General features: G+C 38.8%; 1 protein-coding gene across 2 annotated transcripts; it reads left to right on the top strand.

Annotated features, from left to right (window-relative positions):
- Positions 1-6565: 6565 nt before the first annotated feature.
- On the top strand, positions 6566-235564 carry LOC149169061 (uncharacterized). 2 transcript variants are annotated; one of them, XR_016259363.1, is made up of 3 exons: positions 6566-6968; positions 45783-46393; positions 235462-235564. XR_016259363.1 is itself a non-coding variant. In XM_089427017.1 (3 exons), the coding sequence occupies exons 1-3, from the start codon at positions 6753-6755 to the stop codon at positions 235498-235500; spliced, it is 684 nt and encodes a 227-aa protein (XP_089283143.1). In that variant the 5' UTR covers positions 6566-6752; the 3' UTR covers positions 235501-235564. The 2 variants fall into 2 exon arrangements, 1 of the variants encoding a protein (XP_089283143.1); XM_089427017.1 differs by having other exon boundaries at positions 6566-6786.
- Positions 235565-288358: the final 52794 nt, after the last annotated feature.

Here is a 288358-nt window from a genome sequence, read left to right on the forward strand (position 1 = left end):
ATAGAATAGAACGACATCTATAAAATTAGAGGAAGTCAATTTTGAAGATGAACTTGATGATAGTTTAGACAATCTTTGAATATATTCATGAAATTTGAAGAAGTAAAGGAATGATAACACATATAAGATTAATCATCTTAGCGATTAGGGTAACAAGAAATGCCTCTTCATAAGTACATGAATTCTTCTTCACACGCAACAAAATAAACTACAAAATATTCATTTAGAAAAGTAACTTGTTGAAGAAGATTAGGAAAACAAATTCTTTTAATCAATTTTGAATGTTAAAAAAAGTTATCTTTGCAAGAATAAATGGGGGTTGGAAACCCTGTAAGCAAGACTTGACATTTTTATCAGTTTGAGTATAATTTTGAAGACTTGTAGATTAGAAAATCCAGACTTGAAACTTGTGCATTTCTGTTAGGGTGCAAATAAGGATTGAAGGCTTAATGGCTAGAAAATCTGTAATTCATTCTTGTATACTTTTATCAAGTGGATTTTAGATTGAAGGATGATGGTTTTTGCTTGAATTTGATATTGAGGAACTATTGTTCAAAGATTTATTACAAGTAAAAGCCAGTTCATGATCAATTTGTCAAATTGTGCATTCATGTCAATTATTTTATCAAGTTCTATTCATTATTGGTATCGCTTGATGAAATATTATAATTTGGTTGCAAGGATATGTTCTAATATCATTTTATGTATAACTTCTTCTCATTCATCTAATTTGAATATGTCAGTGTATTTTATGGTGGAGAATAATGAACTTTTCGTTTTCCATGAATGAATTGTATTTTTGTAAACTTTTTTTGTTTTTTTTTTGTTTTTGTTTTTGTTTTTTTATTTGTTTATTTTATTTTATTTGTTTGTTTGTTAGATTAAAATTAGATATAAGATTGCATGTGCATAATTAAATAGGAATACATTTGGGATTTAGAAGCACTTGAACTAGCAAGTCTCATTTCGAGGTGCAATCTATTTGGTGGCAACTAGGCCCCTATACTAGTGGAAATCACTGCATCAAATGAGACAAACTCTGATTGGGACTTGTCATTGAGTGATTCTCCCTTAGTTGGAAGAGGAATTTTTCTGCCTATCAACACTTGGATGAATGAGGAGACCACATAATAAGACATGAAATAGAACATGACAAAAGTCCTTATCTTAAAAGGGTGGATAATCTAGCAAGCACAACATAAGGGTAACCAATATATTATCCACCACAAGTATCTAAGTCACTAGTAGTAGATCCTATAGTAAAGATAATAGTCCTTTATCGGATAATAAGATCTTCTAAGATCGACCATTGGGAGGTCAAGGAATGAAATAACTCACTGTTCTTTGGTTGGTAAGGTACAACAACTAGGGAGGAACAAGAGGGCTCTATGATTCACTCTTTGTATGACCAAAGGTGTTTTATAACCAACAGGAAAGAGTCATCTCTTGATCTTTTAACCTTGAAGAGTGCATCTATATTAATAGTTTATCTTAACAATGAGGGTTCATATTTAATTCATCATGATAATCTAAATGCAATGCACATTTTATAGAGCTCATTTATAAACCATGGTGATTGTGTCAAGTAATATAAAATAATGAAGAAAACTTGAAATGATGGAGAGTACCATTAAAGAATAGTACAATATTAGTAAAGTATTGCAGGAGATGTGAATGAAATTTGAGTTGATCATATTGACATAGAGAAGGTAGATAGAGAAGATTAATTATCTATGATTGTGTCAAAGGAACAACAAACAAAGTGTCTATTGAAGTAATAATTTGATATTTCCAAAGGATATGATCATTGGGGTTCTCCCCATGTATTGGTTATGCCACTGGTTTTGCAAATAATACATTTCCACTCGGTTGTGCCTCAATTTCTTCTTATTTTATGTGTTTTAGGTTTGAACATTTATGCCATAGTCAACTATGTTACCAAGTCAATTTGTTTCAATATCTATAATGGATTTATTTGCTAATTCCCTAGATACATGAACTCAATATGAGCAAAATAAGTGAATCGTGATAATCCTTAATGTTTTTTGTAAATAGAGCAAGTTGATTTATGCTAATTTTCAAATTATTGCTAGAGTATTTACATGATCCAGGTGGATGTTGGTGGCCACCCACCTATCCCATTTGGACCCCCACAACTGTCTCTTTCATTCTTTTCAGTTTCCTAAATTGCAGCACAGTTTACTATTTTTAGCAGTTTTTTTGGGTCCTGAACTTCCGGAGCCGTTTTGAGGCCCTAAACGACGTTTTTTTGGGAATCTGGGGCAACGTGGGTCCAGGACCCATGTTGCCTCCCAAAGTGGTAGTACTCGGATAGATCTTTCTAACGAGCTATCGTGCGCGTCAAACGGAGATCGTATGCCAAAGTTACGACCCCGGGAAATTGATGTACCAATTTACCCAAACGGGGCCCACAATTTGGCGTTTCATCTTCTAGGGTTAGGTTTCGGGATGTAAAGGGTTTTCCATTGTTTCTCAACAATAAATAGGCCTTCGAGCCTCATTGTAACACAGTTCAGAGGCATGTAGCCGCCACATCTCTTCTCAGAGATAAGCTACCATCGCCCTAGCTGGTTTCTTTCCATTTCTGTTTGTAAGCATATTTCAGTATTTTCCATTAATGAAATGAAGTATTATTTCCGCTGCATCTCTGTATTTATGGTTAGCATCTCTGTGTTTATGGTTATCTCTGTAATCTATTGCGTTCCTGTCTAAATCCGGATCAGTGGTATCAGAGCGGTCTGCTTTTTCTCTGTTTTTCTTTGCATGTCCCCAACGAGGTCGGGATATAAGGAGTTAGGGTTTGAACTGGTCGAACCTTTGCAAGACCAGCCTCGCAAATCCCGACGGCCTCCCATGGCGGATGAGAAGAAAGACGAGGGGGCAGGAGATCCTATCAAAATCTTGCTCGAAGAAGCGCTCGAGCGGCAAAGGAACGCGATGATGGATAGCTTTGCGCAGATCCTTCAGCGGCTACCCAGAGGCGATGCATCGGCTTCCAGCAGTGACTCTGGAACTGCCACGCCGTTTAAGGTACAAGTTAATTTTGAAATCCCCATCTTTGAGGGTCAAATAGACGCAGATGCCATAGATAAATGGTTAAATCTGCTAGATGGGTATTTTTCTGTTCATGAATTTTCAAGTCGGGAAAAGATTGTTTTCGCTCTTCTCAAAGCAGCCCCCCACGTCAAGGACTGGTGGGAAACCTACTGCGAGCAGAAGGATGAAAGTATAGGCTCACTATTTTCAACCGCACCCACTTGGAATGACTTCCGGGATGCCATCAAAGAGCAGTACTACCCTGTCGGAAGCTATGAGGACAAATACATCAAATGGACCACACTATGGCAGGGACGAGACCAAGATGTGCCGGAGTTCACAAACATTTTTCATACCCTTCGCACACAGTTGGGTATCAAAGATTCTGAGCTGCATCTAGTACTCAAATACCGCGGCTGCCTACACAGATACATCCAGGAAGAGATGGGGTTCTTGAACATCTCCTCACTCGGCACAGCATACCGATACGCTGTCAAAATCGAGCAAAAGTTCAAACAGAAGAGGCGAGACTTTGGATCTGCAAATCCGAAGCCCAAAGGACAAAGCCAAGGCGGGGTGACCCAAGACAACCCGTCGAAGCCGCAAGAAAAGAACAACACCACGAAGCCGAAGAAGGACACAGGAAAGTGGTGTGAGTTCCACAAGAGTCCCACTCATAACACAAGTGAGTGTCGGACCAAGCAGTCACTGGTGGCCGAGTTGAAGGCTTCCGAATCAGATGCATGTTCTGACCCTGAGCCAAAACCCGACAAGGGGAATGGCAAAGGGAAGCAGATCATTGATGCGGATCCCAGCGCCACTGTTGCCACCGCCAAGATCCATAAAGATGAGCCCGAAAATCCAGAGGAAGGGGAGCGTCTTTTCCACTCACAGATGTGGGTGAAGGGTTCGCCGCTACAATTCATTAATTCATTGTCGACAGTGGCAGCCAAAAGAACCTCATTTCAGCAGAGGTCGTGAAGCGGTTGGGCCTACTGACTACACCACACCCACAACCGTACAGTATCGGGTGGCTTCACGAAGGACGAGATCTGAAAGTTCGCCAGCAGTGCCGCCTTCCCTACAGCATCAAACCCTTCACAGACGAGGTATTGTGTGATGTTACACCTCTTGATGTTTGTGATGTATTATTAGGCCAGCCATACTTGTGGAGGCGACATGCTGTGTATGAGTCAAGGCCTCGTGCTGTCATTATTTCTTTGAGTAATTCATTATACAGGATACCAGAGGTAGCCCGACCTACTGCCACATCTTTGATCACTGCTAAGAAAGGCAGCAAGCTCATATCACAGACCAGGAAATTCATCTGTCTGGTTCACCCCCAAAGTAAGGGGAAGATTGTTGCTACATCCATGACCCCTGCAAAGGGTTCCTCTACGCAGCAGCAGCAACAAAGGAATACAGTCATGACAGAACACAGGAACAACTTCTCCTCACCCACAGGGATACCACATAAGTTTCAGGTGGGCAACAAAGTTTGGCTACATCTGCAGAGAGAACGCCTTACCAGAACCCATCTGAAACTCAGACCATTCCGACATGGTCCTTACACCAGTACCAAGGCTACGGGCAACAATGCTTTGAAGCACAGTATTCCTACATTCCTTCGCTTGCACCGAGTGTTCAATGTGGACCATTGTCAACCATGCTTCCCACCATTACTGGACACATCAGAGGTTGCAGGACAAGTTCAATAGATGGAGGAGCTCAACGCATGGGGACCATTGCTTCCTAAGGGGGGAGGAATGATCCAGGTGGATGTTGGTGGCCACCCACCTATCCCATTTGGACCCCCACAACTGTCTCTTTCATTCTTTTCAGTTTCCTAAATTGCAGCACAATTTACTATTTTTAGCAGTTTTTTCGGGTCCTGAACTTCCGGAGTCGTTTTGAGGCCCTAAACGACGTTTTTTTGGGAATCTGGGGCAACATGGGTCCATGGACCCATGTTGCCTCCCAAAGTGGTAGTACTCGGATAGATCTTTCTAACGAGCTATCGTGCGCGTCAAACGGAGATCGTATGCCAAAGTTACGACCCCGGGAAATTGATGTACCAATTTACCCAAACGGGGCCCACAACTTGGCGTTTCATCTTCTAGGGTTAGGTTTCGGGATGTGAAGGGTTTTCCATTGTTTCTCAACAATAAATAGGCCTTCGAGCCTCATTGTAACACAATTCGGAACAGTTCAGAAGCATGTAGCCGCCACATCTCTTCTCAGAGATAAGCTACCATCGCCCTAGCTGGTTTCTTTCCATTTCTGTTTGTAAGCATATTTCAGTATTTTCCATTAATGAAATGAAGTATTATTTCCGCTGCATCTCTGTATTTATGGTTATCGCATCTCTGTGTTTATGGTTATCTCTGTAATCTATTGCGTTCCTGTCTAAATCTGGATCATTACATCTTTGAATAAGAAAGTTCATGACTTATTTATTTACTTGTCTTCAACAATAATAATGTGTTTTGAATATGAGCTTCCTTCCACTTAAGGCTAGATTTACTTGTTTGGCAATTAATATGATGTATGGAGCTCTTGATCTTATGTGATTAATTGAAAACATTATGCTCCATTTGGTTTCTTCACTCATATGAAGTCTAACCCTAGTTTGTTAATGAAAAATTCCATAACCTAGAAAACACATGCCAATTATGATTGATTCAACCAATTCCTCTCTTTATTTCTATTTATGATTTTACGATATAAAATCTAAAGTATTATATTTCATTAAATATCTGAAAATCAAATAAAATATACCCTTTAGCTTAAAAAAGGTAACTCTAAAATAAGAGAAAAACCACAAAAGCTAAAAAAAACACTTTTCAGTTGCTCCAAACAACAATAATGTTTATAAGCAGTATGCCTTAAAATTGCTTCTGCTTGGCTAAGAGCTTGTCTTCCTCGAACGCAACGAAACAGATTAACATCCTAAAATTGCTTCTGCTTGGCTAAGAGCTTGTCTTCCTCGAACGCAAGGAAATAGATTAACATCCCAAGACCCAGAGGCATCAGGAGTGAAACCTTGCCCCCTTACGGACCACCAACGAGTTATTTTAAGTGTCGTGGTTTTCCTTGAATAACAATGACGAGTTAGCTTGCATTCACGAATAATGCCAAAAATGATTGTCCTCACTGCTCGTTTGACAATTAAATTATGGTAATTTTTCCCACCATATAAAAACAATAATATTTATATACCATATTAAAAAAAACCAAAAAATTTAAAATGGAATACTACACTCTCAAATAAAAAAATAATTTTTTTTTAATAAACAATTAAAAAAAGAAAGATATAAAATTTTACAAATTGTTTGATGCATAAATATTATATATGTTTGATAAATGGTGAATAGGTTATTATATATAATCCGGTGAATCGATAACCTATTTGAAGTAATACGGAAGAAATTTAAAAGCAAATCTTTCCATTACCTTTATAACATAAAAAATATATCCTACAACTTAAAAAACAATACATTAACACCACTTCAAAATTTGAGAGCAATGAAATCTTTGCCTACAAATTCGAATGCCCGAAATTTTAAATTTAATCGATTCGCAATTTTCTGGTTTCGAAGGGCTGTTGAAATCAATAACGATATGGACGGGTAGTTGATGGTTTTCCATGGAGCAGTTTATAGTTTTCTGTTATCGTATTCCCCCTTCTTGTGCGCATGCTCCGGTGTGGAATTCTGAATTCTTCTCCGAGTATGCATTCCAACTCAATATTTCTGCCTCTACTCCATCCCTCTGTAATTTTTTTTACATCTTCATATGCTTGGCTCAATCTGGGCATTGTTTTATGACTTTTCATTTCGTTTATCCCGGCCTTCATGAATCCGGGATTACATCATCTAGCCTCTGCGCATTGATAGGCGATTACAAATAAGGTATGCGTTTATTTTTGGATAGTCTGGTTTCTTATCTAAATCAGCGTTGAATGATGGCAGAACTCCGTGTAAATGATTGATGTCTTTCAAAGAAATATTTCTATGAATGCAAATTTAGATCACTTTTCAGTGTAATATATTTTTTTGGTTTGTTAGTTTATGTGATTTTTGATGATTGGAGGATTAACCTGTATATTGAGTTTTGATGATTGGTCCTATTAATTTGTGGATTGAGTAGTTGAGTAGCAGTAATCCAGAACTATTTAAGCCATCAAAATCACCATTGCCTGGGCCATACTCGTTCCTTAACATAGCTGGATTTTTTCCCATAAAATTTTGAGCCAGTGTTCATGAAAAAAAAAGTTTTAAAAAGTGACCTTTACACCATGAGTCTTTTAACGGAACACCCTGTCACCTGAACATTCAGTCTAAAATATTTTTAATGAAAAACAATATACCCTATTTATAATCATTGCTCAAAAAGGCTTATAGTTACTGTTTTAGAATATTCTGTCTTTGCATGTTTTTCTTTTCAGTATGAAAATGAAAAATGAAAATGAAATATTAATGTCCACGAGACTAGATATAGTCTATGGGACCACTAGCTTCCTTGCTTTTTGCCTTTTGCAATTCAATCCTCTTATTATTCAAATTAATGATGAGCTGACCCAACCTTCTAATAGTCCCCTCACTGAAAAGACAATGCCAAGGAACTGATGTTAACATACTGTGCTGTAACTGTCTGATGTCTTTGAAAGCATCACATTCCAAAATGAAATGTTTTTCCGATTCCACTGCCCTAGAAGTGCAAAAAATACACACCCGTTCTTCCCAAGCTTCTTTAGGTCTTTTCCACCACCTTGTTTTGCACCGTAGTTGATGCGAGTTAGTTCTTAATTGAGCAATAAGAATCTTTGCTCTCCATGGAATGCTAACTCCAATGTACTCTTTTTGTTGGAGATCACAAGTGGGGTTGAATTCTTGAACATAGTACTTCTTTTTTCTACCCAACTCTTTTCCCCATATACGCTTACGAAACTTCTCCATAACAAAACTCTTTAAATCCTTGCTATTTGTGGGACATGCATTGAGGTAAATATTCCATTTTTACATCCATTTGTTGTTTTGTTTCATCCATGGTTTCTTTCTTTCACTCATTCCTTCATTGTTACCTTTTCCCATTTGCTCAATTCTTTGTAGATACCTTATGAGACACACCATAGCAATTGCTTCGATGGAAGTTGCTCTTGTTTCACTCAACATTATCTCATAAGAAACCGAAATTTTTATTTTAAACTTGCTCATGATCAAGCATTTTTGGATTTTCTCAATTTGCTTCCATTTTGATCTAGGGATGCTCCTAGCTCACAATTCACACCCATATAATATCAATGGACAAACTAGGAGCCCAAAAAGCACTTTAATTGTTTTCCAATCCCATAACTCTGCCTCTCTACATATGTTTTGAAGAGCATATACTGCTTTCCACCCTCCTAAAATTCTCTTCTTTTTGCAGTGCTCCCAATTAAGTTTGTTGTTGAAATCAATCTCAAGGTACTTGTATTCATTTACTTCTTCAAGAATGTTGCCTTCAAAGAAAAACGTATGTTGGCTCTGCTTCTTTTTATTTGAGAAAATCATTATTTTGGTCTTGCTGGTATTGACTTGCATCCCCACTACTTTACAAAAATGCTCAAGGGCATATAGATGCATTTGCAATCCCTGGGCCGATTTAGCAATCAATACAAGGTCATCAACATATAAAAGAAGCTTTATCACAAACTCCCCCAACCAAACACCATCCCCACCTTGCAGATTTAGCCACTCTTCCAATTTATCAATATATAAACCAAAAAGAGTAGGGGATAAAGGGCAACCTTGCTTGACTCCATTGTCACTTCTAAAGTTTTTTGAAATGCCTGTTGAAGTTCTAATTTTGACTTTCACCTCCTAATAAAGCCTATGGACAACAACTCTATAATGAAAAGGAATTTCAAGTTCTCCCATTCTACTCCACAACTTATCTCTAGGGACCGTGTCAAAAGCCTTTTTGAAGTCAACAAAGCAGCAAAATACTTCTTCTTTGCCCTCCCAAACCTTTTCAATAATGTGTCTCAACGTGATACCATGATCTATTGTAGAATGTTTCGGCCTAAAACCTGCTTGCCCTTTTGCCCTCTTTTCTTTGACTTCCGCCCACTTACTGATTCTATTTTCTACCATGCTGCTGAAGAGCTTTGCAAACAAAGGATTGATCATAATGGTTCTATAGTTGGAAGGATTATTAATGTCTCCACTTTTAAAAAGGGGTATTGCTAGACTAGTTGTCCAATCTCTTGGGAATCCTTGCCGAATGACGTTGTTGAATATTTCCATGATGTGCGGTGCAAGAATGTTCATTCCCCACTTTAGATATTTTGCTTGAAGTTCAACCAAGTCCTTTGCCTTTCCTATTTTCAACTTCTTAATTCCTGTCTCTACTTCCTGTAATGTGAAAAGCTTTGTAGTTGTGTTGATCTTGGGAGGAGGCTCCTCCTCTGATTCTTTCTCATAGAGTTGTCTTGCATAGTCAAACCATTGATTGGTTGTAATATTATTTTCAATTTGCTTCTTCCTTTGTTGAAGTTCTTGCCAAAAAAGCTTTGGGTTATTCTTGCCTAGATATATTAACTCTTCTCGCCTTGTTTGCATGAACTCATTTTTTTTCCTTTTTAAAATATGCTTATATAGCTTTACATTCATCTTCTCCTCGCTTGCCTTTTTCAAGGTTTTCCTTGCCATTTTGCATTCCTCATCAAACCAAGCATTTACAGGAAAATAGTTTGATTCAGATTTCCTACTTTCTTGCTCTTTTGCACTTCTCAAGTGCACTTTGAATGATATTTGTTAACTCATGACTATTGGGGCTTTGGGAACCACCCTTCCCCTTCTGAGTTCATCTCTCCAAGATTGCTTTGAAGATAGTGCAATTTTCTTGTGTTAGAAGAATTTTGCTTCTTGATATCGATTGCCGAGAACATTGGGTTTTCCTCCTATGTTGTCTTTCTTCTAACCAAGAAAGCTTTATATAAATTGGGTTATGGTCTGATTTTAAGTCCCACATATGCTCTCCAATCTTAACTTCATCTATCCTTTCTATCAAGCTTTGTGAACAAATAACGTAGTCAACAACACTTGCACCATTGTATGTGTTGCAAGTGAACTTCCCAGACCTTTTCCATTTATCTAGACCATTGTAGATAATTAAGTTGAAAGCACCACACAACGTGCAACACTTACAAAACTACAGGACGATGCCTTCGTCTATGAGAAGCCACTTGTGGAGGAATATACCAAGGTTGCGAGGACTTGCACCTGGCTCCACAACCATGGAATTTGAGCCTAAGTGGGGGAATATCACCACCTTTGCTCAATCATTGAACCAAGATCCAGTTGAAAACTCTCAGCCCAAAATATTTAGTTTCGAGGAATGAATTAGTTTCAAGTGATATGTTTTCTCTAAATCAAATGTATTGTGTATTCATGCCATTTCAAATTGACAAAATAAATGGGTCAAGCCTAAAATTTTGAGATTTGTTTTGCTTTCATTATGTGGAACATAAATTAACTCTTATAAACGTCTGTATGAGGGATAGGATTTAAAGGACAAGCTTCTTCCTTCAGGTTTTGAGGGTGGTTAGGTTCCACTGAATCCATCACTTGCAAGATTGAGGATAACAATTTTCATGAAAACAATTGCAGAATGAGAGAAACTCTACCATTAAATTCACTCAATAATGCCATTTTTTCATATGATATTGACAGTCTTTCTCTGACTATCAAAAAGGCATGATATACGTTGTATTTCTATGAGCAATAAATGACATTTGAATTGCACTAGAGTCTTGGATTTTTTGTTTAAAATTATGGGACATTCTGTACTTGCTGTTGAGATCATAAAATAGTGGATCTATAGTGGAATCTGTTAGGTCCCTATAATACTAGTGATTACCCCATTACTTTTGTCATTGTATCCCTTACTGTCATTGTTGTGACCCTATTGTCCTCATATTGTTATTATTGTGCACCCCAGAAGCCCACTATTGTTATTTATGCAGCCTTATATTATTATGGTTAGGTCGGCTTGGGTTATATTGTGACCCCTTAGATTCCTATATATAGAAATGAGGTTTTGTCATTTGAATCATCCAAGAATTATTCATTTGTGTAATGTAAAGGAGGTTGCCCCCTTGAAGAGGCTTATTTCGAAGGCGTTAATCTCTCTTTTCTATCTTTTTGTGAGCTGGTTTCATAACATTTGGTATCAGAGCTTTGGATTCTAGGGTTTCACTGCTCCAAACAGGTCATCGTGGCATTTTCGCTATAATTTTTTTTTTTTTTTTTCTGCGACGTTTCAGAATCTAGGAAAAAACCCATTTCCGAAGACATCACACTGAACCTTGGGTCCAAATTTCAGATATTTTCGCACTACAGTTTTGGAGATATGATCTGAGGAAGTTAGGGTTTCTGCAGGCTCCTGAATTACATCCCAAACAGGTGACCTTGGGAAAATCGTCATAACTTTCTCTCTGAGCATCAATTGAAATTTCGTAAGAAGTTACAGAAAGAGGATGGCCTGTAGTTTTTTGTGTATCTATTTCAGGTCCTAAGGTCAAAACAGTGATACCTGGCACTTCGTACAAGTCGCTCTTGTGAAAAAGTATATAATCAGGTCATCTTGGGAGATTGTGCATAACGTTTTCTTCAAGAATCAAATTTTGATCAGACTGGTGGCATTGGAAAGAGGACGCAGAGAGCTACCGCAGGTCCGAATTTCAGAACTGGAAGATCAGAAATTATAGAGATACATCAGATTCAATATCGAGCGCCTACAAAGTGAAAAAAAGGTGTGTATTTTTTTTTAAATATTTGCATAAGCTTTGTTTGAAAAATTAGTTTGAAGGAATTCAAAGGGCATAGTGAAGCATTATTATCGGTAATTGATGCCCCGAAGAAATAAAATGAAAACACCTAGTAAACAACCTGAAAGCTGTAGCATGACTCATGAAGAAGAGGAAGAAATGATAGCATGGAAGCTAAGATGGATGGTATGAAAACATTGCTACTAGAAAGGCCTCCTAATGGAAAAAAGGTAGGAGAGGAAACTCATAATGGGAACAAAAAGAATGTTAATCATGAATTGAAGAATGACAACATGGAAGATTTGAAGAAAGACATTGAAGGATTGAAGGAAGGTTTGACAAAGTTGCTACAAGAAAGGCTTCTTAATGGCAAAAATGTTGTAAAGCAAACTCATGATGAGAAAAAAAGAAATGTTAATCATGATTTCATAGACTCTAACATTGGAACAAAGACCCACCATGTTCCAAAGATCGATATGAGGAAGTTTGATGGCAAGGATCCCATAACATGGATACTACAGATGGAGCAATTTTTCGATCTCCATAATGTACAAAACACACAAAAGGTACACATTGCAACTTTATATTTGGAACCAAACCAGTTTTATGGTATCAATGGCTTTGCTCTGGTAAACAAATTGTGACTTGGGCAATTTTTACGGAAGAAATGACAACACATTATGAGGATACGAAAAACAACACTTTTGTCTTTGAGGTTTTTGCGAGTTTCATCATTATGTAGATTATCTTCCGGATACATCGCATTAGGTTTCTTTTTGATTGATGTTTCGAACCAACAACGGTGGTTCATCTTTAGGATGTGAAATATTATGGAAAGATTGTTCTCATTGTTCTAAATAAATAGAGATGAGATGCTCAGCCATCTCTGCATCTCTTTAAGAATGTGAGGTCAGTCTTCTTCTTCGTTAAGAGCAATCTGTGTCGTTCAAATCTGTGAACTTCTTTCATTATCTCCCTTCTGTATTGGGTGATTATTTTGTCTTTGAGGTTTCTGCGAGTTTCATCATTATGTAGATTATCTTCCAGATACATCGCATTAGGTTTCTTTAAATAGAGATGAGATGCTTAGCCATCTTTGCATCTCTTCAAGAATGTGAGGTCAGTCTTCTTCTTCGTTAAGAGCAATCTGTGTCGTTCAAATCTGCGAACTTCTTTCATTATCTCCCTTCCGTATTGGGTGATTATTTTGTCTTTGAGGTTTCTGCGAGTTTCATCATTATGTAGATTATCTTCCAGATACATCGCATTAGGTTTCTTTTTGATCGACGTTTCGAACCAGCAACGGTGGTTCATCTTCAGGATGTGAAATATTATGGAAAGACTGTTCTCATTTTTCTAAATAAATAGAGATGAGATGCTTAGCCATCTCTGCATCTCTTCAAGAATGTGAGGTCAGTCTTCTTCTTCGTTAAGAGCAATCTGTGTCGTTCAAATTTGCGAACTTCTTTCATTATCTCCCTGCCGTATTGGGTGATTATTTTGTCTTTGAGGTTTCTGCGAGTTTCATCATTATGTATATTATCTTCTGGATACATCGCTTTAGGTTTCTTTTTGATCGACGTTTCGATTCAGCAACAGTGGTTCATCTTCAGGATGTGAAATATTATGGAAAGACTGTTCTCATTTTTCTAAATAAATAGAGATGAGATGCTTAGCCATCTTTGCATCTCTTCAAGAATGTGAGGTCAATCTTCTTCTTCGTTAAGAGCAATCTGTGTCGTTCAAATCTGTGAACTTCTTTCATTATCTCCCTTCCGTATTGGTTGATTATTTTGTCTTTGAGGTTTCTGCGAGTTTCATCATTATGTAGATTATCTTCCGGATACATCGCATTAGGTTTCTTTTTGATCGACGTTTCGATCCAGCAACGGTGGTTCATCTTCAGGATGTGAAATATTATGGAAGACTGTTCTCTTTTTCTAAATAAATAGAGATGAGATACTTAGCCATCTCTGCATCTCTTCAAGAATGTGAGGTCAGTCTTCTTCTTCGTTAAGAGCAATCTGTGTCGTTCAAATCTGTGAACTTCTTTCATTATCTCCCTTCCCTATTGGGTGATTATTTTGTCTTTGAGGTTTCTGCGAGTTTCATCATTATGTAGATTATCTTCTGTTGCTGGTTCGAAACGTCGATCAAAAAGAAACCTAATGCGATGTATCCGGAGGATAATCTACATAACACCACTTTTTTTAGCCAATTGATAAACTTCAAACAAAAGGGTTCAATGAGGGAGCACATTGAGGACTTCCAAAAATTGAATATAAGGGTAAAAGATATTCCAGAGGAGCATAGGATTGATATGTTCATAGGGACTTTAAAGTATAACATCCAACATGAGGTTCGCCCTTGGGGACCTGACTCATTGGAGAAGGCATTCAGGTTGGCAAGAAAAATGGAAAGCAAAATTATGGCAACAAGGAAGCCTACCACTCACAACTATAAGGATGGAAGTGTTGTTTCCCCCAGCCATCCACAACCTACAAGGTTGATACCCCAACAATTTGTTGGCATTATGATACAGGTGTTGTCCTTGATGGCAACTCACTCAGACGAAAGATCACGGTGCAACATGATCAGACTACAAAGAATGAAGAACGAGAGGTATACACAGGTTCACCTTGACAAAGGAGCGTATACACGCAGGCTAACAGACCAAAAGGAGCATATAATGTACACACACACTTTCACAGAATGAAAAGCGCGTATGTCTTGGAAAACTAAGTTTTGGTCCAAGGTATTTGGTCCATGGTATTTTGATCCATGGTATTGGTCCATGGTATTTGGTCTGAGGTATTAACCCTAGGTATTTGGTCCAAGGTATTGGTCCTAAGTGGTTTTGGTCCATGGTATTGAGAAAGGCCTAAAACTATATAAGGAGGAGAAGATCATTAGGCCAAGGTGTGCAAGGCGTGCATGTATTGAATATTTGATGAAGTGTGAGATCCAGTATGCAGGTTATGGGCTTGTGATGCTTTGCTTGATCTGAACTAAGGATGCACCTATGTGGATGATGATGATGGATGACGGATTGGAATCTTAAGGCTTGGAATGTATTATCATTATGTGATTTGGTCATGGATAGACTAGATCTGAATACTGACGCATGTTTTATTCTGCAAATGGTATGATCTGGGTATGACTGAATTCTGAAATCGCTGTGAAGTTTTTAAGTTAGTATTTGCAGATCTATACGCGGGTTCGCTTTGGTAAAAGTGCATATACACGCTGGTTCAGCTCTTCAGAGTAGCGTATACATTATGAAATATGATATCTGAATTTGCAGATGGTTCTAGTGGTTGTTGCAGAGTTTTGGGTTTTGCTTTGTGTTCTGGTGACTGTGTTTTGATGACAGGCTTTCAGTGATTCAGTTCTGGGTGATTCAAAGATTGGTGATTGAGTATTCAATGATTAGTTAATGCAATGGTTGTATTGCAGTGGTGATTGATTTTGAGCTTTAATGTTGTTGATGGGTCCAGTATGAAAATTGGATGAAACGTCGCCTTCAGATTATGTTGTTGTGTTTCAGGAGTATCTAGTATGAAAATTTATGAAATGTGGTCCCTGGAGGAAGAGAGAAGGTCGTAGCCTTCTGTAGGCCGGTGCCTACGTATTGGTAAACATATCGGCCAATACAAGAGCCAGGGGGTTGGAGCTCCCTTCCAGTAGCAGCTGGAAAACGAGTGAAGGTTGGAGCCTTCAGTAGGCCGGCGCCTACGTACTAGTAAACATATCGGCTAGTACAAGAGCTAGGGGGTTGTAGCTCCCTTCCAGTAGTAGCTGGAGAACGAGAGAAGGTTGTAGCCTTCTGTAAGTGGGTGCCTGCGTACTGGTATGAGTCTGCGCCAATACAAGATTGTAAACAGGTTTTTCTTATATTAAAAGGAAGACAGCAGCAGGTGGTTTTTGTCCCGCATTGGGTTTCCACCTTATATCTTGGTGTTCATGTGTGTTTCTTATGTGTGATGGTCTGTTCTGTTTTTACTGCACCTGGTTACTGTTTATATGGTTAATGAAGTACTGATGCACTGATTAAAGATCAACATATGATGAATTAATTGAATCATAAGTTTGCTGGATATACGCTAGTTGCCTTAAATACAGTTGTGTGTACACGCGAGTTCCCTTCACTGAAGTAGCGTATATAAATCTGATTATGGAAATGAAAAAGTTATTGATTTGCTAATACTGATTCACCCCCCCCCCCCAAGTATTATTTCCAACAATTGGTATCAGAGCAGGTCCTTTGGTAGAAGCTTGATTGCTTGAAGGAGATTTGTAGAAACAATGGGAAAGAAACTAAAGAAGAAAGTGCCTCAGAAGAAGAACACAGCTCAAAGGAATAGTGACAGCAGGAGAAGCAGGGATTCAGATTCCGAATCACCTCAGGTTGAAGAAGCATCAGATAAAATCAGAGATCAACAAGATCTATTTAACAAAAGGGAGTGTGCCATCAAAGAAGAAGTTAGCAGATTAAAAGCCCAGCTGGAGTGTGCCTTCAAAGTACGTCAAATACTGCAGGATGAAGTGATATCATTAAAAAATAAGTAGAATGAAGAACTACCTCAAGCAGATAAAGAAAAAGAAAATGAGATTCTCAAATTAAGGCAACAAGTGGAAGAAGGAAGAAAGTCTGAAGAAATCTTGAAGAAGCAATATCTGGAAAAGGAAGAACAACATCAGGTTGAGGTAAATATCTTAAAAAGTAAATTAGAAGAAAAGGATAAACTGTTACGATTTCAAGATAGTACTAAGATCGTGGATGATATTCTTAGTAGTTAAAGGTCTCCTGCTATCAAAACTAGTCTTGGTTTTTATGAATCTGTTGAAGGTGAATCTAGCTCACAGGGTGAGGCAAGGAACTCTATTGCAAAACCTGAAATGCTCAACAAGGAGATAAGAGGTCAACCCCATCAATAATCAAGGAAAGAAATCCTTCAAAGAAAATCTTTTAATCCTAACTGTGGAAGTGATAGTCGGTTATTTCCTTCAAGGAATAATGTTGAGTGTTATGTATGTCATAATCTTGGACATGTTGCAGCGAGATGCAGAAGTAGAATGGCTCAAGACCGTCGAGAAAGATCGTCACGTTCCAGGTACTCTAAGGGATATTGTTTTGCTTGCAATATATTTGGTCACAAAGCCATTGATTGCTATAGAAGGAATAGGAAACATATGAGATGTTATGCTTGTAACAAGTTTGGACATATAGCAAAGGAATGCATGAGCAAAATTCGGCCACCATACCAAAGGGAGAAAACATCATCACAGTCAAAGATATGGAAGAAAAAGGAAGTACAAGTACAGTCAGAAAAATGTGGCATAGCAGAGTATACAGACATGATAGACTCAGAGGGAGCTGAAAGTGTGAAACTTCAATGTTCTAAATCTCATATGCAAGTTTCATGAACACAAGTCGCGTATATGTGTGAGTTCGAAGCTACACAGTCGCGTATATGTTGGTTTGAGGAAAAGCAGTGGGACAGACTCGAGAAAAAGGATTTGATATGGTTCAATCAATTATTTGCTCTGTTTGATGATTGTTAAAATCTGCTGATGATATCTGGAAATATGTTGGTACTCATAAGATGTTATTTAGAAGTGATTTTGATCCTCACAAGTTAACTTGATGTATATCTGAGTGATGATGATGCCTCGATACTTCTTGCTAATATATGCATGATCAGATCTGGCAATGAACAGATGGAACAGGTTCAGGGCGAGCATATGCTTCGAATAATGCATTGTTGGCATTATGGTTAAAAGTCTTTGGTGATGATGCTTATGTGGCTAAATGATACATCTTGCTATGATACTTGGGGTCACATTGTTGGTATTCAGATCAAATTCATGGATGATCACTTAAGTGGCATATTATTGTTGGTTGGCCAAGAGAATGGTATTGCAGGTTATAGGTCTGGATGCTGTTGACAGATGCTTATGGTGCAGATCATATATGGTGTATGATAGTTGCTGATGACTATCATGGTCTTGTTTAGATTGCTGGTTTTTGTTATAAAAGTCATGCAAAGACCTAATTTGTAACCCCACTTGCATGGGAAGGATGATGTAATAATTTCTATTTCAGTCGTGTATAAACATTTGGTATATCCCCACTTGGTTGGGTGGATGAGTAAAAAATGGGGTATCCCCACTTGGTTGGGAGATTGATGTATGAGTCATTGGTGATAGGAAGGTCATACTCACTTAGTTGAGTTGTAGAGTCATGTTATTCTTTTGAAAAATATTTTTGCAGACTCTGCATGTGCTCAGGGGGAGCATGGATGGATTGGTACATCTTAACATGTACAAAGGGGGAGCTCAATCAGAGATTTCAGCATGTACTCAGGGGGAGTATGGACAGCATAATGTATATCAAAGGGAGAGAATATCTTGGTCTGCCCTTTGCCCTTGATGTCAAAGGGGGAGAGTGACTTGGTGTGGTTGTTGCCATCAAGTCCAAAGGGGGAGATTGTTGGCATTATGATACAGGTGTTGTCCTTGATGGCAACTCACTCAGACGGAAGATCACGATGCAGAATGATCAGAATACAATGAATGAAGAAAGAGAGGTATACGCAGGTTCACCTTGACAAGGAGCGTATACACACAGGCTAACAGACCAAAAGGAGCATATAATGTACACACGCACTTTCATAGAATGAAAAGCGCGTATATCTTGGAAAACTAAGTTTTGGTCCAAGGTATTTTGATCCATTTTATTGGTCCATGGTATTTGGTTCGAGGTATTGACCCTAGATATTTGGTCCAAGGTATTGGTCCTAAGTGGTTTTGGTCCATGGTATTGAGAAAGGCCTAAAATTATATAGGGAGGAGAAGATCATTAGGCCAAGGTGTGCAAGGTGTGCATGTATTGAATATCTGATGAAGTGTGAGATCCAGTATGCAGATTATGGGTTTGTGATGCTTTGCTTGATCTGAACTAAGGATGCACCTATGTGGATGATGATGATGGATGATGGATCAGGATATTAAAGCTTGGAATGTATTATCATTATGTTATTTGATCATGGATAGACTAGATCTGAATACTGACGCATGTTTTATTCTGCAAATGGTATGATCTGGGTATGACTGAATTCTGAAATAGCTGTGAAGTTTTTAAGTTAGTATTTGCAGATCTGTACGCGGGTTTGCTTTGGTAAAAGTGCATATACACGCTGGTTCAGCTCATCAGAGTAGCGTATACATTATGAAATATGATATCTGAATTTGCAGATGGTTCTAGTGGTTGTTGCAGAGTTCTGGGTTCTGCTCTGTGTTCTAGTGACTGTGTTTTGATGACAGGCTTTCAGTGATTCAGTTATGGGTGATTCAGAGATTGATGATTGAGTATTCAATGATTGGTTAATGCAATGGTTGTATTGCAGTGGTGATTGATTTTGAGCTTCAATGTTGTTGATGGGTCCAGTATGAAAATTGGATGAAACGTGGCCTTCAGATTATGGTGTTGTGTTCTAGGAGTATCCAGTATGAAAATTTATGAAACGTGGTCCCTGGAGGAAGAGAGAAGGTCGTAGCCTTCTGTAGGCCGGCGCCTACGTACTGGTAAACATATCGGCCAGTACAAGAGCCAGGGGGTTGGAGCTCCCTTCCAGTAGCATTTGGAAAACGAGTGAAGGTTGGAGCCTTCAGTAGGCCGGCGCCTACGTACTAGTAAACATATCGGCTAGTACAAGAGCTAGGGGGTTGTAGCTCCCTTCCAGTAGTAGCTGGAGAACGAGAGAAGGTTGTAGCCTTCTGTAGGTGGGTGCCTGCGTACTGGTATGAGTCTGTGCCAGTACAAGATTGTAAACATGTTTTTCTTATATTAAAAGGAAGACAACAGCAGGTGGTTTTTGTCCCGCATTGGGTTTCCATCTTATATCTTGGTGTTCATGTGTGTTTCTTATGTGTGATAGTCTGTTTTGTTTTTACTGCACCTGGTTATTGTTTATATGGTTAATGAAGTACTGATGCTCTGATTAAAGATCTACATATGATGAATTAACTGAATCATAAGTTTGCTGGATATATGCTAGTTGCTTTAAATACAGTTGCGTGTACACGCGAGTTCCCTTCATTGAAGTAGCGTATATAAATCTGATTATGGAAATGAAAAAGTTATTGATTTGCTAATACTGATTCACCCCCCCCCCCCCTCTCAGTGTTATTTCCAACACAATTGGAAGAAAAAAAAGCAAAAGGGCTTTGTTATAGTTGTGATAGCAAATACATTAAAGGTCATACGTGTGCTGAGAAGAAATTATTTTACATAGATTGTGAAGAGGAGGAAGAAAATGAACAAAAAACACCAAAAGAAGAGGATATACACCAGGTACAAACCCTAGAGAATGAAGAAATGAATCCAAACATATCTTGTAATGCATTGGCTGAAATTAGCACTCCTCAAACTATCAAGATAGAAGGACATATCAAGAAGAAAAAGGTAATATTGTTGATTGATTCGGGAAGTACCCATAATTTTATGCATTGTAAGATAGCCAAGGAATTGAATTGCTTCTTATATCCAGCACCAGAGTGTCAAGTGATGGTTGCAAGTGGAGGAACCATAAATTGCTCTGGAAAGTGCCATAATATCAAGCTATCTAGGGGAGAATATGTATTGAATAGCCCAACGCTTTCCATTCCAATGGGTTGTGCTGATGTTGTACTAGGAGTCCAATGGCTACAATCCTTGGGTACAAAAGCTTTTAATTTTCAAGAACTTTTCATGAAATTTTCTTTAGAAGGAAAGAAAATTGAATTAAGAGGTATCGCAGGGAAACTAGGAAAGATAATTAGCTCTAATGGAATGACAAAGCTTCTAAGGAAACAACAACGGGGCGTAATTGCACAATTATGTTCGCCAGAGGTTCCCATATCAAAATCATCTATTTCTCTAGATCTCCAAAATGTCTTGGACAATCATTCCAAGGTATTTGAGGCTCCCAAAGGTCTCCCACCTATTCGTGATCATGATCATGCTATTCATTTGATTCCAGGAAGTGTTCCTCCAAACATCAGGCCTTACAGATATCCCTATGCCCAAAAAAGTGAAATTGAACGTATGGTTGCAGAAATGCTAGAGGCTGGTATAATTCAACCTAGTCAAAGGTCTTTCTCTGCTCCAGTAGTATTGGTGCACAAGAAGGATGGACCATGGCACATGTGTCCGGATTATAGGGAGCTCAACAAGCTCACTATTAAAGATAAATTTCCAATTCCTGTCATTGATGAACTATTGGATGAATTGCATGGATCGATTTACTTCACCAAGTTGGATCTTCGTTCAGGATACCATCAAATCAGAATGAAGATTAAAGACATTCCGAAAACAACATTTAGAACTCATGAGGGTCATTATGAATTTTTGGTCATGCCTTTTGGCCTTAACAATGCACCTTCTACATTTCAAGGTTTGATAAATTCCATTTTCAAACCCTTCTTTAGAAAATTTGTGTTAGTATTTTTTGATGATATACTAATCTATAGCAAGCCTTGGAAGGATCATGTTCAACACGTTGACGGGTGCTCAACCTATTGAAGGAGAAACAATTATATGCAAAAAGTTCCAAATGTTTCTTTGGAGTACAAGAGGTGGAATATCTAGGTCATATTGTATCTCATGAAGGTGTTAAGGTAGACCCCAACAAAATTATAGCCATTAAGGAATGGAAAATCCCCACATCCATAAAGCATTTGCGAGGATTTCTCGGGTTGACAGGGTATTACCACAAGTTTGTTAAAAATTATGGGAGAATAGCAGCACCTCTAACAATATTATTGAAGAAAGATTCATTTTTATGGACTCCAGAAGCAACGAATGCCTTTGAACATCTTAAAGAGGCAATGTGCCAAGCACCGGTCTTAGCTACGTCGGACTTCACAAAAACCTTTATTGTGGAATGTGATGCTTCAAGAAATGGAATTGGTGCTGTTTTAATGCAAGAAGAAAGACCCATTGCTTTCGAAAGTCGTCCAATCAAAGGAAAGTATTTACACAAAGCTATTTACGAGAAGGAAATTTTGGCAATACTACATGCACTTAAGAAATGGCGACCATACCTAATGGGAAGACACTTCAAGGTAAAAACGGATCATGATAGTCTTAAATACTTTTTAGAACAAAGATTATCTTCAGAAGAGCAGCGAAAATGGGTCACAAAGATGTTGGGTTATGACTCTGAAATCATCTACAAAAAAGGGAAGCAAAATGTTGTGGCAGATGCACTCTCAAGAAAGGATGAGGATGTGGAAGCATTGCTTTGTGCCATATCTATTATCCAACCAGATTGGATAAACGAGGGAAGGGATGAATGGAAGAATGACGAAGAAGTGGGGGCACTCATTCAAAAGTTACAACAAGATCCCAGTGCATCTGATGCATTTAGCTGGAAAAATGATTCATTATGGTACAAAGATCGCTTATACCTATGTAATAATTCCCAACTCAAACAAAAGATTCTTATGGAATTGCACACCTCTCCCTTAGGAGGGCACTCAGGATTTTTAAAGACTTACCACAGGGTTAAGAAGGAATTTTTTTGGGATCACCTTAAATCTGATATTCAAAAGTTTGTGGCGAAATGTTTGGTTTGCCAACAAAATAAAGTTGAAACAATTAAGACACCGGGTTTACTACAACCTTTATCCATTCCAAGTCAACGTTGGGAGGAGGCTTCAATGGATTTTATCACAGGTTTACCCAAATCCAAAGGGAAGAGTGTCATCATGATGGTAGTTGACAGACTTACCAAGTATGCACACTTTTGTGCATTATCTTATCCATTTAAAGCCAGTACTGTTTCTACTGCATTTATGGAAACAATTCAAAAGCTACATGGAAACCCAAAGATTATTGTAAGCGACAGAGATCCCATCTTCACTGGAAATTTTTGGACAAAATTATTTTTTTTGTCTTGGTACTCAGTTAGCTCATAGTTCATCTTATCATCTTCAATCTGATGGACAAATTGAGATAGTAAACAAATGTTTGGAAGGATATCTTCATTGCTTTGTATCTGATAAACAGACACATTGGGTCAAATGGTTGCCTCTCGCTGAATGGTGGTATAACACTTCCTTCCATACTTCAACAAAAATGACCCCATTTATGGCACTTTATGGATATCACCCACCATCCATCACATCATATTTAAGAGAAAATTCTAAGGTTCAAGCAGTGGAAGATCACATCGAGAATCAACAACAAGTTCTCCAACTCTTAAAGGATAACCTCACCTTGGCGTAGAATAGAATGAAACAGCAGGCAGATCAACATCGCAGCGAAAGAAGTTTTGATGTAGGTGATTGGGTATTCCTACGGCTACAACCATATAAACAAATGTCCCTCAAGCAAGCTAAGAAGGATAATAAATTATCACCAAAGTATTATGGTCCATACAAGGTGTTGCAAAAGATAGGTACATTGGCATATAAATTGGAGCTTACTGTAGCTTCTCGAGTGCACCCAGTTTTCCATGTTTCATGCTTAAAGAAGGTTATAAGTGACAAGCTCCCAGTTCAAACAATATTGCCAGAACTTGATGAGGAAGGAAAGATCATATTGGAACCTGAAGCAGTTAAAGAAACAAGAACTCGACAACTACGAAATCGATCAATTTCAGAGTATCTCATCAAGCGGAAGAACTTACTCGTTGAAGATTCCACATGGGAGGATGATAATTTTTGACAGAAGCATCCAAAACTACTCAAGCGTTGAGGACAACACTTTTTTGAAGGAGAGGGGCATGTTAGGTCCCTATGGTACTAGTGATTACCCCATTACTTTTTCATTGTATCCCTTATTGTCATTGTTGTGACCCTATTGTCCCCATATTGTTATTATTGTGCACCCTAGAAGCCCACTATTGTTATTTATGTGGCCTTATATTATTATGGTTAGGTCGGCTTGGGTTATATTGTGACCCCTTAGACTCCTATATATAGAAAGGAGGTTTTGTCATTTGAATCATCCAAGAATTATTCATTTGTGTAATGTAAAGGAGGTTGCCCCCTCGTAGAGGCTTATTTTGAAGGCGTTAATCTGTCTTTTCTATCTTTTTGTGAGCTAGTTTCATAACAGAATCTTCAATAAACCCTAATCCATTACAACAAAAAATATAACAACACTTTGAACACAATAGAGATGAATTCATACCATGTGCTTGAAAGAGAAATCCAACACTAGAGAAGATGGTTGTCCAAACAAAAGTATTTAAGAGAGGAGTGCTATAAGTAGGATTGCCATTAAACCTTTTCTCAATAAACAACTAGAGTAAATGATTTACAAATGAGAAGGATGGTGTTTTTATATGCTTGTTCCTCCCTTCGGATTTAACGTGCTAGCCCCCTAGAGGGTGACTAGGTGTGGGTGAATCACCCCTATGTAGGCCCAATAAAACCACTAATCCCTCAATTATATGGTCTCAAGTGAAAATTAGCCATAACTCTACACCTGCCATTAAGTTGAACAAAAGGCCTTGAAAAATAGTAAATACATTGCATTCACAAATCAACATGATATATCATCACAATACCTCCCCTAATGCTGATTTGGGGGTCATCAAGATTCAAAAGGCATGACACTCATTGAGAAAACCTAAGTTACTAGGATTCAAATATGGATCTGACCGTATTCGGAGATGGTGGGGCAATAGCAGGTACAAACAATATAAATATATTTTAATAATTATGAATAAAACTTACATAAAAATAAAAACAATATAAATAATTTCTGTCTACATTAGTAATATATAAAAATGATATTATGGCTTGATGGAATCGCTTGAGTGGTTGAGTGATATGATTTGTAGGTGGGGTCAAATCCTAGGGTTGGTTCTTTGTGTGACATGTTGATGTCTTCGTAGGCGTACTATTGTCTACATCGGAGATTTACTCTGATTATCATCATTAACAATGGTAAAATTATGTTCTTGTGCATGAATTGCATGGATAAAAATAACTTGAGTGGTTGAGTGATATAATTTGCAGGTGGTGTCAAGTTTTAGGGTTGGTTGTTTGTGTGACATGTTGATACTTGATGTCTTCATAGGCGTACTATAGTTGTTGAGAAGTGTAGCTTGGGAGGTACTCCCAAAACCCCTGGGGTATTAGGTTTGTGAGGAGTTGACCCACGGAAGAGATGTTTTGTGGGCTGTGTATCCCAGTGGTGGGCTTTGGACCCAAAGTTGTGGGCTAAATACAAAGGAAAGTCATTGTTTATTCTATTGTTTGCAAGAGGGGCATCTCTGATGGACTAAATGGCACCTAAGACTATAATGGAGAGGGCTTATGTCAATGAAAATAATTTTATTTCTTATGATGATTGTGTTTGACTCCACTAAGAACACTATAAGAAGGAATGAAGTCGAGCTCATTGACACACATCGATTGAACATCATCTAAGATAGAAAACAAGCCAAGAGAAGGACACAAACCCTCAAGAAGGCCAAGCTGGAGTAGAAGGACGAGCTTCTCTTATGTTTTGGTCTGATTTGAGGTGTGGAGGGTTGGACGAGTTTGGTTTTGGTATGGTTCTATGCATAAAGGGATGTGGATATCTTTGTGAATAGGCCAAGCTAATTTCTTTGGCATTAAGGAGGGCCAAAACCCTTAGTTTTGTTGAACAGAGAGGCCATGAGGCTTGAGGAGTTGTTGGAGTAAGGGCCGAGCTCCCTCAAGGTATTGCGCAGGAATTTAAGGGCTGAAATGTGTGGTAATTGCAAATATTTTAGGTTTGAAGTGGTCACAGGTAAGGACGGATCTTGAGGTAGCCGTAAGGGCCTTTAATAGGGCTAAGAGGCCTCAAAAATTGTGTGCACAGGGTCGAGACTTTTCAAGACTGAGAAAAGATCATTGAAAAGGTATGTGACATTGTTTTCTATGTAGATGATTGCAAAGTTTATATGGTGTAAGTCTATCCTTGAATGGGGGATAGGACAATGTGCTATAAGGGTTGATATACAGTGGTCTGAGGGCTGTCATACACTATGGAAAGCTAAGCTAGAAAGGCTGCATTGTTCAGTGAATTCAAGGGTAAATTCATGGTGTGAGCAGACCTTGGTTGAAGCCTATGAACAATGACTTTGGAGTAGCATAGTTATTGTGAGAAGGCAGATTGTTGAGGTTGATTTGTGCAAGGATTTTGGAGCAACAGAGGACCTTGTGAGCAGCTGAGTGCAGAGGTATTGGAGAAACATTATTCTCTATGAGAAAGGGTGGCAAAGGACTTGCTAGGTACACCAAGAACAAGAGGACCAAAGGGCTATAAGTGAATGAGCACCTTCAACAAGTAAGTCATTGTATTTGTTCTTGTTGTGTGGGGCCTGGGCAGATTGAGGATCATAAGTTTTTGATTTCAAGCCCAAGTTTTCCTTGTATCAGGGCTAATTGTAAGGGCCACGATCCCTGGTGCAGGAGCCCTAGGTTTGTTGTATTCACGTTGTAATATAAACAAGTTTTGGGTCGGCAAAAATATTGTGTACTTTATTGGTTCACGACTATTACATTTCCGCTGTGCAAAGTGCTTGGAGTTGTGGTACTTCACTATGTTTTTGATCATGTTTTAGACATAAACCTAATTTTGAAGTTCTAAGGAAAATCAACAATAGTCCACATCAAAGATTTACTCTAATTACCATCCATCAACAATGGTAAAATTTATGTTCTTGTGCATGAATTACATGGAAAAAAATAGCTTGGGTGCTTAAGTGATATGATTTGTAGGTGGGGTCAAGTCCTAGGATTGGTTGTATGTGTGACATGTTGATACTTGATGTCTTTGTAGGCATACAATAGTCTACATCGAATATTTACCTATTACCATCCATCAACAATGGTAAAATTTATGTTCTTGTGCATGAATTACATTGGAGAAAAAAATATAGTGATATTAAATAATTAAAGTATAATAGCTATAAATAACAAATCATATAACACATTCGCCATGATGGATGACCATCATGGATGATAATGGAGTTTTAATGGGATATGGTGGGCAAGGGTGATGGTAGTCTATGTTCTCAGCCACTTGGCCTAGGCATGCAAAACCTTGCCATGCACATGGGGAATATTGCTTGGGATTATGGTAGCAACTCTGTGGTTTGATATGGTGGATGGCTCATTCGAGAATCATTATTTTGCAACTAAGGTGCTTATTTAGATTGATTTCATGGCAAAGACAAGAGCTCTAGTGCAAGGACATAGATTTTTTTGGAGAAACTCAGTTTGAAATACCCTTAATTTTTGGCCAATCGGGGTCATTTGCATATTTCTCGGTTGGTTGTTTGAGATAGGAAGATCCTCTGTTATTTGGAATTTCATTTTGTTCCTTGCTAGTTTAATTTCTTCACTTGACGACAAACTTGGGAAACTCTCTTCATTCTAATACAATAAACAACAAAGAAGCAAGGCTAGAAGAAAGAGAAATAGTTCAATGGCCTTCTCCTTGGCAACAAAAGGAGTCCTATGTGTGGTTAGCATAGTGAACCAAGTGATAGACCCAAAGCTTGAGGATATGCTTTTGGGTTTTGGTTAACCTTGTAGTCTATCATGAGGCGGTTCTCTTTGTTTACTTCTGTCCCATCTGGTTTTTTCTCTTTCGTCTTTCTCTCTATGTTATCTATTTGCTGGGCTTTTTCTAGGCAAAATCTATTTCTTTTATGGGCCTTTTTTTTTTTTCCTTCTGTGTTATGAACTTCCTATCAACTCACTGTGTTTGGCCCACTGTTTCTTTCAGGTACTGCTTGGAGAAGGTCTTTTTTGTTTCTTACTTTTGTAGGTCTTCTTTGAGTATATTCTTGTGTTTTTTAGGTGGGAGCATTATGTTTTTTTTCCTTCTCCTTAAGTTCTCAAATCCCTGCCTCTCTCCTTAACTCCCCATGTAAACCTTCTTTTGGTGCTTTGTGCTTAAGATTTTCTCTCTCCTCCCTTTTAATGCTATCAATTAGTCCTTTGGCAACCATGGTTTGTTTGAGCTATTCTGGAGGCTACAGGGGAAGGAGGAATCAATTTACTCCCTCCATCTTGTAGGTCCAACATTTAACGGAAAGGTCTGTTGCCGTTTATGTGTTCTACCCCTCCTCATATTGGAAGGGAAATTGAAGAAATAGAGCGAGAGGCTAGAATTAAATGACGTTTCATCACTGATGTTGATGTAGAAGAAGAGGTTGGTGGGTGGGTGCCAAATACTGGCAACACCAAGACCAGACAAACAAGACACTTGTAGATTGTGGACAGTTATTGGTAGCTGAAAACCATAATGGGAAAAGTTCTAGTAGAACATTCAGAAATCCAATAGGAAATCCTCCTATGCATTGATGAAAATTATAGTTTTAAAAACCAGTTGGCCAACAAGGTAATGAAATGAGACATAAATCTGGTTTGGGGATTGGTTGGTACCGGTTAGGTACCAAACCGGTTGGTGTAGTACCTAATTGATACCAATCAATCTGAATCGACTGGTTTTGCTTCAAACCCATCGATTCATCAAAATATGTAGGTGGTGAGGAGGGGGACTTGTGGGTGGTTTTTTTAGGTGATTGCTGCTATTGCTATTGAGGTTGTAGAGGAGTTTGAGAAATCCTCAAAGTCTGAGCCAAATGATGTTTATATAGCTCCTGGTGATGATCCCATGTCTAGTAGTGGTGATGAGTGATCATGTTGATCAATGTTTTGTAGTAGGTTAGTGGCCCAGTAGTTTGACTTGTAGCATTGTTTTTGGACTCTAGAGGCCATTTAGAGCCTCTTTGATTATGTATTTTGTTGATGATATGTATTGCATTTGGTGCCATTTTGATATATGCACCCTTACATGGTATATAGATGAGCAACCTTTGCATATTTGTCTCTAATGGGTTGGAATCTTAAAAATAATCTATTTCATTAAAATTAATTATTTTATGTATTCTTTCAATTTTAGTTCATTGAATTTGATTCGATCTAGTTTCTGTTCGAATCTCGGTTTGATAGGTCGCCCATTTCAAAACATGGTTTTGATTTTCAAAACTATGGATGAAATCCAATGACACACAAGGAAGATAATTGATAGGTGTTGACAACTAGAGTTGCATTTGAAGATTTTTCAAAGACTCCGTGACTCAAAGTACACTCAGAGCATTTCTGCACCATCAGATTAGTTAGAGTTCCAGACTTCATCAGGGCTTTTTAGCCCCTTCTTCTTCTTCTTCTCATCATTTTGTTTTTTCAGATTTTGCAACCCTGTGAGGACATAGTAAAATGATACTAGTATGATGAAATAGAGTCATGTAACAGGCCTAGGTAGCTTAGGACTTTACTAGCAAGTGAGTTCACTCTAGGGAGTTTTTTTTCCTTAGCTAATTATTTGTGTTTTTTAACAATGAATAGAGTTTTTCTCCCAAATATACCCCAAAGCTAGAGTGTGGCTTGATGGTAAAGTCTTAGGTGAGTCCTAGTGTCTAGAGTCAATGTATATTACCATACTAGATCATCTCTAAAGTTTCGTGGAATTTGGTTAAGTCTAGGTGTCATTTTTTAATTGTTAAAAATTTCCCGCAGGACAGGATTTTTAATAAATTTTTGATGTAAGATGTAATAAGTGTTGTCTAGAGAAGTTGTAGGGGGTATGAGTACTCAAAATTAGACCTCTACACCTCAAATTTCTATTAAGACACACTTTGAGGGTCAAAAAATGATTATTTACCCCTCAAAACCCATTTTTTCTAAGTTTTGGGAAAAACTGGCAAATAAATTAGCTAGAAATTAATAATTGAGAGAAAATAAAAATTCTCTCCAAGTCGAAAATGCTAAAAAATGAGGTGGAAATTCACAAAGGTTAAAGTCAAGTCAAAAAAGTGAGTCCTCAAATCAATGAAGCTAACCACTAGAAAACTTCGACGGTCCTTAGCCACAATGAATTTCCCAACAAATTCACACTTTTTGAGGAAGTGGGAGTTGGTTGATTTGAATCTCCTTGAAGACTGCGCAGGGGCTCTAGAAGAAGTTCGAATTGCTTGATGGGAACAAGACATTTTTCAATGGGATCACCACTTGGACCATTTGGACGAGTTCTATCATTGGGATCTCATCCTATTTTTCTATTTAAGAGAGCCTTGAGCTCCTCATTTGTAACAATGCTAATTCAATGCTTAGATGAGCTACTGGGCTAGTGGTTCTGGCAAATTTTGTATTCTATTTTTCAGATCTAATAAAGCAAAAGACTTTGGGGTTTATATGATGTGGCATTATTCTTCCATTTTTGAGGTATAATTGTTTCAGTTTGTGCTTAATGCTCTACATGTGCTAAATCAATTTATTATTTCCATCTGCTAGGCTTTGGATTAATTGATGTAAGCTATCTTGCGTTACTTTTTGAGCTAGAGGTCCACTCTAGAGGGAGAAGCACTAGAGGGGTTTTGGTTGAATGCCTAGCCTCAAAATGGGTGTGGGGTAAGTTTTTGGTTGAACGAACCCACTCCCAAATCAAAAGGAGCAAGAACCCACATTGATTTACTTCTCTCAAAGGTTGATCTATAGATTGAAAAGGGAGTTTCTACCCTAGATCTCTAGGACATCTTATTATTAAATCAAGATTTTCTTACCCTTTTTATGTGCTTTCACTGAATAATCTAGCTTTATATAGCTTAGTCGAAGGGTTAAACCCCTTCTTGCTTACACAAGAGTGGAGGTGTCCTCATCTTCTTGTGGCTTGCATTTGTATTTCTAAATTCTAAGTGTACATTCTCACTATTTTTTTGTGATTATTTTCTCTTGCTTACTATCTAATCTTCTTCTTGATGTTTGTGTAGTTTCTTGTGGAAGCTTGAGGAGTGGGCTTTTGAAGGCATCTGGAGGGGATCCATAGGTTGAGGCTTGAGGGATCAAGAAGTATACATATTTGAGACCTCCTTCTACCCTTGTTCGTGGATAACGCCTTTTATCTCTCTCTTTTGTGCCAATATTCCTTTTGACTTCTATCTCCCTCTTTTGCGCCAATATTCCTTTTGAAGATTTGGAAGTTGAGCCATCAAAGTTAGACCCCTTGGAGGAAAAGCGAGTTGCCTCACTTGAAGAACTTTTTCATTGTATCATTAAAGCATTGTAATATTCTTTCCCATTTCCATCTTGTATTTTGAGGAGTATTTGCTCTTTAAACCTTTTGTTGTAAACCCTCCTCAAGATCTAAGTCCCTCATTTCTCTATAAGAGGGCATTTCTAATAATAATAAAAGAAATTTTCCTTTTTGAGGGAGCTTGGGGATTTCCCCTTGGCATCCCGGTCTCCTCATTTGGAAGGAGGATCTTTAGGTGATTGGTGACTAACTTGTTTCTTTTGCTTTGCTAGTTTAGTTTATTTACTTGCTCATTTCATCATCTAATTGCTCATTCACATGCTAGATCTCATCTCTAACTTACATGTTTCATTGGGCTATTTAGCACATTGAAGTACACTCATTTCCATAGCTGATTTACTTGCTTAGATCTGATTTATTCACTGCTGATATAACTCATCTTATTGCTGGTACATCACTTACTTCATTGTTCATTTCATAGTCTAACTTGTTTGCATTCCACATCTTACAATTTTATGCAAGTGTGACATTTTATTGAGCTATAATTGGCACTATCAACTCACAAAACAGTCTTTTCATTAAGCACTTGTATCAACTTTGCATCTCACTCGCATTTGCAAGTTTTTTTTTTGTTTCTCTAAAATTCACCTCCAAGCATAAGCTTGGTTGATAGACTTTTAGGAAATCTTCCTCAACTTTCATTCAATTTCCCAAGATTTGAGTTTGGAGGAAAGGTAAAACGCATGACCTCGTAGTTCTCTTGTGTGGCCGAGTCCCTTGTAGGAACAAAGGCATGCAGGTTGTTTTGAAGAACTAGGTGGATATCATTAATGAAGTTTTAAACTTCTCCACTCTAGTCTTCTTGCAACCACCTCGAGTCCTTACCAAGTTAAAGGAATTGAGAGGAAGTAACACCCTAGAATAGGCATTAATAAAATTAACCAAGACCACTTTACTTCACACACTCACCTACAACTTTGGTTCACCTTGCATGTAATTGGTTATCATTTAAGCTCTTTCTCAAATACATACAAGTTGGATTGTGAGCATCTACATTTATTTGCAAGCACTTCATTTTATGTTCTTGTACTTGTCCATTTCATTTACATGCTCATATTAAGTTTCCTTTGATGTCATTATATCATATTTGAGCAATTTCACTTTCAAGTACAAGCTTTGTTTGCTACTGTGGTTTTTCACTTGTTTTGCAACTTCCACATTCTTGAAACTTGTTGTAATTTGAAAGTTATATTTTATTGCAAGTATTGTGATTTTGAGCATATATTTCTTGCAAGTATATTATTATTGTCACTGGTCTACTCACATATACTTTCCTTCCAAGATTTATCTTGTTGAAATCTATTTGATTTGTCTACATTATTGACGCTTATATGCTCATAGTTATTTGTATTTGCTAATTGTTGAATTTGTAACCATGGTCGGTCTTCATAATTGTTAATCTTAGATAACAATGGTATGTCCTATGCTTAGCATAATTTACTTCAATGTTCCTTTAGCAACCCAATGACAATTTCCAATTATTTTTAGTAGCAATCGCATAACTTAATCACATTGACAGTAAATGCAGATAGAACAAAAAAACATATGCAGAAGACAAGCCAAGACAAGAGAACACCAGATTTGGCAGATGCCAAGGAAAAACCCCAATGTGGGGAAAACCCTTTGATCAAATCTTCTTATTATTATTCAATAGTTCAGCAAAGAGAGAGTACAAAAATCAAATTCACTTGTCCAATACACAGCCAAAACAACCCTGTCAATTCTGCAGTCAACTGCAGTCAAACTTCAACCCTAACTAGAAAGTCAACGCTGGTCAAAACAACAACAAAACTTCACCAATGCAGCTCGGTCTTCCTTGGTCAAACTCGGCTTGAACAGGAGGTCAAATGCAGCCCAAAACAGTTTGGTCAAACTTAGTCAAAGGAGAGAAAATTTGCTGTGATTTTCTGCGGTCAAAACAGAAGTCAACCTGAAGTCAACGCTGGTCAATATGCTAAGGAAATCTTGATTTTTGTGCCCAGAAATGCGACCTAAGGAGATCGAACTTCTGCCCTCAAAAACACAGTCAAACTTGGTCAATATCCCTTTGGTCAATGCTGGTCAACACTATCTTGAAATTCTGAAATTTTCGGCCTGCAAACTGTCCCAGAAATTCGTCCTTCATCCACGTGTGTGAGAGAGAGAGAGATGATCACCAAGTTGTACGAACCAATCTGATTAGGAGAGAGAAGAATAGATGAGTGAGTGATGTCCAAATGAGGTGAGAGGTCACTCCTATTTATACAATTCGATGAGGGTGAAAAGACACATCTATTGGGCTTCTTGAGCCTACATTAAGCTGAGGTCGACCTTAACAATTTGTGCATGTGAGAGAATAAATTCAAAATTTCACTTCTGCTTGTCTGAATGAGATGATCTTTATATCAAACTTGGACCTTTCGAAAAGAGGAATCCAATGCAATAATCATCTCCATCATATGAGCTGTCCCAAGGTGGAATTTGGCCCTAGTTGCCAATTTTAACAATAATGTACTTTTGATCACTTGATGTAATTGTATTTATCATTGTAAAGCATATCTATAAATGCTTGAGTCAAAGGAAAATTTATCTTAAGTCAAATTCCTGTTGGAATTTTAAAAGATGCAAATTAGAATTTTTGAAATGTAATTTCTGGCTCCAAAAGGTGACAAGTCGGCTTCCCTCCAAGTCAAGTCAGCCCTGGCCAAGAGACATGTCTTTTCACCCTAGACAGATTACTATATAAAGGCAACTCGAGCTCCTCATTTGGCAAATTCACATTCCTCACTCAAGACAACTTTTGGGCAAGCGAAGGAGGTCAAGAAGGACGAAGAAGGACAAAGAAAGAAGTTCGAGTTTCTCTCTCTCCTCTCTCATCAACTCGCACGTGTGGAAATAAGTCTCTTTCTGTGATTCACATCTCTTTGGGGCAACAACCTCAGGGGGCCAAATTTTTTTTGGGTTACTGGGCAGCTTCAGGGGGTTGAAATTCTGGGTTACTGGATAGTTGCTGGGAGGCCAAAATTTTTGCATCAGACAGGTAGAACAAAGTGCAACATCAGTTTGGGTGACTTGAATTAGGGGAGAAGACCCGGTTTGACCATATGTCTAGGTGTGTCTCTTATTGAACAGGAAGAATTTCTCTATTGAAAAGGTTGCTCGGTTTTTCCCTGTAGTGGGTTTTCCAGGGGTAAATCTTGTCTCTCTTTTGTGCATTGTGATTTCCACTATTTTGCTGTTGAATTTCTGAAGTATAATTGTTGAATGATATAATGGAATAAAATAAAAGAAGATCTACATCAAAAGTAATTATCAAAATTTCAGAAATATTGTGCTAACCTTAATTGCACTAGAAAATCAACATGGGATCAGAGCTTTGGTGACAAAAGGAAGGTATATTGAGATCACTTTTGCAGAAATCCTAGAGAGAGTATTCTACTAAAGTCCTCCTTGCATATTGGCACCTATGGCTTCCTCCATGAAATAAAAAGACAAGCTAGAGGGAGCATCAAACTTCAGAGCTTAGAAGTTAGAGTAGATCTTATTCTTTCCAAAAACAAAATGTTGGATATTGTGACAGGAAAGACTACTGAATCGACCGATGTAGCTGGAAAGGAGAAGTTCAAAGAGGATGATATTACTCACATGAGTCTAATAGTAGAATCCATTAAAGATCATCTCATCCCCTACATTGCAAAGCATGACACCTCCAAGAAGATGTATGATGCCCTAATAAATCTCTACACTATCAAGAATGTTGGTCAGTCCATGAGTTTGAAGAATGAGCTCCGAAATACAAGGATGACTAATGACGACACTATGGCTTCATACTTTGTAAGGATTTCACAAATCAGAGATCAAATTTCAGCTATTGGAGAAACCATCTCTGATCAAGAACTTGTGACTACAACACTCAATGGTCTCCCTAGATCATGGGATGCATTTGCAGCAGGCATAAGCAGTTGGAAAGAAGCTCCTTCATTTGAGCAATTATGGACATCATGTGCTCAAGAAGAAGCAAGATTGATGTCTAGAGATCATCAAGATGAAGAAGTTCAAGCCCTTGCAGCTTGATTCAAGAATAAGGGAAAGAAGAAGTGTGGACCTTATTGACCGCTCCATGTCAACTACCCTATAATAGTACACCCTTTTTTCACAAAAGGGATTTCATCATGTTCCAGTGTTCAGATTATCCAAGATTCATTATCAGTCGATAGTTTGTCAAAGTTGTAAACCCATTCAACAAATGATCTTTGTAAGACCATAATGTATGTAACAACTTGGGTAGCATTCCTCAATCAAAAGACTGGCATATATCTCTATTATTTCAAGAGGTTGTGCTTTGTACACACATATTCCTATGATTGCTGCCTATAACCATAAATTTATTGCGGAAATTTAAGAGTTTCTTGAGTGGGAGGGTCGATATCAGTTGTGGGCAGTGTGGGCCGAATTGCCTCAAAGGAGTGTGAAGAGACTGGGCATATCAGTTTCCGGTTCGCTGAGCGTATGATTCAATGATTGGTGCATAATTGATAACAATAACCAATATAATTCGCTGGGAACAAAATTCTGAGGCCGCATCCCCCTTCACATTGCAAATTAATTTCGTGAGAGGCCTGTTTGCACATTGTTGGCCAGCATATCATTGTTGCTGTAGCGATGGGACTGCAAGCCCAAACTTGTACATTGGTCACCTGTGCGATTAGATCACAGCCAGAGTATTTAACTGTTGTTGCATGAATCACTAGTTGGCTGAGAGATTAAGGTGTGGATGTTGACTGTCAGTTAAAGGCCAAGCTATTATAGTGTCATATTGAATCATTTCTCCGGTTCAGTTGTTCCTGAAGTTATTTATGAAGGGTTACATTCCAGAAGGTGCAAACTAGTTAACTATATGGCTGTAGAAGGTTTGTGACAGAGGATTTGAAGAGGTATTAAATATTAGTGACAGGACACTGCTAAAATCACTTGGGAAGATGATTAACATCTTGAAGAATGTCTTGCAGACTTGTATATCAGGTTCCTTATTATTGTGCCATTGTTGTTTTCAATTAATGCATGACGTCTTAATGAATATTTCTTACTTCAACTCCAGGATTTCCATGCATGTACATTTCAACAAAATAAACTTGGTACACCTGCACCCATATTCTAGTTGTGAAGACTTTGCTCTTGGTCATTAGTAGTGAAAGCTTGCATGCCTGAAAACCATTCATCAGTATCTACTAGAATCCATCAAAGTAAACTTTGAATTCTTTTCCTGTTGCATTACTGGTAGTTGATTACGTACTTGGCTTTTATATTACACTGTTGCTATTGGTCTATTGTCTAGGGAATGTCATGAGCTTATTTCTAGTAGGTAGAAACTGATTGTTGTTCATTAATAGATCACCAATGTTTGGCATTGTTGTCTAGAGTTTTGCTATCTTTACATGTTGCTAAATGATGGAGTTTTTAAAACACCTCTTAAATCCACACAACAATACATCCATGGACTGCCATATAGACCAGAAAACAAAATTGAACAACAGACCTTTTTCAAGAGGGATTTATGCCATCCTTCAGAAAAAACAACCAAATGATTTTCAAAAGAAGCTGGAGATTGGGCACAAAATATTTGCACTTGGAACAGATTTGAGGCACATGAGGGTCACATGGAAAGTTCTTTCCAAACTTGATGAACTAGATGCCTTCCTTTCCAAAGTCAGTCAGTTAGAGGGGAAGAAGTTGATGTGGGCTTTGAAACCAACCATGCTAGCTTTAATACATCCCAAGTTCTTGGAGGAACCTTGTGAAGGGGTTAGACTTCTAGTTGTATCTTGTCTCAGTAACATCATGAGACTAACTGCCCCTATAGCTCCTTACAATGATGATGTTATGAGGAGAGTTTTTAGACTGATGATAGAAACTTTCCGAGACTTGGACAACAGTGCAGGCTCTACCTTTGGGAAGAAGCTTGATATCTTAGGAGGCATGGCCATGACTAGGACTTATGAAGTCATGTTTGATCTTGAGTGCGATGATCTTATCTTGTAGATGTTCCAATGCTTCTTCAACATTAGGAAACATCATTCTGACATAGTCATAGCACACATGCAATCCATCTTGTCATCCTGTATGAGAGGCCGTGATGCCATTTGTCGGGAGTTGCAGTCTTGATTGTTGTCTGTTTGGAGGAGAGAGCAATTGGTCTCACATGCTACTTATGAGTTAGCTGAAAGGTTTGTTGAGCATAACATTGGGCTACTCAAGAGACAATTGACCAGGGAGGAGCTGCTCAGGTTTGGTGGATCATGCAGCAGAAATGAGCTGAGGAGGAAGGGACTTTGCTTCATTTACAAGGGACCTTGGGGACCTGACCAATCATGCTTGAGTGACATTGGGGAGATGACAGAGGTAGAGCAAGAGGAGATTCCTTCTGACTTTCAGGGCGAGGACTCTTCTTCGGACAAGTCAATGGGTTCATACAATGATACCTATGAGGAGCACGAGCAGTCATGGGGAGTTGATGTCAGTAGCCCATATGTGCATCCATGTGTGGTGGAGTGCTTAGACGAGTAGCTAATTGTTCCCATGAGGGAAGGAGATCCGGGACCAGATGAGCGACTGATGATTCAACATAGGGAGCACATAGAGGAGCATGAGACAGATGATGCATAGTGTGCCGGATGGGCCAGTGTTGGAGAGTCAGCTAGTGGCTCATGTTGAGCCCATGACGGAGGATGAGCAGACACCCTTGGGGCTAGCCATTGGAGTGGAGCAAACAAATGTGCAGGTAGTCTCCAGGGAGGCAGTATTTGCAGACAGTTGTCCTTAGGAGATGTTGGAGATTGTCAGGGTAGTCTTGCAAGAGGCTAGTAGACGACAGGAGCTGTTGGAAATGATGGTGCATCCATCTTTGGTCTGACCCATTGATGAGGTGCGGGCAGATGCATAGGCAGCTAGCAGAGCTACAAGACTTTCAGGGAGCAGCCCTCTCCAAGAGTATATAGATAGGGCTTGCAGCACAGTGTGCCCACTTCTTCCCATTAGAGGGAGGAAGGCAAAATTTCTCGGACATGTTTTGATTGACTAGGTAGAGCCTCAGGAGTTGAGCATGGACCAGTTTCAACATAACAGACGTATCCCTTGCACAGGTGTCCATACATTAGATTGGCGGGAGATCATGAGTTGGTATCCTTTTGATGGAGTATCAACCTTAGTTTGGGGCACAATATAACAGGGGTACTTAGATGAGGAGGTTACTATATGTTTCAGTGAGCAGTGGGAGGTGGACCGACAGTTCACCAGTGTTTCCATAGAATTAGCCCTACATCAGCAGAGTGGGGATGACCTTGGCCTATGCCCGAGGTTGGATTGGAGAGAGGTGATGAGCTGATAGGCAGTTGGTGGGGCAACATTAATAGTCGAAGCTATAGCACAACTGAAGCCATGGAGCATTGATGCTCCTTCTTGGTGGCATTGGGATCCAGGTGGATCTACTAGTAGCAGGTCGAGTCAAAGATTGACATTGGATCCAGGTATTGGAGGATCTAGTCATGTCTCAATAGCTTGGAGGCATGACGTGGACCAGTGGTTCGTATGGGATCCGGGCATTGGGTCTCAGTTGCGTTGGGCCACCAGATTGGTCCATAGATTTGGATTGCTTGAGGGCAAGCAATATTGGGGCGGGAGGACTATCATGTCCACATTTTTATTCTCATAGTACAACCAGGGTGAATTTCCAGGGCAGGGGATGGCTAGGTCAGTGGAGCAGGTGTATGTCATCAGGGATCTCGATGGAGTTTTGAGGACTTTTTATGGGATTTTATGGCATTCGCTTGGCATATTCCATCATCTGCACAATTTGCCTTTTGTTCCGTTGCATTCCGACAACTTTCAAAAATCAACGTTATTATTGGGCATAACTTAATTAATTATGCTCGAGGTGGCATTTTGGGGAGATTAATTGATGGAACACCTCAATGTAATAGCTCGTTGGAACCGAAACAAGAATATCTACAGGATGGGATGCTGAGAAGAGACTTCTAGTGGCCAAAGAGAGTATGGTGGGCGATTTTCCATTTTCCTTAGTTAAAAATGACTTTAATTAGTCATTTAATTAAGGAAAAATAATTAATTGGAGAAAAAGGGCCAAAAGTGACTTAAGTGAAATAAAATAAAATTAAAAGGTCACTTGATAAAGTCAATGGAGGAGCTTCTAGAATAATAATAAAATAATAAAATAAGATGCTTCTAGAGGCTTGGAGATCTATCCATGAGATCTATAAAAGAGGAGGAGGAGGTCATTTGGAGACATCTTGGATTTGATATTGTTTCTTGTATGAGAGGTTGAGAACCTGGTTCTCTACTCCATTGGTAGCCCCAGGATGGAAACCCTCAGGTGATTCAGTGAGATTGGGCGAGCACCCATCTCCCCTTGGTGGATTCATTCAGAATCCACAGGTGTAGTGATTGATTTCCTGTTTCAGTTTGGAGGCTGACATTAGCATTATTATCTTGGAGGGCCATTCCCAGCTATTGTATTGGCATCTATTTCTATATAATAAAGTTGGATTTTGTTGCTGCATTTCTCATTGTTCTTCATGTTGTAATCCTTTAATGAGATTTTCGTGAAATTTGTGGGTTTGTTGTTTCTGTCAAATTTTTGGTATTTGGGTTTTTACATGGCAATCTTCTGTTAAGTGAATGAAATTTTTATTTAAGGGTTTGTTCCAAATTTTCCTCCTTTGAGACATTACACTATCCCTAGGGAGGCTTTATTCCATATACTTAGAGACATTGGCATCGCCACATCTTAGAGACCCTATTGTCAACCATCATGTGTCTATACGAGTCAGTCCTTGGTCGCCTATGCATAACACATGGATTATCAAATTTCATTTTGTTGGGATTAAATAAGGTTACCCCTTGTCTCCCACATTTTTTGGGATCTACATTGATGAGTTGGAGCCCTTGGATGAGCACATCTAGGATGATGATGGTTGCCTTCTACACCATGTCTTGATTTTTGTCCTTTTGTTTGCAATGATGTGGTACCTCTAGCCTCATCCTTGCATAGATTCCAGTGACAACTAGGTGACCTAGCCCTTTTTTGTGATCTTTGTCATTTGATAGTGAACCTGGTCATGGTCTTAAAAGCATTAAAGAATATTTTTTTTGATCACTACTTCTTCTTCAAAGGTGAGGAGGTCAAGGTCACCACCGCTTATACTTATATGGGGGTATTATTCATAGGTCCTTGCTTCAATTTGCAACATGCACTCCAACCTCGAATCAATAAGGGCTATGGGTCCTTGGATCATCTAGAGAGACAATGTTTTTAGCATCACTTTCTAGACATGTTGTCCAAAATGTCGCTTGTGGACACTCTTGTTTGCCTCATAGTTCTATATGGATTTGAGGCCTGGGGACTTGGTTTACTAGAGTCTGATTGGGCCTTAGTGGAGAGAGTAAAGACTATCCTCCTTCGTCGCTTGATATGCAAACAGATAGTTCCTCAACCCATTATCCCCCAAGAGTTTGGCACCTGCCCCTTCCTAATGGAGGCAATATTCAGTCTCATAGTTATGGGCAGACGTGGCCGACAACAACACAACGGAATGTTTTCCATTGGCTCTTGGCGAAGCCCACTTGACAACTCACTTCTACACCATGTTTGGAGTTTTGCTGATACAACATAGGGGTGTGACAAATATCCATACTTGGCCTACCATTCATCTGAGTCCATTGCAGAAGCCAATGCTTTAGCTCGGTCTTGATGCTGGTACATTGGAGTAGATCTCCTTTAATTGGTATTTTGCTGAACCAGCTTCCTCTGTTCAGATATTCCTTATGTGCACTCGGCCACCTCTTACCAACCAAACAAGAGATGAATACAATCATTCACGAATATACATACAAGCAATATGTATAGGTCACTTGGATAAACCCTTAGGGTGGGTAATGTCCAAAGATGGCCTTCTATGTTGAGCACTGCTTGATGATGAGGGATAGACTCATTGTTCGTCCCCATTACACACTTCACCATTGGATGCATGTTCTTCAATTTCCCTTAGGATAATTCATAGTTGGCTCTCATTGACTGCGGATTGAGATGGACCACTTGATAGACCATTCATATAGGATCTGTTAGCTATGTCATCTTTGAGAGATTGAGTTAGAGGAGCACTTCATTTTCTGTTGCCCCATTTATTATGAGATTCATGGTTTATTCCATTGCTTGCTTAGGGGGATCCAGACCCTTTCCAGTTTCTTCCAGTACTTAGACCAGAGATGTCTCACCCTTTACATGCAAGGGGCCCTCAGACTTCGTACCCACTCTCTCTAGCCTCCTAGGTCAAATCCTATTCAACGAATTACCTCCTTTATGGTGCTTCCATCAGCTAGGGGCGCCAAGAGACAGGTTGATGACGATATTGTTTCTTGCTCCAGATCAGTGCAGATCAAGGGGACCATCCCTCCTCCCTGGAGACCTTAGAGATGTTTCCAGACCAGATCCCTTACCAGCAGGTAGATCAGATCACCTAGACCTCAGCAACGAGTTATAGAGGCTAGGCGACAATGCAGTAGAGGTTCCAGACACCAGATCTTGCCCCAGCGCTTCTTAAGGGCATCGTACTATCCCGAGTTCCCTCTTGTTACAGCTACCTGCACCTGGATCTGAGGGTTTTCTCATGTTTTTGCACATAGACTTCATGTTTTCTATTTCACTTGTTCTTTATATAGGAGGCATTTTGGTACTCCTAAATCTTATTGACATCATTGTACAGCACAGTCCTATTGACCTACTTTTGTGGTCATTAATATTATTTAATATTATCTTATCTTCAAAGTTATAGCAATTGTGTCATGGTCAAGGATGCAACTGCTTTGATATGTTATTATCCATAAATGAGGGATTTGTAGCCTGGTTGCTTCACCAACATGGATCCTTTACAGAAGTCTCTTTGAATTTTGTTCTCAGGCCTATATAAAGACTCAAGAGCTCTGTCTGTCTTGTGCAGTGTTCTTCATTTAGAAAGGCTACGGGCCCTCTGTCCTTTGCCATGTACAAGGATCTCAGCACTTCTCTGTTCTTTTGATGGCTGTAAGGTTGTTTTTTCAATGTAGCCTCTGCTCCAGATCCAGATTGATTAGTTGGCTCCTTTCTCTGTGGAACCTCCACAGAAGAAATGAGATGACAATGCAATGGCAAATAAACCTTAGTTCTCAATGTACCGACCAATGTCAGGTCTCTATCTCTATTGGATGTCAAATGCTATAATTTTAGGATTGATTCTAAATACATAATCAAACTCTTAGTGCAACCTTTCTGCAATCACCTCATTGCTCATTATTCTTCTGAGAACATGTGAGGTTGGTCTGTTGGTAGGCTTACAGGCAAGTGCTAATCATCTTTTTGTGCATGGAAGGCTACAACCAACCTCTTTGGGTGATGTCAACCAAAAATCCATATTGTGAGAACTCATAAACCTCTGTCATTAACACATCAATAGTTATTCTTTCAAGCATTATCTGGTTACAAAACTTCACCGTGTTGAGTAATATGGAAGGACAAAGTCCAGACTGCTTCAAATCTTTAGATTCCTCACTATTTTTTAATAGAATGCTTAGATGCAAAAATACCAGCATTTGCATATATGTTTGGAACCAGTGTCTTTAGATTATTCTTGCAAAGCCGCATTGAAGATCCTAAACTTGTAAATGCCTGTTGAGCTATCAGTAATTTCAATTTCTAATCCAAATTGTCATGGTCTTCTAAATATGGATGTTGAGTTGATTTGCACTGCTCCATAGTCTCCTTTGCACTATCTCCATGCATCCCTGTGTATTGTTTACAATTTGATTAGAAATTCAATCAATCTCAGGAAATAGATGAATGGTGATCATCCCTAATCCATGTTGGTTCATCCAGCCTTGGAACACCAACCCTGGGCTGATTTGAATAAATAATCATTCTTACACTTTAATATCCCTCTTTGCTTCCATGTTCACTCAATGATTACACATAAACACACCAACCAAATCTGCATAAACAAAAAATACACAAAGGAAACTATATTTGAGAGAGATCAAAAGAAGAGGAAAGTGCAGTGAAACGTTCCTACTTAGCTTGCTACCCAATGGTTGGGGCAATTGTCTAGCTTACTGATTTAATTGCCTAGGGAGAGAGGAGAGGTGTCTATGGGATGTTTGTAGCCTGTATAGCCACCGTACAGCCTTGTGAGTGAGCGTGAGCAACCCAATGGATGAAAATTCGACCAGTAGTGAAATAAAACATTTAGGCTATGAATTAAGCCTACCCAGGTATGGAATTACAGCCCAGGTCAGAGAAATTTGATAAGGAAAGAGAAATTTAGCTTGGAGGAGTGATAAATCTGCCCAAGTGGAATACACTGAATTAGAAACTCCCTAGGTAAGTGCAATAATCAAATCTTGTGAGCCATTGATCTCTACATGGAGTGGAATGAATGGTGGATATCTTAGAGCTGTTAGTGTTTCACCAATTGATCATGGAATACAATTCTCTGAACCAGACTAATAGAAATACAAGTGGCCATTCTTGCCACCATTATACACTCAGACTATCACATCAAACAAGATAAGAGCACTTTTCACACACACAATTTAAACATAGATGTACTACCAATTATTCAAGCACATCCATTAACATAGCCACTGAGAAAATTCATCACACAATATAGAGGGAAAAGCAGCTTCAAATATGACTTAGTTACATTGTCATTCCCGCTCTTAGTAGACTATCACATCAAACAAGATAAGAGCACTTTTCACACACACAATTTAAACATAGATGTACTACCAATTATTCAAGCACATCCATTAACATAGCCACTGAGAAAATTCATCACACAATATAGAGGGAAAAGCAGCTTCAAATATGACTTAGTTACATTGTCATTCCCGCTCTTAGTGTTTCCTCTCCTTTGCCAAAAGACCCATTGAGAGTGAAATTCATGAAAGAAATAGGGATAAATAGGGTGAGGGGAAGCCAATAGCCATGACCCTTCATTTCCCATTCCTTAGCCTTTCTCTTGTCTGCTGTTCTATTTTTTTTTTCATTTAATTCTTTTTCTCTCTCACATTTATTTCATTCAACTTTTACATTTGCTTTGTTTTACATAGTCTGCCTAACCTTCATTAATTGCTGAATCATTCTTGCAGAAACTGAGTCTTACAACCCTTCATGGTTTGATCCATTTCGGATCAATAGAGCTCCCATCTCTTATGGCTTAAGGTAGGCAGGAGATGTTTTATTTGAAGAACAATAAGAATTGTGTAAGATCTCAAGCTAGTTTCTTAAAAGGTCACCGTTAGGTCCAAACCACCTGTTTTTTCGTTTAGGTTCTTTATATATGATGCTTGTTTTATTTTTATGGTGGACATGAGTATCATCAATACTCATGTACTCTTCGATAATACCCATACTACGATTTGTAAATAGGATTCAGATGTTGAGCATATATCCCTTAATAATGCTTGATGGTGCAAACTGGGCTACTATCTTGTTCCCTAACTTAAGTAATAATTGTACTACATTCCACTTTCAATTTCTGAATGACCGTAAGGTACATGATATTGTCACAAGCCCCCAAGTCAATCATAACATTATGGATCAAAGATCACTTGTTATAGTTCAACGTATACTGAAGTGATTGATTTGAACAAATACCTAACTAACATGACGTTACGTAATTCCTTGAAGCCTTCTAATGAAAATCAAGTTAGCCAAGGCCTTGAAGTCCCATGCCCTTAGAAGTCATTCTATATCATTTGCTGCTAGGCATCCTATTAGGTGAACTTACGCAGGTTCAAGTAAAAAACTAATAGCAGCTAGGGGGAAAATCCACCGTTCATGAACATTTGATCCATAATTTTATGGTCGACACGGGGATTTGTGATAATATTATACCCCTTAATTTGGAATTGGATTATATTACACCATTGATACATCTAAGGGACTAGACAAGTAGGTCAGTTCCGACAACTAGGGACTAGACAAGTAGGTCTGTTCTGACAACTAAACATATTAAGGCCATGTGCTTGATGATTGAGATCTGCTTGGAGATTGTGATAGTTGTCACTTCCAAAGTTCCATGTAGTCAATGTCTTTGAAGGTTATTCCTTACTTTTAGGGCGATCATGGATGGATGTTGCTGAGGGGAGTATGCTCAACACTCATATAAATGTTTGCTTTAAAACTAAAACAATAGCCATTTATAGGGAACCTAAATATCCTACGAAGGAAAAACGAGTTAGGTTGATTGTAGAAAAGTCATTTCAAATTTATCCACTGAGAATTCAAATTAATTTGTATGTTCTTAATGCATTGTGTTTACTTGTGGAAAGCCCAAATAATTCTTAACAACTTTAGGGAACAATGGTAATATTTCCATTCATTGTATTCATCTAAATTGGATTCAAACTTTCTAATTATCCAAACATGCAATATTTCCCTATTGTGAAACTTGTCATAGAGAGTTGGATGAAACAAGTTTTGATTATTTTATTTCAAAGAGAAAATAATTTCCTTAGGCTATGGGAATGGTATTGGAAATTCCTTTTTTTGTCTTCTTCTTTAATGATTCTGTATTGAAAGTAAATAATTAATCTTAGTTGCAAAACCTCAAATTGATTAAGAATTACTTATTTGTCGTTTGGTACATTAAATTATTTAATACAGGAATGAAACTGACCTGTAATTTGTTGGCAGGCTGTAAGATCTTAGGATATGTGAATCTGATTTATGTTTATCAAACCCTTGTTTCTGTGCAGATATGAGAAACCGGAGGACAGCCAAACCTGGACCACCACCTCGGCTACAACAACAACAACAACAACAACAACAAAAGTACAGAAAACACCAACGATGGTTGCTGTTACTGTGTCATGCTACCAACTGTACTTCAGCCTCTGAAGGTGGCCACTGCAAGCTACCCCAATGTTCAAAGGCAAAGAAGTTGTGGGCCCACATTGTGAAATGCCATAGTTATGAGTGTGGGCATGGGCTGTGTATAGCCTCTAGAATTCTTGTGTGCCATCATCAACATTGCCGAGATGAACAATGCCCTCTATGTCTTCCAGTTCGCCAAGTGATCATGCAACAACAACTTGCATTGTTATTGTCAAGATCATCATATTCTTCCTCTTCTGTTGGACCCTCAACTTGTGAGGCTTCTTCTCAGGTTAGATCATCACATGGTAATCATGATGAGAGTCCTCCACGCAAGCACAGAAGAAAAACAGAAACAGAAACTCTAGTGTCTTTATCTAAAAACAAAAATAGAATCGAAGGTGGATCACTGGCAGAGCTTTTCACTCTAGAGCAGCTGGAAGAGCATATTTGCAGCCTCAGAAAATGGGGTGAAGAGGTTTGTAAAAAACAGGTTAGTATATATAAAGGGCTCTATTTACTAGTTTCAAATATTTACATTAAACACCCTAACTCTATGCATGGATGCTAAGTTAATGGTATATAAGGTTGGAGTTGATTAATGTTCTATATTTATAAACTTAAAGGCAAACTTAGGGTTTTAGGAAGTGTTAATTTTAGTTAACAATGTTATGTTCTATGCTTAGCAAAATTTACTCCAATGTTCCTTAGCAGCTTAGTAACAATTTCAATATTCACATTGATAGTAAAAGCAGATAGAACATAAAACAAAATGCAGAAGACAAGCCAAGACAAGAGGACACCAGATTTGGCAGATGCCAGGGAAAAACCCCAATGTGGGGAAAACCCTTTGATCAATTCTTCTTATTATTAAATCAAAAGTTCAGCAGAGAGAGAGAGAGTACAAAATTCAAATTGACTTGCCCAATACAAAGTCAAAACAACCCTATAAATTTCTACAGTCAACTGCAGTCAAACTTCAGCCCTAACCAGAAAGTCAACGCTGGTCAAAACAGCAGCAAATCATCCTCAAAGCAACTCAGTCTTCCTCAGTCAAACTCGGCCTGATCAGGAGGATGAATTCAGCCCAAAACAGCTTGGTCAAACTCAGTCAAAGGAGAGAGAAAACTGCTGTAATTTTTTGCAGTCAAACAATAGTCAACTCTGAAGTCAACGCAGGTCAAACAGCCTAGAATTTCTCAGTTTTTGTGCCCAGAGATGCGGCCTAGAAAAATCAAACCTTTGACCCCAAAACACAGACTCGATAAGCAAGTCCTCTGTCTACGCTGGTCAAACCTGTCCCAGAACTCTGAAATTTTGGTCTGCAATTCTGCGCAGAAACTTGTCCTCCTTGCCACACCTGTGAGAGAGAGAAGCTGCCAATGTTGTACGAACCAATCAGATGAAGAGAGAAGAATGTGTGAGTGATGAATGTGCCAAATGAGGTGTGAGGTCTCTTGTATTTATACAATTCGTTGTGGGTGAAGAGACACATCCATTGGGCTTCTTGAGCCTACATGATGATGAGGCCGGTCTAAACAATTTGCACATGTGTGGGCATGAATTCAAAACCACACATCTGCTTGTTTGAATGAGATGATCTTTATATCAATCTTGGACCTCTGGAAAAGAGGAATCAAATGCAATCATCATCTCCATCAAATGAGTTGTACCAAGATGGAATTTGGCTGTAGTTTCCAATTTTAAAACTCCCTCTCAACTAGGGAGAATTCCACCTGCCAATCCATCTGTCATCATCATGCCATCCGTATCATCTCATCTCTGCTCTGCTAAACCATGAAGTAATAATGAAGAAGAATCGATCGAGAGTGAGTCACAAGACCTTACCACTCTCCACTTACAAAGTCAGTTCAGAGGTAGAACCTCAAATGATCCCAAATCAAATTGTTGAACACCATGCATCCTAGACATAGGAAGTAGGTCAATACACGATGCGTCCATCGGTAGTGCTATGGTCCCTATCCACGTTTCCCAACTCATTGGCGAGACGAGAGGTAATTCCCATGAGTCCCGAACTACATGGGTAGGATGTATGCTGGGGCATTAGTAGAGCAGGTGAACCACTCATCCTGCTCATATGCCATAGGAGAAGGTGAACCACTCACCCTACACACGTGTCTAGTAGGGGAAGGTGAACCACTCACCCTACACACATGTCATCATGGGGTATCACATGGGAAGGTGAACCACTCACCTTGTACATAGCGCACTACGTAGGGGAAGGTGAACCACTCACCGTATGGTCGCTCATAGCTCCAAGAAGTACCACAAGCCCCTAGGACCTCCCAGAGCTCAATGTCCAACTCAAGTGGGACCCTCATGGAGGGTCTTTCCATGACCCTAGGTCTCTCTCGGAAGGCTAAGAATTTGACCTTCCCCAAAGGCTTTGTGAGGATATTTGCGACTTGCTCATCAATCTTGATGTGTTGGAGCCTTATTGCTCCCTGTTGTACCATATCCCAGATAAAGTGGTTCCCGATATCAATGTGCTTGGAGCGGTCGTGGAACACGGGATTCTCTGAAAGGCGAATCCCACTCTGGTTGTCGCAGAAGATCACGGTGGTATCCAATACGTGCGCAAATAGCTCAATGAAGAGCTTCATCAACCAAACAACTTCACAACAGGCCATACTAGCTGCAATGTATTCGTCCTCGATGGTTCCTGCTCATCCAAGAAATTGAAGCAGACCCTAATGAGAAGCAACATCCAGATGTGCTCTTACAATCCACCACACTGCCAGCCCAACCAACATCTGTATATCCATGCAGCCTCAAATTCCCGGCAGTGTATCTCAATCCATAATCCAATGCACCTCAGAGATATCCCAAGAGATTCTTAGCAGCAATCTAATGTATGTGATGAGGCTTGACCATAAATTGACTCAATGTGTTCACATCGAAGCATATGTTAGGATGGGAGTTTACCAAGAACATAATGGCCCCGACAAGTTGTCTATATTTGGAGGGATTTGCCAATTCGCACCCAACAACACTTCCACATACTTCTTGAAGTTGAGTTCCATCAGAGTAGACACAGACTTGCAATCCACCATCCCACATCTCTCAAGCAACTTCACAATGTATTTTCCTTGAGAAAAGGAAAATCTCACCTGGCTTTTGCCAGACCTCCAAGCCTAGGAAGTAGTGCATCAGTCCTAGGTCCTTCATCTCGAACTCGGAAGCCAATTCCCTCTTGCATTGATAAATGAAAGGGTCTGCACCAGTCAGAAAGCGATCATCCACATAAAGGACTAGAATGAGAGGCACGCCATTCTCAACCTTGAAAAATAGGTTAGGGTCAGCTTCAGTCCTTGTAAATCCCAACTTCATAAGATAGTATCAATCCTTTCATACTAAGCCCTAAGGGCTTGCTTCAACCCATAGAGGGCTTTCTTCAACCTGCATACGTGTGTCCTTCGATCCTGTACTTCAAACTGCTTAGGCTGTTCCAAGTAGACTTCCTCCTTAAGCTAGCCATGCAAGAAAGCATTCTTCACATCCATTTGGTGTAAGCTCCATCGTTGAGAGGCAAAAAGAGAAATAATTGAATGGATTGTGGTATATCAGGCAACTGGTGCAAATATCTCATCATATTCCACCCCTTCCTTTTGAGAGAAGCCTTGAGCGATGAACCTGGCCTTCTATTTTTCAGCACTCCCATCAACTCCATGTTTGATTTTGTAAAGCCATTTAGAGGTGACCGTGGACTTGTCCTTGGGCCTAGGAACCACATCCTAGACATCATTCTTCATGATTGATTCATACTCCTCATTCATCGCATCCTTCCATGCTTGGTGTTTCACGACTTCTTCGAACGTACAAGGCTCAGATTGAATAGTGGTACTCATAGCAACAAGGTACCCTTGATACCTGGGGATTCTTACTTTCACGAAGTGTCCCTCTTGGAGAAATATGCTTTTTAGCATCTTCGAGAGTGTCCTTGAGCCACAACAGTATTTTCTTGAGGTAGAGGGATCACTAGGAGGTGGATCAATGGAATCCATCAGACCTTCAACATCGGGCATAGGCTCATCGGACGAAGGTTCATCCTGCTTTCCTGTAGCATCATCATTCTCTTTTCCTGGAATGGGGAGATCTCTGGCTTTCCCAAGAGCAGTGTCTTCATCAAATGTAACATCATGGCTTACTTCCACATCTCGTTGACTAGGCACATAGATTCTATATGCCTTTGAGTTTTCACTATAGCCCACAAAAGTTCCTTTCTTCCCACATGCTCCCAACTTGTTTCTCTTCTCTTTAGGCACATGAAAATATACGGGACAACCAAATATTCTAAAATGAGAAACATCAGGTTTCTTACTAGTGAAAACTTCTTCGGGTGTCTTGAAATTCAATGCTTGATGTGGACACCTATTTTAAACACACACGACAATATTTGCAGCTTCTCCCCATAAGAACTTCGGTTGACCTAGATCATGAAGCATGGCATGGGTGGCTTCCGTGATCGTTCGATTCTTTCTTTCTGCAACTCCATTTTGCTCAGGAGTGTATGCGACAGTTTTCTCCCTCTTAATGTCAGCCTCTCTACAATAGTCATTAAATTCATTTGATTCATATTCTGTCCTATTGTCGGTCCTCAATATTTTGATCTTCTTCCCTGTTTGATTCTCTACCAAGGCTTTGAAAGCACGAAACCATTTGAATACTTATTCCTTATTCTTCAAGAAATAGACCCATGTTTTGCGAGAGAAGCCATTCACAAAGATAGCATAATATAAGTATCCTCCTAATGATGTTACAAGCAACATATAGGTCAAAATGGACCAGTTGAAGAATATCAAAAGTTTGACTTTCGCTTGAGGGGAATGGTCCCCTTGTAAGTTTCCTAGCTGCACAACCCTGACAAACACCTTCATGATTCATGTTGAAATCGGGCATACTTGTGACCATCTTCCTTACCCTGGTAAGGCTTTGTAATGAAGGTGGGCAAATCTCCGGTGCCACAATTCAGATTGAAGAGAAGTGTCACAAGACATGGCTCCCAAAGGACTTCCTCCAACTTGATAAAGACCATCAACCCTAAATCCAAGTGTAAATGCATCTTTAGGGTTTCTTTGCCAAAGACGTACCTTTCTGTAAATGAATGCTACCTTGAAGCTTTTATCTTCCATCGTAGAAATAGATACCAAGTTCTTCTTCAAATCCGGCACATATAATACTTCTTATAGATGAATGGTTTGACCTTGATTCAAGTGAAGAGTAATGGTATCTATTCATTTCACGGGATAGGTGGCATTATCTCCAAGTATGATTTGCAAGTTAGCCTTCTTTTCAACCAAATTTGAGAGGGCCTCTTTGTACCCAGTGAAGTGCCTTGAGGCTCCACTATTGATCAACCAATGATCCAATGTATTCAGAGGAGAGGTAGTAGATAAAGTGGAAATAAGATAAAATTCATTTTGTTTTTCTACAACATTACTTTCCTCATACCTAGAATTTCTTGATCTTTGGGAGGACGACCATTTCCATATCGAGCAGCGGGAGCATTCCTTTTTCCTTTGTTGTTGAACTTTGTTAATTTTAGGTATGTTCTATGCTTAGAGCAATTTATTTCAATTTTCATAGTTAGCTCAATATCTTTTCCTGATTGGCAATCACATCAACATTAAAGTAAATTGTAGATAGAACATAAACATAAATCGCAGAAGACAAGCCAAGACAAGAGGACACAAGATGTGGCGCTAGCCAAGGACAAACCCCAATGTGGGGAAACCCTTGATCAATTCTTCTTGTATTTTCTTCAATAGTTCAACAGAGAGAGAGAGATAGTACATTTGCAATAGAAGTCAACACTTTGACTTATCTAAATAAGAGCATAGATCATCTCTAAGAAGATGATACATGCGATAACTGAACTCAGTTGAAGACATGCTACTTCAAATGATTCTCCAAGGTGACTCCTTCACCTATCATGCTGCACCTCGTCATCATGCTGCACCTCACCATGCTACACCATGCTACACCCATCATCACTATGTTGGACCTCATGACCATGCTGCACACATCATATTGCTGCATCTTACGCTGCCACTACTGTCCCATGTGTTGTTGTTGCACCATGCTGCCACAACTTTCCCATGTGCCATAGCTGCACCATGCTAGCCACTGCTGTCCCATGTGGCATACAGCTGTCCCACTGTTAGTGACATTGCCATTCCATGTTTGGCATACTGCTGTCCCATTTGATATGCTCCAACAAGCATCATTGCCTAGCTGTCCCATTTGGCATGATGTACCTTGTTGCTGTCCTAATGAGTTTGCAGCACTATGCTATTGTTGTTGTCCCATTGTAGCCTTACTGCACCATGTCATTGATTGCTGTCTTATTGCTTTCTCCACCAAGTGACCTTGCTGTCCCATGTATCTAGCTACCAACACACCATACAAATGTTGCTCCAAATATGTTTGTATACTGTTGTTCGTGGCTGTTCTGGTTAGGGCACTAGGGCAGCCCTAAACTCCTCTAACAATCCACAAACAACCCTCAAAGACTGCGGCTCACCTTCATGAGACACCTCCCCTAGCACGCTGTTGTTTTGGGCATGTTTGAGCCCTCAACCTTTCCACGCTGTCCCTGTTTTGAGGTGGTTAGGACTGTGGCCTACCACAGTCCCACGCTGTCACCTACAACCCACTCAAAATAGGCTTCCCTTACCTTTTCGCTGCCCCAAACAGACCTGTGATCACCCTTCTTCAACTCGGCCTCCAAGCTCAGCTCCTCGACCCTCTAACAGCAGCTTGGTTAGCCTTGAACCAGACCTTAACTCCCTCGCTGCCTTGGCCTCTTCTTGTAGCATCATACACTGCCCTTTCTTGCACCCAAGACACCTCAATAGACCTGCGTCTAGGGCTTGAACAGACCTGCAGTTAGGGCAGATTTAGGACAATGTTAGGGCTACTTTAGGACTACGGCTAGGGCTTGTTAAGGCCTCCTCCATAGCTGCGTTAAAATTCTTCCATGAGCTCCTTTAGGTCAACATAGATCCCTTCCATAGCTTCGTTGGCCTGTCTTCTTTGTTGCGGCTAGGGCAGCCTCCTTTCCTCCAACGTCTAGGGCTTCTTCCTCCTAGATTTCTCTCACACTAAAACCCAAGACAAGTGGAGAGAAATCAAGAGAGAAGTGTGTGTGAAATGACTCTCAAGTCATCTCTTTTTATACTGAAACGTTGAGCGCATGTGGGTGTTATTTAGTTGCTAGCCGACCTTGACGAATTGTCTTATAACACAAATAAATTCATAACTCCATGAATACTTATCGGAATCAGATAATCTTTAGATCAATCCTACACCTCTCGATGAAAGGGATCCAAAGAAAAATATCAGCTGCCATAAATAAGATGACCCACATGGAGTTTGGCCCTAGTTTTCAATTTTAACAAACTTGTTGTTCCTTTGATTGCCATTGCCTTTGAAGTTGTTGTGGTTGTTGTTGTCATCATCGCTTGGAGTATCCTTCTTGTGAGGACACTCTCTAGCATAGTGGCCAAACCTGTTGCAATTGTAGCATCTTCCTTTTCTTCCTTCTTTGAATCCTGACTTAAATCCTTGACCTTGTCTCCTTTGACCAACATTGTTCTTCCTCTTAGCATGAGCAAAGAAAGCGGTAGGATCATTTCCATTTGGGGGCTTATCTCTCTCCATCATCCTTATTTCTTCTTGATTGCATCTAGCCAATAATTCATCAAAATTCAGAATCCTGTCATTATTGAGGATGGTGATGTTAAACACATCCTAGGCTCTTGTAAGACCTCCAAGTGCAATAAGAGTGAGCTCCCTGTCACCAACAACTTCTCCAATAGATAGAAGATCATTCTTGATTTCGGTAATCCTCATGAAGTAGGATTGAATAGACTCTCCTCTATCCATCTTGATGTCTTTCAACTTGTTCTTGAGAAAGAGGACTTGATTTGCATTGTTTACTTTGAACATCCCAACCAACTTATCATACATATCCTTAGATGTTTCCAAATCAGAAATATAGGAAACCAAATGATTTTGAATGGAGTCTACGATAATTTTCTTATCTTTAAACTCACATTTCTTGTACTTTGTTTTTGTAGAAGCAGGTGCATTTGAAGGAGGCTCCAACATTCTTCCCTTTACATAGTCCATAACATCATTCTCTTCCAAAGTCAAATCTAAAGTCATCTTCGATGCATGATAGTCGACTTTGTCCTTGAGCTTGTCCTCGGATTTGGAGTATGATGTAGTCGTCAATGAAATATTCTTGTCCAACAATTTTCCTTAGTGATTTCTTTTCTCACTCTTGCATGGGATTTGTCTTCACATGGGCTTCGATACCATGTTAATTTTAGTCAACATTGGTATGTTCTATGCTTAGCACAATTTACTTCAATGTTCCTTAGCAGCCTAATAACAATTCAATAATCACATTGACAGTAAAAGTAGATAGAACATAAAACAAAATGCAGAAGACAAGCCAAGACAAGAGGACACCAGATTTGGTGGATGCCAAGGAAAAACCCCAATGTGGGGAAAACCCTTTGATCAATTCTTCTTATTATTAAATCAAAATTTCAGCACAGAGAGAGAGTACAAAAGTCAAATTGACTTGCCCAATACAAAGTCAAAACAACCCTGTAAATTTTTGCAGTCAACTGCAGTCAAACTTCAGCCCTAACCAGAAAGTCAACGCTGGTCAAAACAACATCAAATCATCCTCAAATAAACTCGGTCTTCCTTAGTCAAACTCAACTTGATCAAGATGATAAATTTAGCCCAAAACAACTCGGTCAAACTTAGTCAAAGGAGAGAGAAATTGCTGTAATTTTATGTGGTCAAACAACAGTCAACTCTGAAGTAAATGCAGGTCAAACAGCCCATAATTTCTCGGTTTTTGTGCCCAGAGATGCGGCATAGAAAAATCGATCCTTCGACCCCAAAAACGCAGTCAAACTCGGTCAGCAAGTCCTTGATCAACGCTAGTCAAACCTGTCCCAGAACTCTGAAATTTTGGTTTGCAATTTTGCCCAGAAACTTGTCCTCCTAGCCACACTTGTGAGAGAGAGAAGTTGCCCAATGTTGTACGAACCAAGCAGATGAAGGGAGAGAAGAATGTGTGATTGATGAATGTGCCAAATGAGGTGTGAGTTCTCTTGTATTTATACAATTTGTTGTGGGTGAAGAGACACATCCATTGGGCTTCTTGAGCCTACATGATGATGAGGCCAACCTGAACAATTTGCATGTGTGGGCATAAATTCAAAATCACACTTCTACTTGTTCGAATGAGATGATCTTTATATCAATCTTGGACCTCTCGAAGAGAGGAATCCAATGCAATCATCATCTCCATCAAATGAACTGTCCAAAGATGGAATTTGGCCCTAGCTGCCAATTTTAATAGGAAGATAATCTATATCCTTTGATTTGAATATATTGGCACTTATCATGGTGCCTCCATAGGCTGCCCCAAAAAGAATTGTGCTGATGTTAATGGTGGACCAATGGATATTGATGCTAGTATGAAGAATATGTAGAATATAGAGATGACTACTGTGGATTCTTTGAGTGTTCCTGATAACCACTCTCACCACAGAAATCTAAAATGTTTAATATGTACAATATTATTATAATTATCAACAAGTAAATATTGTTGAATTATTTAATTAAATAACAATGTAAGATCCAGTTTAACCCTGGTTAAATTAATTAAGATGTAGACTTGTCAATTACACTCTAGTCTAATGCCAAGTTCTCCAACTTGATAATATAGCAATTGAGGTTTAAACGTTGATGGGCATGCTTCCAGTGATAATGAAATATTAGTTTATTCCTATAGCAAAGGCACGTTGTATTAATTAGCGTTGTTGACTTAGGCATTTGTAACACCCTCCTCCCACATTTACCCAAGTTAACCGGTCCACTAGGGTAAACATGCGACGAGAGGATACTATGATGTGATTCAAATCCCCATGTGCAGTTAAGGAAGTGGAACCGACAAAACAAAACCATTATGACCTTCCACACATGCTACAAAACCTTCAGGAGCCAACCAACCCTTCCAGGTGACCAACCATTGAGACAACTTGACATTTGATAGACATGGACCCTCAGCGACTCCCATGACAAGCCATGCATGTGACTGAGGTCCTCCATTCGCTCCCACAACAAGGCATGGCAACGACTGTGGACTTTTTTAGTCGGTTCTGAGCTAACGACGCTAGATTTTGAGCCCCACTTTTTTAGGGCTAGGACTCAGGCCACTGCCCAAAACTTCATGAAAATTTCAGAAATGGTAAATAACAATGGAATAAGGCTACTAATGAAATCATTAGTACAAGTACATGATCTGACCCTTACTAGCCATGACTGGAATTTTTCAAACATGTCACAAATATGTAATCTACAAGTCATACAACATATTTGAGCATAGGGGTCTCATGCTTATCTGAGATTCGTAAAGAAGCATTCATGCCTTATCACGATAGCTGCATTATCATCTATTAGGTCATATATTCATTATACATTCATTTGCTAATCAAAACATGATGAGATCCATACATCAAGTTTGTCATAAAACATACTCATAACCAACATATAACCAACATAATATATCAAGGATATAATAGCCATAAGAATCACATATGAACTAGTACATTTACACATGAAATACCAAGGAGAAAGAGCTCTTATTAATGAATGCATAAGCCAACCATGTCTGGGACTTCCACGAACCACCCGACCATAGATTGGGCTGAACCAACAGCTGAACCAAATCTTTGTTTCAGCCAATCACCCTCGTGCCATATTCCAAGCATGAATGCGAGACTTACAACAAAACCAACCATGGCTTTGTCAGGTTTTACTGTTTATCCCACCAAGGGATTCCTAGGTTCGAATCCTCATCAATACAACCAGGATTTATTGCAATCCCCATTGGATCACTAGGCCCTAAACAAGCATGGATGCCTCTGGATATCTCCACCTAAACCATGAGGAATTTTTCCGTCTCAACCTCTCGTCTTTACTGTGTATCCCAACATTATCGGTCAAGGGATTCCTAGGCCTACGAGGTCTCCACCTTTTGGGCTTTACCGTGTATCCCACCATTACTGATCAAGGGATTCCTAGGCCCAATCAAGGGTATTCACCTCTGAGCTTTACCGTGTATCCCATCCCAGGATTCCTAGGCCTTGTGAATAAACTTGAGACCACCCCACTCAACTTCGAATCCATCTGGAAATCCAACTCAACCAAATAAAAGAGAACCCACCACACCATGGCTATCCGGAAGTGGCAAGGCAAGGCTGAAGAACACTGTCACACCTGGCAAAACCCATGTCAATGACAACAAGAGAACCAAGAGCGCACGTGCATGTACCATACATGCCACATCTAGCAAGGAAATCACACATGCAAATCGATACCTACAAGTAATCTTGTTGTAGCTGCTTGACCTTTGCTTCCCTATGTTTTCTTTGTCCTTCCTTTGCTTTCCTTGATCCAATGCTAAAGTGCTCCAAGAATGCTCTAAGTTTCCAAGAGTGAGAGAGAGAGTAGAGAGAGAGAGAGCTCCAAAACTGAACTGACAAAAAGGCACCAACTAATCCTTAGAAGCCTTTTTATTAATGAGGCCTCTATTTTCTTCAATTTTCCCTTATTTTCCTCCTCACATGCAACCTATGACCTTTCACCTTCCTTTTCTCCTAATTTCCACTATTTTCATAAATAAATTGCCAAAAATGTCATTTTTCCTTTCCAAAGCTTTTGCTATTACCTTTGCCAATTTCCTTAGCCATAATAAACCAAATGAAGACCCACTCTAGGATGTTTTGCCCAACATTCAGCTCGGAATACGTGTTCCATGACCTTGGTTATTAATTTTGCTTTATTAACTTTATTACATGGACTTTGACCAGGGTTGTTACAGAACCCTCCCCCTTGGGGGAACACCGTCTTTTGTGTTCAATGACACCTACAACTAATAATACTGCTGAGAAGCAAAACATACTGCCCATGGAGCTTTATAACTTAGCTCGATGCAATATTTAGAATGATCAACCCGTTGAGAAACAAACCATCATGACAACATAACAACATGACAACCATAACGACATGATATCCATACCGCTTATTGGAGCTTTATAACACAACTCATGGCGGTATTTACATCCATATACATATGTACATATACCAAAAAATCACACCAAAGCATATATCAAAAACATTCGCTCAACTAGCGAATAGAGAAGGATACATAACCCACATCTGATCCGCTACATCTCCCATGTAGCTTCATCATGCCCAAAGTGCTTCCACTGCACTTTACCCTGCTCGATTGCTCAGTTCCAGAGCATGAGCATCTTTTTCTGCAATATACACTGAGGCTCCGACTAGAATTCTCCATCAGGCTCCACTTGCAATACATACGAGTCAATCACACGATCAACATCTTTAACATACTTCTTAAGCAATGACACATGGAAAACATCATGGAATTTCACTGTCGAAGGCAGTGCAATATACATAGCCCACATCTGATCCGCCATCTCCCATGTAGCTTCATCGCGCCCAAAGTGCTTCCACTGCGCTTTAACCTGCTCGATTGCTCAATTCTAGAGCATGAGCATATTTTTCTGCAATATACATTGAGGCTCCGATTGGAATTCTCCATCAAGCTCCATCTGTAATACATACGAGTCAATCACACGATCAACATCTTTAACATACTTCTTAAGCAATGACACATGGAAAACATAATGGAATTTCACTATCGGAGGTAGTGCAAGTCGATAGGCTACTGGTCCAATCCTTTCAAGAATCTTGAAAGATCCACAAAACCGAGGTGCCAACTTGGAACATGATCCAATCCTCAAGGAGCTTTTCTTCGGCTTGATGCGTAAGTACACCTGTTCCCCAACCTGAAACTCCTTAAACAACCTGTACCGATTTGCATAACTTTTCTGTCTTTCCTGTGCTTCCTCTAGATTCTTCTTGATTACCTACATTTCCTGTTCCATCTCTGCCAACATATCGGTCCAATCAACACCCTATTAACTGGATCACTCCAGTTGATGGGAGTATTACAACTCTGCCCATAGATTGCCTCGAACAGACTCATCCTCAATGACTCCCGATAACCATTATTGTAAGAAAACTCAGCGAACAGAAGGTACTCCTACCACATCTCCTTTGTTGATATATCACATACATCCTCAACATGTCCTCCAATATCCTGTTGACATTCTCTGTTTGTCCATCTGTCCGCGGATGATAAGTTGTGCTGAAGGCTAGCTCTATCCCCATACCTGCAAACAACTCCTTCCGAAACTTGGAAGTAAACTTAGCATCCCTATCTGACACAATCTTTCTTGGAACACCATGCAACCTCACTACATCTTTGATGAACACCTGTGCCACATCACTAGCTAAATAAGTAGACTTCACTGCAATAAAGTGTGCTACCTTAGTCAACCTGTCGACCACAACCATGTTGGAATCATGCTGTTTAGATGTCCTCGATAAACTTGTGATGAAATCCATGGAAATTACCTCCCACTTCCACTTTGGAATCATAATCGACTGTAGTAGTCCACCTGGATGCTTACATTTTTCTTTCACCTGTTGATAGTCCAAACATCTAGCCACAAACTTTGCCACGTCCTTCTTCAGATTCGGCCAATGATAAAACTTCTTCACTGTTGTTAATGTCTTTTGGTATCCTGGGTGACTTGAATACAGTTTTGCATGAAACTATCGCAAGATAGTCTTCTTGACCTCATTTTTGTCTGGCACATATATCCTGTCCCTAAATCTGATCAAACCATCTGTTGTAAGACAATAGTCCACATCCTGCTCACCTGTACCCTGCTGTAACCTGTGCATAAGCTCCATGTACCTACCATCCTATTGTCCTACCTGTAAGATCCGATCTTGTAAGTCTGTCCCATAGGAGCTCATAGCTGCTATATGATTTACTTGTATCTTCCTGCTAAGAGCATCTGCAACCCTGTTCTCCTTACCCTTGATGTACCTGATCTCAAAGTCAAACTCACTAATCGTGGCCAACCATCTAGCTTGCCTGGCATTCAGATTCGGTTGGTCAAACAAGTATCTCAATCCACTGTGATCGCTCATCAATACAAACCTCCTGCCAAGAAGATAGTGTCTCCACATCTTCAGTGCATGGATGATCGCTGCCAACTCAAGATCATGTGTCAGATAATTCTGCTCGTGCTCATTTAGTTTCTGTGACTCATAACACACTACCTGTCCTTCCTACATAAGGACTCCACCAAGTCCTCTCTTGCAAGCATCTGTACACACCACAAACTTTGTCTGGATCTGCGATATTTAAAACTGGAGCATTTATCAATAATTGCTTTAATTGCTCAAAATTGGCTGCACATTCCTCTGTCCATTCAGATTTCTTACCTTGCCTCTGTAATGACATATTAGGATATGCAATCCGAGAGAAGTTCCTGATGAACCTCCTATAGTGACCTGCTAGTCCCATAAATGATTTTACCTCATCCACATTTCTAGGCACTGCCCACTCCATGATAACTCTTATCTTCTTTGGATCCATTGCTATGCCTTCCTTGGAAACAACTTGTTCCAAGTAATGTACCTTTGTTTGAAAGAAACTGCATTTACTGAGATTAACATAAAATTGACGCTCTCTCAGCAATCTCAATACCGCTGCGAAGTGTTCGACATGTTCTTCCTCATTCTTAGAATATATCAAGATGTCATCAATGAATACACTAACAAACATTTTCAGATAAGGATGCAACACACTATTCATTAAGCACATAAAAGTAGTTAGAGCATTAGTCAAACCAAATGGAACTACAACAAACTCATAATGTCCATACCTGGTCTGGAAAGCTGTCTTGTAAATGTCCTCTTCTTTAATGCGTACTTGATGGTATCGTGATCTCAGATCAATCTTTGAGAACACTACTACTCCCTTCAACTGATCAAACAAGTCATCTGTCCTTGACAACGAATACCTGTTCTTAATGGTCAGCATATTGAATTGCTTGTAATCAATGCATAGCCTGAGAGTACCATCCTTCTTCTTCACAAACAACATTGGTGCACCCCACGACTATACACTTGGCCCAATGTATCCCTTTTCAAGCATTTCCTTCAACTGCAACTTCAACTCTACTAACTTTGAAGTGCTCATCCTATAAGGTGCCTTCGATGTTGGTGCTTCCCATGGTACCAACTCAATGGAAAATTCTACTTCTTTGTGAGGCGGAAACTCTGAAATCTCTGCTAGAAACACATCCTAAAATTGTTGCAAGATCGGGTATCTGCTCAATACCTTCGCATCCTAAACGTCCTTACCTTTATCACTAGAAATGTGCGCTGCAAATAACACACACCCTTTTCTGCGACTGCGCTTTGCCTGCATAGTTGTCACCATCCTTAATGATGTTGCCTTCTTCTTACCCTGCAAGATCCTGTGTTCCCTAGTGTCATCCAAGCACTCAATAGCTTTGTCATAACAATCCACTATAGTCTTGTGAAGGTACAACCAATTCCTACCCAAAATCATACTATATGACCCTAACGACAATACATTCAAATGTCCTGAGGTAGGCATATCATTCAACTCGAATGCACAAGCTCTTACCCAATGATGAACTCTCTTCTTTGTACCTGTAGCCAACTGCACTAACCAAGATTCTACATGCACTTCTTTATTCAAACCACACTTATCCACTAAGTCAAGACTAACATAACTATAATTACATCCAGAGTCAATTAAAATAGAAACAACTTGATCACAAAGCTTACTGTCCATCTTGATAACAGTTGCCTGGTGATCCGCCTGCTTGTTATCCAATGCTGCATAGATATGAGGAATACTTCGCCCAACATCCCCAATAATCTGCGCCTCCTGCGCACTGTAGATCTGAGGCCTACCACCCTGATATTGCGGACAATCTCTCTTGAGATGCTCCTTGCCACATATCCAACACCCCAATGGTCCCATACCATCACCTCTATTCTACTGCTCTCCAGGTTGTGACCCATGTCCTTGTCTGACCATGTTGGAATTCTTATAAGGTGTAACATTTTATTTCTCACCTGCATCTTGAGGCCTTGTTCTTTTCAGCTACCATTAACCTTTAGCTTTGTCTTTCCCTTTACATCCTTGCCGCGATTCTGTCTTACGCTTTGACTGCTCATAATTGTGCTTCACTTTCCCAATAACTTCCTTAAGCGACCTAGGCTCATCTTACTCAATCCGATCTCTAAATGCCAATGGTAATCCACTGACAAATCTATGAACTTTGGCCTTCTCATCTTTAAGGTATGGTACATACCTCAATAATTCCATAAACTTGGTCGTATACTTTTCATCTGTTATCGATTCCATCTTTTGTTCATAGAATTCCTTAACTCTGCTGCTGTAGTACCTTTTTGACATGTACTTCTTCCTGAAATGTCTCTTGAATTCATGCCAACTCAAGTCTTTTGTCCTGATGTCTCTGACACGCTTCACATCTTCCCACCAGATGTCTGCTTTCCCTTTGAGGCTGAAGATAGCTATTTTGGCCTTCATATTCTCTATGTACTCATGCAACTCAAATAATTTCTTCATACCAAGTAGCCATGCTTCTACATCCTTCGACTTCTTCAAATCTCCATCAAAGGTGGGTGGCCTCGCTTTCTTGAATTCGTCTGGCAAATATCCCCTGTTACTCCTCGTGTAAGGATGATAACAATGACGATCATAGTACCTGTCAGAACCAGAACTAGAATAGAACCTGTGTCCATCACCTCTCCTATTCGGAGTATCCAAGAGCCTTCCATCTTTGATCGTGTCATCCTTATCCGACTTGTGCCCACCATGAGATCTATTGCCATATGCCCCATTAGTCTTGTCCTCCTGCCCATGGCTGATCCGAAGCGGTCCCTGTCTCTGCAATTCTGACAAACTCTAAAGGATTACTGCATTGACTTCTGCTTGTTTCTCCTGTGCCTGCATGATTCTGTCATTATCTGCCTTGCAACTTCTTATTTCTGCCTTCAAGCTTCTCAATGTGTCTGCTATATTAGAAGAGTGCCCAACACCATGCTGCTCATCTGATCCATAGGGAGAGTCTCGTGAACTGTAGTCTACCATATTGCTAGTCATCTTTGATCTCTTTCCTGCAAGTATACCATGTCAGCTTAAACCAAAACATAACATAATCAACATACCTTAGTATAGTTCAGGGGAGGATATCTCGTCTGCAAGATCAACCAGATTAGCCAATACATGTATAAACATAATCATAGAAGTACATGAACATCATTTCAACCATTATCCAGTTATCAATGCATGACCATACCGACCACATACCATGACCTCATGCACAACAACTATCACCATACCAATGTATGTATAACAACATATAAGCACTAACATGCATAAACAATGCATAACTGACATACACTCGTGACGGCCACATCCAACAACAACACCATCAACTTTCACATGGTGATACAACTGCAACCATGCATACACAACAAGCACATAAACCACAATCATAAGGAACACATACACAACCAATATGTATGCATGTCCATAGCAATGGGTGAACCATCCTCTGATAGCACTCTGTAACACCCTCCTCCCACAATTACCCAAGTTAACCAGTCCACTGAGGTAAACATGTGACGAGAGGCTACTATGATGTGATTCAACTCCCCATGTGCAGTTAAGGAAGTGGAACCGACAAAACAAAACCATTTTGACCTTCCACACATGCTATAGAACCTTCAGGAGCCAACCAACCCTTCCAAGTGACCAACCCCTAAGACAACTTGACATTTGACTGATCTGGACCCTCATTCGCTCCCATTACAAGCCATGCATGTGTCTGAGGCCTTCTAGTCGCTTCCACAGCAAGGCATGCCAATGACTGTGGAAATTTTTAGCCAGTTTTGAGCCAGCGATCATGGATTATGAGCCACTTTTTTAGGGCTAGGTCTCAGGCCACTGCCCAAAACTTCATGAAACTTTCAGAAATGGTAAATAACAATGGAATAAGGCTACTAATGCAATCATTGGTACAAGTACTTGATCTGACCCCTACTAGCCATGACAAACATTTCGTCAAACATGTCACAAATATGTAATCTACAGGTCATACAACAAAGATGGGCATAGGGTTCTCATACTTATCTAAGATTCGTAAGGAAGCATTGATGCTTTATCACAATAATTGCATTATCATCTATTATTAGGTAATATATTCATTGTACATTCATTTGCTAATCAAAATATGATGAGAACCATACATCAAGTCTATTAGAAAATCAGAAAGGCAGAAATATTTTCTTATTCTTGATAATTACTTGTGATGTTTCTTGTTATTATGATTCTTTATATCTTTTTTCTTTTAGTTCATCAAGCAATTACTAAAGACACAACACATAAAACAATAGACACCAGATGTAGGCACAGTGCTAGGGAAAACCCCCCTCGAGGGGAAAACCCAGTCAAGAAATTCTTCCTTTCAATATTATTCTTTGAGACTCCTCACCCTAGACCAAGACAAGACCTTCCCTCCACACCATGTCAACCTCCCAAAATTTCGACCCCTTTCGAGCAACTTCGACTAGGCAACAACTTTCAACAACTGACAGCTTCTGGCAACAGGGAAACTTGGAAGACTTCGATCTCCAAATCCAGGACACAAAACAGAGAGAGAGAGACACCAAAATTTCGATTTTTCCTTTCTCCTTAGACTTCCCTAAACTTGCATTCAGTTTGGCTTCCCGACAAAAGACTTCGAACCTTTTTCCCAGCTATAAGAGAACTTCACACTTTTTCCCAACTACAAGAGATATCGAACTTGTGTGTGAGATTGATGCTCCAAATGAATTCGATGAGCATGTATTTATAGGCTCCATGTGAGGTCGAATAAGGTCCTTAGGCCGATTTCATCTTCTTCTAGGCCGACATGGTGTGGAGGATACATAAATCATATTTGACTCAATACTTAACTTTTTTATATGATTCTACTTAACTTTTTTATATGATTCAAAAGCCTAAGAAGGGTCTCTTTAAAAGTAAAATGACTCTATTGACTCAGAATAAATCCTAAAGTAATCAATGGGGACTTTGACCTAAAACATGGTGACCCAAGCATGAAACCCATGCTTTAATAAGTTACAATAATAATAATAAAAATCATTTTCTTTATTTTTTTGATAATTACATACATGATGACTTAAGTGCATTAATGATGACCGAACATAGTTACATTTTCCAACACTCCCTCTTAACTAGGGAGGTATTCATAATGTACAAATACAATGGAAGATCTCAAACTAAATGAACCATGAAGAACTTTAGGCACCACAATGCCATGGACTAGATTCTTGACTAGGGCAATCTATCCAATGGTCTCTCAATAATTTAGGCACCACAATGCCACAAACTAGATTCCTGACCAGGGAAATCTATCCGGGTGGGAATAAGATAGACTCAAGCTTTCAACCCCTCTAGGTACCATTATGCTTACTTGCTAACCACCAACCCAAAAATCCAGGTGTGTATCCAAAACAGAGCTCAATATGTAGAAATTTCTGTTTTCCCACCCCGGTTTTCAGTTTCACCTTATTTCTCCCATTTAGTTAAATGCCCATTCCCATAGCCATACATTTAACAGACTGAAAAAATAAATATTGCTAAAAACACAAATTCTGGAAAATTTTCAGAGTGCTGGAAATTGCAGAAATAAAAATCAGCAATTAAAAACAGCCATTAAAACACATAAAAACACTGATATTTTTGGTCAACTTGACCCTGGAAAAACCCCCTACAACTCTTGGGGAAAACCAGTTTGAGAGCTCTTCTTTATTTCTGGAAAATGCCTTTTACAGAGAAAATTTTCAGCAAATAAATTTCAGCAAAAACAGAAATTTCCAGCAAGCAAAACTTATCTGTTTTCAGCCCAACAGACAATCTGAAAAGTGCTGTACGAGCTGTACGGACCGTACGGATGTACGGACGTACGGATGTACGGACTGTACAGACGGCCGTACGGACTTGTACGGACAGACCTCGAAAAATGTGTAGAAAATCGCCTCCTCGATATTCGTGTTGAAAATTAATTTTTCCACTGTTTTGCTCACAAAAACTGCATTTTTCTGCTTGTTCTTTATGCTGTTCGGATTTGCTGAAGTGCTGCCTGTATGTGTGCCAAACTGTTGCCTCTTTCTCCTCCTTGTCCAGAAATCTCCCTTGCTCTCTTGCTCTCCTTCTCCCAATCTGCTCATGAAAGAATGAATGATCTTTTCCTCCTTTTCCTCCCTTAACCCAACCCTAAATGACTTTTGGGTGATCCCTAAATCCAATGGCTGAAATAGATTTAGATCAATGGCTGAGATTAAATGCTCATTTAAATCTCACTTTCTATTTTTTAATTCACCCCACTTTAATAAAGACCCACTTACTCATTTATTTCCAAAGTCACTTTTCTTTTCTAATTTTTCATTGACTTTATAAAAGTCACTTTAAAATTAGACTTAGTAACTTTATCACTTAAAGTCACTTTCAAATTAGATTTAACTTTATAAAAATTATAAAGTTACTTTAGGAGAAAAATTAAATTCTTTTGGACACTTTTCCCTAGGCCAAAGATCAAAGCCTTAGGGAACCACCTGTCCTCCGGTACCAAATTTCAACACTCCCTCTTACCGAGGAAGGTGTTCCTCACCACACCCATCTTGTCTCTGAAGTAGACATGCTTGCCCCGTGGTAAGGCTTTGGTAAGAATATCTGCAACCTGCTCATCAGTGGAAATATACTCAAGCTTCACAGCTCCCTTCTGAACATAGTCTCTGATGAAATGATATCTGATCCCGATATGCTTTGACCTGTCATGAAATATTGGATTCTCCGTGAGTTTAATGCAACTCTGATTATCACAATAAATCACTGAAGGTCTCAACGGCTGACCAAATAAGCCAAACAACATCTTGCGAAGTCAGATAGCCTCACAACTAGCTAGACTGGCTGCCATATACTCTGCTTCCGCTGAACTCAGTGCTACTGACTGCTGCTTCCGGCTGAACCATGACACTACTGCTGAACCCAACCCAAAACAACACCCTGAAGTGCTCTTCCTATCAGAAGCACAACCTGCCCAATCAGAATCAGTGTATCCTGCCAATCTCACTCCATCTCCCTGCCTGTAGTCCAGACCATAATCCACTGTCCCCTGCAAGTACCGCAAAATGTGTTTTGCAGCCACCCAGTGAACCTTCCTAGGCTCACACATAAACTGACTCATTGTGTTGACTGCAAAACAGATATCTGGTCTAGTGTTGACCAAATACATCAAGGAACCAATCAGCTGCCTGTACAATGTGGGATCCACCAACTCGGAATCCGAAGCATGAAGCTTCTTCCCGTTGGTGATCATCGGTGTCGACATGGGTCTACAATCCTCCATGTGGAATCTGCTAAGGATGTCCACAATATACTTCCCCTGCCCCAGGAAGAAATGCCCCTCCTCCTGCCACACCTCCAAACCCAAAAAGTAATGCATCAAGCCGATGTCCTTCATCTCAAACTCCGCCGCAAGATCTCTCTTGCAATGCTCTATGAGTCTCTCTGCACCTGTAATGATCAAGTCATCCACATACAACACCAGAATGAGAGGCTCCTCACCAATCACAATAAAGTAAAGGTTCGGATCTGCCTCACTCTTTGTGAAACCCATCCCCTGCAAGTATGCATCTATCCTGGAGTACCAAGCTCTGGGAGCTTGCTTTAGGCCATAAAGGGCCTTCTTCAATCTGCACACATGGGACTCCTTCCCATGCACCTCAAAGCCCTGTGGCTGCTCAATGTACACCTCCTCCTGTATGAAGCCATTGAGAAATGCGGTCTTCACATCCATCTGGTGGATCTTCCAACCCATCTCTGCTGCTATCGATATAATGGAGCGGATCGAAGTATATCGAGCCACGGGAGCGAAGGTCTCCTCATAATCAACTCCCTCTACCTGGGAGAACCCTCTAGCCACAAACCTCGCTTTGAATTTCTCAATGCTGCCATCTGCAGCATGCTTTACCTTGTAAAGCCATCTGGAAGTAACCACGGATTTGCCCTCAGGCCTCGGCACCACCTCCCAAACATCATTCTTCATGATCGAAGAATACTCCTCCTGCATGGCCTCTCTCCAGACCTGCTGGCTAGCTGCCTCCTCATAGCTAGAAGGCTCAGAGTCAAGGATGCTGGTAACCATCGCCATATAACTACAAAACCTCTCAGGTGGTCTACTCTCTCTGACCGGCCTCTTCGGCTCAGCAACAGATGTGGCATCTCTCAAGGTGTCCTGAAGCCACTTGGGCTTCCTCTTCCCTGAGCATGCTTCTCCCATAGGAGAATGAAACTCCTCCTCCTCATCACCATCAGTAGCCTGAACTCCTGACTGTCTGTCTGCTGTCCTCCTGCCTGCACCTGAACCTGTAGAAGTTGAGGTACCGTGTGAACTGTCCATCAGTGGACTCCCTAGTGAACTGCTCTGCATGCTGCCCGGAGCACCACCCCTCTGGCTCGGCGAGCCACTGCTCACTGATGGACCTGACATCCTCATAGATGTACCTCCGGATCCTCCTGATCCCTGCCCACTGGATCCCTGCGACTGACTCAACTGCTGCTGAGGGTCTGGCTGATCCAGATACTCTAACTCCCATGACCTCCTAAAGGCCCTGTCCTCCTCGAACTTCACATCCCGTCTGACAACAACTCTCCTCTGTGCAGGAATGTAAATCCGAAAGGCCTTTGAGGTCTCACTGTAGCCCACAAAGATACCCTTCTCTGCGGAGGGCTCTAGTTTGGTCCTCTTCTCCTTGGGTATATAGGAGTATGTAATGCATCCAAAGATATGAAGATGACCAAGATCAGGCTTCTTCCCAGAGAAAGCCTCCTCCGGAGTCATGTGCCCCAAGGCACGATGCAGACTCCTGTTCTGCAAATAAACAGCTGTGTTGCAGGCCTCTGCCCACAAGAACAATGGCAACCCCTGATCATGTAACATGGCTTTAGCAGCCCCTATGATGGATCTGTTCTTCCTCTCTGCAACTCCGTTCTGCTGGGGGTTGTAAGGAACAGTGAACTCCCTCTTAATGCTTGCCTCCGCACAATAGTCAACAAACTCTCCAAGGGTGTACTCTCCTCCATTGTCCGACCTCAAGGACTTGATCTTTCGACCTGTCTGAGTCTCCACAAGAGCTCTGAACTCCTGAAACCGCTTGAAGACCTCACTCTTGGTCTTCTAAAAATAAATCCAGGTCCTCCTGGAGTGATCATCAATGAATAACACATAGTACTCATATCCACTCAAGGAAACATGAGACATCCTACCGCTCACATCGGAATGAATCAAATCAAGTATCCCCGTCGCTCTGCTGTCACTGCTGGGAAAAGGGGATTTGGCAAACTTGCCCATCGCACAACCTCTGCAAGTATCAAAGTGATCAGTACTGAAATCTGGCACACCTGTAGTGATCTCCCGCAATGTCCTCAAGGCTCCATGATACATGTGCCCCATCCTGCGGTGCCAAATCTCACACAGCTCAGAACTGCTAGCTCTGCTGTCGGTACTACTGCTCAATGCCAAAAGGGGCTGGAATGCAAACTTGTACACCTTTGCATGGCGTACACCTATCACTCTAGCTGAATCAGCTGGAGTGCCCCTGGGATACATCAATACCTGTCCTCCCCTGAACAGTACCTCATATCCTCTGTCCTCCAAAGCTGAGACGGATATGAGGTTCTTCCTCATCCCTGGCACATAAAGAACATCTGACACTTTCAAGGGAGGTCTGGACTCCCTCTGAAATGTCAGTGTACCCACCCCGACTGCTCTAACAACTCTGTCATCACCGAGTACTACCTCAATATCAGTGCCACTCTCTGAAAGCTCTGAGAAGTACTCTCGGACTCCTGTCATGTGGCGTGAAGCCCCACTGTCCACATACCAGATACCTGTAGATGCTCCGCTAATCGAGGGAAAAGCATGCTCCCTCTGAACCTGTGTGGCAGGTGATCCTGCACTAGAAGACTCACATGTAATGAACGCAAACTCCCGGTCAAAACGACCTGCAAAGTCCTCAATCTCAGCTGAAGCTGCCACATCCTGGTTCTTCCCCTTCTTCTTCTTCTTCTCCGGACACACAACTGCATAGTGTCCCATCTTCTGACAATTCCAACACTTCACTTTGGAATAGTCCTTCTGTGAGTTACCCTGTTTACCTTTACCTTTGCCTTTGCCTCCACCACCGCTTGTGGAAGCCTGCTTCTTCCCTTTGCCTTTCTTGCCTCCTGCCACCAGTGCTACGTCCTCATCCTGCTCAACTGGCTTGGCTGCCCCAAGCTGTCCTTTCCTGATCTCTGTCTGAATACAATCATCCCAAAACCTCTCCCACGTGGGAAGGGTCTCACGTGCACAAACCCCATCAGCAAAGTTCAACCATGAACGGGGGAGGCCATTCACTGCAATACGCACCAACTCAGTGGATGGAATGGCCTCTCCAATCGCTGCCAACTCATCTCTCACATTGGTAATCTTTGTGAGATATCCAGCTGCACTATCATTCCCCATCTTAATGTTCTTCAGCTTCTCCTTCAGGACCATCTTCCGGTTCTCATTGGTACTCTGGTAGAGATTGGACAATGCTGTCCACATCTCATGGACATTGCTCTTTCCTCTCACATGAGGAATGCAATGGTCTTTGATTCTGTCTAGAATCAGCCTCTTACCCTTGTTGTTCTTTTTATTATAATCGGTCAACTGAGTAGCATCAGTAGGCACAACAACAGGGTGCTGTGCTGTATGCACCATGATATCCCAGACTTCTGCCTCCTCAAAGATACTCTGCATTCTCTCCTTCCAAACGCTGTAATTTGTATGCCCATCCAACCTATCCTCCACCCTCAATCCCAATGACATCTTGTTGTCCTAAAATTGAAAAATAGCACTGCTGTGGTAAAGATAAAACTGCTGTTTATGAAAAATCAGCTTGCTGGAATTTTCTGAGTGAAAAAATCAGCAGCTGTATTTTTTTTCTTTTGTTGTCCCAAACTGCCCTTCAGCACTCAAGCTCCGATACGATGTAGAAATTTCTGTTTTCCCACCCCGGTTTTCAGTTTCACCTTATTTCTCCCATTTAGTTAAATGCCCATTCCCATAGCCATACATTTAACAGACTGAAAAAATAAATATTGCTGAAAACACAAATTCTGGAAATTTTTCAGAGTGCTGGAAATTGCAGAAATAAAAATCAGCAATTAAAAACAACCATTAAAACACATAAAAACACTGATATTTTTGGTCAACTTGACCCTGGAAAAACCCCCTACAACTCTTGGGGAAAACCAGTTTGAGAGCTCTTCTTTATTTCTGGAAAATGCCTTTTACAGAGAAAATTTTCAGCAAATAAATTTCAGCAAAAACAGAAATTTCCAGCAAGCAAAACTTATCTGTTTTCAGCCCAACAGACAATCTGAAAAGTGCTGTACGAGCTGTACGGACCGTACGGACTGTACGGACGACCGTACGGACTTGTACGGACAAACCTCGAAAAATGTGCAGAAAATCGCCTCCTCGATATTCGTGCTGAAAATTATTTTTTCCACTGTTTTGCTCACAAAAACTGCCTTTTTCTGCTTGTTCTTTATGCTGTTCGGATTTGCTGAAGTGCTGCCTGTATGTGTGCCAAAATGCTGCCTCTTTCTCCTCCTTGTCCAGAAATCTCCCTTGCTCTCTTGCTCTTCTTCTCCCAATCTGCTGATGAAAGAATGAATGATCTTTTCCTCCTTTTCCTCCCTTAACCCAACCCTAAATGACTTTTGGGTGATCCCTAAATCCAATGGCTGAAATAGATTTAGATCAATGGCTGAGATTAAATGCTCATTTAAATCTCACTTTCTATTTTTTAATTCACCCCACTTTAATAAAGACCCACTTAGTCATTTATTTCCAAAGTCACTTTTCCTTTCTAATTTTTCATTGACTTTATAAAAGTCACTTTAAAATTAGACTTAGTAACTTTATCACTTAAAGTCACTTCAAATTAGATTTAACTTTATAAAAATTATAAAGTTACTTTAGGAGAAAAATTAAATTCTTTTGGACACTTTTCCCTAGGCCAAATATCAAAGCCTTAGGGAACCACCTGTCCTCCGGTACCAAATTTCAACACAATAACCAACACCACCTTTCTAACTTCGAGACCCAGACATCAACACATAGTGTCATCCATATGTCTTCCCAGGCAATGCTTCACTCACAAAGCCTCAACATCCCTTGATCCAACAGATCAAGGATGACCAATCTCTCCCAATCAAACTGATTGGTAACCAACATGCTATCAAAAAACTTCGAGAGATTTACCTGTACAAACACAACGCCAATCAATAATATACTTTCACGTGTACATAATCAAATACAAACCTCCAGGGTCGTTCTAGATGTTGCTCCTCAACTTAGTAGGACTATCAGCCAAATCTTTGACAGAAGATTTCTCAATTATGTACTTTTCTTTCCTACTTCCCATGTAGCAACATATCCTTCGAAATTCATTCTATAATTAAAAACAAGCTATGCCCTCCCTCTCAACCAGGGAAGCACCCTCCCTCTTAATCTTAGCGAGATCTCTTCTATGCAGGGTTCCTCCGGGAGATCAACTTCTTATTTTCGCCATTGGAGAATCTTTTGTGGCTTCCAACCATTTCATCAGAGTTATCCTCATCATGCTTATCACATCAACAAGCATCTTCACCATATTGAAGATTGTGTACCTACACAACTTAAATAACAAGTACACCCAAGTCTATAGAAGCATGAAGTTAGCTATATCAGAATCACAGAAACATTTCAACTTTATACATATTAGATACCCAAACTTAATTTCAACCAAGAGACATACTCTTCAACATCTTGCTAGGGACTTTGTCATAACCCTAGACTATTTCTCAACAACTTTCATTCTAGCTAGGGTTTCAATATTTTTTCCCAAGGTATGACATACCTTACTTCAACAAACCCTAGAAACAATTCAAACAAGGTTGCATAGCTAGCATTTCCTGTTGCTTAGTTTAATGAAATATTTTAATGTCATGATGTGTTGTATGTACTCCAAACAATGATAAAATTGTAAAATGAGTTATATGAATATTTGTTTAACCTTTTTTTATTATTTTTTTAATATAATTAAACATTTTTTTTGTAGATAAATGTTATATATATATATATATATATAATTGGCATTGAAGAGAATTATAACAAGTTAATAATTATTTATTTAATATTGAATGATCTCAAATTTTTATATAATGCTCATATCATAGAACACATCATGTCATTAGAGTATAGATTGATATAATGAGAGTTGTACAAATTGTACACATGTTATTTTCATATTTTTTTTCAAATTTATATTTTTTAAATTATTTTTTTGTAAATGGAATTTTTGAATTTAATTACAAACCATTTGTGTTTATTGTACATAGTAATTAATATTTAATGCTAATTTTCAAATTATTTATATTTATTGTACATAGTAATTAGTGTTATAGTACATAGTAATTAATAATAGAGTACACAAAAGTCAATTCTTGACATGATTACACAATAAGAGGGGAGACATTTTAACCAATCATATTTGAGATAAATAAAAATAAATTTAATTTCATAATGTTAAACTTTGATAGATTTTAATTTTTTTTAGTAAAAGAAAAATTGAATATGTTATATCTTGCCAGCTGCAGGTATAACAAATATGAAGCATCTAACAACCTTTCAAAATTCATAGGTTAGACTTCTCACCAGGGTTTCATACAAATCCTAGATTTCATACAAAAGAATCAATCAAAGTCAATCACAGCTTAGTCATTACCATGACCAACTTCCACTAGGGTTAGTTGCAAACCCTATATTTCCGATCAACCACCAATCCCAACCAAAACTTAGATTTCAACGGTCTTACACAAATCTCAAATCATCACATTGTCATCATACATCAAAGATTTTTACTTCTACTAAGGTTTAACTAAAAAAACCCTTAGAACTCCATTTTCACAATCTCAACAATCATTAAATAAATAGGTCAGATTGTTATGTCACACATGCTAGACAATTGAGCTACTACTAGGGTTTAGCTGCAAAACCTTAGATTTCCAAATATCATCATCCTAGAATCTCTTATAAGGACTTCCATTAAATCCTAAAAACTTATGACCATCAATAAACGGGTCAACACACATATCTAAGAATTCATAATCATTCATAAATCATATGTCTGACAACATTAATACATTTGACCTAGACCAAGCTAGGGTTTTAACTAAAAGGACATATCTATATATGCCTAGATTTCATCATCATGTAAATACATTTCATATTTTGTGTTAGTCATGTTAGAGTCGATATTTTCATAGTGCCATCAGTGATCAAAACTCCTCTTTTATATCATATTAGGGTCCCATTCTGAAATTTTTGTCATTCCACCTAGGTCCTCATGCAAAAAATTTATTCACTAATGGTAGCCCTAGTAAAAAAGCCTCACTCTCCCTTAAAAAATCAATACTTGCTGGCCCTCCTTCATGTTCTACTGAGCATACATCAGTCATAAAAGCTCATTTTATCATGTCTTTATGTCAATTAAGTCAACATGGAGTCTGGTCATTCAAGGTCCCATTAGGTCACTAGGTTTCATTCTCCAAGGTCCAATAATACTCCATTTCACTACATAAGGCCAACAAAAAAGCATGAGAGTAAGCAAAATAATGTCCCTTTTTCATTTAAAGAGGATTTGCAAACATGTAACTATGCTTGCCCAAGTTCTAATTTTCATTCCAAGTATGAGTTCTATTTTAGATTGTAATTTTATTCCAAAAAACAGAGATGTAATATTTTTTTTTTTAATTTATGTAATTTTATGTTCATTATATGTAATAAGTACTATTCCTAAGTTGTTAACTCAAACTCTATGTGCCAACTTCATCCAAGCAAATTCAAATGTAAAGAGTGCCAAACTCTAGCATCATCAATCTGTAAAGAAGAAAATCAGAGTGTAAAGGGTAATTAGCAAAGTTTTCAAAAAGGTGAATTGAAACATTAGAAAGTGGGTTTTAAAGTTGAAAATTCAAATTCACTCAAGTATAAAGGCCTTCTTAGCATCAAACTCAGCTTCATTTTCCTCCTACCATCGATTGAGCAAACCCCAAGAGAGCATTTTTCACGATTCTGGGCGAATTTGAAAAAACAAAGCAGGCACTGTGTGTTTCCTTCAGGCGCTGCACATTTCCTTCAAGCGCTGCACGTTCCCTTCAGGCACTGCGCACTTGCCAGACGCTACACACACCCTTCAGGCGCTGCACATTTTTACAAGTGCTGCGCACTTGCCAGGCGCTACACACTCCCTTTAAGCGCTGCGCGTTTGTCTAGGAAAGCTAGAATCGCCTCCAAAGCTTCACCAAACTTGTAATCAACCTCCCACAAGTAAGTAATAGCTAAAGATAGCATGCTTCTTCCTCCTAGAGTCACTCTTATGGTGTTTTGAAAGTTTATTGAAGATTTGGTGTTATTCTCACATCAAAACCCTAGTATCTCCCTTAAAACTACCATTCCACTCTTAAATCCCAAATTTCAACTCCCTTACACTTTCATACACTCCCGTACATTTTCATTCCCTTTCCCTAAACCCTTTATCCCAATACTCTTTAACCTTTATCCCAAAACCCTAAGCCTTAGGTGCTACAACTACCTAGGCTCCCAAACCCCCAACATTGCAAATGATTTCCCCATCCTAAAAAAATCCATCATATAATACTCCCTATCCCCTCCTCCATTACATAAATCCCTATACCCATCTCCTTAAATTCCCCTTCTCCATTCCTTACTCCTAAAAAACCACATTCCAACAATCTAATACCTCCCTAGGGTTTGATATTAAAACACCATGGCAGAAGAGGAAAATAGATCATACAGTGAGGGAGAAGAAATAGATGTGAGGAAACCACATAAAGGGGGCAGAGTACTCATATTTGAGCCAACAGATCTCAGGGAACTCTTGGCATCTCCTATGGCTGTGACATCTTTCAAATATCTTGGCTGTTATGATTTCTGTGAGCAAATTCAAGCAGTCCAACACCATCCTATGTTGACTAGACTCTTCATATCCAAACTCCATGACAACCAAGTTACTCTAGCTGGTGTCACTTTTACTTTATCTACTGCCATTATATCAACTGCCACCAGGATCCCAGATGTTGGGGAGAAATGGTTTAAACAAGGTGAGTTGGAGAAACATTACTATGAGCCTTTCATAAAACCAAGGTACTGAAATGAAAGAAAGGGCTATTTTCCTTTTTCTCACCTCTTGGACAGATATGCCCCAATGATGAAGATTATCATGAAATATTTTTCATGTGAAGGTAGATTTTCTAGGCTTTATTCCTATCACATCCGGCTCTTAATGCATTTCACTAGGGTAAAACTGCTCAACATACCCTACTACCTTTTCCAGAGCATTGATAAGATGGCCTATATTGTCCAGAAAAGGGAATATGAACATCAAATGAAGAGTCTTTTTCATCATTCCCTCATCAAAATCATAGTCCTCTATCATCTCAAAGAGCTGAACATTGCATGGAGTACCTTCATAGCCAATCCCATATTCACTGATCCATCTATTTAGAATGTTCAAAATATCCCTTTATCATCACATCCTTCCACCTCCATTCCTCCATCTCAGCCTGTAGATCATTCATCATCATCAGACCAGTCACCTTCACCATCACCTCCATCATCACCATTTCATGAGCATATTCAGTCACCTAGCAAAGATGAAATCAGTGAGCCGGAGTAGGTTGAGCAGGTTGAGAGCCTAAAAGGGAAAATTTGGGCACATTGGCACACACTTATCAGAGAGGCCATAGGCAGGTGTTTTCCCCACAGATTGTGGGAGGGGCCTTGCCTTCTTCATCAGCAAAGCAGGTATAGAAGGGCAAAGAAAAGATGACAGAGACAGAGATTCAGCATGAGGAGGAGGACCTCCATGAGACAGAGCAGGATTTTGACTTGGTTGACCTAGGTGAGCATGATGACAATAAGGACACCAGCATTGTCATCAAGGAAAAGGATGCACTCATTAGGGAGCTCCAGATCAACTTAGAGAGGTCAAAATATATCATTTCATATTATGAGCAGGAGAATGAGCAGCTTCAAGCCAAACATGATGTCATGGAGATTCAGCTCATCAAGGCAAAAAGGGAAGCAATGAAAGCCAAGGCATTGCTTGATGAGGCCTATGACAGGTATGGTGAACCTGAAGAAGAGCAAGAAACAAGAAGCATACCTAGGACTAGAGGGTTGAAAAGAGCTCTGGAACTAGAGAAACAAAAAGAGGCTGAGCTTGCAAATGAGCTCACATGGAATGAGCAGTTTGCCATCTTGATCAATGAGAACCGGGAGCATTGGCTTGATAAGGTCAATCAGCATTTAGAGAAGCTCCTAGACAAGGCTAATCAGCAAAATGACATTCAAAGGAAGATGGAAAAACACTATGCCAACAGAGAAAGAAATGCAAGGGCAAAGCTCAAGGCTGCAAAGGCAAAAATTGAAGCACTAACACACCAAAAAGAGAAGAGGAAGCTTGATATACTTGCAGAGGCTTCACTACAAGCCTAGCCACACCAAACATCAACTATTTTGAAACCTCTTGGCTCATTTTTGTAAATATGGTTTTTTCTATGTTTTTTTAGGCAATTTCTTATCAGCGGCCTGGTCAAACGCGCAACGCCCTATGCGATGCACACTTTTTTGGGGAACTTTTTGGAGAAATGGAGACCACCATTGGATGCAGAAGGAAAAATACATCTAAGAAAACCATGTTTCCAGCCTTTGTTTGCAAAATTGGTAGGCGAAAAGGGCAAACAACTAGCAAAAAATCATGTTTCTGCCTCATTTTTGGCCCATGCGCTGCGCGTCTGACCAGTATTAGGAGAATGAAGTTTTGGAGGGTCAAATCAGGTCCATTTTGAAAACTGAAGGCAGATTTTGAAACTAGACAGGACAAGATTTCCAATGAGCTATCCTGGGCTCAATTTGGACATCAGGAAGGCAGTCAAAAGTAGCCTGCAAGATGGAGGGCGCACATGACACTGTGAGAGCGCACTTGAAAATTTGCCTGATTTTTCACTGTTTTTCTCTAGTTTTGACTTTCATCCTTGGAAATCAACTTTTAACTGATGTAATTGATGTTTTAAATGTAATAATGATGTGGATTAGTTACTTAGGGGTAGATTCATGAGGTAAAAGTTATCAAGGTTGACAATTTGCCTGATTTTTCACTGTTTTTCTCTAGTTTTGACTTTCATCCTTGGAAATCAACTTTTTACTGATGTAATTGATGTTGTATATGTAATAATGATGTGGATTAGTTACTTAGGGGTAGATTCATGAGGTAAAAGTTATCAAAGTCAAATGAATCAGTTTTAATGTAATTAGGGAGGAGTCACTTAGAGCTCCCTACACTCTAGGTATCATTTCTGATTTTTGTGGATCTCTTCCTCAACTCAGGGATTCGACCCCTAAGGATGAGAGAAGGTTGTTTTGATGTCTATATCTTCCCTTTCTTCACTCTTTTCAGAGGTTGGACTCGGTTGGATGTTGTACTAGTGATTAGAGACACTATTATATAAGATTTTGGCCAGTTTTAATAGATGAGTTGCAGCGATTTCTTTGGGATACATGTGGTATGGATGTTTAGCATTGTTTCTTCTTTGTTATCATTTGTATGAATGTTTTGTAAGCTCATAAACCATTTCATGTCTTTTATATGGTAATTTTTATCATTTGTATGAATGTTTTGTAAGCTCATAAACCATTTCATGTCTTTTATATGGTAATTTTCAAGTTGATAGGCAGAATACATGCTTGCTCATGCTCTGTTTTGGGAAAGTTATCATAATTTGTCCATATTTTCTCCAGTTTAGGAAGAATACATCTCATATGCTCTTCCTAACTCCTCATCAGTCTTAAACCATCTCACCAAATCACCTTTTAAGTGCTAAGCCTCCTGCCTACCTTGCCCCTTTGAATGTCTGCAATCATATCTGATTTGCCCTGACCTAGCCTCTTTGACCTAATACCCTCATCCAACAATAACCAATCAAATCAAATAAAAAAAACCTCTGCACTTTATACCTAGCCTAAAACCCTAATCCATCCAGCCCTGTTGGCTGTGATTCTTTGGAGAAAGCCCTCTCTGGCTTGGTAGGGCCAGCTACCAAGTCAAAAGGTTGGTATGCGGTTACCTCAGCTGGACTCTTCCTCAACCTTAGAGATCTATAGGAGCGATAAAAAGTCAAACCCAACTTCATAAAAATATCAAATAAGAGTTAGACATACAAACTTGATTAGAGTAGGGTTTGATCAGACAAACACACCCATACCGAGTAAATAATTTCTAAGACATTTAAAGTGTTTTGCTCACACATTCCACCAAACCGTAATGAGTTAGGGTTTCAATGTAGTACCATAGCAAACCCAAAATTTCAAAGATTCGGGATTTTCGACCTTATCATTCAACCTTAACTAGTTAGGTTTCCTTGATCATACCAAAATCCCAAACATGACATTATCAATAGAAACTTCAAACAACATTTCACAATATCCCTAAGCAGTTTAGGGTTTCAGACATTCACAATAGCATACCCTTCAGTTAGGGTTTTCCAGAACCTGTCTAGGGTTCTACGAAATCAGTTAAAAATATGAGTGGGGTGGCTATATTTATCAAGAGATGAATCACCCAAAACAAGAATCATTATGATTCGATGTAGCTAGACATAACAATGTTAGTAATAGATTGTCAAATGAATAATCCTTTCAATATAAAGAAATCAATGTATTTAAAGCATACCTTTGTTTCTTGGCAAACCTTGCATTGAGGGGTCCTCCTTCATGCTTCTTGCATATGTTTCCTAATCAAGACAATAGAGGGATAATAATGATTAGTATTTATTATAATCAAAACTAAATGAATACATGAAGCCAAAAGTTGAAAGGAAATGAGATACTTATCTTTGGGAGTTGTTGGGGGCTCCCTCCAAAGCTTGAGGGATACCTACAAACTTATAAAAACAATAAAATTATCTTTTCCAAAAGATGTTAAAAACCTATAAATTCTAAAACATATAAAACGAGATATCTAAAGCTACAAGCAAAGGACTTAGTAGTGTAAGTCCCTAATGTCAGATTCTTTGGGCTTGGCTTTCTTTGGGTCTCCTTCTTCAGCAATGTTGGCATAATCTCTATCTCTCTTCTTATTCTTTGGATTGTCGGGACAATCACTTTTGTAGTGACCCTTCTTATGGCATTGAAAGCATTCTACCTTGGACATGTCAACTTTCTTCCTTGGTCCCTTCAATCTCTTTCCTTTATGTTGAGCAATGTAGGCATTTAAAACATCTTCAGAATTGGCAACTAAATAGATCCTCAATTCTTCCTCACTGTAGGCAGTCCATAGTTCTTTAAAAGTGGGAGCTTCCTTCCAAATGTTAAGACCTGCAGCAAATGCACCCCAAGTAGGTGGTAATCCTAATAGGGCTGTGATCACGAGTTCCTTGTCTGAAATAATTTCATCAATGGCCAAGAGATCATTCCTGATTCTAGCTATCTTCACAAAGAAGGATGTCACAGTGTCTTCTTTATTCATCTTTGTGGTTCTTAGCTCATTCTTCAAACTTGCTCCTTGACCAATGTTCTTAATAGTAAATAACTTTGACAAAGGCTTCGCACATTTTCTGAGCATGATCAATGTTAGCTATGAATGGGACAAGGTTGTCTTTTATTCCTTCTACCATCAGAGTCACGACCACCAGTTCTAATTCCCTGTATTTCAATTTGTCAGCATCACTGGAATCCTTTGTAGGCTTCTTTACTTTTCCTTTGACCAAGTCTAGTACTTTGTTCTTTTCAAGGATTAGGTCAATCCTCTTCTTCCAGGACCTATAATTGGAGGCCCCTTCAAGTTTGTTCTCTCCCTTGATTGAGTTAGACATATTCCTTGAGTATAGTAGACTCCTTCCCTGAGATAGTCCTTTTGAATGGTTTCTTGATCAAGTGCTTGAGATTGCTTTTTACTTCCTTCTTCACCAAATCTCCAACACCATGTTAGAAAATAAAAAAGGCTGAAAGATTTTCTTATTCTTGATAATTACTTGTGATGTTTCTTGTTATTACGTTTCTTTATATCTCTTTTCTTTTACTTCATCAAGCAATTACCAAAGCAGCAACACATAAAACAATAGACACTAGATGTACACACAATGCCAGGGCAAAACCCCCCTCGAGGGGAAAACCCATTCAATAAATTCTTCCCTTCAATAGTATTCTTTGAGATTCTTCACCCTAGACCATGACAAGACCTTCCCTCCACACCATGTCAGCCTCCCAGAATTTCGACTCCTTTCCAACAACTTCGACTAGGCAGTAGCTTTTGGCAACTTGCAACTTCCGACAATAACAAAACTTGGAAGAGTTCGATCTCCCAATCCAGGACACGAACCATAGAGAGAGAGACACCAAAATTTCAATTTTCCTTTCTCCTTAGACTTCCCTACACTCACATTTACTTTGGCTTCCTGGCAAAAGACTTCACACCTTTTTCCCAGCTACAAGAGATTTCGAACTTGTGTGTGAGATTGATGCTCCAAATGAATTTGATGAGCTTGTATTTATAGGCTCCATGTGAGTTCGAATAGGATCCTTAGGCCGACTTGATCTTCTTCTAGGCCAACATGGTGTGGAGGATACATAAACTACATTTGACTCAATACTTTAACATTTTTACATGATTCGAAAGCCCAAGAAGGGTCTCTTTAAAAGTACAATGACTCTATTGACTCAGAATAAATCCTAGAAGTGCTCATTGGGGACTTTGACCTAAAACATGGTGACCCAAGCATGAAACCCATGCTTTAATAAGTCACAATAGTAATAATAAAAATCATTTTCTTTATTCTTTTGATAAGTACATTACATGATAACTCAAGTACATTAATGAAGACCAAACATAGTTACATTTTCCAACAAAGTCTGTCATAAAACATACTCATAACCAACAAAATATATCAAGGATATAACAACCATAAGAATCACATATGAACCAATACATTTACACATGAAATACCAAGGAGAAAGAGCTCTTATTAATGAATGCATAAGCTAAACAGGTCTGGGACTTCCACGAACCACTTGACCATAGATTGAGTTGAACCAAATATTTGTTTCAACCAATCACCCTCGTGCCATATTCCAAGCATCAATGTGGGACTTACAACAAAACCAACCAGGGCTTCCTCAGGCTTTACCGTATATCCCACCAAGGGATTCCTAGACTCGAACCCTCGTCAATACAAACCGGATTTTACTGCAATCCCCACTAGATCACTAGGTCTTAAACAAGCATGGATGCCCCTCGATCTCTCCACCTAAACCATGAGGAATTTGTCTGTCTCAAACTGTTGACTTTACCGTGTATCCCACCATTACTGGTCAACGGATTCCAAGGCCTACGAGGTCTCCACCCTTTGGGCTTTACCATGTATCTTGCCATTACCGGTCAAGGGATTCCTAGGCCCAATCAAGGGTATTCACCTCTGAGCTTTATCGTGTATCCCATCCCGAGATTCCTAGGCTCAATCGAGGTGTTCAAAACTAGGATTTACCGTGTATCCCATCCCAGGATTCCTAGGCCTTGTGAATAATCCTGGTACCAACCCACTTAGCTTCGAGTCCATCTGACAATCCATCTCAACCAAATACAAGAGAACCCACCACACCATGGCTATCCGGAAATGGCAAGGCAAGGCTGAAGAACACTGTCACACCTGGCAAAACCCATGCCAATGACAACAAGAGAACCAAGAACACACATGCATGTACCATGCATGCCACATCTAGCAAGGAAATCACACATGCAAATTGATACCTGCAAGTAATCCCATTGTAGCTACTTGATCTTGCTCTTCCTATCTTGATCTACGCTTCCCTATGCCTTTTTTGTCCTTCCTTTGCTTTCCTTGATTCAATGTTAGAGTGCTTCAAGAATGCTCTAAGTGTCCAAGAGTGTGAGAGAGAGAGTAGAGAGAGAGAGAGCTCCAAAACTGAATTGACAAAAAGGTACCAACTGATCCTTAGAAGCCTTTTTATTGACGAGGCATATATTTTCTTCAATTTTCCATTATTTTCCTCCTCACATGCAACCTGTGACCTTTCACCTTCATTTTCTCCTAATTTCCATTATTTTCATAAATAAATTACCAAAAATGCCATTTTGCTTTTCCAAAGCCTTTGCCATTTCCTTTATCAATTTCCTTAGCCATAATAAATCAAATGAACACCCACTCTAGGATGTTTTGCCCAACATTCAACTTGGAATACGTGTCCATGACCTTGGTTATTATTTTGCTTTTATTAACTTTATTACATGGATTTTGACCAGGGATGTTACAACATTGGCAAGGATCCAAAAATACAAAACATTGTGAAAATTGAGAAAGGATCAATAAAAATCGACAAACATCAACAAACTTAAAAAGATACAAAAATGTTTTTTTACCCAATTTTTTAACATCTAAAGAAACAACATTAAATAATTGTATTGCCACATAAATATGATAACAAAACTAATATATAAGATGTATAAGATGTCTAGTACTACATCATTCAACATTTGATCATGTCTTGAACCCTGCGTACTTATTTAACCTCAAAATATCATTTTTTAATAGATGTATATAATAATCATGAGTTATTCACAATGAAATTAGATACATAAGCTAGCGATTTCCTTTGCCTCTTAGTAGACAACGATAATGTCTTTTCCACTATAGTCCCCTAGAAGAAGTAGGAGGTGGCCTTTGAGGTCCTCTACCAATGCCCCTGCTATTGCTATGTCCAACTCGCTCTGTTTGAGTCCCTAAAGGTGGTGGTGTTACCTCCTCCTCCTCCTCCTCCTCTACCTCTCTCTCCCTTGCTACCTCCTCTGGTGTCGCCTCCTTTAACCAATTAAGGGTTGACTCCATGACAAGCCTCTCAGTCTCAACCCTCCATGTAATAATGGTGTCAATCCAATCCAATGAGATGGTGTCTACATTAGGTATTTTATGTAGTTGCCTCACCCACAATCAGAGATTGTACTAGAAGTAGACCATGTCAACAAGGTTATGAGATTCCAACCTATATCAGGGTCATACATTATAAATTAATAGTTATAATGTTAATTTTCCATTGTTCTGTGCTATTACAATCACTTTGGCCCAATTTTATCCTCAATTAGCAATCAAATTTAATCTTCCACTGTTTAATAGTAATTGTAGATAAAACAATAAATGCAATGTACAATAGAAGGAAATCAAGAGCAATAATAAGAAACACCAAATTTGGTCAAAGACCAGGGAAAAGCCCGACAAGGGCTAAAACCCTTTCAAATTCTTCTTATTAGATTGTCATAAAATGTTCAACAAAGATAGTACAATGATCCAATTCACCAATCAAGAGTCAAAGGTCAACAAATTTGACTTTCCAACAAACCAATATCCAAAATCCAAGAGATGAGCCCAAAAGTCAAATTTGGTCAAACTATCCAATTTATAATTTTGGTCAAAGTTAATAGCAGTCAAATATTCCCTTACTAGTCCAAAAGTCAATTGTCAAACACCTCCAAAAGAGCTCGGTCAACTACCCAAAAATGTGGCTTCGAGAGTTGGTCAAAATGAGGTCAACATAGTCCCAAACAACTTGGTCAAACTTGGTCAATGGAGAGAGAAAGTCAACTTTCAAATATGCGGTCAACTACATTTAAAGTGCCCAGAAAACCTCAATCTCCGTGCCAAAGAATTTGGCCTCCCAAAATAGTCCAATATGCTAATTTAAACCAAGTCAAACTATGCCCAATCTCCAAAAAGTTAATGTTGGTAAAAGATTGGTGCAACACAAATTTTCAATGCTCTGAAATTATCCTACTCGCACGTGTGAGAAGATGACTTGCAATTTTTAGATTGTACGAATCTCCAAGAAGAAGAAGAAGATGTGTGAGATGCGTGTCCAAATGAGGTGCCATTGAGTTGCACTGATAGGCGTTGGAGGGGACCTAATTTGTCTTTAAAGCCGTCCGTAAATTTTGCACACTTTTGGGTTTTCACATTAAAATTATATTTTTCCTTGACCAAATCAAATTTTTCTAAGGGAAAAGAGGGTCTTCTCTGAATGAGAAAGGCTGTCCAAAGGAGGGAATTTGCCCCTGAGCTGCCAAAGTAACATATAATACATATTATAATTAGAGGGTGACAAGGCATAAAATAATAAATTATAATATAAAATGAATTCATAATTTAATATGAAATTTTTTGACCTGTTGTGCTTCTTGGTTTCAAATATGCTCCAATTACACACACATCTTGAGGAGCTACATGTTTGGTTGAACATCCAAAGGAAAAACTTTTGGAGATTAGGTACTCTTGCATCATAGCTTGTCCACCAAGCATCTAAATCAAATAAGATAAACATCAGAAAAAACATTAAAATTTGGAAGTTAAACTTTAAATAAAGTATGAAGAGACAATGAAATTTAAAACAAAATCTTACTTGGTATTTTGGTTATCCTATCTTGGATAACAATGTCAAAGCCAAATGTTCTACTTGCCATCTTACATATCTCCATTTATTTAGAATTCTCTGCACATTCTTGCGAAGAGACATCATCCTCTGAACACAAGCGAGAAATCCATCCATCGCCTCAACATAAAATCTAAAACAATAGGAGTAAGAATATATGGGGTTGAGGTTGATCCCTACAACACAAATGGAGTGTATTGTTTCGTTGCTAGTCATTCAATGTTGTTTGTTAAATCCATCATCTCCCTTATCCTCGTACTAGGTGCAAATGGCTTCTTTTTCTCTACCCGTGACCTCATACAAGTAGCCCATTGTGGGCTTGTCTACATCAACCAATCAAAGAACCTTCACAAAGGTTTGGTAATGACATACACCTCCTCAATTCCTTCCCAAAAGCTCTATTGATATGAAACTAGACTGTATATGGCCTCCCCATTTGATTTGTAGCTAAAAGATAAAGAATGCCACTCCTTTAAAAAAAGCATTCTCTTCACATTCCACACAAAACTCAAGAGAGATTGAAGAGATATGAAGCTAGTGGCAAATTGTGTAATGGTAGGACACACGAACTCATTATTATTGGCGAGTTTTCTCATTAGGGTAAGCACATATACGTGATTATATAAATTTTGTTATGCTCTTGGATGATTCAACAAGATCCTTGATATAAGGAATTTTCCCTATATTGCTTGACATCAAATCAATACAATGTGTAGAATAAGCTGTCAAAAAAAAGGCAAGATACCTCTCCATAGGCAACTTGCCGACAATGACATAATTCACAACGTTATTTGTTTTGGCTTCAACAACATTTTGTTGACCTACCTCTTGATTGAATAGATCCAACAACTCACATAATAATTGTGCATCTTTAATGTGTAGATGCATCATGATGTTTGTAACATTGGTATTAACGTAGTCTTCACAAAGGGGGCAAGGTTCAAAAATGATAAATTGAAGATACAAAAGAGATTTACCTAGCCAAAAAAAGAAGAAAAGAAAACATATTGAATTAATACATATTAGTCATCTTTAAGGCTAAAAGTCTAAAATGATATAGGATTAGATTAAATATAAAAATCAAGGAATAAATCCATATCGATCAATCAAGTCTAAAATTAGTCATCTTTAAGGCCTGATTTCTAAAATGATATAAGATTTGATCAAATATCTTGACCCAAAAAATCCATTTTAATGCCTAATTTAATCATACTAAGGGTCACCTTAAATGAATTAAGGCTTAAATTTAGCCCATTCGAGTGTGGTCTAGCAACAAGCAATGGAGTGGTAAGGCTTGTATTAATGCAAGGACATGGGTTCAAAAGCATTCAGTGAGTGTGGATTAGGATAGGTGCAAGTCTTGGGTGATTTTAATAGCACATATATGTGCGTCTTGGTGTGGTAGCTTTGCCAAAGGGATTGTTACCCACCCAAAGTGGGTAACCCATAGGAGGACAAATTTCTCCCTATCGATTAACCAACTAGTTAGCAGCCCTATGATGGCCCACAAATACCTTTACGTCAGAGCTCTCCATCTATGCTTCAGTTAGTTCTCTCTCACAACTGGTCCGTGCTCTCTTAGAGTTTTCATGCTTCTTGAAGGAAGATGTGTCATCTATTGGAAGTTATACTAATTGTTTCTATAGTCATGTGGTTTCGTTTAATGTTTTGGGCCATATTAATATGGATCACATGCCAAGATGGATGATTGGTTGCTCTTGATTGTACCCTTGTTTCCATGCTTCACTTAGGAGGTTATCCTTTGCCCCTAGTCCAATGTGACCTTCCCTAAGGTCCTTCCTTAAGAAGGGGCACTAGTAGAAGGCATCAAATGAAGTAGCATGCTCTAAGGTAATCCATACTTAACAACTCCCATGTTTCCTTTATTATCCACATCTATTCTTTGGGTTGATTCTCATTGGTCATGGGGACTGGTACCTTATATTCTCATCTGTGAGTCAGGGCCTACAAATTTTCTTCAAGAGGTTGATGGTTGATGTAGATGAATGGAACATGAAAGCATATGAAGCCACAAAAAAGAAAAGAAAAAATTCCAAATATGACTAGGACATAGTAAGCACATGGGAAAAAGCCTAACATGAGCTCTACCCCCCACTAGAGATGCTCTCTCTAAACAAAGGAACTCTTGAATGTCTCAACCCGGATGAAGGATAAAATCTTACATTTTTAAGGGGCATTGGAAAAGAACAGTAGGCATAGGCTATGCAAGAAAGAAAGATAAATCATAACGTAAATGGTGCATCATAGGGGTGGAAAAAACAGGCCAAGGAAAGGGGTAAATCATGCCTCCACTATTTCTTCCTCATTGTACCACTTAGAGATGTTGGACCTCCTACAGCTGGTACCATGGCCATGGCCATCTTCCTTAAGTCTTTCACATTCCATCACCACCTTTATCACATGCACCTATGGATTGATGGGTTTACCTGTGAAATGTCCTCCCTATTGGGGTTTGGAAGTACCTAATAGGGCTAAAGGCATAATCATTCGTAACACAAGTGTGGTAAATTACTTACACATCTTGAGCTAGAAAGACATTGGAAGGCAAGGCTTGTGTGAACAATTTTTGTGCCCCTAACATTGAATATGGTCCACTATGATACTTTAATGATTTTGGTCCCTAATGATGTTGATATCACTTGATCTCGAGGGTATGTTTTAGGTGGTTCATTACACATGCAACAAAGATCCCGTGAGGGATTGGTTGACACCTCTCTAACACCATTCAAAGGATGTGTTTCCTATACTTGAGAGTGGATATGACCTTGTAGCCCCAACGTTGCCATCTTGCGATGAAAGTTGGGCTTTTAGAGGAGCTAGGAAGCCAAGGCATTGGCTTGTTTGATGATGTGCCCATATGGACCTAGGACGCCCCAACGTTGGCTTTGATTATTTTTGATGGATGTTTCCTTTGTTCCCTAGCCCAGATGATGATGGAGATCATTGAGATGATTTCAGAGGGCTAGCACTCTATGTCTAGTTGCCAATACTTGCTCTAGAGGTTGCTACATTATCTTTACTTGCCTTAGGGTGACGTGAACCTTCTCGATGATGATGTCATGGTAGAGGAGATGTTACTTGGAGATGTATCCATGCACTTTGATTATGTACCTTAGAGTGAGGAGCACCCATGGATCCACTTTGTCATTTATTTAATGGATATTGTCCATTTTACGATGATGATGTCATGTTGGAGAGCATTTATTCCCACACATGTGAGAGATTTTGATGTATTTCCTATATTTTTAAGCTATCTTATGGTCGGCTTGTGAACTTTAGGCCTAGTTGAACGCTCCAAGTAAAATTCTAGGCCTTCTGTTGTAAAATTATGAAAACTGACTTGGATGCTCTCATATAAATAGAGGGAATTCACTGATGCTCTCATATAAATAGAGGGAATTCACTTACATTTTGTATCATCGTATTTTCACTCACTTCTCTCTCTCTTAAGGAGTGTGCACTAACTGTTTTGTAGATATCTAATAGAGAAAATTGTCTGGGGAGGGAATTTTTTGCATGAAGAGACTTGTTTGGGATTGATTAAGTGATTCTTGTTGGAATTGTGTAAGTTTATTGCTATTATCTTTCATCTTGCATGCTATATTTATGAAATTAGGGTTTCTATATGTGTCATTAAAAAGTGCAATATCTTTTTTGAAATTTTGATTCTTTATGGTATATAAAATTAGACTTGCAAGAATCCATTAAAAGAACTTGGTTCGTGAAACCTTTGACCTTAAATCTCCCATATAGAGAAGTTGATAGGGTTTCTAAGAGAATAAATTTAGTCTTCACCCTCTTCATCCAAGGCCCTATATCATAAACCTTGTCGTAATTGAATCCATTGCTCAATTGAGATAAGGCACTAGTCAAGTTTTTGTGATAATCTTAAGTTTCTATTTCTTTTCCGAACTTCTTGGTAGCTAGGGTTAGGGTTTGGTTTTAATTTGCATGTTGTGGTAATTTTGCATCCACATGTCATTATTCTGTTGATAAAAATTGCATTTAATAAATTGAAAAGGAAAAATCTAGCATTAATTGCATTTTGTCCCCAAATTAGGATTGACATCTAGGTTTCTATTACTATTTTATGAATGTTAAACCATGAAAAGCTGCCAAAGTTTCGTTTTTCATGGCTTACCCCTTAATAGCCTTTGATAATTTATTGAATCTATCTCTTAGAGGCTATTTCTTGGCTGTTATATGTTTTTGCATGCTGTGAACTTATATATCATAAAAAACCTATTTTATAACAACCCTCTTCTAGTCCATTGGGGTTGGTGGAACTTGTGTCTCTTATCACGACCATCAAGGCCTTGCCAATACCTTCTCCATAACCATTAGACACTATAACACCATTGAACTCTTGTTTGTTGAAGATCTTGTTGGGTTATTTCTTTAGAGAAGCCTCCCTTATGGGGATATCATCCACCACTAAATAGTTGTAGGGAGGCCATTGAAGTGACATTGGTGGCTAATCTCTTTGTTGCCATATGGCCTAGGTTTCCTAGCGAGGCTTTGTACTAAGCCTGCTAGATTTTGTAATAATAAGGATAATTCTAAGTTTATATAAATAGTGTTTTACACTAGCCTCACTTTGCTCTCCACCTAAAAATAAAAAAATAAGGTCCAAGTTTTACATATGCTATTTAACTTCATGGGATTCTCCAATAAGGCCTACACATAAAGGTTTAAATTAATGAATGAGACAATCACTATTTAAACCTACTATCATTCTCAGAGCACAAATACAAGAATCTAGAAGTTGTATTTAGACAAAATGAAAGATTTAGGCATGAAACCATCCATTAGGTTCCAAACTTATAGCTTGTAAGAAAAATCTATTCAATGAAAAAAATTGATTCTCCCATAAAATTATGTATTTTTAAATGGATTGAAGGCGTTGAACCCCACCATTTTGCAAAATTATGGTTTTTTGTAAGTTGCGCCTTAAACAATGTAATTTTGGAATAAAAGCTATTATATTCACTCTAAACAAATGGCCAAAAATACATGTTTTGGGTGAAAGCTATGTTTTTTTTGTTTGGAAAATTAATATATAATACATAATTTCTGAAGTATATAGATAATCACTTGTTTTCACTATCCATTTGTTGAATGGTGTGTTGGGGTTCTTACGATGAGTTAATGTCAAATTTTGTGGACACCTCTTGCACAACAATTTGAACACCAAAATTGAAGAAATAGTAGTGAATACTAAAAGCTTTCTACCAATAAATTTGCTAGCCTAAAATACTTTTTTATTGTATTATATTAGAAACAATTAATGTAAGCACATATATATATATGTGTGTGTGTGTGTGTGGTCCTCAAAGATTGGTGACTGCTATGTTCGTTAGAAATTAATTAACGGAGAAATGAAATACACAAAATATTGTGGAAACACAAATACAGAAACACATAAAACAAAAGAGACACAAATATACGTGGTTCATCCAATTTGGGCTACACCCAGAGAGAAACAACCAGTCCTTCCTTTTGTATTATCTAGCAAAATGAAGAGATACAACCTACAACAGATCTGCTGTAATTTCCTCTTCTCTCACACATCCTCTCTCTCTCTCTCTCTCTGAGAATAATCATACACAACCGCAACACATTTCCCTCATATAAACTGAGGGTTGTCTTCTAGGGCCAAAAAACCATAAATTAACATAACTTCTACCGTTAGATCATCTGCCTAATGAACAACCTAGATTGACTACGAAATTACAATACTTTACAAGGAAAATTTTCATCTATGTTTAGCTTCGGGGGCATTGCCCCTAAACCCCCCCTAGACCCCCTTGACGACGATTGAACGACGACTTGTTAGGAATAGGGATCCAACGCGACTGAAATAAAAATCTCTGAACAATTAGGAAGATAATCATGCTCCACACCCAACAACGTTCATTGAATAATTGTACTAGACATATCTACTTGAAAGGATCACTTCCCGTCGGCTAGGCCACAGAGTTTGACCCTGAGAATGTGAAGAGAATTGAACTCATGACCTCTCAATAGTAGATCCCCTTGACAACGATTAAACGTCGCCCCGTTAGGAATAGGGATCCAACGCGACTGAAACAAAAACCTCTGAACAATCAGGGAGATAATCAGGGTCCACACCCAACAACGTTCATTGAATAATTGTACTAGACATATCTACTCAAAAGGATCACTTCCTGCCAGCTCGACCACAGAGCTTGACCCCGAGAGTGTGAAGAGAATTGAACTCATGACCTCTCAATAACAAAGGTGCTTTAGCGACGAGGACTTGATCAATTGAGCTAACCCTCGGGGCTATATATATGAGTTTTATTTTTTTATTTTATTTGATTGGACTACAATTATTCTATAAACCTTCAAATGTCTTTCTATACAAAGTTTATGTAAATTATAATATGTTGAAGATTTTAGTTAGAATGGGGTAAACAAAATGGGATTTAATATGTGAATAATTTGGTATTTGGAGATCAATATGTGTTCATAAACATTCATAACCAAAGAAACATTACAACTTTTAAGTAAAATCAAAACCTTAACGTTGGCATTAGGATAAAACCATACAATATTGTGACACTGTGATATTTTAAACTTAATTATGATCTCTAAATAGTTTTCTATCTGCTGGAAAATGTAACTATGTTCGGTCTTCATTAATGTACTTGTCAAAATAATAAAGAAAATTATTTTTATCGTGACTTATTAAAGCATGGGTTTCATGCTTGTGTCACCTTGTTTTAGGTCAAAGTCCCCATTGAGGACTTATAGCATATATTTTGAGTCAATAGAGTTATTGTACTTTTAAAGAGCCCCTTCTTGGGCTTTTGAATAATGTAAAAAGGTTAATTATTGAGTCAAATATGATTTATGTATCCTCCACACCATGTCGGCCTAGAAGAAGATCAAGTCGGCCTAAGGACCTTATTCGAGCTCACATGGAGCCTATAAATACAAGCTCATCAAATTCATTTGGAGCATCATTTTCACACACAAGTTCGATATCTCTTGTAGATGGGAAAAAGTGCAAAATTCTCTTGTAGCTGGGAAAAAGTGCGAAGTTTGTTGTTGGGAAGCTGAAGTGAATGCGCGTTAGGGGAAGTCTAAGGATAAAAGAAAAACTGAAATTTTGCTGCCTTTCTCACTCTGTTTCGTGCTCTCGATTGGGAGATCGAAGTCTTCCAAGTTTGTCTGTTGCTAGAAGCTGCTGCCTAGTCGAAGTGCTGGAAAAGGGTCGAAATTCTAGGAGGTTGACTTGATGTGGAGGAAACGTCTTGTCTTGGTCTAGGGTGAAGAGTCTCAAAGAATACTATTGAAAGGAAGAATTCATTGACTGGGTTTTCCCCTCAGGCAGGGTTTTTCCCTGACATAGTGCCTACATCTGGTGTTTATTGTTTTATGTGCTCCCTCTTTAGTAATTGCTTGATGAACTAAAGGAAAGAAGTTATAAAGAATTCTAATAATAAGAAACATCACAAGTAATGATCAAGAATACAAAAATCTTTCTGCCTTTTTGATTTTCTAACATGGTATCAGAGCTTTGGTGAAGAAGGAAGTAAAAGGCAGTCTCAAGCACTTGATCAGGGAACCATTCAAAAGGACTATCTCAGGGAAGGAATCTATCATATTCAAGGAAGATGTCTAACACAATCAAGGGATAGAACAACCTTAAAGGGGCCTCTAACTACAGGTCCTGGAAGACGAGGATTGACCTAATCTATGAAAAGAACAAGGTTTTGGACTTGGTCAAAGGAAAAGTAAAGAAGCATACAAAGGATTCTAGTGATGCTGACAAAGTGAAATATAGGGAATTAGAATTGGTAGCCATGACTATGATGGTAGAAGGAATAAAGGACAACCTTGTCCCATTCATAGCCATCATTGATCATGCTTAGGAAATGTATGAAGCCTTGTCGAAGTTATTTACTATTAAGAACATTGGTCAAGTAGCAAGTTTGAAGAATGAGCTAAGGACCAGAAATATGACTAAAGAAGACATTGTGGCAACCTTCTTTATGAAGATAGCTAGAATCATGGATGATCTCTTGGCCATTGATGAAATTGTTGTAGACAAAGAACTCGTGATCACTTCTCTATTAGGATTGCCATCCTCTTGGGGTGCATTTGCTTCAGGTTTTAACAGTTGGAATGGAACTCCCACTTTTAAAGAACTATGGATCGCCTGCAGTTAGGAAGAATTGAGGATCTCATTAGTTGCCAATTCTGAAGGAGTATCAAATGCCTACATTGCTCAATATAAAGGAAAGAAATCGAAAAGACCAAGGAAGAGAATTGACATGTCCAAGATAGAATGCTATCAATGCCATAAGAAGGGTCACTACAAGAGTGACTGTCCTGACAATCCAAAAAATAAGAAGAGAGATAGAGATCATGGCAACTTTGTTGAGGAAGGAGACTCAAAGAAAGCTAGGCCCGAAGAATCCGACATTAGGGAATTACACTACTAAGTGCTTTGCTTGTAGCTTTAGATATCTTGTTTCATATGTTTTAGAATTGATAGGTTTTTAACATATTTTGGAAAAGGAATTTTTATTGTTTTATAAGTTTGTAGGTTTCCCTCAAGCTTTGGAAGGAGCCCCCAACAACTCCCAAAGATAAATATCTCATCTCCTCCCAGTTTTTGGTTTCATGTACTTGTTTAAGTTTTGATTATATTAATACTAATCATCATTCTTCCTTTATTGTCTTGATTAGGAGAACATCTGATATATCCTCAAGGAGTTTGAAGAGAGCTACCCAAGGAAAGGTTTGTCCAGAAGCAAAGGTATGTATTAAACTATAATACATTGATTTTTGTATTTTAATGATATATTCATTTGACAGTCTATTACTAACATTGTTATGTCTAGCTATATTGAATCATAAGGATTTTTGTTTTGGGTGATTAATCTCTTGATAAATCTACCCACCCCACTCATATTCTTAACTGATTTTGTAGAACCCTAGACAGGTTCAGGAAAACCCTAATTGAAAGGTATGCTAATGTGAATGTTTGAAAACTTAAATTGCTTAGGGATATTGTGAATTCTATTTGAAGTTTTATTGATGATGTCATGTTTGGGATTTTGGTATGATCAGGAAAACATAACTTGTTAGTGTTGAATGATAAGGTCTAAAATCTCGAACCTTTGAAGTTTTTGATAATGTTGAGTTTTCTATGTTTCTACATTAAAACCCTAGCTCATTAGGGGTTGGTGGAATGTGTGAGCAAGACCCTTATATTTTCTTAGAAATGATTTCCTTGGTATGGGTGTGTTTGCCTGATCAAACCCTAGTCTAATCAATATTGAATGTCTAACTCTTATTTGATATTTTCTGTGAAGTTGGGTTTGACTAACACATGATATGCAATATATTTGCATGATGATGAAATCTAGGCATATGTCCTTTTGGTTGAAACCCTAGCTTGGTCTAGGTCAGATATATTAAGTTTTTTAGACATATGATATGCTTACGTATGAATTCCTAGATATGTGTGTTGACCTAGTCATTGATGGTCACGAGTCTTAGGATTTAATGGAATTTCTTGTCTGAGACTCTAGGATGATGATATTTGGAAATCTAGGGTTTGCAGCTAAACCCTAGTAGGAAGTAAATTCTCTTGTATGTATTACAATCTAAGATCTATTTATTTAATGAGATTGTGAAAATTGAATTCTAGGGGTTTGGAGTTGAACCTTAGTCGAAGTAGAAATCACTGATGTATGATAACAATATGATAATTTGAGATTTGTGTAAGATTGTTGAAATCTGAGCTTTGATTGGGATTGATGGTTGATCGGAATTCTAGGGTGTGTAACTAACCCTAGTGGAAGTTGGTCATGTTAATGACTAAGCTATGAATGGTTTTGATTGATTAACTCCCATGTATAAAATCTAGGATTTGTATGAAACCTTGTGGGAAGTCTAATATATGTATTTTGAAAGTTGTTAGATGCTTTGTTGATATATATTTGTGTGAATTGTTTCTAGGGTTTGCTATATGTTAAAGTAAGTTATGCCATACCTTTGGAAGAAACATTGAAACCTTAGATGGAATGAAAGTTGTTATGAAGTAGTCTAGGGTTCATGACAAAGTTCCTAGCAAGATGTTGAAGAGTATATGTCTCTTGTTTGTAATTAAGTCTGGGTATTTGATATGTATAAAGATGAAATGCTTCCGTGATTCTGAGATGGCTAACTTCATGCTTCTATTGATTTGGTTGTACTTGCTATCTAACTTGTGCAGGTACACAATCTTCAAATTGGTGAAGATGCTCGATGTGACAGGCATGATGGGAATGATAATAACTTTGATGAAATGGTTGGAAGCCACGAAAGATTCTCCGATGAAGAAAAGAAGCAGCTAATCTCCCTGAGGAAGCATGAATAGAAGATATCTCCCTAAGATTAAGAGGGAGTCTGAATGAAGAGATTCTTCCTGGTTGAGAGGGAAGGCATAACTTGGTTTTGATTAATGATATTTTAGAGGATATGTTGCTGCATAAAAAGTAGGAAAGGAAAATATATAATTGAGGAATATTCTGTCAATGATTCAGTTGATAGTCCTACTGAGTTGAGGAGCAACATCTAGAACGACCCCAACGGTTTGTATGTACATGCGGAAGTATATTATTGATTGGGGTTGTGTTTGTACAGGTAAATCTCTCGAAGGTTTTGATAGCATGCTGGTTACCAATTAGTCTAATTGGGAGAGATTTGTGGTCCTTGTTCTGTTGGATCAAGGGGGGTTGAGGATTTGTGAGTGAAGCATTGCCTGGGAAGACATCTGGTCGACACTTTGTGTTGATGTCTGGGTCCCGAAGTTGGAAAGGTGGTGTTGGTTATTGAGCTCTGTTTTGGATGCATACCTGGATTTCTGGTTTGATGGTTAGCAAGTAGGCCTGATGGTACCTAGAGGGAATGAAAGATTGAGTCCATATTATTCCCACATGGATAGATTGCCTTGGTTAGGAATCTAGTCTGTGGCATTGTGTGTGGAAATTCCTGAAGCTAACACGTTAGAAACCCCTACTACATTATCTGGTTTATTATCTCCTACTTGTTCTTTCAATTAACAAGTTATTTATCAATTTAAATACCGAAATAAACACAAATGCAACCTTCACACATATACAGATCAACAACTGAAATAAACTGAGTTATTTTTGGACGATCATCCTCGGAAAAACCCAATGCGGGAAAGATGTTGCAACAGATATGAGGGTTTTATTATTATGTAGTTTTTTGAATACAACTAGGGTGCCAGAAATGGCTCACCCTTCAGAGATTTTCCTTGGAAGAAGTACCTTTCTTCGGAGACAGATATTCCGGCTAATCGACAACCAGATGAATAGCCTCATGGTGACTTCGACTACGCCCTTAGCTGGACAACAAAAGCTGCTCCAAGCTACCCTCAAGAACTGCGTCACCCTCCAAAGACTGCGTAACCCTCTACGACTCTGCGTGAGCTAACCAGCTCTTAGTCTGCCCCATGAAAATTCCTCTGCGCTGCCTCTTCAGCCTAGCATTAGCTCTATAGCCCTTTGCGCTGCCTGTATCAGCCTCTGCTGCCTCTACGTCAACCTCTTGGCCCTCTGCGTCTTTTGCGCTAGCCTCCTCAGCCTCTGCGTTAGTCTTGGCTGCCTCTGCGTCAGCCTTCTAAGAATCTGCGCTGTCTCACTGGCACTCTCTCTGCCTCTCTGTTATGTATTCTTGGCCTCGCTGCAACACATCACTAACTTGATTTCTCAGCAAACCCCGCCCCAGAAAATCGAATTCTTGATTAACTTGGTGTATCTCCAACTGACCCTCAAGCCTCCTCTTATACTTTTCCAGTTGACGATTCAATGGCCGAGATTAAGTACCTAATCAACATCTAAGATTAGATTTGGATTGATCCTCGTTATTTAGAACTTTCTCACCCTTATTATATTAATACACATTAATATTTTATTTTTCCTAAGTTTAGACTTAGGGTCTCATTAAAAATATTAATTATTTTAATATCTCTCCATCCGTGTGGAATTTCCCTAAACGATTTCTGGGTCTTGGAGATCTCATGTGCCTTAGCCTCTCCACCAATTTTCATGGCTAGAGCACATCCGATGCTACAAAAAATCAACATTGCGGTGTCTAAATTGTTGAGAGACCACATGGATAGATTGCCCTGGTCAGGGAACTAGTCCGTGGCATTGCAGTGCCTAAATTGTTGAAAGGCCACATGGATAGATTGCCCTGGTTAGGAATTTAGTCCACGACATTGTAGTTCTTCATGGTTCATATAGTTATAGATCTTCCAATGTATTTATACATTATGAATACCTCCCTAGTTAAGAGGGAGTGTTGGAAAATGTAACTATGATCGGTCTTCATTAATGTACTTGAGTCATCATGTAATGTACTTGTCAAAAGAATAAAGAAAAAAATTATTATTATTATTATTGTGACTTATTAAAGCATGGGTTTCATGCTTGGGTCACCTTGTTTTAGGTCAAGTCCCCATTGAGGACTTTCAGGATTTATTCTAAGTCAATAGAGTCATTGTGCTTTTAAAGGGACCTTTCTTGGGCTTTTGAATCATGTAAAAATGTTGAGTATTGAGTCAAATATGGTTTATGTATCCTCCACATCATGTCGGCCTAGAAGAAGATCAAGTCGGCCTAAGGACCCTATTCAAGCTCACTTGGAGCACATAAATACAAGCTCATCGAATTCATTTGGAGCATCATTCTCACACAGAAGTTCAATATCTCTTGTAGCTGGGAAAATGTGTGAAGTCTGTTTCTGGGAAGTCGAAGTGAATACGAGTTTGGGGAAGTCTAAGGAGAAAAGAAAAATTGAAAATTTGGTGCCTCTCTCTGTTTCGTGCTCTAGATTGGGAGATCGAAGTCTTCCAAGTTTGTCTGTTGTCGGAAGCTGCGAGTTGTCGGAAGCCGCTGCCTAGTCGAAGTTGTTGGAAAGGGGTCGAAATTTTGGGAGGCTGACTTGGTGTGGAGGAAAGGTCTTGTCTTGGTCTAGGATGAAGAGTCTCACATAATACTATTGAAAGGAAGAATTTCTTGACTGAGTTTTTCCCTCGAGGGGGGTTTTGCCCTGGCCTACATCTGGTGTCTATTGTTTTATGTGCTGCTGCTTTGGTAATTTCTTGATGAACTAAATGAAAGAAGATATAAAGAATTGTAATAATAAGAAACATCACAAGTAATTATCAAGAATAAGAAAATCTTTCTGCCTTCTGATTTTCGAACACTATCTCACTTTCCATTGATTAGGTACATGGCTAGTGCTCATCTATTCAAAATCATGCTTAATACTAGGGCATGTTTAGAATGAAAAATGATTCTTCTTTAACAACTACATTTACTTGTCTATTTATTTTAAATGCACATTTTTCTCTTATTTAGCAAATTTCATGGGACTTACTATCCTTTTACTTTTTATAAGGTATTGTTATTATGTGATTTTCCTAAGGTTTAGTCATTTGTGTGGTTACACTATTTCCCCACAATACAATTCCGTAATGAACTTATGAGAATTTCTCAACCAAGTGGAGACCTACAAGGGCTTCCTTTCTCCTTGATCATACAAATGTGTCTTGTTTCTTGACATTTCAAAAGATCTAGGTACAAACCCAAACACAAACTTCACCTCTTTCACTTAAGGATGCCTACTTAGGTAAGAATTAGAATCCCCATAAAATAAGAAATGATTGGGTAGGGGACCCAATAAATCCAACTACCTTACCCATAATTTCAAACTTAGGGACTCAAAGCTAGCAACATGAACCAAGATGCAAATATAGATAGATATGTTACCTTTTTATTTTAGTTTTTGACACTAAGATTTTTTCCAACCTTGTTTGCCACTTGTCCTAATCTTAATGAGTATATTAGGGATGGTCCCTTCGACAAAATTCCTATGATAGAAGCATCACTACATAAAGGAAGGCATCATTGGAAAGAAACTCAAAGCCTTATCTTTCCCTTCATCATAACTTAATCATTCTTTGAATGATTGATAAACATTTCCTCACGTCTTCCATAATTATATTCTTAGCTTTAGGCTCCATCATTTTACGGTATTGGGTTGTATCGTCAGTTGATATATCCCAATTAGATTTTTTTCATAGTCATCAACATAATCAAAAATTGTTTTCATGATTGCTTCCATTTATGGAAAATAAGCACATTGAAAATGCTTTAATGCAACTGAGGATGTTAGCTATTATATCCATGCAACACGTGCCTAAATTCACAATGTTAATGGTTTCTATGCTTGTGTTAGTGCAAAAAAATATATGGCTTTTGTTGAATTAATATATTTAAAAGTTAATCTCTATTTGGTCTATATTGAGTGTTTGAAGGAAAAATTGTTATCTTGCTCATTTGGGTGGAATTTTCACTCTTTTTAAGCCAATTGTTGATTGAGGCTCTTTTTAAGCAACGTGGACTGTCATCGCAAAATCTAGCAGCCCTAGTGTAAAGCCTCACTAGGAAACCTAGGTCTTATGGCAACAATGAGATTGGCCACCACTGTCGCCTCAATGGCCTCTCTCCTGTTGTTTAGTGGTGGATGTTATGCCTGTTACCACCAAAAGTGGGTGACCCCATAGGAGAAATTTCTTTCCTAGATATCTTTTCAGTGGACAGCCAACAACCCTTGATAGCCACTGATGTAGCTGATATAGTGTCATTTGATCTTTGCTCCCTACATCAGTCATATGTCCCCTCACCCATCTGTCAAGAGCGTATCTTAAAAGGTGGTAAATCTAGCCCAAAAGGTATGTTTTTCATTGTGCAATCAGGTGCTTATGCTTGTTTTTACTTGGACATCCCGGGCATGAATTATTGGGTGACTTGGAAGAAGGAAGGATTTTAATCATGGTTTTGTTCCCTCACCTTAAATGGGGAGTAAATCCCCAATCCTAGTCTTGTGGGATCTCTCCTAGTGACCTGTGGTTTTAGGAAGAGCACTACTTGAGAAATCTCGATTTTGGTGGCGTGTTCCCATTTTCCCGTTCCAATTTTTTCACTCCCCTCTGCACATTACAAACCCTATTTGACCATTTTCCTTCTCTAGGTCCACAAGGCACTGGCACACTCCACCCCCTTGTCCAATATTTGGGTCGGGCCTAGAAACGTTGCCCCTAAAGTTGATGTGGCTAAAAGAAAAATAAAAGCATATCATGGCCACAAGCAAGAAACAAAGAAAAAGAATATTATAAAATGCAAAAGATGATTGAGACATTTAATATAGCATGTGGGCAAAAGCCAAACATGAGCTCTAACCTTTATCATTATGGCCATCACTTTGGTTCTTAGGGCTTAGCAATGCCTCCAAATCATTAAAGGAACCCATGCACGTTCCAACACCTGGTGGGTGATGAACTGCCCCACCTTAAGGGGGTAATAACTACTTTACATCATACACAACATGCTCTCAGTTCCTGGAGCCCCGAGTAGTAATACAAAGAAAAATCAAGAAAAGGAAAATATAGAAGGGTGGAAAAACAAAGGTCGGGGTAACTCACGTATCCATGATTGCTCCCTCCTACATTTATACACCTAATATGTGGACATCCCTCATCATTTCCATCCTTGATGTCATATTCCTAATTAGCCATGGCTAATTAGAATATTCGATTTTGCTCAATTTTGCCTTCTATAGTTATTTATAAATAAAAAGGTGAGGAAAAGGGGGACATAACTCACCTTTAGAATAAAGTCACTTCCTAGTAGCACAACGTTGTGACTTAAAGGGGAGCCAAGGGGGCCAAAGGACCACGTAGAGATGGGGCCACACAGACACTTGGAGGGACTGCGTAGATGGAAAGGAACACATGGCAAGAAAGGGAATGCGTTGGAGGAGGTGGGCCTTGGGATTGAGAGAGGCCAACACTATAAAGGAGATGGGAGCCTTCTCATTTTGTCTTTCGATTATGTGCATTTGAGCTAGTCACCTCGACTTGGAGCAAGTTGGCTATTTAGCTGGTTCACAGCACTGTTTAGTGCATCGAGTGTCTCCGTTCGGAGATCTCACCCTTAGCCTCGGGGGGCTTCGAGTGCTTGCTTGGGAAAGGTAGTTTTCAGCAGTCTTTGCAGGAGGATTGATCTTTGGAGTGAGGAGGAACTGAGCATTTTGGATAACTGCGCAGTCTTGAGAGAGGGACGCAGTTCATTTGGTGGGAGTTCCGGATTGAGGGTTTTGCGGAGGATTTGAGCTGGGAGATTGAGCAAGGGATCGGCTCTTGCATATTGGAGGATTTTGGCAGAGTTCTGGGTTGAGTTTTGGTGGATTCTATTCAGTGGCAGGGCAGAGCCTTGAGGGACAGTGTAGATCCTCAAGGGGGCGATTTTTGGAGGTCGGCTATTTTAGAAAAGCTTTCTGTGTTTTTCTAGGTTTCTTGAGTAGAGTCTGATTCCAGAGTTTCAACATTTTTTGAGGAGGGGAACAACCCCAAATCCTCATTTGATTTCCAGCAGTAGCAGCAGCAGAATAGTTCTCTGGCAACTTGGATGCAGTTCAGAGAGAGGCCATTCCTTTGCTATTCTGAGTGTATTTCTTCACTTGCCTTGTGCAAGTCGAGGTGCCATATTTCTGGTCACCTGCTGTACTCATTCCATTGCTCAGTATAACAAAATGGCTTAGCATTTCTCTCTGCATTTCTTGAGTATTTGCTTGTATTCCGTGTTTATATTATTATATGTTGCATCGCTGTTATTTTCTTTTCCCGGTTATTGTATCATTTGCACGTATTGGGTTGGAGTTGCTTGGGTTTGAGGGATATCCCTGAAACGAGATATTACAGTGGTATCAGAGCATAGATCTGGCTCAGCGTGTGGAGCTAGAAATCTATGACACAAGGGGAAAAGCCCTACATCTGTTACAGAGGTAGGAGATACAGAGACACTGGGCGTAGGTTGGAGAACACCTATGGAGAGGGAGACTGTGTTCCAGTAGTGGACGCAGAACAGGAGGAGCCTGTGGTGGACGCAGGACAGGAGGAGCCTGTGGTGGATGCAGAGCAAGAGGAACCGATGGCAGATGATGACGGGAAGAAATTTGCGGACATGCTCCTCAAATCAGTGTAGGATCTATCGAGGCAGATCGAGGTGATGGGGCAGAGATTCACGACAGTGGAGGCTAGATAGCATGAGAGCCCACGAGTTTTCCAGGTTGGAGAGGGATCAAGTTCATCTCACCATTTGCTAGAGCAGGGTGCCACTCAACGTGATACTACTCAGCAGGTGGCCTCACATGCCCCTATACGCTCTACCATGCCCACTTTCCTAGGAGCAGATGCGGGGGCCGGAGCATAGCAAGAGGCAGAGCCCGATCATATGGGCGATTATTTTGCGGAGTACCAGGCCTATGGGCAGGAGTTCAGGGATGCTCTCTCATTCAGAGACTTTGTTCAGCTCTAGCGGGATAGTAGACCCCATGACCATCACAGAGGATACCGGCATTATCATGATGGAGACACCCATTGCACAACGAGTAGATTTCACTTGCCTACGTTTGATGGCTCGTCAAACATTTCGGCAAAGTCTTGGGTGGAGAAGCTAGACATTTGTTTCCAGCTTAATTAGATGTCGGAGACGGAGGCCATCAAGGTGGCGACGTTACATTTGGATGGTGAGGCCCAGGACTGGTGGTTCCATGGGTTGGTTACACTCGGACAATCCACATTGATGGCATATGCCGAGTTCACTAGGAGACTGATAGAGAGGTTCGACAGGAGGGATTCGGAACAACATTTTGTTGAGCTGACGAGGCTCAAACAGACCGGAAACCCAGAGACCTACATTGCAGACTTCTTGAGGGTTTCAGTGATGGTGCTTGATCTATCCACGACACGGAGGATCTACATGTATGTTGAGGGGTTAGCAGAGCCACTTCGGGGTCTAGTCAGGTCCACTAGACCAGCCACACTCTAGGATGCTATTAGCAGGACCCGGGACTTATAGGATGCCTTACCCCCAGAGACAGTTTTTCCAGCCTAAGGGGAAGGATGTGAGGATTCCGCCTCCAAAGGGGAATCCAGGACGAACACAGATTGATGATGATGCCAGGAGGGAGTTGAAGAAGAAGCGGTTGTGCTTTACCTGTTAGGAGCCGTGGGCATTGGGACATAGATGTGCTGCTGGCAAGGCACATTTTATTGAGGTATTCTCCGAGAGTAGCGGGGGAATACGATGAGGAGGATGATGTGGAGGTAGTCATGCCGCGCAGGATCACTGCCACCTCCACCACCAACAGCAGGTGTTGCAACTTTTGCACCTACTGGAGGGGCACTTGCAGCATTGCGAGGAGTCCCCAAGTATTTGACGCTGCGCGTATGGGGGACAATACGTGGCCAACGGGTATTAGTTTTGGTTGACAGTGGGGCAACCCACAACTTCATCGATGCACAGATGGCTGAGTGCAGGGGTATACAGACAGAAAGCTTCGATGGCTTTTCATTTTTGGTCCCAGGAGATCAGACCATGGTGTGTGCTCATTATGTTCCAAAGTTATCAGTGACGATGGGCACCTACACACTGACTGACCACTTTTTCGTGGTCAACATTCCGGACACCAACATGATATTGGGTGTTCAGTGGCTTATCACTCTAGGGAAGGTCACGACAGATTGGAAGACCCTAGAGATGGAGTGGGATGATGAGAAGACAGGGAAGCGTGAGAAGATACACGGACAACACACATATCCGCCTCAGACTATTTTGGCTCATCGGATGGAGGCAGTGTTCCGGAAGGGAGACATAGAGTGGGCAGTCGAGCTGCGTGCATCAGAGGCAGGGACTACAGGGCAAACAATGCACCCAGAGATACAGTCCATCCTTGACCGGTATGCCACAGTATTTGGGAGATTCCGCCAGGACGGTCACCGGACCGGGGGTTTGAGCACACCATTGAGCTTGAGCAGGGCATACAGGCAGTGATTACTACCCCCTATAGGCATCCCAAGGCCTATCGGGATGAGATTGAGAGGGCCATTCAGGAGTGTTGGGTTGTGTTATATTCTTTTCATGTAGTTAATAGGGGGTTTGAGGGGCAGCGCCCCGGGAAATTTTGGTTTTGGACCCTATGTTAGGTTGGGCGGACCCACCTATGGTTTTGTGCATGATTTTCGCACATGTTTTTTGGACGTGATGGTTTTCGGTCCATGGTATTGGACGCGATGGTTTTTGGTCCATGGTATTGGATGCTTCGGCATGTATAAATATGTATTATAACATTGAAAGGAACATAATGAAAAGTCAAGCTAGTAGTCCCGGTTTTGGGATCCAGGGGAAAATCTCTGCGTATATGTGTTTTATGTGTTCTGCTCTCGCATTATTTATTTTCTATGTTTTAGAATTCATATGCAGGTAATTTCTGTACAGGGTTAAAACCTACATTTGGTATCAGAGCAGATTTGGCTTCAAGGAACGCCTTTGTTGCTGAGAGGTTTCGCTCGGGCCTGTGGTAGACCCTGTTCAGTGGGAGATTTGCGAGATCGATTCTGGTGGTGAAAGAAGATGGCGAGCAGTGGAAAGATAGAGATTGAGAAATTTAATGGTCAGAGTTTTGAGTTGTGGAAACTCAAGATGGAGGATCTGTTGGTGGATAAAGATCAGTGGATCGCGGTAGATTCGGGTACTAAACCAACGGGAGTGTCGGATGAAGAATGGAAAAAGTTGGATTGGAAGGAAAAGAGCACAATACGATTGTGTGTCTCAGATTCAGTATTGCTGAATGTAGCAGGGGAAACTACAACAAAGGCTTTGTGGGACAAGTTAGGGACTTTGTACCAATCTAAGTCTTTGGTGAATAAACTGTTCATGCGGAAAAAGCTGTATAACCTGAGGATGAAAGATGGAGACTCGGTGACAGAGCATCTGAAGGCATTTAATACTATGATAAGTCAGTTAGCATATGTTGATATTAAAATTTTAGACGAAGATAAGTGCATCAGTTTGTTCTGTTTTCTACCAGATTCGTGGGATAGTCTGGTTATTGCAATAGGTAGCAATGCAATTGCCTTGCAGTTTGATGAAATAGTCTCAACCTTGCTGATGGAGAAGATGAGACGGAAAAATATGGAGAGCCAAAATGGTGATGCCTTGTCTATACAAGGGCAGTCCCAGAACAGAAACAAAAATAAGTCATCGAGTGGGAGATCTAAATCTAGAGGGAGATCTAAATCTCCAGGAAAACCTGTAAAGGTGGTGTGCTGGAAATATGGAAAGGAAAGCCACTTCAAAAGGGACTGTAAATCTAAAGCTCCTGACAAAGGAAAGGGATTTGATAAATCTCCTTCTGCAGAGGCGAAAACCACCTCAGATGAAGGTGGGGATGTGTACTTGGATTCTTTAAGTACACATGTAGATCATGAGGCATGGTTGATTGACTCAGGTGCATCCTTTCACTTCACTCCCCATAGAGAGTGGTTCTGTGAGTATGAGAAATATGATGGTGGTGATGTCTTCTTGGGGGATAACAGGAAGGCTAGAATCATTGGTCGTGGAAAAGTAAAGTTGAAGCTGCAAGGTGGAAGGGTTAGAACACTTTCGGGTGTTCTACATATTCCTGCATTAGCCAGAAATATGATTTCTATTAGTAAGTTGGATGATGCAGGTGTAAAAACAATGTTCGAGAAGGATACCTGCAAGATGGTTCGAGGAGCACTAGTATTGATGCGGGGAGTTCGGATTGGAACTCTGTACAAGCTGAAAGGTAGCACTGTTATTGATGGGTGCAATAGTTCTATGGTTCCTGAAAGTGGAGCAGAAAATCTAGTGGTCTCTGGAGAGAAGACCATGCTGTGGCATCAAAGGCTTGGACATATTGGAGAGAAGGGCCTTCGAATACTTCATGGTAAAGTTATGGTAGAAGGTATGAGTAATAGCTCTCTGGATTTTAATTTATGTGAAAATTGTGTATATGGGAAGCATAATTGGGCGAGTTTCCCCTCTGGAAGTAAGAGGGCGAAACAGATATTAGAGCTTGTGCACAGTGATGTTTTTGGACTTGTGAAGGTTCCATCACTAGGTAAGTCTGTGTACTATGTATCATTTATAGATGATTTCTCAAGGAATACATGGATATATTTCCTTAAGAAGAAATCTGAAGTCTTTGACAGGTTTAAAGAATTCAAAGCTCTGGTGGAAAACCAGACAGAGAAGAAGATAAAGGTGCTGAGGACAGATAATGGTGGAGAGTTTTGCAGTAAGGAATTTGAAGAATTATATAAGAAGTGTGGTATAGCACGACAGAAGACTAATCCATATACACCTCAACAAAATGGAGTTGCAGAAAGAATGAACAAGACGTTGATGGAAAGGGAAAGAAGCATGCTCAGTGGTGCTGGGTTAGGACACGAATTCTGGGCAGAGGCGGTGGATACTGCATGTTACCTGGTCAACATGTCACCTTCATCAGTGTTGGAGGATAAGACTCCACAAGAGGTATGGACTGGTAAGGAACCCTCTCTTTCACATATAAGGGTATTTGGATGTGATGCATATGTACATGTTCCAAAGGAGAAACGAACCAAGTTGGATAGTAAATCTGAAAAGTGCATCTTTATTGGGTATAAGGATGGTTTAAAGGGTTATAAGCTTTGGAACCCAGTAACAAGGAAGGTTGTGTACAGTTGAGATGTGGTGTTCAGAGAGGTGAAAGATGTTATTAAACATGAAGTCCAACCAAAGGAATCTGAGAAGATAGAATTTGAGCTAAAGGAGGAAGAATCAAACTCTACAACAAAGGAGGAATCAGAAGATGAAGAGCCACAAACTCCGGCTGTGAGAAGATCAGTTCGAGAAAGAAGGCTGCCAGAAAGGTATAGTCCATCTGCTTTCTGTTCAAATTTTTCTTTGTCTGTTACTGATGATGATCCTAGAACTGCGAAGGAAGTAGTGGATTCAGAGGATGTAAAACTCTGGAAAGAGGCCATGGTTGATGAAATGGCATCTTTGCAAAAAATGAGGCTTGGGATCTGGTAGAGTTGCTGACTGGAAGGAAACCCATTGGCAGCAAATGGGTATTCAAAAAGAAGACAAATGCAGAAGGAAAAGTGGAGAAATAAAAAGCTCGGTTGGTAGCAAAAGTTTATTCCCAGGAGCTGGGAATTGATTTTGGTGATATTTTTTCTCCTGTTGCCAAGGTAACTTCTATTAGATTACTTTTATTTGTTGTTGCTGCTTTTGATTTTGAGGTAGAACAGATAGATGTGAAGACAACATTTCTTCACGGGGATCTGGAAGAGGAGATCTACATGAAGCAACCTGAAGGCTTTGCGGTGAAGGGTAAGAAAGAATTGGTATGTAAGTTAAAGAAGTCTCTATATGGGTTAAAACAATCACCAAGGATGTGGTATCAGAAATTTGATACATTTATACAAGGACTTGGCTTCACCAGAAGCAAAGCAGATCATTGTGTGTATTTTAAATTAATTGGTGACCGTGTTATTTATCTGGTCTTGAATGTGGATGATATGTTGTTGGTTGGAAATGACAAAGAAGTTATCCAGGGTTTGAAGACCCAATTGTCCTCCAAATTCGACATGAAAGATCTTGGTGCTGCAAACTATATTTTGGGCATGGAAATTAAAAGAGATCAGGTAAAGAGGAAGCTCTGGTTAAACCAGAGGAAGTATGTCGAGACAATATTTTAGAGGTTTAATATGCAGGATAGTAAACCAGTGAAGGTTCATATTCCTGTAGGTGTGAGGTTATCTGCTGAACAGTTTCCCAAGACACAAGAAGAGGAAGAGGACATGTCCCATGTTCCATATGCAAGTCTAGTCAGTAGCTTGATGTATGCAATGGTTTGTACTAGACCAGACATTGCACATGCAGTGGGAGTATTGAGCAGGTTTATGTCAAAACCAGGGAAGGAGCACTGGACAACAGTGAAGCGGGTTTTCAGGTATTTGCGTGGCACTAGTGATTATGGTCTGTGCTATTAAGGAAGACCAGGATTGGACAGAGTATTGGACATTCATGGCTTTGTTGATGCAGACTGGGCTGGAGATTTGGATTAGAGAAGATCTACAAGTGGGTATGTGTTTAACCTATTTGGAGGTGCAGTCAGTTGGATGAGTAAGAAAAAATCTGTAGTGGCACTGTCAACTACAGAGGCAGAATACATGGAAGCTACTCATGCAAGCAAGGAAGCAGTTTGGTTGCAAAGATTGTGTTCAAGTATGGGGTTAGTACAAGAAGCTATATAGTGGCACTGTCAACTACAGAGGCAGAATACATGGAAGCTACTCATGTAAGCAAGGAAGCAGTTTGGTTGCAAAGATTGTGTTCAAGTATGGGGTTAGTACAGGAAGCTATAAGGATAGACTGTGACAGCCAAAGTGTAATTTTCTTGGCAAAGAACCCCACATATCATTCAAAGACAAAGCACATTGATGTTCAGTATCACTTTGTGAGGGATATGATAGAATACAAAAAGGTGTTGCTGGTAAAGGTGGACACTTTGAAGAATATTGCAGATGCATTGACAAAATCTGTGAGCTCTGAGAAGTTCTCTTAGTGTAGAGAGACAATGGGCATTTCAGGGCTGGAAAAATGACTAAGCTCTCTTGTGGACCCTTGTGGAAAGAAAACAACAAGTGGGAGAATGTTGGGTTGTGTTATATTCTTTCCACGTAGTTAACAGGGAGTTTGAGGGGCACCCGTAACCCCACTTTATGGGGTCCGGGGCAGCGCCTAGGAAAATTTTGGTTTTGGACCCTATGTTAGGTTAGGCGGACCCACCTATGGGTTTTTGCATGATTGTCACACATGTTTTTTGGACGTGATGGTTTTCGGTCCATGGTATTGGACACGATGGTTTTCGGTCCATGGTATTGGATGCTTCGGCATGTATAAATATGTATTATAAAATTGAAAGGAACATAATGAAAAATCAAGCTAGTAGTCTCGGTTTTGGGATCCAGGGGAAAATCTTTGTGTATATGTGTTTTATGTGTTCTGCTCTCGCATTATTTATTTTCTGTGTTTTAGAATTCGTATACAGGTAATTTCTGTACGGGGTTAAAACCTACAAGGAGTTGCTGGCTCTTGGGCACATTCGGCCGAGCACGAGTCCGTTTTCTTCTTTCGTGGTGTTGGTGAAGAAGGACGACACATTGAGGATGTGCATTGACTACAGGGCTATGAACAAGAAGACCCTGAAGAACAGGTACCCCATACCCAGGATCAATGAGTTGAGAGGAGCCCAGTTCTTCTCAAAGATTGATTTGAGATCTGGTTACCATCAGATTCACGTGAGGGAACATGACATTCCCATGACCGCCTTCGGGTGTCACTATGGGCACTTTGAGTTTTTGGTGATGCCCTTTGGGCTAACCAACGCCCCAGCTACATTCCAGTCTTGCATGAATCACATCTTCCGCAATCACTTGAGGAAGTTTGTGTTGGTATTCTTTGATGATATACTCATTTACAGCAGGACTTGGGAGGAGCATCTCCAGCACATTGAGACAGTGTTGCGCATCTTGGAGGAGCAGCAGTTCTATGCCAAGCTCTCCAAGTGTGAGTTTGGATTGACGGAGATGTTGTACTTGTGACACATCATAGGGGTGGACGGAGTGAGAGTCCACGAGGAGAATATTAGGGCCATCAGAGATTGGCCGGATCCGAGGAACGTGGTGGAACTTCAGGGATTCATTGGTATTTGTACTTACTATCGGAAGTTCGTCAAGAGTTTCTCACAGCTTGCTGCACCCATGATAGATTTGACGAGGAAAGGGGCATTCAGTTGGTTGGATACAGTGCAGCGAGCCTTTGACAGGCTCAAGGAGGTGATGAGCAGCTGCCCAGTGCTTGTATTGCCATATTTTTCATAGGCATTTGTTTTGGAGTGTGATGCGTCGGGAGAGGGGACCGGTGTAGTATTGATGCAGGGAGGTCACCCTATAGCCTTTGAGAGTCGGAAGCTCCTTCTGCACGAGAGGTTGTATTCTATATACGATAAGGAGATGCTGGCCATCATGCATGCATTGGCCAAATTTCGGCAGTATTTAGTGGGTAACAGGTTCAGGGTGAGGACTGATCACAATAGCCTCAGGTTCTTTTTGGAGCAGAAGCAACTGCAGGAGAGGCAACAGAAGTGGATCAGTAAGATCCAAGCATATGACTTTGACATTGAGTATGTCAAAGGTAAGAACAACGTGGTAGCGGATGCCCTTTCACGTATACCCGCCACATTGTCTCTTATGAGCTTGGACACAAACTGGAGGGCTCGACTCTTAGTAGAGTACTCCAAGGACAGATTTGCGTGTGAGGTTCTGGATGGGCAGGTGTCGTATGACAGGTACAAGGTGATCGATGAGATCATTTACTATAGGGACCGGATCTTCTTGACTGAGGGATCTCAACTCAAGAAAAAGATACTCCAGGCATCACATGATTCACCTTTGGCTAGCCATCAGGGGTTTAGCAAAACCTACAGGGCCATTAGAGAGAGGTTCTCATGGAAGGGCCTTAAGGAGGACGTACTCCAGAATATCCGGGAGTGCGAAGTTTGCCAGAGGAACAAGGGGGAGATGAACCATCCCATAGGATTATTGCAGCCTCTTCCCATTCCAGAGGGGAAATGGGAGTGTATTTTGATGGACTTCATCACAGGGTTGCCCATGGTACAGGGCAAGGATTGCATCTTTGTCGTCGTTGATCGACTGACAAAGTACTCACACTTTTTCGCCATATCCACACACTACATAGTAGCACAGGTGGCCGAGCTGTTCTTTAGAGAGATCTTCAGGTTACATGGTCTTCCCAAGACCATCACCAGTGACAGGGACAACCGTTTCATGGGCGGATTTTGGCAGGAGCTTTTCCGGTTGGTGGGGATGGAGTTGACATTGAGTACCAGTTATCACCCACAGACGGACGGGCAGACATAAATAGTTAACAAGTGGCTAGAGGGCTACTTGCGTAACTATGTCAGTGGGCAGCAGTGAGCATGGCTGAAGTGGCTGCATCTGGGGGAGTACTGCTACAACACTACACATCACATGTCCATTGGTATGTCACCATTCTATGCTTTGTATGGATATCATCCCTTATCTTTTGCTGACGTGATGTTTGGTGCTAGCAAGGCTCCGAGAGCCAAGATTTGGATCCAAGAGAGTTAGGATATTCTCCGAGCTCTCAAGGATAATATGGCTACAACACAGAACCAGCAGAAGCTGTATGCCGACAGGGGTCGGGTGGAGAGACAGTTTGAGGTAGGGGACTTGGTCTACCTACAGTTACAGCCATACCGACAGTCGTCACTGAAGCAGAAGGGGGCTGAAAAGCTCAAGCCCTGCTTTTATGGGCCATACAGGGTGATACGCAGGATTGGATAGGTTGCGTATGAGTTGGAGCTGCCCCAAGGCAGCAAGATTCATAACGTCTTTCATGTATCATGCTTGAAGAAGGCATTGGAACAGCATGTGACAGTGACAGATGAGCTACTACCGATGGATGATGAGGGGCATTTGGTGTTACAGCCAGAGGCTATTATTGATACCAGGGAGAGGCAGCGACGGAGCATGACGGTCTGGGAATTCTTGGTGAGGTGGAAGAATTTACTGGATGAGGATGCCACTTGGGAGAGTGAGAAAATTTTGCAGCATCCATCACTTCAGTTGCTTGAGGACAAGCAACATTTTGTCGGGGGAGACTGTAATATTCCTAATTAGCCATGGCTAATTAGAATATTCGATTTTGCTCAATTTTGCCTTCTATAGTTATTTATAAATAAAAAGGTGAGGAAAAGGGGGACATAACTCACTTTTAGAATAAAGTCACTTCCTAGTAGCACAACGTTGTGACTTAAAGGGGAGCCAAGGGGGCCAAAGGACCACGCAGACACTTGGAGGGACTGCGCAGATGGAAAGGAACACGTGGCAAGAAAGGGACTGTGTTGGAGGAGGTGGGCCTTGGGATTGAGAGAGGTCAACGCTATAAAGGAGAGGGGAGCCTCCTCATTTTGTCATTCGATTATGTGCATTTGAGCTAGTCACTTCGACTTGAAGCACACTGGCTGTTTAGCTGGTCTGCAGCACTGTTTAGTGCATCGATTGTCTCCGTTTGGAGATCTCACTCTAGCCTTGGGGGACTTCGAGTGCCTGCTCGGGCAAGGTAGTTTTCAACAGTCTTTGCAGGAGGATTGATCTTTGGAGTGAGGAGGAACTGAGCATTTTGGATAACTGTGCAGTCTTGAGAGAGGGACGCAGTTCATTTGGTGGGAGTTCTGGATTGAGGGTTTTGCGGAGGATTTGAGTTGGGAGATTGAGCAAGGGATCAGATATTGCATATTGGAGGATTTTGGTAGAGTTTCGGGCTGAGTTTTGGTATATTCTATTTAGTGGCAGCACAGAGCCTTGAGGGACAGCGCAGATCCCCAAGGGGGCGATTTTCGGAGGTCGACTATTTCAGAAAAGCTTTCTGGGTTTTTCTGGGTTTCTTGAGTAGAGTCCGATTCCAGAGTTTCAGCATTTTCTAAGTAGGGGAACAACCCCAAATCCTCATTTGATTTCCAGTAGTAGTAGTAGCACGATAGTTCTCCAGCAGCTTGGACGCAGTTCAGAGAGAGGCCATTCCTTTGTTATTCTGAGTGTATTTCTTCACTTGCCTTGTGCAAGTCGAGGTGCCATCTTTCTGATCACCTGCTGTACTCATTCCATTGCTCAGTATAATAAAATGGCTTATCATTTCTCTCTGCGTTTCTTGAGTATCTACTTGTATTCCATGTTTATATTATTATATGTTGTATCGCTGTTATTTTCTTTTCCCGGTTATTGTATCATTTGCACGTGTTGGGTTGGAGTTGCTTGGGTTTGAGGGATATCCCTTAAACAGGATATTACACTTGAACCAATGACATTTGACCTTGAGACCCCTGTGCCCCCATCCATTCATCATCATTGACTTGACACCTATCAATTGAAGGATGTACCAGTGACTTGTCTTTCCCCCTAGGGGCTAAGAAAATCTAATAGGGTTGTTTATTAACCACCCTACCTAAAGTGGTAACACTACTTCTAGATCAAAGCCTCAAATTTGGAAGGGAAGCCCCATATGAAGTCTCAATTTGCCCTTGATTAACAAGCTTGGTTCACTTATATGCACTAATGAATCATTGTACCTAATGGTGAGGATGCAACATTGGGCATTATATGTAATTGGTAGGTGGTTTCATCATGGGCTAGGCAACTTAATTGGGGCCCAAGTCCACCAGAGGATCATATCAATACCCTCGGGTGAAGCGTTGAGAGCCATGGGTCTCCCATCATGTACAAATCATCATTTCATGCCATTGGCACCTACAACACCTTCAACAATTTTCTCATTGCCCCACATTATTCACGAGATGATGCACTTAGACCAGTGTACGCCAACAGACTTAACATTTACCATGTGGTGTGGAAGGTGATCCAAGGCCCAGGGGAAGTTTGTCTCACCCCTTGAGACATGGGAGTGCAAGCACCACTGTTAGACCTCTTAGTATTGGAACATTACAAGCTATTCTACCATTAGGAGACCCATGAGACCAATTTTTATGCCCCAAACACAACTTGGGGCCCCACATGATGATTTACGTACAATTAGGGGCCACGTGTTATGAATAAAAAATATATAAATTAATATAAATAATGCAAAACAATAATAATAATAAATAATGATTAATTAGTAACTAGTTAATGAAAAGGCATGTCCCTACGGACATAACTCTTGGTGAAGAGGTGGCTGCCTAGGGTATATAAGAAGGCCCTCACCCTCATTGTAATCATCTCATATCTCATCAATTTTTATACAATATTTAATATACAATTACTATCCTATTATGGATGTTTACATCTTCCAAGTCTTTTGAAGATTATTCCGTATACGAACCTTATTCGTTACATTGGTATCAGAGGCACGTTGGTAGATCCTGGCCTTGGCCATCAACTTGTTGTCGCAACTCAACTCAAGCATTTCGCCACACGAGTTGGAGTTTCTCCATTTTTGGTCATGTCCTTGGCCACTTTAAAAAAAGAGTTAAAAAAGAGAATTGGAAAAAGAATTATAAAAGAAAAGAGTTAACAAAATAAAATAAAAAGAATTATTTAATTAAAACAAATAAGGCCTTTGGCCATTGACATTTCAATGATTATAGTAAAAAAATAGTTCGATGTAAATTTTGAAGGAGAACACACACACACACATATAAAGGTAGGTTTTACATTATTGATAAAAAGTGCATGATAAAGTCAAAATGGAATCTTTCCAAATATCTTTAAAGCTATATGTAAGAGAAGGAAGAGTAGTTAATATTATATTGATTCTTCATTAAGTGGTTTACAAGCTCGTGGTTTTAGTGACCCATGGTAATTGCCCATGGTATTTTCAAATTAAAAGAAGAACAAAAGGAATACGAAATCTCTTTATGTGAATGATAAATTTGACTTTTTACGTGGAGAAAATTCACCGAGTCAAAGGCACATAAGTGAACATATATTTTATATTATACCCCAAAGAGGTGAATAGCCATGTTTCACTAGGGTTGTAACTTTTCAAAAAGTAAAAAAAGAAAGATTATAAATATATATAGAAAAAAGAATTATATATAAAAAAAACAAAACAAAGTCAAAAAAGAAAAAGAAAAGGAAAGTTAAAAAAAATTGTAAAAAAAAGAGAGTTTAAGAAAAAAGAAAAAAGAAAAAAACAATTGTTGAGAATAAATAAATAAATTGTAAATAAAAAAATAAAAAAAATTATCAAGTCAAGAAAAATGGAGCCTAATTTGAAAATAATGAAGGAAGTAGTCAAGATGAGTCCCACACAACAATCACTATTTTGGACTAAATGTCCATTTTGTTTAAATGAAATTGGATATACTTATAGTAAAAAAAATGCAATTTAAAATGTTGAAGATGTGGAAGATTATCTAGTTCAGAAGAAAATCGAGACAATGAGCAGATGCAAATAAAACGATTAAAGGAAGAAATCGCAAAACTTCAAGAAAAAAACGAAGCATCAGAGAAGAAATATAAAGATCTCGAAGATTGGTTTAATGAAAAATCAACAAAAAATAATGAAGATATTTTGCGCCTAAGGGACCATAATAAAAAATTACTTGAACAAATCAAGAAACCTAAGATTAAGAAACAAATATTAAAACAAAAAAAATAAAGTTTCGACCAAAAGCTCAATGAGAAGAAAGAAAGAGGACAATTTATGCTTAAAGAACCTCAATAAAAAATTATTAGAACAAATCAAAAGTATAAAATATAAAGAGAAGGATATTAAAGACAATCAACGATTTAGAAAACGAAGAGCTTTTATGCTTAAAGATTCATAAACAAGCCTTTCTTACGGAAATAAAGAAGCTTAAAAGCGACAAGAAGTCACTAAATGACAAGTTAGAACAACTTTAAGAAGAAGTATTGAACTCTCTAGTTGCAATAGTCCAAGTCGAAGATAAAGGAAAAAATACCAATCCAGTCAATATCACAACTCAAGAAGAATAAAAACATATTAAAGTTCAAACTAATTCAAATGTGATAGTTCAAACAATGGAAATTCCAAGTGATGATTTAGTCACCAATTCAACAACAATAGTACCTGAAGTAAGTCGAGAAATCTCCATAAACAGATTAGGGAAAGATCGAACTGCGAGAGCTCCTTATCGACATCCGAATCACAAGAGTAGATAACCAAGTCAGTCTATATATTTGAATAATTCAGAACGGAAACAACAGATTTATGTTCCAAGGAATGCTGAAGTTTGCAGAATCCAATCCTATGATAACAATTCACTACAAATTCCCAGTCACCAGAAAGTTCCATAGGAGATTAATCTAGGATGGTCAAATCCATTTTAAGTCCGACAATTTTGTTTATCACTCAGAGCATCATATGATCTTGTATCAACAAAGATGAAAGCATTGAGACGATAAGATACTCGAAACAAGAAAAGAGATCAAGCCCTTTCATCAGTAAGCTTTGAGGACAAATCTTTTTGAAGAGGAAGACAATGTTATGAATACAAATATATATAAAATAATATAAATAATGTAAAACAACAATAATAATAATAAATAATGATTAACTAGTAACTAGTTAATGAAAAGGTATGTCCCTAAGAACATAATCGTTGGTGAAGAGGCACCTGCCTAGGGTATATAAGCAGACCCTCATCTTCATTGTAATCATCTCATATCTCATCAATTTTTATATAATATTTAATTGATTAGTATCCTATTATGGATGTTTACGTCTTCCAAGCCTTTTGAAGATTACTCCGCTGCCCCTAGTTTGAGATTTATGGAGCTCTCTCTCACATTTTGGCACAAAGAGAACTTAACATTTCTTTCCAACGGTTCTACATCAACATGACGTCATCAGTTCGGCTTGCATTTGGATGGCTAATTCATATTTTTGTAAAGCTACTTGGTCGATTTGTGACTAAGGGATGCATCTTGCCCATTTTTATAATGTTGAGGGGCTTTTAGGTTGAAATTACATTTGATACATCATGTATAAATAGATGAGAGCTCATTTGAGCTACTCATCATCATTTCACTTGGGATTATTTCTCTTGTAAAGAACTTGCACTTGCTTATTTGGAGACTCTTTTGGATGCATCTCGATGATCCACACTTCTTCTTGTTGGAAAATGTAACTAGGTTCGGTCTTCATTAATGTATTTGAGTAAACATGAAATGCACTTGTCAAAAGAATAAAGAAAATAATTTTTATTATTGTAACAATGACTTATTAAAGCATGAGTTTCATGCTTGGGTCATCATTATAGTAGTCAAAGTCCCCATTGTGGACTCCTAGGATTAATATTGAGTTTATAGAGTCATTGTATATTCAAAGAGACCCTTCTTGGGCTTTTGAATCATGTAAAAAGGTTTAGTATTGAGTAAAATATAATTTATGTATCCTCCACACCAAGTCAGCGTAAGGACATTAATTCGACCTCACATGGAGCCTATAAATAGAAGCAAGTTGAAGTCATTTGGAACAATTCATCTCAAGCTAGTTTGATATCTCAAGAGTAGCTGGAGAAGTACAAAGTAGGATCATTAGAGAATTTTTGAGGTTTAAAATGGGCCTCCTAAGAAAAATGTACAACCAAAGTAAACTTTATAAGAACCAATATGATTCAAGATGATGATGTCAACCATGGGGGGTGATTCACCATTTTTGGGGTAAAAAAGTAAAAAGATTAAAAAATAATAAAATAATAAAACTACTTTTTTCAACTTGTATTTTCAACTTATCTCCCTAAGGTTTTACTCAAATTTCAAGTGGGAATACTCGTTGGATGCAAAATTTAATTCCTCATCCAAGGAGTACCCATGTTGCATACTTTCGACGGACCCTGTTACAATAAAAATGAGAAATACATGAAAAAAAGTGACTGCAATCACGCTTTTTCATGTATTTCTCATTTTTATTGTAACAGGGTCTGTCGAAAGTATGCAACATGGGTTCTCCTTGGATTATGAATTAAATTTTTCATCCAACGAGTGTTCCCGTTCGAAATTTGAGTAAACCCATAGGGAAATAAGTTGTAAATACGAGTTGAAAAAATAGTTTTTTCTTTCTTCCCTCTAAAATTTGATGATGTAATGTAATCTTATTTTATTATTTCCACTATTATTTTATAATTTCCTTAGGAGGCCCATTTTAGACCTCAAAATTCCCTTAATGGAAGTGGGTCTAAAGAAGCTGAAGGAAGTGCGAGTTTGGGGAAGTGTAAGGAGAAGAAGAAAATCGAACTTTTGGTGCCTCTCTCTGTTTCGTGTCCTAGTTTGGGAGATCGAAGTCTTCCAAATTTCACTGATGCTAGAAGCTACTGCCTAGTCGAAGTTGCTGGAAAGAGGTCTGTCGAAAGTATGCAACGTGGGTTCTCCTTGGATTAGGAATTAAATTTTGCATCCAATGAGTGTTCCCGTTCGAAAGTTGAGTAAACCCATAGGGAAATAAGTTGTAAATACGAGTTGGAAAAATAGTTTTTTCTTTCTTCCCTCTAAAATTTGATGATGTAATGTAATCTTATTTTATTATTTCCACTATTATTTTATAATTTCCTTAGGAGGTCCATTTTAGACCTCAAAATTCCCCTAATGGAAGTGGGTCTAAAGAAGCTGAAGGAAGTGCGAGTTTGGGGAAGTGTAAGGAGAAGAAGAAAATCGAACTTTTGGTGCCTCTCTCTGTTTCGTGTCCTAGTTTGGGAGATCGAAGTATTCCAAATTTCACTGATGCTAGAAGCTACTGCCTAGTTGAAGTTGCTGGAAAGAGGTCAAAGATTTGGGAGGCTGACTTGGTGTGGAGGGAAGGTTTGGTCTTTGTCTAGGGTGAAGAGTCTCAAAGAATACTATTGAAAGGAAGAATTTTCTTGACTGGGTTTTCCCCTCGAGGGAGGTTTTGCCCTAGCATAGTGCCTACATCTCGTGTCTCTTGTTTTGTGATCTTCATACACACATAATGTGGTAATTTCTTGATGAAAAATACGATAATAAAGAAGTAAAAAAAGCCAACACACTCACAAGTAATTATCAAGAAAGGAGAATCAAACCTTAATATAACTGCTTTGATTTTCCAACATGGTATCAGAGCTAAGGTCAGGAAAAGTCGAAGATCACTTTGTTTTCATGGATTCTCCCTCTTTGATGAACTATATAATAATGGGTATCAACATTGCTGGAAGCAGGATCGAGAAGGTCACTACTACCTATTCAACAAGGTCAAAAGTCAAGGATTCTTGGCTACTCTTACAAGTTCTCTTGATGATGACAACGCATGGATCATTGATAGTGGAGCATCGAGACACATGACAGGAGAAAGCAAACAACTTCATACACTATCAAAGGAGCCATCTTCTCATGTAGTGGAATTGAGTGACAACAAAAGCTATGCTTGTTAGAGGCTTGGGTGTTAGTTTTTGGTAGCATCAAAAGTTCTCTAGCCTTGAAAATTGGTGGAGAGGCTAAAGCACATGAGTTCTAAAAAACCCAGAAATCATTTGGTGAAATTCCACCCGGATTGTATTTTATTAAAATAATTAATATTTTTAATGGGGTTCCTAAGTCTAAACTTAGGAAAATTAAAATATTAATGGGTATTAATCAAAATATGGGTGAGAATGATCTAGAAGGAAGATCAAGTCATGTTTTAATCTTAGCCGTTAATTAGAGACTTAATCTCGGCCATTGAAGACTCGACACGAAAAGCATAAAATGGAGGCTTGTGGTTCATTTGGAAATACAGAGAGAGAGAGAATAGATGTGGAGTTTGATTTCTGGGGCTAGGAAGCTGAGAAATTCGAACTAAGTGATCATTCAATAGTAGAGGGGTCGTGAGAATATGGAAGAAGGACTTTCCAGAGAATACCAATAGAGAGGCAGAGAGAGCTTGCAGAGAGGCAACGCAGTAGCCTTGAGAGCTGACGCTGGGCCAATCTAGGCTCACACAGTCCCTACGCAGAGTCAGAAAGGCTTGCGCAAAGTAGAAACGTTGTCTGTCACGTAGAGTCCAGAAGAGTCAACTCGAAAAGTATAATATGGAGGCTTGGGGTTCATTTGGAAACACAGAGAGAGAGAGAGAATTGATCTCTAGTTCGATTTCTGGGGCTAGGAAGCTGAGAAATTTGAACTAAGTGATCATTCAGCAGGAGAGGGGTAGTGAGAATTCGAAAGAACTTTATGGAGAATACTAACAGAGAGGCAGCGCAATAGCCTTGAGAGTTGAGGCTGGGCCAGTCTAGGCCCACACAATCCTTGGGCAGATCCAGAAAGGCCTACACAAAGCAGAAAAGCTGTTTGTCATGCAGAATCCAGAACTGCTGGAATCAACCAAAATTCTGTCGGGTGAAGTGAGTAAAACTCCCTCAGATTTTCCGCCAATATTTTCTCTGTAAAGGATTGATAGACGAGCATCCTAGATTTGTATTTAGATATTTCTCCCGCATAATAATAAACCCTCAGAACTACTGCCCCAGTTTTCCCGCATTGGGTTTTTCCGGGGACTATTGTGTCCAAAAATAAGTGTGTCCTATGTATCTTGTTCTTTGCTCTGTTTTATGTTTCGTGAGATCAAACATTTAATTAGTTTAGGCTGCAGAAGTAATTTGCTTAAGTATTCAGAGTAATAACTTGATGAATGTAATTTAAAAATCAAGTAGGTGAAGTAGATTCAAATTTGCTACACTAGGGGTTCCTTTAGTAGTAGGGATTTTCACATGGTATCAGAGCATTGATTTTGAAACAGGTAGAACATATCAAGTGCTAAGCAGTGAGGCCGAAAGCTGCACTTCACAGCAATTCAAATCCCCTTGAAGGGATTGCGCAGTCCTTGCCAAGAAGCAGATTCGATGAAATCTCTCTCTGAGTGAGGCGACAGAGAGGTACGATTTCTAGATCACGATTTTGCAGAGGTAGAGGGAGTGACATAGAGCCTCAATGCAGTTTCTGTAGGGGTAGAAATATGCTAGAAAAGAATAAAGACACGTAGAAGGGGAACTTTTTGCCAGAAAGTTTGAATTTCTCACATGCTGAGCAGTGACTAGAAGAGTCAGTTCGATAGTTGGGTGAGATGGCATTGCATGAGCTCAGAGATCAGGACAGGTTGGAAGGTGCTTCGAACTATGTCATATGGAAGACCATAATCTTAGTTGTTTTGGAGGAATATGATCTCGAGGCCTACGTCAATAATGTTGTAGTTGTTCCTGCTGACAATGATTAAGAGAAGAAGTGCAAGGCTGAGCATGGGAAGGCAAAGAGGCTAATTCTCGATGGAGTTCGAGATCATGTGGTCTCACATTTGCAGGGCAAGGATACATGCTGAGAGATGTGGGAAGCCTTGTCTTCTCTGTATGAAGGCTCTTCCGAACAACGGAAGATGTATTTAGAGCAGAAGTTGCAGCGAACCTTGATGCAGAAAGGAGAAGGGGTGAACCTCTATCTTCAACGCCTTCAGGACACTAGAGACCAACTTGCTGCAGTGGGGTCCACTCAACCAACTGCGATGGTGAGGATAGCCCTAAATGGAGTCTCGGATGAATGGCAAGTTTTCGTCCAAAGCATATTGGACAAAGAAAAACTACCTTCATGGGAGGAGATGTGGGCGACTCTTCAACAGGAGTTAGGGAGGGAACTAGTGAAGGTCAACCTTAGTGGCAGTAATGGGAGTGGCTCAAAGACGCAGGAGGAGGAGGAGAACACAACTCTATCATTAAAGGGACAACAAAAGCCGAAGTGAAAGAAGGACATTTCGAAGGTGAAATGTTTCAGTTGTGGCGAGATGGGCCACTATGCATCCCAATGTCCTTTGAAGAAAAAGGACAAGGATGAGAAACATGATCCTAAGGTTGCTTCAACAAAGATTGATGAGGATGAGTTTTCCATGAGTGCCTACGCATCTCAAGGAGGGAGATGGGGCAATACTGAGTTGTAGTTGGGAGCACTACATGTGGGTAGGATCCTTGAGGAGTCCACCTCTTGGATCAATTCCTTACTACGGGAGCCCAAGGTTCAACAATAGCGAGATGGACTTAGTGTTAGATGATGCAATGAAGTGTTTGGAGGACAGATGCAGTGGCTTGGGACCAGAGACTGATCAACGCAGAGCAAGGTTGGCAGCAGTGTAGTTGGCACAATGCATGAGTCAGCAGTAGTGTAGAGGATTCAGAGGGTCAACAACATCTAGATTCCAACATTCATTGTATTATGTTAAACACAGTTAAGTTCAACTAAGTTTGGATGTTTTTCAGTTTCTCTTCTCAGCAACTGAGTTGTAGTATGGATGCAATGTTAGCAGTCGCAGTGCTAGCAGCATAGTAGATGCATCGTTTGAGAGGGAGCTGTAGTATAGATGCAACAGTGGCAGGGTAGTGGCAGTGTCATGGGTAGCAGTACAGTTACAACATGAGCACAATGTTGGTGGCAGCAATAGTGCATAAAGGAGGTGCTTCACAAATAGAGCAACATGCAGGTGGTCATTGTTGCTAGAGCACTTTCCTCGCTAAGAGGGAGTGTTAGTCTTTGGTAGCATCAGAAGTGCTCTAGCCTTGAAAATTGGTGGAGAGGCTAAGGCACATGAGTTCTAAAGAACCTAGAAATTGTTTGGTGAAATTCCACCTTGATTGCATTTTATTAAAATAATTAATATTTTTAATGGGGTTATTAACTCTAAACTTAGGGAAATTAAAATATTAATGTGTATTAATCAAAATATGGGCAAGAATGATCTAGAAGGCGGATCAAGTCATGTTTTAATCGTAGTCGTTGATTAGAGACTTAATCTCGGCTATTGAAGACTCAACAAGAAAAGTATAAAATGGAGGCTTGGGGTTCATTTGGAAATATAGAGAGAGAGAGAGAGAAAATTGATTTGGAGTTCGATTTCTGGGGCTAGGAAGCTGAGAAATTCGAACTAAGTGATCATTTAGCAGCAGAGGGGCAGTGAGAAACCGGAAGGACTTTCCAGAGAGGCGGAGAGAGCTTGCAAACAGGCAACACAGTAGCTGGGAAAGCTAACGCTAGGCCAGTCTGGGCCCACGTAGAGCCAGAAAGGCTTGCGCAGAGCAAAAACGTTGTCTGTCACGCAGAATCTAGAACTGCTAGAACCAACCGGAATTCTGTCGGGTGTAGTGAGGTAAAACTCACTCAGATTTTCTACCAGTATTTTCTCTGTAAGGGATTGCTAGATGAGCATCCTAGATTTGTATTCAGATATTTCTCCCGCATAATAATAAACCCTCAGAACTGCTGCACTGGTTTTCCCACATTGGGTTTTTCCGGGGACTATTGTGTCCAAAAATAAGTGTGTCCTATGTATCTTGTTCTTTGCTCTATTTTCTGTTTCATGAGATCAAACATTTAATTAGTGTAGGATGCAAAAGTTTTGCTTTAGTATTCAGAAGAATGAATGCAATTTAAAAATCAAGTAGGTGAGGTAGATTCATATTTTCTACAACAGGGGTTCCTATAGTGGTAGGAATTTTCACACTGGGATCAACATCATTGAAGCTCGATAATGGATCGAAGATTCATGCCAACAACATTCTATATGTTCGAGGTTTGAAAAAGAATTTTCTTTCTATTTTTTGTTTAGAAGATAAAGGGGAAAGAGTTGCTTTTGTTGATGGAAAAATATGGTTTGGGGAAAAGACTCTAGCATTGATAAAGCTAGGGTTATTGGAGTTTGTGAAGGAAGTCTTTATAGAGTCATTACACCACCTCCTCAAGCTTTGGTTCATATGGAAATAAGTCCCATTGAGCTATGGCATAGGAGGTATGGTCACTTACATTACAAGATTATCCCTACTCTTAATCAACTAGTTCATGGTATTCCCAATATGAAGCTAAATCATGAAGGTGTGTGCAAGGGATGCTCTTTGGGAAAACAGACAAGAAAACAATTTCACAATAGTGAAACTAGGTCTAAAGAAATACTAGATCTCACTCATTCCGATGTGTGTGGGCCCATGTTTGACAAATCACTTGGAGGTCATCTCTACTATGTGACATTCATTGATGATCATTCTAGAAAGACATGGCTCTAACTCAAAACAAAAGATGAAGTATTTGATAGGTTCAAAGATTTTAGGGCCGAAGTGGAAACCCTAACCGAAAGAAAGATAAAAACTCTAAGGTCTGACAATGGTGGGGAATACACTTCTAAGGAATTGATTGGATATTGTAAGGAAGCAAGTATTAAGAGGGAACTCATTGTTCCCTATTATCCCGAACAAAATGGACTGGCTGAAAGAAAGAATAGGTCAATTGAAGAAGGCATTTGAACTATGCTCCTTGATCAAGACCTACCAAAATCCTTGTGGGGAAAAGCAACAATGACAATCAAAATAGAAGTCCTCATAAGAGTCTTGATAATACAACACCCGAAGAAGTATTCATAGGAAAGAATTCGAGTGTGGATCACCTTCGAATCTTTGGAAGTTCAACATATTTCCATGTTCGAAAGGACAAGCGAAAGAAGTTGGACTCTACAAGTATCAAGGGAATATTTGTTGGATATAGTCTCTCCTCAAAAGCATATAGAATCTACACAAAGGAAGGAAGACACATTGAAGTAAGCATGGATGTCATATTTGATGAAAATCAAGCATACACGAAATCAAAGGAAATTCATATTGATTTTGATGATGAAGAAGTTCCCGTATTTGAAGAAGAAGACACTTATCATGAAAATCCTACTACAAATAAAAAAGAAGGAGGACCAAGTGAGCCTATTCAATTGGTGGTCATCCCAATCACAAGGAAAATGCCAAATTGGTTAAAAGCCACATTAGAAGATGCTGAAGGACATGAAGCTACAAAAGGATCCTTCAAGGAAAGTAAGAGACCAAAGAGATATTCTGGTTATGCTGCATATATGACGAAGTTAATTGAAGCCGAACCAACTACATTCAAGGAAGCTATGCATCAAGAGGTTTGGAAGAAAGCAATGCAGGAAGAATATCAATCCATCATGAAGAATGGGGTTTGGGAAATCATTCCTAGACCTAGTGACAAATCAACTGTCACATCTAAATGGATCTATAAGATCAAACATGTAATTGATGGAAGTATACACAAGTACAAAGCAAGATTCATTGTAAGGGGTTTCTCTCAAAAATAAGGAATTGATTATGAAGAAACCTTTGCACCCACAACAAGGTACATTACCATTAGATCGTTGGTGTTATTGGCTGCTACAATGGGGTGGAATATCCATCAAATGGATGTGAAGACCGCATTTCTGAACGCGACCATTGATGAGGAAGTGTACATTGAACAACCCAAAGGCTTTGAAGTTAATAACAAAGACTCTCATGTACTTAAGAAGGCCCTATATGTTTTGAAGCAAGCACCTAGGGCATAATATGCAAGGATGGATGCATATCTACTTAGAATTGGGTCCATGAAGAGTTATGTTGATCCGAATCTCTATTTCAAGGTCGTGAATGATGAGCTTGACATTATTCTACTTTATGTGGATGATATATTCATTACAGGTGTGGAGCAAAGAATTCAAGAATGCAAGAAGATATTGGCAGCTGAATTTGAAATGAAGGATCTAGGATAGATGCACTATTACCTGGGTCTAGAAGTATGACCGAGAGCTGGGGAGATATATTTGGGGCAAGGAAAGTACATCATCTAGTTGTTAGAAATTAAGGATGATGGATTCAAAGAGACCCTTCTTGGGCTTTTGAATAATGTAAAAAGGTTTCGTATTGAGTCAAATATAATTTTTGTATCCTCTACACCAAGTTGGCCTAGAAGATATCAAGTCGGCTTAAGGACACTAATTCGACCTCACATGGAGCCTATAAATCAAAGCAAATCGAAGTCATTTTGAGCAATTCATCTCAAGCTAGTTCGATATCTCAAGAGTAGCTGGAGAAGTGTGAAGAAGGATGAAGTGGGTCTAAGGATGCCGAAGGAAGTGCGATTTTGGGGAAGTGTAAGGAGAAGAAGAAAATCGAACTTTTGGTGCCCCTCTCTTTCTATTTCGTGCCCTAGTTTGGGAGATCGAAGTCTTCCAAGTTTTACTGATGTCGGAAGCTGCTAGAAAGAGGTCGAAGGTTCGGGAGGCTAAATTGGTGTGGAGGGAAGGTTTGCTCTTTTTCTAGGGTGAAGAGTCTCAAAGAATGCTATTGAAACGAAGAATTTTCTTGACTAGGTTTTCCCCTCGAGGGGGGTTTTGCCTTGGCATAGTGCCTACATATTGTGTCTCTTGTTTTATGATCGTCATACACCCATAATATGGTAATTGTTTGATGAAAGATAAGATAATAAAGAAGTAAAAGAAGCCAACATACTCACAAGTAATTGCGAAGAATGGATAATCAAACCCTAATATAACTGCTTTGATTTTAAACACTTCTTTGGAGTTATTTCTTGGATAATGGCTGGATATATTGCATGTCTTCTAGTAAGTGCCTAATGTTGATGAAATTTTCCTCTTGAATTTGTTTAATGTATGGAATTGTTGCTCTAGAATATGCTAAATTCATGCCCTAATTGTTGAATATCGATTTTGGAAAGCTTTCTAGTAGGGTATTTCATATGTTATCCAACGTATGGCCTGTAATTAATGTTCCTACTGGAAGAATATCTTTGAATTCTCCATAAAACTCCATTATCTCTTGAAGTAAGAAAATGTTTGAAATTGGTACCTAGGGCATCTATTTTGAGCCTCCTTACGAACATTTATCTCATCTTGAACATCCTAAGACTCCATATGCCCAAAGGACATGGCACTAATCCAAGTCCTTGGTGGTCATCTCTACTTTTCATCCATAATTTTTCCTCTTAAAATCAAGTCCTTTTAAGGCTAGTGCAAAAATCTAGGGCTTGCAAAGAAATTTTAGGGAGGTGATTTTTCAGGAATTCGAGAGCCTGAACGTTAAGCCTAGGGTCTAGGCTACCTATGCTCCAAGTTTGGTGGGCATCTGCTCGAGTTTCATCCATAAAATCTCTTGCCCTAAGTGTTGCTCCAAGAGGAAAATCCTACGTTCTTTTCCTTCAACTTGGGGACTTCCCTGAAGGCTGTATGAACTTAGTACTTGTTGAACTACATCATAAGAAGCCTTTTCTTTCAGGCCTTGACCTTATGAATACCTATTACCATAAAAAAATCTCAAAACTTTAGGTCATCTGCCTTCTTTTCTAGGGCTTTTCTTAGAGAGCGATTTGCTTCTTTGAAACCTTGTACCTTTATTGAGCCTCTCTTTTGAATGAGCTGTAGCTTGATCAATCTGTGCCCTATACCTAACATATCTATTCTAAGTGATCTCCTTCTTACCAGGACTCTTCCCATCGGTGAAAGTCCATAAAGAGCAGGGGACCTTGGCTGTGGTGATAATGGGCCATTGTCTTATTGTTGTCACTTAGTCTAGCTCTTTGTCCTATAGGCTTTCCCTCCTTAGGGCCTGCTAGATTTTGCGGTAACAATCCCCATAAGGGAGGATTCCCTAATAAGGCTAAGAGAATCTTTACCTAAGGAAAATGAATCTCGAAGGGACTTGTGAATAATATCAACCAAAAAGATCCTTAATAAATAAAGGGCTCAAGGGTGTCAAAGATGTAATGGTTATGGAGGAAGGTACTAGCAAGGTGGCGTAGCTTAATATGCCTTGGACCTTTTCTCCCTATATAATTTATTTCCTCGTAAAGGTTCCCTTCCATGTGGTTCGGGATTGGAAGGCTTCTCAAATATGAGGCGACTATCTTTCAACTGAAAGAAAATAAAAATTATATTCCTTACCTTGCACCTATCATCCCACTATGGAACTGGTCCAGACATATCTGGATCGACTTCATTATATAATTTGTCGCAAGCCTGGACTTCCTCAACCACTGAATCTCTTCCTAATTTTGGGGTTCTAAATGCACACACACACACCCACACACACATATTTTTGACAAGTGTCTCGGCTACAAGCCCGAATCTCTTTCCTTAGGATGTCTGGCTCTATTTGGGAGTCCAGATAAATTAGCAATGGGGGCTTTTGAAAAGAGTCAAATGGTCCAAATCAGGTTCTTTCCAAACTATGTCCCATGCCGGAAGTCTGCGACTTAACTCATTGGCATTACGTTGAATATGCATGGGTTTTTCGTTCCAAATATGAAGGCTTCACTCCACGCAAGTCTTAATATCTCTCATAGATTTTGAAGCGATAAAAAATTTGATTTATGAGCTTTATGCGGGAAACTCCATAGCTCTAATATATGCCTCAAACTTCTGAGGTTGGCCCATTTCTTTTAGATGTATTGAAGCAAGAGGAGGAAAATTTTAACTTTGTGTTTAGACAATGCTTAATGATGAAAACTTGAAAGAACCATACGACAATCACACAAAATTCATAATTGGTACAAGCAGTTACAATAGGGGAAGAGACATGTTTTACTAGAGAGATCAACACAATTTTTCCAATGGAATATTTATAGCGTATTGCTTATACTTTCAAAGTAATTTCCTCTGCTCTCATAATGTGCCTGCTTGAAGGTTACTATTTTATATAAGTGAAGAAACGAAATATCTAATAACGGCTGGAGGAACTCACTTGCCAACATCGCCTCTCCTATAACTACACCCGGGTATTGATTTAGAAGCCCCTAATCGATTAATTACAAATGTTCAAAAAATGATACATAAGCAAAACTACTCAGATATTTAAAGAGGATATTTACAAAGAGTTTTTTCTTTTAATTAATTTTTTCTCGTGGGGGAAAGGGAAGTCATCATGATGCTCCTACATCAGACTCCCTCAAAACCAAAGTTTCATGTACTCCTGTCCATGAGGTCTGCAACTGTTTTGCCATGTTTTTGGATCTCCGTGACATTCATCCAAACTGCATCTTCGGCTAAAAGACCCTTCCATTTGACCAAGTGCTCATAATAATCTTTCTTCCTAGTCCTCTTGGAAACTTTTTGATCAAGGATATTTTCCAATTGTAACTTTTGGGCTGTAGGCATTTGGTCCTTCCACTGAATCTTCTCTTGACTTTCTCCATCCTCTACTTCAGGTTCTCTATAGGGATACATGTCTGCAACATCAAATATAGGTGAAATCCCAATATCAAGTGGAAATCAATTTCATAAGTATTGGCTAAGATTTTTCTCAAAATTTTACAAGGTCCTATTTTCTTCAATTTCAACTTATTATACTCATTTATCAGAAATCTCTCCTTTCTTTAATGAGCTAGCACATAACCCCAACTTTGAAGTTTACTTCCCTTTTCTTGATGTATGCTCTTTGTTTGTACTTTTGGATGTTGTCCCGAAGCTATTCTGTAACCTGTTCATGTGTGTCTTGCATTGTTGTAGCAAACTCCTCTGCATCAAAGCTTCTCAATTCTTCCTTTCCCAAGTTCCTGAGTTTAGAAATACCCTTGGGGTGTATGCCACATACAATTTGAAACAAACTTCTGCCTGTAATTCTGTTAGGAGAATCATTATAGGAAAATTCAACCTGTGAGAGAACTTGATACCGCTGTTTCTTGTGCTCATTGACCAAACATCTCAACAAATTTCCCAAGCTCCTACTAACCACTTCAGTTTTCCCATCTGTTTGGGGATGATAGGTTGAGTTATATGCAAAGTTTGTTTCAAGCTTCTTTCATAAAGTTGTCCAAAAGTGCCCAATAAATTTTGTGTCTCTGTTCGAGACTATGCTCTTTGGTAGTCCATGCAGTCTCACAATTTCTTTAAAAAATAAATTTGCAATGTGGTTGACATCACTTGTTTTTGAACATGGGATAAAGTGTTCCGTCTTTGAGAACCTGTCCACCACCATGAAAATTGAGTCATTCTTTCTCTGAGTTTTGGATAAACCCAAAACAAAATCCATATTAATGGCTTCCCATGGTCAGTTTGGTATGAACAATGGTTGATATAGCCCAACAATTTGTTGTTTTCCCTTAGCATATTGCCAAATTAATTTTTCCACAAATTTCTTGACATTAGACTTCATTCCTAGCCAATAATAAAATGAGCTTAATTGGGCATAAGTTCTATCATGGCCGAAATGACCAGAAGGCCTCCATGATGTTTTTCTTTCAGTAGATTGTCTCTCATTGAACACTTATGAATGCACAATCTGCTTCTCTAAAACAACAATTCCTCCTAAATCATATGTTTGATTCAAGGAGTTTTGTCTCTCAACACTGGGTTCTCACATGCTTCATAGGCTTCTTTAGACTCTGGGTCCTTGTACATTTCTTTGGTATTTTCAAATCCCAAAGGGCCCACCTTGAATTTGTTAGAAAATGTAACTAGATTTGCTCTTCATTAATGTATTTGTGTCATCATGTAATGTACTTGTCAAAAAAATAAAAGAAAATAATTTCTATTATTGTAACAATGACTTATTAAAACATGGGTTTCATGCTGGGGTCATCATTATATTAGTCAAAGTCCCCATTGTGGACTCCTAGGATTAATATTGAGTTTATAGAGTCATTGGACATTAAAAGAGACCCTTCTTGCGCTTTTGAATCATGTAAAAAGGTTTTATATTGAGTCAAATATAATTTATGTATCCTTCACACCAAGTTGGCCGAGAAGAGATCAAGTTGGCCTAAGGACACTTATTCGACCTCCCTCGAAGCCTATAAATAGAAGCAAGTCAAATTCATTTGGAGCATCTCATCTCAAGCTAATTCGATATCTCAAGAGAAGCTGGAGAAGTGCGAGTTGGGTGGAGTATAAGGAGAAGAAGAAAATCAAACTTTTGGTGCCTCTCTCTCTGTTTCATGCCCTAGTTTGGGAGATCGAAGTCTTCCAAGTTTCGCTTATGTCGGAAGTTGCTTGATGCTTGAAGCTGCTACATAGTCGAAGTTCTGAGAGGTTGACTTGGTGTGGAGGGAGGGTCTTGTCTTTATCTAGGGTGAAGAGTCTCAAAGAATACTATTGAAAGGAAGAGAATTTTGACTGGGTTTTCCCCTCGAGGGGGGTTTTTCCCTGGCATAGTGCCTACATCTTGTGTCTCTTGTTTTTTGATCTTCATACACACTTAATATGGTAATTGCTTGATGAAAGATAAGATAATAAAGAAGTAAACGAAGCCAACATAACTCACAAGTAATTATCAAGAAAGAGGAATCAAACTCTAATCTACTTGTATTGATTTATCAACATGGTATCAGAGCTAAGGTCAGGAAGAATTGAAGATCACTTTGTTGGCATGGATTCTCCCTCTTTGATGAACTACATAAGAATGGGTATCAACACTGTTGGAAGCTGGATCAAGAAGGTCATCCACTACTTATTCAACAAGGTCAAAAGTCAAGGATTCTTGGTTGCTCTTATAGGTTCTCTTAGTGATGATAATGCATGGATCATTGGTAGTGGAGCATTAAGACACATGACATGAGAAAGTAAACAACTTCATACACTATCAAAGGAGCCATCTTCTCATGCAGTGGAATTGGGTGACAAAAAAAGCTATGCTGTTAGAGGCCTGGGATCATCATTGTTGAAGCTGGAAAATGGATTGAAGCTGCACCTCAACAATATTCTATATGTCCTAGGTTTAAAAAAGAATTTTCTTTCTATTTCTTGTTTAGAAGATAAACGTGAAAGAGTTGCTTTTGTTGATGGAAAAGTATTGGTCTGGGGAAAAGACTCTAGCATTGATAAAGATAGGGTTATTGGAGTTCGTGAAGGAAGCCTTTATAGAGTTATTACACCACCTTCTCAATCTTTGGTTCACATGGAAATCAATCCCATTGAGCTATGGCATAGGAGATATGGTCATCTACATTATAAGGTCACCCCTACTCTTAGTCAGTTGGTTCATGACATCCCCAATATGAAGTTAGATCATGAAGGTGTGTGCAAGGGATGCTCTTTGGGGAAGCATACATGAAAGCCATTTCTGAATAGTGAAACTAGGTCTAAAGAAATTCTAGACCTCATTGATTCTGATGTGTGTTTGTCCATGTCTGATAAATCACTTGGAGGTCATCTCTACTATGTAACATTCATTGATGACCATTCTAGAAAGACATGGCTCTACCTACTCAAAACAAAAGCTGAAGTGTTTGAAAAGTTCAAGGAGTTTAGGTCCGAAGTGGAAACCCTAAGGTACGACAATGGTGGGGAATACATTTCTAAGGAATTTATTGCTTATTGTAAGGAAGCAAGAATCAAGAGGGAGCTCATTGTTCCCTATTATCCTGAACAAAATGGAGTGGTTGAAAAAGAGAATAGGTCAATTGAAGAAGGCATTCGAACAATGCTTCTTGATCAAGACCTACCAAAGTTCTAATGTGGAGAAGCAACAATGAAAACCGTGCACATTCAAAATAGAAGTCCTCATAGAAGTCTTAATAATACAACACCCGAAGAAGTTTTCACAGGAAAGAAGCCGAGTGTGGATCACCTCCGAATCTTTGGAAGTCCAACATATATTCATGTTCCAAAAGACAAGTGAAAGAAGTTGGATTCTACAAGTATCAAGGGAATATTCTTTGGATATAGTCTCTCTTCAAAATCATATAGAATCTACATTAAGGAAGGGAGACATATCACAATAAGCAGGGATGTAATATTCGATGAAAATCAAGCCTACAAGAAATCAAAGGATATTCCTATTGGCTCAGATGACGAAGAAGTTCCAATATTTGAAGAAGAATACCACCATGAAAACCCTACTACAAATCAAGTAGGAGGAGGACCAAGTGAGCCTATTCAATCTATGGTTATCCCAACCTCTAGGAAAAGGCCAAATTGGTTAAAAGCAACATTAGAAGATGCTGAAGGACATGAAGCTGTGAAAGAAACCTTCAGGGAAAGTAAGAGACCAAAGAGATACTCTGGTTATGGTGCATCATATATGAAAAAGCTGATTGAAATCGAACCATCTATGTTCAAGGAAGCTACTCATCAAGAAGTTTGGAAGAAAGCGATGCAGGATGAATATAAATCCATTATGAAGAATGGGGTTTAGAAAATCGTTCCTAGACCTAATGACAAATCGGTTGTCACCTCCAAATGGATCTACAAGATCAAACATGCTATCAATGGAAGTATAGATAAATACAAAGCTAGACTCGTTGCAAGGGGTTTCTCTCAAAAGGAAGGGATTGATTATGAAGAAGCCTTTGCACCCACAACAAGGTACACTACCATTAGATCTTTTGTTTCATTAACTGCTACAATGGGTTGGAATATCCATCAAATGGATGTGAAGACCACATTTCTAAATGGGACCATTGATGAAGAAGTGTACATCGAACAAATTGAAGGCTTTGAAGTTAATAACAAGGACTCTCATGTTTGCAAACTTAAGAAAGCCCTATATGGTTTGAAGTAAACACCTAGGGCATGGTATGCTAGGATGGATGCATATCTAATTAGAAGTGGGTTCGTAAAAAGTTCTATTGGTCTGAATCTCTATATCAAGGTCGTGAATAATGAGCTCGTCATTATTCTAATATATGTGGATGATCTATTCATTACAAGCATGGAAAGAAGAATTCAAGAATGAAAGAAGATGTTGACAGCTAAATTTGAAATGAAGGATATAGGTCTGATGCACTATTACCTGGGTCTAGAGTATGGCAGAAACTTGGGAAGATATACTTGGGGCAAGGAAAGTACATTATCAAGATGTTGCAGAAATTGAGGATGATGGATTTCAAGCCGATGACTACTCCTATGATCACTAATCTCAAGAAATTGAGGGGCACTGAATCTAGTCTCGTGGATCCTACCTCCTTTCGTCAGTTGGTGGGCTCCCTATTGTATTCAGTAAATACTAGGCTAGATATATGCTTTGCAGTAAACATTCTTAGTCTGTTTCAGTTGGAGCCTCGTCATGATCTCTGGATAGATTCCAAACACACATTGAGGTATCTTTGTGGCACTATACATCACTGCCTAAAGTATGATAGTAAGGAAGTTAAGCTGATTGGTTATACATATTCTAATTAGGGTGGCAGTGAGACCGATGGAAGGAGCACTACCGGAGGATGTTTTAGTCTAGGAGTTGCTATGATTTCATGGATGATTAGGAAGCAAGATCCTGTTGCTTTAAGTAGTGCCGAGGCAGAATATGTGGCTGCATGTGAATTAGGAAATGAGGCTGTTTGGTTAAGGAAGCTTCTGAAAATTTGTTCAAAAAGTGTCTATGCCCTATTGTGATTGATTGTGATAATCAGTGTTGTATCAAGATGTCTGGAGATCTCGTGTTTCATGCTAGAACGAAGCATATCAACAATAAGTTCCACTTTATTAAGAACATGGTGTAGGATGGGATCGTGAAGTTCGAGTATGTCTCAACAGATGAACATGTAGCATACATTACTAACAAAGGCTATCCTAACAAGCAGTTTGAATATTTGAGAAGCATGCTTGGTTTAGTGAATATTGTTGATTGTATTGATGATAAGATATTGGAAGAGATTTGTTGAGGCTTTGCGAGTGAAGCATTGCCTAGGAGGACATCGGGCCGACACTTTGTGTTGATGTCTAGGTCCCAAAGTATGGAGGGTGGCGCAGGTCGTAGAGCTCTGACCATGGATACACACTTAGGTCGGGAATCTAGTCCATGGCATTGCGGTGCCTAAACTCTTCATTGTTCATATAGTTTGAGATCTTCCATTGTATTTGTATATTATGAATACCTTCTTAGTTAAGAGGAAGTGTTAAAACATGTAACTAGGTTCGGTCTTCATTAATGTATTTGAGTCGTCATGTAATGTACTTGTCAAAAGAATAAAAGAAAAGAATTTTTATTATTGTAACAATGACTTATTAAAACATGGGTTTCATGTTTGGGTCATCATTATATTAGTCAAAGTCCCCATTGTGGACTCTTAGGATTAATATTGAGTTTATAGTCATTGTACATTCAAAGAGACCCTTCTTGGGCTTCTGAATCATGTAAAAAGGTTTTGTTTTGAGTCAAATATAATTTATGTATCCTCCACACCAAGTCGGCCTAGAAGAGATCAAGTCAGCCTAAGGACACTTATTCGACCTCCCTTCAAGCCTATAAATAGAAGCAAGTCAAATTCATTTGGAGCATTTGATCTCAAGCTAATTTGATATTTCAAGAGAAGCTGGAGAAGTGTGAAGTAGGACGAAGTGCGTCTAAGGAAGCTAAAGGAAGTGCGAGTTGGGTGGAGTATAAGGAGAAGAAGAAAATCGAACTTTTGGTGCCTCTCTCTCTCTATTTCGTGCCCTAGTTTGGGAGATCGAAGTCTTCCAAGTTTCACTGATGTCGAAAGCTGCATGATGCCGAAAGCTGCTACATAGTCAAAGTTCTGGGAGGCTGACTTGGTGTGGAGTGAAGGTCTTGTCTTTGTCTAGGGTGAAGAGTCTCAAAGAATACTATTGAAATTAAGAGAATTTTGACTCGAGGGGGGTTTTGCCCTGGCATTGTGCCTACATCTTGTGTCTCTGTTGTGATCTTCATACACACTTAATATGGTAATTGCTTGATGAAAGATAATAAAGAAGTAAATGAAGCCAGCATAACTCACAAGTAATTATCAAGAAAGAGGAATCAAACCCTAATCTACTTGTATTGTTTTCTCAATAGAATTTCTGCAAAATTAAACACCTCTTGCTTGAATAATTCGTGACCTTGTTAGCATTCCCACTAATATGTTTATGAACAAAAATAAAACTTTGCATGAATTCAACCCATTTAGTATGATTTTGATTTAATTTCTCCCGCCTAGTTATAAACTGCAAGGGATGATTGTCAGTATATAAAATAAATCCCTTGAATTGAGATAATGCCTCCATTTTTTCAAGGCTTGTATCACTGCATAAAATTCTTTTTCATATATGGAATATTTTTGTTTGGTTTCATTCAACTTCTTATTGAAATAGGCAACACGTCTATTCTCTTGATTGGGAACAACATCAATGGATGTTTCACTTGCATCACACTAGACTTGGAAATGTTTTTGAACTTAGACAAAGCTAAAATCGATTGGTTTGTTATCTTCTTTTTCAACAATTCAAATGTTTTATCAGTTGTGGCAGTCCATTTAAATGGTTGTTGTTCCTTTTAATAGTTTCTATGCTAGGTGTACATATATGGCTGGAATTTCTTAGAAATTTTCTATAAAAAATAGCCAACCCGTGAAAACTTCTTACCTCATGAATATCCTTGGGGTAGGCCATTCTTTGATAGTTTTCACCTTTTCTGGGTCCATATTTAGTCGTTCTGAAAAGATTATAAAAGCCAGGTACGTTAACTCTATTTTCATGAATGATTTTTTTATAAAATTTATCAGGGGCTTCTCTTGTAACCTCCTCAACACCAACTTCAAAAAGCTCAAATGTTCTTCTCTGGTTTCACTCAACATAAGAATAGTCATCCAAATATACAATTACAAACTTTCTAATAAAATATTTAAGGACTTCATGCATGAGTCTCATGAATGTACTAGGTGCATTGGTCAAGCCAAAAGCTATAACCAACCACTCATATAAACCAATATTAGTCTTGAAGGTGGTCTTCTATTCATCTCCCTCTCTCATCCTAATTTGATGATATCCACTTTTCAAATCTATTTTAGAGAATAAATTTTCACTACTCAAACAATCCATTAGATCATCCATATGAGGTAAAGGAAATTTGTACCTTATCATTATTTTGTTTATTACTATGGAGTTCGTACACATTCTCCAACCTCCATCCTTTGTTAGACTCAATATTGTTGGTACAACACAAGGACTTAAGCTTTCTCAGACTAATCCCTTGTTATAACTCTTGGACTTTTTTTTCTTCTGATTTCTTCATTCTCCTTGGATAGCATTCTATATGTTGCTTTATTTGGTAAAATTGCACTTGGAATTAGGTGTATGTTGCCACTGATGCTCCTTATAGGTGGTAAGGCATTTGGAAACTCATCCACAATGACATCAACAAACTCATCTAATAATGCTTGAATTTCAGCAAACAATTTACTCTAATTTGTATCTGTAAAAACAACTCTAGGTTTACTAATCAAAGAAAATTTCACCTCCTCTTCTTCTTGACTTCTTGCAATAGTTCTTTATCACTCATCATCAACACACTTGGTCTTGATTCACCTTTGACTTCCTTCTCTTCTAGAGGTAGCAACACCTATGCAATTGCCCTTTTCGAAGGTGTAGGTATTCCTCCTTCCATCATGAAAATCTCCTCATATTTCCATGGTCTCGCTAGCAAGATATGATAGTCATCCATGGACATAATGTCACACAATGCTTCATCTTTATAGCTACCAATTTGGAATTCGACCCTACTTTGTTCACTTACCAAAATCTGGTGTCCTTTCTACAACCAGGACACCTAGTATGGAGTAGGATGCCCATCCTCTACAATCCTGGATTCTCCACCATCTATGTAAAGACCAGATTGTTAGTGCTACCATTGTTAATGACCATTTTACAACATTTTCCTTTGGATTTGCACATTGTTCTGAACAAGTTCTCCTCTAAGCTGGTTCATGGGGTTCCTTCTCGGCTTCAACCAAGATTCTCTTTAGCATCAGTGACTTGCCCATTTCAGAGGTATCTTTTTTTACCTCTGTCTTTGTTGTCTCATCTTTGGCTTCTGCAATATGTGCTCCTCTTTGATCTATTGACTTGTTCTCAAGACAGTTCCCTGACATATGCCTTGTTTTTTGCATATATAACATCTAATTTTTCTTTATCTACCTCAACCTCTTGGGAAAACTCTTCTGCCCCTTGATTCTCCTCCTCTGGGAGATTGGCTATTAGAGCTCCTCGCTTCTTCCCTTGGAGTTTGGACTCTTTCTCTGTTGGAAGATCCTTTTCCTCTAGCATCAGTGACTTGCCCATTTCAGAGGTATCTTTTTTTACCTCTGTCTTTGTTGTCTCATCTTTGGCTTCTGCAATATGTGCTCCTCTTTGATCTATTGACTTGTTCTCAAGACAGTTCCCTGACATATGCCTTGTTTTTTGCATATATAACATCTAATTTTTCTTTATCTACCTCAACCTCTTGGGAAAACTCTTCTGCCCCTTGATTCTCCTCCTCTGGGAGATTGGCTATTAGAGCTCCTCACTTCTTCCCTTGGAGTTTGGACTCTTTCTCTGTTGGAAGATCCTTTTCCTCTGGATCGACTCCTTACTCTACTCCTTTGGATTTATTTTCTAGCCAAATTTTCTTTCGCTCTTAATGCTTCTTGATAGATATCTTGCACTGTCTTTAGTGGCAAGAGGCCAATTTAATCTTGGATCTCATACCTCAAACCATTTATATATATGGTCACTTTATCAACATCTTCCTCTATGTGGCCTACTATTATATTCAACCTATAAAATTCTTCAGTGTACTCCTTTGTCATCATAGATTTTGCCTTAAGTTTTGTAGTTGCCTGCATAAGTTCAATTGATAATCCTTGGGCATAAACTTGGTTACCATTTGGTCCCAACTCTTGATCTTGACCTTTCCCTTATTTCTTCGATTTGCCTACAACTCATTGCACCATAATGCGGCATGTCCCTTCAGCATGCTAGTAGCATATTTGTAACATCCCCTGGTTGATTTTCCATGTAAATAAAATAAGACCAAGGTCATGGGACATGTATTCCTAACTGAATGTTGCGAAAAACATAGTGATGGGTATCACTTGTGATTCATTAATGGTTATGGAAATTGGAAAAGGCATTGGCAAAGGAAAAGACACAATAATTGACATTCTATTTATGAAAATAAAGGAAAATAGGAGAAAAGGAAGGTGAAGAGACACAAATTTTCATGCTAAGGAAATTAGAGGAAAAATGAAAAAAATAGAGACCTCAATGATAAAAAGGCTTCTGAGGATCAGTTCACAACTTTTTGGCAATTTAACTTTTCTCTCTCATACTTTTTGCACACTTAGAGCATTCTTGGAGCACTTGGGTATTCACTGAGATTTGGAGAAAGAAGGTAAAGGAACGCAGGGAGCGCAAGGAAATAGTTGGATCAACAACTACAATTGGATTTCTTTGCAGGTAACAGGTTGCATGTGGGATTTCCTTGCTGATTTTTGGATGCATGGTATATACATGTGATTCTATGGTTATGTGCTGTCATTGGCATGGAGCTTGCTTGGTTTGATAGTGGTTTTAGCCTTTCCTTGCCATTTCTTGGATAACCATGGTGTTGTGGGTTTTCCACTTGTTTTTTTTTTTTTTTAAGGGATATGATTGGTGTTCAGGTTACTTTGGAACAAATGCTTTGGAAGCCTTGGAACAACTTGGGTTGAGTTACTAGTTCATGGAGCCCGGTTGGGACAAATGCTCTAAAGCCCTTGGTGGTTTGAGTTACTAGTCCCTGGAGCCGCGGTTGGAACAAATTCTTTGGAGCCCTAGAAGGCTATGGGTTGAGTTACTATTTCATGGGGCCCTTGACATCTTGGGTAGAGACCGATCAGGTTGGTGTTAGTGATTTCCGAACCGTAGAGGTGGAATCACTATGATTAAGGGTTGAGGTTGGTTGGCCTCTGGAAGCCTTGGTTGGTTTTGTCTGGGATAATTCCTTGAGATTACACATTCATGCTTGGAATATGGCATGGTGGTGATTGGCTGAAAGATAGATTTGGTTTAGCCCAATTTATGGCTGGGTGGTACATGTAAATCCTAGACTTGGTTGGTATTTTCATATATTAGTAAGAGCTTTTTTCCTATTGTGATTCATGAATACTTGTAGTGATTATGTTGGTGATATTATGGCCAAGTTGCCATGGTTTCTATGCTGGGTATATGATGTAATCTATATATGGCTTTTGACATGTTTTGATGAATATATGAATGTTTGATGAATGCATGGACTAACATGTGCTATTGCAGCTAGCTAGAGAGGGTTTAGAGCCTTCTTGGTGATTCTTAGATGAAGACTATCAATTTATGATCAGATATGCATTCATGACCTGCAGCTTACATGTTTGCCACATGTTTGACGAAATTCCTGTTATGGATTAGACAATCTAGGTCAAGTTTTTGTTTCAAGTTTAAATGTTTGGCATTGTCAGCATGTAGATTATGATTCTGGAAAGTTATATGCAATTTTGGGTAGTGCTCTGGAGGCTGGCCTGAAAAGGTGGCACAAATCTTGGAATCGTATGCTCATAACTGAGAAATTTAGGCCTATGCATACGGTTGGAGGCTTATAACCGCACCCTGGCCTTGTTATGTGTGCGGTTGGGGTGTTAGGTATGAGAAACAAGCTTCCAACTCAGGGATTGACCACTTGGGGTGTTTCTTCATCTATTGGGTGATTTGTAGTCCCTGTAGGATGTCTGTAAGTTTTGGTGTGTTGGCCCCACTTCCATAATTGGAACTTGGAGGTCGGGTCATGTCATAGTGACACTCGTTTCATGTTTACCCCAACGAGCTTATGAATTTGGGTAAATGTGGGAGGTCATGATGGTCACTGTTGCAATTTGTGTCGTTATGTTGAGGTTGATGATGTTGATCTATTAGTGTCATTATGTATATACATGTATATCATGCTAATTTGGAATGATTTGTGCAGATGAGATAGCGTCCCCTTAAAACACACTAAGGTATGTTTGATTATGTTTATATTTGGTTGATTCTAACATGGTATGTTTGCAGGAAGAAGAAGATCAAAGATGATGAGCAAAATGGTGGATTACAGTTCACACGATTCTCCCTATAGATTATCTGAGCAACAAAGGGATGAGTACTCTCCTGACATAGCAGTTATGTTGAGAAGTATAAAAGCAGAGATAAGAAGTTGTAAGGTAGAAAATGATAAGATAATTGAGTGACAGGAAAGGCTTGCCAGAGCTCAGGAAAAGCAAGGAGAGGTCAATGCAGTGATCCTTTAGAGATTTATCAAATTTGTAGAGACTGGGACAACCAAGAACCAGTTATGGACAGGACAAGAGGACTAATGGGGCATATGGTAGTAGGTCTCAGAGAGGGTACATGTTGGAAAGGGATGACACAGTCAGAGGTGGCAGATGGATGGATAAACCTGACAAGAGAGGTAGTGGTTAGGGGTTCTATTCTAGTTCTAGATCAGAGAGGCATCATGGTCATCACCACTATCATCCTTAGAGGAGGAGTGTGATAGGGTACTTGCCAGATGAGTTTAAGAAATCCAAAACTCCTACCTTTGATGGAGAGATGAAGAAATCAGAAGATGCAGAAGCATGGCTGCTTGGGATGAAGAAGTTCTTCGAATTGCATGATTATACAGAGAATATGAAAGCCAAGATAACTATTTTTAGTCTTAAGGAAAAAGTGGATATCTAGTGAGAAGACGTGAAGCATATCAGAGGCATCAAGATAGAGGAGTTAAGTTGGCATGGGTTTAAGAGACTCTTTAGAAAGAAGTATTTGTCAGAGAAATACTATGATGGTAAGGCTAAGGAGTTCTATGAAGAGTACACGAGTAAGTTTCTGGAGTTGTTGAGATATGTGCCATATATTGAGGATGAGAAGATGAAGGTTCAAAGATTCATCAGTAGATTTCCATTAGCATTTAAGGATCAAATTGAGAATGATGAGCCTCAGACATTGGAGAAAGTGATTGGAAAGTTGGAACATTGTTATGAGCAGTCTAAGCGTAAGTCAGAGCCTAAGTAGGCTTGGAAAGGTAATGACAAGACCAAAGGAAAGTGGGATAAGAAGCTAGGAAGACCTCAAGATACAGGTAACAAGGAGAATGTCACCTTACAAGAAGTTCAATGTAGTTGACAAAGGACACAAATTTCAGTATGAGTAGTAGAACAAGGGTGATGTTAGGAAGCCTTTGTAGTGTTGGACTTGTGGTGGAGAGCATCATCGGAGAGATTTTCCATAGCATCAGGGTGACAGGCCTCAAATTTACAGTGCTAAGGAGACACAGACAGTTGGAGATGTTGGACAGAGTATTTGTCAGATTTATGCAACATTGGATAATAGGAAAACTGATCATCAAACATCTATTATCAAGATGGAAGATAAGTGTTGTGATCAAGTTGTTTCTATTTTGATTGACCCTGGATCTAACTATAGTTATATCGGTCTTGACCTGGTGGATAAGTGTTGCTTGAATAAATAATTGCATGCCTAATCTTGGTTGGTGTAGTTGGCTACAGGGACTAAGAAAATAGTTCATCTTTGGGTGAGAGCTTGTTCATTTGAATTGAATGGTATGCCTACATCCGCGCATCTAAATGTGCTTCCTTTGGGTTCATACAATATGCTGTTGGGCATGGATTGGTTGTACATTCACATGACTAAGGTAGAGTCTGATGATAAGGCTATTGAGTTCCTGAATGATGATGGAGAGAGGAGAATTTTGCAGGGAAAGAAGAAACCTACCTCAGTGAGAATGGTTACAACTATGCAGGCTAAGTGCAGTAGCAGGAAAGGGCGTGTATTTTTTGTAGTTAATTTCCAGTGACAAAGGGAAGGATGTTGAGGATGCTGAAGTCTTAAAGAGGTATCTGGTTTTGCAGCAGTTTTAGGATGTATTTCCGACAAAGATTTCAGAGTTATCGCCTCATAGGGAAGTGGATTTCTCTATTGAGTTGGTACCAGGAGCAACACCAACATCAAAGGAACCTTATAGGATGAGCACTCCAGAGTTGGTGGAATTGAAGTTGCAGCTTAAGGAAATGCTTGATAAGGGATAAATTAGGCCAAGTGTATCGCCTTGGGGTGCACCAGTGTTGTTTGTGAAGAAGAAAGATGGTACTCTTAGGTTGTGTATTGATTACATGCAGTTGAACAAGGTGACTATCAAGAACAAATATCCTTTTTCGTGGATTGATGACTTGTTTGATCAGTTGAAGGGAGCAACAATGTTCTCAAATATTGACTTGAGATCAAGATATCATTAGGTATGCATAAAAGAAGAGGACATCTACAAGACCGCATTCCATACCAGGTATGGGCATTATGAGTTTGTAGTAGTTCCTTTTGGTCTTACTAATGCTTCAACTACTTTCATGTGTTTTATGATTAATGTGTTGTGTCCTTATCTGGACAAGTTTGTGATAATGTTCATTGATGCTATATTGATATATTCTAAGACTGTGGAAGAGCATGTAGAGCACCTAACAACAATGTTAAAATTGTTGAGAGAGAATCAGTTGTATGCCAAGCTTAGCAAGTGCAATTTATTTTAGACATAAGTTCATTACTTGAGACGTGTTTCCATGGAAGGTATAGCAGTGGACCAAGAAAAGATTAGAGTTATCATGGAGTGCGAAACTCCTAGGAATGTGGATGAGGTCAGAATTTTTCATGGGATTAGCAGGTTATTACGGGAGGTTAATCAAGAACTTCTCATGGATTGCCTATCCTATTACATATTTGCAGAGAAAATGAAAGAAGTTTGAATGGACTGAGGAGTGTGGAGCTAGTTTTGAGTAGTTGAAGCATTTTCTTACAAATTCTCTGGTCTTGAAGATTGCAGATCCAGATAAAGAGTTTGTGGTATGTACAGAGGCTTGCAAGAGAGGACTTGGTGGATTCTTGATGCAGGAAGGACATGTAGCATATGCGAAAATTCCTAGATCTAACAATCTCAGGAATCCTAGTGCAACCAGCTGAATCTACTTCACATAGATTGTAAATTATATTACAAACTTAATTTAGATTTCTTCTTGAAATATTGAAGCAAATACTGAAACAACCTACACCAAATTAAATATGATTCTGAAACATAGAAACTAAGCAAGGAAATACAAACACATAGGACACCGTTATTTTAGACAAATGTCCCCGGAAAAACCCAATGCGAGAAAACTGGTGCAACAGTTCTGAGGGTTTATTATTATTAAGCAGTAGCAAATTTTGAATACCTCACAAGGTTATTCAGTTACAGAGAGAAATACTCGCGGAAGCTTAGTGAGATTACCTCACACAATCACCGAGGAAAAGTCCTGGCTGTTCAGACTGTTGTATGAGGTGCCCCTAGAAGGCCTTGCGCTGTCTCTGCGCTGCCTCTATGCTGTCCCAATGTCAACCCTCTCAGGCACAACGCCACCCAAATGGGGAATTGATCAGTAGCCCAGGATCACTGCTCTTAGCCTCCCAGTCTCAGACCCCGACTTCCGACTGCTAAAACTAACTCTTTGCACTGATTTTCGACTTTCTCTCTCTCCCTCTGCGTGGCCCTTCCGTCCCAACGTCAGCCTCTGCCTGAGAGTTGCTGGATCACTCTCTTCCTCTCTTTGCTGATGTTTCTAGTGAGATTACCTCACACAATCACCGAGGAAAAGTCCTGGCTGTTCAGACTGTTGTATGAGGTGCCCCTAGAAGGCCTTGCGCTGTCTCTGCGCTGCCTCTATGCTGTCCCAATGTCAACCCTCTCAGGCACAACGCCACCCAAATGGGGAATTGATCAGTAGCCCAGGATCACTGCTCTTAGCCTCCCAGTCTCAGACCCCGACTTCCGACTGCTAAAACTAACTCTTTGCACTGATTTTCGACTTTCTCTCTCTCCCTCTGCGTGGCCCTTCCGTCCCAACGTCAGCCTCTGCCTGAGAGTTGCTGGATCACTCTCTTCCTCTCTTTGCTGATGTTTCTATGAGTGAGAATCTCTCTCTCCGGTAGCTACTATCCCTACCCCTCAACTGCAAGAAATCTCCTCAATCGAATTTTCCTCCTGAGAACTTCTCACTTCAGAAAATCGATTTTTTGATCTCCCTTGGTGTGTTTTACAAATGACCCTCAAGCCCCTTCTTATATCTTCTTGTTGGACAACCAATGACCTAGATTAACTCCTAATTAAAGGCTCATATCATTTTGACTTGATCTCCGTCTTTATCTAGAAGATTCACCCACAATTAGATTAATACCCATTAATATTTTAATTTTCCTAAGTTTAGACTTAGGAACCACATTAAAAATATTAATTATTTTAATATAATCAATTTTGGGTGGAATTTCCCAAAACGGTTTCTGGGTTCTCTGGAATGCATGTGCCCAAGCCTCCTTGCAAAATTTGAGGCCTAGATCACATCATATGTTATCCCAAATCAACACTCCCTCTTAGCGAGGAATGTGCTCTAGCAATATACTGTTGTTGCATACTACTTTGACTCTGAAGCATCATCCTCTGCACTGTTGATGTTTGACATGCTGTCCACCAACTACTGCGCTGTTGCTACTATTGTACTGTTGCCTTTGACACTGCCACCGCCAATGCTACATCTGTACTACATCTCCCTCTCAAATGCTGCATCTGCTATGCTGCTAGCACTGCCACTGCTAACACTGAATCCATACTGCAACTTAGTTGCCGAGAGTAGCAACTGAAAACATCCAAAATTACTGAACTAACTATGTTTAGTATGATACCACGTGAATGTTGGAACTGACTGCTGCTAGTCTTTGCGCTGACCCTCTAAAGCTACTGTGCTGTTGCTGACCTCTGCTCTGTGCCATTTGCACTGCTGTCAACGCTGCTCTGTGCTGCTCAGACTTTGGTGCTCTTAGTCACTACAACTGTCTCCTCGACACTCCTCGGCACCATCCGACACTAGTCCTTCCTACTACTACAAAACTGGGCTCCCGTAGGAAGGTATTGATCCAAGAGGTGGACTCCTCAAGGATCCTGTCCATCTGTAGCTCTATCTAACTACAATTCTAAATCAACCCACCTCCATCTTGAAGGTATCTTGGCTGTCATGGCGAACTCCTCCTCTTGTTCGATATTTGCGGCTGCAACCTTAGGATCGTGATTCTCATCCTTGTCCTTTTTCTTCAAGGGACACTGGGATGCATAGTGGCCCATCTCACCACATCTGAAACACTTCACCTTGGAGACGCCTTTCTTTCGTCTTTGTTTCCCCTTCAATGCAAGGGCTGCATTCTCCTCCTCCTTCATGGGTTCAACCCACTGCTACTGTTGCTTCCGTCAAGTTTGACCTTGACCAGGTCTCTCTTCAACTCTTATTGTTTTAGATCTTCCCACATCTCATCCCAATTAGGCAATGCTGCTCTTCCCAGGATACTCTGGATAAAGACTTGCCATTCCTCCGAGACTGAATTTAGGGTCAATCTCACTAACTCCGAATCTTGAGGTGTATGCCACGCAACCGAAAACTCATCACGTGTCTCCTTCAGCTTCGTGAGGAATGGATCCACACGTTATTCCTTTTGCATCTGTGCAGATCTCAACTTATGTTCCAAGTACATCTTCCGCTACTTGGAAGATCCCTGATACAACGTGGCCAAAGCATCCCACATCTCCTCAGTAGTTGCTCTGTTAGCAACGTGGCACACCACATGATCCTTGTCTCCATCTAGGATCATCCTCTTGGCCTTTTCCATCTCAGCCTTGTACTTTAGCGGATTTGCATCCGTAGGTTCAACGACCGCACTATCAACTTACATCTTGAGGGCATGCTAGAAGGTAAGACATTCTAGCCTTCCAGATGACATAGTTGGAAGCTCCATCCAACTTGTCTTGATCCCTCAAGCCACTGGTTGCCATATCATCCAAAAAAATGTCAAACAACTCCCTCTTTCTCCCTCTTTCTCCCTATTGCTTAGCTCCTAGGTTGGCTTATGTACTCCTTGATGGAGCTAGTAAGTTTGCTGCTCCTTTGCTGCCCAATGAAAGAGAAATATTGATTTCCTCGGAAAGAAATCACTAAGGAAGTATTCCCTTACTATGCGATTTGCTTCCTTCTTTCAACGACTTTTTTGCCCAACATAGCTTGCAGAAAGCTGCGTCCCTATAGGTCTTTGCTGAGGCTCTATGTGGCTCCCTCTGCCTTGGCAAATTCTCGATCCAGTAGTCTTACCTCTGTCGGCTTACTCAGAGAGAGACAACCTCGAAAATATATCCCTCCTGGATAGAAATGCACAATCCCTCAGGGGATTCGAACTACTACTTGTCGCAGCAAGTTGGCCCTTGCTTTAGTGTTAGATCTGCTCTTCCTGTTTCACATCAACAACTCTGATACCATGTGAGAATTCCTAGATCTAACAATCTTAGGAATCCTACTGTAACCAACTGAATCTACTTCACCTATATTGTAAATTATATTATAAACTTATTTCAGATTTTTCTTCAAATATTGAAGCAAATTACTGAAGCAGCCTACACCAATTAAATATGATTCTGAAACATAAAAACTATGCAAGGAAATACAAACACACAGGACACCGTTATTTTTGGACAAATGTCCCCGAAAAAACCCAATGCGGAAACCGATGCAACAGTTTTGAAGGTTTATCATTATTAACAATATAAAATTCTGAATACATCGCTGAATACCTCATAGGGTTATTCGGTTATAGAGATAAATACTGGCAGAAGCTTAGTGAGATTACCTCACACAATCACAGGCCCTGCGCCATCTCTGCGTTGCCTCTATGCTGTCCCAGCGTCAACACTCTTAGGCACAATGTCACCTAACTGGGGAATCAATCAATAGCCCAGAGTCACTACTGTCAACCTCCTGGTCTCACACCCCGACTTCCGGCTGCTGAAACTGACTCTCTGCACTGATTTTCGACTTTCTCTCTTTGCCTCTGCGCAGCCTCTGCGTGGCCCTTCTGGCCTAGCGTCAGCCTCTGCGTGAGAGTTTCCGGATCACTCTCTGCCTCTCTTTGCTGATGATTCTCCGGTTGAGAATCTCTCTCCCTGGAAGCTGCTATCCCTGCCCCATCAAGTGTAAGAAATCTCCTTAATTGAATTTTCCTCCTGAGAACTTCTCACTTCAGAAAATCGATTTCTTGATCTCTCTTGGTGTGTTTTCCAAATGACCCTCAAGCCCCTTCTTATATCTTCCTGTTGGACAACCAATGGCCTAGATTAACTCCTAATCAAAGCCTCAGATCATTTTGACTTGATCTCCATCTTTATCTAGAAGATTCACCCACAATTAGATTTATATCGATTAATATTTTAATTTTCCTAAGTTTAGACTTAGGAACCCCATTAAAAATATTAATTATTTTAATATAATTGTTTTTGGGTGGAATTTCCCAACAATTTATGGGTTCTTTGGAATGCATGTGCCCAAGCCTCCCTGCAAAATTTTAGGCCTAGAGCACATCCGATGCTATCCCAAATCAACATGCTATGAGTCAAGCAAGTTGAATGAGCTTGAACATAACTATTTGACTCACGATCTTGATCCAACAACTATCATTCATGCATTGAAGATGTGGATACATTATCTTCTTGGCAGGAGGTTTGTCTTGATGAGTGATCATAGTGGGCTGAGGTACTTGTTTGACCAACCCAATCTGAATGCTAGGAAAACTAGATGGTTGGCTACTCTCAGTGAGTTTGACTTTGAGATCAGATACATTAAGGGTAAGGAGAACGTGGTTGTAGACACTCTTAGTAGAAGAGTGTTGGTGAATCATATTGTAGCAGAGAGTTCTTATGGGACAAATTTGCAGGAAGGACAACATGATGACATGTACCAGCAGCTGAAGCACATGTTACAAAAACATGATGCAGGTGATAGGGATGAGGAGTATCATGTCACAATGGATGGCTTGGTTAGATTTAGGAACAAGATTTATGTACCAGATGATAGTGAACTCAAGAAGCTTATCTTGAGGGAGTTTCATGTTAAGTTGTATTCATGTCACCCGAGATGTCAGAAGACTTTTACAACAATTAAGAGATTCTATCATTTGCCAAATTTGAAGAAAGCAGTGGCTAAGTTTGTTGCGAGATGTTTGGATTGTTAGTAGGTAAAATCAGAGTGTAAGCATCCAAGTGGTCTATTGCAGTTGATTTCGATTCCATAGTGGAAATGGGAGGTCATTTCCATGTACTTCATTATAGGTTTTCTGAGGACATCGAGACAACATGATTCCATCATGGTTGTGGTTGACAGGTTAAGTAAGGTAGCTCATTTCATTGCAGTTAAATCTACGAATTCAACGAGTGGGTAGCTCAGATATTTATCAAGGAGATAGTGAGATTGCACAGTGTTCCCAAGAAGATCATATCAGATAAAGATGTCGAGTTCACTTCCAGGTTTTGGAAGGAATTGTTTGCAGGCTTGGGGATAGAGTTTACTTTCGGTACAACTTATCATCTGCAGATAGATGAACAAACAAAGAGTGTTAATAGGATTCTTGAGGGCATGTTGAGGATGTATGCCATGCATCATCAGAGGAAGTGGGACGAGTATCTTCCTCTGGTAGAGTTTGCATACAATAATGGGTATAAGGAATCCTTGAAGATGAGTCCATTTGATGCTCATTATGGGTGGAGTTGTAATACTCCTATTAGTTGGAGCGATCCATTGAACAATGGTGTTGATTGGACCAAATATGTTGGTAGAAATGGAACAAGAAATGCAGGTTATGAAAAGGAATTTGAAGGAAGCATAATACAAGCATAAGAGTTATGTAGATTAAAATGGGGCTTTCAAGGAGTTTCAAGTTGGGGAGCTTGTATACTTGCGCATCAAGCCAAAGAGGAACTCCTTGAGGATTGGGTCATGTGCCAAGATGACACCTCGATATTGCGGGCCTTTTGAGATCCTTGAGAGGATTGGACTAGTGGCCAAGAGACTTGCATTGTCTCTATCAGTGAAAGTCCATGATGTTTTCCATGTTTCATTGCTTTAGAAGTATGTTCAGGATGTTGATCACATGATTGATTAGTCTATATTGCAGGTGGAACCAGAGGGAGAATTCCAACAAGAACCTCAATGCATATTGCAATGGAAACAACTCATGCTCTAGAACAGAGCAATTGAGCAGGTTAAAGTGCAGTGAAGCACTTTGTGCCCTATGAAGCTACATGGGAGATGGTTGATCAGATGCGAGCTTTATATCCTTCATTGTTTGCTGGTTCAAGAAAATGAATTTTTGGTATATGTATATGTATATATGGATGTTGTTGTAGATGCCACGATGAGTTGTGTTATAAAGCTCCAATAAGCGGTATGTTTGTTTTTCTTTCAACAGGATGTCATTGTAAATACTGCATCGAGTTATGTTATAAAGCTCTATCGACAATATATTTTGTTTTCAACGTGTTTCTGGTCATAGGTGTCATAGAACACCGAAGATGGTCTTCCCCCAAGGGTGAGGGGTTTGTAACAACCCCTGGTTGATTTTCCATGTAAATAAAATAAAACCAAGGTCATGGGACACATATTCCTAATTGAATGTTGGGAAAAACATAGTGATGAGTAACACTTGTTATTAATTAATGGCTATGGAAATTGACAAAGGCATTGACAAAGACAAAGATGTAATAATTGACATTTTATTTATAAAAATTAAGGAGAATAGGAGAAAAGGAAGGTGAAGAGACACCAATTTGCATGCTAAGGAAATTAGAGGAAAAATGAAGAAAATAAAGGTATCGATGATAAAAAGGCTTATGAGGATCAATTCACAGCTTTTTGTCAGTTTAGCTTTGCTCTCTCATACTCTTGCACACTTAGAGAATTGTTGGAGCACTTGGGTATTCACTAGGATTTGGAGAAAGAAGGAAAAGGAAAGTAGAGAGTGCAAGGAAACAATTGGATCAATAGCTACAGTGGTATTGCTTTGTAGGTAACAGGTTGCATGTGGGATTTCCTTGTTTATTTTTGGATGCATGGTATATGCATGTGATTCTCCTGTTATGTGTTACCATTGGCTTGGAGATTTCTTGGATTGATAGTGGTTTTAGCCTTGCCTTGCCATTTCCTTGATAACTATGGAGTTGTGGGTTTTCCACTTGCTTTTTTTCTAATTGGTGCTTAGGTTCCCAATGGCTGTGGGTTGAAACAAACGCTCTAGAAGCCCTGGAAGACCTTGGGTTGAGTTACTAGTTTGTGGAGCATGGTTGGGACAAACGCTCTGGAGTCTTTGGTGGGCTGAGTTACTAGTCCCTAGAGACGTAGGTGGAACAAACACTCAGGAGCCCTGGAAGGTTGTGAGTTGAGTTACTAGTTCATGGAGCCCTGGACAACTTGGGTAGAGATTGATCTGGTCGGTGTTAGTGATTTCCAGATTGTAGAGGTGGAGTCACTATGGTTGAGGGTTGAGGTGGTTTGGCCTCTGGAATCCCTGGTTCGTTTTGTCTTGGTTAATTCCTTGAGATCCCACATTCATGCTTGGAATATGGTGCAGGGGTGATTCGATGAAAGAGTGATTTGGTTTAGCCCAATCTATGGTCGGGTGGTACGTGGAAGTCCCAGATTTGGTTGGTATTTTCATATATTTGTTGGTTATATGACGTACTCTATCTATGGCTCTTGACATGTTTTGATGAATATATGAATGGTTGATGAATGCATCGAATAACAAGTGCTATTGCAGTTGGCTAGAGAGGGTTTAGAGCCTTCTTGGCAATTCTCAGATGAATACTATTAATTTATGATCATATATGCATTCATGACCTAGCTTACTTGTTTTCCATATGTTTGACGAAATGTTTGTTATGGATTAGGAAGTCTAGATGAAGTTTTAGCTTCAAGTTTGAATGTTTGGCATTGTCAACATGTAAATTATGTTTATGGAAAGTTACACGCAATTATGGGAAATGGTCTGGAAATTGGCCTAAATAGGTAGCACAAATCTCTGAACAACATGCTCAAAACTGAGAAATTTAGGCCATAACCGCATGGAAGCAGGCCTATGCGTGTGGTTGGAGGCCTATAACCGCACCCTGGCCTTGTTATGCATGTGGTTGGGGTGTTAGGTCTGAGAAACAAGGTTCCGATCACACAGAATTTGAACATATTTTATTGAGATAGAGCTTTTGGTGCAACTAGGTGTTGGTATGGTGTTTTTATTAGCAATCAAAAATTGTTGAAGGTGTTTGTTTCTTAGTAATCAAAGATCATTGAAGGTGTTGGTGATTGAGGCAATTTTTTTCTTGAAAGCAGAAGGTAGTCATTGATCCTAGTGTGAAAATGGATGAAAGATGAAACAATGAGTGTCAAAGCAAGTTGTAGCTTTTTGATTAGGGGTTGGTGCTCCTTCCAGTGGGTGCTGGAGAATAGTTGGGGTTGTATCTCCATTCAGTTGTAGCTGATAAACTAGGAAGTTGTAGCTTCCTACTGGTTGTAGCCAGAACATTGTATTTGCAAGTTGTAGCTTGCCCTATTAATAAAATGGAGAAGCAACTTTGATATAGTTACTTATTCTTTTCATGTTCCATTGATTGATGAAGTAATTATTGTATTGCAAGTTGTAGCTTGCCCTATTATTAAAATGGAGAAGCAACTTTGATGCAGTTACTTATTCTTTTCATGTTCCATTATTGATGAAGTAATTGTTGCTTATTGTTGAAAGTGTTTTTCACTGTCTTATTGTAAAAATAATTTTTTAAATTGTTAAAATTTGTTACAATATTGATTCAACCCCCCTTCTCAGTATTGTCTTGGTTTCCAACAATTCCAAATCTCTTCTACCTCCTTAGTGGTTTCTCCCTTATTGCATTTTTCATTCTTACATTATTTTGTTTCAAAATGTGAGAAAGATGGTTTTTAAAGAAAATAACAAAAGGCATACTCTGCGATTTTTTGAGCTATGGAGGGAAAGGTAAACCATTCATAATTGGTTTGGACAACCCCTACATATGGTCCTTCAACATGTATTTTTATTGTGTAAAGTATTCATGCCTTATCTTCACTGTCACCATCCCTTTACTTATTAAATGATTTTATTGGTATATAGATTTGCTTCCCTTATAGTAATTGGTTGCGAAAATGATTTATATAAGGTTAAGATATAAATTTTTCAATACCTTTTTTTTTCAAATGCTAGGCTATGTCTAGGTTGGGGGCAACCCTAATTTTGGATGGAAAAAGCGATCTAACAAAATGTGGGATATAAATTTTTCAATACCTTTTTTATTCAAATGCTAGGCTATGTCTAGGTTGGGGGCAACTCTAATGTTGGATGGAAAAAGCGATCTAACAAAATGTGGGATGTCATCACCAGGATCACGTGAGACTTGGTCGATCCTAAACACCCCATGATATAGTGTAACCCCAAGAAGTGCCTCCCACACTCAATCCTTCCCCATGAGATTTGAGCTTGAGGTCTCATGGGGAAACTCCACACAAATAAACTAGTCTACGCCTCAACAATATAAATTTACTTATAGTATGATTTATATTAAATTAATATTTATATTTCCATAATGCTTATAATTAATATTTATTTTGTTTAACCATTAGATAAAATTGTTCATTTAATTTGATAAAAAAATATTTTACCAACAATGTACATATTGAATCCCTAGGGGCAACTTAATTGGTGATTGAAGTAATGTGAAATCTGTGAAAACTAAGAGATCCAAGGTTCAAATCCCCTTGGTTGTGTCTTGGTTTACGGAGAGGACTAGACCCCACAGGTCTACTACTAGTTACTACGTGTCATGCAGGTTGTTGAGTTCCTCTAGGATACCAAAAAAAAAAAAAATACATATTGAAAATTTCTTTATGTTAGACGTGTTAATTCCTAATAAAATTTCCTCATCAAATATATGTCAAGAAATAGTGCATTCTAGGGTGTTAAGGGTATTTTTCAATATGAAATTTTCATGCAAGGATAAGTTGATGGAGAAAGAGAATATTTATTAGTTTCAAAATGTACAAAGTTTGTCATTACAAAGAAAAAATATTATTTGTTAATTTATATATTTGAGTAGAAAATTTGATTTTTTAAAAATTATTTATTTGTTAATTTATATAGTGAATATTTTTTAGAAAATAAAATAAAAAAGAAACCAAATTATTAGGATATTTAGATAATTAAAATTGAATTAAGATCAACTTATTTTAATTTGTATTTAGGTAAATTGTGTTTTGAAGTGTATTTCATTAGTATGTGTTAATATGAATTTGTAGTTATTTAAAATAATGGCCACCATATGTTCAATACATAAAATGGTTTGATGATTTACATTCTCCTTGATACTAATGATTATATTTATTTGTGGCATACCATTTGATTGGTCCATTACACTATTTGAAGAGCATAAATTGTCATTTTCTAATAATAGATTGTGTGTGACACCCACTTTTCATTTCCCAAAATTTGAGACGTAATTAAATACTTGTAATTTTGGCTTACCAACATTTACATTATGTAACAGACTTCATTATGTGATGTACTATTCTATTTTATTTATAAAAATTCTATAGTTGAAGGAAAGGGAACAACCAACATATCATGATGCCTTGGGAGGGGGGTGGAGGGAAACTTGATTAGGGAGGAAAAGATGCAGGGGGAGGGGCGGGAGGAGGTGGGGGAAACTTGACTAGGGAGGAAAAGATGCGGGGGGAGAGGGGGAGTGGGGGTAGAAAAAAATCTAACCTTTTTTGAATAAATATTATTTTCTCTTGATGTGATGGTTGGTATTCCCAAGAAGCTTTTAGCAAAAGATTGGGAAGTTGAACGATCAATGTGTGATTATAAAAATATGAAGGGTAAGGGGTTCTTGGTTCTTATTTTTTTTTTTTAGGTTTTCTCTCATACTTTCTCATTTAGAAGTTCAATTTGGCAAGAGTAATGGTGGAAAAAACCAGAGAGGTTCAAGCCTTGTGACTGGTTAAAAGCTGTGAGTGATAGATTTTGTGACAGACACTGAGTTTTTCATGTGTGAAGGAGAGTGGCCTACACCTTTATGTTAAATTTGGTATGAAAATTGTGTGTTAAATCCTTAAGTTTAGTTTTCTCTTTAAGGCATCAAGATCTAGCATGGGGGTGGCCAGCTGTGAGAAAAATTGCAGCATAACTGAGCCTAAGGTGGGGTGGAATGTGACTCACGCTACTTCAGTTCCAATCTTTTCTGATTACAATAGATATATGTTTATTTATATGTTATTGATATTTCTTGCATGAATAATTTAGTGATATGAAAGAATTATTAATGGTGTTATATTATTTTATTTATGATCATTGTGATGGTTACAATAGTAAATTTTGGAGCAGTGGGTTTGAATTCGCTTGGCTATGGAATTTAAATGAATTGGGATGCATGGGAAATACATGCTAATTTCTGTAATTGCATGCCTTCCCTGTTAATTGCATGCTTTCCTTGTTAACTACATGATTTCCATGTTGACTACATGCTGCATTTTCTTTAATTTCCTCTATGGACTATAAGTGATTTGATAGTTTTTAATGGCAGAAGTGTGATTTATGGAGTAAACAAGTCATCTTGGAATTTTCACTCTAAATTTTTTCTGGGATGTTCCAAAGGTTGAAAACTGGACAATAGTGAGGGGAAATCCCACCCATCATCTGGTTCAATTTTTAGATTTTGATTCGCTATATGTCTAGAGCTATTCTCTAAGAAAGTCGAGCTTCCTAAATGTGTTGGAAATAATACTGAGAGGGGGGGTGAATCAGTATTATCAGATTAATAAAACCTTTTCAATTTCCTACTCAGAAACATATACGCGACTTCTGTTAAGTGAACCAGCGTGTACACGCGACTGTGTCTAAAGCAACTAGCGTATATGCAGATATCTTATGATTCAGTTAATTTTATCTTCAGTAAATGCATCAGAACATTATTAAGCAATTTAGGAGTAAACAGGTGCAGTATAACAGAACAGAATCATCACACAAGAGCCACACACATGAACACCATGATATAAGGTGGAAACCCAATGTGGGTGAAAACCACCTGCTGCAATTCGTCTCTTTCTTTCTTTAATGAGAAACTTCTTTTACAATATACTGGTGCAGTCCTTTACCAGTATGCAGGCTACAACCTGCAGAGGGCTACAACCCTCTCTTTCGTTTTCCAACTACTTTTGGAAGGGAGCTACAACCCCCTCAGCTCTTGTACTAGCTGATCCATTTACTAGTACGTAGGTGCTGACCCTACAACCTTCAGGGACCACGTTTCATCAATTTTCAGACTGGATCCAAGAGTACAAAGCAAACATTACCGCAATACAATCATCAACTTATACTTGCATCATAATTCATTAAACAACCCAATACCGAATCACTGAAACCCTGTCATCAAGAACACAGAACCCAAACCAGAATCTAGAACTCTGCAACAACCACCAGAATCAGCAACAACCTGAAATATCAACCCTTATCATGCATACGCTACTTCACTGTACCAAAACCGCGTGTATACGCGCTTTCTCCAAAGGCAACCCGCGTGCAGATCTAGAAATGATTACTTCTGCCTTTGCTGTCAGATCCGACCCTTACCAAGCGTCCCGAACAGATAACCAACAATACCAGATCCTCTCACTGCGTCAGCCACACACAATCCATGCACCTTTGCCTAGTGATCTTCTCCTTATATAGCTTTAGGCCTTGTTCAATACCAAGAGCCAAAACCATAGAAACACAATACCATCAACTTCAATACTAGGGATCGACACGCCCGTCGAGACGCAATGGTCCGAAACCATAGGCACAACTTCCAAGGACTAACCGCCATGGACCAAAGGTACGTTTCCACATACACGTGCTTTTGCTGAAGCCAACCTGCGTGTACACGCTGATTCTCCTTGCTGAACCTGCGTATATCTCTTTCTTGTCCTGCTGTACTGAGATCTGTCTTCTAGTTAAGTTGTCATCACCTGTACCAGTCTCTGAGCACCTGTACCAACCTTTTGAGTGAGTTGCCATCAAGGACAACACTTGAATCATAATGCCAACAATCTCCCCCTTTGGACTTGATGGCAACCACCACACCAAGTCACTCTCCCCCTTTGACATCAAGGGCAAAGGGTGGACCAAGATATTCTCTTCCTTGGTATACCTTCTGCTGACCATACTGCTGTCCATACTCCCCCTGAGTATATGCTGAAATCTCCAAATGTGCTCCCCCTTTGTGTATGCCAAAGTGTACCAATCTATCCATCCTGCTCTTGCTGAATTGTGCTGTTCATGCTCCCCTTGACTGTAGGCAAGATCTGTAAAAGATGTTCTACAAGAAGAACAAAGACTTATACATCATAGAAGACCTTCCTATCATCAAAAGACTCAACATACATTCATCACCCAACCTAGTGGGGATATTTCAATATTGACTCATTCACCTAACCATGTGAAGATACATGATAATACATGAACATTTCATCATTCATCCCAGGCATAGTGGGGAAACCAACATAGGCCGTTACATGACCTTGACATCATAAAAGAGATACATGACATAGTGATGAAATATCTAGACCAAGACTTATGAAAGCCACCAACAGCATCATGATCTGTACCATCAGCCTGCAATACCATTCCTAAACAGTAAGATGTATCATTTAGCTTCATAGACTTTATCAACACCTTCTAACCATAATGCCAACAATGCATTATTCGAAGAATATTCTCCCCCTGAGTGTAAGCCAACCATGTCTGAACCATTTCCTGAGTCTGTTCTGCTCCCCCTGAGCCTGAGCCAACCATGACTGAACCTGGGTCTGTTCTGCTGCCCTTTCTTCATATACGCGACTTTGCAGCCTGTAACTCGCGTATATACGCGACTTGTCTTCAGTCTATCAGCGTATGCAGGATGGAATACTGAATTTCATCACTTTCAGATTCCCCTGTGTCTGTTATGTCAGCTGTCTGAGTTATCCCACACCTTTCTGTCTCTGTCTTCTTCAATTCCTGCAACTGTGATGATGTATGGTCCCCTTGTCTTGAATTTTGAAATCTGCTTCTGCATTCCCTTGCTTTATGCCCATAGTTGTTGCATGTATAGCACCTTATATTTTTCATGTTCCTTCTATCACACTCAAATGCTTTGTGTCCATATGCATTACAGGCAAAGCAATACCCTCTGAAATACCTGGGATGAGATGATCTTTCTTGAACCATTCTACTTCTGCATCTGGCTGCAACATGTCCAAGATTATGACATACATAACATTCAACTTTATTCAGCGGAGGAAATAATCGTCTATCACGTTCATAGTTAGGAGTAAAGGATCTTCCTTGAGGAATTTCTTTTCTTGGTTGTTCCTTGAGCATTTCAGATTTCTCATTAGAGTTTCTTGTCTCACCTTGTGAACTAGATTCACCTTCAACATATTCATGAAAACCAAGACCAGTCTTGATAGCAGGAGATCTTTGACTATTAAGAATATCATCCAAGACTTTAGAACTATCTTGAAATCGTAAAAGCTTATCCTTTTCTTCTAGTTTACCTTTCAAGATATTTACCTCAACTTGATGTTGTTCTTCCTTTTTCAGATACTGCTTCCTTAGGTCTTCTTCAACTTTTTTCCTTTCTTCTACTTGTCGCTTTAGTTTGATCACTTCATGTTCTTGATCATCAAGATCTTCTTTTAGAGAGAGGATCTTTGATTCAAGTCTCTGAATAGTTGTGCTCTGATCTTTTGCTATATCCTGCAATTTCTCCCTTACCCTGGTTTCCGTTTCCAATAGTTCTTTTAATTTGGCAGCTTCTTCAGTTTCTGCATTCTTCTCTTCATGTGCCATGAGACTTTTAATATCCTCGCTATCATTGGATGAAGCATTCTTCTTCTTGTGCGCCATGAGACTTCTAATATCTTCACTATCTTTAAATGAACTTTTAATATGGGAATAATAGCTTCTACCATCTTCTTCATATATCCTTTCTTTGTTATGAGGACATCTAGCAGCATAGTGACCAACTCTACCACATAGAAAACATTTGAAAGGCAGCTTATCTTTGAACCGTCCAGTTCCACGTTCAAGATTCTTGACAAAATTTACCTCATCTTCTTCCTCTGACACTTCGAATGCGGCCTCTGGTGGTACCTCTAGTCGCATTTCAAAAGCAGTTAGGATCCCGTGAAGCTGTGACATGGTAAGTTTTCGCACATTCTCCTTTTCTTCTACGGCAGATACTTTAGAATCAAATTTAGTAGACAGAGATCTCAAAACCTTTTGAACTAAGACAACTTCCTCAAATTCTTCACCCAGATCCCTCATACAATTCACAATCTCATCCATACGCAGGAAATAATTAGCTACGCTTTCATTACTTCGCATCTTAAGAGTTTCATACCGGATTCTGAGAGTTTGAAGCTTCGCTATTTTTACCAGATCATCTCCTTCGTAGCTTGTAACGATTTTGTCCCATATTTCCTTAGCTGATTTGAGATGCATGATCTTCATAAATTCTGATTGAGTCAAAGTACCCAATAGGACATTAACTACTTTGGCATTGAGCTCATATTGCTTTTTCTCTGCTGGATCTGTAGGAGTTGCTGATGGGAATTTGTATCCTCCTTCTATGAGTCCCCAAACTTCTGCTCCAAGAGACTGTAAATATGCAGTGGTTCTTATCTTCCAGTGAGTAAAATTGTTCCCGTCAAAGACTGGTGGCCTGATGTGTGCCTCTCTTTCTGGATTAGCCATTTTGATGGATCTTTTCCTTCAAGCGATCAAGCTTCCTCTGAAGGACCTGCTCTGATACCAATTGTTGGAAATAATACTGAGAGGGGGGGTGAATCAGTATTATCAGATTAATAAAACCTTTTCAATTTCCTACTCAGAAACATATACGCGACTTCTGTTAAGTGAACCAGCGTGTACACGCGACTGTGTCTAAAGCAACTAGCGTATATGCAGATATCTTATGATTCAGTTAATCTTATCTTCAGTAAATGCATCAGAACATTATTAAGCAATTTAGGAGTAAACAGGTGCAGTATAACAGAACAGAATCATCACACAAGAGCCACACACATGAACACCATGATATAAGGTGGAAACCCAATGTGGGTGAAAACCACCTGCTGCAATTCGTCTCTTTCTTTCTTTAATGAGAAACTTCTTTTACAATATACTGGTGCAGTCCTTTACCAGTATGCAGGCTACAACCTGCAGAGGGCTACAACCCTCTCTTTCGTTTTCCAACTACTTTTGGAAGGGAGCTACAACCCCCTCAGCTCTTGTACTAGCTGATCCATTTACTAGTACGTAGGTGCTGACCCTACAACCTTCAGGGACCACGTTTCATCAATTTTCAGACTGGATCCAAGAGTACAAAGCAAACATTACCGCAATACAATCATCAACTTATACTTGCATCATAATTCATTAAACAACCCAATACCGAATCACTGAAACCCTGTCATCAAGAACACAGAACCCAAACCAGAATCTAGAACTCTGCAACAACCACCAGAATCAGCAACAACCTGAAATATCAACCCTTATCATGCATACGCTACTTCACTGTACCAAAACCGCGTGTATACGCGCTTTCTCCAAAGGCAACCCGCGTGCAGATCTAGAAATGATTACTTCTACCTTTGCTGTCAGATCCGACCCTTACCAAGCGTCCCGAACAGATAACCAACAATACCAGATCCTCTCACTGCGTCAGCCACACACAATCCATGCACCTTTGCCTAGTGATCTTCTCCTTATATAGCTTTAGGCCTTGTTCAATACCAAGAGCCAAAACCATAGAAACACAATACCATCAACTTCAATACTAGGGATCGACACGCCCGTCGAGACGCAATGGTCCGAAACCATAGGCACAACTTCCAAGGACTAACCGCCATGGACCAAAGGTACGTTTCCACATACACGCGCTTTTGCTGAAGCCAACCTGCGTGTACACGCTGATTCTCCTTGCTGAACCTGCGTATATCTCTTTCTTGTCCTGCTGTACTGAGATCTGTCTTCTAGTTAAGTTGTCATCACCTGTACCAGTCTCTGAGCACCTGTACCAACCTTCTGAGTGAGTTGCCATCAAGGACAACACTTGAATCATAATGCCAACAAAATGTTCATGAAATAAGGTCAATTTTGAATTTTTGCTATAACTTTTCTTCTTGGTGGTTTTAGAGGCTGAAACTTGGACCATACTTAGGGTATATCTCGAGGAAAGTCTTCTAGAGATTATAGATCTTGAATCTCTATATTTCTAGAGTTATGCTATAAGAGAATCAAGCTTCTTGAATGCTTTTGAAATAAGGTTAGTTTGGAATTTTCACTATATTTTTTTTTGGGTGGTTTTAGAGGTTGAAACTTGGACCATACTTTAGGGCAATTCCCAAGGAAAAGGCAAAGATTTTATATTTTTGTTCGATATATTTTTGGAGATAGGCTCCGAGGAAGTCGGGTCTCCTGAATGCTCTTGAAATCATACCTCAAAACATGGTAGCTTAGCATTTTTTCCGTAACTTTCTTTCTAAGAGGTTTCAGATTGTGAAACTTGGAGGAGACCTAGTAAATATCTCAAGGTACTTGTGGTAGAAATTTTAGATTTTGGTCCTCTATAATTTCTGAGATATACTTTGTGGAAGATTTGTGTTTGAGAGAAATAAATAGTGCACACAAATTGTTTGATGAAATGCCCCAAAAAAATGTGCTTTTGTGGATGGTGATTAGACATGTGTGGGAACGTTTTGATAAAATGCTTTAGAGAAAATGTGATTCCCCACAACCCTAATGAAGGATTAATGGGTTGGGTGTGTACAAAGTGGTATCTCAGTTGATTGTTAATCTTGTGAGAAGAAAAAAAAATGATACCCCATATCTTTAATTGAGCAATAAGGCCAAGTGTGTTAGAAAGTGGTAGCAAAGCATGGTTCAACACTGGACCTAGATGGACTCAGTAACAAATGAAATGGGATCTCTGATACTGTGTTACAAAGTGGCATTAGGGCTAAGGTTGAACATTGAACTTGGATGGGCTCGAGTATAGGAAAGAGTTTAAATTTTAAATTAATATTTATGCATGCGTGTGTACTTATGTGATATTATTTTGCTGTATGTGTGGATACAATGATGTTACTTGAAGACTGACTTGTGTTTGATGCAACAAGATGAATATGTAGAATGTTATAGGCCTAGGAACAAATGAAGTAAAGGTAATAAACATGTTTAATTCTTATGATTTCAATGGTACTAATAGCTATGTGTTATTTTAACAAATAACAAGACTTTCCAGTAGTGCAAAGAAATAGAACGATGGCCAACAGAAAGGCACAACTCAATACTAAAATGATCTCCTCTAAGGAAAAGGGTAGAGAAGAGGGAACATCTCTTAACTTTATTGAGACAATAAAAAGTTTGAAGGAATACCTTTAGAATTTCAAAGCAAATAATGAAAGACTCATTAGAGAACAAGAAGAGTAGATAAATTGAAACATGATACTGCTACAAAACCTGTGATACATGCAGGGGTTGTTGCAACATGGACCAACTGTTGGAGATACAAATGGGTATCATAATGATAAGATTAGGGAATTCTATGAACTAAGAAGGGAATAATTCACCTCAAATGACTATGCTAATCAATTCATAGCACTGTTGGAATATGTGCCATTTCTCAAAGATGAAGAGATGAAAATACAATATTTTCTCAATGGATTACCAAGACCATTTCAGGATAAGATAAATTTTGAGGAGCCCAAGACACTTGATGACATCATTCAAAAGGAAAAACATTGCTATAAGAAGTTAGAAACTGAGGTAAAACCCCATAAGGTTTGGAAGAAGGAAAGGCCATTGAAATATTAGGGTTGTGGAGAACCCCTGCTCCATGAGTGCCTTCACCAACAAAATAAGGATAGCCATTTAAACTTCAAACACATGGGATCACAACTAACAATATAGAAAGAAGTAAATCAAAGAGGAAGAGTTTGAAATTTTGGGGTTGCAAAATGGAACACCCACTTCATTACTACCCTTATAAGAAGAATGAGGGCATGGAAATATCTGATTTCCAAGATACTTCCTCAATGAAAAAAGCATACATAAGTGTGTTATAGTTTGGTCATGCTATCGCTCAAACTAGTAGGGGTCCTACGAGGGGATCCTACAGAGAAACTACTAGGTCAAGGGGCAACAATGGAGCGATAGCCCATTGTCACCTCAGTTAAGGCTCCCTGCTCTTTATGAATTTTCACTGATGGGAGGAGAATCGATATAAGAGGAATCACAATAATGAATATGTGAATGAAAAGATGAAGGGTGATTCCTAGGACTATTCACAAGTGAGACTCATTTATATGGCTTTCTTGCTCAAAAAGTAAGGTGATAGGCTCCCTAGGAAGGGCTAAGAGGATCTTAGAGGTTAGGGTTCAGGAATGAGTCTTGTCAAGAGGGTTCCTAGACTCGAGAATCCTTATGAAGAAATGGTCTTTGTGATCTTTGTGGAATTAGGGCTGTAAGGTTGTGGGACCACACGGGACCAAGTGGACCCACAATTAGGTCAAGGATGTGGAGTTGATCGACGAAGGAGGGGCTTGACCTAATTATGGAAGAGAAAAGGATCAAAGGGCACATCTGCTTTTGAGAATTGAATGCAATGATCCAAATGAGGACACTAGCTAAGGGAAACCTAGGGTAAGAAACTATCTTTGAGCAAGGGCTTGCTATATCTCAAGATCCCACCGTTAGAGGGCCACAAGAGAAAACCCTAGCACAGTTATGGACAAGATATCACAATTTTTTGATGGTTACAATGGGAGAAAAATGATGCCCTATATGACCTATGGAGGCTAGGCCTATAAAGAGGAGATGTGAGAGAAATATTCTCTAAAAGTAATCACCTATGGAAGGATCAATGCCTTATCCTTTGGGAGAGATGGAGTCAAAGATGATTTGATGATTGGAAAAGATTTACCCAATCAAGGAGGCCTTTAAGCAACTTCACATGGCATTAGGGTATGAGAGCAACTACTTAAGGTCTTTATACTTTAATATGAAATAGTTGATGACTTGACAAGATGTATTCAACAAAAATAATTTCTAGGAACATTCATCCATTCGTACATGGCCCATGCAATGATGCAACTCTACAAAAGATAAAAACTCCACAATTTCACATAGAAGAGCAATAAATTTCTGACTTATATAATGAAAATCCCAACAACATTTCATGTGAAAAAGTAAATAACAAGAATAAGCATGAAAAAAATCACTTACATGTATAAATGAGTATATCCAATCATCAAATTATGCCAATAATGAAGCTCCAAGATCAAAAAGATAGATCCAAACATCAAAATTCATCCATGTAATCCAAATTCATCCTCCAAAAGGGAATGCAAAATTCTCAAGTAGCTACTAAATACCAATCCAAGTGATGATGAGAGAAAGAATAATCTCTCATCTATTTATACAATCGCTAATGAGTTCAATTTGCCTAATTTGGCCTAATTGAGCCCCAAATAACAAAATAATGTGCAATAATAACATCCCTTGGTCACAAGCCCACCAAGATAGCTCAATAACATAAGAATAGGCCTCTCAAGAGGGTAGAATGATCAATAAAAAGTGTCATTGGGATTTTTAGGAGGCATAATGAAGTCTAGAGTGTGCCATGATGTGAGAATGAACCTCAAATATAGTGGACAAGGGGTTGCCCCATTGTTTTCCAAGAAAATCCCTGTGATGCTCCCAAGTGGGTGTGGGGGCACAAGGACGTCCTTATGGGTCTCCAAGGAGATCGAAAATGCCTGTAAACCATCTGTAAGGGACATGATGGTGACATAAGCCCTCCCTTTGTCTCTTGCAATGAGACATATCCTCATGTGGACCCTGTAACATCTGCCAAGTGTATGGTGCAAGTGTGGAGTTGGCTAGGCATAGTGAACTAAGTGCATCAACCACATCCAAAAGATGGAATACGAGCAATCAATGAGTGGTGTTGGGGATCCATGAAGTAATATATACTATTGCGGAGGCCCATGGCTCTCAACGCTTATCCTACAAGTGCCAATGTGGCCATCTGGAGGGATAGGACCCGTATAGGGAGACCAAGCCCTAAATGGAGACCCACATGTAATCCTGCATAAGATCCAATGCGTCCCCTTTCCCTCTAATACAACAAATCATAATAATCAAGTAAAAGAGCTTACAAGTCATGGAATCAATTGGGCACTTCATGGTGGCATGCCCTTCCATAGTGGGCTTTTGCATGTACAAGTGTCTCCAAGCTCAATAAGGGGGTTAATCAAGGACCCTATTAGGTGGTTTCAACCTTTAAAGTGGGTGACATGTCCATGGTACATCCATCAGGTGGTAAGTGGCAAGTGATATAATGATGGAGCAGAGTGGGGATCAAGGGAAGGATCCAAGCCACATGTCATGGGACAAAAGGTTAGCTATAATGAGGGAAGCCCACACTTGGGTATATGAGTGCAGGACGGAGAAAATCGTGGTACATGAGTTACCCCAACCTTTGTTTTTTAAACCCTTCTTCATAAGCCTTTTACCTTTGATTGATATTTCTTTGTAACTACTCGGGGCTCCAGGGGATGAGATGTAGGATATGGCAGTACGTACCCCCTTTTAAGTTGGGGCATCTCATTTCCCACTAGGGGATGGGAAAATCATGGGTTCCTTTATGTGGAGGGGGCTCATAGAAACCAGGGTGATGGCCATAAACAAGGGGTAGAGCTCATGTTTGGTTTTTTCCCACGTGCTAAATTTGTATGTGCTAGCCATCTTTTGCATTTTGTAGTACATTTCTTGTTGAGAGTGGCCAAATTATGTTTTTTTTTTTTTTAGTTGCATCAATCTCCAGGGCATCGTTCCAGGCTTGACCCAAAAAGTGGACAAGGGGGAGGGGAAACTAACCCTATGTGGACTCAATGGAACCATGTGGACCCGGATGGGAAAAATGACAAATGTGGTTAGAATGAGTGGAAGGTAGTGATGTATATGGTGTCAGGAAGCGAGACCACGCAATCAAAATGAAGATTTTTCATGTAGTGCCAACCCTAAAGCTAATGGCCTGTAAAGGAGATCCCACACAACTAGGATACAAGGGTAACCACCAAATCTAGCGGAGGAGACAAGAGTACAGACCTAGCCCACTCTTTCTGCCGAATCCCCCCACCAATTAATGCCTAAAAGTGTCCATGAGAAGTAAGGAAAATTACTCAAATATACCAATGAAAATCCATACATTTGGGGTTGGGATGCCCATCTTCAAACATACAATCATAACAGATGGGCGAGGGACCACATGGATGGCTCAGGTGGCGGAGATAATGGCACATCGAGCTATCTGGTGGCTGCAAGGGGCTACTGGCTGTCGGTTGAGGACCATCTAGGAGAAACTTTTTCTCCTATATACACTACCCACAGGTGGTGGGTAATATCTAGCTCCAATTGGGACATGATCTCTCATAGAGGTGCATGAAGCTACTTGAACAAGAGGTCATGAGAACACTAGCAATCTCCTGGCATCGTAGACTTGTTACCCGCACATATTAAAGACCAAGCACACGGGGAAACATGTTTTTGTGGTGTCTTATGATCACCCATGCTTAGTTTTAGGCCATAAAATCAACAAGAAAATAAAATAATTTTCTATGCAATTTTATTCTAAATGCAACTACTCTACCATGATAATATCATATGATGTTAGTTCTAATGAGGAAATCAACATTCAATGCATCCTACTCTAACATGCATATAATACAATGTTAAGTTCCCTTACAGTAGTACTCTTTAAGGAGTTTCCCATTCACAGGAAGAGGAATGCACTCTTCATCAAGAGTTTCTAAATAGTAAGAGTTTATGCCTGTTAGGTCAACTATCTTGAATGGGCTTGTTGACCACTACGTATCAACGACCCATAGCAGTACACCCCATTTTTTCATAAAAGGGATAGTGCCTGATCGATGTGTTCGTGTCGTCCAGCTATCACCATCAACTTGATCATCATCTTATAATGTAAACCCATTTTGCATGTGTATAATGTAAATAATCTCAGCAGATCTGTGTCGTGTATGTAATTACCTAGGTAAACCTATTTTTCTGGTGACGATTTACATTCCGGGAGGTTTTGTCTCACCGATCCATTCTCGGATGGTCGACAAAGTTTTCCTTCAGCCTTACCCCAAAGTCGGAATGGATTTTGTCACTGTAATCTTAGGCAAGTCTTAGTGTTCTAGATCGCGTCTATGTAAAAGTGATTTGAGAATAATCCTTAATATTTGGTTAGGTTATTTTATTACAAATTGTTTGGTCTACTGGATTATATTTGTGTTGCAGAGTTGGGTAGTTTGTGAGGGTCTTTTGCAAATGGGTTTTTCCCCTTGAGATGTAAATAATGTGAAAATCATAATGTAAAGTGTCTTGAGGGTTGGAAAATAATTTATCTCCTCATAGGTTAATTAATTAAATTTTCTGGCCCAAAATTAATTAAAATCCTAAGCCAGAAATTTAATTAATTTTAGGTCCTAGGTAAATTTAAATTCTCCGAAAGAAAAATTTGTCGGTCCTTAAAAAACAATTTTTAAGAGGTCTCGAGACTAAGGTAAATTGATTATTTTGCTAAATTTTAAGCATTTAGTCCCTGGGGTTAAGTCAAAGTCAAAATTTTGAGGAAATTAATTCAAAAATTTATTTTTTGAATTAATTAAAATGCATTTAATTGAAAAATTAAAATTTCCTCAATAATTTAAAATTTCGACGGATGAGATTAAAAGAAATTTTAATCCTCGTCAACAATAGAGATTGCTTTGACGACTAGTCATTGGAGGATTTGACTTTAAATAGGGAGTCATTTGTCAATCAATTCATCCAATCTTTTGATCGTGTGCTAATCGAAAAGCTCTCTTGTAATCTTTTTTATGAGCAATAAAGAAAGGCTTTTGGGTTAATTTCTACTGGTGTTACCCTTTGTGGAAATACTGTAAGATGTGTCATTTTCATGCGTAGATTTCTTTTTATCCATTGATGATAGCTTTCTGAAGAGTGATTTGAGTACAGGTATCTTGCTCAGTCGCTGGGGTTTGAATGATAATTTAAGTTTTGAATATAATAGCAGGTATCTCTATTTTTCTGAATTTTATTATCGTTTTCTTGCTCTATGTTGATGGTTAAATTGAGTTTTACAGGAAATACTTATTTATTAGATCATCGGGTGTTTGGGGAAGTTTTTGGTTGAACCGGCCAACTTCCGACCCGTGTTTTCTAAAGAGCCCAGCTTTAGTTTGATCCCGGGCTTATCATAAGATATTTTTTATGGGTGATGCATGAAGGGTTTTGAGCTCAGTACCTCCATTAAAATTCAAAAAATTTAATTTTTTGTGTGCTAAATCGATAGATCTGGCTGTTGGAAGCCTTAGATTATCATATCTGGGAGTGGAGTTGGACTCACACTCCCTAGATCTGATAGATCTGCCATTAATGTACATAGATCTATAATTATTTTCAGTTTTCGGTCTTGGGTTTTTTTGGGTCATTGTATATATCGTTTGGGTGTTTTTTGTTGTCTTGCAGCTACATATCTGAAGGATAGAGTCCAGATCTGGGCCCTGTAGGGTAAGATATGGATCTCTGGGGTTCATCAACATAATTTTGCAGGGAGATTATTCAATTAATTTTATAGTCTAAGGGTTTAAAGAGTTTTAAATCTGAAAAATTCTTAGATCTGGAAGATTTCACCAGGGTTTCATTAATAAATTTGAGGCAAGTGGATTCAAAATTTTAAAATAAGATTGCTGGAATTTTTTTTAGAGGTTCTGGTGGATTTAAAGAAGTTCTGGGCCACCATTTTTGTAGATTTGTTGCCTGGTCTTAGGGTTTACTGTGCTTTTCCAATTTTTTTTACAGCCCTTGTTGCCTAGGCTTGCTGCAAAATCCACGGTCAGATCAACTCCTCATCACTCGCAAGCTGCCATACCCTTTGCGTTTGATCTGCTGCTCAAGCTCTCACTGCCTCTCCACGCAAGCCTGTAAACACAAAGAAAGAACCCTCATTTCCATTCACGCTGATTTCCTGTCTGCTGCCATTGCTAAGTCTTTCGTCAGACCTGCACTCCGCATCCTATCCGCTCTCCTTCTGCCCATTGCTTTTCCTCTTCCCCATCCACGCATATTTAAACCCATAGCTGCTGCTGTCATTTCTCCTGCTACTCCCTCAACCTGCAACCTCTCCGTCATTCTCCTTCACTCAACGCAGCCTCATCCTCGTGAGCTCTTATCACTGCGCCTTCTGCTCTTTCCCCCATCCCTTCTCCTGTCCATATTTCCTCGCAGTTCACTCATTCGGCCTCAGCATCTCCCTTCCATCGCTGCCTGATCTCTCTGCCATCATTCCTGCCTTCCGTCGACCTACAAAACAACATCAAAGCTTTTGAATATTTTTTTTTATTTTATTATTATTATTATTATTATTTTTTTTTTTTTATGTATATACTTTAGGTTAGTTCTTATTTTTATTTAGTTAGGGTTAGTTTAATTTTTATTTCATTTTTGTAATGTGAATGGTCTCGTTTATATTTAGCTTACGTTAGTTCTTTTATTTGTATTTTCGTTTAGATTTTAATTTTGGTTTTGTTGTTTATGTTACTTAGGCTAGGATTCGATTATTTTAAATTCATTTTATTTTAATTTTTTTTGTTTTGCTGTTTTATTTTGATTTGATTTTTTTTTTTGATTTCAAAATTTTTTCATTCGATTTTCTTTTATTTATTTCCCAAAAAAATTAAAAAAATTAAAAAAATATTAAAAATTCAAAACATTAAAAAATTAAAAAATCTTAAAAAACATTAAAACATTGAATTTTTTTAAGTCTAAAAAGATTTGATGACTAAGGAGTTTAAAATAAATTGAAGGGATTTACGCTTTAACATTAAAACTTTTTAATGTGGCCTATGGCCCATTAAAATTTTAATTTTCAACCCTTTGATTCATTTTTTCATCGCATTAAAAGATTTTGATTTCCTCAGTTACCCTTAAAAATTATTGTCTAAGGAATAAGTAAAATTTAAATTTGAAGTTCCTTAGTGTTATCTGGTGATCAAATGCGTTTTTATATTTCTCTATTGTCAAGCACGATTAATGTTTCAAAATTTATATTGACTATAGGAGTATGTTGATTGATCCTAGATCTGGGCAGCTAGTGAAAATTATTTTAAATCTAGAATCTCTTGCATGTTACAATTTTGGGCGTTTATATTGATTATTCATGATTGTCATTATTCGTCACATATTGGAAAATTATTCTGGATAACTTGTTTTACTTAGTCTATGGTTAATTCAAATTTAAGGCACTGGTTTATAATTATTTATATCTTGTGGTCGTGTCTTGGTTACTTTAGCGTTTAATCTATTCATATGAGTTAATCAAGATTCATTTACATTCGTCAAGTTGTTCATCATTAAAATCTCCTAGAGCTCGTGATACACAAACTTTCTCATCCATTTACCTTAGGGACTACCCCCCTTGACTTGCTTAGGAGAGAGTCTAAACGGAGTGAGTAAGGATCAAGAATGACAACCCTTACTCTGAGCATTGTCGCGGTGCCTAGACACTTTGTGCAACAACATTTTTTGGCGCCGTTGCCGGGGACCGATTTATTGGGCCTTGGCTCTTCGACATTCATCTTTCATCTTTCTATCATTCATTTCAGCCAGTCAAGCGACACAACATTTCCTGGCATCATTTGATCTTTTCATTGCCCTATCTTTCGTCATCTCATTAATCGTTTCATCTGCACCTTTAGCACCTGGACATTACAGTTCGTTTCTTGTTTGGGTAGCGACTCCACTTCTATTTATTATTTCTCAGACAAGAAGCCCTCCCTTATATACGATTGTTTGTTGCCTTTTGGATCCTAGAGTTAGATTCATGTTCAGGTGGCGACTCCACTTTTTTCATTTTTTACAAGAATTTCTACTAGAAGCTCGCTTCTTGTGGATCTCTTGATTTTCTTGAGTAGGGGTATCTCTCTATCATCCATTTGGTCCTTCATTATTCCTTTAGGCAATTCATCATGGATGATTCGTTTACCTCGTGTCATTTTACTAATTTTCTCCATGATATTTCGGAAGTGGCTATTCATAAATTGTCTTTGTTCTCGGGTGGTGATTCAGTCGCTGTTAGAAAACATCTATGCAGGTTTACTTATACAATACTCAGATATTGTAGTTCTCCCTAGTATGATCATGAAGATGTCAAAATGCGTCTATTTGCCTTTTCTTTAGAGGGTGATGCTTTGAATTGGTTTAATAATTGTCCTGAAGATTCTTTCGCTTCTTTACAAGACATCGTCAATGCTTTTACAGATAGATATGGTTATCAAGGTAGGTCGTATTGTGCCCCTAAAATTATGCAACAGAATGGTGATGCTTTGAATTGGTTTAATAATTGTCTTGAAGATTCTTTCGCTTTTTTACAACACATCGTCAATGCTTTTACAGATAGATATGGTTATCAAGGTAGCTCGCCTTGTGCCCCTAAAATTATGCAACAAAATGAAAGTGATCTTGTGAAGGATCCAACTGTCAATGAAAGATTTCAAGACAATTCTCCATATCAGAATGTGCCATCCACTTGTACCGTTGCAAGTCAAATCCATGACAGTGGAAAAACAGGGACAAGTTGTCAAATCAATGTCGACAATGAAAGGGAAAATGATAAGCAAATTATAGAAGAACTAAAGCAGTTGGTTAAAGACATGCAGTTTAGTGAAACGCAACTGGTAAAAAATATGGAGCTTAATCAAGAAAAATTTGGAACTGATTACGTCAAGGATATGAGAACTTTATATGCTCAACTGGAAAAATGTGACGAGGAGATGGAAATTGTGAAAATTAAACACTCTGATCACGTAACCACCGTAGTAGAAAAGTGTGCTCAGAATATGGAGGATATGAGGACCGACATGCAGAAAGAAATGGAAACCATGAAATCTAATCATGGCAGAGAAATTAATTCTACGCAAAGCAAGTTATTAACTATGGATGAAGAAATGACCATCACAAGATTCGATTATAATAATCAGTTAGCTACCATGCAAACAAATCATAAGAAAGAGATAAACTATATGCAAAACTGTTTCATGGACATGAAAGTAAAGAATGAAAAAGTAATAAAAGTTGTGGAAGCTGTCATGGAGGAAAACCATGCCAAGGAAGTTAGTGCTATGAAGGTTGAACACTCTAGCCAGATGGATACCATAACAATACAGGTACAAAAACTTCAACATTAGCCAGAGGATGAAAGAAACAAAGAAATGTCAACAGATCATAAGCCTCCTTGTCTGCTGCAACAAGCTCCATCTTATTATGAGGAGGTCATTTGTTCCATTGAAAAGTGGCTAAGTGAAGGTGACCTGGATAAAATGGAAATTAATAAGAATCAGATAAACAATGAAGAAAGACATGTCACACATATTTTACATACTTCATCTGAGAGTTTTGAAGCAGAATGTTCCACGTCATCAGTGATACAACCTGCCACAAAGAAAATACGCAAGAGAAAGAGAATGAGAAAGCGATTTGATGCATCTGATGGTCGCGAGCAACTTGATTTTCGGATAGGAAAAAGTCCTACCGCATGCAGAATTGGACATGGCACATCTGAGAAACAATCGACGGATTTGCCTAAAAGCAGGCAAATGCTTAGTATGCAATATATTGAGCGCATCTGATGCCATGAGGCATCTTTGTATTGTATCTCTAACCTTATGCCCTGTCATTTCAGTAGTTCATTTTGTGGTTAGATTTGGTTTTTCATGTTGTTAGACTAGTTAATAAATGAAGAGCTTATATATTTCCTGTGCTTAACGTTATATGATGATTTTTGGATGAACGCTACTTATGTTTTGTTGTGTGTTGCGTGGATGCAGATTCTGGATTCTCACATTCCTCCAATGCAGCGTGTCCCCAATTAAAGCTAGATGTTGACCATTACGTATCAACGACTCATAGCAGTACACCCCCTTTTTTCGCAAAAGGGATAGTGCCTGATCGATGTGTTCATGTCGTCCAGCTATCATCATCAGCTTGATCATCATCTTATAATGTAAACTCATTCTGCATGTGTATAATGTAAATAATTCAGCAGATCCGTGTCGTGTATGTAATTACCTAGGTAAACTTATTTTTCTGGTGACGATTTACATTCCGGGAGGTTTTGTCTTACCAATCCATTCTCGAATGGTCGATAGAGTTTTCCTTCAGCCTTACCCCAAAGCCAGAATGGATTTTGTAACTGGGATCTTAGGCAAGTCCTAGTGTTATAGATCGAGTCTATGTAAAAGTGATTTGAGAATAATCTTAACTATTTGGTTAGGTTATTTTATTACAAATTGTTTGGTCTGCTGGATTATATTTGTGTCACAGAATTGGGTAGTTTGTGAGGGTCTTTTGCAAATGGGTTTTCCCCCTTGAGATGTAAATAATGTGAAAATCATGATGTAAAGTGTCTTGAGGGTTGGAAAATAATTTATCCCCTCATAGGTTAATTAATTAAATTTTTTGGCCCAAAATTAATTAAAATTCTAAGCCACAAATTTAATTAATTCTAGGTCTTAGGTAAATTTAAATTCTCCGAAGGAAAAATTCGTCGGTCCTTAAAAGTTAATTTTTAAGAGGTCCCAGGACTAAGGTAAATTGATTATTTTGCTAGATTTTAAGCCTTTGGTCCCTGGGGTTAAGTCAAAGTCAAAATTTTGAGGAAATCAATACAAAATTTATTTTTTGAATTAATTAAAATGCATTTAATTGAAAAATTCGAATTTCCTCAATAATTTAAAATTTCAACGGATGAGATTAAAAGAAATATTAATCCTCATCAACGATCGAGATTGCTTTGACAAGGATCACTTGAACTAGTCGTTGGAGGATTTATCTTTAAATAGGAAGTCATTTGTCAGTCAATTAATCCGATCTTTTGATCGTGTACTAAGCAAAAAACTCTCTTGTAATCTTTTTATGAGCAATAAAGAAAGACTTTGGGGTTAATTTCTACTGGTGTTGCTCTTCGTGGAAATACTATAAGATGTGTCATTCTCATGTGTAGATTTCCTTTTAGCCATTGATGATAGCTTTCTAAAGAGTGATTTGAGTATAGGTATTTTGCTCAGTCGCTAGGGTTTGATTGATAATTTAAGTTTTGAATATAATAGCATGTATCTCTATTTATCTGAATTTTATTATCATTTTCTCGCTCTATGTTGATGGTTAAATTGAGTTTTGTAGGAAATATTTGATTATTAGATCATCAGGTGTTCGGGGAAGTTCTCGGTTGAACCAACCAACTTTTGACCCGTGTTTTCTAAAGATCACAACGTAATTTGATCCCGGGCTTATCATAAGATATTTTTTATGGGTGATGCATGAAGGGTTTTGAGCTCAGTACTTCCTTTAAAATTCAATTTTTGTTTGTTTGTTTGTTTGTTTGTGTTAAATTGATAGATCTGACTGTTGAGAGCCTCAGATTATCAGATTTGGGAGCAGAGTTTGACTCACACTCCCTAGATCTGATAGATCTGCCATTCATGTACATAGATCTGTAATTATTTCAGTTTTCGAACTTGGGTTTTCTAGGTTTTAGTTTTTTGGGTCATTGTATATTTCGTTTGGGTGTTTTTTGTTGTCTTGTAGCTACATATCTAGGCCCTGGAAGGTAAGATCTGGATATCTGGGGTTCATCAACATAATTTTGCAGGGAGATTATTCAATTAATTTTACAGTCTAAGGGTTTAAAGAGTTTTAAATCTGAAAAATTCTTAGATCTGGAAGATTTCACCAGGGTTTCATTAATAATTTAAGACAAGTGGATTCAAAATTTTAAATAAGATTGTTGTAAATTTTTTTAGAGGTTATGGTGGATTTAAAGAAGTTTTGGGCCATCATTTTTGCAGATTTACTGCCTGGTCTTAGCGTTTACTGTGCTTTTCAAATGTTTTTTACAACCCTCGTTGCCCACGGCTGCTGCAAAATCCACAGTCAGATCAACTCCTCATCCCTTGCAAGCTGCCATACCCTCTGCGTTTGATCCGCTGCTCAAGCCCTCGCTGCCTCTCCATGCAAGCCTACAAACACAAAGAGAGAATCCTCATTTCCATTCACGTTGATTTCCTATCCGCTGCCATTGCTAAGACCTTCGTCGGACCTGCACTCCACATCCTGTCCGCTCTCCTTCTGCCCATCGCTTTTCCTCTTCCCCATCCATGCATATATAAACCAGTCGCTGTCGCTGTCATTTCTCCCACTACTCCCTCAACCTACAACTTGTCCGTCGTTCTCCTTCACTCCACGCAGCCTCATCCCCGTGAGCTCTTATCACTGCGTCTTCTGCTCTTCACCCCATCCCTTCTCCCGTCCATATTTCCTCGTAGCTGACTCATTCGGCATCAACATCTCCCTTCCATTGCTCCCTGATCTCTCTGCCGTCGTTCCTCCCTTCCATCGACTTGCAAAACAACAACAAAACTTTCGATTTATTTATTTATTTTATGTATATACTTTAGGTTAGTTCTTATTTTTATTTAGTTAGGGTTAGTTTATTTTTTATTTCATTTTTGTAATGTGAATGGTCTCGTTTATATTTAGTTTACGTTAGTTCTTTTATTTGTATTTTCGTTTAGATTTTAATTTTGGTTTTGTTGTTTATGTTACTTAGGTTAGGATTTGATTCTTTTAAATTCATTTTATTTGAATTTTTTTTGTTTCACTATTTTATTTTGATTTTTTTTTTTATTCTTTCAATTTTTTTTTTCCTTTTTTTTTTTTAAATTTGATTTTATTTATTTCCCAAAAAATTAAAAAGTTCAAAAACTATTAAAAATCCAAAACATTAAAAAATTAAAAAAATCTTTAAAAACATTAAAACATTAATTTTTTTTAAAATTCTAAAAAGATTTGGTGACTAAGGAGTTTAACATAATTTAAAGGGATTTATGCTTTAACATTAAATTTTTTTAATGTGGCCTATGGCCCATTAAAATTTTATTTTTTAACTCTTTGATTCATTTTTTCGTCGTTTTTAAAAGATTTTGATTTCTTCAGTTACCATTAAAAATTATTGCCTAAGGAATAATTTAAATTTAAATTTGAAGCTCCTTAGTATTATCTCGTGATTAAATGCGTTTTTGTATTTCCTTATTGTCAAGTACAATTAATGTTTCAAAATTTATATTGACTATATGAGAAAGTTGATTAATCCTAGATCTGGGTAGTTAGTGAAAATTATTTTAAGTCTAGAATCTCTTGCATGTTACAGTTTTGGGCGTTTATATTGATTATTCATGATTGTCATTATTGGTCACATATTGGAAAATTATTCTGGATAACTTGTTTTACATAGTCTATGGATAATTCAAATTTAAGGCACTGGCCTATAATTATTTATATCTCGTGGTCGTGTCTTGGTTACTTTAGTGTTTAATCTATTCATATGAGTTAATCAAGATTTATTTACATTTGCCAAGTTGTTCATCATTAAAATCTCCTAGAGCTCGTGATCCACAAGCTTTCTCATCCATTTACCTTAGGGACTACCCCCTTGACCAGGGAAAATTATAAGGATGGCAATTTATCTTAAAGTTTAGAAACCTTGGCGAATCCCACTAATCCATAATATGAAATCTATAAAATGTTTGGAGATATTTTTGTAAAAATATTCAAATTTATAATATTTTTATATAGTCTATATATAAATTTTTGGTGATTTTTAGGGTAAAAGAATTTCATTCAATAAAATTTGGGCTAATCATTTTTACAAAAAAATGGAAATTAGCGAATCTTTTTTTGGAAGAAGTATAGAAAATTAGCCCATGGGTGAATATTAGCCCTTAAATTTTCCCTGCCCTTGACTTGCCTAGGAGAGAGTCTAAATGGCGTGAGTAAGGATCAAGAGTGACAACCCTTATTCTGAGTGTTGTCATGGTGACTAGACACTTTGTGCGACAACAGGGCCTATCGACAGGTTATCCCATTTCTTATGCATGCCAGGCTTCTCCCTTCTTTTGTCCCACAAAATCACAAGGTCATCAGGTTTAAAGGATTTGTTTTAGACGTGTTTATCAAAAGAAAATTTCATGTTATAGTGACTGCAAACAAGTTGATCAAGGGATTTCCTTCTATTTTCATTAGCCTCAATAATTTGGTCAATATGGGCTTGTATGTCATCTTGTTGGTTGGGGAAAAATTTTAGGCATTCAAGGTTGGGAAATTGGAGCCGGATAGACAATTTGGCATTAGAACTGTAGACTAATTGAAATGGGCTAAGCCCGGTTGATGCCTTTAGAGTTTTTTGATGTCCATAATGCATACTTAATCTTGCTATCCCAATCTCTTTTATGATCTCCAACAGTTTGCTTGATTATCTTTATGAGGTTCTTGTTGCTTGAATCAACTTGGCCATTTCCTTGAGGATAATAGTTAGAAGAATGCGATAATATTATACCATATTTATTATGTAGGCATGTTAAAGCCGTGGAATTAAATGCCTTAGCATTATCAATAATAATCTTGGTGGGAACACCAAACTTGGTAATAATTTTATCCTCAAGGAAGTCCATAACTACTTGCTTAGTGGCTTTCTTGGTCGACATGGCCTCAACTCATTTTGTGAAAATCGTCAGTAGTCGTGAGAATCCACTTGTACCTATGGTTCGAGTTATCCTTGAATTCACCAATGAAATCCAGGCCCTGTTGTTGGAAGGGCGAATCTACAACAAAATTTCTTAAAGGCATGGTAGTGAGTTGTTTCCCAACAAACAATTGGAATGGTTGACATATTTTCACAAACTCAAATGTATCAGCGAAGATGGTAGGCCAATAATAGCCAACCCTTAGGATCTTGTGGGTAGTGGTTCTAATGGCGTAATGTCCTCCACAAAACCCAATGTGAAATTTTTTCATTAATTTTTCAGATTCTTCATTACTCACACATTGAAGGATCGCTCCATAAGGATTCATCCAACCAAGGCCATCTTGGGTAGTAGAAGTTAGATGCCTTCAATCTTAGGGCTCGTCTTTTGTGATTTGTTAGGTGAGGAGGAGCTGACAAGTTGCGTAAATAGTAGATGATGTCCCTATACCAATCATCTTCTTCAAGTTCGATAGAAGTGGCATATATATGCTCTTCTTCCCCTTCTTTAATAGCTTGGTTATTATTTTCAGTCAACATCTCAGCCAAGCGTTAACCTTTGACGATTTTCTTAAGACGGATATCAAGGTGATATTCTTAGATTTTGGCTACCCACTTCCCTCTAGACCCAAGGCAATCAGTTTTTGACAACACCTCTTCTAGCGGGGTATGGGACATATGCATATATTTTGTAGTGACCCACATATGCTCTAAAATACTCGAGAGATTTGACAAGGGCATAAGCTTTTTTTTCAGTGATTGTGTATCTTGTCTCAATATCTCGAAGCGAATTACTCATGAATGCTATAGGTCTCTCTCCCCTTTTGTCATCCCTCTGCATGAGTATGCTGGCAATAGTATCTTTAGAGGTAAATGAATAAATAATGAAATCCTTGGTATAATCAGGGTTGGTAAGGACAAGAGAAAAAGCGATTCTTTCTTTGATTTCTTCAAAAGCGCTATTCTTCACATGGTCCCATATGTAAGGGGTATCTTTCTTTAAGAGGTTGTTTATGGGCTTTATGATCACAACAAAATTCGGTATGAATCTTCTTAGGAAATTGATTTTTCCGAAAAATGACCTTAGGGCACCTTGGTCTTTCGGGGGGAGGGATATTTTTGATCACCTGGATCCTTTCAGGATCGATGCTGATTCCATCTTTAGATACCACATGCCCAAGCAATTTTCCTTTGTCGACACTAAAGACAAACTTTTTTGGATTGAGGGATATGTCGTATTGTCTACATTTCTCAAATACTTTCCTCAAGTGTTTGCAATGGTCTTGCCTTTCTTTGGAAGCAACAATTAAATCATCTTGGTATATTTCCGTGATCTTCCCAATGAGGTCCCTGAAAGCAATATCCATGGCCCTTTGAAAAGTGGACCTGGCATTGAGTAAACCAAAGGGCATCTTGAGATACATGGAAGTTCCCCATGTTGTGTAGAAATTTCTGTTTTCCCACCCCGGTTTTCAGTTTCTCCTTATTTCTCCCATGTAGTTAAATGCCCATTCCCATAACCATACATTTAACAGATTGAAAAAAATAAATATTGTTGAAAACACAAATTCTGGAAATTTTTCAGAATGCTGGAAATTGCAGAATTAAAAATCAACAATAAAAAACAGCCATTAAAACACATTAAAACACTGATATTTTTGGTCAACTTGACCCTGGAAAAACCCCCTACAACTCTTGGGGAAAACCAGTTTGAGAGCTCTTCTTTATTTCTGAAAATTGCCTTTTTACAGTGAGAATTATTCAGCAAAAAATCAGCAAGCAAATTTACAACTTATCTCATTTCCCGTGCCTCACAGCAATCTGGAAATTACAGCAAACAGGACAGCAATAAATGCTGTACGGCCTCCGTTTTGTGTGCAGAAAAATCAACAAACTGCTCCTCGATTTTTGTGCAAAAATCTGCCTTTCACTATGTGCTGAATCAGCTGTACAAATCTGCTCAACCGCTGCCTTGGAATGTGTGCCAAGCTGCTGTCTCCTTCTCCTCCCTGCTCAGAAATCTCTCTTGCTCTCTTGCTCTCCTTCTCCAATCTGCTCATGAAAGAATGAATGACCTTTTCCTCCTTTAATATAACTCCAAGTGACTTTTGGGTGATCTCTAAATCCAATGGCTGAAATAGATTTAGATCAATGGCTGAGATTAAATGCTCATTTAAATCTCACTTTCTATTTTTTAATTCACTCCACTTTAATAAAGACCCACTTAGTCATTTATTTCCAAAGTCACTTTTCCTTTCTAATTTTTCATTGACTTTATAAAAGTTACTTTAAAATTAGACTTAGTAACTTTATCACTTAAAGTCACTTTTAAATTAGATTTAACTTTATAAAATTATAAAGTCACTTTAGGAGAAAAATTAAATTCTTTTGGACACTTTTCCCTAGGCCAAAGATCAAAGCCTAAGGGAACCATCTGTCCTCCGGTACCAAATTTCAACACTCCCTCTTACCGAGGAAGGTGTTCCTCACCACACCCATCTTGTCCCTGAAGTAGACATGCTTGCCCCGTGGTAAGGCTTTGGTAAGGATATCTGCAACCTGCTCATCAGTGGAAATATACTCAAGCTTCACAACTCCCTTTTGAACATAGTCTCTGATGAAATGATATCTGATCCCGATATGCTTTGACTTGTCATGAAATACTGGATTCTCCATGAGTTTAATGCAACTCTGATTATCACAGTAAATCACTGAAGGTCTCAACGGCTGACCAAATAAGCCAAACAACATTTTGCGAAGCCAGATAGCCTCACAACTAGCTAGACTGGCTGCCATATACTCTGCTTCCGCTGAACTCAGTGCTACTGACTGCTGCTTCCGGTTGAACCATGACACTACTGCTGAACCCAACCCAAAACAGCACCCTGAAGTGCTCTTCCTATCAGAAGCACAACCTGCCCAATCAGAATCAGTGTATCCTGCCAATCTCACTCCATCTCCCTGCCTATAGTCCAGACCATAATCCACTGTCCCCTGCAAGTACCGCAAAATGTGTTTTGCAGCCACCCAGTGAACCTTCCTAGGCTCACACATAAACTGACTCATCGTGTTGACTGCAAAACAGATATCTGGTCTAGTGTTGACCAAATACATCAAGGAACCAATCAGCTTCCTGTACAATGTGGGATCCACCAACTCGGAATCCGAAGCATGAAGCTTCTTCCAGTTGGTGATCATCGGTGTCGACATGGGTCTACAATCCTCCATGTGGAATCTGCTAAGGATGTCCACAATATACTTCCCCTGCCCCAGGAAGAAATGCCCCTCCTCCTCCCACACCTCCAAACCCAAAAAGTAATGCATCAAACCGATGTCCTTCATCTCAAACTCTGCCGCAAGATCTCTCTTGCAGTGCTCTATGAGTCTCTCTGCACCTGTAATGATCAAGTCATCCACATACAGCACCAGAATGAGAGGCTCCTCACCAATCACAATAAAGTAAAGGTTCGGATCTGCCTCACTCTTTGTGAAACCCATCCGCTGCAAATATGTATCTATCCTGGAGTACCAAGCTCTGGAAGCTTGCTTCAGGCCATAAAGGGCCTTCTTCAATCTGCACACATGGGACTCCTTCCCATGCACCTCAAAGCCCTGTGGCTGCTCAATGTACACATCCTCCTGTATGAAGCCATTGAGAAATGCGGTCTTCACATCCATCTGGTGGATCTTCCAACCCATCTCTGCTGCTATCGATATAATGGAGCGGATCGAAGTATATCGAGCCACGGGAGCGAAGGTCTCCTCATAATCAACTCCCTCTACCTGGGAGAACCCTCTAGCCACAAACCTCACTTAGAATTTCTCAATGCTGCCATCTGCAGCATGCTTTACCTTGTAAAGCCATCTGGAAGTAACCACGGATTTGCCCTCAGGCCTCGGCACCACCTCCCAAACATCATTCTTCATGATAGAAGAATACTCCTCCTGCATGGCCTCTCTCCAGACCTGCTGGCTAGCTGCCTCCTCATAGCTAGAAGGCTTAGAGTCAAGGATGCTGATAACCATCGCCATATAACTACAAAACCTCTCAGGTGATCTACTCTCTCTGACCGGCCTCTTCGGCTCAGCAACAGATGTGGCATCTCTCAAGGTGTCCTGAAGCCACTTGGGCTTCCTCTTCCCTGATCATGCTTCTCCCACAGGAGAATGAAACTCCTCCTCCTCATCACCATCAGTAGCCTGAACTCCTGACTGTCTGTCTGCTGTCCTCCTGCCTGCACCTGAACCTGTAGAAGCTGAGGTACCGTGTGAACTGTCCATCAGTGGACTCCCTAGTGAACTGCTCTGCATGCTGCCCGGAGCACCACCCCTCTGGCTCGGCGAGCCACTGCTCACTGATGGACCTGACATCCTCATGGATGTACCTCCGGATCCTCCTGATCCCTGCCCACTGGATCCCTGTGACTGACTCAACTGCTGCTGAGGGTCTGGCTGATCCAGATACTCTAACTCTCGTGACCTCCTAAAGGCCCTGTCCTCCTCGAACTTCACATCCCGTCTGACAACAACTCTCCTCTGTGCAGGGATGTAAATCCGAAAGGCCTTTGAGGTCTCACTGTAGCCCACAAAGATACTCTTCTCTGCGGTGGGCTCTAGTTTGGTCCTCTTCTCCTTGGGTATATAGGAGTATGTAATGCATCCAAAGATATGAAGATGACCAATATCAGGCTTCTTCCTAGAGAAAGCCTCCTCCGGAGTCATGTGCCCCAAGGCACGATGCAGACTCCTGTTCCTGCAAGTAAACAGCTGTGTTGCAGGCCTCTGCCCACAAGAACAATGGCAACCCCTGATCATGTAACATGTCTTTGGCAGCCCCTATGATGGATCTGTTCTTCCTCTCTGCAACCCCGTTCTGCTGGGGGTTGTAAGGAACAGTGAACTCCCTCCTAATGCCTGCCTCTGCACAATAGTCAACAAACTCTCCAAGGGTGTACTCTCCTCCATTGTCCGACCTCAAGGACTTGATCTTTCGACCTGTCTGAGTCTCCACAAGAGCTGTGAACTCCTGAAACCGCTTGAAGACCTCACTCTTGGTCTTCAAAAAATAAATCCAGGTCTAACTGGAGTGATCATCAATGAATAAAACATAGTACTCATATCCACTCAAGGAAACATGAGACATCCGACCGCTCACATCGGAATGAATCAAATCAAGTATCCCCGTCGCTCTGCTGTCACTGCTGGGAAAAGGGGATTTGGCAAACTTGCCCATCGCATAACCTCTGCAAGTATCAAAGTGATCAGTACTGAAATCTGGCACACCTGTAGTGATCTCCCGCAATGTCCTCAAGGCTCCATGATACATATGTCCCATCCTGCGGTGCCAAATCTCACACAGCTCAGAACTGCTAGCTCTGCTGTCGGTACTACTGCTCAATGCCAAAAGGGGCTTAAATGCAAACTTGTACACCTTTGCATGGCGTACACCTATCACTCTAGCTGAATCAACTGGAGTGCCCCTGGGATACATCAACACCTGTCCTCCCCTGAACAATACCTCATATCCTCTATCCTCCAAAGCTGAGACGGATATGAGGTTCTTCCTCATCCCTGGCACATAAAGAACGTTTGACACTTTCAAGGGAGGTTTGGACTCCCTCTGAAATGTCAGTGTACCCACCCCGACTGCTCTAACAACTCTGTCATCACCGAGTACTACCTCAATATCAGTGCCACTCTCTGAAAGCTCTGAGAAGTACTCCCGGACTCCTGTCATGTGATGTGAAGCCCCACTGTCCACATACCAGATACCTGTAGATGCTCTGCTAATCGAGGGAAAAGCATGCTCCCTCTGAACCTGTGTGGCAGGTGATCCTGCACTAGAGGACTCACACGTAGTGAACGCAAACTCTCGGTCAAAACGACCAGCAAAGTCCTCAATCTCTGCTGAAGCTGCCACGTCCTGGTTCTTCCCCTTCTTCTTCTTCTTCTCCGGACACACAACTGCATAGTGTCCCATCTTTTGACAATTCCAACACTTCACCTTGGAATAGTCCTTCTGTGTGTTCCCCTGTTTACCTTTACCTTTGCCTTTGCCCCCACCACTGCTTGTGGAAGCTTGCTTCTTCCCTTTGCCTTTCTTGCCTCCTGCCACCAGTGCTACATCCTCATCCTGCTCAACTGGCTTGGCTGCCCCAAGCTGACCTTTCCTGATCTCTGTCTGAATGCAATCATCCCAAAACCTCTCCCATGTGGGAAGGGTCTCACGTGCACAAACTCCATCAGCAAAGTTCAACCATGAACGGGGGAGGCCATTCACTGCAATCCGCACCAACTCAGTGGGTGGAATGGCCTCTCCAATCGCTGCCAACTCATCTCTCACATTGGTAATCTTTGTGAGATATCCAGCTGCACTATCATTCCCCATCTTAATGTTCTTCAGCTTCTCCTTCAGGACCATCTTCCGGTTCTCATTGGTACTCTGGTAGAGATTGGACAATGCTGTCCACATCTCATGGGCATTGCTCTTTCCTCTCACATGAGGAATGCAATGGTCTTTGATTCCGTTTATAATCAGCCTCTTACCCTTATTTTTCTTCTTTTTATACTCAGCCAACTGAGTAACATCAGTGGGCACAACAACAGGGTTCTGTGCGGTATGCACCATGATATCTCAGACTTCTGCCTCCTCAAAGATACTCTGCATTCTCTCCTTCCAAACACTGTAATTTGTATGCCCATCCAACCTATCCTCCACCCTCAATCCCAATGACATCCTGCTGTCCTAAAACTGAAAGAATAGCACTGCTGTAGTAAAGATAAAACTGCTGTTTATGAAAAAATCAGCTTGCTGGAATTTTCTGAGTGAAAAATCAGCAACTGTAATTTTTCCTTTTGCTGTCCCAAACTGCTCTTCAGCACTCAAGCTCTGATACCATGTAGAAATTTATGTTTTCCCACCCCGGTTTTCAGTTTCTCCTTATTTCTCCCATGTAGTTAAATGCCCATTCCCATAACCATACATTTAACAGATTGAAAAAAATAAATATTGCTGAAAACACAAATTCTAGAAATTTTTCAGAATGCTGGAAATTGCAGAATTAAAAATCAGCAATCAAAAACAGCCATTAAAACACATTAAAACACTGATATTTTTGGTCAACTTGACTCTGGAAAAACCCCCTACATGTCTTGGGGAAAACCAGTTTGAGAGCTCTTCTTTATTTATGAAAATTTCCTTTTTACAGTGAGAATTATTCAACAAAAAATCAGCAAGCAAATTTACAACTTATCTCCTTTCCTGTGCCTCACAGCAATCTGAAAATTACAACAAACAGGACAACAATAAATGCTGTACGACCTCCGTTTTGTGTGCAGAAAAATCAGCAAACTGCTCCTCGATTTTTGTGCAAAAATCTGCCTTTCACTATGTGCTGAATCAGCTGTACAAATCTGCTCAACTACTGCCTTGGAATGTGTGCCAAGCTGCTGTCTCCTTCTCCTCCCTGCTCAAAAATCTCTCTTGCTCTCTTGCTCTCCTTCTCCCAATCTGCTCATGAAAGAATGAATGACCTTTTCCTCCTTTAATTTAACTCCAAGTGACTTTTGGGTGATCTCTAAACCCAATGGCTGAAATAGATTTAGATCAATGGCTGAGATTAAATGCTCATTTAAATCTCACTTTCTATTTTTTAATTCACTCCACTTTAATAAAGACCCACTTAGTCATTTATTTCCAAAGTCACTTTTCCTTTCTAATTTTTCATTGACTTTATAAAAATTACTTTAAAATTAGTCTTAGTAACTTTATCACTTAAAGTCACTTTTAAATTAGATTTAACTTTATAAAATTATAAAGTCACTTTAGGAGAAAAATTAAATTCTTTTGGACACTTTTCCCTAGGCCAAAGATCAAAGCCTAAGGGAACCACCTGTCCTCCGGTACCAAATTTCAACATGTTGTGGGGAAGGCAGTTTTCAAATGGTCTTCCTTTTTCATAGGGATTTGATTGTATCCAGAAAAGCCATCCAAAAATGACATCATTTGTGACCCAATTATTCTTTGTAATAGATTCTCCATGTTAGGTAACAAGTAATTATCCTTTAGGCACACTTGGTTAAGATCTCAAAAATCAATACACATCCTAATGTTTCCCGTGTTTTTGCGGGTAATCACATGGTTGGAAATCCAAGATGAATGTCGTATGGGAGCAATAATTCCAGCACCAACCATTTTCTGGAGCTCTTCCTTAACTAAGGGGGCAAGTTTGGGATTCATTTGCCTCAACTTTTGCCTTACAGGTTTTTCTCCTTCCTTCAAAGGAATGGTGTATTGCATAATCTCAAGGTTATAGGCTTTAAGATCATTGTAGGACCAAGAAAACACATCCTTGAATTCCCTTAGCAATCTTTCGATCTCGTCCTTTTCTTCTCTAGATAGGCCCTTGCCAATCTTGATTATTTGAGGAGAGGTCTCAGATCCAAGGTTGAGGTCTATTGTGTCAAGTGCCCTTGCCAATCTTGATTATTTGAGGAGAGGTCTCAGATCCAAGGTTGAGGTCTATTGTGTCAAGTGAATCATGGTTATCAGGTTTGGTTATGCTATGATAATCCCTATCAAAGTGTTGCTCATTGATTAGGTCTTCCATTCTCTTGAGGGGTTCTTCATGATTTTGAAGGAAGTTATTTATGTCTTTGTCATCTTCAAAAACAGGCCAATGGTCTTCGTTGTTAGGAATTAAAGTCCTGCAAATAGTGTCGACCACACATCTTCCTAATTTTAATGTGTCATTGTCAATCATGGAAGAGGTAGATGTAGCGCCAACTAGGGTATCAGCCAAACAGTTGAGGGATCGGTCAACTGCTGAGAAAGAGACTTCTTTGAAACCATTTACATGTGAATGATCCTTTCCCTTTATGGTATGAGTCTTTGATACTTGGTGTGGAAAGTCCCTCTTATTTGCGAGAGAACTAAGTCCAAATCACCTATTATTAGCAATTGTTGTATCTTTTTTATTTGGGCATCTTTGAGGCCTAATAATAGGGCTTCATACTCGGCCACGTTGTTGGTAGATGTAAATTGAAGTCTCAAGGAAAATACCAAATATAATCAGATGGAGAGAGAATGACAATACCAATCCCGATCCCGGTCTTAGAACAAGCCCCACCAAAATACATCACCCAAATTCCTTGTTGGAGAGAAGCCCTAACATGCTCATTTTTTAAAATCCTCCATTCTGCAATCTCAACGCTTTCCTCCTTATGGTCTTCCTCAAAATCTTGTGAAGAAGCGATCATTGGGGTAGAAAATTCATGTCTAGGAATAAATGCGTAAGAATTTTCACTCATAGGGAGGTATACACTAGACTTATCCTCGCTAATAGACATTTTTAGATTCTCTACTAGTTGCTTGGACACGATCATTCCCCATGTATGATTCATCTCTACAACAACAATGTTTATGGTGAATTCTTTTTCAGGATATGTATGAAAGAACACTTTATCTCCTTCTACTATCCCATGTACTTTGAATTCGTCATAATTCAACACCAATTAGTTGGCGCACTCTCTAGAAATATGGAGTTCCATTTTGTTCATTATACTTAGAGACATGATGTGGATTGGGCTCCCAGAATTCAAAATACAGTTCCTCAAAGTGTGACCATTGATTCCAAGGGCAATATGAAAAGGGTCATGCATGCTTACAACTAGCTTGAGGGGAAGGTTCAAGGTCGCTGGGTCTGGAGGTTTCCCTTTGTAACCCTTTCTTCTTTCCTTGTTGGTCTTAGGTAATGGTTTGTTGTCATGAAGAGATGGGTCTTCACCATTTGTGGGAATCCCAGGATCATCAATTTGCACTATGTTGATGGAAGTTTGCTTCATGTCTTGATCGAGATCAAAAGTGATGTCTTGAGCTTGGAGAAGATCAGTAGGTTTCATATTTTTAACATCAAAGGCCAACTTCCCCGTGAAATCATTGAAGTATGCGGCTAGCGTGACATCATTTGGGGGGCTCATATTTTGGGGAAGAGAATGGATTATCGTGTTGAACCTTTGGTTGAAATCAACAATGGATTTATTATCACCCTTTTTGCTAGATAGGAGACCTTTGTACAATTCGACTACATCCATTTCTTAAAACCATCTTCTTTTAAATGCAACAACAAAATAAGCCTAGGAAGAAATGGAGGATGCAAGTGATGATAGATACCATACTCGGGCATCCTCTTCTAAAATCATGGCAAAGGAGATCATGCGGGTGTATTCATTATAGGATGAGTCATATGTTCGATATTCAAAGTTTAAAAGATTCTCTTGGGGGTCCTTCCCAGTGAATTTCGGTTTATCGGGATCTTCAGAAGGAGGATGAAAACGGGATTCCAGCATGTTGGGAAAGTTTAAAGGAATGAAAAATTCATGTTTATGCTTCCTTTTATTGAGCATCTTGCCAAATAATGGAGTAGGAGGTTTTTCGTTCTTCCTTCGATGGTATGTCATGATTTCAGGGTCCTCCATTCTAAGGGGGATATGGTGGAGTCACTAGAGGAATATCTATATTTTTATTTAAGAATAAATTCCTCAATGATTCATTAGGGGGGTAGAGACCAACTTCCTCCTTGACAACGACAAAAAAAATGTTACTGCTCAAACTAGTAGGGGTCCTAGGAGGGGATCCTATAGAGAAACTACTAGGTCAAGGGGCGACAATGGAGCGATAGCCCACTATCACCTCAGCTAAGGCTCCCTGCTCTTTACAGACATTCACCAATTGGAGGATACCTAGTATAAGAGGAATAAAAATAATGAATACATAAATGAAAATATGAAGGGTGATTCCCAAGGCCTATTCACAAGAGACTCAATTATATGGCTTTTTTGCTCAAAAAGAAAGGTGAGGGGCTCTCTAGGAAGGGCTAGGATATTAGAGGCTAGGGTTTGGGAATGAGTCTTGTCAAGAGGGTTCATAGAATCGAGAATCATTATGAAGAAATGGTATTTATGCGATCTTTGTGGAATTAGAGTTGTAAGGTTGTGGGACCACACGGGACGAAGTGGACCCAAATTAGGTCAGGCATGTAAAATTGACCAACCAAGGAGGTGCTTGACCTAATCATGGAAGAGAAAAAGACCAAAGGACAAATATTCTTTCGAGAATTGAATGCAGTGACCTGAATGAGGACACTAGCCAAGGGATACCTAGGGTATGAAATGATCCTTAAGCTAGGGCTTGGTATATCTCAAGCTCCCACTATCAAAATTTCTTGAAATTTGGAGGGAGTCTAGAGAAAAGTCTTGTGCAGTTATGGACAAGAGATCGATGTTTTTTGGTGGCTACAATGGGAGAAAAATGATGCACTAGATGACTTATGGAGGCTAGGACTAGAAAGAGAAGGAGATGTGAGAGAAATATTCTTTAAAAGTGATCACCAATGGGAGGATCAATGCCTTATCCTTAGGGAGAGATGGAGTTGTTGTAGCGGCTGCAACACCCTCCAAAATTTTGGCCTATATTCAAATTTCAGAGCCTATTGTGGATCCTGTGACCGATCATTCCTTATTCACTTATTGGTAAGTTGATGATCTCAAGCTCCCCTCTTTGATTTTAAGAGTCGTTCATGCTTTTATGTTTATATAGTATGTGTCATCCTTGGGCATGGGGGTTATTGCTTGTCATGCAAAGGGAAGTTTGTTTTGCTTCAAGGGGAATTCTTTGTGAGAATGGGTTGTCCTCACCACATAGACGTGCTTCACACTCATTTCACACTCTTACACAAGTTTCACTTTTATCCTCTCAAAGTCTATCATCACTTGCCATAAGCTACCACAGAGGTTGTTGCATTAAGAGAAGTATGTATTATATGTTCTGGATGGCCTATGTTGTATCACTAAGTGTTCATGTGTGTGATCGTAGTCAAGTTCTATCACTATTCACATAAATTCCACTGATCCCACACTTAGCCAAATTCCGGAGTTTCCCCAACAACCTAGCCTCATGCAACTTTCCTGAACTACACACTTTGCGTCTGCAACCCTCAAGCTTTTCCCTTGCTTGTTGGAACTGCGTAATGTGTAGAAAGTCCAGCCTCCCTTAGCATTCAAAACTACGCAGTGGTTTCCTCTAGTGTCTTTCCCTCAGCTGAAACCCACTATGTCTAGAAACTGCGCAGTTTTGTCCCTCAAGCATCTCAGTTGCGAAGTTTTCCATGCATCTTGAAACTATGTAGATGTGTCCTCCCAGGGCCTCATCCTGCAACAGTGCCTTGCACCTTAAAACTGCACAATTTTTTCCCTCAGCTACCCAATCTTCCTTGCATCCTGAAACTACGCAGATGTGTCCTCCCAGGGCCTCATCGCGCAACAATGACCACCTGCTGAAACTGCGCAATCGTGTCTCTCAGAGGCCACGAAGAAGGATGACATGCTAGATGACTCTCAAGGAGTCGAGGATAAGCAGACCAAGGAACCCAAGGTATGATAGAAGATCGGGACCACATGAAGACTCCATTTGATGCATAACCCTTTGGAGGGTAGGTATGGAAAACAAAGAACATATTTTGAAATACACCTCTTAGTGTAGCTTGAAGGACTGCTTATCATTTTCATATCATTTTGTCTTCAATGACATGCATGGTTGCAAGCACTGAAAGTCATTCCATGTGTTTCCTCTACGTGTCTTGCTCCCTTTCGCTTGTTGGATCAATTGTCGTCTTTTGACATGTTTGGTTGTTATGTCATGTTTGCGAACCATTCTGGTGACCTTGAAGGTTGGTCTTTGTGTATACAAGTTGTCCTAGCCATGTAAACATCTATCACACTCATACACAAAGTTGTAAGCACTGTCACACAAGTGTTGTCACAGTCGTCCAAAGGTCTATCCCAAGTGTTGCACTTGTCGCTTTTAACTCTAGACAGTCTCACAAAGGGCAATGCTTTGTCTTGTTGTCCCAGTGGTCTATGTTGTCATGTTGTCGAAGTATGCTAAGTGTGTGATCACAATGTTGAGTCCTCACAAGTTCACTTGCCTCCCACACTTAGCCATTTTTCTAAAAATCCTTTCGACCGGACAAACCCCTTCATCGGACCCTGACTAAGCTGCATGGTGCAGTCTTAGCACTCAGTGATGCTGCTATGCTACCTAGAACTGCGCAGTGTTTGAAGCTGTCCCCCTAGGACAGTTGCACTGCGCAATCCTAGAGGTGAGCAGTCTGCCTTCCTTCCCAGAATTGCGCAGAAACTACCTCAAATCCCGACCTGAATTGCGCACTTCGCAAGATCAGTCATCAAGCCTCCTCCCTTCCTGTTGGAACCCCGTAATGCGCAGAGACCTGAGCCTCCATTGCTCCCAGAAACTGTGCAACACTGTCCTCTCTGGTCCCTCTACTGCCTTGTCTTGTCTTCCCTCGGAAAACTGTGCAAAGGTGCCCCTTAGGGTCCCACCTTGTAGCTGCCACTAGTGACCTCAACTACGCAATCCTGCCTCCCAGTGGCCATTGCACAGTTTTCCCTGACAGTGAAGACTGTGCCCCGAAGTTCCTCAGTCAAGCCTGAGCTGCACTCTGCACAGTCTCAGTGACCAGTATTCCTCTCTGTCACTTGGAACTGCGCAGTGTGCAATTACTAGTCCCTCTTCCCCAACCTGTCATTTGTCCCGAGCTCGGTCCATGGAAAACAATGCATCATCTTAGACTAGGAGGTTTTGGATTTAATGTCGTCCCATCATGAGTGAATTGCAATAATAAGTACACTGATAGATCATTGTGAGACAACGAACAAGATGAAGGAGTGAACATGATAGAAAACTTACTTGCAGTTGGATGGATGAAAGAATCTTGAGTGTAAGGAACCCATGCATGTAACCATCTTACAAGACCAAGACCAAGACCATTGAAGACTCCGCAACATCAAGCCATGCGGAGGTGAAGACAAAGCACATCCAAGAACACATCCATCACTCAACATCAACAACAACCTGACATTGCCACCATAGCTAACCAGTCCATGTCAGTAGTGTCATGAGTTGTCAAGGACACATCACTACCATGGGCCATATCTGTTGTACCGAATGTAATGTGAAGTGGAAGTCCAATGGACACACAATGAAGATGGAGAGTCATGTTAGTTGAAAAGTCATAAGAAGTTGAGCAGTCATGAGGGTAGTCTAAGAATCACCAGGGTCAAGCATCACCCTTGGCTATATATACCCCCTCATTGTATGATTAATGGAACTTTCACCTTGGCTCCTCCCACGAAGCATAAAGAGTTTTTTTCAGTCAGTTCTTTGAGGAGCGAGGAGTGGATCCAATGTCCCATTACTGGGGCTAGTGATGTATGACGTACATATGTGCCTTTGAAATTTTTCTTAATACAGAAGCCTGTTCAGGCCAACATGTTTTCATGCATGTCTTGTGGATATTTGTAAGACTATTCTTTTAGTATTTTTAATTCATGTTTGCTTCACATGTACTAAGATAGTTGAGCTATTTTGGTTGTTTTAGTACTTACCTTACTGGGAATGTGTTGTATTGGTTATCACTGTTGTCTCATCCTTGTGGACTAGTCCACAAGATACTAAACAAAACTTCCTCGCTTACTAGCTATAACGACCGTCACATGCGTTGTGGACTACTCCGCTAGATGGTGGATGGGTCTCCCCTTGTACTTTGGTTTTAACGACTGCTGTGTCTGCTGTGGACTATTCCGCTGGATTCTAGACAAACCATTCATGGTTCGCGTGTGTCTCTTCCTGGGTGGTACTATTACCTCTCACTTAGAGGCTCACTTTTCTCCCCTCTTTGCAGTGAGAGAACCTTGACATAGTTACGTTACACACTCACCAGCCACACTTACCTCGCTGTTTGAAGATACCAGCGCAACACTCTCATGTGATGACAGCTAGAGCTAAGGCAGATCTCTGGGTATATGGCAATCGGGCCTTTATACCGGATGAGACTGCTATACCAAACGGTGTGAGGTCTAGTTGGGACTTCATATCGAGGAGATCCCCTTGGTTGACGGATTTCCAGCACCGTCAACAAAATGGCGTTAGAAGCAGGGCTAGATGATAGGTTGTGCCCGTAGAGTCTGGTTTGAATATCTTATTTAAAATGGATCTTCTTGAAATCATAATCCCGAGATGTTATTCTAAAAATCCTAGTTGTACCATCTCTGTGGAAGATATTCATGACCTGTCCAATTTGAAGTTCAATGGTTGGGGTGAACCATCTTTTGGTGTGCATGTGCTTCAAGTTATGACTCTTTGTCATCGTCACCAAATAAAGTCCGAATATGTTTGGGCTATATTACTCACCCTCACATTCGAAGGTCATGCTGAATGCTGGTGTCATACATTACCCATTGCTTCTATCGATTCATTTGGTCAACTTTCCGAGATGATGATGAAAGTTTTCGATAAGTATAGCCACCAAGATGTCTGTGAAATTTTTTTCTGTTTAAGAATGGAGCTTGACGAATTAGTTGAGGAATTTGTTATTTAGTTCCTTCACCTTTGTTGCGAAATTCCTGACAAAATTTTGAACTCGGATTTCTTGAGACAAGAGTTTAGATGCTTGGTTCATGTTTCCCAATACGGTGAACCTCCTGATTTCCCTTCTTCCCCAACTCTTGTGGATCATGAGGCACCTCAGATTGCAGAGGAGGAGCCCACCACCCCGTTTGTTCCTTGTCCTCCTTTTCTGGTCCCGATGTGGGTGCCCCCTTACGGTGATCATGAAGCTGAGAAATCTGCGCATCAATTCCCCAACCCATCTTCTCATCTGTCTCCCGCTTCAATGGAGGAAATTCCAGAATGGCTCAGGAAGCCTACAACGAAGACTCGCTCCTCCATTTCGCAAAAGGACGTCACCGTTCATAACTCAAGTGTTCATAACTCAAGTCTCGAATCTGATCTGCATCTCTACCATCCTCGATCATCTACAAGCCATGACTCCTTGTACCATGACTCACTTGATCAAGATGCTTCACCAACCAATTTTTCACATTCTCTTAATTCTCAAGATGCTAGCTCAAATTGAGATAAGGTGCAAGGCAATCGCATTACGCAGGTAGAGGAGTAGGAAGGTGAGGACACTATCAATTCTTCCTCTTTGTTTCAAAATTGTCTACATCAAAACAATGAGTTTATATTCTTGAACGATTCTCAATCTACTAATCTCGGTGGATAACCCAATCCAATCAATTCTTTCGATCAACCCCCAGTCTTGGGCAGTAATCACTCCCATGCTTCCATATGCCGTGACGAATGCCCAAGCATATCATGTGATCTTCTGGTTTCTCATGAAGACTCTAACTTAGATTTGGAATTTGCTTCGGTCAAAGAAGATGTTCATATTGAAACTTCCTCTTCACCTCACTTTCCCTTGCGTCCTACCATTCACAACGCATCTACATGCGGCGGAGATACTCCATGTTCTCTTGCTTCTTCATTTGATGAGTTATCTCCTCGATTGACACAAGGTGGTGAGGTTGTCCATGATAAAATTGAAAATAGTCTAATCATAGAGTATCCTTCCCATTCCCTGTCATCCCTTCTTTTGCATGAAGACAATTCGTCAAATCAGCTTGCTCATGCGAGCTCACCAATTCATTTATCTTTGGATGTACCATCAGAAGAGCCTCTTCAATTGAGCAATTTGATTGTTGTTGAAGCTGAAAAATCTGGTGAAACATGTGACAGAGATGGTTGCCATCTGAAGAGCAGTTTTGAAATTAGCAACAACAACCATCCTTAAGACATGCATGATCTGGTTCAAGCTTCAAAATGTGATTCTACAATTATGGAAAGTTCCAGGACGTGCCAGGGAGTTGAGGCACTTCAACGTCTGTTGATGGTTATGTCAGAACTTTGTGATCTAGAATTTATCTAGGACAAAGAATTAAAGGTATTACAGACTCATGTGCATGGATGTGACTATGTTACTTTATGCAACGGACCGATAAGATTGCGAAATACATAGACATTGAAGAAGTTAGAGAAAACACAACAGGAAAACATGTAAATACAACAAGTTTAATAAGGAGTTCACCCAATGCTCCTGGGCTAGGTCTCCTGGTCCAGCCTTCAGTGGTGGCCTCTCTATTATGTTTTCTACGCAGATTTTTTACAACAGTGAGCTCAATTTGAGTCTCACTTAACAGATAGAAATCAGTAGGATTGGAGTACACAGGCTCTCCTTACTGAAACTCGACCCCTGATGGTCACAGTAGTATGAGCCCAAATTGAGACTCATACATGACAGGCCTATGCCGAGGAGTTCACTTGAACCTCTCAAGCCCTCTCTAGAGTGCACAAACTCTTTGACTCTCTGGATCTATCTCGATGCTGCCTTTGCTCTGCAGGTCAGCTCGACTTACTTTCTATGTTCTCTGCTCTTAGCTTTCTTACTGGTTTTTCTCTTTTCTAGCTACCTACTTTGTCTCTGTCAGTTCATGGCTTTAAAGCCAATATGATTTCTGACTATTCGTTTCTGCTTCCCGACGTTCTGGTTCTTCTGCCTCTATCCGTTTGAATTCCCCTGTTCTGTGTCATCATCACTGTGTAACGCTTCACAGGGAGGTGGCCACCCGTTTCATAACGAACTCAGTGTCAGTTCTCTTGGAAATGTTTGAACGGTCGTTATTTCTGTTTAACTCCCAGATTGCCCATGAACGTGATTCTTCTGCCAACTCATTTTTCATGCCGGACTTCAAACTTTATTCAACTCGGCCTGTTTACCCCATTGAATTTGGTCATCTGTCGGATCACATGTCCGCCGTCGATCTGGAGCCTCCAGATCCTACGGTCTCCGTCCATATCGGGCGAGTAAGTTGCATGAAATTTACCCATCCAATGTGAGTGGTTTTCTCTCTCTTCCGCCGGATGCGTGGCACCCAGTGTGTGGCATCAGGCAAGACTCGGTCGAAACCGCTTACCGCTCGAAGCCCTTTCGATATCCTGCCGGTTTTTGTGTGGGACCTGCCTCTGACGAAATCGGCGAATTCTGTACAATTTTTGACTTTCCGGTTCCAGTTGCTCGGGGCTTTTTCTTCTCTGAGGGATTTGCCCGACGATATGCGATTAGCGACTTGTCGCTAATCGCATATTAGAAACCTCCCCTGTTTCTCCAAAAGACCTCCCGTTTCGTTGTTTCGTGGCAACGCGTGTTAGCATTGGCCAACGGTTTGCGCGCTTGACTGAGGGTCCTCGTTGCTCCGCGCTGCTCACAATTTAAAACTGTTCAGAGGGTATTTTTGATAAGCTCGACCTTTGTAAGTCTTTGAAACTTTGGCATGAATTTTTACAGAGTTATAAAAACTTAGAGAGTTCTTTAGGATCCAATTCGGATCATGGCCTTCCCACTAAAAATATTTTGGACCACCAAAAGTTGGTTTTTAAGCATTAATCAAGTGAGGGTGCAGATTCCTCGCTTGCCCAATTTTTATCCATTTCACACTGCTTGGTTTTGAACCTTTGAGTCCAATCCTCAGGTACTCAACATCCGCCCTGCACATAGTTCTCACCTTCTTGTCCAGAATTGTATCTTCCTGCAACTCATTGAGATATTCAGGTAACAGATCATCAATAGAAGGCAATTGACTCTGCTCTTCGGGATCTTAAATCAATGAAGGTTCAAATAGTCTCAAGCTGTCTGCATTAACAATTGAGTAGATGTGCATGTAAGCTGGTAAATCAAGGCGAAAAGCATTCTCACCAAATTTCTCAAGTATCTTGAAAGTTCCATACCTTATTGGCTTCAGCTTCTTACCTTCACCTTGTTTTGTCTTTGCTGATATACAGCCAGACTTGATCACCAACTTGGAAACTATGCTCAGTCTGATGCTTATCATGCCTTGCCTTGTACTTGGCTTGGCTCTTTTCCAGCTGTTCTTGTACTGCGTGGTGAATCTCTTGGATTTTTTCGGTGAACTTGGTTGCTTTGTCCACATCACTGTGTCCATCAACCATTATGATTTTACCAAAGACAAAATCCAAGGGAGACCTTGGTGTGAAACCAAAACAAGTCTCAAAATGAGATCTTTGTGTAGAAGAATGTTTAGCTTGGTTGTAAGCATGCTGCACATAACATAAATGTTCATCCCAAAGCTTGGGATGCTTGTTGCAATAGCCTCTGAGCAACTAGATCACTGTCCTGTTGACCACTTCTGTTTGGCCATCTGTTTGCGGATGAAAAGCTGTGCTCTTCTTCAGTCCGGTGTCCATCAATTCCCACAAACTTGACCAAAATTTCCCAAGAAATCGGGTATCTCGATCAGATATAATGGAAGTGGGTAATCCAAAATGAACCCATACATGCTGAAAGAACAACTTTGTAGTTTGTTCAGCTGTAATCTGTTTGTTACAAGGTATTAAAATACACATTTTGCTGAACCTATTCAGAACAACATATAAATAGTCATGACCTTTTCTAGATTTAGGTAGTCCCCCAACGAAGTCCATAGAAACATTTTCCCAAAGATGAGAAGGAACTGGTAGTGGAGTGTACAAGCCTAGTTTTATATTGCTGGGCTTGCTTTTAGCACACATGGTACACCCTCTTACATATCTAGAAACTGTCTCATTCATTTTTGGCCAATAACAAAATCTTTGTAGCTGTGCAATTGTTTTACTTACACCAAAGTGACCTGATATTAGATAAGTGTGTGCTTGTCGAATTATCTTTACTCTTTCTGTTTAAGGAATGCATAACTTTCCCAAATGATACAAGAGTTGGTCCTTAACATGATAATCCCATTCTTCTACTTGTTTTCCATGACTTAAAGTTGCAGATACATCTTTAAAATCTATATCTTGAGCATATTGTTCAATGTAGCTTTCATGCAATACTCAATTATGCTTAAGTATAGTGGATGCATTTATGATTGGTCTGGACAACATATCTGCAACTTTATTGTGTATGCCCTTTTTATATCTGATGACAAGATGACACTGTTGTAGAAAACCCATCCACCTATAGTGTCTTGATTGCTGCAACTTAGTTTGTTAGTGCAAATGTTGACACCTAATCATCAGGATTGGGTGAATATAATGTAAATAAATAATAAGTAATATGAACAGTCATCGGGAGATGAAGTGAACAGTCTCTCGCTCATGTATATAATAAAGACCAACCTAATGGAACATGATATACGAATCAATTTTTCTTTGAGGAGTTACCGCCTGGCCTGACATGGTATCAGAGCCATCTCCCAAAATAGTTTTAACTCCCTTTTGCCTACTACGCTCTCTGTCCACTGCCCTTGTGTGCTCTGTTTGCCATAAGTGATTCTGACCCACTCTGCGCCCACTGCATAATTATATTGCTGCATAATTATTCAGTGCCCACTGCATAACTGTATTCTGAGCGGACTGAAGGCCATCTCTGCAGTGTGTCAGGATGGACTGTTGAACCGTTGCTCATTCCACGCTGTTGCGTTGATAGCATTACTGCTACTGCGTTGAGTGCATGAATTGTCTCCATGACCAAGTTTACTGCGTGAAACCTGCTAGTGCGTGAATCATAGCTGTTGGTGCGTGAATCAAAGCCTCTGGTGCGTGAATCAAAGATCTACGAGGGTATGTTGCATTCGATTTTATTCGGGGAGCCTGATGAGAACATTGCCATTGTGCTTTTAATAATCAATTCGTAATAATTGATTTCGATATTTAGCTGTGTGTTAAAATTTTTGAAGAGCTTCATATAATGTTACGTCTTCCAGTTAATTTCTATGTGGTCCATGGCTATCAGAGGCGTTTGAAGTAATGAAATTATTTGATGTATATATTATTGATAAGTTTCAATCTCAAAATCTGAATCAGTTTGAGCCATAGCTTGCTCCTTGAGATGGTTTGATTGTTTACGTTTCACTCCAGACACATCAAGGAAGGCAGTACAGTGACTGTCATGGGTGTTGTTCAGCGGCATGAGAGTGTTTTGATGAACGGGTATCCATTGATTGTCAATTGAGCAAATTCCTCTTGCCAGGAAATGTTGAAGGATTGATTATTGCATGTAATGAGACCACAAAGTTTGATGGAATACCGCTTTGATAATGGAGTGCTAGGAAACATTGTAGTGTTCATTAATACATTGTTTTTTTTGCCTTTGTAATTTTAATTTTTTTTTGAAGGGCTGCATTGGGTGATCAATGTAAAAAGAAACCGATATATATTTTGAATAGTGCGTATTACCAAAAAAAAAAGAAGGCTGATATATATCTTTGGGGTATTGACATTTGCTGTCCAGTCATATTAGAACTATATTTTTTTTTCCCATTAAGAGTAAAAGTTTTGCAGCAGAAGTTTTTTTGTTACAGTATGCATTCAATCATATCCATCGTGGGAATAGTTCTCACTGGCAAAGAGAACTATCCTGAGTGGTCCCGGATGATAAAACACACACTCATTTTCAATGAGTTGTGGAAAGGAGTGTATGTTGGAGATGGAGACAAAGAGCCAGAACAACCTATCTCAGACAAAGAGCTCGTCATTTGGGAAAACAAGAACAACAAAGCTTATGCATTAATCGCAGCATCTATAAATGAAGAGGTGAGTTGCCATATTTCGCCATTTTCAACTGCTTTTGAAGCCTTATAAAAGCTGAAATAACTCTATGACTCACATTCTGCACTTGAAGTTGTTCAACTCATGATTAAACTCTTCACTCTTGAATTGTAAAAGTATAATCCTCTTGCTCTTGCATCTGAAGTAAAGTCTGTAATGCATGATATCAAATCCACTAAGGTTGAATTGGATATTCCTCTTATTGCTTTTCTCAAGGCACTTTATCCTACATACTCCAATTATCTTGAGTCATTGCAAGCAAATGGAAATCTCAAAGATATCACCTTTGAATCTCTTGTGAAAAAGTTTGCTGAAAGAGAAAAAGATTTTGGATAAGAAGACAACCCCTGAATCTTCTGAAAAGGCTGTGTGCCTTGATCATAAAGAAAAGAATCTTGCTCAAGATTCTTCCAGAGGAAGAGGTGGTCGAAGAGGAAGAGGAAGATATTTCAGAGGCAGGGGGGTAGACACTCTCAAGGAGAAAAGGCAGATTTGCACTGCATACGCTGCAAAAGAAATGGATCACATGATGCCTCTACATGCAAGTTACCATGGGACAAAATTGAGTAGCAAATAAACCAACATAAAGGTAAAATGATGATACAGACAAAGGTAAAGCACCTGAATCCACTCACTATGTTGTGGCACAATGTAATATTGGAGTAAATGAAGATTTATTTAATGCTTCACTTGCTTCTTGGAAAAATGATTGGTTGCTTGATTCAGGAGCAACCTGCCACATGACTCATAGAAAATATTTTTTTGAAGAATTTACTGACAATGTTGATGGAGCAGTATACTTTGCAGACCAATCAAAAATCAAGCCATTAGGGCTTGGCACAATCAGGCTTAAACTGCCTGGTCTTCCAGACTTTCTTCTACATCATGTTCTATATCTCCCACAGCTCAAGAGAAATTTGCTGTCGTTGGTCCACATCCGCCAGCAAGGTCACTCCATTCATATGTTTGATGGCAAGCTTGAGGTAAGAAAAACATCTGACCACTCACTTGTCATGGGGGGAATAGAAGAAGAAAGGCTTCTTAAGCTGCAAGGAACCTCTACTCGTGCCCAACATTTCTCATACAATTCTCATTATGAAGAATGTACACTTCCATCAAGTTTATTATGGCATGCTAGATTTTGACATTTGAACTATGACAACCTCCGCTTGTTGAAGAAAAATGGTGTTGTTGGTTTGCCTACAATTCCTAGGAACTTAAGCAATGTGATGCTTGCATTCTAGGAAAGCATAGCAAACAATCTTTTCATGATTCACATTCAAGAGCACATAGAAAACTTGAACTCATTCATTCAGATTTATGTGGTCCAATCCCTGTTCCTTTTGCAAATGGAAACAAATATATAATGACATTTATTAATGACTACACCAGAATGTGTTGGGTTTATTTATTGAAGAACAAATCTGATGCTTTTCAAACATTCAAGAACTTTCATAAATGGATTGAAAATGAAGCACAATCTCATATTGGGTCTATTCGCATTGATAATGGAAAAGAATACACATCAAATGAATTTGAAAACTATCTTCGCCAACATGGGATCAAACATCAAACAACTATGCCTTATAATCCCCAACAGAATGGTGTAGCTGAAAGAATGAATAGGACAATCTTAAATATGGTACGATCCATGCTCTTCTTCAAAAATGTAAAGATAATGTTTTGCACTGATGTTGTTCTATGTGATGCATATATAAAGAATAGATGTCCATCTAATGCTATTAGAAACAAGACTCCATATGAAATGTGGTATGGACATGTTCCTTCAGTAAAGCATCTCAGGGTCCTTGGTTCCACCTCTTATGCCTTGATACCAAAGGTACATAGAAACAAACTTGGTGCTAGAAGTCGTAAATGTATCTTCCTAGGGTATTCAAACACCTCCAAAGCATATCGTCTCTATGATGAAGTAAATAAAAAGTTTGTTGTATCTAGAGATGTAATTTTTCTTGAATAATCCAAAACTGACAATGTTGTTGAGCGGCAACTTGATCGCTTGGATAGATTCGCAAAAGAAAAATCATTTCAAGAATTTGATAATCAGATTCCACATCTTGAAGGGGGGATTCCTATACTAGATTAACATGTGGAATGTTCTTCTGAAGAACACTCTCCCCTGCATGAAACTCCAACAACGGATGATGCTTTAAGTGATGTGATTAACAGAATTTGTGAGGACCATAACTCTCCAGACTATATACATATTTTTTATTTTTATTTTTTCTGAAAACAGCAATGACAACCAGAAAAGAAACGCATTGAAATTAAAATTTATTTAGCACACACATTCCTTCCACTCATTTCAGGAAACATACCATAACATTTTCATACCTTTAACTGAGATCAAAAGTAATAAAATACATATGTACCGTTCACCAGAAGATGAGACTCCGCTTGCTCTGCTGTTGCTGGTGTTCCCTTGTAGCTGGTCACCCCCGCGAGTGAATGATGACGCACTTGATCCGAATGCGAAGACTCACCGGTTGACCTCCCAGCCTACTCCTTGGGTACTCTTCTTCCCCGCGGACCCCCGAGCTGCAATGGGGTTGTACAATGGAGACAATCACTAGCTAGTAGAGGAGAGCACACCTTGGCTCAAGAGTCCCCTCTCTAAATCCTCTACCTCACCAAACTCACTATAGCTTCGTAATCACTGCTCTCACAACATCTCATCCATCCCACAATAGGGTTCCCAAAAGTCATTTCTCCCATGGCTTGCCCCTTCTTTTATAGGAGTCCTCATAGGTGACACTTGTCATGTCATGCATAATTAATTATTTTTTTTATAATTCAATAGCTTGATTATTCACCCACCCATGTGTCATTCTCACATCAAGGGTCTCCCAAAATTATTTACTTAATTTTTTATTTAAAACTAATATTTTCCTCACCTCAACAAGATTCCTATTTCTTCTCCTAGTTGTCTCTTTATTTCCCCCTTTTATTCCTTAATTTGTGTTCATTACTTGAAGTCAATTAATGAGTCAAGATTTTATCCCCAAGCTACTCCCTAGTTTAACTCAGGTTATCTCCTAGATGGATATTCTTATGTTGGTTGTTGACACATGGAGCTTCTCTACATTTCTCTAAATTTAATTTATTATTCTCATTTTAATTCACCTTCCCCTTTTCTTAATTAGGTTTAAATTAGTTTAGGATTAATCTTTATCCTTACTATTTTGTTTGTCTTTCCCCTTTTTCCTAATTAAACCACATAATCTTCCTAGAATTTTCCAAAATGGGAAGGGTAGAGTTTTTAAGGTACTTTATTTTAATTTTTCCTATGATCCTCCTTATTCCAAGTTTTATTTTTGATTTAATTACATTGGTTTCTAATCATCATTTACCCTTGCTGTAAATTTACCTAGTTTTCATTCCTTGCTTATATTTATTTATTATTATTTATTTTTAATGATTCCAAGGATGCCAAGTTTGGTTGTGCCCTTCAAGAACTTCCCTAGAAGTTCCAAGGGTGCCACACCTAATAGATTATTTGTGATGTCAAGGGTGCTAGCTTGGTTGTGCCCTTCAAGAACTTCCCTAGAAGTTCCAAGGGTGCCACACCTAATAGTTTATTTGTGATGCCAAGGGTGCCAAGTTGGTCGTGCCCTTCAAGAAATTCCCCTGAAGTTCCAAGGGTGCCACACCACTTGCCCTTCAAGCATCCAGTGATTATGAGGGGAAAGTATAGTGCAACGTCATAGACCACTGTCATCTCTTATGTTGCCTGCTATAGTGAGACTAATGGTGCCGGGGATCAAGGAATCCGCCTTGATGCGCGCCCCCCGGTAAAGTCCTCATGAGCGAACCAACTTTGGAACCTGCCCTCATGGCATCGTGATCTTCAAGGCGAAGGTGTTTCAACCCTTCCAGCCCAAGTCACGGCGGGAGTGCTAGTGGGTGAGATCAGGGACTCTGTCCCACCCCTCCCATGTAGTTCCATCCACTTGTACAACCCCATCACCCATATGTGAGTCATTCGGTCAAGCAACTAATCGGTGCATGCAACCATTAATATATCATCAGAATATACTTTAACATATATGGCAGATTCCAAGATCGACTTAGACTTTCAAAGATAAAGTAATATAAATTTTCATCAAACCAGGTGTCATTGACATGTCATATGCGAGTGCCTCTGATGGTTTCCTGCCATACTCAATAATCATCAGTAACACGGTTTCTCAATGTTAGTCAATTATCATAATAGCATCATTAACAATTCCTGGTCATTCACATCATTGTCCATTGTAAGTCTGAACTAAAGGAAGTAGGTAACATAGGGGACACATCCCTCATCATAATTTCAAATAGAGACCAACTTAACTATTAATATTGCAATCATCAGAATATTGATCGATAAGATACATAACCATCCATGCTACCATAATATCAATGGGAAGCATTCATAAACATCACAACCATGAATATCTCAATCGCTAATAATAGTGTCATGGATCCAGATCCTCAATCTGAGGTCCTCGAAGAATAGAGTGTCTAAGATAATGTCGTATCCGGGTCAGGAAACTAGAGTGGGCACTACATACACCCCCTCTTAACAATGGACTTCGTCCCGAAGTCCTTAGAACATACAGGAGGGACGACGACACATAATCTTGGGAACCCTTCTTGAAACTCTTGCCAACCTTCTGGTGGGCAGGTTAAAATTTTCCCAAGGTATCTATAACACGAATTCCGTTATAACTGAAGGAATATATCTGGGGAACATTGCAACTCACTTTTTGTATAAATGTACAAAACATGCATTATAGATATTATTAAAATTAATAGTTACAGGAAGCGTCATTCATCAACTTTTCCAACAAAATCATCATAATCAAAATCACAACTATTTAAAGCAACAATTAATAACACCCACCTTCCTTCAAATGACAAATTGACTAATTTAGGAGAAATCTCTCTAGTTTTATTCCTTCAATCATGCAATTGAGATAGCAATAATTTTGTATTAACTCAAATTCATAGGGGATGCCTATGCCTTTTCCATAGGAGGAACTACCCACCTTAAGCTTGGACTTCAATATTTGTAATGGTCAATGATAATTGTGTTAATTATTGTTTGATATTTTCACCTATGACGTAATCCACCTTTGTTTACCATGTTCTAAATCTTCAATTTTGTTAGGAACTACAATTAGTACTTTGGAAATAACATATGCCACTGCTTGCTAGGGGGACATAACAATGTCTACTACCCTTCTTAGAGACTTGATTTACCTTCATGATCCATGTTCTGAAAGTTCAATGTTGTACAACTACCATTTGCACTTTAAAATAAGTGCACGCCACTCCTTTCTAGTGGGTACCTAAGGGTACACACTATCTAGAGATAAAAAGATGCTAACTACATAGAACGTAATCATCACTTGCAATGAATGAGTATTCCAAACCTTCATCCCTTCAAACCCAGCTACCCTACTTCCAGCTACCCTACTTCCTTTCGCTAGGGTAAGCGAGTGAGGCTATCTGGGGCCTATCTTCATTTAATCCTACTTAACCTAATGATATGTAATACAAGGCTTGCACCAATCATTTTTAAAAAAAATCAGAATTCATCCATAATTGAATCCTCAAAGATAAAAGAGATATCTAGACCAATGTGCATCTCAATAGAAGTTTAAATTTTGAGACAGCATGCCAGAAGAAGAGAGCAGACTAGAATAAAGCTGCATTCCTTACCCAAAATATATAAGATATTTCTAATCAGAAATTGAATATATTAGGAATGTAACCTACTTAACAAAACTTCAGATAGAATGGGTGGTCAGAGAATTCAGTCAGATCAGTAAGTTTACCTGGCATAAATGTGGGGCTGTGTCATCAGGAGCTTCTATTGTTAAACGAAGATCCCTTGAACAACCAAATCTGCTGTATTTCCTTTTGTTCATGGTGTATTTATTCCACATTTGGAACCTTGAACCATAACCATGTATCACTTTATTTATCCTCATTCAATAAAGTTAAACATACTACTCAGTACATACCAACAAAATATTTCATAAACATAACTTTTGCGTAGCCTTTCCATGTAACATCACTTCTGGTGTTTGGTTAGTCACTGAAAGCAGATCAAAAGTATTGATCATCGTTTTTTTTTTTTGTTCACCTATAAGTGGAATTTTTTTTTTTTTTTTTGCATGGGAGTCTTTATAATTTTCCAAAAGCTAGTTCCAAGGCTAATTATCATCAGGAAAACTGATATATATATATATATATATATATATATATATATATATATATATTTATTATTACTTTTAAAAACAGCACCCATCACACAAAAGAAAATATGTACTGGAAGATGAATAGTATAGGGCAACAACTGCTCATAGAAGATTTAAAATCTGTCCAGCAAGTTTAAAATTCAATCTGCAACATTCCACCTGATTTATAGGGCCATTGCATCCGACATTCAGCCTAGATATAACTCAGGTATCACCACATATTAATGACTCTGTAAAATTTAAATACAAAGCTAAAAGCCATTAACGAAATTTCCTCTAAACACTATTTAATGAGGCACCAGTATTCCCGTTTGGGAGTATAACATCCCGTCTAAGACTCCCAATGATGTTCCATCCAAAATCTTCTCCAAACATTACTCAATATTTATCGAGAAGACTATTTTTAAATGGCAGCTAAAACATGTTCTGATTGATTAATCCAGGCTATCTGTCAATAGGTTCTCTATTTATCAATATCTAGCATTTAATAAAATTGTGGAAAGAGGAGATAGTTCTCACATACCCAAGCTAAAGAAATTACAAGAGTAATACCTTCAATTAAAAGAAACTTTACAGTTTATTGTATCATATTGGAGGGAAAGGCTAAAGAGAATACTTGGAGATTTTGTCAACACAGACCACAGACATCAACACTGAAATAAGAACAGAAGCAATACTTAGATAAAATCATCAATATACATCAAATATAAAAATGACTTACAAACTCTGGTTCTCACAATTCCTACAAAGGGATAAAAGCTAAAGAAAACACACAGACAATAATGAGGCCATCTAGCTTCCTCTTGCAGCAGAATATCTGAAATGAAATGACAAGTCTTGATCTCTACATACAGTCTTCCAAAAAGCAAGACAAGTGCTGTATCTCCTCCCCATATAATGTGAGAAAAATAAGTGTCAAAAACCTTGCACAAAAACGAGCTGTGATTTTCAGTAAAAGAGAGAAGATGAGATAATTGAAATTCTATTAGTGTTCACGAGAAACAAAATAGTGCAATGAGAATAGTCTTTTAAAAAGCAAGACAAGTGCTATATCTTCTCCCCTTATAATGTGAGAAAAGTAAAAGTAAAAAAAAACACTTGCACAAAAACTCTCTGATTTTCAGTAAAAGAGAGAAGATGAGATAAAGTGACCAAAAGAGATCAATGGGATTAAAAAGTACAAACAATTCACAATCATAATGTAGCAGTACCAAGGCAACTCCTAAGTGCCAAAAATAAACAAATGCAAATGAAAATGAAGTAGAAAGTAGGAAGGTGTAAAGCAAGAGATTAAACCATAGCAAAGAGAAAAGAACCACTCAGCACTAGAGGTAGAAATTAGACGTAGAGATGGAAGAACAGCTATTGATGTCATCATCGATAGTTGTGAATGCCCCAATGCACAAAAGCTCTCCTCGCATCCGAGATCAAAGAGAAAGATGTAATATCAGAAGCTTGATCTGGACTAGAAAGCACTCTCATACTGGAATAAACTGGAATAAGTACTTCTCTGTGGCTTCATGTAAGTGGGTCATCTGCAAGATGGCCCACTCATTCAGGGCCTGTTAATTCGCACAAATGCCTTGAAGTGAGCAATGATTAAAATGGTTACTGTATAACGTTGACAAGTATTTAACATATAAAATAAGCCCACTGAGCAATAAGCTAATAAACTCTCATCAACATGTCCCTTTCCCCATAAGAATAGAATAACTTGAAAGTTGAAAAGGTTTTAGTTTGGCCAATTCCGTTTTTGAAAGAAGGAAGAAAAAAATAGGTCCAACAGTGTAAAAAAAACTCGTGACATATTTTCATGGGACACAACATTGACAGAAAATAAGCATTCCAAGGAAAACAGGAAAAGGACAAGAGGGAAATACCACTGGAAACAAACATTTTAAGTAACATGAGAAACAAAATCCAATCATCCAAAGTACTACCTCTTCTTCAAATTTGGAACAATACCCATTGGTAAGATTATTCCAGATTTTGTATTTTAAATACCACACTATAACGATAACAGATATTCTGCTCTTGTATTCCCTTCCCTCATATCATGTTATAAATATTTGAGCTTCTGCAATGTCAACACTGTGGTTCGCTATGATTTTTTTAATGAAGTAAACAAGCATACAAAACAACACGGAATTCAAAACCCTTACATGTCTATAGATTGAGCTTGCCAGGTTAGACAGAAAATTTGAATCACTTGTAACTTACACATTAGAACAGTACTATTGAATGAATCGATGTAGAATGTCAGGCCCCACTTGCATACAGCCTTGTCCATTCTTTTGCTTCAAATAACTCTCGAAACAAATATTCACAATTGCACAACTTCAACAAGCTCCCATTGGCCTCTCTTCTTCCTCTGCCCTTCAACCACAAGGGTACATACTGTGTTCCAGTGCAGCATGGCTTGGGAAGTCTATCCCAGCAGCAGGGCCCCCATTATTGAAATCCTGCTAATCCCAGTCACTGGATGATTCTCCATATTGCCTTCAAATGCTGAGCAAATGCACATCTAAAAAGTATCCAACGCAAACCTAAGCATGCCTACAGAGAAAGCACGCCTAGCATACCAACATTTGTTAAATGACACTCAATGTCAAAACAGCTTAATATTGTATTGTGATGCAAAGATTGACAACTTGAAATAGAAATTCCTTATCCATATCTAACAGCAAACACAAAATGTTCTATCTGACCACCAGTTCTAAAGGGAAAACTAAAAAAATCAGATGCACCAACTTATAAATTCAAAACCGTAACACTCCAGAAAATTAAGATTGTGCATAAAGGCATTCTCTGGAAAAGCATAACAACAGTACATTCCTATGGTACTATACCAAGCACACCTGCTGAAGCACCTTACAGCAGTCAGTCGACTAATAGACAATTTCATAGTCAACTAACTGCACACAGCAAAATGAAAAACAGAAGGTGATTCAAGACATGAAAATAGAAAAAAAGAGATTCAAAATAGCCATGTAAACTCCTCACACAAAAATTGACAGACAGAATACATAGAGTGACTCCTCGGAATGACAACGCTGTTAAAAGGTGGTACATTCTCACGATGACTGAATAGATTGAAGCTGATGAAATGATATTCTTATAGTCAACCCATCAATAGTTGTTGCATGTTTGCTAACAAGAGCTTCTGTAGACTGCTCTTCTTTTTCAAAAAGAACCAGTGCCTGCTTCTTACCATTAATCTCAAAGAGCTTGCTATTAACTACATTACCATGTGGTTCCAAGTGGGAAATTATTTCATCTTCTGTCACTTCAGGAGGGAGGCTGGAAATGTGATTCATCTTCGTTGGGGCACAACAATATCGGTAATTCTTTACCATGTTACGGTTAAAACGATTCAGCTTGGAAGTGGAGTAATCACGAGTATCTGGAGCAGAAGTTATCTGTGGATGCTTGGAATAGTTTACTTCCATTCGTTTGTCAAACAACATAGCCCCCTTCAAGTAATGAACAGCCAGCTCGGCTCTTGCATTTCAAACAACAATTTTGAAGCTATCCCCGCCCTTTTTGCCAAACAAAAGCCTTTTATTCAACCAGAATAAGTATCCTTGTTCCGAACTACATTTGCTCTTCTTAGTTTTCTCGGCACCAAATCTCTGTCATCTACTCTACCAGCCTTGCAGAGAGCAGAAATGAATGTGGTGCAAGTGGAATTGCTTGGGACATCCCTTCCTTTAATCCCTTTGTCAATAATGTCCTGTATTTCATCCAATTTCCCAGCTTTGTGCAAAGTTTTCACAAGGGTGAACTATGTTCGTTTCCAAGGGTAAATCTCGATGCTATCTCGTTTTTAGCACATCACAGACTTTCAACAAGTTCGGTTTTAATGAGATATCTGTAGCAGTGTTTGGTTTCAATGAGAAATGCCGTAACATGGAAAAATATTAGTCATTGAAAATGTATAAGCTAAGCTTTTACATCAATGATCCTTAGATCTGTAATGTTATGTTGTTTAAATTACATTATTGATGTTACTTTTTCCCCTCACTTCGTGGAAGCTAAATATATCATTTTATTTTGGAATTGAATAATAGGGCGCTCAATCATAGTGGATTTCTCTCCTGTTACTGATTTTCGTGAAGCAACATGTAGACAATTTGAAGAGAATACTTGTAATCGTGGCGGTTACTGCACGAAATTAGGTTTCCAGCAGTAAGGGCTCATACATGCATGTGCCAGCTTTAGATAGGATAAGGTTATCAAGCCGAACGATGTTGCATCACAACTAATAAACTCGAAGATTCCTGTTTTGTGCACAATCTTCATTTTACAGAGAGGAGTTATATGGTTTTACAAATATCAATGTTGAAATGTTAGTTCTGGAGGTTATCTGCGAAAGAAGTGAAAATTATGAAGGGTTGAACATATCGGGGAAAAATACAGCTTTATGCTTGTCACTTACACTGCAAGCGTTTTCCACATTTAGGGTTTTATTGAAAATTTCGTTGAAGTTAACCTCGGCTCAAGTCAACACATCGCACGGTTTTAGTGCGTGGAAGTGTGGGATCTGAAGCCACGTCTTGTAAAATCTGTGTGTGCTCACCTGCCACATGAGGAATCTCATTTCTGTACACACAATTGTTTTCTGCAATCTACTGATGATCGCAGTTTCGGCAGGCATACAGGAGAATCTTGTTTTCTCTGTCTTTCTTTGGATACAATATGTTATTGCATTCTTTGCCATTGTTCTGACAACGAAAACCCAGTTCCCTGAATGACATGGTTGACTCCAGCATCGAGTTGGCTAGAAGAAATAAACCCCTCGCCAGGATACTGAGGATGAAAAAAAAATCGATGGCATGTGATGATTATACTATAGATGAAGAGAAGAAGGACCGCTAAATAGTCAAAACACTGATGCCCATTTTTCTGCAGTCCTCCTGATCCAAAGCCATAATTCCTTTGAGCGAAATGATTCTGCAGAGTGAGAGCTCCAAGGGCAGTTGAAAGTGGTTTAGTTATAGAGACATAGGCCGAAACGAAATAATTATATAATCGTCGACACCTCATAAAAAAAAAAATGAGAGACTGCAAGAAATCAACTATCAAACCCTCGATTCCCCTTCACGCCCACATGATAACCAGTCATGCCTGGGTTGGGGCATTTTCAAAAACAAAAGCGCACTGTTATCGAGGATTCTCAATCTGATCATGGTATCAGTTTCTGATGGAGCAGATTACTGTCACCTGAAACTACGTTTATGACAACTTTTCGTAACTGAGTACTAGGGAGATCATTCCCTGAACAGTTTGTGCACTGAGCCTCCCATGAAAGTTCCAACACAAGCAAAGAATCTAGTGCAGACACAGGTAATAAAGTACAGAGTGCAGACACAGGTAATAAAGTACAGAGGCGAACTGTTACAACAATAAGAAATCTATTTTCAATAGTGCTTCACAAATTCGACATGGAGTTTTGCACAACGGGAAAAAGAGAAATTGCTTTTAGTTGCAGTTTGCCCGGAATATTTATATAAGGAGAGAGAAAATAAACCAGTTTCCACTTGGTTTCTTTCTGAGACAATTGTGCTTATTAGAACTAGGTTCCATATAGATATATTCTTAGGTTACCCACTTTTCCTCACAACGACTGGAACTAAAAGGATTGTTCATCAGATCATTATAACAAATCTACAATTAAAACACTGAAAATCAGATCTCCAAATACAAGTTGGGAGGGTAAATCAATCTCTTGATTTTAGAGAAATACCCATACATAGCAACCAAACTAGATAAGCATGCATGGGCCCATGGGTTTCAAGGGTTCAACTTGGCTCTGATACCAAGTGTGAGGACCATAACTCTCCAGACTATATACATTTTTTTTTTTTTTTTTGAAAACAACAATGACAACCAGAAAAGAAACGCATTGAAATTCAAATTTATTTAGCACACACATTCCTGCCACTCATTTCAGGAAACATACCATAACATTTTCATACCTTTAACTGAGATCAAAAGTAATAAAATACATATGTACCGTTCACCAGAAGACGAGACTCCGCTTGCTCTGCTGTTGCTGGTGTTCCCTTGTAGCTGGTCACCCCCGCGAGTGAATGATGACGCACTTGATCCGAATGCGAAGACTCACCGGTTGACCTCCCAGCCTACTCCTTGGGTACTCTTCTTCCCCGCGGACCCCCGAGCTGCAATGGGGTTGTACAATGGAGACAATCACTAGCTAGTAGAGGAGAGCACACCTTGGCTCAAGAGTCCCCTCTCTAAATCCTCTACCTCACCAAACTCACTATAGCTTCGTAATCACTGCTCTCACAACATCTCATCCATCCCACAATAGGGTTCCCAAAAGTCCTTTCTCCCATGGCTTGCCCCTTCTTTTATAGGAGTCTTCATAGGTGACACTTGTCATGTCATGCATAATTAATTATTTTTTTTATAATTCAATAGCTTGATTATTCACCCACCCATGTGTCATTCTCACATCAAGGGTCTCCCAAAATTATTTACTTAAATTTTTATTTAAAACTAATATTTTCCTCACCTCAACAAGATTCCTATTTCTTCTCCTAGTTGTCTCTTTATTTCCCCCTTTTATTCCTTAATTTGTGTTCATTATTTGAAGTCAATTAATGAGTCAAGATTTTATCCCCAATCTACTCCCTAGTTTAACTCAGGTTATCTCCTAGATGGATATTCTTATGTTGGTTGTTGACACATGGAGCTTCTCTACATTTCTCTAAATTTAATCTATTATTCTCATTTTAATTCACCTTCCCCTTTTCTTAATTAGGTTTAAATTAGTTTAGGATTAATCTTTATCCTTACTATTATGTTTGTCTTTCCCCTTTTTCCTAAGTAAACCACATAATCTTCCTAGAATTTTCCAAAATGGGAAGGGTAGAGTTTTTAAGGTACTTTATTTTAATTTTTCCTATGATCCTCCTTATTTCGAGTTTTATTTTTGATTTAATTACATTGGTTTCTAATCATCATTTACCCTTGATGTAAATTTACCTAGTTTTCATTCCTTGCTTATATTTATTTATTATTATTTATTTTTAATGATTCCAAGGATGCCAAGTTTGGTTGTGCCCTTCAAGAACTTCCCTAGAAGTTCCAAGGGTGCCACACCTAATAGCTTATTTGTGATGTCAAGGGTGCCAGCTTGGTTGTGCCTTTCAAGAACTTCCCTAGAAGTTTCAAGGGTGCCACACCTAATAGTTTATTTGTGATGCCAAGGGTGCCAAGTTGGTCGTGCCCTTCAAGAAATTCCCCTGAAGTTCCAAGGGTGCCACACCACTTGCCCTTCAAGCATCCAGTGATTACGAGGGGAAAGTATAGTGCAACGTCATAGACCACTGTCATCTCTTATGTTGCCTGCTATAGTGAGACTAATGGTGCCGGGGATCAAGGAATCCGCCTTGATGCGTGCCCCCCGGTAAAGTCCTTATGAGCGAACCAACTTTGGAACTTGCCCTCATGGCATCGTGATCTTCAAGGCGAAGGTGTTTCAACCCTTCCAGCCCAAGTCACGGCGGGAGTGCTAGTGGGTGAGATCAGGGACTCTGTCCCACCCCTCCCATGTAGTTCCATCCACTTGTACAACCCCATCACCCATATGTGAGTCATTCGGTCAAGCAACTAATCGGTGCCTGCAACCATTAATATATCATCAGAATATACTTTAACATATATGGCAGATTCCAAGATCGACTTAGACTTTCAAAGATAAAGTAATATAAATTTTCATCAAACCAGGTGTCATCGACATGTCATATGCGAGTGCCTCTGATGGTTTCCTGCCATACTCAATAATCATCAGTAACACGGTTTCTCAATGTTAGTCAATTATCATAATAGCATCATTAAAAATTCCTGGTCATTCACATCATTGTCCATTGTAAGTCTGAACTAAAGGAAGTAGGTAACATAGGGGACACATCCCTCATCATAATTTCAAATAGAGACCAACTTAACTATTAATATTGCAATCATCAGAATATTAATCAATAAGATACATAACCATCCATGCTACCATAATATCAATGGGAAGCATTCATAAACATCACAACCATGAATATCTCAATCGCTAATAATAGTGTCATGGGTCCAGATCCTCAATCTGAGGTCCTCAAAGAATAGAGTGTCTAAGATAATGTCGTATCCGGGTCAGGAAACTAGAGTGGGCACTACAGAATTGGGAGACTCAACCTTGATTCAGTCCCAACTCAATCAATGGAGCAGCCTGGACCATCTGAGAAAGGTCCCCCAAAGTGTCTGACAAAGACACTTGAAAGTGTTCATCCTGATGAGGTTGGAAAGACAGGAACTAGAAATTCAAACTGGCAAAATGGAGGTGATGTAGATGACTCTAATTCACCTGTTGATATGGATGTTTCTTATGATTGTAAATTGAACTTGTCTATAGATTTTGAACCAACTTCCTTCAAAGAAGCTGCTTCTCATGATGAATGGAAAGAAGCGATGCAAAAGGAATATGATTCCCTCATAAAGAATGGCACTTGGAAGCTGGTTGATCCTCCATTAGGAACCAAACCAATTGGTTGCAAGTGGGTCTACAAGAACAAGCATAAATCTGATGGCTCACTTGACAAGCACAAAGCTAGGCTCGTGGCAAAATGTTTTGCACAGAAGGAAGGGGTCGATTATGAGGAGACTTTTGCCCCCACAGCAAAATGGGCTACCATCTGGACACTCTTTGCCCTAGCAGCTCAGAACGGTTGGAAAGTCCATCAAATGGATGTAAAAACTGCCTTCTTGAATGGAGATCTAAAAGAGAATGTTTTTATGTCCCAGCCTGAAGGATTTGCTGTGAAAGGACATGAACATAAAGTATGCAAACTTGTGAAGTCCTTGTATGGCCTCAAACAAGCACCGCGAGTTTGGTATGAAAAACTAACTGAGCATCTTCTGAAACTCAATTTCAAATTATGATCTTGATGATGCAACTTTATTTGTCAATAAAGTTGGCAAAACAGTTGTATATCTTGTGGTATATGTAGATGATCTTTTGATGACAGGGAACAATGAAAGCTACATTGCATCCATAAAGAAGGAATTTGGGAAAAGTTTTGAAATGACTGATTTGGGCTATGTTCATTAGTATATCTTGGTATTGAAGTAACCCAACATCCGAAGTCCATATTTCTTTCTCAAAAGAAATACATTGGAGATCTGTTGAACAGGTTTGGCGTGACAGAATGCAATCCTATTACTACTCCAATGGAACAAAACTTAAATCTCACATCTATTGAAGGAAAAGAATTTGAGGATGCAACAAAGTATAGACAGCTTGTAGGAAGTCTCCACTACCTAGCTACTACCAGACCAGACATTTCGTTTGCTGTTGGAATGCTCTCTAGGTTTATGCAAAAGCCTTGTGAGGGACATTGGTCTGCTGCAAAAAGAGTTCTAAGGTACTTGAAGGGAACTCAAGACTTTGTAATCAAGTATACATAGGTGGACGACTTCAGCTTGATTGGATACTTTGATTCAGACTTCGATGGAGACAAAGAAATTGGGGTATCTACTTTAGGATATGCTATGAGTCTTGGATCAGGAGCTGTCTCCTGGAGATCACGCAAACAATCAGTTCCAGCAGAGTCCAAAACAGAAGCAGAATATGTGGCAGCAGCTAAAGCAACAAAAGAAATTGTGTGGCTCAGGAAAATTCTTGAAAATTTGCAGGTAAAACAAGTACAATCAACTCCACTCATGATTGACAATACCTCTGCAATAAAGTTGGCCAAGGACCCAAAGTTCCATGATCGAACAATGCACATCAATACCAAATATCATCTGATTCAACATCATGTTGAGGCCAAAACAATCCACCTCCATCATTGTTCCACTAATGAGCAAATTGCCGACATCTTCACCAAAGCACTTCGAAGAGAAAAGCTTGAAAAATTCAGAATGATGCTTGGACTCACCAACATCCCTTTAGATTAAGGGGGGGAATGTTGACACCTAATCATTAGGATTGGGTGAATGTAATGTAAATAAATAATAAGTAATATGAACCGTCATCGGGAGATGAAGTGAACAATCTCTCCCTCATGTATATAATAAAGACCAACCTAAAGGAATATGATATATGAATCAATTTTGCTTTGAGGAGTTACTGCCTGGCCTGACAACAAATATTGAAGTAGTTGATGATCAATATGTATAACTGTCTCTTTTCCCATGAAATAATGTTTCCACTTTTTCACACTCTGTACTAATGCATACAATTCTTTATCATATTGGGATAATTAACTACTGTAGAATTAAATGTCTCAAAATGATAACATATGGGTTTACCGTGTTGCATCAACACTGCTCCCATTGCATAGTCACTGGCATCTGTTTCAATCTCAAATAGTCTTTGAAGATCGGGCAGTGCTAGTACTGGTGCTGTTCTAATCTTTTCTTTTAAGTTGTCGAAGGCTTTCTGCTGTTTGCCTCCCCACTGAAACACCTTGTTCAATCCTGTTAAAGCATGTAAGGGAACTGCAATCAGGGAAAAGTTAGAAATAAACTCTCTCTAATATTGTGCTGCTCCTAAGAAGCTTCTAACTTCTGTAGCAAATTTGGGTTTAGGCCAGTTTACAGTGACTCCAACCTTAGAGGGATCTATCTTCAATTCACCACCCCCTACAATATGACCCAAATAATTCAAAGATGTTTTGCCAAATTCACATTTTGAGAGCTTAACATAATGATTCTGTTTTTTCAAAACATCTAGAGTCTGCTTGACATGCTTTAAATGTTCTTCCCATGTTTAAATAAATATAAGAATGTCATCCAAATATACAATGACAAAATCATCAACAAAAGGTCTAAGTACATCATTCATTATTCTCATGAAAGTAGCAGGAGCATTAGTTAAGCCAAAAGGCATAGCCAACCACTCATACAATCCTTGCTTTATTTTGAAAGCAGTCTTCCATGCATCTTGCTTTGCAACTCTGACTTGATGATAACCAGCATGCAAGTCCAACTTGGAAAAATAAACAACTTCTTTCAACTGATCTAATAGATCATCTATGCGAGGAAGGGGATAACAATTTTTGATCGTTATCTTATTCAATGCTCAGTAATCAATGCACATTCTCCATGAGCCATCTTTCTTTCTCACCAAGACAATTGGAGACCCACAAGGCGATGTGCTAGGTCTTATGAACCCTTTCTTGAGCAACTCCTGTACCTGCTTCTTGATTTCTGCATTCTCTAAAGCGGACAACCTGTACATTCCGATGTTAGGCAATGGAGCATCTTACTGCAAATTAATATCATGTACTATTTCCTTTTTGGGTGGCAGACCTTCAGGTTCTTGAAATAGTATATCATATTCTAAAACAACTTTTTCTAAATCAGCTTGCTGTTTAGCATTACAACCCTCAAATACATTGGTTTTATTAGGTTTCTTTTCCTTTACAACCATCAGTAAAAATTGTTTGCATGATTTTACAATTCTTTTCATCTTCCCTGAGTTGATGAGAGTATAATTATGAGTTTATGAGCTCTTACAATATATTCGATTCCATCTTTAACGAGTTGATACTTGTTTTCAGCGCTATAGAAAATAGCTTTTCTATCATACAAGTAAGGACTTCCTAAAACAATTCCACATATATCCAAGGGAACAATATCTAACTCAACCTCATCTACAAATGCTGACCCAAAAGAAAACCAAAGTTTACATTGTCTAGTCACTTGTAACTGTGCTTTATCACATAACCAACCTAATGGATATGGCTTTTTGTGAGGTGTGGTTAGTAATCCCAACTTCTTTACAATTTCTTTAGAAATTAAATTTACTTGTGAGCCACTATCAAACAAAGTATCAATCTTTTGATGCTTGGAAACAACTATAATATGAAAAAGGTCACGTCTTTTCCTCTCATTTTCTTCATTATCAGTTGATTGTGCAGAAGTACTAGTAGATGCTTCAGAATTTTTACCTTTTATACCTGTGGTTGCAATTGTTGTTTCATCTCCTGAGTCTGACCCCAAATCCTTTTGAATAGCTGCAGCAGTCTTCTTCTTCTTGCCATTGTACTTCTTGGGTTTCAGCTTTGGATGCAGAATCCAGCAGTGTTCAACATCATGCCCATCCTTCTTACAATGAGTGCATGGAGATTTGGTATTTTGTACAGTATTTGTCTTCCTCTCTTTCAATTTCTGTTTTCTTTTCTCCTTATTCTTGCTTGTAGTGGGTTTTGATGATCCCCCAACTTCTGGGTTCACATTCTTGCCTCTAGCCTCTAGATGTGTAGCTTGAACAAATACCTCATCTATGCTAGTGGGATTAAACATGAGAATAGTGTGCCTTAAGTAGCTGTGTAGACCACCTATATACTTCAGCAGAGTTTCATGTGAGTCTAAAGAAATTCCTAGAATCAAAGCTCTTTTCCTAAATTCTTGAGTATAACTTTGTACACTTTGCCCTTTTAACTGGCGAAGAGTTTGCCAGCTCATCATGGCTTGCTGCATATAGGCTAGTGGATAGAATTGATTTTTAATTGCAGAAACAAATTCACTCTAGACAGAAAGAATTTTACTGTGCTTCTTCATGTCAGCTTGTGTCTTGCCTTCCCACCATACCAAGGCAGTGCCTCCAAGGTGTAGGCTGGCCAACTGAATCTTACTTCTGTCTGAATCGATGCTCTGCAATCTGTAATAAACATCAATCTGTCTAATCCAATTATCCAGCTTCTCTGCATTCAACTCTCCATCATATATTGGTAAATCAAATTTAACATCAAATTTAATCAAAGATTACTTCTTTTTGTTTTCAGGGCTACTAGGAGGAGTGGGAAGTTTTTCTTCTTTCCCTTTGCCTTTAGAGTGGTCATGGAGGAGAGATTCTTCTGCTCCTTTATCTCGTTTGGAGTTTGCTGAATCTTCTTCTCTACCTTTCTTAAATTCTCTATACATTTCCTCTACCATGGCTCTCATGGTCATGAAACTATCCATGAACTGAGGGTCTAATTCCAAGGGACTTTCTTCTGACATTTTCCTCTCAGGATAGACTCTTCCAATTTCAGGGTTAGTTTCAACCAACTCTCCTTCTCCTAATTTAAGCTTTGATCTAGTTAGAATTCAACAACAAAATCCAGCACAAGCTTGTCTAACCTTAGTAACCTAGAGCTCTGATACCACTTGATCTAGAATTTATCCAGGACAAAGAATTAAAGGTATTACAAACTCATGTGCATGGATGTGCCTATGTTACTTTATGCAACGAACCGATAAGATTGCGAAATACATAGACATTGAAGTAGTTAGAGAAAACACAATAGGAAAACATGTAAATACAACAAGTTTAATAAGGAGTTCACCCAATGCTCCTGCGCTACGTCTTTTGGTCCAGCCTTCAGTGGTGGCCTCTCTATTATGTTTTCTAAGTAGAGTTTTTACAACAATGAGCTCAATTTGAGTCTCACTTAACAGATATAAATCAGTAGGACTGGAGTACACAGACTCTTCTTACTGAAACTCGACCCCTGATGGTCATAGTAGTATGAGCCCAAACTGAGACTTATACATGACAAGCATATGCTGAGGAGTTCGCTTGAACCTCTCAAGCTTTCTTTGGAGTGCATCGACTTACTTTCTCTATTCTCTGCTCTTAGCTTACTCATTGGCTTTTCTCTTTTCTAGCTACCTACTTTGTCTCTGTCTGTTCGTGGCTTTAAAGCCAATCTGATTTCTAACTGTTCGTTTCCGCTTCTCGGCATTCCGGTTCTTCTGTCTCTGTCCGTTTGAATTCACCTGTTCTGCATCATCATCACTGTGTAACGCTTCACAGGGAGGCGGCCACCCGTTTCATAACGAACTAAGTGTCAGTTCTCTTGGAAATGTTTGAACGGTTTTTATTTCTGTTTAACTCCCAGATTGCCCGTGAACATGATTCTTCTGCCAACTCATCGTTCATGATGGACTTCAAACTTTATACAACTCGGCCTGTTTACCCCGTTGAATCCTGTCATCCGTCGGATCGCGCTGTCGATCTGGAGCCTCTAGATCCTACGGTCTCCGTCCATATCAGGCGGGTAAGTTGCATGACGTTTACCCGTTTGATGTGAGCGGCTTTCTCTCTCTTTCGACAGACGCGTGGCACCCAGTGTGTGGCATCGGGTAGGACTCGGTCGAAACCGCTTACCGCTTGAAGCCCTTCCACTATCCTGCTGGTTTTCGTGTGGGACCCGCCTCTGACGAAATCGGCGAATTCTGTACGATTTTTGACTTTTCGGTTCCAGTTACTTGGGGCTTTTTCTTCTCTGAGGGGTTTGCCTGGCGATATCAGAAACCTCCCTCATTTCTCCAAAAGACCTCCCGTTTCATTGTTTCATGGTAGCATGCGTTACCATGGGCCAACGGTTTGTGCGCTTGACCGAGGGTCCTCATTGCTCCGCGCCGCTCACAATTTACAACTGTTCCGTGGGTATTTCTGATAAGCTCGACCTTTGTAAGTCTCTGAAACTTTGGCATGAATTTTTACAGAGTTATAAAAACTTAGAGAGTTATTTAGGATCCAATTCGGATCACTTTGCGACTCTGGTAAGCCCCCCGAGCCAAATTAGATCTGGTTTCTCATGCACAATCTGTCTATCTGCATGGTTTCAGTCGATGTGGATTCTCGTGTAAAAAATGTTTGTTATTCTGGGTGTGATCTTTCAAATTTTCAAAATTTCACGTATGACCGAATTCACGAATATGTTGCAGTTCATTCATCTTCATGCAAATCTCTTACATCAAACTCAGGTTGGGGATGTCCATCTCTCATGATATCATGGGATTATGAATTTTATCATCTCAAAGACTATCTTTGTCGAGAATCATACTTATTGAATTTCCCCCTTAATGATCAGCTCCTTGGTCTTCTTGCAAACCTTGTACTGCAAATCTGTCCTCTCGTCACACCAGAAATCTCCCTGGGTGATGATGAATGCACAAGCTATCACACGAATCAAGTTCCTCTCCATTCACCATGCCTCAATTGGTTTCATGCATTCACAGTGCTAGCATCCTTTTTAAATTCTTGTGATGACTATGATGCTTGCGCAATTGGTCACCAGTTGTAGGAAGGTGGTCCATCATATCTAGCTCACAACAAACTTGGTTTGATTGTTCAGAGCATTCACAAGATTGTTCAAATGGATTTTTCTTTGTTCATTGCAAACTGAGAATTTGATGTTTCAACCATGTCATTTGACCAATTCTCTATCTTGGGTGACTGTCATTCAATTTATCATTTTCCCATCAACACATCCAATGACAGTTGCTTTACACTCTCTAATCTTCATTATTTAACATCTCTCTCTTCAGATTTTCATCAAGCAGGTGAGGCACTTCAACCTTCGCTGATGGTTATGGTAGGTCTTCACTGTCTTGGCATGACTGCTAAGAATGATCAGATTCATCTTCCCATACAAGATTCCCATCTTGATCCTACTTCTCCAATCAGAAATTCATCTTTTGAGAGATCTCGAGGCTTTCAAGACAGTCGTCATGAATTTTACGATCCAATCACTGAATGGCTGGAACAATCTTACCTGGCAAGCTCTGTTGCAGGTAGCAGGTTTCAATCCTTCCTTGTGCTTACTAAGAAGCTCGGTGCAGATGAGGACTCACTTGCAAGAGGCTTTCGAGGTTTGTTGAAAATTGGTATCCATTAAAGAGGTAAGCATGTGGATTGGGTAAAAGTAGTGGTTGTGACACGTCTTTCTGCCCACAGGCAAGACCTTCCTTCCTGTGTGAAAGTTTTTCAAGTTTTTGTATTTTTTGTTGCACATCACTTTTTATCTATTTTAATCATTCATATCTTTGTGGATGCAGGTCGGGAATGACTACAATGGCTTCACTGGAAATTTCATTACATGTAACCCTGACCATTTAGCTGTTAGGATAGGAGTAGGATTAGTTTCATCTTAGTTTTCCTTTCCTTGAACTCATCTTGCACTCGTTCCCTGTAGTTCGTTCTGGTTTTCTTATTCTGGTTTTGTATCGTGTTTGCTTTCTCATTTTGTTCTCTTGTCTTTCGATTTTGGTTTTTTGGTTCTGTGTCTTCTTTCTTTTTGCTTTGTTTCCTTCTTGTTTAGTTTTCTTTTTATTTTCACTACACGAATAAGTGTTGTGCCTGGACCTGCGTCCTGGCTTCTGAATGTGTATGTGGCTGAAGTTCAAAGAGTCTTGTGACATTGCAGCCCTTGGCTAGTCCTGTGTCCATCTTCTTTGTGTTTGGTTGTAACTTTTGGCCGATGAAGTCTTGACGGAAAATACGATCCGTCCGTAAGGAGAGATTTGGTCCAACCATGAACCTTTGTCCAGTTTGGGAACCTCATGCCTGTACTCAGTTTTCTGCTTTGGTGTGTTCAAGCTTATCCAACTAGTAGAAATGGAGAAGGGGAAAATATAAACGAGCAAACCTAAATCAGAGCTCTTTATATGCTTCTCTGAAGGAGCAACCTATCCTACTCTTAGTAAGTCGGGATCCCTCTTCCGCCCCAAAAATAACTAAGTGCTGATGCACAGTGCTCTTTCGAAAATAACAAACGTGAAAGAAGAGAAATGCTTCCTGTGTAGAGAGGTGAATCAAGCAACTCCATCGAGAGACTGCCCAGGCTCACTGGCAGTGGAGCAATGCTTGTATTCCTCCGTGACTCCGCTGGGGTACTTTCTAGGCCTGTTGGTAGCGGAGCAAAACCAAAGATGAAAAACTATACTCTGAAAATCTTAAGCTCGCGAGCTAAACTACCCTTCCCAATTTGAAACATTATGATCTAATTGAATATTATATTGTGTTCAAATGAGTAGGTACAAAGGGGACCATGTTTGCCCATGGGGTAAGAGGGTAAGCCAAAGCAATCTGCATGATGAATCAATACTCCCTAATGGACCAAGGCCTTGCACTAAAACGAACCAAGATAGAGAAGCTGGAATTCTACCAGTGTGTCGCCAAGTGTTGTATCAGCTGCAACACCCTCCAAAATTTTGGCCTGTACTCAAATTTCAGAGTCTACTGTGGATCCTGTGATTGATCGTTCCTTAGTCCATTATTGGTAACATGATGATCTCAAGCACCCCTCTTCGATCTTAAGAGTCGTTCATGCTTTTATCTTTATATAATATGTGTCATCCTTGGACATGGGTATTATCGCTTGTCATGCAAAGGGAATTTTGTTTTTCTTAAGGGGAAATCTTGGAAAGAATGAGTTTTCCTCACCGCATAGACATGCTTCACACTCATTTCACACACTCTTACACAAGTGTTGCCTTTATCCTCTCAAAGTCTATCATCAAAGCCGCACTTGCCGTAAGCTACCACAGAGGTTGTTGCATTAAGAGAAGTATGTGTTATATGTTATGGATAGCCTATGTTGTATTAATAAGTGTTCAAGTGTGTGATCGTAGTCAAGGATCACTGTTCACATCAGTTCCACTGATTCCACACTTAGCCAAATTTCGTAGTTTCCCAACAACCTAGCCTCATCTAGCTTTCCTGAACTGTGCACTTTGCGTTTGCAGCCCTCAAGCTTTTCCCTTGTCTGCTGGAATTGTGCAATGTGCAGAAAGCCCAACCTCCCTTGGCATTCAAAACTCCGCAGTGGTTTCCTCCAGTGTCCTTCCCTCATTCGGAACCCACTGTCTCTAGAAACTGCACAGTTTTGTCCCTCGGGCATCTCAGCTGCCTAGTTTGCCTTAAATTATGAAACTGTGCAGATGTGTCCTCCCGGGACCTCATCTTGCAGCAGTTCCTTGCATCTTAAAACTATAGAATTTTGTCCCTCCCAGTCTGCCTTGCATCCTGAAACTGCGTAGATGTGTCCTCCCAGGGCCTCATTTCGCAGCAGTCACTGCCCGATGAAATTGCACAATTGTGTTTCTCAGGGGCCACGAAGAAGGATGACATGTTAGACGACTCTCAAGGAGTTAAGGAGAAAGATAAGAAGACCAAGGAACCTAAGGTATGATAGAAGATCGAGACCGCATGAAGACTCCATCTGATGCATAACCCCTTGCAGGGTAGGTATGAAAAACAAAGCACATCTTTTGAAACACACCTCTTATTTTAGCTTGAAGGACTTTTTATCATTGTCATATTATCCTGTCTTCAATGACATGCATGGTTGCGATCACTGAAAGTCATTCCATGTGTTTCCTCTCTGTGTTTTTCTCCCCTTCGCTTATTGGATCATTTGTCGTCTTTTGACATGTTTGGTTGTTATGTCATGTTTGCGAACTTATCTGGTGACCTTGAATGTTGGTCTTTGTGTATACAAGTTTTCCTAGCCATGTAAACATCTATCACATTCATACACAAAGTTGTAAGCATTGTTGCACAAGTTCCTTCATGGTAGTCCAAAGGTCTATCCCAAGTGTCGTACTTGTCGCTTTTTACTTTAGACAGTCTCACAGAGGGCAATGATTTGTCTTGTTGTCCCGGTGGTCTATGTTGTCATGTTGTCGAAGTATGCTAAGTGTGTGATCAAAATGTCGAGTCCTCACAAGTTCACTTGCCTCCCACATTTAGCCATTTTTCTGAAAATCCTTTTGATCAGATAAGCCCCTTCACCGGACCCTCACTAAGCTGCATGGTGGTCTTAGCCCTCAGTGATGCTACTTTTCTTCCTGCAACTGCATAGTGTTTTAGGTTATCCTCCCAAGACAGTTGCACCGTGCAATCCCAAAGGTGAGCAATCTGCCTTCCTTCCTAGAATTGTGCAAAAATTGCCTCAAAGCCTGACCTGAACTGCATACTTCGCAAGATCAGTCATCAAGCATCCTCCTTGCCTGCTGGAACCCTGCAATGCATAGAGACCTAAGCCTGCACTGCTCCCAGAAACTGCGTAAATGTGTCCTCCCAGTGACCTCCCTCAATCAAGACTCACTGCTCTCAGACACTGCGCAAAACTGTCCTCTCTGGTCCCTCTGCTGGTCCGACTTGTCTTCCCTCAAAATACTGTGTAGAGGTGCCCCTCAAGGTCCCACCTTACAACTATCACTGGTGACCTCAACTGCGCAATCCTGCCTCCTAGTGGCCACTGCGCAGTTTTCCCTATCAGTGAAGATTGTGCCCCGGAGTTCCTCAGTCAAGCTTGAGTTGTGCTCTGTGCAGTTTCAGTGACTAGTCTCCCTCCCTATCACCTGGAACTGCGCAGTGCACAGTTACTGGGCCCTCTTCCCTAACCTGTCATCTGTCCCAGGCCCGATCCATGGAAAACAATGCATCATCTTAGACTAGGAGGTTTTGGATTTTTCGTCCCGTCATGAGTGAATTGTAGGAACAGGTACACTGATAGATCATGGCGAGACAATGAACGGGATGAAGAAGGAGCGAACATGCTAGAAGACTTACTTGCAGTTGGATGGATGAAAGAAGCTCAAGCAAAAGGAACACATGCATGTAACCATCTTACAAGACCAAGACCATTGAAGACCCCGCAACATCAAGCCATGCGGAGGTGAAGACAAAGCACATCCAAGAACACATCCATCACTCAGCAGCAATAGTAGCTTGACATTGCCACCACAGCCAGCCAGTCCATGTCAGTAGTGTCATGTCAAGTTGTGTCATGAGTTGTCAAGGCCACATCACTACCATGGGCCATATTTGTTGTAACCAAATGTAATGTAAAGTGAAAGTCCAATGGACACACAATGAAGATGAAGAGTCATGTCAGTTGAAAAGTCATAGGAAGTTGAATGGTCATGAGGGTAGTCCAAGAGTCACAAGGGTCAAGCATCACCCTTGGCTATATATACCCCCTTATTGTATCATCAAGATAATTTTCACCTTGGCTCCTCCCACAAAGCATATGAAGCATATAGAGTTTTTCAGTCAATTCTTTGAGGAGCAAGGAGTGGCTCCAATGTGCCACTGCTGGGGCTAGTGATGTATGACGCACATATGTGTCTTGGAACTTTTTCTTAATACCGAAGCCTGCTCAGGCCAACACGTTTTCATGCATGTCTTGTGGATGTTTGTAAGACTATTCTTTTGGAATTTTTAATTCATGTTTGTTTCACATGTCCTAAGATAGTTGAACTATTTCAGTTGTTTTAGTACTTACCTTGTTGGGAATGTGTTGTATAGGTTATCATTGCTGTCTCATCCTTGTGGAATACACTGCAGGATACTAGACAGACCTTCTTCACTTACTGGTTTAACGACCGTCACTTGCATTGTGGACTACTCCATTGGATGGTGGATGAGTCTCCCCTTGTACTTTGGTTTTAATGACCGCTGCGTCTGCTGTGGACTATTCTGCTCGATGCTGGAAAGACAATTCCTAGTTCGTGTGTGTCTCTTCCTGGGTGGTACTATTAATTCTCACTTAGAGGCTCAATTTCCTCCCCCCTTTGTAGTAAGAGAACCTTGACACAATTACGTTACGCACTCACTAGGCACACTTACCTTTTTGTTTGAAGATACCAACGTAACACTCTCATGTGTTAATAGCTAGAGCCAAGGCAGATCTCTGAGAATATGGAAACCAAGCCTTTGTACCGGATGGGAGTCCTACAACAAATGGTTTGAGGTCTAGTTGGGACTTCATATCGGGGAGATCCCCTTGGTTGACGGATTTCTAGCACTGTCAACAAGAGTCAAAGATGATTTGGTGTTTGGAAAATATTTACCCAATCAAGGAGGCCTTTAAGCAAATTCGCGTGGCATTAGGGCCTGAGAAGTAGCTACTTAAGGTCTTTATACTTTGATATGTAATAATTCATGACATATCAAGATGTATTCAACAACAATAATCTTTAGGAACATTCACCCATTCATACATGGCCCATGTAATGATGCAACGCTATAAAAGATCAAAATTTCCACAATTTCGCATAGAAGAGCACTAAATTTCAAACTTATGTAGTGGAAATCCCAACAACATTTCATGTGACAAAGTAAGTAACAAGAATAAGCATGAAAATGATCACTTACATGTACAAATGAGTATATCCAATCATCAAATTATGCCAATAATGAAGCTCCATGATAAAAAAGATAGATCCAAGTATCAAAATTCATTCATGTAATCCAAACTCGTCCTCCAAAGGAGTGCAAAATTCTCAACTAGCTAGTAAATCCCAATCCAAGTGACGATGAGAGAAATCATCACTTCATCTATTTAGACAATCTCTAATGAGTTCGGTTTGCCTAATTTGGCCTAATTAAGCCCCAAATAATAATGTGCAATAATAACATCCCTTGGTGACAAGCCCACCAATATAACTCAATAACATAAGAATAAGCCTCAAGAGGGTAGAATGATAAATAAAATGATTCATTGGGCCTTTTAGGAGGCCTAATTAAGTCCAAAGTGTTTCATGATGTGAGAATGGACCTCAAACATAGTGGATATAGGGGTTGGTCCCTTGCTTTCCAAGCAAATCCTTGTGGTGCTCCCAAGTGGATGTGGGGGCACAAGGACATCCTCATGGGTCTCCAAGTGGATAATAAATGCATGTAAACCATCTTTAAGGGCTAGGATGGTGAGATAAGCTCTCCCTTTCTCCTGCAATGAGACATATCCTCATCTGGACCCTTGAATATCTGCCAAGTGTATGGTGCAAGTGTGGAGTTGGCCGGGCTTGGTGAACTAGGTGCATCATCTTCATCCCAAAGGTGGAATACGAGCAATCAATGAGTGGTGATGGGGATCCATGAAGTAACCTATGCTTTGGCGGAGGCCCATGGCTCTCAATGCTTAACCTACATGTGCCAATGTGGCCCTCTGGAGGGCTAGGACCTCGTATAGGGAGACCAAGCCCCAAATGGAGACCCAACTGTAATCCTACATAAGATCCAATGTGTCCCATTGCCCTCCAATACAACAAATCATTAGGATAATCAAGTAAAAGAGCTTACAAGTCATGGAATCAATGGGGCACTTCATGGTCGCATGCCCTTCCATAGTGGGCTTTGGCATGTACAAGTGTCTCCAAGCTCAATAAATGGGTTAATCAAGGACCCTATTAGGTGGTTTCAACCTTTAAAGGGGGTAACATGTCCATGGTACATCAATCACGAGGTAGGTGGCAAGTGATATAATGATGGAGCAGAGTGGGGATCAGGGGGAGGATCCATGCCACATGTCATGGGACAAAAGGGTAACTATAATGAGGGAAGCTGACACTTGGGTATATGAGTGTAGGAGGGAGCAAATCATTGGACATGAGTTACCTCTTCCTTTGTTTTTCCTACCCTTATTCATATGCCTTTTCCATTTGATTGGTTTTTCTTTGTAACTGCTCGGGGCTCCAAGGGATGAGAGCATAATGTGTAGGATATGGCAGTAGGTACCCCCTTTTGAGGTGGGGTATTTCTTTGCCCACCAGGGGTTGGGAAAATCATGGGTTCGTTTATGTGGAGGGGGCTCATCTAGGGCCCACAGGGACCAAGGTGATGGCCATAAATAAGGGGTAGAGATCATTTTTGGGTTTTTCCCATGTGCTAAATTTGTATGTCCTGACCAGATTTTTCATTTTGTGGTACATTTCCTGTTGAGAGTGGCCAACTTATGCTTTTTCTTTTCATTTTAGCTGCATCAACCTCCAGGGCATTGTTCTAGGCCCAATCCAAAGCGTGGAAAAGGGGGGGGGGGGAGAACTAAACCTATGTGGACCCAATGGACACATGTGGACTCGGATGGGAAAAATGATGAATGGTGTTAGAATGAGCAGAAGGGAGTGATGTATATGGTGTCAGGAATCAGGACCACCCAACCAAAATCAGGATTTCCCAAGTAGTGCCAACCCTAAAGCTAATCGCCAGTGAAAGAGATCCCACATGACTAGGATACAAGGGTAACCACCAAATCTAGCGGAGGAGACAAGAGTACAGACCTAGCCCACTCTTTCTGCCAAATCCCCCCACCAGTTCATGCCCAAGAGTTCCCATGAGAAGTAAGGAAAATTACTCAACTATACCAATGAAAAGTCATACCTTTGGGGTTGGGAGGCCCATCTTCAAACATACAATCATAACAGATGGGAAAGGAACCACATGGCTGGCTCAAGTGGCAGAGATAATGACACATCGAGCCTGTAAGGGGCTGTTGGCTGCCGACTGAGGACCATCTAGGAGAAATCTTTTCTCCTATATACACTACCCACAAATGGTGGATAACAGGTCCAATAGTGGGAAATCAACAAGAAGAATCGATAGTAGTGGTAGTAGAGCTTGCCAGGAGTTGGTTGGTTCTTGGAGAAAATAAGAAGGCTAATTCACCCACCTTTGGTGGTGAGATGAAGAGAAATGAGAGAGCATCCCTAAAAGCTCTCTAATATAATTAAGAACTCAATGAAAGGTCCATGATAGGATTATAAGATTTAATAACTAATGATGCATAGCTAAGGTAATCTACTTGCATAGGAATGCAAGTGGGAGGGTTCCTCCTGAACTATTTAGAAAGATTTTGGAATTTTAAGGTTGCTATAGACCTTAGGAAAGACTCTAATTAAATTTTGTGCATATGATAGTATGTTAAGTGCCCTTGCTACAATAAATGTAGAGGGGAGATTTTGAATAGGTAAAATCAAGTTTGTACATTAAATTACAAAACACCATAAGCATGAGAAGGTTTGGTTTGTTGCAAATATCTTAATATATAATTGACATACTAAAATCAATTTTTTAATAAGATTGGTGTTGATTTTTAATGTACCTTGGACAAATGGTTTCCCACGAGTTAGTCTCTACCTAGGGAAAACTGTCCAAAATAATTCTTTTAAGTGTGACTTTAGACATAAAATACAATGTGGGTACTTTATTTAATGGGTGAGTTAAAAAATAGAAAGTGAGAATTAAATGCACATTTATTCTCATCCCTTATCTAAATGAATCTGACCCATTAGATCTTAGGGTTGCCCAAAAGTCATATAGGGAAACAAAAGGGGGAAAATAAAAGAGAGACTGCATTCATTCTTCATGAGAGAAAATTGGAGAAAGGAGGCTAAGAGCTAGAGAAAAGCTATGAAGGATAAATTTTTTGCAACAAGTTGAAGGAGTGATTTCTGGGCAAAGTTGGGCACGGAAATCAAGGCATAAAAGACAATAGAAGGTACAATACGAACATCATTTAATGTTCTGAGTTGCATGCCCTTTGAAATAAGTTTTGAGGTTTTTTTTTTAATATTATATTATTAAATTCATACAGCGGTGTGGAAATCCGTGCAGTCTGTACAGAATTTGTACAGTACGTCCGTATCCGTACAGTACATATTTTCAGCTTCAAGTGAGCATGGGAATCGAGGCAAAGTGGGCACGATTTTCAAGGAGTTTGCGCTGAAGAGATAAGTTGTATTTTGCTGTTTTGTTTTGTCTACAAATGTAATTTTCCTGAACTTGAATGATAAATAAATTTGAAGATCTCTCTAACAAGTTTTCCTCAGAGAAGATTGAAGGGGTTTTCCATGGGTCTAAGTTAACCAAAAAACTGTGTGTATTTTTATGTGTTGTTGTTGGTCTGTTTATGTCCATATTTATTTTCAACATCTGTTGACAATCCCATGTGTTTTAATCCGAAAATTTCATTTCCAGAATTCTATATGTTGAATGTATGTTTATGGGAAAGGGCATTTAATTGAATGGGAGTGATAAGGTGAAATTAAAATCGGGTTGGGATTGCAAGAAACTTTTTAGTCATCAAATTTCAATATGGTATCAGAGTTGCAGGCTGAAAATTGTTGTTTGAACAACATACAGTAGTTTGGGACGACAAACTCAGTTTGGACAACAAATTGATATTTTGGGACAACAAGGTGAAATTTCATCCAGACTGAACTTTTGGGACAATAAGGTGTGCTGGAAAGTTCATTTCTCCATTTTCTTGGTTTTGTAAATTTTGGAAAACAATCATGACCATGTTCTTAATGATAGAGGACATCCAACTATGTCGTTTGGAAGGACATAATTCAGACAATGTTTGAGGAGGTAGCAGTTTGGGACATAGTGCGACATGTAGTTGTACCTCCCGCTGCTGCAGACAAACTTGCTGAATTCACAAAAAATAATGCAAAGACAAAAAGGATTTTGATGGACAGTCTGAAGGATCATGTGGTTATTCAGGTGAGAGGAAACACATATGCATATCAGATGTGGACAACTCTAACCACTCTATCAGAGTAGCAATGAGAGCAGGAAGATGGTACTCAAAGAACAATTGAAGAACATCAGGATGACAAAGGATGAAAGTGTAGTTCATTATCTTGGCTGGGTCAAACAGTTACATGGTGATTTGACTGCTATTGGTGGGACAATTTCACCCACAGAGTTAGTCATGATAGTTGTAGCGGGACTTCCTAAGTCTTGGGAGGTCTTTGGAGATGCTGTTACCTCTAGGGAGAATCTTCCCAATTGAGACAAATTCTGTGATGATTGTGTGCAACATGAGATACAGAAGACTGACAGTGGTGGGGTGAAGATAACAGATGAGGAGGATGTAGCCTTGACAGCCGGGGGAAGAACAAAGGGAAGGCCAAGAAAGGGGCCTCATCAGATGGGGCTAAGGGAAAGGAGAAGAAGAAGAAGAAAGATACGGATATGTCCAAAGTCAAATGCTTGACATGTCAGAAGATGGGACACTATGCTGCTACGTGTCTTAAGAGGAAGAACAAGGGGAAGAAGGGTACTACAACTTCAACAGAGGTGGAGCAATTTTCTTCACAGTTTGACAAGGACTTTGCATTTATTACTTCTACATCTATTAGGAGTACATCATCCGATGTGTGGTACATAGACAGCGGGGCTTCCCGCCATATGTTAGGTGCATGGGAGTTCTTTTTAGAGCTTGCAGAGAGGGCACTTGATATTGATATTGTACTAGGAGATGACCGCACTGTGAGAGTTGTTGGTGTGGGGACTGTGACCTTTGAGAGGGAGCCTTTGCCTCCTTTGAAGGTCATGGATGTTTTGTATGTTTCGGGGATGAAGAAGAACTTAATTTCAGTGTTTTCAATGGAAGAGAAGGGGTTTGACGTCACTTTCTCAGGAGGGCAGGTACCGATGCATCTCAAGGGAAATTCCATCACTTTGGCCAAAGTGATTGGAGTCCGCTATGGGAAACTATACAGGTTCAGTTTTCAGTCGACAGGAGCATTGGTGAGTAGCACATCTAGTAGCACTCACACTAGTACCACTAGTAGTAGAGACTTGTGCGAGTTATGGCACCGAAGGATGGCACATATGCATCATGGAGCTTTGAGAGTACTGAGGGAGATCACTACTGGAGTTCCTGATTTCAGTGTCGAGCATTATGAGGTCTGTAGAGGGTGTGCTTTGGGCAAGTACACCAAGTTACCATTCCCAGTGAGTGACATCAGATCTACATGTATACTAGACTTGATTCATATTGATGTTAGTGGTCGTATGTATCATGTGTCTTTGGGTGGTTATGAGTATTTTGTTATATTGATTGATGACTACTCTAGGAGGACTTGGATATATTTCTTGAAGACCAAGGGTGAGGTATTCAATCGCTTTAAAGAGTTCAAAGCTCTTGTGGAAAAGCAGACAGGTAGGTTGATTTAGGTCTTGAGGTCATACAATGGTGGTGAGTACACCGATAGTGGGTTTTCTAACTTCTGTGCACATGAGGGCCTTAGGAGAGAGTTCACGGTTCCTTACAAACCCCAACAGAATGGGGTGTCTGAAAGGAAGAACAAATTTATTGTTGGGGTTGCTAGAGTGATGATTCATGATCAGGGGTTGCCTTTGTTTTTGTGGGCTGAGGCCTACAATACTGTTTTTTATCTTCAGAACATGAATCCTCACAGAGTATTGAGGAATATGAATCCGGAGGAGGCTTTCACTGGAGAGAAGCCTCATGTGGTACATATTCGTATCTTTGGATGTATCACATATTCTTATATCCTCAAGGAGCCGAGGACGAAGCTGGAACCCATGGCAGAGAATGGTATCTTTACGGGTTACAATGAGACTTCGAAGACCTATCGGATCTTCATTCCTTCTAAACAGAGAGTGGTGATTAGGAGGGATGTGAAGTTCGAGGAGGAGAGGGCCTATCGGAGATACGAGAGTATGATGACAGAGAGTCATAGACCTCTCCTCAGCAGGGAGGTCAGGTACAGGGGGCAGGACCTCATGGTTCTGGGTTGACTGGTACAAGAGGTACTTGAGTGTCAGTGACATCTGGGGCACTAGTGGCGAGTTCACTAAGCACTTCTTTAGGGAGTCCACTGGTATAGAGTTCACACGGAACTTCAGTTGACACATGCATAGGTGCCGATACATGTTCTTCGAGAACAGGTGCTAGTACATGCACACCAGGTTAGTTGGTAGATCTTCAGGTTCATCATAATGGGGGGTAGAGGATGAGATTCCCTATGGGGAAGCTTCTTTAGGGAAGAGGAGGCCCAAGTGGCTTCAAGACACCTTTAAGGAAACTGAGTCTGTTGGTCCTCTGAAGAGGGTGAATAGGGAGAGTGTTCTACGAGGAGGCTACCAACTAGGAGGTATGAAGAGAGGCTATGGTGGAGGAGCATGCCTCTATCATTAAGAACAATGTATGGGAAGTGGTGCCTAGGCCTGAGGGCAAGTCAATTGTGACTTCCAAGTGACTCTACAAGATAAAGCATGATGTGGATGGTAGCATTGAGAAGTTCAAGGCGAGGTTTGTGGCTAGAGGGTTCTCACAGATAAAGGGAGTCGACTATGATGAGACCTTCTCTCTCGTAGCTCGGTACACTTCTATATGGTCCCTTATTTCTATTGCTGCAGAAATGGGTTGGTAGATCTATCAGATGGATGTGAAGACCCCATTTCTGAACGGAGTTATAGAGGAGGAGGTGTATGTTGAGCAGCCATAGGGTTTTGAGGTACTTGGGCGGGAGACCCATGTATGCCAATTGAGGTGAGCACTCTATAGACTTAAGCAAGCTCCGAGGGCTTGGTATTGGAGGATTAATACTTACTTACAACATATGGGTTTCATGAAGAGTGATACAAATCCGAACCTATACTACATTGTTGTAGGGGATGATCCTCTCATTATTGTGCTGTATGTTGATGACTTGTTCATTACTAGGGCAGAGAGATTGATTAGTGGTTGCAAGGAGGATCTTGCTATGGAGTTTGAGATGAAGGGCGTTGGGCTGATGCATTACTTTTTGGGGCTTGAGGTGTGGCAGGAGGAGGGGCATATCTTTCTGGGGCAGGGGCAGTATGCTGGGGATGTGTTGAGCAGATTTCACATGGCAGATTGTAGACCCATGTATACACCTATGATCACCAAATGGAAGAAGCTTCATGATTCAGATTCTAGTTTGGTGGATCCCACATTGTATAGGCACCTTATTGGGTCCTTGATGTATCTGGTCAACACTAGGCCAGGTATATGCTTTTTAGTGAACACACTTAGCCAGTTCATGGTTGAGCCCAGGAGGGTGCACTAGGTAGTTGCAAAGCACATTCTTTGCTACATGCATGGGACTGTTGATTATGGTCTGGACTATAGGCGAGGAGATGGAGTGAGGTTGGCAGGTTACACAGATTTAGATTGGGCAGGGTGTGCTTCTGACAGGAAAAACACTTCAGGGTGTTGCTTCAGATTGGGTTCGACAGTTGTGTCGTGGTTCAATAGAAAGCAAAAGTCAGTTGCTTTGAGCTCTTTTGAGGCTGAGTATATGGCTGCTAGCTAGGCTAGTTATGTGGCCATTTGGCTTCACAAGTTGTTGTATAGCCTATTTAATCAGGAGTTGAGACCGATGATTATTCAATGTGATAATGAGAGTTGCATTAAACTCACAGAGAATCCAATGTTTCATGATAGGTCAAAACACATTGACATCATATATCATTTCATCAAGGACTATGTTCAGAAGGGAGCAGTGAAGCTGCAGTATATATCGACAGATGAGCAGGTGGCCGATGTTTTCACGAAGTCCTTGCCAAGAGGCAAGCATGTCCATTTAAGGGACAAGATGGGTGCGGTGAGAAACTCTTTCCTCAGTAAGAGGGAGTGTTGATTTTTAATGTACCATGGACAAGTGGTTTCCCATGGGTTAGTCTCTACCTAGGGAAAAGTGTCCAAAATAATTCTTTTCCCAAGTGTGACTTTATAAAGTGAAAGTGACTTTATAAGTGGTAAAGTCAATGTTAAATTATAAAGTGAAAAGTGACTTTAGACATAAAGTACAATGTGGGTACTTTATTTAATGGGTGAGTTAAAAAATAGAAAGTGAGAATTAAATGCACATTTATTCTCATCCTTTGATCTAAATGAATATGAGCCATTAGATATTAGGGTTGCCCAAAAGTCATTTAGGGAAACAAAAGGGGGAAAAGAAAAGAGAGACTGCATTCATTCTTCATGAAAATGGATTGGAGAAAGGAGGTTGAGAGCTGAAGAAAAGTTCTAAAGGAGAAATTTGTTGCAGCAAGTTGGAGTAATTTCTTGGCAAAGCTAGGCATGGAAATCAAGGCATAAAAGACAACATAAGGTATAGTACGAACAACATTTAATGCTGAGCTGCATGCCATTCGAGAGAATTTTTTGAGTTTTACTATTATTATTTTATTAAATTCGTACAATCCATATGACGGTACGGAAATCCATGCAGTCCATATGAAATCTGTACAATACAATGCGTATCCTTACAGTACATATTTTCAGCTTCAAGTGGGCATGGAAATCGAGGCAAAGTGGGCACGATTTTCAAGGAGTTTTGGGCTGAAGAGATAAGTTGTATTTTGCTGTTTTGTTTTGTTTGCAAATGTATTTTTCCTGAACTTGAAAGATAAATAAATTTGAAGAGCTCTCTAACAGGTTTTCCTAGGAGAAGATTGAAGGGGTTTTTATTGGGTCTAAGTTGACTAAAAATCTGTGTGTATTTTTATGTGTGTTGCTGGTCTGTTTATGTCCATATTTATTTTCAGCATCTATTGACAGTCTCATGTGTTTTAATCTGAAAATTTCATTTCCAGAATTCTATATGTTGAATGTATGTTTATGGGAAAGGGCATTTAACTGAATGGGAGTGATAAGGTGAAATCAAAACTGGGTTGGGATTGCAAGAAAATTTTTAGCCATCAAATTTCAACAACTGAATTGGTTATTGAATTTAGATGTTATAGTTCATGCACAAATTAATTGACTAACAGTTGATGTGTGTATGAATGGCATGGAATATGTGCAAGTATGGCACATGCATGAAAATATGTACATGTTTGGGTGCATGATTGAAGGAAATGTTTCAATGCATGAATTGGATACATAGTGTAAGTGCCCCTTTTGAATATTCATTGAAATTTGTATGTAAGCAAATGAAATGATAGAGTTGTGACTAACATGTGAGATTGAGATCGTTTCAGGGGTTGTTGAGTGTTGCAACATCAAGTATGATAAGGTAGTCACAATGGAAACCTCATGGAAATTCTGTTGAAGGGGCACAATTATGAATGATGAAGACAATGATAGAGGATTCAGGTTAAGAAAATCATAGATGGAGCCAATTGGACTTGAAAAGGTTTTAGCGGAGAATGCATGTTGATGGTAACCAAGTAAGTAGTGCAAAACAAGAAGTGAGGCTAAAAATGTAAAGAAATTGGGTAAGAATTATTTTTAGTTGAATTTGATATCTTTTTTTTATTCAATTTAATGCATGTATTGTGTGGATTCCCAAGAAGGGGTATGGTTAAGGCAGAAAATTGTCAGCACATAAAGATTTAGTAAAATCTTAGTAATATGTGCATGCATTGAGTTTCCATGTTGAATATAAATTAAATGAATGAATAATACACTCATGAGATAAAATATGTTTGGTAATGCATTGAGAGATTGCATGAAAATGTGGGAGGTATGAAGTAAATGTAGGGACTGCATTGTGTTCATGAGTCCATGAGTATTGGCCCAATAGTTTCTAAGCTTAAGATAAGTGATTCCATCATATAATGTTGAGTTTGTTGATAAGGAACATGTAGTTGAAGGATTGGTTTTTCCTAGTCAATGTGAGAATTGTATGGAATTGTTGATATATGAAAGTAAGTTTGTCATTAATACCTAGTGGGTTATGACAAAGGAAAGAATCCTTCAATGTATAAATATTACTAAAATCCTTGTGATGCATCCATGAATTACTATGATATGATTTGGTCATGACACTCATAGTATGAATCATGATTATACATATGCTTGGTGAGTTAAGTACATGCATGCTTGTATGGAACAATCAATTGCATGATTGAATGCCATGAAAGGAAATAAATTCTAATACTCTTAAGGAATTGTTGAGTAGTGAAATGAGTGGCATGAATCCCTCATCTTGTAAAACAAAGTGGAAACTAATTACTCATGAATTTAGAGATATGTATCTTAGTGGAGAAAGTGGTTATGTAACTCTTAGTTTTGACCCTTTGGGTTGTTGGAATAAATGTTTGATTGCATTTTGGAATACTTAGAATATTGTGATGCAAATATATAATGCAATGATGGTTTCATTTCATTCTATTTGAAATTAATTGAAAGTGATAGAATTATTATGTGTGTAATAATTTTTAGATCACTTCAGGGAATGTTGTAAATTTTGCAATGGAAAGATTTTATGTATGAACACTTACGACTGTTTCGCTGATTGAAAGTTTGGATTGCAAGTAGAGTGTCAGAATGGGGTGTGAGATAGAAATCACTATGACAGATAAAAAAATCTCCACTTGTAAAGGAGTCCAATATCATAATTAAAATTCTCATGTTTGTGAGATTTGGTTTCCGAATGAAGCAAATTTTCACAATCAAAATTTTTGATCTGAAATTTTGATTATATCTCATGGGAACTGATTGTTGTGATACTTGTAAAATGATGAATCAAAGAGCCAAGGAACCACTGTGGTGACATTACAATCTTGTGACACACTTTGATTACCTCATTAGAGCAAGTCATAAAGGGCACCTTGATTATAAGACTCCATGAGCAATGTAGTGTAATTTATGGTAGAGCACAAGGGAAGGGAACTTGGATATAAGACTCTACTATCTCTTCAATAATCCGATACTAGAAGCGCTTGGGACAAGTAGATCACATGAGGATGGGTATGCTTGGGCTTGGAAGGGTGAGTAACTGATGGTAGAAGAAATTTGTCACACACTTACTGGGATGTGAGTGTAAGAGAGATTGTCCAATGAAGACAATGAACTGAACTTGTTAGCTATGGAGGAAAAAGAGGCAAAGAATGACCATACAGATAAGTATTGGTTTCAAATCTTACTTGTTAGAAATTCAACTAATTTTGGGGAAAAATCCAAGTTCCGTATGGAAGGATTATTGGCTGAGCAAGAAAATGAATTGTAACACATATGTCATGTTGATCTTTGGTGTAGGTACTAATTGGAACACTACCGTAAGCAGGTTATACACAAGAGAAGAGAGGCATTGCGCACCTAAGAAGTTCCGTATAAAAGGATTATTGGCTGAGCAAGAAAATCAATTGTAACACATATGTCATGTTGATCTTTGGTGTAGGTACTAATTGGAACACTACTAGAAGCAATTTGATACACAAGAGAAGAGAGGCATTGTGCACCTAAGAATATAAGCAATGGCACAATGGTTTTCTCATCTAAAAATTATGATTCCAATCTATAATATTGAATGCCGGTAATATATTTTATAGCAAGAAAAATTGGTCTTATACAAGGAAGATATATAAGGTCTAACAGTAGCCAAACCGAACATAACATAAAATGATAAAAGGAGAATAATTGAAGAGAACCAAATTTTTGATGTAGCTAAGGATGAAGACTGTTGATGTGGTGAAATATAACACCTATGTTGGTGCTGCTACAACCAAAGAAGGTCCAAGATTAGTGAGAACACTGAGGACGATGTTCCTTTAAGAGGGGAGGGGATTGTGACACTGCCTTTTCATTTCCCCAAAAAAAATTGATGTAATTAAATACTTGTAATATTGGTTTACTAGCATTTATATTATGTAGTAAAATTTATTATGTGTTGTGTTATTCTATTTTATTAATAAAAATTCTAGAGTTGAAGGAAGGAAGCAACCAACGAATCATAATTCCCCGGCGAGGGGGGTTTGGGAGAAATATTAGCCTTGCTTGAATAAATATTATTTCCCCTTGATGTGATGGTTGGTATTCCAAAGAATCTTCTAGCAAAAGATTGGGAAGATGAATGGTCAAACTGTGATTAAAACAAGAAGGAGAAACCATCAAGGGGTTCTTGGTTCTTATTTTGTTGTTATTTTTTCTTGGATACACTCTTGCTTAGAAATTCAATTTGACAAGAGAAATGGTAGCAGAACCTAAAGAGGTTCAGACCTTGGTATTGGTTAAGAGTTGTGAGTGACGACCTTTGTGTCAGACACTGGTTTTTTCTTGTGTATGAAGGAGAGTCACCTTCACTTTTATGTTAAATCTTATCTGAAAATTGTGTGCTAAATCCCCAAGTTTAGTTTTCCCTCAAGGCATCAATATATGGCACGAGGGTGGCCAACTGTGAGAAAAATTGTAGCACAACTGAGCCTACGGTGGGTTGGAATGTGGCTCACTACTCCAGTTCTAGTATTTTATGGTTACAATAGATATATGCTTACTTTTGTGTTATTGATATTTCTAGCATGAATGATTTAATGATATGCATGAATTATTGTTGTTGTTATATTATTTTATTTATGATCATTGTGCTAGTTATGATAGTAAAGTTTGGAGCAGTGGGTTTGAATTCACTTAGCTGTGGAATTTAAATGAATTGGGATGCATGGGAAATGCATGATAATTTTGGGTAATTGCATGTATTCCTTGTTAATTGCATGTTGCATTCTCTTTAATTTCCTTTACAGAATAAGTGATTTCATGGAGTTTAATGGTGGAAGCTCAAAATGTGATTTATGGGGTAAACATGTCATCTTGGCATTTTCACTATAACTTTTATTCTAGGAGGTTCCAATGTTGAAAATTGGACCATGGTGAGGGGGAATCCTGTTGATCCTCTGGTTCAATTTTCAGATCTTTGATTCAATATATTTTCATATTTATGCTCAAAGAAAGTTGAGCTTCTTGAATTCTCTTGAAATAAGGTCAATTTGATATTTTCGCTAGAATTTTTTTTTTGGGTGGCTTCAGAGGCTTAAACTTGGACCATACTTAGGGAAAATCCTGAAGAAAGTCTTGTAGATATTTCATATCTTGATTTACTATATTTTTGGAGTTATGCTCTAAGAAATTTGAGCTTCCTGAATGCTCTTAAAATAAGGTTAGTTTGACATTTTTGCTATAACTTTTCTTTTGGGTTGTTTCAAAGGCTGAAACTTGGACCATACTTAGGGGAAATACCAAGGAATGTCTTGTAGAGATTTCAGATCTTGGTTCACTATATTTATGGAGACATGCCCTGAGGAAGTTGAGTCTCTTGACTGCCCCTGAAATTAGACTTCAAAATATGTCAACTTAACATTCTTGCCATAACTTTATTTATGAGAGGTTATAAATTGTGAAACTTGGAGGAGATAGAGAAAATATGTTAAGGTACCTGTGGTAGAAATTTCAGATTTTGGTCCTCTATAATTTATGGGATATACTTTGTTGAAGATTGGAGTTTGACAAAAATAAACAGTGCAAACAAATTGTTTGATGAAATACCCCAACAAAATGTGGTTTTATGGATGGTGATTAAACAATGTGTGTGAACTCTTTGATAAAATGCTTTAGAGAAATTATGATTCCTCCACATCCCTAATGCATGATTAGGGTTTGGTGTTTTACAAAGTGGTATCAAAGTTGACTGTCAAGCTCGTGAAGAAGAAAAAATTTGATACCTTGTATCCTTAATCGAGCATTTAGGCATTTTTTATTTATTTGTATGAGCAATTGCGTAAAGTGTTCAAATTGTGTGGAAATACCATGTTTATCAAACATGGTATTAAAACCCATATGAAGACACAATCCTATTGATAATCAAGGTATTGAACTTGTGTCATTTCATGCAACATAGGTTTTCTGGCTCTGGTTGAGAGAACTATTCCATTCATGCAACATAGGTTTTTTGGCTCTTGTTGAGAGAACTATTCCATTACGTCTGGAACACTACTTTTAATGGGACATTTTTCAAATTTTCTGAGGTTTCCCAAAATACAACTATTTTTATTAGATTTGGATATATAAATTTTATTACTATTTTAAATTTCCTTTTATATTGTGTTAATATTCCAATTTTCATATTTACATATGGTTGTTCTATGTATGTTTTTCTACACGCCTTGTACAATCGTGGAAAACTAGAAAAAAAGTGGGTTTTTTTGTTGTTGTTGTTGCACATTCTCTTTTCTTAGTGTTTTATTTGTTCTTGGTCAATAAAAAACATTTCGAGTAGGCTAATCAAGATCTTGCCATGATATTATCAAGTTTTGGATTTTTTTTTTTATAAAATTTCTCTAGTATATTGTCATGTTGAAGATTTTGTAGACAAATAAGGATCCTTGAAGTAAGTATACATTTTAAGACGAAGAGTAAAAAGAAAAAGGAAAACAAATCCCACTCCATAATATTTTGCATTAGTTCTCTTATTCAAAGTTATTTTCTTATACCCACTTTTAGAAATAGTAATCAATTTTTCTTTGAATTCTCATTAAATTGTGCTTAATTAGAAAAGGAAAACAAATCCCACTCCATAATATTTTGCATTAGTTCTCTTGTTCAAAGTTATTTTCTTACACCCACTTTTAGAAATAGTTATCAATTTTTCTTTGAATTCTCATTAAATTGTGCTTGATTAAATATTTTTACACCACGTTAAAGTTTTACATTATTTTTTTTAAAAATGTTCTTTTATCTATTTTGTGAATTTTTAAAGTTGGTTAATTAGAGCTCTTTTTGTGGTGGAAATTTGCAAATTATCTGTTTTTGTTTTGTTTTATTTGGTGTGTGTGTTTTTTTTTCTATTTATAACTTAGTTGTTATCTCAATGGTTGTTCGATGATAATTTTTCAATTCTTTCCACCAATAAAATGATAAAATATAAAATTTAAATATCACAAAAAATGATTTGTGTAATGTTTACATCAACAAATAGGTAAGTGTTTAGTTATTTAATATAAATATTTTTTTCATTTTTGATTAGTTATTTATTTTTCTTATTTTTCCTATTTTAATTTTATTGTCTTTTAATGAATTATATATATATATATATATATATATATATATATATATATATATATATATATATATATAGTCTTTATTGTTTTTTATTCTTGTTTCCTAATATGAGGGAGATATAAGTCACTACACAACCCTTAAGCCTTGTGTTTATGCACTTTTCTTACTAAAATATTGTTAAACAAAATCATGCAAGTTATCAAATAACTTTTTTGAATTGCATTTCACTTAAATTAGCAAAAATGAATTACTATGAAATTACTTCATTGTTCTAGTTTAAAAGTTACCTTTACATGCAATATTAAACTATAAAGTGACTTCATTGTAAAAGTGATTTTCACTTATTTTATAAAACTAGGTCGCTTGTTAATGTAACTTGTAAAAGTGAGATTATATATATATATATATATATATATATATATATATATACTCGACAAACCCATTGCATGCCTATAATTGTGTATGCCAACCTCTACCTATCACATGGCACTCTGGTTACTTTGCAAGCTAAGCTCTTGCATTTTGGAGTGATCAACAATGTAGCTACATATAACAACTCCCTAGTAGAATAATAGGATGATAAGTCCAATCATTTGAAGAAGCAACATATTTGCAACAAGAAGTAAAACAATTGCCCTAAACCCTCTAAGTGAACTTCTACTCTTAATGGTGACAAAGGAACTAAATAAAAAAATAAGTTTGAGAGACATTTTAAATTTTGTGGGTGATATGGTCATAAAGGTCCTAAATCTTTTAAGAAGATGAAGGCCTTAGAATCATCATTGTATAAGTGCAACATTAATCTCAATTCTTTTTTAACGCTTTTTCTCATGGACATGCATTTTTTTTGTTTTTTGTTTTTCTTTCAATGCAACATCTAATTATTGGAATAAGTGACTTAATGATTCTAGGACATCTTATCATATGGTTAAGAATAAATCCATTTTATCTACTCAATAACTATGAATAAAAAATTGTTTGTGATGAGAGATTTGTTAATATTGTAAGGTTTGGAACAATTTTACTAGATGATGGTTATTCTAATGATGTATTATGTGTTCCATGTATATCCTACAATATTCTATCAATATATCAAATCACTCATTTAACTGAAGGTAAAACAATTAAGTTTTCAACTCACCAAGCTGTAATCGTGGATTCAAAAGATCTTAAGCATGCCCTAACAATTAGATTGATAAAATTACTAGGTTGTATAGATTTGAAATCTTTGGGTCATTATAGTTTTCATTAATTATTATTGCTCATAGTAATAACTTGAACAAAATTTACTGTGATCAATTTGGTCATCTAAAATATCATGTATTGCAACAACAATGTAATAAGAATATGATGACTATTCTTCTCTTGCCACTAGGGAAAATTTGAGGTAAAAAATGGGTCTCAAATGTATGAACAAAATCAATGCTAAAAGAACCAATAAAATTTAATAAGATAATGTCATCCTTAGGGATGAATATTTTGTACGAAAAAGAAGAAAATTACAATTTTAATTGTATTTTCAGCCTATCTCCTTATAGATCTACTCAAATGTCAAGTGCAGGTACCCGTTCAATGCATAATTTATTTTTGCATAAAATGAGCACCCACTCTACATATTTTTGAGTAGACCCACATCAAAATATTGAAAAAACTTAAAAACATGTTTTATTATGTATATTCAAATCTTTTTCGATGTGGGTCTACTCAAAAGTATGTAGAGCAAGTACTAGTTGAACATGGGATCTAATTCCACATCCAATGGGTTTCTACCATTGAAATTTGAATAAAGTTATAACGAGATAATTTGAAAATACAATAAAACATATTTTACTTATTTTCCTTTAAAATTTTTAACTCTTATTTTATTTTATTTCTTCCATGTGGCTCACAGACCCTAGAGATCAGTGAATGCTATACCCATGAAATATTTGTAATGGGAAGATCCACCAAAGGAATCACTTCCTGTCAGCTCAACCATGGAGCTTGACCCAAAGGGTGTTGATAGAATTGAACTCATGACCTCTTAATAACAAAGGTGCTTTAACAACAGAGACTCGACCAATTGAGTTAACCCTTGGGGGATGTTAACTCTTATTTTATTATTTTTCTTAAGAAGCCCATTTTAGATCTCAAAATCCCCCCTAATGCATAGGTGATGTTTGTGTTGGTTTTCTTCTTGACAATAAGATTTTGAAAAAAAATGCCTCTTGGCATGTTTCGACCCCGTTGTAGCTTTCTCATAGTGATTTGACATGGTGCACTTTTATTTCATTCAAGGAAAATTTAAAGATAAAAATTTATCTTAAAATGTAGATTTTGTTTTGTAAATATTCAAAATTTTAATGATTTTATATATAATCTCTATGAAATTTTGGTCTACGCCCATGAAATATTTGTAATGGGAAGATCCACCCGAAGTAATCACTTCTTGTCGGATATCAACCTTGGAGCTTGACCCAAAGGGTGTTGATAGAATTGAATTCGTGACCTCTTAATAGTAAAGGTGCTTTAACAACAGAGACTCGACCAATTGAGCTAACCCTTGGGGATCTTAACTCTTATTTTATTATTTTTCTTAAGAAGCCCATTTTAGATCTCAAAATCCCCCCTAATGCATAGGTGACGTTTGTGTTGGTTTTCTTCTTGACAATAAGTTTTGAAAAAGATGCCTCTTGGCATTTTTAGAGCCCCTTGTAGCTTTCTCATAATGATTTGACATGGTGCACTTTTATTTCATTCAAGGAAAATTTAAAGATGAAAATTTATCTTAAAATGTAGATTTTGTTTGTAAATATTCAAAATTGTAATGATTTTATATATAATATCTATGAAGTTTTGACCAACTGTGTTAACCCCTCTTAACTCTTATTTTATTATTTTTCTTAAGAAGCACATTTTAGACCCCGAAATCCCCCCTAATGCATAGGTGATGTTTGTGTTGGTTTTCTTCTTGACAATAAGATTTTGAAAAAAAATTCCTCTTGGCATGTTTCGACCCCCTTGTAGCTTTCTCATAGTGATTTGACATGGTGCACTTTTATTTCATTAAAGGAAAATGTAAAGATGAAAAATTATCTTAAAATATGTTAGGTCCCTATAATACTAGTGATTACCCCATTACTATTGTAGTTGTATCCCTTATTAATATTGTTGTGCCCCTATTGTCCCCATATTGTTATTACTGTGCTCCATAGAATCCCTCTATTGTTATTTTTGTGCCTTTATATTATTATTGTTAGGTTGGCTGGGTTATATTGTGAATCCTTAGACTCCTATATATAGAAAGGAGGTTTTTTCGTTTGAATCATCAAAGAATCATTCATTTGTGTAATGTAAAGGAGGTTGCCCTCTCGAAGAGGCTGAATTCTAAGACGTTGATCTATCTTTTCTATCTTTTTGTGAGCTGGTTTCATAACATTTGGTATCAGAGCTTTGGATTCTAGGGTTTTGCTGCTCCAAATAGGTTATCGTGGCATTTTCGCTATAACTTTTTTTTGCGATGTTTCGGAAGTGAAAAAAACCCATTTGAGATGAAATCACTTTGAACCTCGGGTTTGAATTTCAGAGCTTTTCGCGCTATATTTGCGGAGATATGATCTGAGGAAGTTGGTCTTTTTGCAGACTCCTGAATTACATTCCAAACAGGTGACTTGGGGAAAATCGTCATAAATTTCTTTTTGAGCATCAGATTGAAATTTCGTAAGAAGGTACAGAAAGAGGACAGATAGTAGTTTCTTGTATATATTTTTCAGAGCCAAAGGTCAAAACAGGGACACGTGGCACGTCGTACAAGTCCGCTCTACTGAACTAGTCTGTAATCAGGTCACTGTGGGAGATTTGGCATAACTCTTCCTTGGAGAATCCAATTTCGATAAGACTGGTGGCATTGGAAAGAGGACACAGAGGGCTACTTTAGGTCACAATTTCATATTTGGATGATCCAAAATTACAGAGATACATCAAAGGCAATATTGAGCTCCTACAAAGTGAAAAAAAAGGTGTGTAGATTTTTTTAAAATTTTTGCTTAAGCTTGGTTTGAAAAATTATTTTGAAAGGAATTCAAAGGGCATAGTAGAGTATTATTATCAGTAACTGATGCCCTGAGGAAAGAAAATGCAAACACCTAGTAAACAACCTGAAATCTCTAGCATGACTCATGAAGAAGAGGAATAAATGCTACATGATATATCAAAATTACAAGACCAAGTGCAACAAATGCCACTCTCACAAAAGCTAATAGAAGCTAAGATAAATGGCATGGAATCTAAGATAAAGGGCGTGCAAGTTAAGATGAATGGAATGGAAGCTAAGATGGACGATTTGAAGATAGATTTGAAGACAGGCATGGCAAATTTGAAGACAGATTTGACAAATTTTCTACAAAAAATAGTTACTAATGGTGAAAGGGTAGTAAAGGAAACTCATGATGCGCATAAAAGAAATGTTAATCATGATTTCATAGACTCTAATGTTGGATCGAAGACCCACCATATTCCAAAAATCGATGAGGAAGTTTGATGGCAAGGATCCCGCAACATGGATATTACAGATGGAGCAATTTTTCGATCTCAATAATGTGCAAAACACACAAAAGGTATGTATTGCAACTTTATATTTGGAACCAAATCAGTTTGTATGGTATCAATGGCTTTGCTCTCGTAAACAAATTATCACTTGGGCAATTTTTACGGAAGAATTGACAGCACATTATGAGGATATAAAAAGCAACACTTTTTTTAGCCAATTGATAAGTCTCAAACAAAAGGGTTCAATAATGGAGCACATTGAGGAGTTCCAAAAATTGAACATAAGGGTAAAAAATATTCCAGAGCATAGGATTGATGTGTTCATAGGGACTTTAAAGGATAATATCCAACGTGATGTTTGCCTTTGGGAACCTGAATCATTAGAGAAGGCATTCAGGTTAGCAAGAAAAATGGAAAACAAAATTATGGCAACCAAGAAGCATACCACTCACAACTATAAAAATGGAAGTGTTGTTGCCCCTATTTTTCCACAACCTATAAGGTTGACACCACAACAATTAGAAGAAAAAAGAGAAAAAGGGCTTTGTTACAGTTGTGATAGCAAATACACCAGAGTTCATAAGTGTGCTAAGAAGAAATTATTCTACATAGATTTTGAAGAGGAAGAAGAAAATGAGCAAGAAAGATCAAAAGAAGAAGATATACTCCAGGAACAAAGCCTAGATAAATAAGAAATGAATCCAACCATATCTTGTAATGCATTGGCTGGAATTACCACTCCTCAAACCATCAAGATATAAGGACAAATCAAGAAGAAAAAGGTAATAGTGTTGATTGATTTAGGAAGTACCCACAATTTTTTTCATTGTAAGGTAGCAAAAGAATTGAATTGCTTCCTATATCCAACACCAGAGTGTCAAGTGATGGTTGCGAACGGAGGAACGATAAATTTATCTGGAAAGTGCCATAATATCAAGCTATCCATGGGAGAATATGTATTGGCTAGCCCAATGCTTTTCATTCCAATGGGAGGTGCTGATGTTGTACTAAGAGTCCAATGGCTACAATCCTTGGGTACAATAGCTTTTAATTTTCAAGAACTTTTCATGAAATTTTTTGCAGAAGCAAAGGAAGTTGAATTAAGGGGTATTGCAGGGAAACTGGGAAAGATAATCAACTCTAACGGTATGACAAAGCTTCTAAAAAAGGAACAAAGATGTGTATGTTAGGCCCCTATACTACTAGTGTAACCCCTTATTGTTATTAGTACAACCCACTTATTATATTGATTTACCCATGTAGTGCCCATATTGTTACTATTGTGCCCCATAGAAGCCCACTATTGTTATTATTGTGCCCTTACATTATTATTTTTATGTCGGCTCTGATTATGTTATAACCCCTCGGACTCCTATATATAGAAAGGAGGTCTTTTCATTTGTATCATCCAAGAATTGTTCATTTATGTAATGTAAAGGAGGTTGCCCCCTCGAAGAGGCTGAATTCTAAGGCGTTGATCTATCTTTTCTATCTTTTCTTGAGCTGGTTTCATAACATTTGGTATCAGAGCTTTGGATTCTAGGGTTTTGCTGCTCCAAACAGGTCATCGTGGCATTTTCGCTATAACTTTTTTTTTCTGCGACGTTTCAGAAGTTGAAAAAAAAAACCCATTTGAGAAGAAATCGTGCTGAACCTCGGGTCTGAATTTCAGAGCTTTTCGCGCTATATTTGCGGAGATATGATCTGAGGAAGTTGGTTTTTTTGCAGACTCCTGAATTACATTCCAAACAGGTGACCTGGGGAAAATCGTCATAACTTTCTCTCTGGGGATCAGATTGAAATTTCGTAAGAAGGTACAGAAAGAGGACAGGCCGTAGTTTTTTGTATGCATTTTTCAAATCCGAAGGTCGAAACAGTGACTTGTGGCACGTCGTACAAGTTCGCTCTATTGAACTAGTCTATAATCAAGTCACTGTGGGAGATTTCACATAAATCTTCCTTGGAGAATCCAATTTTGGTCAGACTTGTGGCATTGGAAAGAGGACACAGAGGGCTACTACAGGTCACAATTTCAGAACTTAAAGATCCGAAAGTACAGAGTTAGAGTCATTTTAAGATCGATCTCCTAAAATCAAGAAAAAACAAGAAGATGAAGTTTGATGGCAAGGATCCGGTAAATTGGATACTTCAGATGGAGCAATATTTTGATTTACATGGTGTACCACTGTTACAAAAGGTATGTATTGCATCTTCATATTTAGAACCAGATCAATTTTTATGGTATGAAGGGCTTTGTTCTTGTAAACAACTTGTTACGTGGTCAATTTTCACGGAGGAAATGATAGCACATTATGAGGATACAAAGAGCAACAGCTTCTTTAGAGCAACACCACAACAATTGGAAAGAGTAAAAGGGCTTTGTGACATATTGGAAAGAAAAATTATGGAAACCAGGAAGCATACCCCTCACAACTATAAATATGGAAGTGTTGTTTCTCCTAACCTTCCGCAACCTACAAGGGTTACACCACAACAATTGGAAGAAAAAAGAAAAAAAGGGCTTTGTTACAATTGTGATAGCAAATGCACTAAAGGTCATAAGTGTGCTGAGAAAAAATTATTTTACATAGAATATGAAGAGGAGGAAGAAAAGGATCAAGAAACATCAAAAGAAGAAGATATACACCAGGACCCCACCCCAAAGAAAGAAGAAATGAATCAGACCATATCTTGTAAAGCATTGGCAAGAATTACCACTCCTCAAACTCTCAAGATAGAAGGACATATCAAGAAGAAAAAGGTGGAAGAAGTGAAATATCACATCGATAAAGAAGAAATGAATCCAACCATATCTTGTAATTCATTGTTCAAAATTACCACTCCTCAAACTATCAAGATAGAAGGACATATCAAGAATAAAAATGTTCAAGAAGTGAAAGATCACATCGAGAATCAAGAAATGAATCTGACCATATCTTGTAAAGGATTGGAAGAAATTACCACTCAAACTCCAGAGATAGAAGGAGATATCAAGAAGAAAAAGGTTCAAGTAGTGAAATATCACATTGAGCATCAACAACAAGTTCTCCAAATTTTAAAGGATAACGCCACTTCGGTGCAAAATCAAACAAAACAACAAGTAGATCAACATTGTAGTGAAAAATATTTTGATGTAAGTGATTGGGTATTTTTACTGCTACATCTCAAGCAAGCTATTTATGAGAAGGAAATGTTGGCAATACTACATGCACTTAAAAAATGGTGACCTTACCGAATGGAAAGACTCTTCAAGGATGAGGATGTGAAAGCATTGTTTTGTGAAATTTCGATTATCCAACCAGATTGGATAAATGAAGCAAGGGATGAATGGAAGAAGGATGAAGAAGTATGGCCACTTATTCAAAATTTGCAAAAGATCCCAATTCAAACAATATTGCCAGAAATTGAAGAGGAAGGAAAAATCATATTGGAACCTGGAGCAGTCACAGAAACAAGAACCCGACAGCTACGAAATCGATCAAATTCAGAGTATCTCATCAAGTGAAAGAACTTACCCGCTGAAGATTCCACATGGGAGGACAATAATTTTATACAGAAGCATCAAGAACTACTCAAGCGTTGAGGACAATGATTTTTGAAGGAGAGGGGCATGTTAGACCCCTATACTACTGGTGTAACCCCTTATTGTTATTAGTACAATGTTATGAAACCAGCTCAAGAAAAGATAGAAAAGATAGATCTATGCCTTAGAATTCAGCCTCTTCGAGGGGGCAACCTCCTTTACATTACATAAATGAACAATTCTTCGATGATTCAAATGACAAAACCTCCTTTCTATATATAGGAGTCTAAGGAGTCACAATATAATCCAGTCGACCTAACAATAATAATATAAAGCCACAAAAATAACAATAGAGGGATTCTATGGGGCACAGGAATAACAATAAGGGGGTAATAGGGGCACAACAATATAAATAATGGGTATAACTATAATAGTAATGGGGTAATCACTAGTATTATAGGGACCAACATGCCCCTCTCCTTCAAAAAAGTGTTGTCCTCAACGCTTTAAATGGGTGTGATAATGCAGAAAAGTGTGCATACTTGGTAAGTCTGTCAACTACCGCCATGATGACACTCTTTCCCTCAGACATGGGTAAACCTGTGATAAAATCCATTGAAACCTCCTCCCAACGTTGGCTTGGAATGGATAAAGGTTGTAATAGACCCGGTGTCTTAATTGTTTCAACTTTATTTTGTTGGCAAACCAAACATTCCGCCACAAACTTTTGAATATCTGATTTAAGGCCATCCCAAAAAAATTCCTTCTTAACCCTGTGGTAAGTTTTTAAAAATCCTGAGTGCCCTCCTAAGGGAGAAGTGTGCAATTCCATAAGAATCTTTTGTTTTAGCTGGGAATTCTTACAGAGGTATAAGCGATCTTTGTACCATAACAAATCATTTTGCCAGCTAAATGTATCAGAAGTACTGGAATCTTGTTGTAGCTTTCGAATAAGTGCCCACACTTCTTCGTCATTCTTCCATTCCTCCCTTGCTTCGTTTATCCAATCTGGTTGGATAATAGAAATGGCACACAACAATGCTTCCACATCCCCATCCTTTATTGAGAGTGCATCTGCCACCACATTTTGCTTCCCTTTTTGTAGATGATTTCAAAGTCATAACCCAACATCTTTGTGACCCACTTTTGTTTCTCTTCAGAGGATAATCTTTGTTCTAAAAAGTATTTAAGGCTATCATGATCCGTTTTTACCTTGAAGTGTCTTCCCATTAGGTAGGGTCACCATTTCTTAAGTGCATGGAGTATTGTCAACATTTCCTTCTCATAAATAGCTTTGTGTAAAAACTTTCCCTTGATTGGACGACTTTCAAAATCAATGGGTCTTTCATCTTGCATTAGAACAACACCAATTCCATTTCCTTAAGCATCACATTCCACAATAAAGGTTTTTGTGAAGTCCGGTGTAGCTAAGACCGGTGCTTGGCACATTGCCTCTTTAAGATGTTCAAAGGCCTTTGTTGCTTCCGGAGTCCATGAAAATGAATCTTTCTTCAATAATGTTGTTAGAGGTGTTGCTATTCTCCCATAATTCTTAACAAACTTGCGATAATACCCTGTCAACCCAAGAAATCCTCGCAGATGCTTTATGGATGTGGGGATTTTCCATTCCTTAATGGCTTTAATTTTGCTAGGGTCTACCTTAACTCCTTCATGAGATACAATATGACCCAAATATTCCACCTCATGGACTCCAAAGAAACATTTGGATCTTTTTGCATATAATTGTTTCTCCTCCAATAGTTGTAGCACCCTGTCAACATGTTCAACATGATCCTTCCAATACTTGCTGTAGATTAGTATATCATCAAAAAATACTAACACAAATTTTCTAAGGAATGGTTTGAAAATTGAATTCATCAAACCTTGAAATGTTGAAGGTGCATTGGTAAGGCCAAAAGGCATGACTAAAAATTCATAATGACCCTCATGAGTTCTAAATGCTGTTTTCGGAATGTCTTCAATCTTCATTCTGATTTGATGATATCACGAACGAAGATCCAACTTGGTGAAGTAAATTGATCCATGCAATTCATCTAGTAATTCATCAATGACAGGAATGGGGAACTTATCTTTAATAGTGAGCTTGTTGAGCTCCCTATAATTCGGACACATGCGCCATGATCCATCCTTCTTGTGCACCAATACTACTGGAGCTGAGAAAGAACTTTGACTCAGTTGAATTATACCAGCCTCTAGCATTTCTGCAACCATACGTTCAATTTCACTTTTTTGGACATAGGGATATCTGTACGGCCTGATGTTTGGAGGAACACTTCCTGGAATCAGATGAATAGCATGATCATGATCACGCATAGGTGGGAGACCTTTGGGAGTCTCAAATACCTTGGAATGATTGTCCAGGACTTTTTGGAGATCTGGAGCAATAGATGATTCCAACGTGGAAACATCTAGCGAACATAATTGTGCAATTACACCTCTTTGCTCCTTTTTTAGAAGCTTAGTCATGCCATTAGAGCTGATTATCTTTCCTGGTTTCCCTGCAATACCCCTTAATTCAAATTCCTTTCCTTCCACAGAAAATTTCATGAAAAGTTCTTGAAAATTAAAAGCTATTGTACCCAAGGATTGTAGCCATTGGACTCCTAGTACAACATCGGCACCTCCCATTGGAATGGAAAGCATTGAGCTAGTCAATACATATTCTCCCATGGATAGCTTGATATTATGGCACTTTCCAGAGCGATTTATTGTTCCTACATTTGCAATCATCACTTGACACTCTGGTGCTGGATATAGGAAGCAATTCAATTCTTTTGCTACCCTACAATGAATAAAATTGTGGGTGCTTCCTGAATCAATCAACACTATGACCTTTTTCTTCTTGATTTGTCCTTCTATATTGATGGTTTGAGGAGTGGTAATTCCCACCAATGCATTACAAGATATGGTCGGATTTATTTGCTCTTCATCTAGGCTTTGTTCTTGGAATATATCCTCTTCTTTTGACCTTTCTTGCTCCTTTTCTTCTTCCTCTTCACAATCTATGTAGAATAATTTATTCTCAGCACACTTATGACCTTTTGTGTATTTGCTATCACAATTGTAACAAAGCCCTTTTGCTCTTTTTTCTTCCAATTGTTGTGGTGTCAACCTTGTAGGTTGTGGAAGACTAGGGGCAACAACACTTCCGTCTTTATAGTTGTGAGTGGTATGCTTCCTAGTTGCCATAATTTTGTTTTCCATTTTTCTTGCTAACTTGAATGCCTTCTCTAATGAATCAGGTTCCCAAAGGCGAACATCATGTTGGATATTATCCTTTAAAGACCCTATGAACACATCAATCCTATGCTCCTCTGGAATATCTTTTACCCTTATGTTCAATTTTTGGAACTCCTCAATGTTCTCCATTATTGAACCCTTTTGTTTGAGACTTATCAATTGGCTAAAAAAAGTGTTGCTTTTTGTGTCCTCATAATGTGCTATCAATTCTTCCGTAAAAATTGCCCAAGTGATAAATTGTTTACGAGAACAAAGCCATTGATACTATACAAACTGATTTGGTTCCAAATATACAGTTGCCATACGTACCTTTTGTGCATTTTGCACATTATTGAGATCGAAGAATTGCTCCATCTGTAATATCCATGTGGCGGGATCCTTGCCATCAAACTTCCTCATATCGATTTTTGGAATATGGTGATTCTTCGATCCAACATTAGCGTCTATGGAATCATGATTAACATTTATTTTGTTCTCATCATGAGTTTCCTTTACTACCTTTTCAGCATTAGTAAGTATTTCTTGTAGAAAATTTGTCAAATCTGTCTTCAAATCTGCCATGCCTGTCTTCAAATTTGTGTTCAAATCTATCTTCAAATTGTCCATCTTAGCTTCCATGCCTTTTATCTTAGCTTCCACGCCATTTATCTTAGCATCTGTTAACTTTTGTGAGCGTGACATTTGTTGCACTTGTTCTTGTAATTTTGATATATCATGTAGCATTTCTTCCTCTTCTTCATGAGTCATGCTAGAGCTTTCAGGTTCCTTACTAGGTGTTTGCATTTTCTTTCCTCGGGGCATCAGTTACCGATAATAATGCTCTACTATGCCCTTTGAATTCCTTCAAAATAAATTTTCAAACCAAGCTTAAGCAAAAATTTTAAAAAATCTACACACCTTTTTTCACTTTGTAGGAGCTCGATATTGCCTCTGTTGTATCTCTGTACTTTCCAAGCATCTAGTTCTAAATTTGTCACCTGTAGTAGCTCTCTGTGTCCTCTTTCCAATGCCACTAGTTTGATCCAAATTGGATTCTCCAAGAAAGAGTTATGCACAATCTCCCAAGATGACTTGATTATAGATCTTTCCAGAAGAACGAAGTTGTATGAAGTGCCACGTGTACAATTTTCGATATTTGGTTCTGAAAATGATATCCAAGAAACTACAGTCCGTCCTCTTTCTGTACCTTCTTACGAAATTTCAATCTGATTCCCAGAGAGAAAGTTATGACAATTTTCCCTAGGTCACCTGTTTTGAATGTAATTCAGGAGTCTGCAAAAATACCAACTTCCTCAGATCATATCTCCGAAAATATCACGCAAAAAGCTCTAAAATTCGGACCCGAGGTTCAACGCGATTTATTCTCAAATGGGTTTTTTTTGCGACTTCTGAAACGTCACAGAAAAAAAGTTATAGCGAAAATGCCACGATGACCTGTTTGGAGCAGCGAAACCCTAGAATCCAAAGCTCTGATACCAAATGTTATGAAACCAGCTCAAGAAAAGATAGAAAAGATAGATCTACGCCTTAGAATTCAGCCTCTTCGAGGGGGATACCTCCTTTACATTACATAAATGAAGAATTCTTCAATGATTCAAATGACAAAACCTCCTTTCTATATATAGGAGTCTAAGGAGTCACAATATAATCTAGTTGACCTAACAATAATAATATAAAGCCACAAAAATAACAATAGAGGGATTCTATGGGGCACAGAAATAACAATAAGGGGGTAATAAGGGCACAACAATATAAATAATGGTATAACTATAATAGTAATGGGGTAATCACTAGTATTATAGGGACCCAACATACAACCCACTTATTATATTGATGTACCCATGTAGTGCCCATATTGTTACTATTGTGCCCCATAGAAGCCCACTATTGTTATTATTGTGCCCTTACATTATTATTGTTATGTCGGCTCTGATTATGCTATAACCCCTTGGACTCCTATATATAGAAAGGAGGTCTTTTCATTTGTATCATCCAAGAATTGTTCATTTATGTAATGTAAAGGAGGTTACCCCCTCGAAGAGGCTGAATTCTAAGGCGTTGAATCTATCTTTTCTTGAGCTGGTTTCATAACAGTGTAATTGCACAATTATGTTCACTAGATGTTTCCACATCGAAATCATCTATTTCTCCAGATCTCCAAAAAGTCTTGGACAATCATTCCAAGGTATTTGAGACTCCCAAAGGTCTCCCACCTATTCATGATCATGATCATGCTATTCATCTAATTCCAGGAAGTGTTCCTCCAAACATCAGGCCGTACAGATATCCCTATGCCCGCAAGAGTGAAATTGAATGTATGGTTGCAGAAATGCTAGAGGCTGGTATAATTCAACCTAGTCAAAGTTCTTTCTCTGCTCCAGTAATATTGGTGCACAAGAAGGATGGATCATGGCGCATGTTTCCGGATTATAGGGAGCTCAACAAGCTCACTATTAAAGATAAGTTTCCCATTCCCGTCATTGATGAATTACTAGATGAATTGCTTGGATCAATTTACTTCACCAAGTTGGATCTTCGTTCAGGATATCATCAAATCAGAATGAAGACTGAAGACATTCAAGAAAACAACATTTAGAACTCATGAGGGTCATTATGAATTTTTGGTCATGCCTTTTGGCCTTACCAGTGCACCTTCTACATTTCAAGGTTTGATGAATTCCATTTTCAAACCCTTCCTTAGAAAATTTGTGTTAGTATTTTTTGATGATATACTAATCTACAACAAGTCTTGGAAGGATCATGTTGAACATGTTGACAGGGTGCTACAACTTTTGGAGGAGAAACAATTATATGCAAAAATATCTAAATGTTTCTTTGGAGTACAAGAGGTGGAATATCTGGGTCATATTGTATCTCATGGAGTTAAGGTAGACCCTAGCAAAATTAAAGCCATTAAGGAATGGAAAATCCCCACATCCATAAAGCATCTGTGAGGATTTCTCGGGTTGACAGGGTATTATTGCAAGTTTGTTAAGAATTATGGGAGAATAGTAGCACCTATAACAACATTATTGAAGAAAGATGCATTTTCATGGACTCCAGAAGCAACAAAGGCCTTCGAACATCTTAAAGAGGCAATGTGCCAAGCACCGGTCTTAGCTACATCGGACTTCACAAAAACCTTTATTGTGGAATGTGATGCTTCAGGAAATGGAATTGGTACTATTTTAATGCAAGATGAAAGACCCACTGATTTTGAAAGTCGTCCAATCAAGGGAAAGTTTTTACACAAAGCTATTTATGAGAAGGAAATGTTGGCAATACTACATGCACTTAAGAAATGACAACCCTACCTAATGGGAAGACACTTCAAAGTAAAAACAGATCATGATAGCCTTAAATACTTTTTAGAACAATGATTATCCTCTAAAGAGAAACAAAAGTGGGTCACAAAGATGTTGGGTTATGACTTTGAAATCATCTACAAAAAAGGGAAGCAAAATGTGGTGGCAGATGCACTCTCAAGAAAGGATGAGGATGTGGAAACATTGTTGTGCGTCATTTCTATTATCCAACCATATTAGATAAATGAAGCAAGGGAGGAATGGAAGAATGATGAAGAAGTGTGGGCACTTATTCGAAAGTTACAACAAGATTCCAATACATCTGATACATTTAGCTGGAAAAATGATTCGTTATGGTACAAATATCACTTATACCTCTGTAAGAATTCCTAACTCAAACAAAAGATTTTTATGGAATTGCACACTTCTCCCTTAGGAGGGCACTCAGGATTTTTAAAAACTTACCACAGGGTTAAGAAGGAATTTTTTTGGGATGGCCTTAAATCGGATATTCAAAAGTTTGTGGCGGAATGTTTGGTTTGCCAACAAAATAAAGTTGAAATAATTAAGACCTCGGGTCTATTACAACCTTTATCCATTCCAAGCCAACGTTGGGAGGATGTTTCAATGGATTTTATCACAGGTTTACCCAAGTCTGAGGGAAAGAGTGTCTTAATGGTGGTAGTTGACAGACTTACCAAGTATCACACTTTTGTGCATTATCACAGCCATTTGAAGCCAGTACAGTTTCTACTTCATTTATGGAAACAATTCAAAAGTTACATGGAAACCCAAAGATTATTATAAGTGATAGAGATCCCATTTTTCACTAGAAATTTTTGGATAGAATTATTTTCTTGTCTCGGTACTCAGTTAGCTCATAGCTCATCTTATCATCCTCAATCTGATGGGCAAACTGAGATAGTAAACAAATTTTTGGAAGGATATCTTCGTTTCTTTGTATCTGATAAATAGACACAATGGGTCAAATGGTTGCCTCTGGTTGAATGGTGGTATAACACCTCCTTCCATACAACAACAAAAATGACCCCATTTATGGCACTTTATGGATATCAGCCACCATCCATCACATCATATTTAAGAAAATATTCTAAGGTTCAAGCAGTGGAACATCACATCAAGCATCAACAACAAGTCCTCCAACTCTTAAAGGATAACCTCGTGTTGGCGCAAAATAGAATGAAATAACAGGCATATCAACATTGCAGCGAAAGAAGTTTTGATGTAGGTAATTGGGTATTCCTACGGCTACAACCATATAAACAAATGTTCCTCAAGCAAGCTAAGAAGGATAATAAATTATCACCAAAGTATTATGGTCCGTACAAGATGTTGCAAAAGATTAGTACTATGGCATACAAATTGGAGCTTCCTGCAGCTTCTCGGGTGCACCCAGTTTTCCATGTTTCATGTTTAAAGAAGGTTATAGGCAACAAGCTCTCAGTTCAAACAATATTTCCAAAACTTGACGAGGAAGGAAAAATTATATTGGAACCGGAAGCAGTCACAGAAACAAGAACTTGACAGCTACAAAATCGATCAATTTCAGAGTATCTTATCAAGTGGAAGAACTTACCCGCTGAAGATTCCACATGGGAGGATGAAAATTTTATACAGAAGCATCCAGAACTACTCAAGCGTTGAGGACAACACTTTTTTGAAGGAGAGGGGCATGTTAGGTCCCTATAATACTAGTGATTACCCCATTACTATTGTAGTTGTATCCCTTATTAATATCGTTGTGCCCTTATTGTCCCCATATTGTTATTACTGTGCCCCATAGAATCCCTCTATTGTTATTTTTGTGCCTTTATATTATTATTGTTAGGTCGGCTGGGCTATATTGTGAATACTTAGACTCCTATATATAGAAAGGAGGTTTTGTCATTTGAATCATCAAAGAATCATTCATATGTGTAATGTAAAGGAGGTTGCCCCCTCGAAGAGGCTGAATTCTAAGGCGTTGATCTATCTTTTCTATCTTTTTGTGAGCTAGTTTCATAACAAAATATAGATTTTGTTTTGTAAATATTCAAAATCTTAATGATTTTATATATAATCTCTATGAAATTTTGGTGATTTTAAAGGTAAATTAATTTTATCATATAATATTTGGGTGAATCATATTTTATTTTTGTAAGTGGTCTGAGTTCATCATAGATTACATTAGGCTTGACCTATGGCTTGAGGGCCCTACTTCTATGCAACAGCTGGCCTTTATATGCGGCCATGGATGATGAATTTTGTCCCGGAACGTGAGACTTTTACTTCAATACTAGTCTGGGTAAGGCTCTATTCTCTACCTCTTGATTACTAGCAAACTGAATCATTAACTGCCATAGGCAACAAATTAGGTTGTTTTTTCAAAGCTCCTGAAGCCACAAGAAGGGGAAAATATACTTCCTTTGTAAGGATATGTGTGGAAATGGATCTATCAAGAGCTCTTCTGAATGAGGTGATTTTGGAAGTTTTTGATGAAGAATGGGTGCAAACAGTAGACTATGAGCATATTCCATTCAGATGCCGCATATGTCATGAACATGGGCATCTATTCAGAGACTGTCGACTCAATAAAGTAATAAACAAGAGAAAAGCTAACACAATGAAGGACACTGAGAGCTTTTAGAAAGTGGTAAATAGAGGAAAAGGCAGCAAAATAGGGCCAAAGCAACATCAAGATGAGGGGCAATAGGTCAGTCAGAACAAGTTCCAAGTTCTTGAGGAAGATGAAGAGATTACAATAGAAGATCAAGCAATGGAAGGAAGTCTTGGGGAAAAGGATAAAGAAGAAAACCGTGAAAAAACACAAGGTATTGATTATTAGAAAGAGACTATGATGAGTGATGCAGAATTGGAGATGGATCAGGAAATGACCCAGAGTGAAATGGACTTGGAGGACCATGAGCTACAAGAGATTCTTGACAAAGAACACCTAGATCTGGAAGGGTTCTTGATACAGGGAACCACAGGAGGGGTAGATTCATTACCTCAAGAAGAGCTCAATAGAATACAACAGTTGTTTTTATGGAAAACTCAGGCTAAGGGGTTGGAGAAAGGAAAAAACATTGACAAGCAGGATAACAGAGGTGTGAAAACGATGAAAACAACTCTGGGATTAGCAACTAGAAACCCAGGAAAGAAAAGAGGCAGAAAAAAGCAGAATGAACTCTTGATGGAGTGTGGAAAGCTAATGATAGATTCTGGTAAGATGAAAGATCTAGCCAGCTACTCCTTTCCAAATCTTTAATTATGAAGTTCACATCTTGGAATATCAAAGCTCTAGGTAGTAAAAGAAAGCAGAGAATTCTTAGTAATAGAATGAAACAAGCAACGCCGGATATAATCTTCATCCAAGAAATGAAACATTCCATTCAAAAATTAAGACAAATTCATAACAAATGGCTCAGAAGATTTGAGTTTCTAGAAGTCAAAGCAGAGAATACAACGGGGGGCATACTCACTCTTTGGAACCCCCGAAAAATTGGCATAATAGATGCTGAGGCATCTAGGAATTATTTATCAGTAGTTATTCAACCTGTAGGAGACAGGGATACCTATTTGGTCACGAATGATTATGGCCCTCAAAGAATAGATGATAAACTGAGGTTTCTAGATTCCCTTGCCGATCTTAGGGACAAACATGCAGGAATACCCTAGATCATGGGAGGGGACTTCAACATGATCAAGTCTCTTTTGGAGAAAAAAGGGGGAACCAGAGCTCTAAGTAAAGACTCTTTAGCGTTTCAAACCTTCACAGATAATATGAATCTAGTTGATACTGATACGAACAATGGCCTCTTTACTTGGAATAATAAAAGAGGAGGAGAGTCTCATGTAGCCTCAAAGTTAGACAGATTCATTATCTTAGAGGATCTTATGCTAATAGATAAGGAAGTAATAGTGAGAGTTCTCCACTTTGGAGGCTCAGATCACTGGCCAGTTCAACTGGAGATCAAAGGCATAGGTACTCCCAGGAACAGACCTTTCAGATTTGAAAATATCTGGCTTTCCCACCCAGAATTCATCAACAATATTAAAAAATGGTGGTCAGAAGATTTACAGATTCAGGGAACAAGAATGTTTCTTCTACATAAAAGACTAAAGCACATCAAACTCAGGCTTAAAGATTGGAACATGAATGATTTTGGCAATATTTTTGAGGAAAAAAAATCTGTTGAAAACAAAATGAAGGTTCTCAACCAAGCTCTGATCACAGAAGGATTTGATAAAGTTAAAAGTAATCAAGTTGATAAACATCATCAAGAATGGGAAAATTTGTGTAAACAAGAGGAAATTTTTTGGAGACAAAAGTCTAGAGTTCAATGGCTAAAAGAAGGAGAGCGTAACACTAAATTTTTTCACAGATCCACCATGGCTAATAGAGCTCACAACAGAATCTCTTCAATTAAGAACGAGGATGGGGAGCTTCACACCTCCCATGAGGACATTGAAGCTGTGTTAGTTCAGCACTTCCGAGGCATAACTCAGGAAAACAATTCAGACAGAGAACAATTCATCAGAGATGTAACTAGAAACATACCTAAGCTGGTGTCTAGAGAGGACAATTTCAACCTTAATAGGTTAGTAACTGAAGATGAGGCAAGTTTTGTCCTCAAAGATATGCAGAATAGCAAAGCACCAGGCCTGGATGGTTTCAATGTGGATTTTTTTAAAGCTTGCTGGAATATTGTTAAACATGATATTTTGAATGTAGTGGAGGATTCCAGGTTGAACAGAACTATTCTGAAAGTGCTCAATACCTCCTTCATCTCCCTAATCCCTAAACAGGACATCACTCAAACTCCAGATAAGTATAGACCCATAGCTTTATGCAATGTGGTTTACAAGATAATATCCAAGGTAGTGGCTAATAGACTCAAACCTCTGCTTCCTACTCTAGTTTCAGGGGAACAATCTGGTTATGTGGAAGGCAGACAAATTCTAGATAACATCATTCAAGCTCAAGAGGTGGTTCACTCGTTAAGTAGCAAAAGGCAGGCTGGAATGATCATGCAATTAGATATAGCCAAAGCTTATGATAAGGTAAACTGGACCTATATCAAGAAAGTTCTTATTGCTTTTGGATTTGATCATAACTAGGTCAGATGGGTTATGGCCCTGGTGACTTCCTCCAGCTTTTCAATTTTGGTGAATGGCTCTCCCTCTGAGATTTTTAGTCCTTCTAGAGGCCTTAGACAGGGATACCTGCTCTCTCCCTTTATTTTCATCCTCATGATGGAAGGACTTGGTCGATCTATCAAGCATGCTAAAGTAACAGGTAAGATTAAGGGCCTACAACTAACTGAGAATGGTTAGGCACTGACTCATCAACAATTTGTAGATGATATCATGTTACAGGGAATCCCCATAGTCAAAGAAGCTACAACCCACAAACAAATCTTGAATGACTTTTCCATGGCCATAGGTATGGAAGTTAATCTCTCCAAATCAAAAATCTTTTTCTTTAATACCAATATTGCTATTCAGAGAAATATCTCTAGAATTCTAGGCTTTCAAAGGGATTCCCTCCCCTCAAAATATTTTGGAATTCCTCTAACTGCTAAACCGATGCACAAGAGCATCTGGGAATCATTGATCAATAAGTTGTAGGATAAAGTCATAAAATGGACCATCAGATCTTTAAACCTAGTCAGTAGGTTGGTACTTACAAAGGCTGTACTGCAATCAATCCTGGTTTTCATGTTATCAGCTCTCCCAGCTCCAAAAGGGGTCTTACAACAATTCAGAAACATCCAAAGAAACTTTCTTTGGGGTAAGGAGGAGACAAGGAAAAAATGGGCCTTAGTTTCTTGGGATAAAATCTGTAGACCCAAGAACCACAGAGGCCTAGGCTTGGATGATCAAGAAATTCTTAGCAACGTTTTAGGGGCCAAACTTTGGTGGCATTGGGTTCAAGATCTAAAGGCCTAATGAGCAAAGATCTGGAAGGAAAAGTATGCTAGCTCCTGGAAAAATAGTGATCTCATAAGAATGTATGGAAATATAAAGGGCTCATACATCTGGAACAAAGCCTGGGAGAACATAAGCTTAGTACAAGAAAATAGTTTTTGGGAAATCAGAGGGGGAGACCTAGCTCTATTTTGGGAGGATAAGTGGCAACAAGAACCAATACTGTTAAAAGAGGACTTTTTAGGCCTCAAGCACGAGACAGATACCCAAGGATTAAATAAGGTTAAGGACCTTTGGGATCATACGCAACATACAGGAAAGTGGAGAATCTGGAGAAACATTGATTGCAGAGAGGATAGCCCCTTGAAAACAAAAGCAGAGATACTCATGAGAATGTTGGAACAAAGGAAGATCTTAGTAACAGGGGGGCAAGACCAACTAAGATGGGGCAACAATAAAGAGGGCACCTTTAATCTTAAGGAAGCAAAAGGAATTCTACTTGAGTTGGATTCCCATATTTCGGATAAGATCTGGCAGAACCTATGGAGGCACCAAGGGTGGATGAAGATCAAACTCTTCATGTGGTTGGTACATCACAAGAAAATCTTGACTTGGGATAATATTAGGAAGAGGGGTGTTCTGGGGCCTTCTAGATGCCAGCTCTGTGAAGCTCAAGAGGAGACAATGGAGCATTTACTCAATAGCTGCATTTTCACCTCCTGGCTATGGGATACATTTGCTACCATTTTTCAACAAACCGACAGGGACAAAGGGAGTATCATTAATACCCTCAATAATTGGAGAAGAAACTTTTTTGATTATGAATTGCTTAGCTCGGCCTGGGCCCTAACACCAAGCTTTATTATATGGAATGTTTGGAAAGAGAGGAACAAGAGAATATTCAAGGATGAAAAGAATCCCCCTCATCTCCTATTTGAGCTGATCTTGAAACAGCTTAAGGAGACAGTGGGAACCACAGTTCGTAATTACCCTAAAAATCCTCCCTCAGAGGCTGATTTGAGAATTCTCAGGCAACTGGGTATGCAGGGGCTCATTCCTCAAGGCCTGGATAGGAAAGGAATCTCAATGAATATGGAGAAGGATTTCTGGCATCCTGCCGCGGAAGGTTATTTGAAATACAACATTGACGAAGCTTCAAAAGGCAATCCAGGAACTGTTGGTTATGGAGGGGTCTTAAGGGATGAAAAAGGATGCATTATCTCCATCTTCCATTGCCATTTAGGAAAAGCCACCAAAAACATGGCTGAACTAATGGTGTTGGAGCAATTCTTATAGTTTCTAAAGCAGGACAACTGCTCGAATGTGATTATAGAAGTAGACTCTGAGTTAATCATTAACTTGGTGAAAAGAATTAGCTGTGGAACAGTGTCGAGAAAGTCTCAAAACACTGGAGGCTAATCCAGGTTTTCCAAAGAATTCAGGGTCACCTCCAAGGACTTCGTACAGTAAGTTTCAACCATGTTTGTAGAAAGGCCAATAAACTGGTGGATCTTCTTGTCAACCAAGGTGTGAGCTGTACTGAAGGCAGGGTTACGATGGAGTGGTAGGAGTTGCCTTAGAGCAAATTAAAAACTCTTTGTTACGAGCAAGCGGAAGAGGACAAGGCCATGGAGGCAAGATCCTGTTGACTTAGTTTCCTTATGGGTAGCTATTTTCTTCATTGTTTGGTCTTTTGTGGGTTGCAGACATTTTCCTGCCTCCACAACACTGGTAGGTACTTGCCCAAAGGTCCCAGGGGAAAGCAAATTGAGAGACTCAGTTTTTTGGTTGAACGGTTGGTGGGCGGATGAAGTATCGTTTACTGGTTCAGGCACAGGCGTAGAGGGAATGAGGCGAATGGCCGGTTTCCGGGCTCTACGACGGCCTCAAAACCCCTGGTTTCCCGTCGGTGATCGCCTTACCGCGTCTGGGGCAGTTTTTCAGTGAGCGCACGCATCGCAAGCGGGAAGCAGTTTTGTCGATTTGGGAGCGATTCCATACATCGGGCAACACGTGGCAGAGGGGTCAGTTGGAATACCGCCCTCATCACGCGCTATTGTTTGGCGATGTAGCCCCGTGCGATATGATCCTCAGTCATCGAATCAGGAAAGGCGGATCAATGGTCAAGAATGATCGAGCATGTTTGTGGGACCTTCTGGGTAAGGGTCGGGCTTCTTCGCAGAGCGAAATCCTCCACAACCATTAGACCGGGCGGGGTGATCTGACGGTTGAGATTATAGATGCATGTCTGGCGGATGACGGTAAGGGTGGGTGGTAATATGTTCTTGGCGGCAATAAGGGTTAGTGAGTCTTTCAGACCCGAAATTTGTCTAGCTTGGTACTTTGTCTTAGCTTCGGGTACGACTCTTCTGCCTGGGTAGTCTGCTTTTGGTGGTTTGACCGTCTGGGGCCAGCTTTGTATTCCTATTAAGGGTTAGAAGTTTTGTGTGTAGGGGGCGGGGCTTTTGCCTTGGACTTGGTAATATTTAGATATGGGTTTTTCACAAAGTTTATAGTTCCTTGTGAACTGGTGTACATTATGTAATGCATATTATGTTTTAATGAATTAGAAGGTACGACTCTTGCTTCAGCAAAAAAAAAGATTTTATTAATAATGAAATAGTAATTTTATAATAGAATGAATATATAACTAAATTTAAAAGTGATACAATAATATATAAACTTTAAATTTGATATTTCATTTATATAAACTTAAATTTAGTTTTTTAAATCATTATATATATATATATATTTTTTTTTTAAATTTGATATTTCATTTATGGAAATTAAAATTTAGTTTTCTTTCTCTATATATATATATATATATATATTTATTTAATAAATTTTGAAAATTTGAAATATTATTTAAGTGAATTAATATTGTGTATTTAATTTGGAGTTTGGAATATATATATATATATATATATATATTTTATTATTATTATTATTATTATATTTTCATGGAACTACACATATTAATATATGAATATATAAAATGTTCATTTTTATATTGTTTTAATAAAATGAGATATTTTTAAATATTGTTTTTAAATGAAAATAATATATTTTCTATATATAATTTTTAATTTGTTGTTCCTTGGAAAAGGTCACAATTTCATTCTTTGGAAAATAAAGTAGAAATTACATTGGTAGATATATGCATTGCATACATTTCAGAAATCATGTGTGTTATATATTGTCCATATATATCGAATATGAAGATAAAAAAATAACAAAAGTTTACCAAAATCATGTCCAAGCTGCATCCCTAAATCATATCAAAATAATTATATTGAGCCCTTCTCAAAAAAAGGTTGATGATAAGAACCCCTCCACCCATCTAGAAGGAACTTTTCAATCTGCATCATCCCCATCTGATATAATTTTTAATTATTATGGTATTGAAATCAGTCTTTCATTGTTATTATTATTATTATTATTTTTATTGATAAAATTAAAATAATATATTATATTTTTTAACAGGGAAATATTCCAGCGCAAGGTCAACCGATATGTGAATTATGCAAGTTATCAAATCTCACATTTCAACCTGAACTTATTACTTGCATATGTTGTGGTCATTCCAAACATCTAGATACATACTATGCTCTGGATATTGAAAAGTATACATATAAATTTTGTATAGATTGTTTTAATAATACATCTACTGTACTCACTGTACATGGATTACCTCCTATTCTAAAGAGTGAGTTACAACTACGAAATAATGACTTTGTAAAAGAAAAGGTATGTTTCAACCATTCTGATTATTTAAAACTAATTTTTTTAATAAATTTTCATTATAATTATATTTTCAAAAACAAATTAATTAAAAAATATGTTTAATTAGCTATTATTATTTAAAATCAAATTCTAAACTAAATTTTCATTATACTTACTTTTATTTTTGAAAATAATTTTACAGTGGATCCAATGTTGTACTTGCAATGGTTGGAATCATCAAATATGTTCACTTTATGATAGTAGAATGAAGAGAACTAAAGAAGAAAAATTTAGATGCCCAATATGTCTTAAGAAAGAAATATCAAAAGTGAAGAAAAGCCTTTCTTCTTCAAGTATTATTCCTGCTGTGAGAAATCTTCCAAGTGATCATATTGAGAAAACTCCAACTGTGAAAAGTTTACCACGTACACCATTAAGTGATCACATTGAGAAAAGGCTTTTTCGTCGTTTAGAGGAGGACAAAGAGCAAAGGGCACACAAACAATCCAAGAATTGTGATGAGGTAATATTTTATAATCTTAACAATGAAAATGCCTTGTAAAAAGACAATAAGAGTAACGCAGTATTAGCATAAAATTTTAAAAGTTTTTAAAATTAAACAATTTTACTATATGATAATAATATATGTTATATTTGTTTATATAATGTATTTTTACTAAATACAGTAACAATAAAGTATAATGAGATAATCTAGAATGCTAATAATAAGAATATCATTATAAATATGATGTGATTTTATTGTGTGATGGGATATGGAGTTATTAGTGTTTTTTTGAAGTGTCAAATATTTTATTATGAATTTATTTAATTAATGTTTCTGCTGTTAGATTCACATTAATATGATGATTATATATTGTTGGCAAAATGTATAATTGATTACTATCAGAGCAGGTGGTAGGGGTAGAGGCCATTTTTGTGAGAGTTGTTTCATCCATTAAGAAAGAGATACAAGTTAAACAACATTTTCATGATATTTTTAAAAAGAAAGATTTTCCAAAAACATTTCCATATCGATCAAAGGTATGTAATACATATTTCTTTATAAATACATAATCTTGTACTAGCTATTAACTTATACATGAAAATAAATAATGATTTTTTGGATTGTTAAATTGTAATCCTTCTAACATTCATTTTCAGGCTGTGTTATTATTTCAAAACATAGAAGGAGTGGATGTTTTAATCTTTGCCTTTTATGTTCAAGAATTTGGGCCAAAGTGCCCTTTTCCAAATGAACGTTATGTTTATTTATCCTACCTAGATTCAGTGGAGTACTTTAGGCCTAAAGAACCGGCAGCGAATGAAACATCACTTCGTCGTTTTGTTTATCATGAAATAATGGTAAGTTTTATTTCTGATCTATATCTATATCTATATCTATATATATATATATATATATATATATATATATATATATATATATATATATATATTTTTCTCTTGTTTTTTTTTATTTGTATGTACATATAGATATTAATATTAGATAAAAATAATATATCTAGAACATAGTGGTAGTTCTTTTTATTATAATTAACATTAAAATAATCAAATTTATTTTAAAATTTATGTATTTTGAAAGTAGTAACTAATTGTTTACTTTAACACATACAGATTGGATACTTGGAATATTGTAAACTGAAAGGTTTTGCTACTTGTTATATATGGATTAGTGCCCCTTCTAAAGGAGATGATTATATTTTCTATTGCCACCCTCCAACACAAAATATGCTCAATAATGCACTTCTCCTAAAATGGTATGTGATCTTTTAATCTTTTTATATCTAAGTAAATAAAATATGATATAGTACAAAATTAATTTGTTCAAAAATATATTAGTAAGATATTTTTCTACTATAAATTATAAATAAAAAAGGGTAAGAAATCATTAGAAAATTTGTCAATGGATTGATAACTCTTTATAGAAATAACATATATGTATGTTGAGAAGTTGACTTCTAGTAAGGTAATGTATATATAATAAAATAATTGAAAATACAGTTACAGTAGCAGGAAGTAGTATGAGGTTTCCTTCATATGAATATGTTAATTGAGATTTATTGGAAATCATTTTGTCAAAATTTTACATTCAAAATTTGTTTCCTTGATTGATAAATTATATGGCATGATAGAGGTTATGTGAGACCTTGCTTTTGATTTTCTTAGACACATTGGAAAGTACAATTAGGCTTAGTAGGATTGATTTTTTTTTATTAGGATATTGAGAACCTTCAAGAATTTGTTAATTTTGAATTAGTCTAATGTGTTTTTAAGAAAATATGTTTCATTGGTATGATTTTGTAATCATATAATCTAATGATTAATGTTGTTGCAACATCTAATAAGCCTGGTACAAAGCTTCATTGAATGAGGCTAGACCTTATGGAAACAAGAAAAATCACTACCACTATCATCTCAACAAGAAGGGAGGCTTCCCTAGATCACCTAAAGGATAATTCAAATATTATGGTGCAAGGTGATGAATATGAGCTCTATGGTAAGGATAGAGTATCATTAAGGCCTAGATTTTCTATAATAGGATTCAAATATTCCATGCCTAGATAAAATACGAGGCTGCTATAAGTTAGGGTTTGATGGATATGCAATGGAAAGTTGTACAATGTCATATAGTAGCCCAAGGAAAGGTCTTCAAATGATAATAAGAAAGTATCAAATATCTTCCTAAGCTAGTGGGAAAGATGGAAAGTGGTAAGTATGGAATATCATGGGCATGCTAATTCAATCAAAGCCTCCCTAGTAGTGTCCTTCCTTTTTTCTCCCAAATTGTACAGGTGAATGTGACAACGCTCAGGGCAAGGGTTGTCACTCTAATCCCAACCCTCTCCGTTTAAGTTGTCTCCCTATAGCAGGCTAAGTGGGGTAGTCCCTATGGATGAAACAATGAGTTCAAGATACACAAGTGAATGGCCTAACAACTTAGTTGAAAATGATTGGAAAGTTAAGATTATTCAACACAATTTGATTAGATTTAATAATTTCTTAAGTATGAGACCAATGCCTTAGGATTCAAATTAATTGCACAATATGAATTAAGATACCAAGTTACCATATGAACAACTTCTACTAGGATGAAAATTATCATATATGAAATGCAACACCTAGAACTAAATGAAACACAACTCTTGGTTGTTTTTAGACTAAATGTCTATTCTAAGTGAATCCTCTCTCAACTATATTGGAATTAGCCTAAAATGTAGGTTGTGGAGAGAAACCCAGGGGAAGCAAGTTATGGTTTGATTAACGATACCTCCCTTGGATTTCTAACCACTCGAATGCCTTCGATGTTGCAAGGACTATGGATTTGACGACTGCAAGGTCATTGTGTTAACCACAAGTGGGTCTAAACTTCGTAAGCTAGGTGAGAAAGGTGGTCCTATATTTCTATCAACTAAGCTTATGCTTGGAGGTAAATTAATTCATGCACAACTAATCCTAGAATGAGATGCAAGTTATGAGTGAATGTATTAAATGAGATTATTAGTTGATCCTCTTAAGTACTTTCAATTCAAATTAGATGCTTATGATGTTCAATTCAAAAGCACAAATAAGTACTTAAAGAGAGAAATTATAGAAACAATCTCAACTAAGATAATGTGCTAATGGAACACGATCAATAAAATGCCCAAATACAAATCACTTCAAGATCTATTCAATGATCAACAATCTCAATGTAATAGATGCCCAAATGAATCCTTTAGCAATATGATGTGTAAATTTGGAAACCGGGGATTTAGCAACATCAATGGAGCAAGATGAATTTAAACACAATTATCAATTGCCAATATCACAATTTTAATCACGAAGATATCAAAAGATTACCTTTAGATCACAATGTCCTTAAACCATGAAACAAAATAATGCTTTTCTCCAATTCCTTATATCACTTATCAATTAGAAGCAATAGGTTACTTATAAGAGCAAGACGCAACCAAGTGATATCAATAGCATTCACAATGAATCAATACAATGCCAATGTTAAGTTAATCTTCTTGATATGAAATTACTAATAGTGACTAAAAGTGAATGTTAGGCGCATAATACAATGATCCAAAAATGCAAATATGCAAGAGGAAAGTCAAGGCAAAACTCAAATTACCAATTCACCCCTAGATTTCTCACAATGCTATCACTTTGAAAATACACCAGATTTAACCAAATCATACCAACAAGATATTAAGATGCAAACAGTCCCAAGATTAGCAAGAGAAGCTTATGAAAACAAGTTATTTAAGCCCTTAGATGAATGGTGTTACCCCTTTGAGTTATTAGGCTTATTTAAATATGTTTTTTAGAGCAATATCGCAATGAAAATATTGTTGTAACAATTATATCATACTTGAAACTTTCAAATCAAGCCACTGCAATTTCAAATAAGAGCTTGAAAATTATATGATAGGCACCATATAACAACAAAATTGATAGATCAAACCCTTGTAATTTATTCTTGATGCCTTGTATGAGTTACTAGCTTAATGTGTGGGTTCTTTAGGCTTGCATTATGATGATTATGCCATTGTTACATCAATATAACATATATGATATAAATTATGCAGTAAATTAAAATGACAGATGAAAGAAATAGAAGCAAACCCAAGGGCCTAACGACCTATGCCAAGTTTGGAGATGTGAGAGAAATCACTCCTAAACACCTACACTCACAAAATGTTAGGTCAAAATCCAAAGATCAGACCTTTATGATTGCTACAATCACAAATTATTAGCCCAAATACACATGCAAATAGTAGATCAGCCTTGAAGAGAACTAGCTAACAAGGCTACACCTTGAAATTTGAAGTTTTGACCATAAACAAATGAGGTTTAGACCTTGAAAGACCCGCAATACATATTAGCTTGAAATATGATAGATTGATGGAAAAGAATGATATGTAGATCACTTCAAAACATTTCCAAACTTGACATAAGCGTGCAAACACAAAGTATTAGTGCTTAAGTGCCAAGCTCGAAAAATAAGCCCAAAAATGACCGCGGCTAGGGAAAATAAGGTCGAATAGGCCTACAACTAAGAGGAAAATCCCTTCTTAGGGCTGTGGCTGCCAAGAGAAGCCCTCACAGGGGCCACGTTAGGGAAAAATGCCATAATAGGGTTGTGTCTAAGGGAGAAGAGGCCTCTAAGGCCCACCGTCAACCTCCAAGAGGCTTGAAACCCTCACGACACCCTTGCAACAATAATATTACCTCAAAAAATATGAACTTTACCTCCAGAAACCCTCAATGGAAAGATCCATCGATGAAACCCTAGTTGTAACAACAACATAGGCCTCTAGGCCTAATGTTTTCTCCTCTAGCCCTAGCGTCCAAAAATGGAGACCTGGGTTTTGTAGATTTGGGCCCAATAAGGACCTATACACTTCAAAACCCCACAAAGAACCTTCAGAAATGAAAACACTGGACAAAAATGGGTAAAAACCCTCAAAACCCCAATCACTAGGTGAGAAACTTTAGATCTCCAAAATAAATCACTTCTTCTCCACATCAATGGGGTTTTCACTTGCAAAAGGAGAAAATGGAAAACCTAATTACCCAATATATACAAAATTCAGAATTTAAAGCCCTAAAATCCCAAATGCTATAGAAAATGTAAAATGCATTAGAATTAAAATACAAGGGTTAGAAAAAATTATTTACAAATATTTACAATATTTACAAAATAAAATTTACCCTTAATAGCATGTAAATTTTGTTATAGCACGAGAGAGATTTTTTTTTTAATATTTTAAAATGAATGATGTATGTAAATAGATCACCAACCAAAACCCTTCTGCAAAGTATCCTGCAAAATGAAATCTCAGAATCCAAACACAGTCAATTCTTCCCCACAGTCTGTGAACTTGGAGACCAAGGGCTAGCGTACCTGTAAATCTCTATTTAAACTTAAAGATAAATTGTTAGAACATAAGATATTTACATTTGTAGATCTAAACCCAACACCTAAGGCAAGATACCTGTACCAATAAATGTTATGTCATGCAGCAAATGAAATAACAATTTTATGAAGCACGTATAATATAGAGCATGAAAAATCACTAGCACATACCATAGATCAACAGATAAAAGAACAACATGAAATTGAAACCTCAAAGTATTTCTATTATGAGAAATACAATTGTAGCATAGCAAGGCACAATACATGCATTACAGATTACATCATCCAAAGATGTGATGAGGAGCTCAATAACTTATATATAAAATAAGAGAATAGAACCCCTCCAAGTGGAAATAATGGTTAGTTGGCTTGATCTTCGTCAAAACAATCTCATCCATTGATCTTCCTTTGAAAATAACTTGATCTTTGCTGTTGATTTTTTTATTTTTGAGGAAAATTTCAAATTTCTTAAAACCCTTTTTTTATTAATCCAAAAAATAATATTTTGGATTAATATCCTCAAAAAATTCACTTTGACTTAACCACCAAAGTTCGAGGGGTCAATCTTTCTTAAAAAATCCATTTTTCCCTTGGTGGGGTCCTTCAAAAATTAATTCTTCTTTGACCCACAAATTTTTGATTATTTTCCACTTGGAGAGAATTTAATTTCTCTCAAATTATTTTTCTACTCAAAATCAATTAATTTTCAGGCTTAGGATTTTTATTTAATTTTGCCAGAAAAAAATTAATTAAATGACTAGAGGGGATTAATTATTTTTTCCACCCTAAAATATTTTAGCCATGGTTTCTGACTATGAGTAACCATGCACTAAAATATTTTTTACATCAAGATATTACAATTTAATTCAACCTTTAGAATGAGAAATTCATATTTAGAAATAGACCTTCAAGACATTACCCAATTCTGTGACACAATATGATCTAGTATGAAACCCAAGTGTGTCTATAATAAAATAATTTAACCATGGTGTCTAACTATGGGTAACCATGCACTAAAACACTAGGACACGCCTAAGGCCTTGTCAACAAATTCCACCCTAGCTTTAATTGGAAGAAAAAATCTATTGATTATCCGTGTTTACAAACACACATAATTCGAGGAGGTTGAAAAACTTCCTAGAATTAAATTAATAGTATTACTTAGGTGTTGTTACATGGCTTAATGTTCATACTAGCATCATTTACAATAAATTTTGTAGAAATTGGGTTTACAATGACACAACTGGGAGTGGAATGATGACATTGATCCTTGAAAATTTTTATTTGGTGCTTTGTACTTTGCTTCTTGGACTGTTGATAAAGTGTGGTCAACATCTAGCTCTACTTGGGACATGTTGCTTTGCTTGAAGGAATGCGAGAATCCAAAATCCTGTATCCAAGAAAAAAAAGTAACATTAGATAGATGTCCTCTCTAGATCAAAACCATCATGTATACATCATCAAGTATATAAATGATATGCTGGAATAAAAAACCTATTCTAACAAAGAAATATAAAATATAAATGCATGAAAAGAAAACTAACTAATGACATTTATGAAATCCTATCTAAGAGAGTAGGGTTAGAGAAACAATACAGAAGATGCCCCATGGCATCATATGTCTTCAACAAAGTGCATATTGAGCATCTGCTGACTTTAAGGCAGATCCATGGGTTTCTTTTATGATGTGACATGTTGAATTCTAAAGATGCTAGGACTTTGACTATCTGAATATCATGTTGTTCTCGACCATCAGATGCATCGAATTTCTTTCTTTTCCTTTTCTTATTTTTACTTTTGTTTTGGGAAGGCTGCGATGTTGATGATGATGCGGTCGATGTACAACTTATCTGATATGGAAAATGCTCATATGAAAATTTTGAAACATCCAAGAATTTTGTGACATGCTCTTCTTCTTTTTTCATGAACTTGCACTGTAAAAGATGATGGATCAATCTTGCAATCATCAATTTGATTCCCATCAGCTTCCTTCTTGCTTGAGTTATCTTCATTTAGTCATTTCTCAATGGAATCAATAACCTTGTCATAATAAGATGAAGTTTGCTTCAGTGGGATGGGAGGCTCATGATTTGTTGGAAGCTCTTTGTTCCCTTTGCATTCGTCATCTGGATTAAGTTGGGATCTCTGGAACTTTGATCTTTCGATTTTGTCCAACGTATTATGAATAACAGTCACTTGTTTAGAATGTTCAACCTTCGTAGCATTGATTTTCTTTGCATGATTTGATTGCATGGTATTGATCATGTTTTGAAAGGTGACCATCTGATTATACTGAGTAAATTCCATAAATTGTAACATGTTTTGAAGAGAGATATGACCGAATTCCATGTCCTTTATTTCTTTATTATAATTCTATTGAATAGAGCTAATTTCTTTCTTATGATTTTCTTTTATGGTGTTCAACTCCTCAACATGATTTTATTCTATAGCTAACAACTTGATGTGCATGGATCTCATCTCCTCAGAGTGATTCTCTTGATTGAGTTCCATGGTTTTCATCAACTGTGCTTGACTGAATTGCATGTCTCTAAGCATTAGATTTAACTCCCTGAGAAGAAGCTTATCATTTTCTTTTTCATCATCAATATCAATTTGATCATTTGTCCCTACCTTCTCACTATCGAGGATTCTTCTTATAACGACACAAGTGGATTCATCATGAAAAATATCACAAGGTCTACAATATAGCAAAGATTGATGCAGGGAATTCTCTTGAAACCTTTCTACTTTTACAAGATCACTTTCGTCTTTCTTGGCACAAGGTGAATCCATTTGATTTCCATATCTATTTTCAAAATCATTAACGATAACTTGCAGAGAATCAAAGGAATTGTCAGGAAAACCATTAAACCATTTCATAGCATCACCTTCCAAGGAAAGTACAAAGAGTCACATTTTGATGTCTTCATGATTATATTTTGTAGATTTGCAAAATTTTCAGAAACAAAGACTAAACTTCATAAGATGATCTCTAGCAGAAATTCATTATTACCCTTAAAAGAAGGAAAATTATCAAGGGCTGAATCCATAATATCATGAGGATAGCCTTGAATGTTAGTAAAACAACATGGGGAAAACAAGTCATTCATGGTAACTTGCTTAAGGGTAAAAGGAGTTAATGGATGTCAAAGAGAGATCTGTGTTCAAGAAAAACAAGAGGTCTACAAGAAGCGAGCTTCTAGTAGAAATTCTTGCAAAAAATGAAGGAAGTGGAGTCACCACTTGAACATGAATCTAACTCTAAAATCCAAAAGGAAAAAACTGAAAAGTTAATCAAGAACTAGGAAGAGAAAAATTATATCCCCAGGTCAGGGAAAAGCAAGTGGATATCTGGGAGGGATTTCTGGTCGAGAACAAATGAATGCTCACTAGAATGTAATTTGTTTAACTGAGCTCTGAGAGTGGGGTTAACTAAGCTACCGAGATCTATTTTGGTATAAGCTCTTGTGAATGGATGAATAAGTGGAGTTTCCACCCAAATAGGAAACAAACCCAAATGTCTAGGTGTTAAAGGTGTGGATAGAAACCAGAAAATGTTGTGATATTGCAAATGAGAAAATGATGGATGAGAAGAAAAGATGTCAAAGCGCCATAAAATGTGCCGATTGACGAGCTAAAGAAGATGATAATGAGAAGATGAAGATGATAATGATGAAGTGAAGAGAATGTCAAGAACCAGGGGCAAGAAAATTCTCTCCTTGACAATGGTGCCAGAAAATGTTGTCACCCAAATTGTACAGGTGAATGCGACAATGCTTAGGGTAGGGGTTGTCACTATGATCTCGACCCTCTCTATTTAAGCTATCTCCCTATAGAAATATAAGGGGGGCAGTCCCTATGGATGAAACAATGAGTCCAAGAGACACAACTGAATGGCCTAGAAACTTGGTTGAAAATGGTTGGCAAGTTAAGATTATTCAGCACAATTTGATTAGATTTAATAAGTTCTTAAGTATGAGACCAATGCCTTATTAATCAAATAACTTGCACAATATGAATTAAGATACCAAGTTTCCATATGAACAACTGCTGCTAGGATGAAAACTATCCTATATGAAATGCAACACCTAGAACTAAGTGAAATGCAACTCTTGGTTGTTTTTAGACTAAATCACTATTTTAAGTGAATCCTCTCTCTTAACTGTTTTGTAATTAGTCTCAAATGTAGGTTGTGGAGAGAAAACCAGGGGAAACGTGTTATGGCTTGATTAATGATACCTCCCCTAGAGTTATAACCACCCAAATTCCTCCTACGTTGTAGGGATTGTGGCCTTGACGACTGCAAGGTCATCGTGTTAACTATAAGTGAGGGCCTAAACTTTGCAAGCTGGGTGAGAAAGGTGGTCCAATCTTTCTATCAACCAAACTTGATTAATTAATGCACAAATAATCCTCGAATGAGATTCAAGTTATGAGTGAATGTCTTAAATGAGATTATTATGTGATCCTCTTAAGTACTTTCAATTCAAATTAGATGCTTATGATGCTCAATTCAAGAGCACAAATAAGTACTTAAAGAGAGCAATTATAGAAACAATCTCAACTAAGACAATGTTCTAATGGAACAAGATCAACAAAACATTAGGGGCATTTTGAGGTCTAAAATGGACCTCCTAAGAAAAATGTACAACCAAAATAAAATTTATAAGAACCAATAGGATTCAAGATGATGATGTCAACCATGGGGGATGATTCACCATTTTTGGAGTAAATAAGTAAAAATATTAAAAAATAATAAAATAATAAAACTATTTTTTCAACTCATATTTTCAACTTATCTCTGTAAGTTTTTACTCAAATTTCGAGCAAGAGTATTCATTGGATGCAAAATTTAATTCCTCATCCAAGGAGTACCCTGTGGTGAAGTAAAATTATGAGTGCGGACACAAACAATTCCTCTAGCCCGATAATGGGTCTAGCCACAACTGATACATTCTATGGAATATTTCCTTAGGTTAGAACCAATTAAAAGGGCCTACCTCTTAGTACGCTTATCCCGTTTGATGATTTCCTTGCTTGATCACTCTAGCTATCTCTCACTTCCTTCCTCAAACACCTGAAACAAGTAAACAACAAAAAACAACAACTGTGATAATAGACAAATTGTAATTCAACCTACTTAACAAGTCAAGAAACATTAAGCCATGAATATGTAAGATGAAAAATCATGTAGGAAATCAATCGATAGTTGCATATATATCGATATCAAGAAGAGATTACAACCATTGTCTTGACGTTGTGGTCCTCCTCTGACAAGACTAGGTTCCCACACACTTCTGCTAGCATTCCATGATGGCCTCAACAATGATAGTTTTAAGGCTCTTCCCTTTAGGCTTCACACTAAACCAAATTCACACTTCTCCCTCCCACAACTATAGAGCTACAACTATGAATATCTTGTTGTTTACTCCAAACTTAACTAGCACTAGCACACCAACATTAACACTACAACACTAGCTTCTGCTTGGGAAAAATGGAGGTTTATATAGCATGAATGAGTGGGAGATGGTTCCTCTTCTCATGAGAAGGTCTTATCTCTTGAGGTAGTTCCATCCTTATAGGAGAAAGGAGAGCCCAAACTGACATCCTCGACCCCATCCGGCCAAACCATTTACCAGACTTTCGTTATGAAGCTTCTCGAGCTGGAAGCTTCAGCTCTTTATTTAAAAACTTTCCATAAGAGGACCGGCACAACCGAAACAAAGTTCAGTCTCTCCGGTTAGCTCTATGGATAGTGTTAATCCTTGCATATCAGCATGAGGAGGACATGGGCCATTAGTGCTGGTCTTGTAAACTGGGAAAAACAAAAGATTTTGGGGAAATGGTGCAAAAGGAAATTGTTCTGCTCATGAAGAGGGACACAATGGGAATTTCTTCATGAAGGGAAAGCATGTAGGTTCACTGCAGAGGTCCTCCAGGATCAACGAACGGGGAGTAAAGGGACAATAATAAAATGTTGTGTAACATATGCCCCCTAAAGCGTGAAGGCCGAACTAGAGGGTGCGATGAAATGCTTTATGAATCAATGCAGGGAACCGTGGTCTGCCATCAGAAAACATGCAAGCAAGTACAAATACATATATGTAACTGAAAACTCTGTCAAATGATACATGAATTGTGGCATGGACGCAACCATCCAAATAATCATCATGTAAATGAATTCAGGTATGGGCACAGCCATCCGTCAAAGAGGATCATAATGAAATCAAGGTATGGTCGTAGCCATCTAGTAATGAGAAGGACCACATATGATAACTCATGGTATGGTTGCAGCCATCCATTTGAAAGAGACATGTATATAATCATAACCATGTCACATCACTTCGCAACCTAGACTTTTGTGATCTGAGTCCAGGGTCTTGCGCTCCAACATGACCCGATCAAAGTACAAATTCTAACATGTGAATAGATGTGTTGACGTCGAACATGCTAAAAATTCGCTTGATTAGCAGTCAATGATGTAAACTGTTAACAAGCGTGAGGGAAACCACCAATAATGACAATGGTCCTCAAGGTACTATCAACATAATCCACGAAATGTGAATAAAGGAACTAAAGTTGAACACCCGTGAAATTAGTCAATCGAAAGACAATGATGTGAACTTGTTGTCAAGTGCGAAGAACTTGTCATTAGGGCATGCAAGCACTAAGGTACTAGAAGGGATTCTCTCGGTCAACTTCCCAGATAATGAGTTGAAGTCGATGGAAAGCGATCATGTCAAAGGAGGGCCATAATGTATCCCACATCATCGATGCAAGACAAAAGGATGCAAAATGATTTTGGATGATACAGAGAATCAAAAGTAAATGTAACTGTAGAAGGACAACTCTTGAACATATCGGTGACACGACTGGGAGTTTGGCAGCTTTTGGATCCATAGGATCAGTGGTCATGATGACGTGGCAGAGATCAAATGGAAGGAAAAAATGAACAGCCCAACCCATGAAGGTCAATGATACAAGGGAGGATATCCCAACCCAACACAAATCAAAAAGTGTCATGTTCAAGAGTGAGCTGCCGACACAACTGATTAGATTTCCAAATCCCCCCCCACCATTTCTGGCAGGTACCACAATTATTTTTTAATCACAAGATTGAATGGGATAACATATGATTGCACTGTAAGTTCATCCTTCATACGAATCTGACCTAGTAAGTTTAATGAGCCCTAGGAAATAGAAGCTCATGTTCGTCATGGTGACGAATCCAAAGTCGTTTAATATTTTAACGAGTCCAACAAAGGTGTAACTTAGCATTTTTTTCATGTTTAGAGAGTTTGAAAAAGACACAAAAAAGAAAAATTCACATGGTCCCTTTTTGTATGTTTGTGTCTCTCAAGCTCGAAAAGGTAGAAAACAATACTTGAGAGAACCGCTTGACCATTTTAGTCAAGGAGTACCTTTTTCATAAATAATGCCTCCCAGCTCGAAAAAGGGATAAACTTATACTAGGCACACAACGTTTCACATCCGTTAACGAGTTCAAAATGACAAGGGGCCGGCTATCTTTTCACTTTTAAAGGGTCGGAAAAGAGCTTGAAAGAAGACCCCCCATTTTATTCTCTTTTATGAGTCAAAAAGGGAAAAATACTCGGCAACCTTTTCATTTTTTACGAGTCAAAAAAGAGCTTAAAGATGACTTGTCTTGGAGGAACGAGTGGTATAAAGCGTAGCAACTGGTTTCGACAATGATGGAATTTCTCAAAACGTGTAATGGTCAAGAGGCTGGCTAACAAAACAACTCATCGTTGCGGTCCCTTAGGAAAGGAAAAACAACCAAGTGAAAGCATATGATCGGCCAAAGAGATGGTGGTGATGGAATGAAACAACCAAGGCTCATTTAGCAGAATTTAACTGATAAAAATGGAAATCACGAGATGTAAATTGGGCATGGGTTCATTTTTACACAAGCTTGAACCATGGAGAACTTTGCTTGGATTCGGTTTCATGTTTACACAAGCTTGAAACGAAAAACTATGCTTGCTATAAGTTTGCATTCCCCTGCATAATGACTCAAATTGAGGTACATTCCCCCCAAGCTTCATTTCAGTCAACTAGGTGGACGGAATGAAGGTTCACTTTCGAGATCTTGGAAAGACTCGACTGGGATTTTACGAGATCTTAATCAAAGACTCGATTTGGAAAAGGGAGTTGCTTCATTTTTTAATGAGGTTGACATAGTAAAAGAACTATCCTCGATCACTTGTTTCATTTTTTAATGAGCTTGACACAAGACAAAGAACTATGCTTGGAATCCTTATTTCATTTTTTAACGAGCTTGACAGAAGACAAGGAATTATGCTCTAGACACTTTGTTTCATTTTTTAATGAGGTTGACACGAGACCAGGAACTATCCTCATTCATCTGATCATGGATCACATGATAACATGGCTCCCAAGAGGTCCTCACTAAACAGAAGAACCACGCTCTAGGAGGAACATATGTCAACTGGTACAAATGATAATTTGGGTTCCAATGCCCCCAGTACATATTGTACTATACCATCTATGTGATCATTAGCTAATGTGGAGACGAAACACGTAGCCACATAATTGACCTGTGGCGAGGAAGGTATTGCTTGCAAACAAGAGCCGATAGGGGACGATGGTTGCAAAGGAGGTGCTTGGTGACCAATGAATGATAACTGATCAATAATCACAATTCACCCTTCGTGCAGAAACAAACCACATGGAAAAGCGAAGAAACAAGAGCTCCCATGACATAAACATAGTCACGTCCAAGGAGAATATTGAAATCTAAAGGACCTTGGACTACCATCACGTCTATGTAGATGGTCTTCCCTTCCAAATTAATAGGGAACTTCAGAAGGTTCCCCAACTATTGACTGGTTCCTCTGTTGAAAGCCAACAGATTCTGAGTGACAGACACAAGCTATGGGGAGCCCAAATCTTGCCAAGTAGTAGAAGACATTGTTATAGTCATTTTTGTGCCCTACAACCCCAAGCATGAAATGTCCATAAACCAAGGGCTCCTAAGTTCCTAAAAGTGTTGTTCTAACCCCTAAAGGAACAAGGTCAACAGATTATAGCTTCTCCCAGAAGTTCTCCATGAAAAACTGCTCAGAATTGGTCAAAACAGGATCATTGCAGCTGCTCCACTGGCTAAGTGCGTTGCATCTCACCTAAATACACTGTGAGGGTGCGTTGCATTTCAAAAGTCCCTTCTGTGGGGTGTGATGGGCGAGAAATGACAAATGGCAGTGTCATTCCGCGAGATGGAGAGACAATGGAAGCTTCCAGAATCTTCTCCTGTGACACTTGCCTCACTGAATTCGACCAAGGATGAGTAAGAGGCTGTCAGTCTCCAAGTGGAAGCAAGAACTATCAGAGAGAAGACACTAATCAAATCACAAGCTGACTCATCCCCCTTACAGATATCTATATATGGATCCCTCATCCCAGAGATCCAGAGGCTGGAATTTTGCATATTGTAAGGAATTGTTGTTGGTTTCTAGAGACAAACATCATATTGTTGGGTGATCTAAGCTTTATTTGAGGTGAAGAGGGGCTTCTTTGCTGGGAGGTTGATGCTGGGTCGGAACAACTGGTTGTAACTCCTCCTGGATCTTTTCTTGTTTATCAATAAAAACTATTTGAGTTTTCCTCCATGCTTTTGTATCATTGATGCTTGTTACATTTGTATGCTCAATTTACATCTGATCCTAGATTGTTTATGAATATAGATCCATGTCTTTGTATAGTGCTATGCTTCTGTGATATTACACGTACTTTGTGAAGCTGGGCGTGCAAGGGAGCATGTAGCTGAAGACTATCAAAGAAGAGAGGGATCGAATCGAAGGATTAGCGCAAGACAGAGGTCGGTCTTTCTGTTCCTCTCTATCTATAATTCATAAAGGAAAAACAAAAGTAGTTTTTCTCTGTTTGTTTCTAAGGCAGCTGTCACACCTTAGTGGGATAGAGCAGTTCTATATAGACACTTTTCCCTGTAACAAAATGGCGACTCCGCTGGGGAGATAATTAGTTTGTTTGTTTATCATTCTTTGTTGTTTGTTTCATAAACTTACAAGTAGCATTCGAACTGCATTTTCCATAACAAATGCAAAGTAGATAACTGCTACTTCAATCCATCTACTGGATCTGTTTATGATTTAAACAACTGATTCACAAACTATCTGATTGCCCTTGTGATAGCTCTTAGATCCTCCCTAGATCTACCCCTGATTGATGCATTACTGATTGCTTTTTGCTCGGCCAAAACCCAAGAACTGAACTGCAAACTGTGACCCAGAACCCGAACAGAGTCTCTTCTCTGGCCCAGCGCATGTACTGTTCAGAGAATCTAAATTTCAGCGCACTTCCCGAGTGGACAAGCTGCGCTGCATTTCAAATTATCTGTGTTACAGGTGTGCTGATCAGACTAGCTCTGTGCAGTTTGGGCTTCTGTGATTCATTCTTTCCAGTTCTATTCCTGAATTTTGCTGCTTGTGATCAGTATATGTCTGTTTGAAACCCCTTTTCCTTGTTGTTATTACGCCTTCGTTGTACAAAAGAACTGTAGATGTTTTTGTGTGTTTGTTGAGTCATTTACAGTTCTCCTTTGCAAAAGTAGCGTAATCGTACTGTCGTCCTTTGATTTGAAACTGTCGCAAGTGTCGATTTCAATCGTAGGAAAGAGTTTGATTGATGTTGATGGTCGATTATCCTGTTACTATTGCTTTTGGTCTGAATTTGTAATTTTCTAGTGTCAAGAACAAGTATTCATTTCAAAATCGTAAGGTGTTGTGATCGTCTCCATTTTTTATTACGAAAAGAAACTTGTTGATATTTGTCGCTTGAAAAGAAATTCAGATTTGTGCATCAACTTTCTTTTTAGCATTCATATACTAAGAAAGTCGAAAACAAATACATGCATGTGCATTTGCATATAGATAGTCTGATTGGCTTGATTTAGGAAAGTGCATTTAGAGTGTGCTCTTTGCTCTTTGTGAAAAGATTCTGTCTTTCTTTTCCTTAGAAGCTAGGATTTTCATTGCACAAAGAAGATAAAAAGTTTGTTTATCATCTTAGATTGCATTTTAGGAATTACATCTACATCTCGCAATGAACCTGAAAGGAAAACTTCATAAACAAGATCAACTTAAAATAAATTCAATGAATCTAACAACGCTTTGGAACTTAACGCACAACATTTAGAAGTCTAGGCTAGAGACGTATTCCGGCATCGTAAAGCCTGGTAAGTGTTGTTCTCACTGATGGTTGGGTGATTCCTCCACTTTGAGACGATAAGTGCCAGTACGGACTTGTGCTCCCATGTACCGTCGAGTATATTTTGGGAGACCCCAATAGGCTTAATCCTTTATCCATAGGAAGCTGTGTCTGCCGCCCTATCGATCACAATGCACTGAACACAGCATTCGGGAAGATTGACTGTCGTATCGTAAAAAGTATTCTGTAGTTTTGCGATTGGTTTGGTAATCCCTCTATCTAGATTTCCAGAGCAGTCCCTTTCATTCCTTTTCAGACTCTTTAACAGAAAAGGTCCATCCGAGAACTTGTCACTTCAGGCTCATTAAAAATCGAAGGCAACTAGAGTCATCTTTTGTTTTTTCGCGACTCTTAAAAATTGAAAAAACAAGTTGTGTCAAAGCGTCTAAAATTCATCTAATTCGGAAACATATTTCCCCTTTATTTTGAGTTGATCGAGTAATCCGCAATGGTGGAAGAAAGTCAATCGATATCGCTAGAAAATCTTTTGGATAGACTAGATATGTTTGAACAACCATCGACATCTAGGACTGTGTCATCCGACACAACAGTAGCAAAACCTCCTGCTGCTACTCCAACGATGTTCGCTGGTATACCATCTGTCCCGGCAAGTTATCAACAACAAGCCGGAGTCCAATCAGGGACTGTTTCGACGACATGGTCAGTTCCTATTTCTTCATCTGGATTATCATCTGGTATTTCTTATGTTGAAACTCAACAAATTGATCCAATGTGTCTTGAAAGGCCAATTTACCCTTTAAGTACTGGATTGCCACCATATGGAGGGTAGTATGCCTTTTCATTGTTCCCTCTCGGAGAACAACCATATGGGAGTTTACAACAAAGTTCAGGTCAAACTAGAATTACATCCAGCGGTTGGGTACTAATACTGCCTCAGCAACCAAGGGTTGTATATTCAATGCAACCAGTCCACTTGTGTCGAATATTCCCACTATACTTGCTATGGTGACTGCGTCACAAGTACAAGCGCTACCTGTTGTATGTCAACCCCAAGTTTCTCAGGTTGCAATACAACAGCCTCTTGTCTCAATGACTCAATCACAACCTCAGGTTAGTGCCTCCTTATGTGGAGTGACTCAGGCTCAAATAAGTACTATGACTCCTCATCTTGGTCAAACATCCAGTATTGGACAATAGCAAATGGTCCAACAACCAGGGTTGGTTCAATCTCAACAACCACAATTCCAGCAATCATATCAAGGACCTGAGCAACAAGTCTTTGTGAGTAATGGGAAACCGCATTTCCAAAGCGGTTATCAACAACCATACTATAATGGTTATGCCCATCAACCTTGTCAAAGTTGCCAGCATCAAATACATTATGCTGGTATGCAAAGACCCACTGCTCAGGCGATTCCATCTTATCCTGGGTATGCTTCGCCTAACCTGAATCAAAGGTTGCCCTTTGTAGCAACTCTAGAATTACCAGATCTAAACCGGCTGACGAATGATCCAATTGCTTATGCCCCTTGGTGGCCAGCGATTCCGCATAAACTTCCATCAGATATTCCTAAATTTAATGGAAATCCAGGTGAAGACCCGTCGAATCATGTGATGACATTTCATCTGTGGTGTTCATCAAACACCCTAAATGATGATTCGATTAGGCTTCGCCTTTTTCAGAGGACGTTAACTAGTCCAGCGGCAAAATGGTACATCGAATTGCCTAGAGCTTCATTCGACAACTTCAGTACCTTAGCCACAACCTTTTTAACCCATTTTCAATTACCAATAAGGTAAGAAATGAGAACAAAACTCCTTACCAACTTCAAACAGACGACGACCACTCACATATCTGATCATATACATGAGTGGCGACGTCTTCGTAGAATGGTAAAAATGTATGTTCCCGATCAGCTCTTAGCTGAATGGTTTATCAAGTCATTACTACCTTCCATCATGGAAGATGTGGCGAAGGGGGGAGTCGTAACAAAAGAGCAAGTTATCGCTCGTGCGCAATATTTGGACTTGATTTACACTCAGTGCGGCACGCTCTACGATAAAATCCCTAACGCTCCCAGACCAGAATTTTCCGTTCCACCTCCTCCTAAATCAAACAATGACTCTCATGCCGGCGATGGCGTGATTGGCGCAACAAACGCAAAATCGACAAAGGCTACATCTAAAAAGGCCCGTAAGATTTCTAGTCAAAATGCAAATGAGGAACTTCTTGCCTCGGAAGTAAATGCCGTGTCGACCGACAAGGGCAAACAACTAAAGCAACCAGGGGGCAAAAAGAAAAAGAAAGGGAGAAAAAAGAAGCACGATAAAGCTTCTGCAAACCCTTCTGGGCAAAGGAAACCCCCTGCGGGATGTCATATATGCGATGAGGATCATCAGACGAGAGATTGTCCACATAAAGCTGAAGTTAAGAAACTCTTTAAGAGTTCAAAAACCTCAGCAGTATTGACTGATCCATTTCCAAACCCGGGAACCAAACTGGTTGCTAATCAAAATGCTTCCTGATCCCAAGTGCTTATGTTGTCTATCTCAAAGCAGCAAAATGATGCTTTTACAAGGAATAAAGATTACGGGAATCCACAACTGTCGAATAATAAGGCTAATGAACAACCTAGTAGTTCGACAACAACTTTGACCGAAGTTGTGCCACCCATCTTTCCTGAACCAATGATAAAGCCGCCAAAGGGAGTAGTACACAAATCGACATTTAATACTCGTGCAAGAGTAGCACAGAATTATAATATAATAGAGGACCTGGCCCAATTGCCGTCCACTATGTCGATAGTTGAGGTACCACAAAATTTCCCCTCCCAAAAGCAAGCTTTATTATCAGTAATAGGTGGGATTGGCCCAATGGATTCCAATCTTGTGGCCTTTGATCATAAAGGATATGACCCTCAGTTACCAGCTCAACTAGCTTTCCTTATTCAAGTGAAAGCCCTCAACAAAACTGTTCATCGAACAATTATTGATGAGGGGGAATCTACATGTATTATGTCGATGAGTTGCTGGAAAAATTTAGGCTCACCACCCTTGTCGAGATTGTCAACGATGTTAAAAGAATTTGATGGACGATCATACACTCCATACGGGATTTTAAGTAACTTTCAAGTTGAACTGGGGGGCAAGACAGTAGAAATTGATGTTGAAAGAATCGACGGAAACCTCAATTACAACATCCTACTAGGAAGGCCCTGGATATATGCCATGGCCGCAGTTGTGTCGACCTACTTCAGGAAGATTGCATTTCCCTTTCAAGGAGGAATTACAATCGTCGACCAACAAACATTTCTCCCCAACAGTTCACAAGTTACGGGAAGCATTCCAATGATCCATGGAAGCAATCATTCGCTTCAAAATATTGGAGTAAGCCTCCTAAAAGACCCTGCCTTAATGGGTACTTTTGCCCTACCGCCTCAAAGTAATCTGGCGGAAGTGGCCACAGTGGAAACCTACAATATGAAATCTTCTATATCTAATGGATTCAGAAGATTCCTAAACATTTTGTCAGCATGGATCATCACCATTTTAGAAATATTGTAGCAATCAATTTTCTTGGCCTGGGGATCAAACCCAAATCAATGTTCATCGAGTGTTTGGATAGATAGGTCTAAGGAATATGGTACCTCTTCAGATCCTTGGTCACATGTACATTCTACAGACGAAGGAATCATTCAATCAATGATGATGGGAGAGGCACCATGGGAAGATTACCACCATCGCTCCCATCTTCCGGATTACCACGAAGATTATTCCAGCAACCTTAATCATCCATCAGTTTTTGATTTTCTATCAAATACTGTAAATACGGTGGATTTTGAGGATGGTTCTTATCTCGTGTCGACCTCGTTAAAAAATGAAACAAGGAGTCATGAGGATAGTTCTTTTACTGTGTCAACCTCATTAAAAAATGAAACAAATCCCTTTCCAAATCTCAAAGGTAAACCTTCATTCCAACCACCGAGTTGAATACAATGAAGCTTGGGGGCATGCACCTCGATTTGCGTTATTATGCTGGGGGCATGCAAACTTATCATGAGCAGTGTTACTGCAGGGTTCAAGCTCGTTTAAAAATAAACCCGCCACGAGCAGTGTTACAGCAGGGTTCAAGCTCGTTAAAAAATAAACCCGCATCGAGCAGTTTTAGCACATAGTTCAAGCTCGTTAAAAAATAAACATAAGACATGAGCAAATGTTTCCCCCCGTGTTTAAGCTCGTTATAAAATGAACTATTCCCCGGTAAATAACCGTCGTGAATGTAGTACTTCAGTCGTTAAAGCCTTGGTCGTGTTTGCACCGTCACCTCCACTTCTTCATTGGCCGATCATTCACCTCCATTTGATTGTTTACCCATTTTGAGGAACAACTGTGAAGAGTGATTTCACGAGCCATCCTTGTGACACTGTCGTGATTGGAAAATTCCAAACCTTACCTGGAATCAGCTGCTACCCGTTTTATCACTCGTTCGTCAAAAGACGAGTCTCCTTTAAGCTCTTTTCAACTGACTCGTAAAATATGAAAAGATTGCCGAGCCATTGGCCTTTCCAGCTCGTTAAAGGGACATGAAGTGCTATCCCTCCTCTAGATTTTAATCCTTTTGGACTTGAGGGATTATTACACAAAAAGATCGAGCGCTTGTTTTGTTCGGCTCGTTAAAAGTATCGAAAATTCATCCCTTATGTATTGTTTTATACTTTTTCGGACTTAAGGGATTAGATGACGAAAAAGGAATTTTGGAGTTACCTTTACGTTCCTTTTTAGACTCTCTAAAATTGAAAAGGACCGTGTTATCTTTTTCGTTAAACTCGTTAAAAAGATTAATAGTGACAAACTTGTCTATAGACGAGAACGAGTTTCACTATCGCTAGGCTCGTTAAAACATAGCGATGGGTTTGCCCGAAGGGCAAATTATAGGACAAGCATATGTTATCCTCCTCAAGCTTGACAAAAGATAAAGAGGTACTGGTCAGCAATGACTGGGGAAAATTGAGAAGAAAACTCAAAGAAACTTTATTGGTAGAAAGTCGCTCTTGAACATGACACTTCCACTCCGTGTCCGAGTCGGGTTGGGTTGTTTCATTCACCGGTCACATCACCATGGTCACGCCATACCATCCACATTTGGGGTTAATGCTACCGATCCATGACATCAGTGTCGCCGATATGTTCAAGAGAAGTCATTCAGAGAATTCACCTGTGTCTCACCCACTACTATACATTATACTCCATTCTTTCACGACCGCCACCCTGAACCTTATATCACCAGATCGTTTTCACCTCCATTAAAATCATTTGCTTCGTTCCGTGTCATTGGTGTGGGATTCATTAAGGCCCTCCTGTGATGGATCACTTCTTGTTGACATCAGCTCATTATCCAAGAAGTTGATCTAGGAACACCCCATTCAGTACTTTGAAGCTTGCATGCCTCAATGGCAAGTTTCTCATTTCCGGCGACAGGTTTATATCAATGACCTTTGACCGAAATATTTTGTGTGGTGTTCGACGCCAAGTCCTTTATTCACACCACGTGAATTGTACTGTAGTACCTTGAGGGTCATTATCATTATCGGTGATTCCTCTCGCGCTTGTTAACAGTTTACATCATTGACTGGTAATCAAGCGATGTCTTTCCATGTTCGACTTCAGAACATTTCTCACAT

The sequence above is a fragment of the Pinus tabuliformis genome, chromosome 4_2, assembly GCF_031772625.1.
Source record: "Pinus tabuliformis cultivar Carrire ecotype Pingquan chromosome 4_2, CPIR1, whole genome shotgun sequence".
NCBI lineage: Eukaryota > Viridiplantae > Streptophyta > Pinopsida > Pinales > Pinaceae > Pinus > Pinus tabuliformis.

Excerpts from the sequence above, each read along its gene's own strand:
- LOC149169061 (XM_089427017.1), top strand. The coding sequence starts at position 6,753 with ATGCTCCGGTGTGGAATTCTGAATTCTTCTCCGA. Across the intron at positions 6,787-45,782 it reads AATTCTGAATTCTTCTCCGA|ATATGAGAAACCGGAGGACA; the intron begins GTATGCATTCCA and ends GTTTCTGTGCAG. Across the intron at positions 46,394-235,461 it reads AAGAGGTTTGTAAAAAACAG|GGGTTGTTGAGTGTTGCAAC; the intron begins GTTAGTATATAT and ends AGATCGTTTCAG.